At 42.5% G+C, this 228,180-nt stretch overlaps 8 protein-coding genes, 1 long non-coding RNA gene and 1 pseudogene across 37 annotated transcripts; 7 read left to right on the top strand and 3 right to left on the bottom strand.

The window, feature by feature from the left end:
* Positions 1–5,890: 5,890 nt before the first annotated feature.
* Positions 5,891–20,551, top strand: HSBP1L1 (heat shock factor binding protein 1 like 1). 2 transcript variants are annotated; one of them, XM_078851590.1, is made up of 4 exons: positions 5,891–6,212; positions 8,616–8,682; positions 9,793–9,887; positions 20,359–20,551. In XM_078851590.1, the coding sequence occupies exons 1-4, from the start codon at positions 6,168–6,170 to the stop codon at positions 20,446–20,448; spliced, it is 297 nt and encodes a 98-aa protein (XP_078707716.1). In that variant the 5' UTR covers positions 5,891–6,167; the 3' UTR covers positions 20,449–20,551. The 2 variants fall into 2 exon arrangements, with proteins under 2 accessions (XP_078707716.1, XP_078707717.1); XM_078851591.1 differs by lacking the exon at positions 20,359–20,551 and adding an exon at positions 11,628–12,111.
* Positions 16,224–30,497, bottom strand: TXNL4A (thioredoxin like 4A). Of its 2 annotated transcripts, XM_073331812.2 has the most exons (4): positions 30,316–30,497; positions 28,943–29,116; positions 18,595–18,698; positions 16,224–16,827 (listed from the first exon to the last, which is right to left on the bottom strand). In XM_073331812.2, the coding sequence occupies exons 2-4, from the start codon at positions 29,093–29,095 to the stop codon at positions 16,656–16,658; spliced, it is 429 nt and encodes a 142-aa protein (XP_073187913.1). In that variant the 5' UTR covers positions 29,096–29,116; positions 30,316–30,497; the 3' UTR covers positions 16,224–16,655. The 2 variants fall into 2 exon arrangements, with proteins under 2 accessions (XP_073187913.1, XP_073187914.1); XM_073331813.1 differs by lacking the exons at positions 28,943–29,116; positions 30,316–30,497 and adding an exon at positions 27,355–27,434.
* Positions 30,498–33,511: 3,014 nt separating this feature from the next.
* On the top strand, positions 33,512–44,878 carry LOC140906907 (putative 2-ketogluconate reductase). Of its 6 annotated transcripts, none has more exons than XM_073331817.2 (7): positions 33,527–33,763; positions 36,441–36,518; positions 36,613–36,997; positions 38,135–38,306; positions 40,932–41,110; positions 43,637–43,733; positions 44,480–44,878. In XM_073331817.2, the coding sequence occupies exons 3-7, from the start codon at positions 36,616–36,618 to the stop codon at positions 44,634–44,636; spliced, it is 987 nt and encodes a 328-aa protein (XP_073187918.1). In that variant the 5' UTR covers positions 33,527–33,763; positions 36,441–36,518; positions 36,613–36,615; the 3' UTR covers positions 44,637–44,878. The 6 variants fall into 6 exon arrangements, with proteins under 6 accessions (XP_073187921.1, XP_073187916.1, XP_073187918.1 ...); XM_073331819.2 differs by having other exon boundaries at positions 33,527–33,718; XM_073331815.2 differs by lacking the exon at positions 36,441–36,518 and having other exon boundaries at positions 33,522–34,500.
* A 4,747-nt stretch (positions 44,879–49,625) lies between these two features.
* On the bottom strand, positions 49,626–54,660 carry LOC140906913 (uncharacterized). The gene is made up of 3 exons (XR_012157295.2): positions 54,592–54,660; positions 50,786–50,916; positions 49,626–50,076 (listed from the first exon to the last, which is right to left on the bottom strand). It is a non-coding gene; the product is annotated as an uncharacterized LOC140906913 (long non-coding RNA).
* Positions 52,164–81,097, top strand: LOC140906910 (glyoxylate/hydroxypyruvate reductase B). Of its 14 annotated transcripts, XM_073331829.2 has the most exons (8): positions 52,226–52,487; positions 53,507–53,581; positions 54,940–55,112; positions 57,224–57,608; positions 61,721–61,892; positions 67,076–67,254; positions 72,273–72,369; positions 73,309–77,467. In XM_073331829.2, exons 3-8 carry the CDS (start codon positions 55,071–55,073, stop codon positions 73,460–73,462), a joined length of 1,029 nt encoding a protein of 342 aa, XP_073187930.2. In that variant the 5' UTR covers positions 52,226–52,487; positions 53,507–53,581; positions 54,940–55,070; the 3' UTR covers positions 73,463–77,467. The 14 variants fall into 14 exon arrangements, 13 of the variants coding, with proteins under 13 accessions (XP_073187924.2, XP_073187925.2, XP_073187928.2 ...); XR_012157294.2 differs by lacking the exons at positions 53,507–53,581; positions 54,940–55,112; positions 73,309–77,467 and adding exons at positions 78,128–78,214; positions 80,934–81,018 and having other exon boundaries at positions 52,222–53,224; XM_073331831.2 differs by lacking the exon at positions 53,507–53,581 and having other exon boundaries at positions 54,937–55,112.
* Positions 81,044–86,349, top strand: LOC140906125 (putative 2-ketogluconate reductase; annotated as a pseudogene). Its single transcript, XR_013635273.1, has 5 exons — positions 81,044–81,317; positions 83,547–83,581; positions 84,079–84,316; positions 85,093–85,189; positions 85,623–86,349. The product of XR_013635273.1 is annotated as a putative 2-ketogluconate reductase (transcript).
* Positions 86,350–86,974: 625 nt separating this feature from the next.
* Positions 86,975–105,379, top strand: RBFA (ribosome binding factor A). Its single transcript, XM_073331836.2, has 7 exons — positions 86,975–87,279; positions 89,877–89,919; positions 91,810–91,986; positions 96,807–96,919; positions 98,197–98,281; positions 100,678–100,751; positions 103,607–105,379. Exons 1-7 carry the CDS (start codon positions 87,062–87,064, stop codon positions 104,001–104,003), a joined length of 1,107 nt encoding a protein of 368 aa, XP_073187937.1. The 5' UTR covers positions 86,975–87,061; the 3' UTR covers positions 104,004–105,379.
* A 21,509-nt stretch (positions 105,380–126,888) lies between these two features.
* LOC140905947 (nuclear transport factor 2) lies at positions 126,889–132,642 on the top strand. Of its 6 annotated transcripts, none has more exons than XM_073329445.1 (5): positions 126,889–126,936; positions 129,819–129,940; positions 130,878–130,949; positions 132,084–132,182; positions 132,481–132,642. In XM_073329445.1, exons 2-5 carry the CDS (start codon positions 129,842–129,844, stop codon positions 132,592–132,594), a joined length of 384 nt encoding a protein of 127 aa, XP_073185546.1. In that variant the 5' UTR covers positions 126,889–126,936; positions 129,819–129,841; the 3' UTR covers positions 132,595–132,642. The 6 variants fall into 6 exon arrangements, with proteins under 6 accessions (XP_073185546.1, XP_073185547.1, XP_073185544.1 ...); XM_073329446.2 differs by having other exon boundaries at positions 126,921–126,979; XM_073329443.1 differs by lacking the exon at positions 126,889–126,936 and adding an exon at positions 126,986–127,149.
* Positions 132,643–156,598: 23,956 nt separating this feature from the next.
* On the top strand, positions 156,599–188,058 carry ADNP2 (ADNP homeobox 2). 2 transcript variants are annotated; one of them, XM_073331838.2, is made up of 4 exons: positions 156,599–156,896; positions 163,417–163,536; positions 168,960–169,049; positions 182,447–188,058. In XM_073331838.2, exons 2-4 carry the CDS (start codon positions 163,429–163,431, stop codon positions 185,459–185,461), a joined length of 3,213 nt encoding a protein of 1,070 aa, XP_073187939.1. In that variant the 5' UTR covers positions 156,599–156,896; positions 163,417–163,428; the 3' UTR covers positions 185,462–188,058. The 2 variants fall into 2 exon arrangements, with proteins under 2 accessions (XP_073187939.1, XP_073187940.1); XM_073331839.2 differs by lacking the exon at positions 163,417–163,536 and adding an exon at positions 178,554–178,698.
* A 6,435-nt stretch (positions 188,059–194,493) lies between these two features.
* Positions 194,494–209,195, bottom strand: BLOC1S4 (biogenesis of lysosomal organelles complex 1 subunit 4). Of its 2 annotated transcripts, XR_012157296.2 has the most exons (6): positions 208,910–209,195; positions 206,707–206,778; positions 202,986–203,087; positions 198,869–199,003; positions 197,293–197,424; positions 195,233–195,319 (listed from the first exon to the last, which is right to left on the bottom strand). XR_012157296.2 is itself a non-coding variant. In XM_073331847.2 (5 exons), the coding sequence occupies exons 1-5, from the start codon at positions 209,090–209,092 to the stop codon at positions 195,218–195,220; spliced, it is 594 nt and encodes a 197-aa protein (XP_073187948.2). In that variant the 5' UTR covers positions 209,093–209,193; the 3' UTR covers positions 194,494–195,217. The 2 variants fall into 2 exon arrangements, 1 of the variants encoding a protein (XP_073187948.2); XM_073331847.2 differs by lacking the exon at positions 197,293–197,424 and having other exon boundaries at positions 194,494–195,319; positions 208,910–209,193.
* Positions 209,196–228,180: the final 18,985 nt, after the last annotated feature.

Below are 228,180 nucleotides of genomic sequence, written 5' to 3' on the forward strand. Positions count from 1 at the left end.
AATTGAAAAATACTATTGAACTGAATACTACTGAATATTATTGAATTGAAAAATAGTATTTCTTTTATCATTTTTACAGCGCAAATATTTGTAATACAAAATAATAATATAAAGTGAGCACAGTACACTTTGTATTCTGTGTTGTAACTGAAATCTATATATTTGAAAATGTAGAAAAACATCCAAAATATTTAATAAATTTCAATTGGTATTCTATTGTTTAAAAGCGCAATTAAAACTGCCGTTAATTGCGATTGAGTTAATCGTGTGAGTTAACTGCGATTTATCAACAGCCCTAACTAGGCAGATGCTTCATCCACATGGAGCCTGATTTAAGTCATTGGGCCTACTCAAGTAACCAATGCTCCCACTTTGTGTTTGGAAGATCAGGATCTAAGAAAGACAGAAACATTAGCAAGGCCAGAGGAGGGAATGACTCAGACTTTTATTTTAAATTGTTATTGATCACTCCACTTTTTGTGGGCATCAGATATAGTGACGTTGTGTACCAACATTATTGAACCCTAAGTTTTATCATCCCCACTATACATATGAGGAAACTCAGGCAGAGAAAGATGAGGTTGTGCAGTATCGCTAAAAAAATCAGACTCATGCACTCGTAGAGTTCCCTTCATCCTTTCTCACTGTTTTTAGAGACTGTCCCAGATTTGGGTCCCGTGACTCTAATTTTCCTTTCTGAAGAGTTAAGAGAAATACGGCCATGCTTCCTACATTTATTACGGCTTATATAAAGACTGTTGTCCCTTGTTTGTTGCCTCAGCCAGCGGGAGGGACAGGGAGGGGGAGGGAAGAGAGAGAGAGAGTGTGTGTGCGTGTGTACAAGTAAATAACTATAGCTTCCAATCCCCCCAGGATATGTTCTTCAACATAATTCGATTTTTTTTTTTAACCAAAGCTGGTGGGAAAAGGATATTTTTGTGAAAAATTTGTAACTTTTTTTCCAATCAAAAAACATTCAATCAGCATTCAATCAGTTTTTATAAGTGTTTCATCAAAACTAAAACCCAAGAATGTGTAAGACTGTGACTGAATTAGAACTAAAAGGGGCTTGGTCTGAGTGGAAGTTAGGTGCTAAACTGAGCCTCTAAACAGGAAGTTGTGTTTGATTTAAATAAGATGGATGTTTATTCAAGTAAATGTAAAAATCACTGCACCACCATTTTGGTTTTCTCTTCCAGACTCCTGCCTTAAGTTCCCTATTGTGTTCTCAGTTACATTGCATTTTTACTGACTCCTGCTTTTGCCATAGGTAACCATAAATTAAATCATCATAAGAAATTAAATATGAGTTTTCTACACCTGAGTTTTGGGTACAATTGTCTAGTGTATCAACAACCATAAGGATTTGTGGTGAATTTTGGAAGTTAGGACACTGAAATACACAAAATGCCTGGAAGGGCTCAGGTCAATTTCTCTGAATAGTTACATCATGGTGCCACTTTTGGTTTTTTTTATTTTTTTTTCAAAGTGTGGCAGACTCAGGGACATGCACAGGGACATGCACAGGGATAAAAATTTGATGGCTTTTAGAGGGGCACGTTCTGTGCCCCTGCCGCGCCCCTGGTACTGGAGGAGTTCGCTCTTCCCCTGGGGCCAGGAGGAGTTCTGTTTCCCTACCAATTATTCAGGGGGCTGTGTCCCTGCTTGCCCCTCTCGTGCACACCCCTGGGCAGACTGTAATAGTTGTGTCCATACTATTAGTTTTTGCAGAGTATTACCACTCCATCCCTTCTCACAAAGTGGATTTTTCTGGCATTAAAATCAGCAGTAGCACAGAAACTACAAGCCTACTTCTATGGAATAGAGTTTCAGGTCAGACTGGATAAAAGACAACTGTCTATTAGCTACTGTTAAGTGGATGCTACTGGACAGAGATTATTAGCTGCCTTAACATCTATGTGTTTAGCTTTCTGTCAGCATCCTTATCAGACAATCAGTGGCCCCAGTGGCTTGTGAATATGACCCCATTTTCAACACATTAAGAAGAAAGACGTGTTTTGAAGTACTTTCTAATGGCACAGCTATGTGCTAACAGCCTTGCTTGGATACAAAACCCTCTGATGCAAGTCCAACTTCAGCCAGAGCGTTAGGACCCACCTCCATCATAAGAAGATGGTCTGGTTTATTCCAGTTACAGAAACTTGGACTTCTAACTGGAAATATTAGTTACAAACTATGTCACTAGGCATTTATTGTTTTCTGATGCTTGAAGAAGCCACACAATTTGTAGATCTTGTTTTCTGAGTATCAGACAATAGAACATCTTCCTAGGTACCTTAAGGCTCCTGTTTGTGTGCTCTGTAGAAGGGCCTGGTAAGGCAAATGAAAGAACACACTATGGTTTGAGCATGAAAAAAAATTACATTGCAACTGCTACACAGTAAGTGAGCAACTCAAGGTCAAAAGATGCTACTTTTTATCATTGGGTTTTTTCACACCCAAAATTTCTTGGCTCAGAGTCCTGTGAGCTCTACTCGGCAGGACTTCAAAATCTTGGTAAAATGCACTTTACAAATTCCCTTTACATTATTTATAAATCCTCACTATTTCCGCCCCTCACTATGCTTCACTACCGATGGTTTTATTATCTTTCAGGCAAGAGAACATTATAGTTCTGGAAATTCCTAACTGCCAGCATGATCTTCTGTTCCAAGCCGCTGGAAGCCAGCCATCTGTCTATGCTAAAGACCTTTTATATGCAGTGGTGTTAGGGAGACCAGATGTCCCGATTTTATAGGGATTGTACCCATATTTGGGGCTTTTTTTCATATGGGGTCCTATTATCCTCCACTCCCTGTCCAGATTTTTCATACTTGTTATCTGGTCACCCTAAGTGGTGTTGTAGTTCCAGGATATTAGAAAGACAAGGTGGATGAGGTATTATCTTAGCTTCTGTTAAAGCTGGTACAATAAAAGATATTACCTCACCCACCTTGTCTCTTTAAAGACCTTTTTAGGCTTTTGGGACTGACCAGCACATCTCCAAACGGAGGGGCTCGTGAGCTACAGAGGCAGACCTAATAAATATGCTCTGCACCAAAATTGCAACAGCCGCCTGAAGTTCATACTATGTGAGACAAACCAGCCAGGAGTGGCTTAAAATCCATGGGAAAATCAACAAGATGCTGCTTTAGGCTGGTGATGTATTACAACCCCCTTGAAAGCACCCTACATTCATTAACACCCCATGTACTCTATATAACCCCTTCAGAAGAGTTTGGACTCATAATATGGGACACGTACTACACATTACCCACTTGGGACAGTTAGGAATGAACACATGGACTATACACAAACCCTTCTGTCTGGCAGAGTTTGGAATACTCAGACAGGTGATTCAGGACAATCTGGCATGGCTGGTTTGTACAGTGGAGCATACTCACAGAGAAGGCAATGTAAGGCGTTTAATTTTATTGCCCCAGCCCATCATGTAGACATATTAGTCATTGATTTCATTTGGAATTGTAGAGTCTTTGATTTCATTTGGAATTGTAGTTACTCAGGACCTCTGAAAATCAAGCCCCTGCTTCATTATTTGGTTATTACTCTGCTGAATGTTTTAGCCTCAGTGTGAATTACTGCAGCGGTTCTCAACCTTTTTCTTTCTGAGCCCCCCTGCAACATGCAATAAAAAGTCCACGGCCCACCTGTGTCACAACAACTGTTTTTCTGCATATAAGAGCCAGGGCCCATGTTGGGGATTGGTCCTGCTTTGAGCAGGGGGTTGAACTAGATGACCTCCTGAGGTCCCTTCCAACCCTGATATTCTATGATTCTATGTTAAGGGGTAGGGAGCAAGGCAGTTGCTCAGACCCCACATCACAGGGGCGGGGGGGAGAGGGGCACCACAAAGCTAAGTTGCTCAGGAATCAGTCTTGGGGGGGTGGGGCTCAGGGTCCTGGGCTGCAGTCCCTAGTGGTGGGGTTTTGAGTTTCTGTCCTGAGCCCTAGAGAGTCTAAAGCCCACCACGCTTGCTGGCCCTCCTGAAACCTGCTGGCATCCCCCCAGAGGGCCCTGAACCTCTGGTTGAGAACCACTGGTTACTGTACTATGCAGGTTTCAGAGTAGCAGCCGTGTTAGTCTGTATTCGCAAAAAGAAAAGGAGGACTTGTGGCACCTTAGAGACTAACAAATTTATTTGACCATAAGCTTTCGTGAGCTACAGCTCACTTCATTGGATGCATTCAGTGGAAAATACAGTTGGGAGATTAAAGAAAGAAATACCACAGCTGTGGGATATTCAATGACCTCTTGATTACAAGACAGAAAACCAAAGCCATTTAGCACAAAAATCTATCAAAACAAATTTACCAGAACAGTTTTTTTTTAAATGGAGTATCAAAACTACACCACATCTTATTACACAGAGCCATGGCCAAGATTTTACAAATTCATCTTAATCCTTTGTGCATAAATCAACGGAAAATGCAGTTCCTACCAAACTTTCCACTAAGTATTTACCTGACAGAATCTCTGAAGGCTGCAAAACCTGATTGGCCAGAGGTTTCAAATGATAAATGGAAGGAGTGCCTGAAATTCCACTAAAAGAAAAGGAGTACTTGTGGCACCTTAGAGACTAACCAATTTATTTGAGCATGAGCTTTCGTGAGCTACAGCTAGCTCACGAAAGCTCATGCTCAAATAAATTGGTTAGTCTCTAAGGTGCCACAAGTACTCCTTTTCTTTTTGTGAATACAGACTAACACGGCTGTTCCTCTGAAACCTGAAATTCCACTTTGGAGGACAATCTCATTAATTCATTATGCTGAGCAAATAACAAAGGTAAATTCAACAGTTCAGTTACCATCTAATTAAGTCCACACCCTTTTGCAATGTTCAAGCCATTTCCTACAGAGACTATCTTCTTCCTTGTGGTCTCAAGTAAAATAAAATCTCTCCTTTCAAAGGCATGATCTGCCCGCTGCACAGTTTTTTAAAACGGCTTTTTTTAAAGCATTTCATTGTACTTCACTTTTTTATGCTGCTTTGTATTAGCAGGAAATGGATTTAATAACTCAGATGGTTGGTTTACTTGGATGTAATTCACAGATTTTAAATGACTGTAGTCTATATCCAATGCTATTTTATTTAATTTTATAATATAACTAGTTTCATTTTAAAAATATTGTAATAATGTCCTAAATATCCACCTTCATATTTAGAGTCTTGATTAAATAGGACAGGGCTCTTTGCAAAATCTTTTGGCCTATCTTTTTAAACATTTGAATTTAACACTGATAAAGACATAAATGTAAAAGCGGCAAAGAGTCCTGTGGCACCTTATAGACTAAAAGACGTATTGGAGCATAAGCTTTCGTGGGTGAATACCCACTTGGTGGGATGCATGTCATTAGGATGTACTTCATTACAAAACATTCCAGCTGACATCAGTAATGAAATGCAGAGTCTTTTTAACACTCTTTTTAAGTCATCATTTGACATTAAAAAGTTCAGCAAGATACTTTTTCTTTGTGTGTGTGTCTGTTAGCGTTTCACTGCCAGGCTTGGTGATCTGTCAACATCTAATCTCATGCATTGTGTTTATTCACTGTGCATGTGTGTGTGTCAGAGACAAAGAACTGAGCAGTGTCTCCATGTATTTGTCAACGTCTGCATGTTTGTCCATGGCGTCTGACATTGTTCCTGTGTGTGTGTGAAAATCTTTGTGAGGGTGTGTCCGTGTGTGTCCACTTCCCAGAGGTTAGGGCCAGGGGGACCATCAGATCATCTAGGCTGACCTCTCTTGTGTATGTCAGTGAGCTCGTGTGTCCTTTGTGAGTGTTTGGCGGTGACCCTGGGGGCAAGCTGTGTGCCCAGTGGTGGAAGCTGGTGTGCAGGGTGTGTCTGGCTGCGCATAGCTGGCAGTCTGTGTCAGCAGGTGGAGTGAGAAGTGTGGGAAGGAAGGGCTTTGCGGGGGCGGCCCGCCGCGCTGCGGGCATTGCGGCGAGACGGGCGCTGACAAGACCCCAGGTCCCTCGAGGAGGCGGTGGCCTCTTTCTGTGCGCGTGTCCCTCTGCCCGGGCGGGCTCCTGCTCAGCGCCTCTTGGCGCGCCAGGGAGGCGGGAGCTGGGAGCAGGCGGCAGCCGCAGGAGGAGAGAGGAGTAGGACAGGGGCCGGCGCGGGGGCTCGGCGGCAGCCGGCCAAGGATGGCAGACAACGACCCGCGGAGCGCGCAGGACCTCTCGCAGTTCGTGAGTGCGGGTCCCAGGCAGGGCGGGCCGGGCTGAGGGGGGTCACGGCCCGGGAGCCGCCCTGCCACACGCGGGCTGCAGCTCTCCGGCGAGCCTCCCTCTCTGGGGAACACGGTCACTGCCAGTAACCCACAGAAGCGGCTACAGGGCGGCAGGAAGGCAGAGAAGGTGCCGGTTCCCCTGCAAAGCCCCAGGAGTCCGGTAACAGTAGCAGCAGCTCCTTCCTAAAGCCCCACGGCTGGGGGGGCAATCACTCTGCCCCACGCTGAGTTCCCCCCCTGTTAGAGTCGTTGGCAGAAACCGGAGATTCCCCAACAAGAGGAGGGTAATAGAATAGTCTTTGTGAATTACCTCCAAGTAAACCAGCCATCTCAGCAGCCAGAGTCAGGCTAGTTCAGCTTAGCACGGGTTTAAACAAGAAAATGGGTCAGGTCAGGGCCCAGGCAGGCAGCAGCTCTTACTGAGACACCACGTAACGTGTAAAGCACTGAAAAGTTTGTTACCCAAGGTGTATTTACACTTACAGTTTCCTTAACTAATCCTGTTTGGCCCTCTGTGCCTGTTTTCCACCTGTAAAATGAAGATAATGTGTGGCCGGGCACCGTGCTGGGACTTCTCCCAGCTCTCCAAAAAACCCACCTCCATGAGGAGCCTAGCTCCCAGCACTGGGGCACTGTCTACACTGGCTCTTTACAGCGCTGAAACTTGCTGGGGGGGGGGGTGTTTTTTCACACTCCATAGCAAGCAAGTTGCAGCACTGTACGTTGCCAGTGTACACAAGCCCTTAGTGGTAATAACAGTACTTCACACTTATAGTGCCTTCCACCCCAGGACTTCAATATGCTTTACAAACGTATCAGGGAGTAGCCCTGTTAGTCTGTAGCCACAAAAACAAGGAGTCCAGTGACCTCAAAGTCTAACAGATTTATTTGGGCATAAGCTTTCATGGGTAAAAAACTGCACTTCTTTAGATTCATGGAGTGAAAATTACAGATGAAGGCACAAATATACTGACACATGAAGAGAAGGGAGTTAGGTTACAAGTGGAGAACCAGTGCTGAGAAGGCCAATTCAATCAGGGTAGAAGTGTCAACACCAAGAGAGGGAAAATTGCTTTTGTAGTGAGCCAGCCACTCACAGTCCCTATTCAAGCCTAAATTAATGGTGTTAAATTTGCAAATGAATTGTAGCTCTGCAGTTTCTCTTTGAAGTCTGTTTTTTAAGTTTTTTTGTTGAAGGATGGCTACTTTAAAATCTGCTATAGAATGTCCAGGGAGAGTGAAGTGTTCTCCTACTGGCTTTTGTATGTTACTATGCCTGATGTCTGATTTGTGTCCATTTATTCTTTTATGTAGAGACTGGCCTGTTTGGCCAATATACATGGTAGAGGGGCATTGCTGGCACGATGGCATATATCACATTAGTACATGTGCAGGTAAATGAGCCCCTGATGGTGTGGCTGATGTGGTTGGGATCTTTGATGGTGTCACTAGAGTAGATATGGGGACAGAGGAAGCAATGGGGTTTGTGTTTCTGTGGTGTGGTGTGTAGTTGCTGGTATTTGATTCAGGTTGGGGGCTGTCTGTAAGCGAGGACTGGCCTGCCTCCCAAGATCTGAGAGAGCGAGGGATCGTTTTCCAGGATAGGTCATAGATCGTTGATGATATGCTGGAGAGGTTTTAGCGGGGGGGGGCTGCACGAGATGGCTGGTGGTGTTCCGTTATTTCCCTTGTTGGGCCGGTCCTGTAGTAGGTGACTTCTGGGTACTTGTCTTGCTCTGTCAATCTGTTTTCTCACTTCCCCAGGTGCCTGCATCTGTAATTTTCACTCTATGCAGCTGAAGAAGTGGGGTTTTTTTTACTCACAAAAGCTTATGCCAAAATAAATATTAGTCTTTAAGATGACACTGGACTCCTGTTGTTTTTACAAACAGTTAGTCTCACAACACCCACATGACAGAAGTATCCCATTTTGCATAAAGGAAACAAACAATGAGATATAATTGTGCAGAAGCCAAAGAAAATATATTCAACTTTTAATTACTTGATTCGTCATAGGTTGGGTACATACTTCAGTCTGTGTGTTTGGGTCTCAGAATGATCTTCTTAGAAACTAGATTACTAGTTACAGTTCTTCTAAGCCAATCTGGAAAAGAATAGTTGTATTTGTTCTTTCATACATTAATACATAGGACAGATATCAATAAGATCCAATGAACTTCTTAGCCATGCATCTCTTTCACACACTGCTTTTCTAATTTGATTTTCTATTTCAGCCCAGTGTTGTTAATGAAATTATCACACCATGTTTTATTTTTCACAGAATAGAAAGCTCTTCTGAAGTGTCAAGACAGTATATTCTTTGCTGATTTGGGTGGATGTTTTAATTAGTTATTTTTTACAGGCAGAAAACCTACTACAGCAACTGCAGGAGAACTTTCAAGCTTTGACTGAAAAGTTAACTCTGAGAAATATCCTTTTTTGTTATTCTGTATGTTACTAGATTAATAGAGCAAGTTCGGTAGGATTTTAAATAAGTTTATATAAAAAACACTAACTGTTTCACCTGGTTGGTTTATCTGATATTTTACTTTGAGAAATCAAGATCTGGATACACTTACACTTCAGTTTGGTATTCAGAAAGATCCCGAATACAATTAACCATGCATTTATACAGAGATCCAAATTGTACCATAGTTAAATATTTTACCTTTCCTCAGAAGAATGCTGATATTTGTATGGTAAAGACCAGCCAGTGTACAGCAATTCTTGCTGATGGGAGTCTATAAGAAAAGGTGGCAAGTTGTCTGCAATATCCTGACGGCCAGGTACAATCACCTCGGCAAGAACCGTGAAAGAGGAAAGAGAGGTCTATAAGAACTGCTTTTTAAATTAGTGTATTATGCATAACAAATAGAAAGTACGGACAAACTTTCTTTTAGCCTTCCATGTATAGGGAAAAGGAGAATTGGACCCAAAGAGAGAAGCTGAGAACAAAAAGGGCTCTGAGGTATCTCTCACTAATTAACAATACAGAAACTGGGTCACATACCTGGAAACTTGCTGCACAAGATAAGCTGTAACAACCAACCTCTGCTCTTATTCTCCCCTCCCCACCCCAAATTTTTGTAATTCAGCTTCTGTATGCATTTTGATTGCATATTTATGTTGTCCATGGTTGACCTTACAGGTACATTAGTAAATGCAGCTGTAATTCACTATGGCCTCCTAGGTAATAGGGTGTTATACAGCATAATGTCCGTCTTTCAGAGCAACTTCTTGAGGCACATTCCTCACCAAAAAAAAAAAAAAAAAAAAAGAGGCTGTTAGGAAGAAAGCTGTTCTAACTCCAAGTAGGTAGGCATTCAAGTAAGCATTCAAATCACTCACAGGGCACGGCCCTTTTCAGATACTATAAAACTTATTGCAATGCAATTTTGTAACATTCCTTTCAGCTTCAGTTTTGCATGAGATGGAGTCATCTGGAAGAGTAACTTCTGACTGGTAAACATTTCACAGAAGTGAAAGTTAACAAAACTGTACTCTTGCTATACATAACAATGTTCTCTTTAACTTTTTACTGGAAGAAATGGGTGAACGTATTGATGACCTTGAAAAGCACGTCACTGACCTAATGGCACAGGCTGGGATAGAAAATACCAGTGAGGATCTGATGGTGAGAGTTGCTCTGTAAAACAAAGTTGTGTGTAGTTATGCTGTAAACTGCTTCCACACTACCGGGGAGAAAGGCTTGGTGCCCAGGTTCTCCATCCCTTTTAAAGGTGGGCATCTGAGTTACGGTTTGTGACTGTGAAGGTTGGAACGGAAGAGGGGAAGGAGTCTATCCTCCCACTCCAGCATCACTCTTATATCAAGCTCATTAAGGCCCATTAAGAATTGACTACACTGTCTGAACCAGTTGTCTAACATCACTAGTAGACAAAGTCCTGGTGTAGAAAAGGCTTAACACAGATGAAAGAATTTGTCTCTAAATCATAGAGAACATTATTTGGAGAAATTAAGTTTTTAGTGCTTTGTTTAACAATGAAGGCTTCCTATGCATTACATCTTTCCATTTGGTCTTGATACCTGAAGCTCCACTAAAATGCCAACAATAAATGCTTTGGAGTACATATATTCCCTTAATGGGAACTGCACACCCAGATCCACAATGTATTCTAATAGACTATCACCTTGTAGATTGTTTAATATCAAGCATTTAAATGGAATCTCTTGTAACAGTTTGAGACTAACTCAAAAACAGAACTTATGTAAGTTTACACTACATATTTTCAAATCCCGAATTCATTTAGCAGATTTCTAAGGTGACATCCCAAGAACACAGAGCAAAGTTAGTGCCTAAAATTACCTTAGTTTAGGCTCCCGTTATATCCTGAATTGTAGGGGGGGAATGGGGAATGGAAAAGAGAACATACTGTAATCTTGCATCCTGACAGAGAAGATTAGCACCTGATTTTCAAATATTGTTAAAATATTTTGCCATGTAAGTCTGCATTTATTTGGAATCTAGATTGTATTTAAAAAAAGGTTGAGGTCATTTTTAATAATTTAATATGCCTGGGATTTGATTCTGCTAACAGCATCCACTATAGCATGCTGCATTTTTAAACTATATTTTACAGCTAGTTGTATCTAAAATTAACAAGAAAAATTAAGACTTTGTATCACATATCTGAACTATCACAATAACCTTAATTTGTAACTGAAGAATTGATGAATCAATGTATAGCGCCTAGATCCCTGGATAGACACCAGAGAAATAAAAATAAAATTTTAAAAACTAACACAGGTCAGCATATTTAGTAGTTATACAGTTGTCTCACTTTAATTGTCCTGTAGTATTTGGTGATATTTTCCTTCTATTACCATGATTTTCCTTTAACCCATCTGAAAAAAAAAATCCCTGAATTTGAGATAAATGAGTTGATTTTGTGATTTAAAGGAACCCATATTAAACAGAGCAAGGAAGTGCAGTAAAGTATATACACTATATTCTTCTGTCCCTTTTGATGCCTAATTTCTGTGGAAAAACAAATATTTCATAACATTGAAACCACCATCTCAAATCTTAAATTAAAATGTTAATTGTACAAGGATGTTCCTATTATATTGCAAAAAGAAAAGGAGTACTTGTGGCACCTTAGAGACTAACCAATTTATTTGAGCATGAGCTTTCGTGAGCTACAGCTCACTTCATTGGATGAATTTGCATCCGATGAAGTGAGCTGTAGCTCACGAAAGCTCATGCTCAAATAAATTGGTTAGTCTCTAAGGTGCCACAAGTACTCCTTTTCTTTTTGCAAATACAGAATAACACGGCTGTTACTCTGAAACCTATTATACTGAACCATATTCATTAATTGAATAAGCAAATAATATTTTTTTTTTTGCACAGCACTGAAAATGAGAACATACTGATCAAGAAATACAGACAGAATCTGTATTACATTCTATAGAGAATGAGGAAGATTTCATTTACAAACAGGATGTGTATTTCTACAAAATTCAAGTGAAAATACCACACATTGTAAAGGACTTCAAAGGGTAAAATTTTTAGTCTTGCACCATGACTGATAACTAGAACATCTATTAATATTTCAGCAATCACAAAGAATAGCTCCAGTGAAAGAAAAGTATATAAGCAAATTATGTCATGCAAGATATGAAGTCTCCATTTTTTGTTACTGATCCAATAAAGGAGGAAAGATGAGTTATGGCCATCAGACTAACGACACATTTTACTTAAGATGCCATAGAGGAAACACTATCTTATCAAGAGATGAGACTAAATTTGTGTACAATATTCATTACAAAAATCCAAAAATATATTCTGTAATGAATCTGCCCAGCCATGTAATTTTTAAAATGATAAAGATTAAATAAAAAGCTATTCATTTTCAAAATACCTGAAACATGCTCTTGTAAAAAAATTTAATGTTTAGATTTGTTTCCGAATTTCCTTGTTTTTGAGTTTAATAGTCCCAGAATAACTGAATCCTCTTGTGGCAATGGATTTCCACAGTTACAATATTGTATGTGTATGAAACCACATTATTTTGTCACTCCCTTAGATTCAGTGTGTGCACAAGCTCGCTCTCTCGCTTTCAGAATATGTACCCATACTATTAATGCTGAAATAAGATTTTTATCTGAGTGATATAGTCTACTTTGGTACACAGAATATATTTACACTACAAGCTAGGGCTGTAATTCCTCTGCTTGCATAAACACGCTCACACTAGCTCTCATCAAGCTAGTGAAAGTATAAGTAGCAGTGTAGCCCTGTTAGCATGGGTTGCAGAACCCATTGGTTCAGGAGGGTTTGTACTAAGCACAGTTAAGCCCTGCCTCTGCTGCCATTACTCACACTACCATGGCTACATGGCTATTTATACTCATGCTAGTTCAGTGAGAGCTAGCATGAGTATGCATACACAAAAAGGAGAATCACACCCTAGCTTGTAGTGTAGACATTAGCCAAAGATGAATCTTGGAAATTCCTCTGTACTTGCACACCTCTGAATACAAGTTGCTTTATCAAAGTCATACACAGAAAAGGACTGTGCACTTAAACAGAGCCCTCACTTCTGTCTTGCTACATACCTCTTTCCAAAATAGTGCATACCAACATTGAGGTGTGCATATATCTCACCATACAATCTGTAGCAGGAAACCATATCTCACCTATGTACTTTCCCCAGCATGAGGGGATGAGCTCAGAAAGGATCCCATTTTGAATACAGGATAGGTTTTGGAACATGAGATAATGCTATCATACATCTGCTTAACAAGATAGACTTGACAGAACAAATTAAAGAAAACAAATTAACTTCAAGGATATAAGATTCCAAAAGGATGATACTATTACTAGGCAATATCTTGCTGGAAATGGAATTTCATGGCACTTAAATTTCATGGCACATCTTTTACAGGGTACAAAAACAAAGGTATGAGTAGGTAAATAATATTGTTCATAAAAATGCTACTTTTTTTGTAATCCAGAAGCATTTACTATGCACTGAGCATTGTTCACACAAGGGAAAACTGTCCCTATCCCAAATAATTTACAATCTAGGAAATAATTTCCCAATTAAGATATTTACAATGTAGTTTATACCTGCCTTTTCTTGAATGCACCCAAAACTAACTCTAGTAAGGAAACAAACAGCAAAAGACCAATGAAGAGAAGTTAATCATTCTCAACCACAGTGTTTCAGGAAGGAGTGCACACTTAAAACTACTATGGATCTTGCTTCTTCACCGCACCTCCCTTCCCCTGGCTTGAGACAAAAAGCAGGAATGCAGAAGTACAGCAAATCAGTCTTCAGAAAGTGTAACACTAAAATAAAGCAGTTATTTCTGAGGGCTTCTTTAGAGTAGAAAAATTGCATCAAACTAACAATCTATTTAAAAATCAACCTAGTTAAACGAGTTCTAATCCCTAATGTAAACACATGTAAACCAGTTTCATTATCACCTAAATCTGTTTAGCTCCTGCTTTGGTAATACCAAAACAAGCTGAAATTATTTAAGCATGGATTACATGGGTTTAAGCAAGGCAGGAGTTTCACCTCAGTCTAACTAGATCGATTTAAAACACTATCTCACTCCTGCTATGTGGACAAGAAAAGGCTAAGCTAAATAAGCATACTAAACCAGGGATCAATTAAGCATCTACCCCTCTCCTGCTACTCTAAATAGAACTGGTCAAGCCAGTTCTATTTAGCATAGCAGGAAGAACAAAAATAAAAGGATCAACTGCTTTTCAGCTGTTAAATTGTTAAAATTAGTTTCTCAACTATTTGTTGAAAGGCAGAGTCCAGGATGGACCCCCAGAGTCAGTTAACAGCTGACCAGGCTTTAAAAAACCGTGCTAGTCCATGTTTATCTTTGACATTACCTGGGACGCTTCTCTTTCCCAGTATAATGCAAGTGCCTTAAACTACTTCATTGTATCTAAGAAATTATAAAATTTAATGAGCAGCATCAGTTGCGAACTCTCCCACCAACCTAATCAAGTTTTGCAGATCTTTCCAACTACATGGATGCCTGAAAACCCCAGTTCTTGAAACCACTTCAGAATCTTCATACCCATGCTCCAGATTATTGGAAGCATTTCTGCCAGGTTGCTTCAGCCTTTCCAGGAGTTCCCAACAAATCTAGAAGAGCAATAAGACACCCCCACCCTGTAATGGTCTTTCCTCAAAGCCAGTGGTTTTCAAGGGTCATGGAATGTAAGGCACTGGGTCACGGCAGCTCTGGTCAGCACCGCCAACAGGGCAGTTAAAAGTCCCGCCTGCGGTGCTGCCCAGCTAAGGCAGGCTAGTCCCTACCTGTTCTGACACCGCGCTGCACCCTGGAAGCAGCCAGCAGCAGGTCCAGCTCCAGGAGGGGGTGGGGGAAGGGGGAGATGGGCTCCAAGCACTGCCCCTGCCCAGAGCACCGGCTCCGCACTCCCACTGGCTTGGGCGGGGGCGGTGCCTGCAGGTGAGAGCCGCACAGAGCTGCTTCTGTGCCTCTGCCTAGGAACCAGACCTGCTGCTGGCCGCTTCAGGGGCGCAGTACAGCCCACGGTGCCAGGACAGGCAGGAAGCCTGCCTTAGCACCCCTGCTGACCAGGAGCCACCCAACATAACACCGCGCCCCAATCCGCTGCTCCAGCCCCCCAAACCCAGAGCCCCTTCCTGCCCCCCAAACTCATCCTCAGCCCCACCCCAGAGCCCTTACCCAGTCCCGCATCCCAAGTCCTTGCCCCAGCCCTGAGCCTCTCCCACACCCCAACTCCCTCTGCCCCAGCTCCATTGGGTCGCAGGCATCAACAATTTTCTTCAACTCGGTCACTAAAAAAAAAAAAAAGTTTGAAAACTACTGGCCTAGATAGAGCTCTCTGACTCTCATTGGAATGGTGTTGTATGGGAGAGATGCTCCTAAACTATATTTGGGTGAAGATGCAGTATGTTGTTCTTGGGACCCCAATGAGAAGGCACAGAATCTCTAGTTAGTACAAACAAGGTAAGAGGCAAAAGGATGGCGAACTGGAAGTGTGCCTGTGGGCCATATGCAATGGTCTGACAGAGTTTCAGTCCAATCGGAAAATGCATTTGAGGTCAGGTGAATGAGAAAAAAGGGTTTCTGATGAGGGTGAAATTAGCCAGGGATACCAGGGAAAAGTTAAGGATATTTATGGAACCTGAACTGAATTTTTTTTAGTTCAAATTTTAATAAACAAATTTTATATTTTAAATTGAGATAACTAATGTTATCCTTGGCATTTTCTTAATATAAAAGGTGGTTTGTTTTTTAAAATAATGTTCACGAAGATGAATCACTACAGTCGCCAGCACAGAGAGTGGGGCAGGGACTCCTGTGGTGCTGCTTCTAAGATGTCCAATAGTCTTGGCCCTGGATCCCTGTTCATACAGTGCTTAGAAAATTAGCAGGACTTTATATAATTTTTAATATTTTGTATAGCACCTAGAAATACATTTTTACATAGGAAACAAATCATTCACCATAGTTAAGTATAGCCATATGCACTAGTTCTTGAGGATCAGGGAATGAAACAAATTCAGAGTTACTAGAACAAGCCATGGAATACCAATTCAACCTGCATTTCTCAAAATGGCTGGTGCAGTTGCCCACAAACTAAACAAATAAAAGACCTTTTCTGGTTTAGTTAGAACTGGTTTTCAGTCAGATTTATAATGAAAAGTGTATACAATGATAAGTGTCTAAACTTTAGTTGTAGAATAGCAATTCTGTAATCATAACTTTATAGTGGGGAAATCACATTTAAAGCGTCTTTTTTCAAACATAGGAAAAAAATGTTTTAAGATACGCAACAACTGTATTTCCAGAGAATTTTGCTTGCTTAGTATTTCACCCTCTCTTTTTAGTGCCAATGGTTTCTGGTATCCATTACCAGACATGAACAAAATACCACGAATATGAGACTCTGACAAAAGTGACAAGCCATTAACTTCAAGAGGTGTATCTTGAAAGGCAAATACTTTTATTATTATTAAAAATAATAAGCCAACAGCAAGAACATAACAGCACTACTTTTTATCCATTAATAGGCTACACTAAAAGTTTCTCATGTACATTTGTTTCAACTTGTCATATTTTTTTAACATATTTTTCTAAGAATAGAATTGTGTTAAAAAAATATATTATACTGAGAGGTTGACATTTGCAGAGTTAAAGTCCTTTAATTCAAAAGGAATGATCCAGCTATTGCATTTCTGAAATCAAATGGTTCCAGACTTCCTGTCTATTTTTTCAAATGAAATTTTACAAAGTTTTTAAATAAGAGTTCAAAACAGGTTCATAATAAAAAAATGTAAATCAACTTTTATATACAAAGGATAATTATGTGTATGTGGAGGTGGACTAAAAGAGAAAGGGCAAGTGTCACAGAATGTCAATATCTGTATTTGGTAGAATAGTCTTTTGGTGACACCACGAGACCTCTACCTTTACGAGCTCCTCTATAAACGGTTTCTATAATGTCGATCATCTCTTGCTTGTCTTCCATCGCCCAGTTAATCTTGTTGTTGTTACCTGTACCTAAATCAATCATGATGTGTTTATTCCTTTAAGAGGAAAGAAAAAAAACAGGTCAATATGCTAAACTACTCTCTCATAATATTTCACAGGACTCAAGCACCCTGCAATATGTAACTCTTCTACCATATCCCTGTAGGTCAGCAAATAGGTATTTAACAAATGTATTTTGCCATTTAGTGTTTGTCATACTCAGGTTGAAAGCCCACCTGTTTTAAAATAGTATTTTTCTGTTCCTAAAGTTACAATAAAAAGATAAAGATTTATGTTTATCCTGAGGAATAGCATCTTCATGTCCCCCCCCCCCGCCTCCCGCACAAAAAAGTAACATTTCTGAACAAAGTCCCTTTCTAAAAAGCTCTAGATGTATTTGTCGTTTAACAGATGTTATCAATTAGAAGTAGACCTAGTGGTTCAAGAACTGAATAATGTGGATAGTTATCTATTATGAATATTTTATCTGTGTTGTTTATTTAATTAGCATGTGAACGAGATGTATTTTTTCTTAGACATTTAAATTTGAAATTCCCTATGGTGCCAAGAACTCAAATATTGTGCTAGTATATGAGAACAAAGTGAAGTGGATCAGTGTACTTTTATTTCTCCAAGAAACCAAAAAGTACAAGCACAAGTAATTTGAGGTGTTAGTAATTTACTGTAAAGATTTAATTTTATGTTGGCAGTGTCTTTAAATGTTGCCACACTTCAAAATGTCAAGCAAATACACAACGAATGCAAAAAGTTTAGCAGTTCTATCACTCTAGGAAACGTAAGACATTTCAACTATAAGATACGGATATTGTTATAAACTTAACACATTTGATTTTTAAATGTAAATATTTTAATTATATTTAGGGCTTGTTTCTGTAAATCTAACATCTAAAATCAGCTACTGTGCAGATTCAAACATGCAAAACTGCTGATTTCATAGGTACAGTGTTCTGTGCAGCTGGGTAGCAGGAAGAAAAAAAGCTCAGAATGCTTTTTTAAAACCTCTGCTTGAGAGGCGAATGCAGTAACACTTCCTGTGCACAATGGGCCTCCTCCAAACCAATGAAAAATACTCCATTGACTTCAATAGGTCTAATGTGAGGAAAATTATCCAGATGGCATATGTTAATACACATTAAGATATAAAACAATGCCATTTAAACTTCCCACTGTGCTTTGAGATGAATATGGCACTAGAGTGAAAATTCAGTCAGGATCTTAGGGTTCATCTACACTTAAAATGCTGCACCAACACCACTGTTGCACTTCACTGAAGACCCTACCAATGATGATGGGAGGGGTTCTTTTGTCAGGGTAGGTAATCCACCTCCCTAATGGGTGGTAGCTAGGTCAACAGGATAATTCTCCCTTTGATTTAGCGCTGTCTACACTGGGCGCTAGGTGGGTTTAACTGCATTGTTCAGGGCTGCAGATTTTTCACACACCTGAGCGACACAGTATTACTGACTTAACTGCTAGTGTAGACCAGGCTTTACTTGCAGTATCATCTTGGTTCATAACGGTGCTGTTTTTAATTCTCAGGAATGGAAGTGCTAAGTGGCAAATGGGTCAGGGTATCAACATTACTGAAGAATTGATACAAGGTGTTAAGGTTTATTAGATTAATTGGGGAAGAGCCACACTGAACTTGAATGCAATTACTTGTACATAAGTACAATACCATCTTAAATATTTTTTAAAAAAATACAAGAGCATATATAAAATGCATACAATACATTGCCCTTAATTATAGCATGTAATCCACAATACACCAAATTAAATTATACAGTAGAAATAAGGCATACCTAAAGAAAAACATGACCGTACAGGGATCATACAACTCGTACATCTTGTTGAAGTCTGGTACTTCTGTGATATCCACAAGATAAATAACAGCAAAATTTTTTACCTGAACAGAAGAAACAAAATTAAAATGACTGTAAACAGAGCAAAATACACTAGCAAGCCTTTAATAACTATATAATGACTGATCTTTTTATAGAATTTTGACAGATTTAGAGAAAATATGCTCAAGTTATTGCAATAATAATGCTGCAAGATGTTCATAACTAAGTCAAGCAAATATTTATTCCCTTTTGCCATTTCTAACTCGCTCTTAAAAGTTTGGAAAATAAATACATTTTAAAATATTACAGACAAGACATCTTATTGAGAAAGGGAATTCACATCCAGTAACAGAAAAATGGTATGTATTAAAATAGTGACTAAGTCACACTCTGTTGTGCCTTCCTCTCAATTATATATCTGACCCTATAAATATTTAAGGTAAGAGTGCTAGCAAATGCTATCATTAAGGTTGCTGAAGGGTTAGAATTTAAATGCTTAATTTTCAGTTGCTTATGACTTCCAGAAACTTTCACCCAAAAAGCTGAAATTTTCCATAATTTGTCTGTGTCCAAAGCAGAAAGTTTTTTTTAAAAAGTTTGAGCAAAGATGGGTTAGCTATTATTTAATAGAACAGTAGGGAAAAAAAAACACACTAAACTTCAGAATTAAAAAAAAAAACCTTCAGGCTTTTTGGACATCTATGAAGTCCAAATGGCAGGGGTAGAAAGTTTAAATTTGGCATGTAAATATTCCTCATTGAGTAATACTTTTGAGAGCTCTGACAAAAGTAGGATTTGATTTTGCAGAGTTATTATGAACTGAAGATTGCACTTTGTACATGCACCGTACATTTTGAAATGGGTTTTCTTACTAAATTCATGGTTAATTTCTTAAATTGCTGAAGAAAGCTATGCTCCAGTTGAAAAGAAAAATGTACAGTCCACAGGCTCTGAGCGAATTAATAAAATTATCTTGAAAAGAAGGAGAACTGATATGAACATTTAAGTCACTAAACATACTGGACAATGATAATGAAAATATGCACATACACAAGGATTAGATACACATGTAGCATCTATTTTTAAGTTGCAGAAACACCACAGTTTTGAGAAACGTTTATATGATATACTTGCTTGCTTTTGTAACTCACATGTATAACAGGGAAGAGTTAAATGTAGTGCAAACACCCTTATATTTTTGTTTCCTGACTTTTCAATGCATAACTAGGCAAATTTTGCATTCTCTAAAAGGTAATACTTGCAAAATCTTAGATTGTAACAAGCTTAATATTTTTCAAGTACTTTTAACTATTTAATTTTCTGTCAAGTACAACTTGGAAAACAAAATATGATTAAACAGAAATTATATAACATGTTAACAAATAAAACAATACAGAATTATGCAGTATCAAGCAAGCACTTTTTTGTTTAGTGTAAACAGCAATTAGTCATTTTAAAAGTCTGCAAATGCATACATAACATAGGTACTTTAAGAAAGTACCTTGATTTTTCATTCATGTACAAAGTGACAAAGCTATTTGGTATACATCATAATCCAAATGTCTGTCAAAAAAGTAAATTTCTATTTAGACACACAGTATCAAACCTCAAAGTCTGTGTACATATAGTCAGCCCCAAGAACTCAGTTCACATTACCTATGAAGTTAACTGTATTTATAAGATCAAATTAGATAATCTTCTGAAGTAACTCATTGCTTCCAGGTTGATTTTGCAGGAAAAGACTTCTCCAGCACAGTGAAACTAAGACATTATTTTCACTCTACTGCTGCTTCTGTAAGAACTACCAGGTGACTGACATGTACAATACCAACAGCTCATGTGCAATTCTCCTGCTGGGAAATTTCTACAATGCACATTTGTCAGCAAAAACCTAAAACTCTTAGGACACACTAAATTTAGTCCTTGAATAAAATATCAGTGTCTGGTTAACCTTGAGATCACATTGTCCACAATTTTTAAAATATACTTTCATGAAACAAAGAGCATTTCTGCCAAAGGTAGAATTTATTATGAATCAAAGCACAAGCACAAACATTTCTATTTTTGAAGTACAAAAGAATACCATTAAAATATTAAGAAATATAAGTAAAATATTTTTATATGCAAAAATATTAGTTTTTACTCAATGCAAGAAATACTATAGCACCTACCATAGGAGTGGCTTAAGTTTGTTTGATATTTCCTCTATTTAAATGAACTGAGCAATTACAGCTCCTATAGAATATAAACTACAAAATTTTGTAGGTCATTAGCAAGGGACCCAAATGGCCTCACACTTTAGGAGAGGAAGCCACTGAGGGTACAAATATTAACTTTTCTTTGTTTTACAAAACTGAGAAATTTTACATAGTTAATATTCAATAAACAATATTAGCTGAATCTCACTTTGAAAATGAGATTGTTTTGATCATTATACATACTTTGGTAGAGATCTTATCACCATAATCTAAGCACCTCCCAAACATTAATGAACTTACCTTCCCAGCATTAGATTGGAAGAAAATTGTTGTACTAATTTTATAAATGGAGGACTGAGTACACATGCATTTAGCAACTTGAACAAAAATCACACATGAAATCTGAGGTAGTCAGGAACTAAATCCAGAATGCCTTCCTTTCCTCTCTCCATGCCCTTTGTTTCAATTCTGAAAAGATTTTTAATTAGAATTCAGTGCTTTACAGCATTTGAACACTGGAATCACTAGCCACGCTCCTTAGATTGAAGGCTCTTTGGGACATCTTTTTGTTCCGTGTTTCTACAGCACCCAGCACAATGGGACATGGTCAACAACTGGGGCTCTTAGGCACTAATACAATACATACAACAAATGTTCCTATATAGAGCACAGGTGCCCAAACTTTTCCTGTTGCACTTCCTCTTTCCAGTAATGGACTCTGTCTGTGCCCCTACTCCGTTACTGGCTCAGCAGAGGAGTTTCAGCTGAAGGTGGAACTGGGGGCAGAACTGGAGATGGGGAAGGACCTGGGGCTAAAGGCAGAGCGGGAATGAACGCAGAGCTGGCCTGGGGCTGAGGGCAGAGCAGGGAGCATAGTGGAGCTGAGGCTGGGGGTGGAGCTGGTCGGGGGGGAGTGGAGCTGTGGCTGGGGTTGCAACTGGTCTGAGGGCAAAGTGGGGCTGGGTGGCACTCTCTCCCCACTCCCCTCTGGGAGCTGGCCCAGGCCCTGCCACAACACCTCCCCCATACAGATTCCTCCACACCCCACAAGGGGGCATGCCATGCAGTTTGGAGACCACTGTTTAGAGTATAAAACTTGTTCCCTAACGTTTCAGCATAGTGGCGCCTATCTAGAAGTCAGATGTGAGAACAAGACACTAAACACTAACTTTAACATAACTACCTCAAACCAGAGAAGAAAATAAATATAATACTGGAAAAGCAAATCATGTTAGTACCCCATCAGCTACAACTATACTTAAAGACAATTGCAGCTGGCACAATTCTCATTCCAGTAAAAGATACTTGAGTTTATAATCAGACACAGGTACTTACTCCTGGGGAAATTCTGTGCCACCTCGCATAAGCAGAATGTATAGCACCCAATTTCTTTGCTTCCCGGCAGAAAATGACTTTCTGATGGGGAAGCAAAGGAAAGCCACAACAGCGGTCATGCAATCCTCCCCAGCAGTATGTTTCAGGTGCCCAGGGCAGCCAGCAGAGAGGTAAATCACTGTGGGGCAGGGGGCAGAACTGGGGAAGACCCAGCTGGTGGCTCCCACCCTGCAGTGGGCTCAGCTGCTAGTCCCGGCTGGGCTGGGAATGAGAGGACTTCCTCTTCCCCTGTGAGGCATCCAGGGCCGCGTCAGACCCACTCCCAGATTTCTCTCCCAGCTCTAGGAAGCTCTGCAAACTCCCCCTTTCCTGCGCTTCCTGTGCCCATTGCTCCTCAGCTGCAGAGGGAGGGATCACTGTACAGGGAGCTGCTCCCCCATCTGCCCACCCCCGTGCATCCAGAGCCCCTCAAACCCAGACCTTGACACCAAGCCTCACCTCCCCACGCACCCAAAACGCCCCGGGCAAGCCCCCTGCTCCTGCAGCTGGACCACCGTGAAAAGCCACCCGCACCCAGATCCCCACCCCACTGAGCCCCAACCACCTTAACTTGGACCCTCCTGCAGAGTCCCATTACTGTTGCACCCAGAACCCCATAACAAGCCCCTGTGCATCCAGATCCCCCCTGCACCCACATCTCCCCCCCCGAGCCACCCACCCCCAGATTGCCCCACACAGAACCCTCTCAACCCACCCCTGTATCCCCCCCTCACTTGGATCCTCCCTTGCTGAGCATGCCTGCCAACACCTGGTGCACCTGGCACAGAGGGGCAGGGCCCTGGGGTGTTTCTGGGGCAGGCCCAGTCCTTTCACTGTGTCAGGCTTGGGTGTAGCCTCACTGTTGAATCTGTGTCCTGGGAGGGGAGCTGCACAGTGATCTCCCACTTCTGTGCAGCCAGTGGCCTGTGCTCCCCAATGCCATGCTGGAGCCTCCACATTTATTTGACAGATAACATTTGCAGAATTTTTTAAACATTTACTTTTTCAAGGAAAGTAAAAAAGGATAAATCTGAGACTCTTTACAGTTTAAAAGTGTTCAGTGAAGACACCTATAAAAATGTGAATGGAAATCTTTGTACACACATTCAAGTGTAATAAAAAAAGTCTGACTACGTAAAAATCCCTGCAGTAAATCAATGGGACTTCTCCAAAACTATTTCCTTTTAGCGCTTGGGGATTAAAAGTTCCATGGACTCCAAAGTTTGGAAAAAAGAATACTACTGGCCAGATTTGCAAGGTGTCAGACCTCAAGTGCCACTTTCTGCTGCCAACTTGTCTTCCTCCACTCACTTTTTAATTTCAGTCTGATTTTAGTGGCTCCTTATTAGAACTGTTAACACTAAAACCAGTACTGTATACCATCTGAAAACTGACTTCAAGAAGCATAAGCATTCATTCTAAGCTTTAGGAGTTAAGAGTACCGTGCACCAACATCATTCTGAAATGGAAGATGTGGAGAATATGCAGGGAAGCACGACCATTATCTTGGTGTTTCTCAGATCTATGTTTTTGATATTTTTGTTCTTGAATAACTATATAGAACTTCAATAATCCCCGTAAGAGGGAATATCTACACATTCGCTGTTTCTCTCTTCAAGCAAAGTCTGAGAGGCCATCCATGTCCAACACTGCTAGTGTAATAGTGTCTTCTTCTATATTCAAGAAAAGCTACGACACCCAATGAAGTTGAGTGGAGCATATGTGGACTGGGGGAAAAAAAAATTGGATATTTTCTCCACTTAACTACAATGGCCCATTGAAGTTCCTGTTGAATACAGCAGCAGTGTAGATTCTAAAAGCCTATCGCACCTGTAGTGAGGGAACCCAGGCAGAAGTACATATAACAACTTATTCTGTGAAGCTAATATAGTTTTACATTATTCAACAAACATATCCAAAAAAGTTTATGGTTAGATGATGAACCTTAAATATGGCTAACATTTTAATACTTCTCAGGGCTAGAAATATTTGGTGGACCAGTATTAAGCCATTTCTTATAACTGGTCCATGACTAGAAGGATAAGAAAAGTTGTAGGTCCCTTCCGTATATTTCTCCACTTACTTCCCCTCATATAACTCAGCAAGATCAACTTTCAGCTATACAATATTATTTCCCATTTACTGGCTCAAGGCTTTACATCAGACAAAAGAAAAAGTGAATCCCACTTTTCTTCCAATGTCTTTCTTCCTAATGCCGTTTACAATACCTTAGCAGAAAAAAAACCCATATGCCTGCAAGCATTACAATAGCTAACACCCAGTCTACACTAACCTAAAACTTTTAGCCTGAAGCTGTTTTAACACAGTTTAGATAACAAGTTAAACAACCTGACAAAACCAGCTTGCAATTAGGATCTACTCTTGAGGACAGTTTTAAAAAAGTTTGACATGGTGTACTGTGGCCAATTAAATTGTTTTAGCTGGAAACTGTTTTTAAAATAGCTTCAAGTTACATGGTTTTCATACAAGTATATTGGAGATCTGTACTAACAAGCCAAAGCGAGGTGGAAGTTTCTGTCAGATCTTGAGTGACAGTTAAGAGGTACACAGGGTAATTTGCGGGGGACTTAATGGGAAATTTTGCGCAGTCCTAAAAGAAAGCGGAGGAGAGCAGAGGAGGAGCTAAACATGAGTATCAAGGTCTAAGGGAGAAAAAAGACCCAAGAAAAATTTTTTGGGTGAGGAATGTGTTTTTGAATTAAACTCACAAGCATTAACAATATATTAATCGTGATTAATCACGCAATAAAAAAATTAATTGCGATTAATCACACTGTTAAACAATAACAGAATACAATTTAAATATTTTTGGATAGTTTCTACATTTTCAAATATATTGATTTAAATTAAAACACAGAATACAACGTGTACAGTGCTCACTTTATTTTTTATTACAACTATTTGCTCTGTAAAAACAGTATTTTTCAATTCACCTAATATCTTTATTATGAAAGTTGAACTTACAAATGTAGAATTATTACAAAAAAATAAGACACCATAAAACTTTAGAGCCTACAAGTCCACTCAGTCCTACTTCTTGTTCAGCCAATCACTCACACAAACAAGTCTGTTTACTTTTGCAGGAGATAATGCTGCCTGCTTCTTGTTTACAATGTCACCTGAAAGTAAGAACAGGCATTGGCATGGGACCGTTGTAGCTAGCGTTGCAAGATATTTATGTGCTAGCTGAATTAAAGATTCATATGTCTCTTCAGGCAGAGGCATGAAGGGGTATATGAACGTTTAGCATATCTGATATTTAAATACCTTGAAATGCCGGCTACAAAAGTGCCATGCGAACACCTGTTCTCACTTTCAGGTGACATTAGAAATACTAAGCGTGCAGCATTATCTCCCGTAAATGTAAATATGCTTGTTTGTTTTGTTTTTGATTAGTTATGTAAAAAAAATAATGTAAAACTTTAGAGCCTACAGGTTCACTCAGTCCTTCTTCTTGTTCAGTCAGTTACTCAATCTACATTTGTAAATTGCACTTTCATGATAAAGAGACTGCACTATACAACTTGTATGAAGTGAACTGAAAAATACTACTTCTTTTCTTTATCATTTTTACAGTGCAAACATTTATAATAAAAATAATAATATAAAGTGAGAACTGTACATGTTGTATTCTATGTTGTAATTGAAATCAATATATTTGAAAATGTAGGAAAACATCCAAAATATTTAATGCATTTCAATAGTCTATTGTTTAACACTGCGATTAAAAGTGTGATTAAACATGATTAATATTTTTCAGTTAAGCACGTGAGCTAACCGAGATTAATTGACAGCTCTAGTTATTAGACATATAAGCTTTAAATTTAATCAATATTTTCCTGGCTTTAAAATTACGAAGTGATTTTAAAAGAGTATGCTTATCTTAATGATTGGCAAATACCACCAGCTTTAACAACAACTACACTTTTCTAACCTCCCTACTCTGCCTATTAACTGTCTCTGTAGCTTTTGCCTGCCTCCGAGTAGAAGCACAGGGACAAGTGGCCATTTCTTGAGTAGATGCCATTGCTAGTGTGCCTTTCAACCACGGTTGGTTAGATGCAAAGCAATGGACCCAGTCATCTCAAGTCATCACTTGCCAGAGACCAAGTGATTCTCTACCAAATGTCATGCATACAATAAAGGTTTCCGATTTGAGGTTTGTCTGATTTTTGGTATTTACTTTTAGACAAGTTTTAGCTTTTTACTGTAAATATCGTTTAAATATTTGTATTTAATTATATAAAAATTTAGCACCCCAAGCTCTGTATCCCTGGGGATGAGCTTCCAGGAATCACAGGCCGCCTCTGAAACAGTGTTCTGTACTGCAAAAAATAATTTGAGATATTTTCAAGGTATTTTATAAGTATAGTATTCTTACATTTTTGCTCTGGAAAAACTGGAAACACACAACATTATTTCTTGTTAAACTTTCTAAAGTTTTCGGTATGTATTGCACTGAAATGAATGCTTATTTCAATTGTAAACAAGGATATATTTTAGTGGGAACAATCTACTTTATGTTCTGGCGGTTTTCTCTTGCCAAAATACAAGTCAGGTCAATACAGTCCAACTCCACATTGATTATAAAGTACAGATACATTACTACTTCCTAAAATCATGCTGCAAATTTAAAAAAAAAAAATGTTCCACCTCAGTACTAAGTGTGAAATAGAGCTACATTTTCTTCAAATGTAGCATGCAGCTACAGCATGGCAACATTTTGTACTATGCTTTAGATCAGCGGTTCTCAAACTGTGGGTTGGGACTTCAAAGTGGGTCGCAACGCCATTTTAATAGGGTTGCCAGGGCTGGCTTAGACTTGTGGGGCCCAGGGCCAAAGCCCAAGCCCAAGGGCTCCAGCCCTGGCTGGTGGGGCTAAGGTTACAGGCCCCCTGCCTGGGGCTGAAGCCCGTCGGCTTTGGCCCCCCCAGCCTGGGGCAGTGGGGTTTTAGCTTTGCACACACACCCCCGGGGTGGTGGGGCTTGGGCAGGCTCAAGCTTCTGTCCCCTCTCCTGGGGTCCTGTAGTAATTTTTGTTGTCAGAAGAGGGTTGTGGTGCAATGAAGTTTGAGAACCCCTGCTTTAGATTATAAACACCTGTACAATTGGAACTTTTACTCACTCTTTAAAACAGCTGCGAGATCCAAACATGGCTCGTAAGCAAGAGGATGAGGAAGGATCTCCCCCTTTAACCTGCCATTTCTGCAGAGGGAGATTTTTAAATAAAAAGTTACATTGTTCTTTTTCCCCTCATAAAAACTTAAATGCCAATATGTCTGCCAAATTGCCAAGAGTCCTGCCAAAGATAAATACTAATAGTATTCCCGTGTATAATCCATCAGTTCTCACAACATTAAAAGTAAACATAAGACAAACAAATGCAAAGAAGCTGTGCTGAAGAAATGTCAAAGCATCCTCCTAGCTTAAGTCCTGTTATGGCTCAATATTTGATATGTACGCAGTTGCCTTACCAGATGTCTTCAACAACACTGAGATGAACAAGAGAAGTGTAATTTTTTAAGAATGCCATTGAGAAGAAATGACTGCCACAGAAACAGCTTCACATCAGGTTACAGCACATAAAGAACTGTACAAACGATTTTGGAAACAACCGTTGAATGCCATTTAAACATTAATTCACAGTAGTCTTTTTGGCTAGGTTCTTGTTTTATTTGAGTTTCCCACTTTTTCTTCTGAGGTTTAACCAACAAATAATTTGCTAAGATTTCTGTCTAGTTGTACTACTATGCAATAATGTTATCTGGGAGAACATGAAAGGATAAAATATATCCAATCACATATTTATGTAAACAATTACACTGGACCCTCGCTAGAACATGGGATTCATGCGCGGTACCACATTAGAGGGGACTGCGTTAAAATGAATTTCAATTAAAGTAATTAAATTTGGGATTCATGGTCACAACCGCACTATATGCAAGTTCGCGCTATATAGATGCATGTTCTAGCGAGGGTCCGGTGTATTAATTTTTCCTCAGTATCTAAGATGCTTAAATGGGTGATCTGTTTGTCAGAGGGTATCATTGCCATCTGAGAAAGCTTCAAGAGCTTGGCTCAATGTGTACAGATTAAAATTAATTTGAGCCCTGGTATAACCAAGTGCAAACTCTAATTAAGCCAGTGCAGTGGCACCCATTTCAACCAAGGCTGAGCATGGTCTATAAGTGCATTTCTTCCCATGCATTTTAAGATTTTACATTTTAAAAATAAAAATATATGCCAAACTAAAACATCTAAACGTTTTAACCTATTCCAATTAATCTTCTAATTGCTAGTGTATTAATATTACACATTCTGAGTATGAAGTGACAATGCTGGCTTAATCTTACCTGTAGTGTTCATACCAGTGCTATTAATGAAACTTGTTTCCCTCTGAATGGCCTAGATTATTAGATGTTAAACTATCAGCAGTCAGAAAAGAAAAATATTTTCAGGGACAGATGCTCAGTTTTAGAATATAGTAGTACTGTTTCCATTCAATCAAGCATTAAACAACATGGTGGGTAATTATTTCAGATGGCCATGAAAGCAGATGGCTGTTTCACATTCATTCAATGTAGGCATAGCTTGTTAAGGAAACTGAACAAGTTGGATTTATTGCCTGGAAACTGCCTTAGACTAAAAAGAACACGCAATTTCAGATGCTGAACAGAAATATACAATTATCACAAACAACAATCCAAATTTACCTTCTCAGCAATACTGTATAACACTTCATCCATTTTCATACAAGTTGGATCCCAGTCATGTCCAAATCGGATGACCACCACACGGTCTTCTTCTGAAAGAATGGCCTGGTCTACTTGCCAGCCATTGTGTAAGTGAGGAAGCATATACGACATTTTTAAAACTTGATGTAAGGCCTGCAAAAGAACAGAAACCATCTAAGAATTGACAATTCTTGAAATCTACTTAACATTAATCAAGAAAGCCAACCCAATAAAGCTAACACCCATCTGTTAGCTTTTATTTAAGATGATGCACGTGTCCAGACCTCACTGGTTTCCTTTAAAAACACATACACACCACCAAAAGTATTGTTGATAGTGAACTAATTCGGATAAAGACTATTTATTTTTCTTAATGCTGTGTACAGACTGTGCTTTTTCTTAGGATTTCCCACCGTTGCAACTTCACCAACAGTAGTTCTAGCATAGATCGACAGCAAGCATTTTGACTACTGTGTCACCTAGTCCTAGCCTGTATCAGAACAGCCCTAAATGACATGGTGGTTACACTGTGACCTCTCTACAACACTGTTCTCACTGGCACTGAAGTACAGGTAGGAAATTTTAAGGAAACGCTCAGTATGGAGTAGGGCCACGCTTCACATAGCAACCATCGTCCAGTCCAGCAAGAGGGGTCTCCAGCAAGATTCCCATCCAGGAATAGGAAGAATGGAGAGAAACCTCTTCAGCCTTCACAATCTCCAGTCCTTTATTTTCAGTCTTTTACCAACAGGCCCAGCCATATTACAGCTGGCAGGTCAGATGTGCCACGTTCAGAGGCTTGACAGATTTGCTCCCAAACTTACCATTTTTAAAGGAGCTATTACTACCAGGGCGCTGGAGCGATTACTATAGTGGGGGTGCTCAAAGCCATTGAATCAAACTGTAAACCCTGCACATAAGGGAAACCACTAAAAGCCGGGGGACGACGACGACGCGGGGATGCAGTCGCACCCTAGCTCCATCAGCTATGATCATTACAAACCCCTCCACGGTGGGGGTGGTGCAATGTGGGGGCTGCCCCCACTAAGGGTAAACCCGGTGTGCTAATGGGGGCAATGACATGGGGCCAATGACGTAGGGCCACTTAAATCCCAAACCAGCTTTGACACCCCCTCCCACAGTGCCCCACCACCCTCTCCCACAGTGGCCCCCTCAGCCCCGCGCATCACCGCCCCAAAGGGCCCTTCCACAATGCCCCACCCTACACCCCATTGAAGCTGCCCCCCCGCGCCCCTGGCCGCGGCGGCACGGGCTGGCTCCCGCTAGGCGACGCCCCTTCCAGAACATTCCACACGGAGCCCGCCCGCCCAGCGGGCCCCCGAGACACCAACCTCCCACGGCCGCACTCGCAGATTAACCGCCGGCGCCGCTGCCTGCACCACGCTCCACAACGGCCCCCGACCGCGCCGCGAGCCCTGAGGGGGACCAGAGGGGGGCGCGCGCCCACGCCCAAAACTCTACGGGCTCGCTGAAAGGGGGTCGGAAGTGACGCACTGCGTATTCCGAGCAGAACACGTCCACGACAGGAAGCAGTAGTCGCCATCTTGCTTGTAGGCTTCCCTTCAATAGGCGGATTGTTACCTTCTGACCCCTGTGAGGGGAAAAGGAGAGCTGGAGCATACCAACTCCCTAAAGCGGCAGGGGGTAACAGGCTGTACCAATTCACGTGGGAAACATTTTGTACTCCTTTTCTTTTTGCGAATACAGACTAACATGGCTGCTACTCTGAAACCTGTCGTTGATGTATTACCAACCCCCACAAAGGGGAGGCAAGGTTTCAAAAGCCCCACTGGTTGCTCTGAGCCTGGAGATTGCTATGCCAGGCAGGGAAGGGCCCAGCCTTGGGAGTGGTGCCAGGGTTACGCGTGCCAGAGATGTCAAGCCTCACACTTCAGGACAGGAGCCAATGCTGGCTGCCACCAGGCTCCGGACGAGGCGCCTCCAGGGCCAGGCGATGCCATTAGTGTCACACCCACTTTGGGGTGCCCTGCACCTTCCTCTGAAGCAGCTGGTGCTGGGTGAAGCTAGAGACGGGCTCCTGGCCGAGCCGGGCCCCGGGCTTGAGAGTACCGCACTGTGCACGTCCTCACTTCCTGTGAGGCTTTCTCCTGCTTTGATATGGCAGCCAACCCATCATGCTGCGGTCAAGCCTTAAGGGGTAGAAAATTCACAGTGACAGGAGATTGTTGCCAAGTGGGGCCTGTCCTGATCTACCAAGCTCACCCTCCCACGGAACAGTTCTGCTGAGCCAGACTTTTGCAGATGAGATGATGTACTAGAAAAAACACTTACCAAGTCCCTGCCACAGCCAGGTTTAGAGTGAGTTTGTGTGTGTATGGGGGTGGGGGGGGATGTGAGAAAACCTGGATTTGTGCAGGAAATACCCAACTTGATTATCATGCACATTGTGTAAAGAGTTGTCACTTTGGATGGGCTATCACCAGCAGGAGAGTGAATTTTGTGGGGGGGTGGAGGGTGAGAAAACCTGGATTTGTGCTGGAAATGGCCAACCTGATGATCACTTTAGATAAGCTATTACCAGCAGGACAGTGGGGTGGGAGGGGGTATTGTTTCATATTCTCTGTGTATATATAAAGTCTGCTGCACTTTCCACGGTATGCATCCGATGAAGTGAGCTGTAGCTCACGAAAGCTCATGCTCAAATAAATTGGTTAGTCTCTAAGGTGCCACAAGTACTCCTTTTCTTTTTGCGAAAACTCTCTGTGCTCTTAGCAGGCAGTTTTGGTCAAGGACACTAGTCTGAGGGTACTCTACCCATGACAAGAATGTAATTACCACACTTCCTATGTCGATTCTCAAATTATGTGCTTTCACATAAATAAAGCTAGAAGCCATATGAGATAGTACCATGGTTAGAGTAAGAGCCAAAAATAATTAAACAGTCACTATCGGCATGGTGCAATAAGCAGAAGAATAACTGGGTGAATCGAAAACCAGTACAGGCATTATATCAACGAGTATGGTCAGGAATCCTGTGGATTAGTAGGACAGTCTTTACATTACCAAAATTCCCAAATTAATGTTAGCTGAACACAGCCAGTCAAATCCAGACTTACAATTGGACACAGTAGGATGCAAAGAGCACACCCACGCTCCCTTTCCTCCCGTTCTAGTCTCATGTTGAACCAAGTCCTTCACCAGAGAAAGCTGCACCAGTAGAGAACCATCTGAATTATCTTGCTGGTTTCTTTAATAACAAGCAAAAAAGACAGGTTTAAATCACAGATGACTTTGTTGGTCATTGACCTTGCATTGAAAACCACGAGCCCCAGGATAAAGTTACTATTAGCTGTTGCCCTAGTCTACAAAAAGTTATAAAACCCTTTGTGAAAATCATGGGGCACATACAGATTTCAACCAGCTGGATTGCAAGTGAATATCAGTCTCCTCCCTTGTCTCCCAGTGCTCATCGCAACAGCAATCAAGAAGCCAATAAACCCAGAACAAATATGTCCACAAAACTTCCTAATGCCCAGCTCCTGACAGAGTTGCTCCACTTTCTTGGACATCATCAAGGCTTAGTGTACTTGTCAGCAAACAACATAAATTCTGCTCTAAAACCCAGTGGTTTCTGCTTCATTCTAGTCCTGAATTCTGCATGAGCTCTAAGTAAATTAAAACAGTGAGGATTTTACTGAATGAAATGTGAAAATGTTAATGAATGGCAATGAATAATACAAGCAGTCTACTATTGTGTGTATTATATATTTTAATAGTAAATTGAATTTATTTCATGCTACTCCAAAATATTCAGTTTTAATTTTAACAGCAGACATTAAGGTGACTTGAAGTTTAGGAGTGGAGGGGGTTTAAACTCCTAGTTTCTCATGTTAGCTGTAACAAGCTACCTCGCTGCCTGATGCCCCAATATCTGCGATTGCACAAAGGATAGATAAACACCCTGGGTAGATATTTTTCTTAAAATAATCAGCAATTAAATTATTAGCCGTGTTGACATATTAATTGGCATCACTAGGTTTCTGAGTTAACACAATCATTGATATAGGACAGTCCACATCTGTCTTGGAGTTATTATTTCATTTTGTCTCTCTGCACACTCACACAGATATCACTACATTAGTTTACATACTCAGAAGGTTATCTTTGCAACCATTAGGGCTAGAAGCAATTTTTTAAAAAGAAATAAAACTTAGATTTTGGAGCACAGTTCTACAATAGTGGACGGATTCTGGATCAGATTCCATTGCCACAAGAATGTGTGTAGCTGCGCACAGAGAACTAAAAACATTCTAACAATATCTGCTATTCCGCGCCCCATAGAATTCAGTTTCAGAAGCAGGGAGGAGGGAAGATGACATTGTTTAGGAAGGCTGCACAGAAAGCCAAAGAGGATGAAGTAGAGACTGGCAGATAGCGTCACTCTATGTGGCAGTTCCTGCTGAAGTGTCCAGAGACTCTCTGATAGAGGGTGGACCTGGCAGAGATGGCTGGCAGTGCTCACAGTCATGTGAATGTACTCAGCCGCAGCCAACTGAAATTTGCACAGGAAGAATATATACTCTAACGCATTAGCTATGTGGGGTTGGATTCAGGCAGAGTAAGGACAGCTATGGGACCTTGGATTAAGGATTAGATCATATGATTGTGTGTCCCTCTGTGTGCTGCAGAGATCTGGAAGTAGTTGTATAAGGAGATTTTGTGTTTAAGCTATTGCCACTGCCAGAAGTGGTAAAACAGAGCGTCAACCAAGAGGTAAACCAAGATCAGCGTCAGGAAGAAAGCAATAGAAAGTACCAGGTTATTTCTTATTTATATAATCAGTTTTCGTTTAAAGAATGTCAGTGAAAGAGATTTGTTCTGTTTACTTACATCAGCAGAAAGCAGAGCCATTAGGAATTCTGCAGGTTTACTTCACTGAATACAAAAACTTCTGTTATACTGTGAGCCTGTTAAAACTCCAGATGCAGTATTGCTAACCCTATTCATTCAAAAATTGTGAGTCAGGCCCCCACCAAAAAAATCATAAGCTTATCTTTAAAAAAATGAAATTTTAAAAAATAATGTTTTGATTATTTTGATTTGCACTGTGCTTCAGCTTTTATGGGTCATGTTTTGAAGCTTTTCTTTGTAGCTGTGAGGGCTAGAAACACTTTCATTTTTCACATAATCAATTGATTTGAGTAGTTGGGGCTTTAAGAAAAATACCAAATATTGCAAGGCTTGTGATAAAATCCTGAGGGTTGGCGACCCTAGTTGATGATACTAGTTCAAAATTAAAATAGCCATATCCTTGACAAGTTTACCTTTAACACGCTGGGGTGGACAACTGAAAGATTATGTTTAGCGTTAAAGCATTCTCTTTGGTAGAAGCTATTCAGTTAGCCACTAGCTGCCCAAGGTTGGCTGGTAGACTTATTCATCCAGCCGTTTGTCACGTGCATCACTGGACAAAAAGGAGTATGGATTCCAGGTGGAGCTACAGGACTGGCCCAAACAGCACTGGCAGAGCTGGAATAAGTGCTCCCCAAACCAAGGTTAGTATCGGGGGAGCCTTCTGCTCTGCACAAACGACCCCTAAATATTTTTAATTTATTGACTTTAATATTATTTAAGTGCTCAATGGGCTAACAAAACAGAGAGAGAGAGTCCTTGCTCCAGGGTTATAGTCAGGCAACAGTTTAGATATATAATACCTCAGATGATGGCTGATATTCTATACTATTGCTCAGAGTATTTATTTGATGTTTTAAAACCTTTTCTTTTATTGGTATTTAGCATATATCTCAGTGTCTCATCCATCTGTCTGTCACAAACAGAAAGAAAAAAAGTTGTTCAGTATCTCAGTAAATCTCTCTCCATTCTGCCACTAGTGTACCTCAAAATATTCTCAAGTAGCCCCATGATAAGTGACTTTGATCCAGCAAATAATTTATGCACCTGCTTAACTTTAGGTACTTTGAGTTGCCCCATTCAGTATTTCTCCAATTCTTGCGTAGCTCTTTATACACCAATGCGAAGTGTTTGTAAAGCACTGTCAAATCAGAAAGGGGAAGCATTTTGCACACACTTTGCTCTTGTGTCAATGACTCCCCAAAGTGCAGGGGAACAGTGAACTGGACCATTGTGGGTATATACACTGCAATCAGGAGGTGCGATTGCAACACATGTGGGCATACCTGAACTAGCTTTGATCAAGCTAGCTTGCTAAAAATAGTAGTGTAGGCACAGGCAGCAGAATGGGAACATAGGTACATACTCCTGAGACCATAAGTATGTACTTGGGCAGCCAACTTATTACATGCCTAGATTCTGGATAATCCTTGCATGGATGTGCAAGAGGGGAATCCACAAGGAATGTCCCCTTGCCTCCCTCCTGTGCTTCTGGCATGGACTGGTCAGAATCCTGTTGAGGATTACAGGCTCTGATTCTTTTTAGCATACTTCTCAATCTGCCAGGATCCAAATCAAGATGTAATGTGCGATAAAGACCTGAAATGAGGAACAGACAACAGATTGTCACACAGACAACTTTAAATGACTTTTTAAAATAATCTCTCTTCCTGATCTTTTATTACTGAGATAAATAATTTTCAAGAATAAAAGTGAGGGGCTGCCAAATTGTGTGGAATGGAAGTAACTTTGGGACTAAAATGAAGTGATGTCTCTGGAAATGAGGGACAATTTAGAGTTATACCTCTTAGCACCCCTATAGACACTAGGCCGGATGGCCTAATCTGTCATGGCCTAATCCTGTACTCATTGAAGTCACTGGAATGATTCCCATTGACTTCACTGGTAGCTGGATCAGGCCCTAACGCCAGTGTAAACCCAGAGTAACTCCACTGACTTCAAGTTAGTAACTCTGGATTTACATTGTGTAATTGAGGGAAGCCTGTAGCTCCATTAAGTACAGATTTACAAATGTGGATTTTAATTATCCCTACTGTCGTGGGGTAGATACACCCTGTCACAGGGTGTCAGATTTCAGGGGGTTATCCAAATGGATATTTGACGGCCCAAGTGGCCTGGGTCTATGTTGCAGCTCTACAGCTCAGAGTAGTATTGCCCAATTGCCAGAATCAGTAAGGCTCTCTTTCTGTGGCAAAGTTCACCCCTCTGGGCGTCGGCTGCCCCCGATAGCAGGACAGCCAGGGTAGGGGGACCCAGGACCACCCTTCTCCACTGGGTCCTGACCCAAGGCCTTAGGGAACCGGCACTTCTATAATCAGTCTTGGTCACCCATTAATACAGTCCTGTTCCCTGTGCCACTTCCTATCAATGCTGGTAGCCTCACGGCCTCTGCCATCTCTCCGCTGCATTGGTGGGAGGGTTGTTGGAGTCTCAACCTGACTGGTTTCTATATCCTCAAGCTCTGAGAGCCTCCCAGCTGGAGCCTGCAACACATGTCTACTCTTGTCAGTGGCCAGCCCAGACTCAGCTGAACTACTCCCTTTTATACTTTGGTTCTTGTTAGAGCATGCCCAGCAGAGGTGAGGGGGTGTGGCTTTCTCAGCCCACAGCTGGTGGGTAACCCCTGCTGGACCAGTTTGGGGTAGGTATACCCCATCATACCTACTGAATGGTATTTTTACAAAAATGTTATTTTCTCATATTCAAGGGCATATTTCTCTTAATCCTTTTCGCAGCTTATGGCAAAGCAAGAGCGGCCTGGTCTTTTGATCCTCGAAATAGGAGGTGTATGTGGTGTGCTGGAAGGCCATGTGGAACTCTTGAAGAAACAATTTCACCTCATCACTATGAAGGAATTTCTTAAAAACAAAGAAAGTTTGAGTGAAAAGATCAAATCTGTTTTCATATATGAGCACAGACCAGTCATTGACCAGGAGCTCCTCCAGAGCCTACCTCACTTAAAGGTGATTGCAAACTCTGGGGTAGGAGTGGATCACCTGGACTTGAAATTGGTTTCTAGCTTTGGAGTTAAAGTGACCAATACTCCACATGCTGTTTCTGACTCCACAGCAGACATTGGGATGGCCTTGATGCTGGCATCTGCCAGAAGGCTAGTGGAAGGTAACTTTTTAAATTCCTTTGCTGATATTTCCATAAATCACATCAGCTACATTTCTGGCATATTTTATTTTTATTCTGTCACAGATTATCTGGTTGAAATAATGTTTAAGAATCTTTATAGGAAGAAAAGCTGCAAAGATTCAGTTTTTCAAGTGGTCCTTCTTTTTCTATATTGTTTTTGACATTCTGAGCCCAATCCAGCTTCTACTGAAGGCAGTGGCAACAGAATTAAGGTGTCTATCTAAGTTAGGTGCTTAAAACTGCCTTTGATTTGATTTATATACTGTACAAGGCCTACTGTTTGGACCAGAATTTGCACTCTAACTCTCCACTGCCTGCACTTTATGTAGTTATTTACAACTATCCAAAGTGAATGCAAAATGCAAGCAAATGAAAATTCGTCACTCATTAGTACCCCCTTTGCATCATTGTAAAAGACTACACAAGGGTGTAAGGCAGTGGATATCAGGCCTTGGGTCTCCATCACCAGAGAAAGTGATTTGCTATGAAATCCACTGAATAACTTTGCTTTGCACTCCTCCTACAGCAAAGAACTCAAATTAATAAACCCTGTTCCCAGAATAACATTAGAATTGCTGATGATACTAACTGTGTTGCCTGTGTTAGCTTGTGCTCTCTCTAAGGGGCAACTTGTTTCGGCACAGTGCATAGCGGAAGCAACAAGCTGTGCCCTAGTGGAGGGGAGAGTGTCTGTGGAGGCTAAGAGGAAGGAATCCCACAGAAACACAGCAGTTCTCCCATGCCCTGGGCACTGTGCAACACTTCCCTCATCCCACCTTTGCCGCAAGTCCCCATCGCAACAGTTTGCAGAGAGCCCCTGTTGAGCTGGCCTCTGCAATGCAGCCGATTCTGTCCTGTTACGTAATCTCCAAATCTGTTTCCAAATCTCACACCACCCATCCTGTAAAAAAATTCCACTACTTCACCTATGTATTGGTACCTCCCTGAGGAGAATAGTGGGATACACCCTGATAGAAAATCAAGGTTTGTCTAATGGAAAATGTCTGAACTGGCAGGGAAAGAGAAGTTATTTTCAAGCTTCAAAGAGGATATTACAAACAGGGAAGAATTCATCCAACAAGAATCCATTTCTCACTCAGCTTTTTTTATTTTTAGGTTGTCAGATTGCAGTTTCTCCACAGACTGAGCGTTTTGCTGCCGACTGGCTGGCAGATGAAGTCACTGGGGCTACTCTTGGTATCATCGGCATGGGCAGCATTGGGTATAAGGTGGCCAAGAGGGCCAAAGCTTTTGAAATGAAAATTCTGTACCACAACAGGAACCAGAGGTGAAAGTGCATCTGATGTGAACTAGAGCAGATTATATTTTTGATTCTTTTAAAAGTTATACATCTTTTTGTTGCAAAACCTGCCCAAAGAACCTCTTCCCCAGTTTATGCCAAATCCTCCTTCCCTCATTCCAGTGAGAATTCCCTTCATTGTCAGCGGTCAGAATTTTCAAATTTGTCTGCCACAAGTTAGGTGCCTAAATCCATATTTAGATACTTAAATGAGCACTCTTGATTTTCAAACGTCCTGAGCAACCACACTTCCCGTTGATTTCAGAGGGAGCTGTGAGTAGTCAGCACTTTTGAAAATCAGGTCACTTATTTATTTACATGCTTACATATGAATTTAGGTGCCTAACTTTTGGCAGCCAAGTTTGAAAATTTTGGCCAAGAACAATGGAACAGGTTAGTATCATATATTCAGCATGATTTTTAAGCACTATTTAAATGTCTATATCAGGAGAAAAAGGGTCAGCAATACATAGCTCCTTTACAAAGTGGGTTCCCCTCACCTCCACCCTGCCCATTCTGGTGGGGGTTGCAGCAATTTTGTTAAAAGAAATGCAAACTTGCAAACTACCTTGCTGTTTTTATGGATAAATAAACTCCTTTTACTGTTACTCCCATGTTGCAGCAGCAGGAAGTGGATTTAATTAGCAAAATGCATGTTAGAACCAGGAAATGTAATATAAAAGGTGACATTGAAATTACAGGGCCTTCTTTGTGCTACAGCAATCTTCAACTCCAGAGGCTAATGTTCCTGTCTGCAGTGACCCCTCAAATTGTCTTCGTTCAGTGTCTCTTTTATCACCTGTAATGAATCCTAGACCAGAAAAAGACCTCACGGTTGAACTGAACACAGGCAGCATCAGAAAGAACTGAAGAGCGCTCCCATTTCAGCTAAAGGAGAATCTTCACTGTAGAGTTTAAATCTTCTTACCAGCCACTAGAATCATAGAAACATAGGGCTTGAAGGGACCTCAAGGGGTCATCTAATATTCTACTCCAGCCCCCTGCACTAAAGCAGGATCAAGTATACGTAGAGGGTGATAATCTTGTCTTTTTGAGAAGTTCTGACTTTCCTTTTAGAGAAGGCCGTGGCACATACACATGCTAGTCAGTATATATTGCATATCACTTTTATATTTTATACCTTGCAGCTATTTCCAATATGTGGGCCAAATCCAGAAATCCTTACTCTCCATGTACTTACACAGGCAAAATTCCCATTAACAAGGACCAAGTACAAACTGAATAAGGAGCTCAGTTTTTTGCCTTATAGCGGGGTAATAAGAGAGAAAATGATTGATGGTGATAGCATAGTTCAAATAATTCTTGATGTTAAAATATATACATTAAAAGCATGTTTATTTGTGTGTCACGTAATTGAGTTTTGAGCACACTTTAACGTGGTAAATTCTTATAGCACCACTGAACAGTTCTAATCGTTTCAAGAAATGGCTCATCTGCTATCCTCTCACATTGCATTATACACTCTCCCTTAAGAAGAACAGGAGTACTTGTTGCACCTTAGAGAGTAACAAACTTATTAGAGCACAAGCTTTCGCTACAGCCCACTTCATCAGTTGCATAGAATGGAACATATAATAAGAAGATATATATATAGATATATACACATACATACAGAGAAGGTGGAAGTTGCCATACAAACTGTAAGCGGCTAATTAATTAAGATGAGCTATTATCAGCAGGAGAAAAAAACAACTTTTGTAGTGATAATCAAGATGGCTCATTTAGACAGTTGACAAGAAGGTGTGATGATACTTAACATCAGGAAATAGATTCAATATGTGTAATGACCCAGCCACTCCCAGTCTCTATTCAAACCCAAGTTAATGGTATCTAATTTGCATATTAATTCAAGCTCAGCAGTTTCTTGTTGGACTCTGTTTTTGAAGATTTTCTGTGGCAAAATTGCCACCCTTAAATCTTTTACTGAGTGGCCAGAGAGGTTGAAGTGCTGTCCTACCGTTTTTTGAATGTTATGATTCCTGATGTCAGATTTGTGTCCATTTATTCTTTTGCACAGAGACTGTCCAGTCTGGCCAATGTACATGGCAGAGGAGCATTGCTGGCACATGATGGCATATATCACATTGGTAGATGTGCAGGTGAACGAGCCCCTGATGGAGTGGCTTAAGAGGCCACATAAGTACTCCTGAGAACACATTCATGAACAAAGCATATTTGCCACTAACAAACATAGAAGTGGTCACTGAGGTGCTTCTATTCCTGTTTTTTCACTGAAATTCTACTAGGAAATAAGTATAATCAATATAGGAACATGCTTAGTATTGATCTCAATGAAATGTCATTTCTTTTAGTTTCTCCCTCAATGCTCCTTGGATTAATGTATTCACCTCTCTCACTTCCCCTCCCCACCAGAGTCCTCACTGAAGGCCAATCCAAATAGGATTGTAGGAGTCGCCCAGTTCTTTCTGTGGCACTGTTCCCCATTTTATATTTCTATAACAGCAGAGACATTGGTTCATAGCAACTATGCACTCTTTCCAGTCGTCCATGGGGGTGGCATAGTAGCAGCAGCAGCAGCAAGTGGTTTTCTTTTTTTACCAATAAAAGATAACTCTGGTCTTTCTGCCTCAGAAAAGAAGAGGAGGAACAGGCTGTTGGTGCCCACTACTGTGAAAAGATGGAAGACTTGCTCCAGCAATCTGACTTTGTGATGCTGGTTGTGAACCTGACACCTCAGACACACAGATTGATTGGGAAAAGGGAGTTAGAGCTGATGAAACCCACTGCTACTCTTATTAACATCTGCAGAGGTAGGGTGTTATGGAAGCACTGGTTGTGGTTTTATAGTTAAGGTAGGTTGAATGTTGTCTTTTTGTATCAAGAAGCTCTCTCAGCCAAGGTCTGTGACTTCCTCCATGCTTTGTTCAGTACACAGGATAGCTGGCACTTAACTAATAATAAATAATGAATTATAGACCAAATGCTGATTAGTGCTGAACATCCACAACTCCCATTTACCTCTTATCACAGGGTTGGCTACCTCCTGTCCTTCCTGGCCAGAGGCTACCCGCAATACCCTGCTTCTGTTTCCCGCTCTTCAGACCCCCTGAAGGACTGCACACAGGCTTCTCTCTGGGGTACCATCACCCCTGCCTGGGGTCAGTTTAATCACACAAATAGCATATATGGGACCTCAAGGTCCCATATACAGTCCATCACCATACAAGAGTCCATACTTAGTTTTGGTGTCTTTTCTAACACCCATAGCTCTTCTTCTGTCCCAGTCTGCTCTCACAACCCATCCTCCAGCTCTTCCTAGCTAGAGCTCAGCCTTCTGTCACTGGCTTTTAGGCCCAAACTTTTAGGCTCAAAACCCATCTGGGTTTCCTCACAAAAGTGCCCCCTCTCTCTCCCTGGCTGGCTGCTCTGGTGGGCAAACAGTGTAATTGCAGCGTCTCCCCAGCAGAATCTATTATTTTGTGGAGGGAAAAAATCTGCAGGGGACATAAATTCTGTGCTTATGTTTCTTTTGTTTAAAAGTGGGGGGCCATGGTCCCTTGGCTCCCCCAGTTCCAGTGATTCAGCTGTCCTCCATCAGGCCCCATCAAGGCTGTCAATGCAGCACAGATGGGCTACAGCATTTCTTTCAGTAATCAGGATTAGCTGGCGTCAGGCCTCCAGCCCTTAAGGGGCAAGCCATGCTGTTATGCCTCTCAACTAGGGTTGCCAATTTTGGTTGGATGTATTTCTGGAGGTTTCAGCACAAGTCATAATCTTTTATTAAAGACTAATTTTTAATTCATGGAGACTCCAGGACAATCCTGGAGGGTTGGCAACCATACTTTCCACAGGAGTTATGGTGGCTCAGTGAGTGTCCAGCATCTCTCATTTTAACTCAGGGTTATTTCATCTAAGAAAAATGTACAAATATCTTCATGATGAACTGAACGCAAGGACAGCCCACTGCCCAATGAGAGTGTTATCTAGTACAGTAGAATTTCTGTACTAAATTGTGTCATTATAATTTGTATTACAGTAACATGTAGAGGCCCTAAGTGAGGCTGGGGCCCCTTTGGCACCACACAAATACATAAGACAATGACCCCTTCGCTCTCATGGCTTCTGTGCAAGAGCTACAGGGAAAGGGGACTGTGGGATGCAGAGAAGAAAACCCGGAGAGTTTAGACTGGATCAGGGAAAGGTGACTTCAGCACCTTTGGTTGGGGGAGTTGAGGTGATGTAGAGTGTGGCAGATTCCATGTGTGGAAAACTCTGATTCTCTTACGGGAGCTTAGCCCCATGAGCATGAGCTCCCTATGCAACTCTGTGGCAAAAGGGCTAATGTGATCCTAGAGACACAAACAGGGGAAGCTCCAGGAGGAGGAGAGAGGTTAGTTTACCTCGGTACTGAAGCAACTGCTGCTGAAATACTGTGTCCAGTTCTAGTATCCAAAATTCAAGAAGGATGTTGATAAATTGAAGTGGTTTCAGAGAAGAGCCACGAGAATGATTAAAGGATTAGAAAACATGCCTTATAGCGATAGACTCAAGTAGCTCAAACTGTTTCCCTTAACAAAGAGAAGGTTAAGGAGTGGCTTGATTACAGTCTATAAATACCTACATGGGGAACTAATATTTGATAATGGGCTCTTCAAACTAGCAGAGAAAGGAATGGCTGGAAGTGAAGCTAGACAAATTCAGACTTGGAAATAAGGTGAAAAGTTTTAACAATGAGGGTAATTAACCAATGGAACAACTTACGAAGGGCTGTGGTGGAAATTTTTAAATCAAGATTGGATGTTTTTCTAAAAGATCCACTCAATTTCAAACAGGAATTAATTCAGGGAAGTGCTATGGCCCGTGTTATGTGGGAGGTCAGACCAGATGATCCCAGTGGTCCCTTCTGGCCTTCAAAGCTATATAAATCTGTAAGAGACAGTTCCTTTCCCAAAGAGATTTCAGTCTCAATAGACAACTAGGTAAAGGAGTGAAGAAGATATAGAGGCACAGAGAGGTAAAGTGACTCACCTAAGATCACAGAGCAGGTCAATGGCATAACCAGGAATAGAACCAAGTCTCCTGAATCCTATTCCAGTGCTCTGTCCACTAGACCATGCTGTCTTGCTAATAAAAAAAAAAAAATCATTCTTTGCTTTGTTTGGTTAACCATTACTAGAAGGCAGTCTTGTTTTTATAATGAGATATAAATCCAATAGTATTTTAAATTGCATTATGAGACCTCTCCTCTCAGTTAAAGATAGGGAACTTACCTGGAGATTAGTTTTTTTCTGTACCTTATCTGGATATGCCAATAAGACACTATCATTTTAATGCAGGCGCAGTAGTTGATCATGATGCACTGGTGGATGCTCTCCAAAATGGGATTATTAAAGCTGCAGCTTTGGATGTGACATACCCTGAACCTCTGCCAAGGTAGAAAACTGTTTTCTTTCTGTTTATCAGAAATTATTTGCATTATAGATTAATACTGGAAAACATTCTTAAATTCTTCAGCATCCCTTCAAAATTCTGGGAATATATTAGACACTGTCTTCAAATCCAAATTACATTTTCCATAGGTGTTTGCATATTTTTGCAGGAGAGATGCGTTCCGGTTTACTGGGCACAAGACTAGGTGCCAGGAACTCCTGAGTTCCAATCCTGATTCTGTTCCTGATTCTCTCAGGGGCCAGAGGCCAGTTGCTTATGTCCAAATTTGTAAAGTCTGTGTGCATGTCATTTACAAATTCCTATAAGCTTAGGGTGGCCATCCATCCCGTTTTTTAAAGGGACAGTCCCATTTTTGGGGACTTTTGCTTATATAGGCACCTATTAACTCCCACCCCCTGTCCTGTTTTTTCACAGTTGCTATCTCGTAACCCTATGTAAGCTGCTTGAGGTCAAATCTTCAGGCTGTTATGCACAAGCAACTGGCAAATTAGATCCTTATTCTCATGTATTGCAGCTCTGTAGCAGCCTGACTGACATGAAGGCCCATGCAGGAGAAGAAGTGGGCAAATTTGCTCCTTGCTGTTCTGTGCAACCCTCTGTGCATCATGATACCTCTTTCTCACATGCAAGACTTTGCCCGTTACTTCTGCCCTTTTCTGTTAGAATGAACATGGCTGTAGAAATGTAAAATTCACCTCTAATTATTCTGTCCTTTCTTTTTCTTACAGAGATCATCCATTATTAAAATTAAAGAACATTATCATAACTCCTCACATTGGAACTGCTACAGTCCAAGCCACCCGTATGATGACAGAAGAAGCAGTAGCAAATATACAAGCTGTTCTTAATGGTCTCCCCATTCCTAGTGAAGTAATCCCTCAGTGACATGTCAGAAAACATAAATACACAATGGCATATCTGTGAACGGACTTTATTCTACTGAATCATAAAGTAACTTTGCAGTGCAATGATTAATAGTGACAAGTGAAGATGTTCCTATACTGCTGTCACATTTATGGGGCCACCTAGTGGCTATTCTATATCATTACACTCCAGTCATGTGATCATTTGAATAATAATGAACTAATAAAGTCAATTGTTCAAAGGCTCTTAGACGAGCAGTTGTAGACGACTCTCTGATGTTTTCAATCTACTCTTTCACCAAATACACACTGCATACTTATCCTCATACTTGCTGCATCCTAACGTGGGGGAGAGGGGCACACTAGCTGCTCTTTATGGTCTTCAGAATAACATAAGAAAATCAGAAGTAATATTGACCTCCCTCTCCTTTTAGTGAAAAATTAGTAGAAGTCAAAGATGGTGTTAGTACCAGGTGATCTTGTAGTGTCATAGCTACGTCCCAGGAAGCCTCTCAGGAAGGAGACAGATTCGTATCTTCAAAGTCTTATTGTTTCTTCCTAATGGCCCATCAAAGCTGATGGCCTGTTGTCTGGTGGGTGTCTCCCACATACACACACACAGTTGTAATTGTTGCATAGTCAATATTCCTAACTTTAGATACAGAAATGATACATGCATACAAATTGGATAATCACATTCAGCAAATTTCAGAGTGGTAGCCGTGTTAGTCTGTATCAGCAAAAAAAAACAAACGAGGAGTACTTGTGGCACCTTAGAGACTAACAAATTGATTTGAGCATAAGCTTTTGTGGGCTAAAACCCACTTCATCGGATGCATGCAGTGGAAAATACAGTAGGAAGATATATATACACAGATAACATGAAAAAATGGGTGTTGCCATACCAACTGTAACGAGACCAATTAATTAAGGTGGGCTATTATTTGCAGAAGAAAAAAAAACCCTTTTTGTAGTGATAATCAGGATGGCCCATTTCAAACAGTTGACAAGAAGGTGTGAGTAACAGCAGGAGGAAAAAAATTAGCATGGGGAAATAGTTTTTACTTTATGTAAAAAGAAAAGGAGTACTTGTGGCACCTTAGAGACTAACCAATTTATTTGAGCATAAGCTTTCGTGAGCTACAGCTCACTTCATCGGATGAGTTGTAGCTCACGAAAGCTTATGCTCAAATAAATTGGTTAGTCTCTAAGGTGCCACAAGTACTCCTTTTCTTTTTGCGAATACAGACTAACAAGGCTGTTACTCTGAAACCTGTCACTTTACTTTATGTAATGACCCATCCACTCCCAGTCTTTATTCAAGCCTAATTTAATGGTGTCCAGTTTGCAAATTAATTCCAATTCTGCAGTTTCTTGTTGGAGTCTGTTTTTGAAGCTTTTTTTGTCTACTCCAGGACAGGCCCAACAAAGAAAGTAACAGAACACCACTAGCCGTCACCTTCAGCCCCCAAATTAAACCTCTCCAACGCATCATCAAGGATCTACAACCTATCCTGAAGGACGACCCATCACTCTCACAGATCTTGGGAGACAGTCCAGTCCTTGCTTACAGACAGCCCCCCAACCTGAAGCAAATACTCACCAGCCACCACACACCACACAACAGAACCACTAACCCAGGAACCTATCCTTGCAACAAAGCCCGTTGCCAACTGTGTCCACATATCTATTCAAGGGACACCATCATAGGACCTAATCACATCAGCCACACCATAAGAGGCTCGTTCACCTGCATATCTACCAATGTGATATATGCCATCATGTGCCAACAATGCCCCTCTGCCATGTACATTAGCCAAACCGGGCAATCTCTACACAAAAGAATAAATGGACACAAATCAGACATCAAGAATTATAACATTCAAAAACCAGTCGGAGAACACTTCAACCTCCCTGGTCACTCAATTTCAGACCTACAAGTTGCAATTCTTCAACAAAAAAACTTCAAAAACAGACTCCAGCAAGAAACTGCAGAATTGGAATTAATTTGGAAACTGGACACCATTAAATTAGGCTTGAATAAAGACTGGGAGTGGATGGGCCATTACACAAAGTAAAAACTATTTCCCCATGCTATTCCCCCCCCCCCACTGTTACTCACACCTTCTTGTCAACTGTTTGAAATGGGCCATCCCGATTATCACTATAAAAGGGTTTTTTTCTCCTGCTGATAATAGCCCACCTTAATTAATTGGTCTCATTACAGTTGGTAGGGCAACACCCATTTTTTCATGTTCTCTGTGTATATATATCTTCCTACTGTATTTTCTACTGCATGCATCCGATGAAGTGGGTTTTAGCCCATGAACGCTTATGCCCAAATAAATTTGTTATTCAGTAAATTACAGCCTTTCCGATGATACCTTACAAGACCCATCTTGCATAAAATATATCTCAGTTATGCCATATCCATATCATAAGCATATTTCCATAAAGAATATGGGGTGTAACATCACAAGCATGTCAGGGATGGATTGAGCATGAATTCTCTGCAGAAATTTGACTTCACTCCAAAATACTTTTGGGCCAACATAGCAGCATTGCATCTTGATATCAAGACACCAACAAGGCTGACTCCTTCATGTTGATTCTTGATCTGAAATTTCACACCATATTTTGAGAACTTTTCACTCTCAACATTGGTAAACGAAAGCAGATCCAAAAATTCAAACATTATGTTCTGTTTTTCTAGGGGGGTCTTAAATGTGAAAGTGATAGTGTTCTCATAACAGCTTCTACGCAAAAAAGACTATTTTTATCTTGACAGAGCCAAGAAACAAAACTATATCCGCCACTGAAATCACATGGGTGAAGTAAATGTCTAACTGAGCACTGAGTCCAACCTAAAGTCCAACTCCTTTTATAATCCATTTCCTGAGTAGGTACAAAGAACACATGCAGAGAAGGCAAGAAATGTCTTATTGTCTCCATAGTGCTTAGTAAAGCCAGGAGTCCTTCTCATTACTGAGCAACATGAGCAGGGCAGGAGGACTAAGGTTTTCCAAGGCTTCTTGGAAGGATTATAAAATAAAGATTTAGCATAGTACACACAGACTACCTAGTAGCTAATGAGTTAATGTTTGTATGACTCAAAGACAATCCAAATGTTGATGGATTACTAGTCACAACAGTTGGTGACACTGTGGGGTTTCTCCCCTTATAAAAATCCAGTGAAAAGTCTAATCTATTACTAATGTAAATATCATTTTTTTTTAGAAGTGCTGCAAACACACTGCTGTCACAGGGCTGCAGATGCTCAGCACCTCTTAAAATCAGGCCACTTTTATTTAGGTCCCTAACTTTAGGTACCCCATGTTTGAAAGTGTTTGCCTAGGCACCTAGCTATACAGTTTGCTTAGTCTATGCACATGTGCATTCCACTCTTAGGTGTCTGCATACCCCTTGGACAATCACAAGAAATTTTTATCTCAGTGGTACCCATTGAGGAAGCTGGAGCACCCTCTTCTGCTGCACACCGGTGTCGCCGCTATAAAGGGCTCAACCTGAGCCCGCACTGTTCCTTCTTACTGCCCGTGATGGTTGCTGGAACTGCTCATCTTGCTTTTGCCAGTGCTCTGAGTGGACGGCGTACTCTTGTATTTTATTTAGAGTTGCCAGTTAATCACAGTTAATTTATACGATTAATGCAAAACAAATTAACTAGATTAAAAAAATAGTTGTGATTAATCACAGTTTTCATCGCACTATTAAACAATAATAGAAAACCAATTTACAATTATTATAAATATTTTTGGGTGTTTTCCTACATTTTCAAATATACTGATTTCAATTATAACATAGAATACAAGGTGTACAGTGCTCACTTATTATTATTATTTTTTGTTACAAATATTTGCACTGTAAAAAAGATAAAAGAAAAAGTATTTTTCAATTCACCTCATACAAGTCCACTCAGTCCTACTTCTTGTTCAGCCAATAGCTAAAGCAAACCAGTTTGTTTACATTTACGGGAGACAATGCTGCCTGCTTCTTATTTACAATGTCACCTGAGAGTGAGAACAGGTGTTCACATGGCACTGTTATCGCTCGTATTGAAAGGTATTTACATACCAGCTATGCTAAACATTCTTATGCACCTTCATGCTTCAACTTATAGACTCTAAAGTTTTACATTGTTTTGTTTCTGAGTGCAGTTATGTACATTTTTTAAAAAGCTACATTTGTAAGTTGCACTTTTACAATAAAGAGATTGCACTACAATACTTGTATGAGGTGAATTGAAAAACATCCTACCTCTCCTGTCGTTGGAGCCACTCTCACTACCCCTCCTCAAGACACCACCACCTTACCATGGACCCCTCCACAGGAGTACCATCTAGTGATTAGCCAGGAGGTCACTGGAGCCCTATGCCTGTCCACTGGTGTTTTTGGAATCCGTGTGGTTTTCCCCCAGTTACCAGATCGTATACTGGACACTCCTATTTGGTGGCCTCAGAGAGACCTACTCACTGGGCAGCACCCATTCCTGACTCCAGTACGAACATCAAGAGCTGGTTCAGCAGAACCCTGCGAGTCAAGAAATAGAGAAGGAACAACCCCAGCCAGTGGTGGCCTTCTCTTCCTCTTCCCACGACAAGGCAGTCTCAGCAGGGGGCATTTTGCCTTCCCCAGATGACTATAAGGCCCATCAAGAATTGTTAAAGAGAGTTGCCTTTGGCCTGAGCATAACAGGTGGAGGAAGCAAAAGAATCCTCATACTGCCTGGTTGATATTTTGGCCACAGCAGGTCCTTACAGAGTGGCCCTACCTCTCAATGAGGCCACTAGGGACCCCGTTAAAGCACCGTGGTGGACTCCTGCATCTCTCTACCCACTTTTTAAAGGACCAAGTGCAAATATTATGTGCCCTTCCAGGGTTATAAATTCCTTTTCTCCCATTCCCCCTCCCAGGGGTATCCGAGGGCAACCCCCAAATCAAAAGACTCAAAAAAGTTGGACCTGTTTGGCAGGAAAGTTTATTTTACTCGGGGGTGCAACTCAGAATTGCAAACCAGCATGCACTTTGGTGCAGATATGACATTAATGTATGGAATTGAATGCAAAAATGTAAAGACATGGTGCCAGAAGATGCTAGGCAAGAGTTCTCCTTGCTAGTGGATGAAGGAAAATCGATGGTAAGAGCCTTGCTGCAAGCTGTTCCAGATGCAGCTGTCTCAGTGGCCAGATCCATGGCTTTGGCAGTGGAAATGCACAGGAGCTCCTGGTTGCAGCCCTTGGGGCTCCCACAGGCGATCCAACAAACTTTGCAGGACCTGCCATTGGAAGGATCCTCTCTCTTTTCAGAGCAGAGTGACACTAATCGCCATGGGTTCAAGGACGGGGGTCCTAAAGTCACTTGGGTTTTGCACCCTAACCCCTTCCAGGAATTGCTTCAAACTACAGAAGCCCCATAGATATTCTGGTCCAGCTCCTTGACAGCACCTGCAGAGAAAGAATAGTAGGGGTTTTAAGTGTAGGCTGCCTCGTCATCAGTGCCTGCCAAACCTAGACACACAGGGGGTGCTAAGCAGGCACTTTGATGGGACGCTCAAGAAAGCCACTTCACTGGATGCCAGACCCCATTTTTCCTCTATTTGCAAACTGTCTTTCCCATTTCCTCAGTGCTTGGTCCCAGATCACCACGGACTGTGGAAGTGGGATACACCCTCCAGTTTACTTCTACCCTCCCCTCCTTTTCTCCCTGCCTCCCTTTCAGAGACCTCTCTCACAAAGAGATTCTGGTCCAGGATGTTCAATCTCTCCGTCACGAGGGAGCCATAAGGAAGTTTCCACAAAAAAGGACAAGACATGAGTCATTGGTCAAGAACACTAGTCTGAGGGTACACTACCCATGACAAGAATGTAATTACCACACTTCCTATGTCGATTCTCAAATTATGTGCTTTCACATAAATAAAGCTAGAAGCCATATGAGATAGTACCATGGTTAGAGTAAGAGCCAAAAATAATGAAACAGTCACCATCGGCATGGTGCAATAAGCAGAAGAATAACTGGGTGAATCGAAAACCAGTACAGGCATTATAACAATGAGTATGGTCAGGAATCCTGTGGATTAGTAGGACAGTCTTTACATTACCAAAATTCCCAAATTAATGTTAGCTGAACACAACCAGTCAAATCCAGACTTACAATTGGACACAGTAGGATGCAAAGAGCACACCCACGCTCCCTTTCCTCCCGTTCTAGTCTCATGTTGAACCAAGTCCTTCACCAGAGAAAGCTGCACCAGTAGAGAACCATCTGAATTATCTTGCTGGTTTCTTTAATAACAAGCAAAAAAGACAGGTTTAAATCACAGATGACTTTGTTGGTCATTGACCTTGCATTGAAAACCACGAGCCCCAGGATAAAGTTACTATTAGCTGTTGCCCTAGTCTACAAAAAGTTATAAAACCCTTTGTGAAAATCATGGGGCACATACAGATTTCAACCAGCTGGATTGCAAGTGAATATCAGTCTCCTCCCTTGTCTCCCAGTGCTCATCGCAACAGCAATCAAGAAGCCAATAAACCCAGAACAAATATGTCCACAAAACTTCCTAATGCCCAGCTCCTGACAGAGTTGCTCCACTTTCTTGGACATCATCAAGGCTTAGTGTACTTGTCAGCAAACAACATAAATTCTGCTCTAAAACCCAGTGGTTTCTGCTTCATTCTAGTCCTGAATTCTGCATGAGCTCTAAGTAAATTAAAACAGTGAGGATTTTACTGAATGAAATGTGAAAATGTTAATGAATGGCAATGAATAATACAAGCAGTCTACTATTGTGTGTATTATATATTTTAATAGTAAATTGAATTTATTTCATGCTACTCCAAAATATTCAGTTTTAATTTTAACAGCAGACATTAAGGTGACTTGAAGTTTAGGAGTGGAGGGGGTTTAAACTCCTAGTTTCTCATGTTAGCTGTAACAAGCTACCTCGCTGCCTGATGCCCCAATATCTGCGATTGCACAAAGGATAGATAAACACCCTGGGTAGATATTTTTCTTAAAATAATCAGCAATTAAATTATTAGCCGTGTTGACATATTAATTGGCATCACTAGGTTTCTGAGTTAACACAATCATTGATATAGGACAGTCCACATCTGTCTTGGAGTTATTATTTCATTTTGTCTCTCTGCACACTCACACAGATATCACTACATTAGTTTACATACTCAGAAGGTTATCTTTGCAACCATTAGGGCTAGAAGCAATTTTTTAAAAAGAAATAAAACTTAGATTTTGGAGCACAGTTCTACAATAGTGGACGGATTCTGGATCAGATTCCATTGCCACAAGAATGTGTGTAGCTGCGCACAGAGAACTAAAAACATTCTAACAATATCTGCTATTCCGCGCCCCATAGAATTCAGTTTCAGAAGCAGGGAGGAGGGAAGATGACATTGTTTAGGAAGGCTGCACAGAAAGCCAAAGAGGATGAAGTAGAGACTGGCAGATAGCGTCACTCTATGTGGCAGTTCCTGCTGAAGTGTCCAGAGACTCTCTGATAGAGGGTGGACCTGGCAGAGATGGCTGGCAGTGCTCACAGTCATGTGAATGTACTCAGCCGCAGCCAACTGAAATTTGCACAGGAAGAATATATACTCTAACGCATTAGCTATGTGGGGTTGGATTCAGGCAGAGTAAGGACAGCTATGGGACCTTGGATTAAGGATTAGATCATATGATTGTGTGTCCCTCTGTGTGCTGCAGAGATCTGGAAGTAGTTGTATAAGGAGATTTTGTGTTTAAGCTATTGCCACTGCCAGAAGTGGTAAAACAGAGCGTCAACCAAGAGGTAAACCAAGATCAGCGTCAGGAAGAAAGCAATAGAAAGTACCAGGTTATTTCTTATTTATATAATCAGTTTTCGTTTAAAGAATGTCAGTGAAAGAGATTTGTTCTGTTTACTTACATCAGCAGAAAGCAGAGCCATTAGGAATTCTGCAGGTTTACTTCACTGAATACAAAAACTTCTGTTATACTGTGAGCCTGTTAAAACTCCAGATGCAGTATTGCTAACCCTATTCATTCAAAAATTGTGAGTCAGGCCCCCACCAAAAAAATCATAAGCTTATCTTTAAAAAAATGAAATTTTAAAAAATAATGTTTTGATTATTTTGATTTGCACTGTGCTTCAGCTTTTATGGGTCATGTTTTGAAGCTTTTCTTTGTAGCTGTGAGGGCTAGAAACACTTTCATTTTTCACATAATCAATTGATTTGAGTAGTTGGGGCTTTAAGAAAAATACCAAATATTGCAAGGCTTGTGATAAAATCCTGAGGGTTGGCGACCCTAGTTGATGATACTAGTTCAAAATTAAAATAGCCATATCCTTGACAAGTTTACCTTTAACACGCTGGGGTGGACAACTGAAAGATTATGTTTAGCGTTAAAGCATTCTCTTTGGTAGAAGCTATTCAGTTAGCCACTAGCTGCCCAAGGTTGGCTGGTAGACTTATTCATCCAGCCGTTTGTCACGTGCATCACTGGACAAAAAGGAGCATGGATTCCAGGTGGAGCTACAGGACTGGCCCAAACAGCACTGGCAGAGCTGGAATAAGTGCTCCCCAAACCAAGGTTAGTATCGGGGGAGCCTTCTGCTCTGCACAAACGACCCCTAAATATTTTTAATTTATTGACTTTAATATTATTTAAGTGCTCAATGGGCTAACAAAACAGAGAGAGACAGTCCTTGCTCCAGGGTTATAGTCAGGCAACAGTTTAGATATATAATACCTCAGATGATGGCTGATATTCTATACTATTGCTCAGAGTATTTATTTGATGTTTTAAAACCTTTTCTTTTATTGGTATTTAGCATATATCTCAGTGTCTCATCCATCTGTCTGTCACAAACAGAAAGAAAAAAAGTTGTTCAGTATCTCAGTAAATCTCTCTCCATTCTGCCACTAGTTTACCTCAAAATATTCTCAGGTAACCCTATGATTTCTGACTTCTATCCAGCAAATAATTTATGCACCTGCTTAACTTTATGTACTTTGACTTGTTCCATTCAGTATTTCTCCACTGCTTGGGTAGCTCTTTATACACCAATATGAAGTGTTTGTAAAGCACTGCCAAATCAGAAAGGGGAAGCATTTTGCACACACTTTGCTCTTGTGTCAATGACTCCCCAAAGTGCAGGGGAACAGTGAACTGGACCATTGTGGGTACATGCCTACACTGCAATCAGGAGGTGCGATTGCAACGCATGTATGTAGGCATACTATAAATAGTAGTGTAGCTGCAGCAGCATAGGCAGCTGAATGGGACCATAGGTATGTACTCCTGGGACCATAGGTACATAGTCAGGCAGCTAGCTTGTGCTCCTGTGGCTACTCTGCTATTTTTAGCGAGCTAGCTCAATTAGAGCTAGCTCAGATATGCTTGCTTACAGGTGCTGTCCCAGTTGCAGTGTAGACATACCCAGCGTTTATGCACTGTGTTAAGAGTCTGCCTCTACACAAATAGCTTTTCTTACTTCTGCTTATGAACATAGAGAAAGTATTTCTAAAATAAATACAGATATGAGTGTGATTTTGATGAGCAATGTGTTGTAATGAAGGAAGGCTCATACACTAAGATCAAAAAGTGTAATTCAACAGTTTTCTCTTTCATACTAAAAATAGTCATTGAAGAGACTTTATTCTGCATGATGGATCTAACTCAGTGGTTCCCAAACTGGGGTTTGTGAACCTTTGGGGGTTTGTGAAATGTATCAGGGGGTTCTCAGAAAAAAATTCTGTAATAGCAGACAGAGCCGTCCCTAGGGACCTTGGACGCAGGGGCCCCGGGAGGTGCGGGGCCCGGCAGCCTAAGACCCGTGACCATGACTTCCTGGCAGAATAAGTTTAAGCTTTGTTGTAGTCCATTGTTTGCCTGGCCTGCTCAAGACCAGAATACTTGTGGGAGGAACTCTTTATTTGAGTTGGCTTCTTAAATACCTTCATGCTCTTTCACGTCTGGTACTCCTTGATGAAACATGTAGGAGGCTTAATCGAAGTGATACGAGCTACAAAAGTGAAATATTGGAAGAGTGTTACCATTTTCATAATGTAATAAAATTAATAATGTAATAATAAATAATAATGTAATCATAAATAGTGTGTAATAAGCATGTCATAAAAATTATTTTCTAGATCATTGCTTCTATAATTTATGCTCAGGTCAAGGAGAAAATCCCTGAAAATATTCAGCCCCTGCCTCAGTAACACTTAACATGGACTGAGCATGCTCAGTAACACTGCTGAAGCTGTCTGCCCTCACTCTGCTCCCCATCCCCCTATCAGCAGGCATGCGTCGTCTCTGGATACCACTAACCGAAAAGTTTCTGGTGATTGTGCACAGTGCATGCACACAACCAAGAATGGAATGGGCATGTGCAACTATCTCAATTAGACCGGCCAATGCCTGACACTGACCAATGCACGGAGGACCTGTGTTAGCCGACGGCCAAGGATGTTTGGTGAGGTGCCAGCTATGCCCGTTTATACCATCCGTGACTTTAACCGCTAGGACGCACTGTCCCTTCGCGGCGGGCAGCCCGGGCTAGGCTGACGGATGCCCCAAGGTCCTAACCACCCGTGACTTTAACTGCTAGAGCTCAGAGCTCCTTCGCAGCGGGCAGTCAATACTGACTGACAGTTGCCCCAATGGCAGCACTAAGAGCCTCTCCACACCCGTGACTTTAACTGCTAGAGCTCAGAGCTCCTTCGCAGCGGGCAGCCAGGATTGACTGACAGGTGCCCCAAGAGTTTGCCCCGTGGAGGCGGCACAACTCAACGCTAGGTTCTTAGTACTCTCACCTAATGGCCAGGCTTTAGAGCCCAAACGGCTGAGATTCTTTAATTGTGTTGGCTGCTTTACAGTAAACCAGAGAAAACAAGTCAGGCTTATGCATAAATGGTTACCAAAATTTATTAAGCTAGATTCTAATCATGTGGTTACAAAATTGCTAGTGCCTACTTATTTAAATGTAGAGATGTTACACACACAAACAAGTTACAAAACTGAAGCCACAATCCCAAAGAAAGAAAACAAAGTATAGAGCTCTATTTCAAAATATGTGTATACTAAAGATAGGAGATCAGGTGTGGGTGCTTCTTACCCTCCTTGCATCTCTCGATTCCAGCGGTGCCAAGCCAGGATCGGTCACTCAATTCTGCGGAAAGACGAATAAGGGACAAGGCTTAGGGACCCTCTTAGCTGCAGAAGCCTTGGGAGGCTGTCACTTATCTGACCAGCAGATAGATAGTGAAAAGCACTCAAAAATCATGGTGCTGTAGGTCCCCTACTTATACCTCTGTACTCCTTTATTCTCTTTCTCCTTTCTTATGCCAAATTGAGGCTGGTCTGTCTGGGTGACACCAGCTTTCGCAAGAGTAGTTTACACTTGCAAGGGAGAGAAACAATAAGTTTCGACTACTGGACATTTCTTTTATCAGGGTACATATTTTCCCACCTAGGATGTTGGTGTGTGTGCATCACGCTATTTAGTTGGGGCTAAGAGCCATGTCTGTCACAGGGCCTCTGCCTGCTGTGAGCTTAATCGTTGTATCAGTTCCCAGAGGCACATTGTAGCAGCACACCTGTGGTTTCACAGCTTCAAAGGCTGTGCTGGAATATATGTTAAGTGCCCTGTTCCGGCTTCCTCCTGTGTTTCCAGCAATGCTGGTCTGAGGGCGGGGGCGGGGGCTGGCTGTCTGGCTACAACCTGCCAAGCCTACCCCTCGCCGGCGACCCAGGGGAACCCATGGTGCTGGAACCCTCGGAGGACACCACCCTGACCCAGGCACCCTACAAGGGGGAGTCCGGAAGTAGCTTGGGGGCAGCTGACCCTACTCTGGCTGCAGCACTGCCTGAGCTAATGTCAGTGTGTTGGATCCCCACTGACACAGCAGTGGGTCTTAGGCCGCTGCTAGGGCCCCGGGCTGGGACGCAGTGGAGTGGGTGGGCCTGCGTCCCCCCTGCCACCCACCTCCCGGGTGGCAGTCTCCCCCTCCCCCTGGTTGCTAAAGCTAGGGGCCTGGGGTTTGCTGGGGAACTATTTTGCTCAGCCCCTGCCTGAGGGCCTGAGCTTCTGACTGTTTGTTTGCGGCCCCGCTCTGATCCAGGACCTGGGCTTATATTGAACTGCTTGCGGGGCCCAGCCTGAAGGTCTGGGCCATAGACTGGGTATTCCCCAACCCAGCAGAGAGTGTAGTGAGGCTGTGTGGTGCCCCACCACCCCGACGCGGGATGAGCCCCGGCTGAGTTCCCTTACACTGCCCCAATAATAGAGAAACTGGGGATCCCACAGCAGCCAAAGTGACCATTTGGGCTGCTGTGGGCTCATGCTAGGCGGGGTGGGTGTGCCTATGCAAACAAGATCAGCCCTTGAAGTTCTTTTCCACAACTTGTTGCAATTCACTTCCAGATGTCAGGGTAGAGCTCATCCTGACTGCTTAAAGGTATACAAGTTCTCTTCCTGTAGCTGTCAGGGTTCAAGAAAGCAAAGCAATGATGCAGATCCTGCTGAATGGTTCTTTAAAATGTTTTGACATTATGTAGCAATACTTGTTTTCTTTCCTCTTGCAGATCATGGAACAGCGAGAGCTGCCTGTGCTTTTGGTTAATGAGGTGGGCGGTGTATGTGGTGTGCTGGAAGCTCATGTGGAATTCTTGAAGAAACACTTTCACCTTATCACCATGAAGGAATTTCTCAAAAACAAAAAACATTGGAGCAAAAAGGTCCAAGCTATTTATTTGTGGTGGCACAAACCAATCATTGACCGGGAACTCCTCGAGAGCCTGCCTGACTTGAAGGTGATTGCAAATTCCGGTGCAGGAATGGACCACTTGGATCTGAAACTAATCTCTAGCTTTGGAGTGAAAATGGCTAACGCTCCACATGCTGTTTCCAGCTCCACAGCAGACACTGGAATGGCTTTGCTGCTGGCATCTGCTAGAAGGCTGGTGGAAGGTAACATTTATATCTTCTGACAGGTTTCTGAGTAACAGCCGTGTTAGGCTGTATCCGCAAAAAGAAAAGGAGGACTTGTGGCACCTTAGAGACTAACCAATTTATTTGAGCATGAGCTTTCGTGAGCTGCAGCTCACTTCATCGGATGCATACCGTGGAAACTGCAGAAGACATTATATACACACAGAGACCATGAAACAATACCTCCTCCCACCCCACTGTCCTGCTGGTAATAGCTTATCTAAAGTGATCATCAAGTTGGGCCATTTCCAGCACAAATCCAGGTTTTCTCACCCTCCGTCCCCCCACACACAGACTCACTCTCCTGCTGGTGATAGCCCATCCAAAGTGAGAGAACCTGGATTTGTGCAGGAAATGGCCCAACTTTATTATCATGCACATTGTGTAAAGAGTTGTCACTTTGGATGGGCTATCACCAGCAGGAGAGTGAATCTGTGTGTGTGGGGGGGGGGGGGGGGTGGAAGGTGAGAAAACCTGGATTTGTGCTGGAAATGGCCCACCTGGTGATCACTTTAGATAAGCTATTACCAGCTGGACAGTGGGGTGGGAGGAGGTATTTTTTCATATTCTCTGTGTATATATAAAGTCTGCTACAGTTTCCACGGCATGCATCCGATGAAGTGAGCTGTAGCTCACGAAAGCTCATGCTCAAATAAATTGGTTAGTCTCTAAGGTGCCACAAGTACTCCTTTTCTTTTTATATCTTATGCGTATTTCCAGAAATCATATGAGCTGTATCTCCCGCTAACTTGAATTTTCCTAAAACTATTCCCATTGTAATAAACTGTGAATGTTTAAACCACAGAAAATGTATTTGGATGATGAACAATAGCATTTAAAATACTAAAACCTCATTGTCTTTAATAGTAAGGGCTAGTTTGGGATATTGTCTATATGTTTATAACACATCTAGTTGAAACTATGTTGAAAAATCTTTGAGGAAAATGTCAATGAGTTCTGTTTAAGTGATCCCAGTGTCAATTTGTAGTGTATGGCCAGGGCTCGCTGTTCACACTAGAACCTGGATTTCTATGTCCAGAACAAGTGCGGACATAGATTTCATGCCCTTTCCCCACAATGTATTTTCAACACTTAACAATATTTTAAGTTGTCCAATGTTTGGCAGTAAGGGATTTCTTTTAGGATGTAATGGCAATATAGTGTTATTGACAAAAAGTAACTAGTGATTTTGGGTACCCTACATGAGAAATTTTAAAGGGCCTGATACACAGACGGCACATGTTTACCACTCTCTGAAAATCAGGCCCCTTTAAAGTGTCTCAAGTTAGGCAGGCAAAATCACTAATCAATTATGAAAATCTGGGCCATTAGTTTTAAACCTTGACCTTTGACCTCCCTTTAAACTATTGTCATATAATGGCAAACCTTCCTCCAGAGCCATAAATATTATGTTTGGTTTAAAAATCCACCACTTCATCACACAAACAAACAAAAAAATTACCATGGTTATCACATGAACCTTCCACATTTTTGTTCAGTACCTGCAGAAGGAGCTCAGAATAACTAATGGCCCTGTGCCCACACCATGGCTAGGCAGTGCTGGTCTAACATTCACATAGAAAAGAGTCTGGACCGGACAGGGGCAGAACTGGAGAGGCTAATGGAATCAGGGGCACAATTTGGGAAGCTGCTGCAAGCTCTCCTGATCTCTGAGCTTCTGTTCTAGTTTACCTCACCAATTCCCCCTTCATTCCCCAGCAACCTTCAAGCTACCCCAGGATTTCTCCTGGTTGAACTCCCTCTCCCGCATTAACCTGGTTCCCTTTAGCCAGCTCTGCTTCCCAACTCTCCAACCAGTTTCTTAGGGGCTCCAGTGAGACAGGCTGCTGCCCCTGAGACCTGCTTCCACTGCGTGGGGAGCAGAGAGACCATGAAGGGGGAGATCAGTGACTTGTTCTCCCTTGTATCACATGGAGCTGCACAGAACATGGCAGCTGTGAGTCTAGCACAGTTGAGATTTTATTTTTAGGCATGACTAGTTGCACTACAGGCTTCACAATGGACAGCTTATGATTTGGGAGAGTTGGGAATGTCTGAGAAGGTGGATTTTAGTAACAAGGCTCTATGGCCCTGTTGGCAGGCTAGCAGGCAGCATGTGTGACAGTCATTATTTTCTGTTTCAGAGTAACAGCCGTGTTAGTCTGTATTCGCAAAAAGAAAAGGAGTACTTGTGGCACCTTAGAGACTAACACATTTATCTGAGCATAAGCTTTCGTGCATCCGATGAAGTGAGCTGTAGCTCACGAAAGCTCATGCTCAAATAAATTGGTTAGTCTCTAAGGTGCCACAAGCACTCCTTTTCTTTTCTGTGTTCTGCAAATAAAGATCACTTTTGTTTACTCTATAACCAGCATTAGCGGTTAATTGACAATCTAGGATTCTTTAGGTAAATTACTGACAAATGTTCTCAAAGAAAATAAATCTCCTTTCCAGGGAGAGCAGGAGAGGTGAACATGATAAGCTGTCCTTGTTTTAAATAACAACATAAACATCCAATATTATTCTCCATTAATAACACTAAACCCTGCATTATTACTATTGTGAACTATAGTATTCTGACCAGGGCTGTAGAATAGTGTCAGGAGGGCAAGTAAGGTGTTACCCTCCAAGTACACAGTACCGGCAAGTGAGTTTTAGCTGATACGGGGTATCGGAAAGACTTGGGGCTAGCCCCTCCCTCTGGGGGGTGGGGTGGGATTGCGCTCTGCTCCTTAAAGGTGCAGAACGCAGCTAGGGAGCGCATGGGGGTGGAAGGTGTTTAAACAGTGTTTTTGATTCTGTTTCTCCCCATTGGTCTGAATTGTCCATGACATCCATACGGCATCACATCAAGTCCAAATCATCAGAGGAATGCCTCTGCTTGCACTGACCAGAGGATGTTTGGATTCTGATGTCAGCCCAGTTCTGCAGCCTGACAGGAATCAGGTGTTGTCCCCAGTGTACACAGAATTCTTCTTTGAAGCCAAACTAGTCTAACATGCATTTTGTTAACTGGAACTGGAGCAGCAAAACAAAGAAAACAAATGACTCATTTTCCAGCTTTGTGGGTGAGAGAACTATAAGTGAATATTATTATACTGATGGCCGTACGCCAGCTCCCTCAGGAATCTGCCAAGAAGTTTGCTGAAAATATGTTCCTCATCTTAGCAACAGAGCTAAGTCTTATCACACATCTGCCCACCTTTATTTGAATGAAGCTCCTTCTGATCTGACAGCTCAGGCATTGTCAGTTTCATCCAGAACAATTTACAAACTTGGAACCGAATCCTGTAAACCCTTAATCATTTGATCAGTCCCATTCAATGGGACTATCTGTATGACTGTGGACCACTGTCATGGACTGGTAAGAGTTTCAGGAGTCTGTCCCTATAAAGGAAGTTGAATCCCCCATTGAAATGCAATGTTTGGGTACAATACCATAAAACAGTTTAGGATACAGTTCTATTTAAAATTTGTCTTTTAACAAGTCATACCTATGCTGAACTGGCTCCTCACCCAACTTCCAGATTCCATATAAACAGACTGAATACTACACATTCGGGGGGAACATGAGTAGTTAAGCATGTTGATGTTTCTACATACAAACGGGGGTGCCTGAGGGGACGGGAAGAGCATGGGGCCCCTGGGCTGGGGGCGGGGCATGGAGGAGTCACAGGAGTGTCATGTGGGGAGGTCACATGCCCCCCCTTGTGTCCCTCCCATGAATGCAATACCAGCAAGAAATTATTCCTACTTGCACCACCGTGTCTGTGTAGTACTTTTTTTGCAAGGGTATATGCAGGTCAAAGTCTGGGAGAGACTTCCTAAGGGGCAAGAGTCTTTCTGTATTAACTGGAGAATCAATAGCACAGGGGGTAGGTTCCCAACATAACAGGGAAAGCCAATATTTTCAAGATTCAAATAGGATACTTGGAAGGGGGGAAAAGAGCAAAGCCCATTAAAACAGTGTCTTTCTATTCTTAATAATTATTTACCACTTATGTTGTAGTAATGCCTAAAGGCCACATTCTAGCATTTTGTTGCACTATATTGAAACAAATCAATTTCTCATTCAGTATTTTTCATTTTAGGCTGTCAGATGGCAGTTTCCCCAGACACTGAGTGTTTTGCTGCTGACTGGCTGGGAGATGAAGTCACCGGGGCTACTCTTGGTATCATTGGAATGGGCAGAATTGGGTATAAGATTGCACTGAGGGCCAAAGCTTTTGAAATGAAAATTCTGTATCACAACAGGAACCAGAGGTAAAAATAAACTTGATCCCCATCAAAGCAGAATATATTTTTCACTTCTTTATAATTATATAGTTAATTTTTTTAAAACATCCCCACCCTTTTCTAGGAAGTGTGCAATTGTGGTATTTCCATTTAGCGAGAATGTATGATCCTGTGGTTATAGCAAAGAATTGCGATGTAAGGGGGAGAGGCCAAGATTTTCAAAAATGATTGATTGCTTTAAGTCAGGCTCCTAAAACCATGTTTAAACACCTAAATGTGGACTTGGACATTTTTTTAAATCTTGGGTTTGTTGGTAGCTTGCTGCAGAGGTGGCCAGCAGAATTAAAATGGAGGCCTGAAAGCTTTTTCCCAATTTTTTTATGCTGATTTTTTTTAAATTGGAAATTCTGGTCTTATTTCCCTGAAATTTTGTGGATGACAGACAAATAGGAGGATTATGGCATTACAAGAAAAGGAAAGCTGAATAACTGAGAGGGGATTACATTTTTAGTCAGTCTGTTTAAAACTCTTTTGGTGAAATCCTCGTCCCATTGACATCAGTGAGAATGTTGCTATTGATTTCAGCGAGGTCAGGATTTCACATGGGAGGAAGGAGATCTTTGTTATTAAAATTCAGCACTTCTGACCCGTTAGCTACAGAATGAGAATGCACAACACACATTTGAGACCCTAAGGTCTTGTCTACACTGGGATTTCAGCCATCAGTGGCCAGCAGCTGGCATAGCTGTTCCTGTGCAAACACGTAGTGTATTTGTGGTATAGCAGCAGTGCTGTTATAAGCCATGATTTTCACCACTGCAGCTTTACCCCTGTTTGAAACTGGGGTAAGCTGCACTGGTGCAAATTGTGCCTTGTGGTGGTTTTGCCTGCCTATCCTAGGGGTTTGCAGCAGTACAGCTATGCTAGGCCACAGATTACTTGTAACTGAGGCAAATCCCAATGTAGACGAGGCCACAGTCTTCCAACAATACCAGAGAAGACCATGTGTGATATTCCTAATATTTCTGAAGTAAAAAAACCAAGCAGAAAAAATGACTGGAAAAAAAAAACACCTTGTAGGCCTCCTGTTATATATCTAAAGAGCCAAAAAAAGCCACAGACCCATTTTTTAATTTCCTCTGCAGATCACTGTTAACTTTGTGCTACCAATTTGGATTTTATTTACCTACCCAGGTTGTTGTGAAGCTTAATTCTTGTTTGTAAAGCAATTTGGGATCCTTAGATGGAAGATGCAATAGAAGTGAAAAATATTGTTATTCTGAAGTACCTTTAAAATTATTTTAATTTTATCAAAGGGTGAAATATGTGTATTCAAGTAGTATATGTTTGTATTGGGTGAGACCCAAATAAACATCCTGAAAACTTTAGTGCAGTTTTGTTCAATGCCTGTCTCATTTGCTCCCTGGCTGTTGATTTAGGCAGCAGGAGAAATTTAATTTATGTGTTAGAAAAAACACATGATTAACTATGACACCGCAGTTACAGGGTTTGGTCCCTGCCCAAGAATGTCTTTTTATAGCATACATTTTTATCTGACTCTTTAATTCTTCCTTCTTCATTTTCACTCACCAGTGTAAGGAGAAGTTTTTCAAAAGCACCTAGTGGATTTAGGAGTACAAATCCCACTGAAAGTCAATGGGACTCGTGTTCCTGACTTTCACAGGTACTTATGAAAAGCTATCCTTTAGTTCCCAAACTACAACTGGGAAAGTTTATAAAGAGTAGGATTGATGGTCATATAATAGTTCTGGTTTCAGAGTAACAGCCGTGTTAGTCTGTATTCGCAAAAAGAAAAGGAGGACTTGTGGCACCTTAGAGACTAACCAATTTATTTGAGCATGAGCTTTCGTGAGCTACAGCTCACTTCATCGGATGCATACTGTGGAAACTGCAGAAGACATTATATACACAGAGACCATAAAAACAATACCTCCTCCCACCCCACTCTCCTGCTGGTAATAGCTTATCTAAAGTGATCATCAAGTTGGGCCATTTCCAGCACAAATCCAGGTTTTCTCACCCCCCCACCCCCCTCCAAAAACCACACACACAAACTCACTCTCCTGCTGGTAATAGCTTATCCAAAGTGACCACTCTCCTCACAATGTGTATGAAAATCAAGGTGGGCCATGTCCAGCACAAATACAGGTTTTCTCACCCCCCCACCCCTTTTTTTTTTTTTCAAAAAAACACACACACAAAAACTCACTCTCCTGCTGGTAATAGCTTATCCAAAGCGACCACTCTCCCTACAATGTGCATGATAATCAAGGTGGGCCATTTCCAGCACAAATCCAGGTTTTCTCACCTCCCCCACCCCCATACACACACAAACTCACTCTCCTGCTGGTAATAGCTCATCCAAAGTGACCACTCTCCCTACAATGTGCATGATAATCAAGGTGGGCCATTTCCAGCATAAATCCAAGTTTAACCAGAACGTCGGGGGGGGGGGGGGGGGGAGGGTTAGAAAAAAACAAGGGGAAATAGGCTACCTTGCATAATGACTTAGCCACTCCCAGTCTCTATTTAAGCCTAAATTAATAGTATCCAATTCGCAAATGAATTCCAATTCAGCAGTTTCTCGCTGGAGTCTGGATTTGAAGTTTTTTTGTTGTAAGATAGCGACCTTCATGTCTGTGATTGCGTGACCAGAGAGATTGAAGTTTTCTCCGACTGGTTTATGAATGTTATAATTCTTGACATCTGATTTGTGTCCATTTATTCTTTTACGTAGAGACTGTCCAGTTTGACCAATGTACATGGCAGAGGGGCATTGCTGGCACATGATGGCATATATCACATTGGTGGATGTGCAGGTGAACGAGCCTCTGATAGTGTGGCTGATGTTATTAGGCCCTTTGATGGTGTCCCCTGAATAGATATGTGGGCACAGTTGGCAACGAGCTTTATTGCAAGGATAGGTTCCTGGGTTAGTGGTTCTGTTGTGTGGTATGTGGTTGTTGGTGAGTATTTGCTTCAGGTTGGGGGGCTGTCTGTAGGCAAGGACTGGCCTGTTTCCCAAGATTTGTGAGAGTGTTGGGTTATCCTTCAGGATAGGTTGTAGATCCTTAATAATGCGTTGGAGGGGTTTTAGTTGGGGGCTGAAGGTGACGGCTAGTGGCGTTCTGTTATTTTCTTTGTTAGGCCTGTCCTGTAGTAGGTGACTTCTGGGAACTCTTCTGGCTCTATCAATCTGTTTCTTCACTTCTGCAGGTGGGTATTGTAGTTGTAAGAATGCTTGATAGAGATCTTGTAGGTGTTTGTCTCTGTCTGAGGGGTTGGAGCAAATGTGGTTGTATCGCAGAGCTTGGCTGTAGACGATGGATCGTGCGGTGTGGTCAGGGTGAAAGCTGGAGGCATGTAGGTAGGAATAGCGGTCAGTAGGTTTCCAGTATAGGGTGGTGCTTATGTGACCATTGTTTATTAGCACTGTAGTGTCCAGGAAGTGGATCTCTTGTGTGGACTGGACCAGGCATACTGTGGGGCCATGCGGGTACCCATAGCAGTGCCGCTGATCTGAAGGTATACATTGTCCCCAAATGTAAAATAGTTATGGGTAAGGACAAAGTCACAAAACTCAGCCACCAGGTTAGCCATGACATTCACCTGCACATCCACCAATGTGATATATGCCATCATGTGCCAGCAATGCCCCTCTGCCATGTACATTGGTCAAACTGGACAGTCTCTACGTAAAAGAATAAATGGACACAAATCAGATGTCAAGAATTATAACATTCATAAACCAGTCGGAGAAAACTTCAATCTCTCTGGTCACGCAATCACAGACATGAAGGTCGCTATTTTACAACAAAAAAACTTCAAATCCAGACTCCAGCGAGAAACTGCTGAATTGGAATTCATTTGCAAATTGGATACTATTAATTTAGGCTTAAATAGAGACTGGGAGTGGCTAAGTCATTATGCAAGGTAGCCTATTTCCCTTTGTTTTTTTCTACCCCCCCCCCGATGTTCTGGTTAAACTTGGATTTATGCTGGAAATGGCCCACCTTGATTATCATGCACATTGTAAGGAGAGTGGTCACTTTGGATGAACTATTGCCAGCAGGAGAGTGAGTTTGTGTGGGGGGGTGCGGGGGGTGAGAAAACCTGGATTTGTGCTGGAAATGGCCCACCTTGATTATCATGCACATTGTAGGGAGAGTGGTCGCTTTGGATGAGCTATTACCAGCAGGAGAGTGAGTTTGTGTGTGTATGGGGGTGGGGGGTGGGTGAGAAAACCTGGATTTTTGCTGGAAATGGCCCATCTTGATTATCATGCACATTGTAGGGAGAGTGGTCGCTTTGGATGAGCTATTACCAGCAGGAGAGTGAGTTTGTGTGTGTGGTTTTTGGAGGGGGGTGGGGGGGTGAGAAAACCTGGATTTGTGCTGGAAATGGCCCACCTTGATTATCATACACATTTTAAAGAGAGTGGTCACTTTGGATGGGCTATTACCAGCAGGAGGGTGAGTTGGGGGGGGGGGGGCGGAGGGTGAGAAAACCTGGATTTGTGCTGGAAATGGCCCAACTTGATGATCACTTTAGATAAGCTATTACCAGCAGGAGAGTGGGGTGGGAGGAGGTATTGTTTTTATGGTCTCTGTGTATATAATGTCTTCTGCAGTTTCCACAGTATGCATCTGATGAAGTGAGCTGTAGCTCACGAAAGCTCATGCTCAAATAAATTGGTTAGTCTCTAAGGTGCCACAAGTACTCCTTTTCTTTTTGATAATAGTTCTGCATTGTCAAAAGTTTAAACTAAAAATATCTCTATATCTGAATCATGGAGCATCACTTGCCCAAGGAACTCGTTTGCCAATTCCATCCTTCATAAAAAGAGCTTTATTTAAGGATGGTCAAGAAATCAGGACCACTCATAATGCGCACATGCCACTGAAAACACACCTAGGAGACAGACTTCCTTTACCTCTGCTTTGCCACAAGTTTCACCTTCCTGAGGAAATTAAGTCTACAAGTGGCTGTCAAATCCATTCCCCCTTTGCGACTGTGCACTCTGCTGAAAGTGCATCACTGGTCAATTTGGTTACCAGTGATCCTGGGGAGATACTTTCCTAGTTGTAGTTTGGGAGCTAAAGTACCATTGGGAGTAACATAAGGTAGGAATGTAACATTTCCATGACCAAGACTGCCTCTAATGCAACATGATTCTTATTTCTCATCAGAACTGAGGAAGAAGAACAGGCTGTTGGTGCTACTTATTGTCCAAAGATAGAAGACTTGCTCCAGCAGTCAGATTTCGTGATGCTGGTTGTGAGCCTGACACCGCAGACATGTAAACTGATCGGGAAAAAGGAGTTAGAACTGATGAAACCCACTGCTACTCTCATTAACATCAGCAGAGGTAGGGTACAGTATAATGGTCTGACTGCACAACCCCTGTCTTCCAGAGTGTAGTACCAAATTGCACTGGGCAGTATAACTAGTGTACCAAGGACCCCCTGGTCTAGAGGGTACGTCTACATAGCAATGTAAGCCCAGGCCTAACAGAACTCGAGTTAGCAGAACCTGGGTTTGTTAATTTAGGGCTCGAGAATTTACACTGATTTGTAACCCCAGACTAAGAATTGTTCAACTCTGGGGCTCAACCTGGGGTTCCAGCGTCTACACTGAATTATATGGTTCCAAATCCAACCACCCATATCCCAGACTTCCTAGCACCCTCCCAAAATCTGGCTGCTCTAGCTCTTTGTTCGTGGTGCAGTGTAGGAAAACTTGTCTGTCCACCAAACTTGACTGTCCAGAGGATCAAGAAAGTCAGCCTGAGATTGTGGGATACTTTTGGCAGACTCCCAGAGCACAAGTCCCGTGGGATTGCATCTATACTGCAAAGCAATAGGCCTTGACCCTTGGGTCACAGCTTCACTCAGGCTCGGACCCTCCATCCCAATGGTGTCCTGGGACCCTGGATCTGAGCCATGGGTTAACTTGATTTGTGTGTAGAGAGAAGGTCGGTTAAGCTTGAGCCTGAGTTCAAACCTTGGGCTTACACTCTGGATATTGTAAGGATAACAGAAACATGGTGGAATAGTAGTCATGACGGGGCTACAGCTATTGAAGGGTATGTGCTGTTTAGGAAAGACAGAAATAAAGGTAAAGGTGGTGGAGTAGCATTGTATATCAATGATGAGATTGAATGTAAAGAAATAAGAAGCGATGGAATGGATAAGACAGAGTCCGTCTGAGTATAAATCACATTGGGGAAGAAAACTACTAGAATCTCCACTGGGATAGTGCCTGGGGTGTGCTATAGGCCGCCGGGATCTAATTTGGATATGGATAGAGCCATCTGTAATGTTTTTAATGAAGTAAATGCTAATGGAAACTGCGTGATCATGAGAGATTTTAACTTCCCAGATATAGACTGGAGGACAAGTGCTAGTAATAATAATAGGGCTCAGATTTTCCTAGATGCGATAGCTGATGGATTCCTTCATCAAGTAGTTGCTGAACTGACTAGAGGGGATGCCATTTTAGATTTGGTTTTGGTGTGTAGTGAGGACCTCATAGAAGAAATGGTTGTAGGGGACAACCTTGGTTGAAGTGATCATGAGCTAATTCAGTTCAAACTGAACAGAAGGATTAACAAAAATAAATCTGTGACTAGGGTTTTTGATTTCAAAAGGGCTGACTTTCAAAAATTAAGGAAATTAGTTAGGGAAGTGGATTGGACTGAAGAACTTAAGGATTGAAAGGCAAAGGAGGCCTGGGATTACTTTAAGTCAAAGCTGCAGAAGCTATCGGAAGCCTGCATCCCAAGAAAGGGGAAAAAATTCATAGGCAGGAGTTGTAGACCAAGCTGGATGAGCAAGCATCTCAGAGAGGTGATTAAGAAAAAGCAGAAAGCATACAGGGAGTGGAAGATCGGAGGGATCAGCAAGGAAAGCTACCTTATTGAGGTCAGAACATATAGGGATAAAGTGAGAAAGGCTAAAAGTCAAGTAGAGTTGGACCTTGCAAAGGGAATTAAAACCAATAGTAAAAGGTTCTGTAGCCATATAAAGAAGAAGAAAACAAAGAAAGAAGAAGTGGGACCGCTAAACACTGAGGATGGAGTGGAGGTTAAGGATAATCTAGGCATGGCCCAATATCTAAACAAATACTTTGCCTCAGTCTTTAATGAGGCTAATGAGGATCTTAGGGATAATGGTAGTATGACAAATGGGAATGAGGATATGGAGGTAAATATTACCATATCTGAGGTAAAAGCGAAACTCAAACAGCTTAATGGGACTAAATCAGGGGGCTCAGATAATCTTCATCCAAGAATATTAAAGGAATTGGCACATGAAATTGCAAGCCCATTAGCAAGAATTTTTAATGAATCTGTAAACTCAGGGGTTGTACCGTATGACTGGAGAATTGCTAACATAGTTCCTATTTTTAAGAAAGGAAAAAAAAGTGATCCAGGTAACTACAGGCCTGTTAGTTTGACATCTGTAGTATGCAAGGTCTTGGAAAAATTTTTGAAGGAGAAAGTAGTTAAGGACATTGAGGTCAATGGTAAATGGGACAAAATACAACATGGTTTTACAAAAGGTAGATCGTGCCAATCCAACCTGATCTCCTGCTTTGAGAAAGTAACAGATTTTTTAGATAAAGGAAACACAGTGGATCTAAATTACCTAGATTTCAGTAAGGTGTTTGATACAGTTCCACATGGGGAATTATTAGTTAAATTGGAAAAGATGAGGATCAATATGAAAATTGAAAGGTGGATAAGGAATTGGTTAAAAGGGAGACTACAGCGGGTCATACTGAAAGGTGAACTGTCAGGCTGGAGGGAAGTTACCAGTGGAGTTCCTCAGGGATCAGTTTTGGGACCAATCTTATTTAATCTTTTTATTACTGACCTCGGCACAAAAAGTGGGAGTGTGCTAATAAAGTTTGCGGATGATACAAAGCTGGGAGGTATTGCCAATTTAGAGAAGGACTGGGATATCATACAGGAGGATCTGGATGACCTTGTAAACTGGAGTAATAGTAATAGGATGAAATTTAATAGTGAAAAGTGTAAGGTCATACATTTAGGGATTAATAACAAGAATTTTAGTTATAAGCTGGGGATGCATCAATTAGAAGTAACGGAGGAGGAGAAGGACCTTGGAGTATTGGTTGACCACAGGATGACTATGAGTTGCCAATGTGATATGGCCGTGAAAAAAGCTAATGCGGTCTTGGGATGCATCAGGCGAGGTATTTCCAGTAGAGATAAGGAGGTGTTAGTGCCGTTATACAAGGCATGGTAAGACCTCACTTGGAATACTGTGTGCAGTTCTGGTCTCCCATGTTTAAGAAGGATGAATTCAAACTGGAACAGGTACAGAGAAGGGCTACTAGGATGATCCGAGGAATGGAAAACCCGTCTTATGAAGGGAGACTCAAAGAGCTTGGCTTATTTAGCCTAAGCAAAAGAAGGTTGAGGGGAGATATGATTGCTCTCTATAAATATATCAGAGGGATAAATATCGGAGAGGGAGAGGAATTATTTAAGCTCAGTACCAATGTGGACACAAGAACAAATGGATATAAACTGGCCATCGGGAAGTTTAGACTTGAAATTAGATGAAGGTTTCTAACCATCAGAGGAGTAAAGTTCTGGAATAGCCTTCCAAGGGAAGCAGTGGGGGCAAAAGACCTGTCTGGCAAGATTAAACTCGATAAGTTTATGGAGGAGGGGGTATGATCGGATAACATGATTTTGGCAATTAATTGATCTTTAACTATTCATGGTAAATAGGCCAAATGGCCTGTAATGGGATGTTAGATGGGGTGGGATCTGAGTTGCTGCAGAGAATTCTTTCCTGGGTATCCGGCTGGTGAATCTTGCCCATATGCTCAGGGTTCAGCTGATCGCCATATTTGGGGTTGGGAAGGAATTTTCCTCCAGGGCAGACTGGAAGAGTCCCTGTGGGTTTTTCATCTTCCTCTGTAGCATGGGGCATGGGTCACTTGCTGGAGGATTCTCTGCACCTTGAAGTCTTTAGACCATGATTTGAGGACTTCAATAGCTCAGACATAGGTGAGAGGTTTATCGCAGGAGTGGGTGGGTGAGATTCTGTGGCCTGCATTGTGCAGGAGGTCAGACTAGATGATCATAATGGTCCCTTCTGACCTTAATATCTATGAATCTAGAGGCTTTACCCCAACTCTCCAGGGGGCTGACTGGGTTCAAATGAAGAACTTTTGGTTTGTATGTGTTGGGGAATGAGAAAGAGCAGAGACGTTGGGAACTGGGATGGTACTGTCCATTTGAGGGTGGTGGCTGGCTAGGGAAGCTGTAAGAACTAACTGGAATGGTGGATGACACTGCTGCTGGGATTGAAGCTATCATGACCTTAAGTAACGGCTTTCTGGATGTCTCTCTCTCTTTCTCTCTCTCTCCTCCCGCCCTCCCCCTGGGTAGAATTTTTTCAAATGTTTGATAAAACTTCATTTGGCTGTTTTTGTTTTTTCTTTGAAGTGACTGAAAATGTTCTCCCTTAAAAAAACCCAAAAGATTGTCAGATGCTCTTTTACACCCTGATAATTCACATTAGATTCAAATATGCAAATGTGTCATGTGTGTAGTCCTCAATGAATCATATGAGTTGATTGATGTATACAATTGTTATGAACTGGGCAGTATTCAATTTGTTATGTTCTTATCTACTCATTTCCTTACGTTTAAGTGCTTGGGTATTGTAGATGATGTGGTGACAACAGTGTTCTTACCTAGAAACCTTAGCAGCTTTTTACAATGAAGTTTCTAAAATATATTACAGTATTTAAATGTATGCATTGTAATACTATAGATGTATATATTCTGTTAGCTATATACAATAAAACAAACTGTTATATATGTATGTGCCATGGGGATAGTTACTGTTGCTGTAGTAACCAGAATTTAGAATTTCCTGACTCTGGTCCATGACTCTCTTAACCGTAACACCACTCATCTTCTGCATTTACATGGTAAACTTATCTCACTGCTTTGTTTAAAATTAGAGCCTCAAATTCTGGCCCTCTCTCTACATGTGTCTCCCAAAGTAAGAGCAAATTAACAATTTGAAAATGTTAACTGTTTTGTGTAAAATGACTAACAACATTTACCCACTTCATTGGGTTGTTTGGAGGTTTGGTTAATGTTTCCAAAGCACTTTGAAGAGGAAAAACAGTACATAAAATGTTAAATAATTGTGTTAACCATTTAAACACGAGTTCTTGTGTTTGAGCTGTAAATCCATTTGCATTTAATTTTTAATATTAAAATCTCTTTTCTAAATTAACAAATAATGAAGTTTTCCCTTTATTCTTTGTTTTTCTTTATCCTGACGTTATCTGAACATGGCATTAAGAAAGTACACTGTTATTTCAACCCAGGTCCAGTGGTAAACCAAGATGCACTGGTGGAAGCTCTTCAGACTGGTGTTATCAAGGCTGCGGCTTTGGATGTCACTTACCCCGAACCACTTCCCAGGTACACAGCCGTGTGTATTTATCAAAAAATATTTAAAATTACAGAGAACAAGAAATAAGGACCAAAAAAGGCACAGCAGATGGGGATTTGGTGGAGGTTGGAGATTGGCACGGATGGCTGCCCTCTGTCTCTGAATTTAGCATGCTGTCATGTTATGCACTATGACTGGGAACACGCTGGAATGCATAGTCTGGTCAATTCAAACACCCAAGGCAGTAAATAGCAGGAGGGCGGTACATTTGCCAAGCTAAGTCCTTTGGCCAATGCCTACCACAGAATCACAGCATGCAGCAGCGGCAGCTGTGGTTCCAAATTCTTTACCTGAAGGGAGAAAATACCAGTCCCAGGGCAACAGAAATGATGGTGATGGGTAGACACTGTATGAGCCACCACTGCTCAGACTACCTCTCAGAAGCCTCACTTCTCCCCTTCCCTGTAGGTCTTGTCTCCTCAGTACAGCGTTGTTTATTTTACTGATGTTTTGCAGGTCTCTCGGTCATGGATGCTCTTTAACTTCTACAAAAATAAAGTTGCTAGGAACTACGCCTCATGGAATGAATTGTCCCATTTGACTTTAGAGCACTAAGCAAGTGGGCAGGGATGTCAACTATCTGAGTCATGGAGATAAAGTCCATGGCATCACATAGGGTCAATCCTTCCCCCCAATATGTGGCACAGATTGCTGCCTATTGCAGAAAATCAGTTTCTGTGCTTCCACGAAGGAATGATATAAAATCTTAAAACACTCCATCAGCGCCCAAAACAAACTGAACTCGATTCACAAAGCTCTTAAGCAGACACTTACATTAATGAGATTGAACAAGTGCATACATTTAAGAACATGCTTAAGGGCTTTGCTGAAGCAGGGCCTTTATTAGTTAGGATAATGCCAGTAGCCATCTTAACCACACCTGGCTTTTTTTATTCCTTTTTTTGCAGAGATCATCCATTATTAAAACTAAAGAACATTCTCATAACTCCTCACCTTGGCATTAAAACAGACAAGGCCATTTGCATGACAACAGAGGAAGCAGTTGCAAATATATTGGCAGCTCTTAATGGTCTCCCTATCCCCAATGAAGTGTTTCCCTAGTTGATATATTAAAGGACACAGCTATAAAAGAACATTATTCTACAACTCTCCTTACAGGAATGAAGACTTGTTATTATATATGGGTGAAACCTTTGAATTGAAACCTTAGCCTTGATTTTGGTTTGCAAATAAATAATAATAGCTCTCTTATATTGCATTTTTCATCAGTAGATCACAAAGTACACTCTACAATTGAGGTCAGTATCGTTACTCCTATTTTACAGATTGGGAAACTGAGGCACAGAGAGAGGAAATGACTTGCCCAAGGTCACCCAGCCAGGAACGGAATGCAGATCTCCTCAGTCCCAGTCTAGTGTTCTATTCTCTTGTCCAAATGTAGATCCAACTGTAAATGGTTTCCATATCTTATTGTTCACTTTGTACTTTGTCACAGCTGGACACAAGCTAAATGGATCTGTGAAAACATTTACTGCTGCTGATCGTTGGTGTGTTTATAGTTCTAACAATGTTCTTTAGGGGAGATTAAATAGGGTACTCCCATAATATTTTCCAATATGTTAATTAGCTTACTTCCAAGTCTGGTGAATATGCCTGACCTTGTTGAAACCCCACCTAGTCTATCATTTTGCAGTGGCTTTTTAATATAGAAAAACAAGTTTATTCAAATCCAAGCTTTTATATATTTTAGAGCCATCAAAATATGTACTCCAGTAAACTTCAGTAGCCATTTTAAGGTGATATTATACAAGATAAAATTTCCCAAATTATGCCAGTCTCAGAGACTTTAAGAAATAGTATTTCCATAGACGAGAAAGGCAATTAATGTCTTTCAAAGGGGAAATACAGCTGGCTTTGATGGGTTTCGCACTGAATTTTGTATGTCAGTTCTTAAAGAAAATGTTTTATGAAGGCTTGCAAGAAGAAATGACTCCCATCCACACTAGCTGAGGCCTAAATAATACTTACTCATAAAACAGGAAAAGACCCTTCATTACATGTCTTCTACCTACCAATAGCCATACTTAATAAAGATATGAAAATATTGGCCAATACCCTCATGCTAGGATTAGGGAGATATCTCTCATAATTCAATATTGTCCATAATTAATTAACACAGATAGAGGCTTTGTGCTCATCTACAGATTGTCCAGTAATCTCAGAAGAGTTTTTTTATTTAATTCATTATTCCAGTGTCACCAAAACCCTCACCCATATAATATCTATGGAGACATAAAAGCCCTTTGCGTAGACAAGCCTTCTTTTTAGGTATTAAATCAGTTTGACCTTGGCAAAATGTTGATTACAATTCTGAGCCCCAAAAAACCACAGTGCTGATTATTACTAAAAATCAGCTCCTTCTGCCTCGTTTAAAGACAACAGCTAGAGATATCTCCGCTCCCCAGTGCTGTTTTTTCTTGTTATGGAACCTCTCGTAGAGATGTTTAGAAGCAGTAAACAAATAAATGTATACAAATTGGCAAGATAGAGGAAGAAGTTGCGCTGTATACAGCTGATTTGCTGACTTTTGTTGTACTCAAGATGTCTAGTCCACGCCTGCTTTATGAGATGCTTGCAAAAATATAGTAAACTATCTGGTTACAAATTAAGATCTCCGAAACCTCTGATGTCCTGCTGTGTAAGGGAGCCACATAGGAAGTCTTCATTTAAACAAGTTCCATCATGAATAAAATATCTTACAGTGCAAGTCCCTTCAAACCTCAAAAATGGATCCAGGATACATATCACCACTTAATCCATTCAACCAGGACTTACTCAGGCAGGCTAATTATCAGCAACAGCAGTGGGAAGGAGAGTCATCTTCAAGATGAAATTTCCACTGTGTTTGGAATACCAGATGTACTCATATAAATTTACCATCCTGATAAATGTTGGGTTAAGGCCTACGTAACTGGGGGTAGCATACTTTGGGATCTTTCACCACAAGATCTGACACTCTGCCTCCAGGGATAAATCTGGGCAATAGGATTCCAGCTTTTATAAAAAGAGAAAAACCCCAACAACTTGTTTTGAGTACTTTGACACTCTGTACCTCAAAGCAGCTCCCTAGACCCCCATATTCACCCCATATAATTATGATATATTTCATATAAAGCATGCCATGTTCTTACATGAATGCTATGTTCATAAGAGAAATCATGATCTGCTGAAATCCATTGTTCTGTCCAAATATGTATATCATTAGGGTGTATGAAGTTATGAGATTTTGCTGTATGGTTGTTACTGAGATGTGTTGTAAGTCTGAGAGTCTCTAATGCTAATTCTGCAGTGACAAGGACAAGGGACGTAACCAACACTTGTGCAGGTGTTGAACGATCATCACCAGTCATTGACTAGCAGGGGAATAGTAAACAAGGGATTTACAATTCAATGACAGTTGTGCAAACACCACACAATGGGGACTGCTCAACTCTGTGATTCACCAAGGCTCACCTGGGCCTGTGTCTTCCAGGCACATGGACTGAGGATATAAAATAGTGGACAGTGGGATCATGATAGGGCTTTTCTCCTCCCCCACCTATGCTGGAAGCAACAAAAATGCTGGGAAGACAAAGACTTTAGCTGAGGAGACTGGTCCCAGGCTTAGAAGGGGAAGCCTGTGTATTAAGAACTGAAACATCCAGTGGGGTGAGAAAACACTAGATCTAAACACTGTCTAGTGTAACAAGCTTTAAGATTTAGACTGCGCTCTTACCTTTTATTTTCTTTGGTAACTATCTCTGACCTTTTATGCATACCACTTATAACCACTTAAAATGTATCTGTAGTTAATAAATCTGTTTTATGTTTTACCTAAAACAGTGTGCTTTGGTTGAATTGTTTGGGAAATCTCAATTCAGGTTACAAAGGCCTGTGTGTGTTGAGGGAGAGGCGGACTGGGTTATAAACTTATACTGGTCAGGCTTCTGACCAGGGCAAAAGGGTATAGTCTGAGGTGCAAGGTTGGAGGTTTGGCAGATTTACTGGTGCCTTCCTCTGCGTGATTTCATGAGTGGCTCTGGGAGCATTCATGCAATTTAGCTGGGTGTGTTGCTCCACGTGTTGTTGTGCTGAGTGATAACAGCACCTGGAGGGATTTGCTGCTTGTAACTAGCAAAGCATTGTGAGAGACAGCCCAGGCTAGAGAGTTAAGGAAGCACAGTGGTACCCCAGTTCCAGCTTGTACCCCAGGGATCTTCTCACAAGTACTGTTCGCTAAAAATGTGTATATTTACTATTGGACATCAGAGCAAAATCCTATGCTAGACCAATGGTTTTCATTCATCAGACTTTTTGCTTACAGTACAGATCGTGGTTTACATCACACAGAAAGAAATGGTTATACATAAAAAATGGTTATACATGCTACTATACTTTTGTAAAAACTCTATAGTGTATTCCTTACCATATAGCATCAAAGACTACTTCAGCCTGTTTTCAATCTGATCTGAACCTATATTGTCTTAGTGTGTATATACAATCTAAATAATTCATCTATGTACTACTTCAAAGTGTTAGTGCTTGTGTATTGTATTACTGTTTTATTTGTTTATTACATTAGTGCAAATAAATATATCATGAGTGAAATTCTGACCCCACTGAAATCAGAGGCAAAATTCCCACTGACTTAAATGGAGCCAGGATTTCATCCCTTGGGTTTAGGTAGCAGTGTGTGAGAAGCCCTAGAAAGATCTTTGATAGAAACAAGCAATCATCATTTAAATTATCATTTAAATTAAATTGTGCACAGCACTACCTAGTACTTACAAATACAAATAGATAAGAGCATGTTAATGCACTTGTACAATACTCCCATATTGACACCTCCTTATCTATTATTGGGTGTGGACCACATCTACCTTGATTGAATTGGCCCTGTCAGCACTGGTTCTCCACTTGTAAGCTAACTCCCTTCTCTTCATGTGTCAGTATAATAATGCCTGCATCTGTAATTTTCACTCCATGCATCTGAAGAAGTGGGTTTTTTACCCATGAAAGCTTATGCCCAAATAAATCTGTTAGTCTTTAAGGTGCCACCGGCTTCCTCGTTGTTTCTCTGTGTAGTTCTTTGTTTTCCAAATGCAAACACAGCATAAATAGCAAGTCATGGGAGAGTTTGATTGGTTGGGCGTGACACTGACTGTACATGCCCTATTTGTGAATAGGTGCTCTCATGCAAGTATATAAAAAAATGCAAAGCATTCAGTTCCAAGATTAGTACGTACCCAAAATTATGTTGTCATGACACATAAAGTCTTAACAAGTCCTCTCTAAGAAACCAATTTGGAACTGGTTGCATCACAGGGCAGTGTTGTTTGGTTAATATTTCTTGACTTGTGGAGTATATTTATGTTTAATATTTTCATGCCTCTCTTGGACAAGAAGTTCTTATCCTTCTAGTCATACAGTTTAGATAATATTGATTCTACCTTTTGTGAAGCTGGCTAATGACTCAAATTTTATGTCCCTTAACTTCTTGAGATAGAGACAGCAATAAGCCCAGTGGGGACTGTCAGAAAAGATGTACTCTAACACTGTCAGCAAGCAGCCTAGATTTTCTTCCCCAGAAAACTCCTCCCTCACTCCACTCTCCTTGTGTAACAGCAGCACAGCAACTGACGCCTCCCTGTTCCTTCCAATTTTTCTGAAGGCTTGAAACTTTAACGCTGCTAACAGTCACTTTCATTCTAACTTCCTAATTCTCAGCTCTGAAGTGGATCAACTACAAAATTAGTAAAGGCAAGCTCTTCCCAGCAGCTCTCTGAAATACCTGCAGCAGGCAGCTTCAAGAAGGTACTTTTCTTTTGTTTGAAAAAGTGATAAATCATTCTGCAGCCCAGCAACCTAAACACTGTCAGCTCAGTGGCTGATAGGGCATGATGGGTGTGCACTCCTGTCTTTCACTGCCGGCCTGCTGTTGCTGTCCTATGGTGAACAACTTATTGTTGAGACGTAGAATTGTCACCAGAGGTACGCTTTGTGCAGTATACAAATATATTTAGAGAGCAGTGACTTGTCTTGAATGTCACAATCCCATTCCATTTTAAAGAGAAAAAAATCAATTCCTCCACCCACCTAGTAAGCCAGAGGTGGGCAAACTATGCCCGCAGCGGGCCACATCCGGCCTTGAGCTCCCGGCCGGGGAGGTTAGCCCCTGGCCCCTCCCCTGCTGTCCCCTCTCCCCTGCAGCCTCAGCTCACTGTGCCACCAGCGCTCTGGGTGGCGGGGCTGCAAGCTCCTGCCGGGCAGCGCGGCTGCGAGAGCCACCGGCCTGCCCCGGTGCTCTAGACTGTGTGGTGGCGTGGCTGGCTCCGGCCGGGCGGAGCGGCTGCCAGTCCTGGTGCTCTGAGTGGCATGGTAAGGGGGCCGGGAGAAGGGGGGTTGGATAAGGGGCAGGAGGTCCCAGGGGGCAGTTGAATGTGGCAGAGGTTCTGGTGGGGGGCGGTCAGGGGATGGGGAACAGGAGGGGGTTGCATAGGCGTGGGAGTCCCGGAGGGCCTGTCAGGGGGCGAGGGTATGGATAGGGGTTGGAGCAGTCAGGGCACAGGGAGCAGGGGGGGTTGGATGGGGGTGGGGTCCTGGGGGGGACGGTTAGGGGTGGGGGTCCCAGGAGAGGGCGGTCTTTGGCTAGAAGTTATTAAATTATTTAATTAAGTCAAAAAGACTTGGGCAATTATAGTAATAGAAGCACTTGTGGAGGTAACTGTACAAGAAACGGATAAACAACTCCTGGGGCCTGATCCAAACTCAGTGACATCAATGGGAGTTTTCCCACTGATTTCAATGGCCTTTGGATCAGGACCCTGTAGAAATGGCCATTTTCCAACTGGCTAAAACCTGGGAAGTGGCTGTTTACTAGTAGTTCTGGAGTGAAGAAGAGGGTGGCTTAGGACTTCTGCTAGGAGTGAGACTCAGCTCCCATTTTCCAACTGCTGGAAACCATTCCCAAACCCCAGACCGTGTCTAGACATAACGTGCCACCGCTGTTGGGTCACAATCTGAACCTTAAACCTGGGACTGGTAAGGGTAGTTGGGTGGGTCACTTCAGGAGCCTGGTGGTTGGCAGGAGGTGAGGAGTCAATTAAGGAACTAGCATGAATCAGAGAGGCCTGAGTGAATCTGCTCATGCAGGCAAGTGACTGGGGCATTTGACTGGGGCATTGCAGGAAGAGTGGGGCAGAGTAAGGCAGGATTTTTGGGACCGACCTTCAGGTTCAGAAGATCTGTGGAATTTGGGGGATGCAAGTTTCTGTTCTCTGTGGGGCAAGTCAGTCAACATTCCTTCCTCCCGCAAATAGTGCACACCTACACGCTCCTGTTGAAATAAAATAAAATAAAATAAAATAAAAGGAAGGGAATTTGTTGGTATTTAATCCCAACCCCCAAAGGAATAAAAAGTGCTAACGAAGGAAAGTTCTATACTTTGTGTGTTTTAATCTCTCCAGCCCTACCGGCTGGCTGGTTGGGAAAATTCAAGTGCTTTTAAAACTCATTTTCCAAAGTGCTAAAACTACCCATGACAGAAAGCTAGTAATTAAAGCTTGAAGTATACTTTTCAGGAAACTATGGGGTTTGGGTGGAGATTGTTGGGTTTTTGGCATTTTTGTTTGTTTCATTTTTAGTTTTTTGCAGCAGTTATAAATGCAACATACTTTTGTTTTGAAAGGCTTCTTATTTATGTGTTTAACCAACCTGGAAAAATTTTTAAACTAATCTCAGTAAATATATATGAAGTCTACAAAATGTTAAGTGAATATGGTGGGGGGTGTGTGTGTTTTTTTGCCCGGAACATAGTCCTTTTTTACTCCCTACATAAACGGGGGTTAAATTCTGTTCTCTTTCTTTAATAAGATAGCAATTGGGTTTGAATTTTAAATGATGGATCTGATTTTTCCAAAGTCAGCAGAGTCCATGCACATCAAAAGCTTGCAATGTTTTTCCCATTAAGCAAACAAAGTTAGTGACCTAAGGCACAAAGTAAATTAGAGACTGCAGTGCACCTAGTCAATAAATAACACTCTCATTAGGTTAGATGAAATCATGTCCTCAAATACTCTCATGAAAATTCACTGACTTCAGTAGGGTTGTGTAAGTGGAAGTGAATGCAGAATTTGGGCCTGTGAGCACAGAGATGTCCTTTGGCCCACAAAGCTTTGAACTGTATAGACTTTGACCCTTGAATTGATATTGTTTTACTTAATTATTTCTGTTAAATTTTATCTTGTATCTTTTCACATAGAAGTGTTTGTTAGGACAGCTATGCTATGCTATAACAGCAATGCATTCTTGCTAAAGTAATAATTGCTTCCAAACTAGACTATCCCTCTGAATAGTGCAGCAGCAGTTTTTCAAAATAATAAGACCGGGAGACTTTGGACATAAGTTTACTGTCTTTTTCTTTTCTGCCGTAACAGGGCAAGTGAAGTAAAGCCCTGCTGAACTGTTGTTTAAAACATGGCGGGAGGGGGAAACGTTACTCAGGGAAACACTTTGGGTTTGTTTCCTTTTGTAGGGCATGGAAGAGCAAGAGCTCCTTATGTGTTGATAAACACTATAGGAGGGACATACGGAGTCTATGAGGACTATGTCGAGTTTCTGAAGAAAAATTTTAACCTTACCACCATGAAGGAATTTCTTGAAAACAAAAACCATCTTAGTGAAAAGATCAAAGCTATTTATATGTGGTGGTACAAACCAGCTGCTAACCAGGAGCTTCTCCATAGTCTGCCTAATTTAAAGGTGATTGCAACCTCTGGGACAGGAGTGGATCATTTGGACTTGAAATTGATCTCCAGCTTTGGAGTGAAAGTCGCCAACACTCCCTTTGCTGTTTCCAATGCCACTGCAGATCTGGGGATGGCTTTAGTGTTGGCATCTGCCAGGAGACTAGTGGAAGGTAACCATTTAATTTTTTTCAATAAAGATCAGCATTTCAAAATATGCTATGATAAAATGTATGTTGATGCATAGTTAAAAATATAAATACACAAAATCAAGGAATGGGAAAAAGTGACAATGAATGTCTCATGGTAACGTTAGCTTGCCCACAGGGCACATATGATTTCCAAACAAAAATTTCAGGAAAATAGATATGCCTCTCCAGATACCTCTAGTTTTAGAGCTTCCCTCCCTTACCCCAGCTCATAACCACCACCCCAGACTGCTTGTTCCTTCTGCTCCTGCTTTTCCAGGCTCAACAAGAGGGAGCACTGTGCTCTGCCTTTTTGAGGCTGATGTGAATTAGCTCCATAGAAACCTTTATTCCCACTTCTGTGCCTCCTCTCTCTGCCTGCAACATATATGCAGGAGACACAATGGCAGCCAGGTGTCCTGCAGCCTCCTGGGGCTGGAGTAGATCTGGCCCCACTGAAAGCCGCCTGGTGATGATACTGCAACCTGTAGCGCACCAGCTACATTATCCAGAGTCTACAGTGTAGCTGACACAGCTATGGCATTGGTGGTGGGGCTTAGCTCCATTAGCCCCTAATGACTAGCCACCCCAAGATAGATGAAGGGCTGACAATTTCTCTTGCTTCCAGAGCCAAAGAAGACAAGATCAGGTTTGTGATGGAATTAAAACTGAGGTTAAGAGTCTTGTCCCATTCCCCACTCTCCCCCAAAGGGAGTTGCAGGGGAGGGTGAAAGGAGACATTTACTGCTATGAGCAAGAAATCAAGAGCTCTGGCTGCCAGTGTCAACATTACCCATCATGTGTTTTATTAAAAGGTAAATGTAAATATTGGTGCTCCATTGCCATGTTGACTTGTGAGCCAAAGGAAAGAAATGGGTATCTGAATGCCTGGCATCATTCCATTCCTCATGTGCTATTTTTCTTTTTTAGATTGTCAGACTGCAGTTTCCCCAAACACTGAGCATTTTGCTACTGACTAGCTAGGAGATGAAGTCACCGGGGCTACTCTTGGTAACATTGGAATGGGCAGAATTGGGTATATGGTGGCCAAGGGGGTCAAAGCTTTTGAAATGAAAATTCTTTATCACGACAGGAACCAGAGGTAAAAGTATGTCTGAACCCAGTTAGAAAATCAATTTTGTAACTGCTTGTAAAGATTACTTGTAGCTGTCATTGTCTCAAAAGTGTCATATTAGTTTATTCAGCTTGTCTCAATTTCAGGATGAGGCATAGGGACATAATGCTGTGATACCTGCAGAATTCTTGTTAAATGCCTTTTTATTATTGCTATTCTATTTTTAAATGATGAAATACATAGAACTGTTCTGAGGTTTGTTTAAAAATGTGCAGGAAGGATCAGAAATTTGCCTGCCACGCTGGTGGTCTTATACATCAGTAGTCGTCCTCAAACCTTTTGATGGTATGGCCACATCTTAATAGATTGTGGAAATAAAAGATAGTTCAATCAAACAATATTCCTGTAGCAATTATGTAGCAGTGGCCCCAAACAGAAGTAGCTAGTCTGGCTCCTTCACCTCTTCTTAGAAGCAGCTGAGCAGAAGGAGAGTTGCACCATGTGAATTGCCAGCTCTCTGTGGACCAACACTAGTCCACAGACCACAAAATAATTTCTCTCCTTGCATCATGTCTGCTGCCATGTTGCAGACACAGAAAGCAAGTGAAAATAATTTGGGTTGGGAGGGAATCCATGTTAGGACCAGAAAGCATGATCAACATCATTATTTTTACACTTTAATATTGTGGCATTGGGGCCCCATTGTGCTAGGCCCTATACAAACATATAGTACATTTATCCTAACTGAGAAACTTTACCAAGAAGATTGGACCATAGGACCTCAGACAGACCAACTACTGATGCTCTGAGAACAGCATCACTTGCTCTGGATCAAGCACAAATTCCACTGATTGACAAATGCAGAAGGAGCCTTAAAAGATATTTGTAACTAAGTTTAGTTACAGAGCATCCCAATAGGAGGAAAAACAGTCCAATAAATGTATTTAATATTTGTTCTCATTTATACTCATTCTCTCTGCTCTTGCTCCTGACTCCTTTGACACTTGAGCCTGCATTGTTCTGCTTCATGACACCAGCTTTCTCATTAAGGTGCCCTCCAATAGGTTTCCCTCAGTTCTTCTTTCTGAGCCACTGTTTCCTGTGTTATATGTCTGAACCCTTTTTTATTTAAATGGCAGCTGTCCCTATTTCCAATTTTGATGTAAGAAGGAAAGTAAGCAGAGTCCTCCAAAACAGGCAGAAATGCTATTCCCTAAATCAACTAGCAGTAAGACTCTTGCAGCAGATGTCATACTAATAATCTCTGCATGGTGTACCTGATGCTTCCTCCTGGGAAGCAGATACCCTTGTAAATACCCTTGTAAAAGCAGATACCCTAACTAAAGTAAAATAGTTTGTACACTGAGCACACTTGATGCAATGTCATTGAGAAACTAACAGATTCCTTTAATGCCATTTTATGTATGAAGGTGTTTTTTCACAGTAGAATGGCACTTTCGTACACACGTATGCCTAATATTTCTTTACAGTTTTTAAAAAGTAAAAATTTTTCTTTTCTCTTTTGAAAAGAAAGAAGTTTTGGTATGGCAGTCCTACATTGGGGTCTCATCTGCATGGTCATGCACTGAGCTGCAAACAAGTAACTAGCCAACTGAATCTCACGGATGGGGCAGCAGGGGAGTGAGAAGGTGAAATCCATTTCTGTAATAGAGATTTGAACCTCCAATATTTTCTACTTACAAGTGCAGTTCAACTTTGTTTTCCTTCAGAAAAGAGGAAGAGGAACAGGCAGTTGGAGCCATTTAGTGTAAAAAGATAGAAGACTTGCTCCAGCGGTCAGATTTTATGATGCTGGTTGTGAACCTGACACCTCAGACAGAAAAACTGTTTGGGAAGAAGGAGTTAGAACTGATGAAACCCACTGCCACTCTCATTAACATCAGCAGAGGTAAGGTACAGAATGACTGCTTACCAACCACAATGCAGTTTATCTTCAATGGAAGAGTCTCTGGGAAAAAAAATCAACTCCTGATACTAGTGTCTACACTGAAATTTTCTGTGGGAACTGTGATAGAAGGGTTGTCAAGATTCTAAATGTCTATGGACCTGATTCAGCAAAACACGTAAGCACATTTTAAAGTGCATAACTTTAAAAATGTGAGTAGTCCTATTAAATGTCAATGGACATTCACATGCTTAAAATTAAGTACATGTGTAAACGCTTTGCTGAATAGGTATGGGATTAACTCGAGTGTCTAAAGTTCTGCAGGTACTCAAGTACTCTGTTGAATCAGGGACAACAGCAGGAGATTGTCTCCTGTGAATTTAGGATTAAAGAGAGATTAAATTCTCCTGTTGCCTTTGCACAAACATAAAAAAGTTGATCCCTCACAACCTACTCTTCTAAGGGCAGGAAGTTTAATACAAAAATTGCTTATAGCCCATGTAGATTGCCTATCATTCTGGCACCAAATTCATCAAACAGGCAAAACTTTGAATTTAGCATCAATACAATGCACATTTTAAAAATCTAGATCAGATTTAAAAATCTAAATCTAGATTATAAAAAATGTTTCTTAATAAAACTCTTGCTTGTTAAACATCAGAATCAGCACTCATGTTTAAAGAGTTGGAAATCCATTTTCATTTTAAAAATGTAGCACAGAGGCATGTTTTTCTTGATTTAGTGGGGATGGCAATAAGAATATTGTTGTTCTAATCCAGGTCTCATGGTTGATCAAGATGCATTGGTGGAAGCACTTCAAAATGGGGTTATTAAGGCTGCTGCTTTGGATGTGACACACTCTGAACCTCCACCAAGGTAAAAAATGGTTAAAAGTTAAATATAAAAGAGTGTGTGTGTGTGTGTGCATGGGCATATATAGTTTAAACTAAGTGTGTGTATGTGAATATATGAATGAGAATAGTTGCATTATGTTTTATGTATATACATTCCCATTGAAATCAATGGGACTACTCAGGTATGTAAATATTAAACAGAACAGAGGCCTTGGAGCCCAATCATGTAGTCCTTAGACAAACAAAACTCAAACTGACTTCTTTGCGCGTTTTGCTGCATAAAAACTGCATGCAGTAGCTTGAATTCCACTCTGTATATGCTTGACTCAAGCAATTATTTCAAATCCATATTAACACTCTTGTTTCCCCTCAGATCTTTATAATAAAAAGAATAAATAAAATAGCTCTGAACCTCATCTCTACTTTTTCTATTGTTTTTTCTGCCCCTCCTCCAGGCACCATCCTTTGTTAAAATTAAACATTCTTATAACTCCTCACATTGGAAGTGCTACTACAAGTGTTCGTCGGCTCATGATGCAGAATATGATTGAAAGCATATTGGCTGCTCTTAATGGTCTCCCTATCCCTAATGAAGTGATTCCCTGAAGTGCCGTGCATTTGGCAAAACTTTAAGGTTTATGATAAGAAGAATAAACTGTAATTTGACACCTATTTACTCTATGTAATTATTTCAAATCTGTCAGATAGACACGATGTAGAAGTAACATGTTTGGTTTACATTTATTTTGACTTAATCACAACAGAAATTCTGCCTGAAAAATTATGGAGTATTTCATCCTGAGCCCTAAAGCAAAAATGATTAATTCAGAAGTAGGCACAGGCTGAGTCTAGCTTTGCGTGTACGTTATTTTGAATGTGTCCTTAAAGTTGTTCTACAGCCCTGTGCTCCATCAGAGAAATGAAAACTTCAATAAAGTGACACCATATTCTAGTGCCTTTTACAAGACAAACTACACTCCAAAGCAAAACGTAGACAATATATTCTTAATAAAGGGCCAGACTGAATGTTGCCCGTAGGTCATAATAAGGGACCGTACTTGTGATGTGCCACCCCAGGAGCAGTGCACAGGAGTTATGACAGCGGCAGGGCTTCTTCCCAGCCAGTTTCTCCCTTGCTACCTTAACATTGTTTCCTCTCTGCATTGGCTGAGCTCCACTGCTTGATGCATTGAGGGAAGAACAGGAAAGGCTTTACTATTTCACATGCCTCCCTGTCCATCATCAGCACAGCAGTCAAGCAGTAGCAGACCTTCAGTGCCAGTGCACAGGGGAATAAGGGGGCACCTGATGCCCTTGTCCCCCTTTATTCCCATGCATGTGTGTGTGTAGGGAAAGGAACTGATGGATAGGTGCACTTTATAAATCTATTTAGATACAATGAAATCATGATGGTCCCGCCATCGCCCACAGAAATGCAGCCAGCTCTGGGGTGGAATTCGGCGCAGTGTGATCAGTGAACAGACTGCTCAGCAGTCCAGCTCTCTCCAGGCTCGCCTTTTCTTTTGAACTCTACTGACTGGGCCAAAGCGGAGCATGGGCTGAGCCGGGGCCCCATTCTGAGGGGTGGGAGGTAGCAGAGGCTGGGGCCAGACCCGCTGGGGAAAGCCAGGCCCCGCCTGGGGCTGACGGCTCCTGCGAGGGCCCTGTTTTTAGTGCAGGGGAGGGCGGCGGCGGCGGCGGCTCCCCTCCTGGGCGAGCGCAGCTGAGTCTCCAGCAGCGGCAGAAGGTGGCCCAAGCGGTAAGCGCCTCCCCCCGGCGCCTTTCCCACAGCGGTTAAGGCGGGGCCGGTGCGGTGCCTCCCCTGCCCGCTAGGGGCGCGGCGCGGCCCGCCTGCTGCTCCCTGCCCCAGGCCCGGAGCGCGGCTCGCTGCGGTATGTGGGGCTCGCGGGCCGGCCGGGGGCCCCGGTGGCCCCAGCTCCGAGCGATCGCACCCGGCGGGGCCGAGCGGCGGAGCGCGGCGGGCGGCGGCGGCGGGGCGGAGGCCGGCGCGGGTGCTCTGCTGCCGGGCGGCCCCCGGGGCCGGGCCCTGCACGGGTCCGCCGCCCTCGGCGGCTCCAAGAACCTGCTGAAGAAATTCGCCTCGAAAACCAAGTAAGTGCCCGGCCCGGGCTGGCCCCCCCTCTCCGGGGCGCTCCCTTCCCCCAGCGCCGCGGAGCACGGGCCTCCCCGGGCAGCGACCGCCCCGCGCCTGCCTTGCAGCGCCGGCAGCTTCCGATCCTCTGGCTGAGCGCTCGCGTCTACACCGGCGCCCCCTTCCAGCTGTGTGCAGGGACGCTTCTTGGTTAATACGAAGCCGTGCTATGAATTCTCTCCCCTCTGCTGCGGAAGATCCTGCTTTATGTTGTTTACACTTGAGCCGTTTTGCGATGAGACTTAAAAGAAAATCTTCCTCGTGCAGATTGTCCTGGCTTGAGCACACCACCCCAGGTGGCTGGCTGTTCCCGTATTCAGTGGAGAATGAAGTGTTGAGTACCTCCTAGCCCTAGGTATTTGCAGTAAAAGCGACTTAATCTACAGTATGCATACTGCTAAACTCCCAAACTATAAGTATTCTCGGACAAAAACGATACTAAAGTGGAGTAAAGATTGAGGGGATTGATAATTTAGGGCAAAATACATTATAGGGATGTTTTGTAATTATCCGCAAACCAAGTGCATGGAAATGCACATGGAGGTAAGTCAAACCACCGTAAATCTAATCATAGAATCATAGAATCATAGATTATCAGGGTTGGAAGGGACCCCAGAAGGTCATCTAGTCCAACCCCCTGCTCAAAGCAGGACCAATTCCCAGTTAAATCATCCCAGCCAGGGCTTTGTCAAGCCTGAGCTTAAAAACCTCTAAGGAAGGAGATTCTACCACCTCCCTAGGTAACGCATTCCAGTGTTTCACCACCCTCTTAGTGAAAAAGTTTTTCCTAATATCCAATCTAAACCTTCCCCACTGCAACTTGAGACCATTACTCCTCGTTCTGTCATCTGCTACCATTGAGAACAGTCTAGAGCCATCCTCTTTGGAACCCCCTTTCAGGTAGTTGAAAGCAGCTATCAAATCCCCCCTCATTCTTCTCTTCTGCAGGCTAAACAATCCCAGCTCCCTCAGCCTCTCCTCATAACTCATGTGTTCCAGTCCCCTAATCATTTTTGTTGCCCTTCGCTGGACTCTCTCCAATTTATCCACATCCTTCTTGAAGTGTGGGGCCCAAAACTGGACACAGTACTCCAGATGAGGCCTCACCAATGTCGAATAGAGGGGAACGATCACGTCCCTCGATCTGCTCGCTATGCCCCTACTTATACATCCCAAAATGCCATTGGCCTTCTTGGCAACAAGGGCACACTGCTGACTCATATCCAGCTTCTCGTCCACTGTCACCCCTAGGTCCTTTTCTGCAGAACTGCTGCCTAGCCATTCGGTCCCTAGTCTGTAGCTGTGCATTGGGTTCTTCCGTCCTAAGTGCAGGACCCTGCACTTATCCTTATTGAACCTCATCAGATTCCTTTTGGCCCAATCTTCCAATTGGTCTAGGTCCTTCTGTATCCTATCCCTCCCCTCCAGCGTATCTACCACTCCTCCCAGTTTAGTATCATCCGCAAATTTGCTGAGAGTGCAATCCACACCATCCTCCAGATCATTTATGAAGATATTGAATAAAACCGGCCCCAGGACCGACCCTTGGGGCACTCCACTTGATACCGGCTGCCAACTAGACATGGAGCCATTGATCACTACCCGTTGAGCCCGACAATTTAGCCAGCTTTCTACCCACCTTATAGTGCATTCATCCAGCCCATACTTCCTTAACTTGCTGACAAGAATACTATGGGAGACCGTGTCAAAAGCTTTGCTAAAGTCAAGAAAACAATACATCCACTGCTTTCCCTTCATCCACAGAACCAGTAATCTCATCATAAAAGGCGATTAGATTAGTCAGGCATGACCTTCCCTTGGTGAATCCATGCTGGCTGTTCCTGATCACTTTCCTCTCATGCAAGTGCTTCAGGATTGATTCTTTGAGGACCTGCTCCATGATTTTTCCAGGGACTGAGGTGAGGCTGACTGGCCTGTAGTTCCCAGGATCTTCCTTCTTCCCTTTTTTAAAGATTGGCACTACATTAGCCTTTTTCCAGTCATCCGGGACTTCCCCGGTTCGCCACGAGTTTTCAAAGATAATGGCCAGTGGCTCTGCAATCACAGCCGCCAATTCCTTCAGCACTCTCGGATGCAACTCGTCCGGCCCCATGGACTTGTGCACGTCCAGCTTTTCTAAATAGTCCCTAACCGCCTCTATCTCCACAGAGGGCTGGCAGATATCCTGCAGTAATGCAGTAATGCAGTAATGATCCTGCAGTAACTGTAATAAGACATTTTAATAGTTGTGGTCCCAGATTAAATTTAAATTTAAATTTGTAAAGACATGTTAGGTTCCTTTCATTCCCCCTCTTCTTCGTGGGGTCTCTACATAGTCTTGTTGTTGTTTGTTTGCTTGCCTCACTAACTAAAGTAAAACAGTTTGTACACTGAGCACACTTGATGCAACCTCATTGAGAAACTAACAGATTCCTTTAATGCCATTTTATGTATGAAGGTGTTTTTTCAGAGTAGAATGGCACTTTCATACACACGTATGCCTAATATTTCTTTACAGTTTTTAAAAAGTAAAAATTTTTCTTTTCTCTTTTTAAAGAAAGAAGTTTTGGTATGACAGTCCTACATTGGGGTCTCATCTGGTAAGTGCAAATTTTCAGAATTTGAAGTGTCATCTTTGTGTCAAGTGGGGCAAATGTATGCTTTTACCAGCATATGTAACTTTTGAAATGCATTTATTTACTACCACGAAACATCAGAATTTTAGAAATGAAGACTAGCAATCTAGAAAAGGAGTACTTGTGGCACCTTAGAGGCTAACCAATTTATTTGAGCATAAGCTTTCGTGAGCTACAGCTCACTTCATCGGATGCATAAAGTGGAAAATGCAGTGAGGATGTTTTATACACACAGACCATGAAAAAATGGGTGTTTTATCACTTCAAAAGGTTTTCTCTCCCCCCGCCCCACTCTCCTGCTGGTAATAGAGTGGGGTGGGGGGAGAGAAAACCTTTTGAAGTGATAAAACACCCATTTTTTATGGTCTGTGTGTATAAAACATCCTCACTGCATTTTCCACTTTATGCATCTTATGAAGTGAGCTGTAGCTCACGAAAGCTTATGCTCAAATAAATTGGTTAGTCTCTAAGGTGCGACAAGTACTCCTTTTCTTTTTGCGAATACAGATTAACACGGCTGCTACTCTAAAACTAGTAATCTAGTTATCGACAGAATACATGGAGCAGTATTGTTCTGTAATAACACCATAAATGTGCCTGATCCTCTACGGACCTAGGAAGACAAATTTCTGTCCTGAGGAGTTTAGTCTTAGGTTCTGATCCTGCAAACACTTACGCACATGAGTAATTTTACACATACAAATAATGCCATTGAATGTAGCTCTGTCAGCAGAAACTGGGATTTAAATTAGGCATAATATAAGAGAGTAGAGGAAAGGATGCTGCCGAAAAAGTTGGTTTGGTTTAAATTTAGCACATATTTTGTTAGTTTCAAGCTTTTGGTGTTTATCCTCCTGTTTGTTTTGTTTTTTATAAGGCTAGCCACAGTATCTGCAAGCATTTTCACCAAGTGTCTTGGATTTTCTTGCCTGAGGCTCACTGAAAAATCTCACTTTTTAGCCTGGCAGTCACTAAAAGTTTTGCTGTATGTAACCTCCTGTTCTACGTGTAAGGTGGAGGTTCCCTGCCTGATCTCCATACATATTCAGTCCCAGGCAGCAATCTTGCAAATGTATGAGTAGTCTTATTTAAATCAGTGGGGACTTTTCAAATTGCATAAAGTTAAGCATGTGAAGAGTTTGCTGGATCCGTCGCCCTGGTCTTCAGCACATAGGCTTATAAACATAGCTCAAAAGCTTCCACCAACAGAAGTTGGTCCAATAAAAGATATTACAACACCTACTCTGTCTTCCTTACAAACAAGGGTGAGTTTGCCATCTGGGCTCTTGGGCTGTGGATACCTATCCACAAGAAAGTGAACTGTGAAACCCTGCAGCAACCTTCAGATTGTAATTAGTTTAAGTTCCTATTGATAGGAGCCAAATTCAAATCAGTGGCCTGTAGATGATAGTTTTAGTATCATATTAACAAGCTTTCTAGTTATCAGGTGTCTTTGTCCCCCCCATTCAGGATATTCTACTTTTGATTTTTCATGATCTAGCTCTGTTTACATTTAAAGTGCATAAAGAGCATGTTCCAGTTTTAAAGTTGTCCTAAGGCACGCCATATTGCAAAATCTGACCCTTTAGGTTTTATCCAAAGTGCAATTTGAAAAGCAAAGTAACAAAAAAAATAATTTTCCTGATTATATTCACTCCAGTTTAGAACACAGATTTACTGAGCTTTATAGATAGCTAAATTAAAGAAGCTACAAAATAAATGAGAAAATAAATCTTGAATATAATACTTTAAGATCACATTTCTTTGCTGATAAAATTGAAAAGTAGCAGAATTACAAAAACTGTTGTACATTTGTCTAGACTATTTCTTAGTTAATGTTTTTGTTTTTAAAAGGTGTACAAGCCATCCAAGTTGGCCACTATACTAAAGGCTACTCAGCAGAAAACTAGGAAAGAAGACAGCATACGCAAAAAGGTCCTAAACGTCCTCTTGTATAAAGCTGTGACAGACTTGATGAGCACTTGTGAAGTCAGTCAAGAGGTTTGTGACCTCAAGCTGGAACTCACCAAGGCAAGTACAAAAGTTGTAGTTCAAGTGAAGTCACTTTGACTAAGTTGTGGAACAAGATAACGCGATATTCAAAAACAGCTTTTAGGCCCTAGTGCTGTATTCTGATCTATGCAGGTGGACTGCTGCACCATGCAGAGCCTCACTGTCTTCCGTGGGGCTCAGTGGGGGCACAGCAGTTTGCCTGCAAGGATCACAATGCACGATCCAGGCTTTAGGCCATGTCTACATTATGAATACTTGCCAGTGTAGCTATGCCCATATATGACACTTGCAAAGGGCTCCCAGTGGGACGCAGTTTATACCGGCTGTGACTGGGGTTCCAGCGGGGGCCACACTGAGGTTACTCAATTAGGGCAAACTGCAAAGAATGGGGCAGACAATCCCAAAAGCTGGTGGATATTCCAGTTCTTAGATTTATCAAGCCAGCACAAAACAGTTTCTACAATACCTTACTGGTTGTACAGAAGCCAAAACACAGTTCCCTTATAGCAACCCCAGACACCCAGTCAAATACGATGAGGATTACTTTAAATCTTATTTATCATATAAGAAAGTTCTACGAATCGCAAAGGATCAGACATATTACCTCTCAAGTTAATGAATATTTCAGATCTTACCCGAATACATGCTTACAACTAATTCTTAACTAAAATTTATTCTTAAAAAAAGAGAGAATTGGTTAAAAGATCAGTATACATATGGACATGAGTACAGTTCTGAGATCAGTTTCATAGTAGAGATGGAGAACAACAATATACAAAGTTGTCATAATTAATGATTAAAACTAATTTGGAAGGGGATTAAACCTCATGTTTCATGGCTTAAACCAACCTCTAACTATTAGAGATCAGGATGAGATCTAGTGGGACTATCCCACATCTGTGTATTGTGCAATTTATTTATTTTTACACCTTACTGTGAAGCATCTCATACTGGCATGTGTCGGAGACGAGATACTAGACTAGATGGGCCTTAGGTCTGCTCTAGTGTGGGAATTTCTGTGTTTCTAAGTGGTTTTCTGAACCTCTGGGGGGTTCATGCAGTTAGTCTTTAACACAATACAAAATTTGAGAGAGACGCTCTCATAACATACTTTTTCTCCTGATAGAACTATGTAAGGAATTACTGATATTAGCACATTACAGCAGGTCTCGTGCTGATTCTGTCTTCCTCAGGGTTGGAGCGGTGTGTGTGGGTATAGGAGTGATCTCTGAAAAATCTTAACATTTGCTCTGGATTCATATTTGAGGATTCTCTGTTTATCACCACTCTTCATTTCAGCTCTCATGGTCCTGTACTGTTTGCCATCAGATTTCCAGTTAGGAAAACAGGATGGATCACATCAATACTATTCCATAATTCACTATAGGGGGTTGATCTCTCTGTGACACTGCGTCCCATAGTCTTCATCGTGATAGTATTATGATGTGATTGACATAATTATGATGTATTTTATGCAAGATAAGTCATGTGAGGTGTCATTGGAAAAGTTATGATTTTCTGAATATGATTATCCTATTTGTATACGTATATCATTTTTGTATCTCAAGTTATGAATATTCACTATGTAACTATTTCAAATGTAGTTACACCTGGGTAACGCCCACTGAACAAGATGCTTTCAGTCTAGATACTGGGTGGGGAAGGGCCTATTCAGGGCAGTGAGCCATTAGGGAAAAACTATAGGCCTTTGGAGAAGCTTATCTCCCACCTGGTGATGAGCCTTCCTGAGAACACTCCAAAGGCCTGTGAGTAATGGCTGCTATGACTCTACAAGGACATGTGATCAGACCACATGATGCTGGACTCCGTCTTGGAATGTCAATATTTTTTCACAGACTGGTCTGGGAACCAAGCTTTGAAACAAAGGGTTCCCAGCCTATGCAAAAACTATATAAGGCAGGGAGAGACATCATCTGGTGTTCTTCACTCCCCACCCAAGAAGGCTCCTGGAAACACCTGAGGAACAAGGACTGAACTTGGGGAAGTACTGGACCCAGGCTAAAGGGATTTCCAGCCTGTGAATGAAATACCTGGGGTTTCCAAGCTGTAAGCCAGTGCAGCTTGCCCCTTAAAAATCTGTAGCCTGCTTATATCATCTCTTAGGGTGAGAATCAGCTAATTCATATCCAATCTACTCTAGCATATTAGGATTAGTTTGTGTTTTTTGTTTATTTGCTAAGTAATCTGCATTGATCTGTTTGCCATCCCTTATAAATCACATAAAATCTATCTTTTGTAGTTAATAAACTTGATTTTGCTTTATCTAAACCAGTGAGTTGGGGTAAGTGTATGGGAATCTTAGCTCAAGGGGCAAAGGCTGTTGCATATTCCTCTCCATATTGAGGGAGGGGGTGAACTTTGAGTTTACACTGTACAGTTCGCTGTGCAGCACAAGACGGTATAACTTTGGATTTATACTCCAGAGAGGGGCGTGTGCGTGGGGAGTTGGGAGTTTCCTTAGCTGTAGCCTTTCCATTGTTGGTTCATTGCAGGGGCTGGACAGAGAGCCTGCACGTAACTACAGCTGAGTGTGGCCCTATCTGTATGAAGGCTGGTGAAAGTACAGGCTGGAGGGCTTTGCAGCTTGTCACAGCAATACAGTGAGACAGGGAGCCCAGGCTGGTGGGTCAGAGAGCTCAGTGGTACCCAAGTTCCAGGTGGCACCCGAGGGGGGAACCCATCACACTCTCCCTTTTCTTAAGAGATTTATGCAGAGACCAAAACCACGCACCCTCAGCCTACAAATATATTCTTTATATTGCTTGACCAGTAAAATGTCATAATATCCTAGAAGCTTAAGGTTTGTGTGTAGTCTTTAAAAAAAAAAAAAGAGAGAGAGAACTACAATTAAGTTGGCTGCGATAATGCTTCCTAGTGCCAGATGAAGAATTGGAGTTTGAATTTTGAACTCATTTTTTGTTCCCTGAGTCAGCTGAAAATGTGTGCACATTGAAGAGATACTGTCCGCTGTGGGCTTGAAAAAATGTATTGTTGTTCCTTCTGGCCAGTTTGGATGGGCCTTCCCTTTCCTGGAAGATGTTCCCTATGCTGTTATGTAATGAAGGAAGAGACCATGGTGCTCTTATTGCAGACTGAGCTGTCACACAGATAAGAACTGAAGGGAAAAGACTTCAATATTGATATAATTTTATTTTGCACGTTTATTTTATTAGGCCATTACGAACTTGTGTTATTGAATATTAAGATATAGCTACAAGTGTGTTGTAGTCAGGATGCTTGAAAATACAACAATTAGAGCTGTCAAGCGATTTAAAAAAAAATTAATCACAATTAAGCGATTAATCCCTGTTAAACAATAACAGAATTCCTTTTTAAAATGTTGATGTTTTTCATATTTTCAAATATTGATTTAAATTACAACACAGAATACAAAATACAGTGCCTTGCAAATGTAGAATTATGTACAAAAAACTGCTCTCAAAAATAAAACAATGTAAAATTTTAGAGCCTGCAAGTCCACTCAGTCCTACTTCGTGTTCAGCCAGTTACTCAGGTAAACAAACTTGTTTGTATTTGCAGGAGATAATGCTGCCCACTTCTTGTTTACCATGTCACCTGAAAGTGAGAACAGGCATTCTCATGACACTGGTATAGCTGGCGTCGCAAGATATTTACATGCCAGATGTGTTAAAGATTCATATGTCCCTTAGTGCTTCAACCACCATTCCAGGGGACATGCGTCCATGCTGATGACGGGTTCGGCTCTATAACAATCCAAAGCAGTGCGGACTGACCCATGTTCATTTTCATTATGAGTCAGGTGCCACCAGCAGAAGGTTGATTTTCTTTTTTGGTGGTTCGGGTTCTATAGTTTCCGCATGGGAGTGTAGCTCTTTTAAGATTTCTGAAAACATGCTCCACACCTCATCCCTCTCAGATTTTGGAAAACACTTCAGATTCTTAAACCTTGGGTCGAATGCTGTAGCTATCTTTAGAAATCTCACATTGGACAAAATGCAAAGCAGGTACCAATCTGCAATGAAAGTGTTCTTAAAATGAACAACATGTGCTGGGTCATCAACTGAGACTGCTATAACATGAAATATATGGCAGAATGCGGGTAAAACAGAGCAGGGGACATACAATTCTCCTCCAAGGAGTTCAGTCACAAATTTAATTAATTAATTTAATTAATGCATTTTTTTTTAATGAGCGTCATCAGCATGAAAGCATATCCTCTGGAGTGGTGGCGAAAGCATGAAGGGGCATAAGAATGTTTAGCATATCTGGAATGTAAATACCTTGCAATGCCGGCTACAAAAGTGTCATGCAAATGTCTGTTCTCACTTTCTGGTAACGTAAATAAGAAGCGGGCAGCATTATCTCCTGTACATGTAAACATTTGTTTGTCTGAGTGATTGGCTGAACAAGAAGTAGGACTGAGTGGACTTCTGTAGGCTCTAAAGTTTTACATTGTTTTGTGTTTGAGGGCAGTTATGCAACAACAACAAAAAATCTACATCTGTAAGTTGTAAGTAAATCTACATCTGTAAGTAAATCTTTCATGACAAAGATTGCACTACAGTACTTGCATGAGGTCAATTGAAAAATACTGTTATAATTTTTACAGTGCAAATAATTGTAATAAAAATAATATACACTTTGATTTCAATTACAACACAGACTATTAAATATTTTGGAAGTTTTTCTACATTTTCAAAATATATTGTAAATTTCAATTGGTATTCTATTGTTTAACAGTGAGATTAAACCTGCGATTAATTTTTTTTTGAGTTAATCGCATGAGTTAACTGCAGTTAATCGACAGCCCTAATAGAAATCTTTGCATTTTACAGGTATCCCTGTCACCAGACTTTTCAGCATGTCGTGTGTACTGGAACCCTGCTGAAAGTGCAGAGGAGGATGATCGTATTGAAAGTATTTTACAGAAAAGTGCCCCACGTATAAGGTACTATTGTGTGCTGTAAAGTTTTGTAAACAATTACTCTGCTTCATAAATAGTCACTTTGTCTATTAAGGATCAGAAGGGTAACCGTGTTAGTCTGGATCTGTAAAAGCGGCAAAGACTCCTGTGGCACCGTATAGACTGACAGACTACAAAAGCAGTTTCTCTTCCCTTGGTCTTCATACCTCAACTGCTAGAAGAGGGCCTCATCCTCCCTGATTGAACTAACCTCGTTATCCCTAGCCTGATTCTTGCTTGCATATTTATACCTGCCTCTGGAAATTTCCACTACACGCATCCAACGAAGTTGGTATTCACCCTCGAAAGCTTATGCTCCAATAGGTCTGTTAGTCTATAAAGTGCCTTCGTCTATTAAGAATTTCTGAAGGGAAATTTCTAAGGTATTTTTACAAATCATGAATGTGACTCTCATTAGAATACTTTGGATCAGGATGTTGGACATCTGCACTTCTAGATATTTTGAGCCAGATTATCTCCCTTGATGAGCTACACATATGGGCTGCGTACTGGCCATAACTGGCCACCTGAAAATTCCACTCATGGGGTGCTTTCAATCCATGTATAGCTAGCATACCCAGCTCTGCTGAGTAGGATGTGGCTGGAATGCCACTTCACTTTGCTAATTGTTAGCTTGTAAAAGGTAGTCGCTTGGGGCTGCTATAAACTACAGTGCGGCCAGGGCTGGAACTGTACAAGGCAGAAAATCAGAGAGCTGCAACTGCCTGCCTGTCTTTTTCTCCTTCACTGAGTTTTTACTGTAAATCAGTGTATTATTTCTGTATATTCCTGTAAACCTTTTAGCTGTAAAGAAAGGGATTAATTTTCTCAAGTTCAAAAAAAGTAATTTAGACTGTGTAACTTTTTTGCATATACAGAAAATCCTGTGTACATAGGAGCCCTAGAAAATACTCCAGCCGCCCTACTATGTCACTTCTTCGTGTATGTACACATACACACACTTCACTGTGTTCTTCAGTAACATCACTGTAGTCTTTGCTTCAGTAAATGTCCTATAGTCTACATCCTAATCCAACAAACTAGATCTAACTTGGACTTTGACTTGAGAAATTCTATTTTTCTAGTAGCCGAATGTGCTAGACCATTAATCTATAGTATAGTCCTTTGAAATACTAGAATTTGTCATCTGAACTGATACCCTATAAACTTTGCAAACAGTACCCATGCTTCACAATGTAAATATTGCATCTGTCTTAAAGATGTAAGATTGCTCATATCTGGGGGCATTTTATTTTTTTCAGACATCTTTTGATTACCCATCAGGTCCTGAGAACTGTTCCTCCAATAGTGTTTGTTAAAGACAAAGAAGCTGCAGCTATAAAAGAGGTAAGATACAATCGCTGACTCAGTGTGTAAATATCACATGTTGCAGTGGTTTTCGGAACAGACATGTAAGAACGCGGAAGGCTTAATAGGTGTCATGTTTAAGTAGACATGTAGTTGCTCACTAGACTTGGAAAACAATTTAAATTGAAACCCAATTCCCCATCTCTGACAACAAGCTTTTTAATGTTTTGATAAGGGTCTCCAATTATTTTGATACTTTGGGGATAGTGGAAAGTAGAGCTATCTTTTTCATTAGTTTTGTTGACTTTATCTATAAAAACTTCTGAAGAGAAGAACACTGTCTGAAGATGTTTCCGGAAGATAGACTGGTTAATCCAGAAGAGAGATGCATCAAATAACCTCAAATGAAAGACAGGAAACTACTGTCTTTATAACCTTATGCCAAAAAGGAAGCAGAGCAGTGATGATGGTGACCAGCTGGCTAACTGCATTGCAGCTGGTTCAACTGTTACTTTGTTTTAAAAGGCGCTGGAATCTAATGGAGAGAAACAGGGATATTGTATATTGAGGATAATATCTAGCTAAAGGTAGCAAGCTTGCAGACTAGTGGAAGTACTTTGAGAATAGTAATGTCTTCTAGGAACTCATTATTATTGAGCATGAGAGGAGGTAATATTAGGATTGTGAGATTCCCATGAGGTAGAGAGCACAGTGATACTTGGGAGTCTTTCGAAGAATGAATTGAACTAGAGGATAACAACATTAAAAATTGAGCTAATTCATGGGGTCCTGTGACTCAAATTAGCAGACTGTTAGACTCTTACTATCTTGCTCTTACTATCAGGTTAAAAATTGAGTCTCAGTCACAAGAGCATCCATTGCACAACTAGCAACCTTGGAAGAGGCAGAGAGAGAGTGTTTCATTTCTCACCAATGCACTAGGAATACGAAGTGAACAGCTGAATTTCCTCTGATCAGTGAGGGTGTCTACACTGCAACTGCAGTTGTGCCTCCCAGCCCAGGTAGACAGACTTGCACTAGCTTAACTTGAGCTAGCATGCTAAAAATAAGCGTGAACGTAGCTCGGACTAGCCACCTGAGCTCGGACCCAATGGGCCGGGTGGGCTTGGTGGACTCAGGTGGCTAGCCTGACCCACCACCCATGGCACAACTTCCACACTGCTGTTTTTAGAATTCTCACTTGAGTCTGTCTACCTGGGCTGGAAGGACAAAGCCAGCTGCAGTGCAGACATACCCAAAGGTAGTGATAAATCCAGAAAACGTTTTTTGTTAGCATACGCCACCACCTCAGTGAGAGTGCTTTTCTACCCCACCAACAACAGGTGTAGTAATAGGGCAAAGTTTAGGCATATTAATGCTCGGTTTAGGGTTGTTTAGTCCTCTGTCCCAGCTTGCAGATATAATTCCTTCATCTTTCCAGAAGTAACACAAGGATTTATTAACAACCTAACAGTGATTATCAGAACATCCAGAAGGAGCTTTAAGTCTCTACTACAGGACCCAACCTTCAAGTCCATTTTTATATGCAATCTGTACTTCAAATAAACTAAAAACCAGACACCAACCCCCAGTAGAGGAAACTTTACATCTTATAAGAGGGGAGAAAGACTATTACCTTCAGAAAGACTCGACTATTATTAATAGAAAGACTATTATTCACCTTCTAATAAAAAGAAAACACGAAAGGAATAAAAAAGCTGACGAGGAAAAATATTAACAGAAAAAGATGATTACAAAACCTAAAATTTGGTAAAACCTTCACAACTAAAGGTAACCTATAATGCACTAGAGATTTACGGTCCTGGACGGACTGATCTCTTCAAAAAACCACAACTGCTTAATCTCTTACATACCAGATTGGGCCAGACAATTTTCAAAAGGGGGAAGAGAGTGACAGAAAATTTGAAGTATATGTACACTGGTAAAGGGAAGAACTTAAAAGAATAAAGTGAAATCTAACCTAAAATGAGGAATTCTTAATTAAATTATCTCTCCTATCCACATCAAATATATGCCAAACCCTTGAAAGTCACAGTAGTCCATGAATTAATTATTCCATTTGGTGTAAAGATCCTAGTAAGGTATGTACTTCCTGGCAATTCCATAGACTGATAAGTTAGGTCTCTGTTAGAGCATCCACTCCATCCCAAGTCTAGAGCAAGATTATTCCCTACAGTACATTTCATAGTATTTATTGAGAGGCCTTGTAAATTAAGTGGATGACTTTTATTGAAAATACAGACCATTTTGAAATGCATATTTTCCAGAAACCCAGAAGGAGGCAACTATGATATTCATATGTAAAAGAGACAGATCTGTTTACTGTGCCTCATGCTGGCTTGTTTCCTTTATGAATGTAAACAGAATAGATTTAATAGTGGATATTTGTTTTCTATTTTTTCAATTGTTTACAGATTGATAGGTTATTGGCAATTGCTGACTTTGGACCTCAGGAAGAAAAAGACACTTTGGCTGAAAATGACTTTAGGTGGGTTTTTTGTTTTTGTTTGTTGTTTGTTTATTGAAATTTTGCAACAAGTATTTTCATTTATGGATATTCGATTAAAAATGGAAAGAATATTTATTTAAAAATACAGAAAATAATTATGCTGTGTGTTTATTTTGTATTTATAGATAGCCGCTATTGTGGTATCTAATTGTTAGCATCTTAAGAATTTAGTATAATGGTGTTATGAAAAAAGACACAGGATAGAGTTAGCGTAGTTTAAAGAAATCCTTATATAGACATCTTGCCTTTCAAAAGAGTGACTGACTACGCTATATAAATGTAAAGGGACATTGAGTAGTCAGTCATAACAAAAACCCACCCATAACAAAAATAAAATGTAGGGGGACAGTGTTTTACTTTATATTCACAGTGTCTAGCACAATGAGCCCCACCTAGTGATTGGAGCCGCCATGTGATTACAGAATATCTGTGGTATTTTGCTAAGAGCCATCCTTACCTCTCTTACCCCTTACTTTTATTAATGTTGAAAACAATTTAAAAACCTAAATTTACATCTTGCTCTTTGTGCTTTGGATTCCTTGTGCATTTCACTCCATCTGGACGTCTATTTCATAGTCTGTTTTGCCTTCTGGTTCTTGTGCACTAGCACAGTGCTCCAGTGCACAGGTCACAAGTGCTGCAAGGGAAAATGTATTTAATTTAGCTGTATGGACCTTAGGGTGGCAGTGGGAAATGATTGGAGTAGTGTTTGGGACAGAGTCCCATGAAGAGCAACATGCAGCTCACTATTTTTGGGTTAACTGCACAGATTTAAAAACCAGCAACTTTCTGCTCAGTTGATGGTCTCAGCATTTTCTGTAATCCCAATCTACAGTATGATCTTCTGCAGAGCATGGTGCTTCTGAAGGCAAGATCTATGTGCAGTAAGTCAGGAACCATAAGTCAAATGCCTTTGCCTCATGGCAGAGAAAGATGTTTTTGTTTCAGTAATTTACAGGCTGTAGGCTTCCAGTTTTCTGGATGGTAGGTTCTATAGAAGTGCAGTGTTGTTGGCCCATTGGCTCATGACCTGTGTCTTAGGCTAGGGAGACTTCTGTACTAAATTTTACAGTATATTGAAGGGCATGTCACTTTAGAGCCCAATATTCTAACTATTTATAACATGCTAATTTCCATAATACCTGAAGCCCTAAAAAGTTCTAAAGTAAGTGATATCTGCATCACTCTTTCCCCTTCACAGTAGGATTTGTTTTTATAGCGGTAATGCTAAGTCAGAGGGCTCATCTACCAAGTTTACTGGTGTAATTTACTGGTATAATTATATTGCTCTAGTTATACCAATATAACTGCCCCTGTGGACAGTCTTATTCTGGAATAAGCAGTATAGTTATACCAGTATATTTCCCCATGTAGACAAGCCCTGAGTCTTGAATTTTCCTCTGAAGATGGTTTAAAGAAAAAAAAAAAAAATTCTAATCCCTTGTGGAACTTAGCTGAACAAACTATTTAGAATGATGGTGATACCAGGCTGAGTGCTATCGGAACCTTATTTTCAGACCGGAAATAAGGTGTAAATTTTTAATGGTGAGAGCAATTAACCATTGAACAATTAATCAAGAGTCATGGTGGATTCTCTATACTAGGGCCCTTATCAAATTCACGGTCCATTTTGGTCAATTTCATGGTCATAGAATTTTAAAAATCATAAATTTCATGATTTCAGCTATTTAAATCTGAAATTTCATGGTGTTGTAATCGTAGGGGTCCTGACCCAAAATGGGGTTGTGGGGGGGTCACAAGGTTATTGTAGGGAGGATTGCAGTACTGCTACCCTTACTTCTGCGCGGCAGCTGGAGAGCGGTGGTTGCTGACCGGGAGCCCAGCTCTGAAGGCAGAGCCGCCGCCAGCAGCAGCAGCGCAGAAGTAAGGATGGCCTGGGTATGGTACTGTCACCCTTACTTCTGTGCTGCTGCTGGCGGGGTGTTGCCTTCTGAGCTGGTGCCCAGCCAACAGCTGCCACACTCTGGCCACCCAACTCTGAAGTCACCACAGAAATAAGGGTGACAATACTGTGACCCCCCCCCCAATAACCTTGTAACCTTCCTGCAATTCCCTTTTGGGTCAGGACCCCCAATTTGAGAAATGCTGGTCTCCCCTGTGAAATCTAAAAGCACACAAAAGACCAGTTTTCACAGTCCATGATGCATTTTTCATGGCCATGAATTTGGTAGGGCCCTATTTATAACTGACAATTTTCAGATCAAGTTTGGATGTTTTTCTAAAAGATCTGCTCTAGGAATTATTTTGGGGAAGTCCTGTGGCCTATGTTATACAGGTCAGACTAGATCAGGGTTTTCAAACTATGGGTCGGGACCCCAAAGTGGGTTGCGACCCCCCTTTTAATGTGGTTGCCAAGACTGGTGTTAGTCTTGCTGGGACCCGGGGCTGAAGCCAAAGCCTGAGCCCAACTGCCTGGGGCTGAAGCTAAAGCCAGAGGGCTTGAGCCCTGGGCAGCGGGGCTCAGGTTACAGGCCCCCCACCCAGGGCTGGAGTCTTTGGGCTTTGGCCCCCCCTGCCCGGTGCGGCAGGGCTTGGGTGGGCTCAGACTTTGGACCACCTCCTGGGGTAGTGTAGTAATTTTTGTTGTCAGAAGGGGATCGTGGTGTAATGACTTTTGAGAACTGCTGGACTAGATAATCACAATGGTCCCTTCTGGCCTTAGAATCAGAGAGTCTAAAAAGTCTTCTCTGTTTCCCTCTGATTTCACATGAAGATCTCTTGATAAAGAAGCTTAGTAAAGGTCATTGTACCTTTAAAGTTTCATAGTACAGTTTACCATGTGCCTCTTAAAAAAAATCCTTTTCTTTTCGCAGTGAATCAGAGTCTTCTGCATCATCTTCTGACATGGCAGCTTCGTCCATCCCAGCTAATCTTTTTGGGATTGATCATGAAGTGCTCAATAAGCAAATAATGGAGTACAAAAAAATGAAAAAGGTGAAGGACACAGAAGGCATTGGGTGGGCAGAACAGCAGCAGGTGCAGCTGGCTGCGATACAAAAGCAAAAGCAAATGAAAAAGAAGAAAATAAGGGATCCCTTTGAGAATGATATCACACCACAGAAATATTTACTGGACAAATATAGTGAAGATTCTTTGGATGGTGACATTGCACCTTCTCAAGATAGTAAACTGGAGTATGAAGTACAGGAAGTGGTAGATGAACTAGAGGTAGATGATGACAGAAATCAATCTACTACAAAACTTACTTGAAATTAAAAAGCCTTTTTAAAAAAACAAAACAAAAACCTGTTCGTAAAGAATTGTACTGGAGTAACCACTGAATTACAACTCCTGTGCTGCTTATTCACCACCTCCTTTCCATCTTCTCCAAAATATGTGGAAATTAATCAAATAGTACAAGGTTTCTTGGGAAAATAACTTTTAAAATCCTGCTTATAATAAATGTGAGAAGGTGAGCCCTTCTGAAGTCACAAATAATCAAGGTATTAGAAATATTATGGTTGTCAAAAGTAAAATACCCTTATCAGCTTTATACTGAGATGAAACTTCTTGTAAATACGTTATGAACCACCCAAAAACCTCATTTCCTTTGCCTTGATAAAAGTGCAAGGAACTGTCAAAGATGAAAATATTTCAAAGAACTTGATTATATTACAGTAGAAACCTGCTAAACTACATTTCAGTAACCTGCAAACTTTGTATGTGCACAAAAATGTGCTTTCCCTACTTCTCAAAGATTTAATAGCATGCTTTGTGCTGTGATCTCATATTACTAAGGCTTATTTTTACAAACCATGTATAAGTATTGAAGTATTACATATAAAACTACTAAAATAGACAAATTACCATTATGACTTCCGTACAGTCAGGCAAGATTCAGGCTTCAAGAGAGACCTTTTTTGCTGGGAGTAGAATGAGTGGTCATGGCCTATGTACTTATTTCATTGTCTTCATTTATTTAAAATATACACGTTTCCTGTTTCTAACTTTGAGCGGGGATGGACATTAAACAGCTCACAATTTGCAGAATTTTAGAAAGCAACCGATATCCAAACCTTCAGCTAACCAGCAGTTTTTCTTGTAATGCTCCTTCCCCTTGGGGCCTTGTTTTCACTAAGAAAAAGGGTGTGTTTTGACAGTGTACTAGCCCTGATCTACATTACAAACTTATGTCATATAATTAAATTACTCAGGGGTGTGGAAAATCCACACCCCTCAGTGACACAGTTATACCAACCTAACTCACAGTATAGACAGCATATGTTGAAGGGTGGGCATCTCCCATCAACGCACCTACTGCTTCTCGGGGAGGTGGAGTGCTTACACCAAAGGAGAAGGTCTCCCATCACCATAGTATCTTCACTAAGGGCTACAGCTGCAGCACTGTAAGTGTAGACAAGCCCTTAGCTATAGTATTAGCTGGTGAAGGTAAACCCTAGGCTTCCCCAGGAATGACCTTAACCATCTAACACGTTAAAACTACAACCTGCCTTGTCTCCACTTGGATATTAAACACATGGTAGTCAACACATTACAGTAGGAAAAAAGGTAGGGTATTTAATATGGTCTGTATCTCTAACTCCTCTCCAAAACATTAAAAATTCTCTAAGAGCATGTAACTTGAATGACAGTTGAGGCATCTCTTTCCTAGAAGAAAAAAGGTGTGTTATTAACTTGAGTTAGCTAACTCAAGATAAAATCCTAGTGAAGGCACAGTAGCTTGTAGTTTTCATATGAGTTAGCAGGTAGAGTTAAAGACTAGATGAGTGTAAATAAGGCTTATTCACTACTTCTAGCCTCATGATGACCAAAATGGCATAGTCTTTCTGATGGTTTCACAAATGTCTCCTTCTCCCTCTCCACTTCTTTTTGCACTTCAAAGGGAAGCCAATCTGAACAAACCTTCCTTACATAGGCACAAAGGCTGACGTATTTGCTGTTATCTGGCCATTACATTTAGAAGTCTAATTTTTCCTCATCGAGTAACTTGATACCCGGCTAGGTTTATCTGCAGAGTCTGTTAACTTCTGTTGTTTCCCTTCCCCATCTCAAGTATAGGATCTAGATATATAAATTTTCTTTATCTACAGGTTTTTTCCTACAGCAGAGTTTGTGATGTTTTATTTGTTCACATAATTCAGTAATTCACAAGGGGTCTCCTGTTTGCTAGTGCGAATCAGCAAGGTTCCACTACAAGGAGATCGGTTGGGTTGTGTCTGCACTGTGTTCTAACGTTCCGTGCTTAGGACATATGAACTCTTTTTCCCTGAGTACATCCACCAGTACAACATTCTTCTATTTGGGCCAATTCAATGTTGACTCCCCTTTTTCATGAGGATTATTTTTTGCCCATTTCATTTTACAGATTAGGGTCAGATTTTTAACATTGTACAAAATCTCAGTGTCTCTTTGGGCGTAATACAAACAAAAATACACACACACACTAACTGAACTGACAGTCTTAGGTTCTGCTCTCGGAAGAGTATGGCAAACATTTTTAGTCCATAATTTAATATCACACCAGACAAAAAACAAAACTTGTCAACCAAACACCACAAAGGGATGTGCTGATTATTACTATTTTTTAAAAAAGAAAATAGCTTTGCAACAGTGGCACCAATGTTAGTTTGAGCAATGAGGTATTCCTTTGGAGGAAGGGTTGAAGAAAGGGTAAAGCATTACTATAAACATTACTGTAGATAGTATCCTCATAAAAATACTAATTGAGGCCATGACTCAGCACTTCATTTAAGTACATGCCTAACTTTAAGCATGTGAATGTTTCCACTGTGCTTAACCACTGTCTGGAATTGAGGCCTGGTAGTCCATACAGTCAGTCAGTCTCTCTCTCTCTCTCTTTTAAATTTCTTGCTGTAGCCAAATGTATGAACTAAGGACAATTTTAGTTGTCTTTCCAGCTAAATTCCAACCTGCCTGTCCCTGGGCATATACCTTGTTCAACACTGGTTATCTGCTCCTCCAGCCCAGTGGAACACGCAACAACAACAGTAAAGCCTTGTCGGCATGGGAGACTGAACTTTCTCTGTGGGTGATCCAAGACCTAAGTACCATCACAAACTTTACCCCTTTCCACTCCCAGTGCAAGGTACATTTCTTTAATCCTGCCTTACGTAACACATAGCAACAGGTATATATATAAGACTGTCCACCACACACGTTTTTCCCTCTAGGGAGAGAATAAGAGAACCAACAACAGGTGTGAAGTCACATAGCTTAATGCTCTACGGGAAGGCCCTCAGACAATACGGTACATGAATAGACGGTGGCTCAGGTAAAAGAGCCATTTTACCCCTCTAAGCTTCCTCTCAGGCCATTTGCCTGTGAATATCGGGTAATCCTGGCTGCTTTTCTTAACCATTTTAAGGGCCCTGCAGATCTCTTCAAAACCCACCCATTGCCTACACCTCCAACTTCTGAGTTTGAAAACCTAGTACTAAACTTGTATTTAACCAGTTTGAACAATAGCATTCAGCAACTGGCAGTGCTTTCCTTCCTGCTCACAGTCTAGCTCCCTGATCCTCTCTGGATCCTGCTTCCTTTCACCCCAGAGCCACCAGACAACCTGCAGATTCAGCTCCCCACAAATTCCAAACAGACAGTCTCAGTGGACTCCATCCAGGAGTTCAGTCCTCTGTGTCTCCATGTACCCAGCAGCATGTATTCTTTGCTCTTCATCCAACAATGTACCCTATCATACAATTTTGCTTAATGGTTATCCTATAACAGCATTTCTTATCCTACAATTTCAAGATAACATAGTCCCTTCTGCACATCATCTAGTCACTGGAGTCCTAGGGAAAATGCCAGATATCTGAAATAGAAGCAAAGCAGGCCTAACCACCAGACCTGACCTCAGGCCCAAACTACACCTTTCTAATAATGGTGTATGCCTATGAATCCTGGTTTAGAGAGGAACAGCTGGTTCCAGCCACTTCTGCCTGCACTGAGAGGCGCATCACCACAGCCAGGTTGCTCAAGAAAGGGAGGAACTACTACCTAGCAACTAGTGGCTACAGGCAAGAGAAGTCCATTCTGAACTTGATAGTAGAGAAACAGATGGAAAAACGAAGTACGATGGAAAAGGGGCAGGCAGAGGAAATCCTATATACACTAACGACTCAGAAGAGACTGACAGCAAGAGGAAAGAGTCATATCAAGATATCTGGAGATAACTAAAAGGGAAAGCAGGTCCAAAAAGAAATACAGAAAGATCTTTGATAGGGTTAACAAGTCTTGCAGATGGGCGTGAAGCCGAAGATGTGGTGTATCTTGACTTCAGCAAGGCCTTTGATACTGTCTCACAGGGCTGCCTTATAAACAAACTAGGGAAATAAACCTAGATGAGCTACTATAAGTTAGGTGCATAACTAGCTGGAAAACTGTTTCCAGAGAATAGTTATCAGTGGTTCACAGTCAAGCTGGAAGGGCATATCAAGTGGGGTCCCACAGGTATCAGTTCTGGGTCCAGTTCTGTTCAATATCTTCATGATTTAGATAATGGCATAGAGCAGGGGTGGGCAAACTACCACAGGGGTGGGCCACATCTGGCCTTTCAGATGTTTTAGTCCAGCCCTCGAGCTCCCACCGGGGAGGGGGGTCGGGGCTTGTCCCGCTCCAACCCTCCAGCTGGGGAGTGGGGTTGGGGGCTTGCCCTGCTCTGCACGTGCCATGAATCTGTGGGCTCCCAGAAGCAGCCGCATGTCCCCACTCCGGCTCCAATACATAGGGGCAGGCAGGGGGCTCCGCACACTGCCCCCGCCCCAAGTGCCGCTCCTGCAGCTCCCATTGGCCAGGAACCACAGCCAATGGGAGATGCAGGAGTGGCACCTGCGGACGGGGGCAGCGTGTGGAGCCTCCTGGCTGTACCTCCACATAGGAGCTGGAGGGTGGACATGCTGCTGTTTCCGGGAGCTGCTTGAAGTAAGCACTGCATGGAGCCTGCACCCTGACTCTCTCCCATGCCCCAACCCCCTGCCCCACTCCTGATCCCCGTCCTGCCCTCTGAATCCCTCGGTCCCAGCCCAGAGCACCCTCCTGCACCCCCAACCCCTCATACCCAGCCCCATCCCATAACCCTCATCCCCCCCACACCCCAACCCCCTGCCCCAGCCCAGCCCCCTCCCACATCCTGAACTCCTCATTTCTGGCCCCACCCCAGAGCCCGCTCCCCCTGCCAGAGCCCTCACCCTCACCCCCTCTCGCATCCCAACCCCCAGTTTCATGAGCATTCATGGCTCACCATACAATTTCCATACCCGATGTGGCCCTTGGGCCAAAAAGTTTGCCCACCCCTGGCATAGAGAGTACACTTATGAAGTTTGCAGACGATACCAAGCAGGGAGGGGTTTCAAGCGCTTTGGAGGATAGCATTAAAATTCAAAATGATCTGGACAAACTGGAGAAATGGTCTGAACTAAATAGGATGAAATTCAATCAAGACAAATGCAAAGTACTCAATTTAGGAAGGAACAATCAGTTGCACACATACAAAATAGGAAATGACTGCCTAGGAAGGAGAACTGCAGAAAGGGATCTGGATGGATCACAAGCTAAATGAGAGTCAACGGTGTAACAGTTGCCAAAAAAAAAAAAGGGGGGGCATTATTCTGGGATGTATTAGCAGGAGTGTTGTAAGCAAGACACAAGAAGTAATTCTTCCACTCTACTCTGTGCTGATTAGGCCTCAACTAGAGTATTGTATCCAGTTTTGGGTGCCACCTTTCAGAAAGATGTGGACAAATTGGAGAAAGTCCAGAGAAGAGCAACAAAAATGATTATAGGTCTAAAAAACAGGACCTGTAAGGGAAGATTGAAAAAAATGGGTTTGTTTAGTCTGGAGAAGAAAACACTGAGAAAGGATATAATAACAGTTTTCAAGTATGTAAAAGGTTTTCATGAGGAGAAGGAAGAACATAAGAACAGCCATACTGCATCAGACCAAAGGTCCATCTAACCCAGTATCCTGTCTTCCGACAGTGGCCAATGCCAGGTGCTTCACAGGGAATGAACAGGTAATCATCAAGTGATCCATCTCCTGTCACCCATTCCCAGCTTCTGGCAAAACCAAGGCTAGGGACACCATCCCTGCCTATCCTGGCTAATAGCCATTGATGGACTTATCCTCCATGAATGTATCTAGTTCTTTTTTGAACCATGTTATAGTCTTGGTCTTCACAACATCCTTTGGCAAGAAGTTCCACAGGTTGACTGTGTGTTGTGTGAAGAAATACTTCCTTTTGTTTGTTTTAAATCTGCTGCCTATTAATTTCATTTGCTGACCCCTAGTTCTTGTGTTATGTTGTCTTATCCTCAGCGCTTAAGGAGAAGAAGCAATGGGCTTAAATTGCAGCAAGGGTGGTTTAGGTTGGACATCAGGAAAAACTTCCTAACTGTCAGGGCGGTTAAGCATGGGAATAAATTGCCTAGGGAACCTCCATCATTTGAGATTTTTAAGTGCAGATTAGACAAACACCTGTCATGGATGGTCTAGATAAAATGGTTTATTCCTGCCAAGAGTGCAGGGGACTGGACTAGATGACCTCTCGTCGTCCCTTCCAGACCTATGATTCTATAAATGGCCTAATCCTGAGAGGTGCTCAGCACTTACAACTTTACAGAATTCACTGGGTGCGCCCTAAATGAGTAAAGGTCTGAACCAGCTCCCATTGACTCCAAAAGGAGCTAAGATCAGAATCTAAATGCCCAAGACTTCACCAATGCAATGCGAGCATTAAGATTTTAAACACACAAAGGACAAGAATTGCAGAGTTAAGGTTCCCAGACAATCTTACATCTAGTCCCTTACCTGAACGTCTTGATGGTCTTTCATTAGGTTACCAAGTAACGTAAAACACAGCAAGGTGCTCAGTAAATAGTTCTCTCATTTTATTAAGTCCACCAATCCAAACCAATGGATTTTTACTCTTAATTTCTGGCTTTAGAAATAAAAATGGTGTTTTATGGGTGAATAGGATTCTGTGGCAGATATGTCTTTCCTTAGAATAAATCAGACTGCTGTGAAGCCCATATGCCAATTCTATAACTTCCACTAGTGTAACGCCAGTAATGTAAATGGAGTTATTCCTAATATACACATTGTAAGGGTATGTCTACACTACGAAATTAGGTCGAATTTATAGAAGTCGGTTTTGTAGAAAGCGTTTTTATACAGTCGATTGTGTGTGTCCCCACACAAATGCTCTAAGTGCATGTAGTCGGCAGAGTGTGTCCACAGTACTGAGGCAACTATCTGGACTTCCGGAGCATTGCACTGTGGGTAGCTATCCCGCAGTCTCCACCGCCCATTTGAATTCTGGGTAGAAATCCCAGTGCCTGATGGGGCTAAAACATTGTCGCAGGTGGTTCTGGGTACATATCGTCAGGCCCCCCTTCCCTCCCTCCTAATGTGAAAGCAAGGGCAGACAATCTTTTGCGCCTTTTTTCTTGAGTTACCTGTGCAGACGCCATACCACGGCAAGCATGGAGCCCGCTCAGCTCACTGTCACCGTATGTCTCCTGGGTGCTGGCAGACGTGGTACTGCATTGCTACACAGCAGCAATTTAATGCCTTTTGGCAGCAGACAGTGCAGTATGACTGGTAGCCGTTGTCAACGTAGTCCTGGGTGCTCTTTTAACCGACCTCGATGAGGTCAGGGGCGCCTGGGCAAACATGGGAGTGACTCAGCCAGGTCATTTCCCTTTTAAGTTTTGTCTCATGGCGATTGAGTCCTACTGGCAGTGCACTGTCTTTTAATCAGCAGCCAGCAGAAGATAATGACCAGCAGTCATACTGCACCATCTTCTGCCGAGCACCCAGGAGATGACGATGGCTAGCGGTCATACTGCGCAGTCTGCTGCCAGCAAGATGTATAAAGATAGATGAAGTGGCTCAAAACAAGAAATAGACCAGATTTGTTTTGTATTCATTTTCTCCTCCCTCCATCCGTGAAATCAATGGCCTGCTAAACCCAGTTTTGAGTTCTATCCTTGAGATTTTGAGTTCTGTCTTTGGGGGGGGGGCATTCAGTTTCTTGCAAAGCCACCCCTTTTGTTGATTTTAATTTCCTGGAAGCCAACCTTGTAAGCCATGTCGTCAGTCACCCCTCCCTCCGTCAGGGCAATGGCAGACAATCGTTCCACGCCTTTTTTCTGTGCAGACGCCATACCATGGCAAGCACGGAGCCAGCTCAGATCACTTTGGCAATTAGGAGCACATTAAACACCACACAAATTATCCAGCAGTATATGCAGCACCAGAACCTGGCAAAGCGAAACCGGGCAAGTAGGCGACGTCAGCGCAGTGACGAGAGTGATGAGGACATGGACACGGACTTCTCTCAAAGCACGGGCCCTGGCAATGTGGGCATCATGGTGCTAATGGGGCAGGTTCATGCGGTGGAATGCCGATTCTGGGCTTGGGAAACGAGCACAGACTGGTGGGACCGCATAGTGTTGCAGGTCTGGGACGATTCCCAGTGGCTGCGAAATTTTCGCATGCGTAAGGGCACTTTCATGGAACTTTGTGACTTGCTTTTCCCTGCCCTGAGGCGCAAGGATACTAAGATGAGAGCAGCCCTCACAGTTGAGAAGCGAGTGGTAATAGCCCTGTGGAAGCTTGCAATGCCAGACAGCTACCGGTCAGTTGGGAATCAATTTGGAGGGGGCAAATCTACTGTGGGGGCTGCTGTGATGCAAGTAGCCAACGCAATCAAAGATCTGCTGATATCAAGGGTAGTGAGCCTGGGAAATGTGCAGGTCATAGTGGATGGCTTTGCTGCAATGGGATTCCCTAACTGTGATGGGGCCATAGACAGAACCCATATCCCTATCTTGGCACTGGAGCACCAAGCTGGTGAGTACATAAACCGCAAGGGGTACTTTTCAATAGTGCTACAAGCACTGGTGGATCACAAGGGACGTTTCACCAACATCAACGTGGGATGGCTGGGAAAGGTACATGATGCTCGCATCTTCAGGAACTCTGGTCTGTTTCAAAAGCTGCAGGAAGGGACTTTATTCACAGACCAGAAAATAACCATTGGGGGTGTTGAAATGCCTATAGTTATCTTTGGGGACCCAGCCTACCCCTTAATGCCATGGCTCATGAAACCATACACAGGCAGCCTGGACAGTAGTCAGAAGCTGTTCAACTATAGGCTAAGCAAGTGCAGAATGGTGGTAGAATGTGCATTTGGATGTTTAAAAGCGCGCTGGCGCAGTTTACTAACTCGGTTAGACCTCAGCGAAACCAATATTCCCACTGTTATTACAGCTTGCTGTGCGCTCCACAATATGAGAGTAAGGGGGAGACATTTATGGCGGGGTGGGAGGTTGAGGCAAATCGCCTAGCTGCTGGTTACGCACAGCCAGACACCAGGATGGTTAGAAGAGCACAGGAGGGCGCGGTGCGCATCAGAGAAGCTTTGAAAACAAGTTTCATGACTGGACAGGCTACGGTGTGAAAGTTCTGTTTGTTTCTCCTTGATGAAACCCCCCACCCCTAGGTTCACTCTACTTCCCTGTAAGCTAACCACCCTCCCCTCCTCCCTTCGATCACCGCTTGCAGAGGCAATAAAGTCACTGTTGCTTCACATTCATGCATTCTTTATTAATTCATCACACAAATAGGGGGATAACTACCAAGGTAGCCCAGGAGGGGTGGTGGAGGAGAGAAGCACCAGGAGGGGTGGTGGAGGAGGGAAGGAAAAGGCCACACAGCACTTTAAAAGTTTAAAACTTTAAAACTTATTGAATGCCAGCCTTCTGTTGCTTGGGCAATCCTCTGGGGTGGAGCGGCTGGGTGGCCGGAGGGGGGGCCCCCCCACGTTCTTGGGCGTCTGGGTGAGGAGGCTATGGAACTTGGGGAGGAGGATGGCTGGTTACACAGGGGCTGTAGCGGCGGTCGGTACTCCTGCTGCCTTTCCTGCTGCGCAACCATACGCTGGAGCATATGAGTTTGATCCTCCAGCAGCCTCAGCATTGAATCCTGCCTCCTCTCATCACGCTGCCGCCACCTTTCAGCTTCAGCCCTCTCTTCAGCTGCCACTTACTCTCTTCAGCCTGCCACCTCTCCTCCCGGTCATTTTGTGCTTTCCTGCACTCTGACACTGTCAGCCTTCACGCATTCGTCTGTGCTCTGTCAGTGTGGGAGGACAGCATGAGCTCAGAGAACATTTCATTGCGAGTGTGTTTTTTTCACATTTAATCTTCGCTATCCTCTGGGAAGGAGAAGGTCCTGTGATCCTTGAAACACATGCAGCTGGTGGAGAAAAAAAAAGGGACAGTGGTATTTAAAAAGACACATTTTATAGAACAATGGGTTCACTCCGTCACGGTAAACTTTGCTGTTAACATTACATATATAGCACATGTGCTTTCGTTACAAGGTCGCATTTTGCCTCCCCCCACCGCGTGGCTAGCCCCTCCTCCCTCCTCATGGCTAACAATGGGGAACATTCCCTGAGGCAAACAGCCCAGCAGGAACGGGCACCTCTGAATGTCCCCTTAAGAAAAGCACCCTATTTCAACCAGATGACCTGAATGATATCACTCTCCTGAGGATAACACAGAGAGATAAAGAACGGATGTTTTTTGAACACCAGCAAACATACACTGCAATGCTTTGTTCTAGAATGATTCCTGATTACATGCTACTGGCCTGGAGTGATAAAGTGTCTTACCATGGTGGACGGAATAAGGCTGCCCTCCCCAGAAATCTTTTGCAAAGGCTTTGGGAGTAAATCCAGGAGAGCCGCGAATGCCAGGGCAAATTAATCATTAAACATGCTTACTTTTAAACCATGTATACTATTTTAAAAGGTACACTCACCAGAGGTCCCTTCTCCACCTGGTGGGTCCGGGAGGCAGCCTTGGGTGTGTTCGGGGGGTATTGGCTCCAGGTCCAGGGTGAGAAACAGTTCCTGGCTGTCAGGAAAACCGGTTTCTCTGCTTGCTTGCTGTGAGCTATCTTCCTCATCCCCAAAACCTGCTTCCATGTTGCCTCCATCTCCATTGAAGGAGTCAAACAACATGGTTGGGGTCATGGTGGCTGAACCCTCTAAAATGGCATGCAGCTCATTATAGAAGCGGCATGTTTGGGGCTCTGACCCGGAGCGGCCATTTGCCTCTCTGGTTTTCTGGTAGGCTTGCCTCAGCTCCTTAATTTTCACATGGCACTGCTTCGGGTCCCTGTTGTGGCCTCTGTCCTTCATGCCCTGGGAGATTTTGACAAATGTTTTGGCATTTCGAAAACTGGAACGTAGTTCTGATAGCACGGATTCCTCTCCCCATACAGCGATCAGATCCTGTACCTTCTGTTCGGTCCATGCTGGAGCTCTTTTGCGATTCTGGGACTCCATCATGGTCACCTCTGCTGATAAGCTCTGCATGGTCACCTGCAGCTTGCCATGCTGGCCAAACAGGAAACTGAAATTCAAAAGTTCGTGGGCCTTTACCTGTCTACCTGGCCAGTGCATCTGAGTTGAGAGTGCTGTCCAGAGCGGTCACAATGGAGCACTCTGGGATAGCTCCCGGAGGCCAATACCGTCTAATTGTGTCCACAGTACCCCAAATTCGACACAGCAAGGCCGATTTCAGCACTAATTCCCTTGTCGGGGGTGGAGTAAGGAAATCGATTTTAAGAGCCCTTTAAGTCGAAAAAAAGGGCTTCGTCGTGTGGACGAGTGCAGGGTTAAATCGATTTAATACTGCTAAATTCGACCTCAACTCCTAGTGTAGACCAGGGCTAAGTGAGTGGAGACTATAGCCCTTTAGTTGGTTGTAATGTCTTGAGTGGAGTGAGTAAAATTCTTGCTGGATCAGGTTCTTTCAAACACAGATACCTTATTCAGCAGGGAAGCCACTTACAATTCCGTAGGGAAATATTTAAAGATAGCAGATGCACAAATGCTTTGCGACAAAAATAAAATACAGCAAGTTAGAGCAGCAGGGCCAATGCTGAGCACTCATCTTCGATTCAAGTTAGCAACTCAAAGGATCAGGTCTTTATGCTCATATGACAATTCTTTACTTTTGAGGAATCTTCCCCATCTTAGATTTGATCTAAAAACTTCTAAGTGGTATGGTATCAACACCTATCACACCAAAGAAAAATCTTCATTGACTGTCAAAAGTAGTTTCAATTATGTCTTCTACGCTTTCAACTACTATTGGTATATGACAGACCTCTACACAGCTCTGCAGGGACAGTCTCTATATTTTACTGCAATATTAATTCTATCACCAAGAAATAGTCTTCATTCCCACCTCCACACAAACATGCAGAATTATGGTTAATAGTTGAAGATATTCATCTATGTAAAATTAATTCATTATTATTTTTTAGAGTGATTTTTGAGATTTTCCCCTGTATCCCATGTTCTCCGGGTGGCCCAGGTCCACCGCAGGGGCTTTGGCCCTTGTGATGTTGTCTTGTCTGACACAGAATCTGCTTTAATTCAAGCATGGCACCAAAGGGAAGAACTTGTAATTGGCTTCAGTGGCTAATCATCTTTCTCTCTGGCTCCTGGATCCCCCTGCTACTTGGTTCCAAGACGCTTGCACTGTAATCCAATTAATTTCTCCTTGAAGATCCTTGCAGGGTAGAAGATATAAAACAAAATGTGGGGAACCTGGCAAGAGGAGCAAAATAATGAATTCCAGGGAAAAGATGATGAACTCTACCACACCTTGGAAAGATGGCAAATTCTGCAGCCATGATATGGGTCCACAGGGTCCTAGATGACATAACTGGAGCATTTCATGCTTTTTAGAGCCATTGTTTCAGGCTGTCTGCAAACTCAAGTAGCCATCACAATATTTGTTTACACTTGGTTCAAACATCTAAGGTTAACTCTGAATCGTAAGGGCTTGAAGCAATTTTTTTAAAAATGAAAGCAGATTCTGGATTACAATTCTGCAGCAAGATGCACATTCCACAGCAATTTCCACTGTTATAGGATACACGGGGCCCTGCTAACATCATTTGTTTTGCTTGAGTCAAGGCTTACCAACCAGCAAGCACCATATGAAGATCTTCAGGACCGGACTCAAAAGTGGGGATGGGTGGGGAGGAACTAACGCAAGAAGTGGAAGGATCCACTAGTAGAGTTCTTCCATCCTGAACAATATATAGTGTCTGATTGACAGAGGTGGGTTGGGAATGTGCTTGATAAACCTGCAGGAAATCAACCACTGAAAGAAAAATTAATGGATCCTCAAACCAGCTAACTCTTTCAAATACCCAAATAAGGATAACCAGTACAGATGCAAGGGGCACACCCGCACATTACTATATCTATAAGGAAACTCTAGCGGAGGTCTAAAAGAGCTTTGCCTCTAAGACATGGCAAGTATTACAGATATTAACTTTATTTTGGTGGAGATTAAGTGTTCTAGTTTGAATAGCGTGGCAAGTGCTGTATTAGACAAAGCTAACACTCATCAAAATGTTTTTCAGGTGAAGAACCAGAATGATAAAAAGAGGTTGTGTGTTGAGGTTAACATTTATACTCTGAACATATTGCCTCTGCACGTCCATACTGTGAGTTTTCATGCCCAGCTAGGCAATGACAAACCCTACTGCAAAGTAATTACCTCTTGGGAGAGCATTTGCATAGTGGTGCTCCCTCTTAGCATTCTAGAACCAAAGGTGTAAAAGTCCCCTCTTCCCAAATGTCCCTGAGATACCTTCTATCTCCAGGTACATCCCATAACTCTCCAAAATAGAGGGGAAGAGCATCTGCTTTCTGAATGTATTGATTCTACCGAGACAAAGAGTTATTTTGCTCAGTAACATTATTCTCTTTCTTGATGTTGCCTCCATAGATCCTTACTGTTGGAGACTAGCTAGCAGTGATAATCCTCAGAAGGAAGGCCGAGGAGTCCTTTTAACTGAAGTATTATTGACATACCACTTTCCCAAATGGAACATTCAATCTGTATTGAAAGAATAACGCTTCCTAAGTAGGTATAATTCAGGTTCCATACTGTAGATCTAATCTATCTTCACATATGAATAAAGGTTGCAGAAACGGCCTCTCCTTTAGTAGAAAGGGCTTTATGTTTTCCTGTTACAGGAACTTCAGCAAACAATCAGCCTATCTGAATACAGAATTTGATCCATTTAGATCATCTCTCTACTGCAAATGATTAGCCTTTAGCTTTTTCATCAGAAGCCACAACCTTGTCTTATTGGTTTCTGACTCCTAATATCTGACACAAGGATCTTGGATCCAATGAGGCCCTATCATCCTTGAACTTCTGGGATCCAACAAATGACCATATGTCTTTAGATTATAGGAGGCCACTTGCACTAGGGCATAATCAGAACCAACCTTTGCCTGAGTCTCTAATAGATCAATGCATGATATAGGATGCCTGTTTCCCCTTTGCTTTCTGTCCTTCTTAAAAATAGAAGCAGATGGAATCAAATACTGCTCAGACGTTTAGAGACCCAGTTGGTCTACACCAGGGGTGGGCAAACTTTTTGGCCCGAGGGCCACATCTGGGTATGGAAATTGTATGGTGGGTCATGAATGCTCACTAAATTGGGGTTGGGATTCAGAAGGGGGTGTGGGCTCTGGGGTGGGGCTAGAAAAGAGGAGTTCAGGGTGTGGGAGGGAGCTCCGGGTTGGGATGTGGGGGCAGGGGTGAGGGCTTTGGCAGGGGGTGCATGTCCCCTCTCTGGCTTGGCCAGGTGGCTCTGTGCACTGTCCCATCCACAGGCACCGCCCCTGCAGCTCCCATTAGCTGCAGTTCCTGGCCAATGGGAGCTTCAGGGGTGGCGCCTGTGGACAGGGCAGTGTGCAGAGCCCCCTGGCTGCCCCTAAACGTAGGAGCTGGAAGGGGGACATACCGCTGCTTTCGGGAGCCGCAGTGTGGTCCCTGACCCCACTTCCCAGCTGGAGTGCGGGAGCGGGGCAAGCCCAGACCCCGCTCCTCAGCAGCAGCTCGAGGGCTGGATTAAATCTGCTGGCAGGCTGGATGTGGCCGGCGGGCCTTAGTTTGCCCACGCCTGGTCTACACACACAGGGAAAGGATCCAAAGACCTCCTGTTGTGATGGGCATGTCTTCTGCAACTAGTTTCAGACCATAAGAACCTCCCAGCAACACAGAGCTTGATCCTGATGGACCACAGAACTAAATGGGCAGAGACCTAAAGAATCTCATGGCACCATGGTCACTGGGATCCTTCCCCAGTGAATCTGATGACTCCTTAGGCAAAGACTCAGAAGCACCTTCGGGAACTATGATTCAATCCTGGGGAAGCTCAGCAGGGATATTTTGTCAGTCCTGAGCACTGACATCTTTCCCCATATGCCACAGTAGAGGGTATCTAACAGTTAGACAAAGTCTAAACATGCAAATAGCTAATTAGAAACCTACTGCTAGATAATGCTTTGAACCAAACCGACAGAGTGATTATATAGCACAAATGCCAATGCAAGGATTGGGTTCCTCACCTGCTCAGGCCAGTCACAAGAGAAGAACTGAGTGACAGTTTTGGGGTTGGGAAGTAGGAGAGCTGTGATACCTGTCGGTTCTAGAATGCTGGACTAGACTGCTTTGGTGAGCTATTAGAAACAGAATGCCTGTATTTGAAGACATCCCTGACCTGGGCTGCAGTTGTGAAACAATTAATGAAAAAGAGTCACAATGCTCTTGTGTTTGTCTGGCATGGATAAGAGCTGTTCTGTAGTCATTGTAAATCTGCCATGCCTGGGTGTTTTTGTGGGGTAGTACCTTTTGAATGTAAAAGCAGTTGGGATGTCTGGATAATTGAGGCAGATTTTAATGACTAGCTTCAAAACTGAAACATGGAACTTGGCCAGTCAATGTAGTAAAAAAAAAAAAAAAGAAAAGAAAAAAAAAAGCCAGTGTGATGGACAATTTTGCTGGAACACAAATCTATTTCTCATGCTGAAGTCTGCATTTCTCCCTATAAACCTAACATTGATACAGTCCCTATATCAGTTAATAATACAAACATCCAAGAAACACTGATTTTGTTCCCTCTGCAGCAAAAAGGAACCGATTCAGGTGACACTCTGCCATGGATGTTGTAAGACATATTAATTTACGGGATACAAGTCACATGATTATTGCTATGTGGGGAGCTGTCTCTTAGTCCTGTATTGTTCACTGTTTCCTTAAGTGTGGGTTTAATAGTTGAGCTGAAAAAAAATGATGAATAGTGGTGTAGATGATAACATGTCTCCATCAACAAGAGTGACACCCAAAATATTTAATATACGTGCTAACCTGGGACACAGTCATCTGCCAATGAGCTCATGGATTCAGACATCGTAATAGAAATGAGACCAGAAACAGAGGGAGGAAAACAGCTGATGAGACTATAGAATAGGAAGATGAAACAGTTATGCCAATTCACAAAGAAACACAGATGTGCCAGTCGTATTGATTTTGCATCATGGACGTGGGGAAAATAAGACCAAGATTCCAACTAGCACTCATGTAATCACTCGCAGTCTCATGCTCTGCCCTGCAGAATCATAGAATATCAGGGTTGGAAGGGACCCCAGAAGGTCATCTAATCCAACCCCCTGCTCAAAGCAGGACCAATTCCCAGTTAAATCATCCCAGCCAGGGCTTTGTCAAGCCTGACCTTAAAAACCTCTAAGGAAGGAGATTCTACCACCTCCCTAGGTAACGCATTCCAGTGTTTCACCACCCTCTTAGTGAAAAAGTTTTTCCTAATATCCAATCTAAACCTCCCCCACTGCAACTTGAGACCATTACTCCTCGTTCTGTCATCTGCTACCATTGAGAACAGTCTAGAGCCATCCTCTTTGGAATCCCCTTTCAGGTAGTTGAAAGCAGCTATCAAATCCCCCCTCATTCTTCTCTTCTGCAGGCTAAACAATCCCAGCTCCCTCAGCCTCTCCTCATAAGTCATGTGTTCCAGACCCCTAATCATTTTTGTTGCCCTTCGCTGGACTCTCTCCAATTTATCCACATCCTTCTTGTAGTGTGGGGCCCAAAACTGGACACAGTACTCCAGATGAGGCCTCACCAATGTCGAATAGAGGGGAACGATCACGTCCCTCGATCTGCTCGCTATGCCCCTACTTATACATCCCAAAATGGCATTGGCCTTCTTGGCAACAAGGGCACACTGCTGACTCATATCCAGCTTCTCGTCCACTGTCACCCCTAGGTCCTTTTCCGCAGAACTGCTGCCTAGCCATTCGGTCCCTAGTCTGTAGCTGTGCATTGGGTTCTTCCGTCCTAAGTGCAGGACCCTGCACTTATCCTTATTGAACCTTATTGAACCGGCCCCAGGACCGACCCTTGGGGCACTCCACTTGATACCGGCTGCCAACTAGACATGGAGCCATTGATCACTACCCGTTGAGCCCGACAATCTAGCCAGCTTTCTACCCACCTTATAGTGCATTCATCCAGCCCATACTTCCTTAACTTGCTGACAATACTGTGGGAGACCGTGTCAAAAGCTTTGCTAAAGTCAAGAAACAATACATCCACTGCTTTCCCTTCATCCACAGAACCAGTAATCTCATCATAAAAGGTAATTAGATTAGTCAGGCATGACCTTCCCTTGGTGAATCCATGCTGGCTGTTCCTGATCACTTTCCTCTCATGCAAGTGCTTCAGGATTGATTCTTTGAGGACCTGCTCCATGATTTTTCCAGGGACTGAGGTGAGGCTGACTGGCCTGTAGTTCCCAGGATCCTCCTTCTTCCCTTTTTTAAAGATTGGCACTACATTAGCCTTTTTCCAGTCATCCGGGACTTCCCCGGTTCGCCACGAGTTTTCAGAGATAATGGCCAATGGCTCTGCAATCACAGCCGCCAATTCCTTCAGCACTCTCGGATGCAACTCGTCCGGCCCCATGGACTTGTGCACGTCCAGCTTTGCTAAATAGTCCCTAACCACCTCTATCTCCACAGAGGGCTGGCCATCTCTTCCCCATTTTGTGATGCCCAGCGCAGCAGTCTGGGAGCTGACCTTGTTAGTGAAAACAGAGGCAAAAAAAGCATTGAGTACATTAGCTTTTTCCACATCCTCTCTCACTAGGTTGCCTCCCTCATTCAGTAAGGGGCCCACACTTTCCTTGGCTTTCTTCTTGTTGCCAACATACCTGAAGAAACCCTTCTTGTTACTCTTAACATCTCTGGCTAGCTGCAGCTCCAGGTGAGATTTGGCCCTCCTGATATCATTCCTACATGCCCGAGCAATATTTTTATACTCTTCCCTGGTCATATGTCCAACCTTCCACTTCTTGTAAGCTTCTTTTTTATGTTTAAGATCCGCTAGGATTTCACCATTAAGCCAAGCTGGTCGCCTGCCATATTTACTATTCTTTCGACTCATTGGGATGGTTTGTCCCTGTAACCTCAACAGGGATTCCTTGAAATACAGCCAGCTCTCCTGGACTCCTTTCCCCTTCAAGTTAGTCCCCCAGGGGATCCTGGCCATCCGTTCCCTGAGGGAGTCGAAGTCTGCTTTCCTGAAGTCCAGAGTCTGTATCCTGCTGCTTACCTTTCTTCCCTGCGTCAGGATCCTGAACTCAACCAACTCATGGTCACTGCCTCCCAGATTCCCATCCACTTTTGCTTCCCCCACTAATTCTACCCAGTTTGTGAGCAGCAGGTCAAGAAAAGCGCCCCCCCAGTTGGCTCCTCTAGCACTTGCACCAGGAAATTGTCCCCTACGCTTTCCAAAAACTTCCTGGATTGTCTATGCACTGATGTATTGCTCTCCCAGCAGATATCAGGAAAATTAAAGTCACCCATGAGAATCAGGGCAAGCGATCTAGTAGCTTCCGTGAGCTGCCGGAAGAAAGCCTCATCTACCTCATCCCCCTGGTCCAGTGGTCTATAGCAGACTCCCACCACTACATCACTCTTGTTGCACACACTTCTAAACTTAATCCAGAGACACTCAGGTTTTTCTGCAGTTTCGTACCAGAAGCCACTAATAAGAGGAAAGTGGTTAATTTTTTCAGTGCTGGTTTATCTTTTTGGATCTTTGAATATAATGACTGTACCATACAGTACACTGAGCAATGTTTTTATCTTTATACTTTTTACCTTTTACTTCAGACATATTGAAGGTAATTTTCATGGGCCTGGAACTGTATTGTTTTCTGTGCTAGCAAATGAGTACGCTGATAAGAGAGGAATCAGCTGTGGACTCTATATGCTTTGTTACATAGTTGAGTGTAGCAATCAACCAAATGCAAGGATTAGTTGGAAAACTGCCTAAATCTATTCTTTTAGCTAAATTCTATTGCAAACCAATTTAAAAAACAGAACAGCTGCAAACTAGGCCCTTCTTTACTCCTCTTCCATTAACCAGAATTCTGAACTTAGTTTTTCTCTAGAACAGCAGGTGACCATAACACTTAAAACAGTAAAAAGAAAAGGAGTACTTGTGGCACCTTAGAGACTAACCAATTTATTTGAGCATGAGCTTTCATGAGCTACAGCTCACTTCATCAGATGCAGCTGTAGCTCACGAAAGCTCATGCTCAAATAAATTGGTTAGTCTCTAAGGTGCCACAAGTACTCCTTTTCTTTTTGCGAAGACAGACTAACACAGCTGTTACTCTGAAACTTAAAACAGTGCAGAGAATGTACCTATCATCAGTCATCATAGAGAAACAAAGAACTCTAAACTCAGATCTTAGCTAATAAAGTCAAGCTGAAAAGCCTTTTAATACAAATTTTTGTTTGTAATTACAGATAAATCTATTTGGGCATAAGCTTTTGCAGGCTGTAAGTGGGTTATAGCCCACAAAAGCTTATGCCCAAATAAATTTGTTAGTCTCTAAGGCAGGGGTGTGCAAACTTTTTGGCCTAAGGGCCACATCAGTGTTGCGAAACGGTATGGAAGGCTGGGTAGGGAAGGCTGCCTCCCCAAACAGCCTAGCCCCCACCCCCTCCCACTTCCCGCTCCCTTACTGCCCCCCTCAGAACCCCCAACCCATCCAACCCACCCTGCTCCTTGTCCCCTGATTGCCCCCTCCCGGGACCAATCAGGGGACAAGGAGCAGAGTGGGTTGGATGGGTTGGGGGTTCTGTATGCAATGGTCCCCTATCCAACCCCCCACCCCTCTGCTCCCTGTCCCCTGACTGCCCTGACCCCTATCCACACCCCCACCCCGACAGTCCCCCTGGGACTCCCACGCCTATCTAACCCCCCATTCCTTATCCCCTGACCACCCTCCCCAGAACCTCCACCCCATCCAACCACCCTCTGCTCCCCGCCCCCTATCCAACCGCCCCCTGCTCCCTGTCCCCTGACTGCCCCCCAGGATCCTCTGCCCCTTATCCCACCCCCCTGCTCCCCATCCCCTTTCCATGCTGCTCAGAGTGGCAGGACTGGCTTATTAGAAAGCCACTGGGAGGTGGGCGGGTGCAAGCCGAGCTGCACAGCAGGAGTAGCGGGCCAGAACGCTCCCCACACGGTGGCGTGGCTGCGGGAGAGGGGCTGGGGCTAGCCTCTCCGGCTGGGAGCTCAGGGGCTGGGCAGGACGGTCCCGTGGGTCGGATGTGGCCCACGGGCCATAGTTTGCCCACATCTGCTCTAAGGTGCCACAAGTACTCCTTGTTGTTTTTGCTGATACAGACTAACATGGCTACCCCCTGAGATAAATCTATAACTTTCTTTTAAGACAAACAAAATAGTGTATTATGTAGTTAGAGTTATGTATCCATAAGAAGCCATCTTTCAGCCTTATCTACATAAGAGCTATGCTTTTTTAATCTGTCATGAGGTTTTAAAAACATCCCTCTACTTTTGGCCGAACATTTCTCATGGTTAGTCTCAGACATTGAGAACATTTTAGAAGTTATATAAAATTGGGAAAGCAATTTCTGCATTATGCAACTGCATCCGATGAAGTGAGCTGTAGCTCACGAAAGCTTATGCTCAAATAAATTTGTTAGCCTCTAAGGTGCCACAAGTACTTCTTTTCTTTTTGTAAAAAAATGTTACTTTTTCTCTTTATATTAATGAGTTTGAGTTAATAGTTTTTATATGAGTTTCTCTTTTACATACAAGGAATATTTTTCTACATAATTAGAATAATCTATTTAGGGAAATATGTGCAGCTTAAAGATGTATCAGAAAAGCACATACAAATATATAAAAAGTTTGTGAATTGAAAACTTGAACAGAATAAAAATACATGCCAACATTTTCAAATGGGCCTTTAAAATTGTACCCATAAATGTTGATTAGGTCCATGTATAAATCCTGCATATACAAGAACAAAGGTATTTTGTATGCATAAGTAGGGTAATTCAGCATCTAACTACCCAAATGGTCTAGGCAAACAAGTTTGCATGTGCAAATGTGAGTTTTATGTATGGGAAAAATTTTAGGGGCAATTTCAGAGGCCTAACATAAGAACGGCCATACTGGGTCAGACCAAAGGTCCATCTAGCCCAGCATCCTGTCCACCGACAGTGGCCAATGCCAGGTGCCCCACAGGGAGTGAACCTAGCAGGTAATGATCTAGTGATCTCTCTCCTGCCATCCATATCCACCCTCTGACAAACAGAGGCTAGGTACACCATTCCTTACCCGTCCTGGCTAATAGCCATTAATGGACTTAACCTCCATAAATTTATCCAGTTCTCTTTTAAACCCTGTTATAGTCCTAGCTTTCACAACCTCCTCAGGCAAGGAGTTCCACAGGTTGACTGTGCGCTGAGTGACGAAGAACTTCCTTTTATTTGTTTTAAACCTGCCACCCATTAATTTCATTTGGTGCCCCTAGTTCTTATATTATGGGAACAAGTAAATAACTTTTCCTTATTCACTTTCTCCACACCACTCATGATTTTATATACCTCTATCATATCCCCCCTTAGTCTCCTCTTTTCCAAGCTGAAAAGTCCTGGCCTCTTTAATCTCTTCTCATATGGGACGTGTTCCAAACCCCTAATCATTTTAGTTGCCCTTTTCTGAACCTTTTCTAATGCCAGTATATCTTTTTTGAGATCAGGGGACCAAATCTGTACGCAGTATTCAAGATGTGGGCGTACCATGGATTCATATAAGGGCAATAAGATATTCTCCGTCTTATTCTCTATCCCTTTTTTAATGATTCCTAACATCCCAGTTGCTTTTTTGACTGCAGGTGCACACTGCGTGGATGTCTTCAGAGAGTTATCCACGATGACTCCAAGATCTTTCTCCTGATTAGTTGTAGCTAAATTAGCCCCCATCATATTGTATGTATAGTTGGGGTTATTTTTTCCAATGTGCATTACTTTACATTTATCCACATTAAATTTCATTTGCCATTTTGTTGTCCAATCACTTAATTTGGTGAGATCTTTTTGAAGTTCTTCACAGTCTGCTTTGGTCTTAACTATCTTGAGCAGTTTAGTATCATCTGCAAACTTTGCCATGTCACTGTTTATCCCTTTCTCCAGATCATTTATGAATAGGTTGAATAGGATTGGTCCTAGGACTGACCCTTGGGGAACACCACTAGTTACCCCTCTCCATTCTGAAAATTTACCATTTATTCCTACCCTTTGTTCCCTGTCTTTTAACCAGTTCTCAATCCATGAAAGGATCTTCCCTCTTCTCCCATGAGAACTTAATTTACGTAAGAGCCTTTGGTGAGGGACCTTGTCAAAGGCTTGTTTCAAAACTGTACCCAAAATGTTTTAAATACCATTTTTCCTTTTCTTCTCCCTCCCCAAGAGTGAAATCTTTACATTCACAAGCATATCACTGAAAGTGTTGCTATTAAAGACTTGAACTCATGATTTTGTAGTTTCCTAGCAAAAATTAATTACACCAAACTTCCGCAAAGGTGCATCCTATATTTACATAATACCTTTCATCCTTGAGACTCCCAAAGCACACCACCGAAAAGCAGCCCACAACAGTTGTTTTAACAGGGCCCAGCAGAAGTATAAAAGTTTAGGAATAAACAAAAATAACAAGTAACTGAATATCCCTAAAAAGAAAAGGAGGACTTGGGGCACCTTAGAGACTAACCAATTTACTTGAGCACCAGCTTTCCTGAGCTACAGCTCACTTCAAAGGATGCCATTCCATAGCCAACTGGCAATGCAGGTGCCCTTTACCCAGTTGAAATTTCAGATGAATAATTATACGCAATCAGCTCATCGGGCCTGACACCTTTACTCCGGTAAAGAGCGCTGCTGGATCTTTAACAACAAGACCTGGCCAGGGTCAGTTTTAGATCGAATACAAAAGCTGGCGCGCCAAGAGCACAAGGCAGGGGGCCGATTCAGCCGTGGCTCCGAGGGAGAAGCATGCCACCCGCCCCGCAGCACGGAGCCCGCTGGATCGTGCCGCCTCAGCGGCACCCCAGGCCTGCCCTGAGCCCGCCCGGCGCGCGGTAATCAGCGCCCGAGCGGCGGTCCCGGTTTCGCTCCTGACGCGGGGCCGTTCGCCCAGCAGCGGCGCTAGAGGCGGGCGCAGTTTCCCTTCCCCCCGGGGCGGCCGCCGCTGGGCGCTCGGACTGCCGCTCAAACCCGGCCCCGGGGCGCCACCTAGCGGCTCGCCAGCCCCGCCCCAAGTACCACGGGCGCAGGGGGCGCCTGAGCCGGGCTCGCGGGTAGCGGCGGCCGGTAAGACCGCGCGCGGCGCCGCCGGAGAGCGCGCGCCAGGGGTTGCGCGCGGCCGCCGCTGGCTGGGCTGAGCGGAGTCTGGGGACGAGCCGCTTCAGCGGTCGCCGCGCATTTTCTTCCCCAGGCTGGGGGCGGGGCGGGGCAGGGCAGGCGGGATGGGGGGCGGCTGGTGCCGGGAGCGTGCCCCTTGCTCTTTCCTTCCTCGGGTCTCTGGCTGCACGTGCGCTCGGCCGCCCCGCGCCAACCCCCTGCCTGGTTGCTTCTTTTTTTTTGGGGGGGGGGGGTTAGTCGCCTGTGGTCTGAGCCTGGGTGCAGCCTAGGGGGAGGCAGGCAGCCTGGGCGCCCAGCTAGGGAGGGGGACTGGAGGCTGCCCCTGAGCATGTGGGTGGGGAGGGATTTTTTTTTTTGCTGCCTTAGAGGAGGCTTTGCCAAATTCGCCGGCGCTGCACAGCGCTTGGCTTGGCAAACTGCCGCCAGCTCGACTCCCTTTCCCCTGTTGGGAAGGGGTTTACACACCGCGAGGCGGGGACGGGGGAGCCGCTTTCTTAAACCCATACAGTGTCTGGAGAGCAAGACCTGAAATCTCTTTCGCTAAGTTAGTGGTGTGCCCTGGAGCACAGAGCTGCTCCCCACTGAAGAGGGACTTGACATTCTCACTATGCGAGGTTTTTTTTCTTTTCTTTTCTTTTTTCCCCCATATCTAGTGTGTTCAGGTTACAGGTAAACAACTGCTAGCCCCGGTGCTCTTTGATGCTCTTCAGGTCATCGCCATTCTAAAGATCCTACGGACCGAACTGCTCCCAGTGACGTCTATGCAACCTCCTTGTGGTTATTGAGGTTGCACCGATGGAACCGACTAACTTTTAAAAAACAGGGTTTTTTGTTCACTAAAATAGGAGAGATTCTGCTTCTCCCTCAGTCTTAGGCTTGGTCTCTACTAGAAAATTAGGTTGGTTTGAGCAGTGTTGTTAAATCGACCTAAGTTCCCATGTAAACAGTGCTGGGTCTTCCATCCACCTAGCTACTGCCTCTTGGGGGGTGGATTACCTGTGCCAACGGGAGAACCTGTTGTAGTGTTTTAAGTGTAGACAAGCCCTTCTGAGTTGATGAATCTGCAGGTCCAACTGTTAAGGGGCAGCAAAAACTTAAGTTACTACCATCAACAGACGTTCTTTCCACACGTTTTTTTCCTGTACGAACAAGTATGCTTTTCACAGTAGAACTGAACTTTAGGGCTTAAATCTATGGAGTCTCTATATCTGTAAAGTCTTTCACATGTCAAATCAGAGCCTCAGTTTTAGCCACACCTTCAGTTATCCAACTTTCATATCCTCTATCTTGTGCAGACGGTGGATCTCTTAGTGTTTGGGGGAGAGGGGCATTTTGGGTAATAGGCAGTGCATGTTAGTGTAATGGGGTATCCATGAACAGCAGCAAGAGAAAATTAGAAGTTGTGTGTTTTGTTTAAATTCACAAAAATGCCCCCCTTGAACAGAGATCCATTAGTTAGTTGTGGTGTACTTTTCATTTAGATACCTGTGTGTAATGCATGTAAAGCCTCCTACTTATTTTTATTTTTTTAAATTGTGATAGACCATGTGAGAGTCTCTCAGCGTGCCTTGTTTTAGCTTTCTTTTAAAAACTTAGATGTGAGCTTGAAAGAAAGTTTTTAAAGAATGAAAGGGTCTGAGATGGGCTTGTGGGTGCGTAAGAGGGATGTTTCCCAAGACTGAAGCTAAATAAACTTGTTAATGTGTTTACAAGACCACACCAAAAGAATGGAAAGCATTAAGGCCTCAATCCTGCAATGAGCTCTGTGCAACCAGATGCCCATTGAAGTCAATGGAACTCTACACTTGCATGGGGGGCACCCATAAGCAACTTGCTGCAGAATTGAGACTTAAACTGGCAGTTGAATTGCCTTAAAGAATCTTTATGGTGGCATTCTACTTCAAATAGTAAATAAGAAGTAAAATGATACATAATGTTGTGCCCTCTCACCAAGTGTGCTGCAGAAAAGATGTTCTCTTATCTTCTATTTCCTCTTTTCTCTGCAGTTTCCACTGACGTTGGTAATTTAGGATTATTGTAGACCATTGATACTCAGACCTCAGTGATTCAGGAGCCAAACTAGAAATCTACATTACCCAAAGAGCCACAGTAGTGTGAATTCATTGTTTCATTTACTGTAGTACTAGATACTCATATTTAAACAGTATGGCAGGGGAAATATTGTGTGCATGTGTGTAGATAGATGTATATCTCAGCTAAAATTGGTTAATATAATAAAAGCATCCTGATTGATTAGTTAAATCAGTGTTTTAATATGTGCTGCAGAGAGCTGCAGGGCACATATTAAAGAGTGACTTGTGGCTCCTCAGCCTCGGTCTGAGTATCACTGTTTTAGACTTAAAACTTCTAAATATTTGCCTTCTAGACAGACTTAGACAAAGAGCAAGAATGGCAGAGAGACCTATGTGGGAGCAAGTTGGAACAAGTTTTGTGCATCTTTATTACCAGCGTTTTGATACCAGTAGAGTAGAGCTAAGTGCTCTCTATGTAAGTATCAGTTTGACTTTGCTCAAACTTTTAACTTCCTCATTGATCATTTTAAATGATAAGTTATGGGCTTGATGTATTCTGTAGTCAAACTTCCACTACAAAGACAGTTTGTATGAGGCAATGTTTCTGTCTTGGATAGAATGGAATCAAGTACATATCCCCCCCAATTCTAATTCCTTAAACTGTCATTTTACCCTATAAAATATGATTCTTGGTAAATATTCCTCTCTTCTGTCAACAATTGTGGGATTTTTTTAAAATCCATTTTTCTGAGTAGCAGAAATGTCAGGGTGAGGGAGTGGGAGTTGTTGTTTCACTTGCTGGAGAACTTGAACTATGAGAGATCTGTCACAGTGAAGAAACATCAAAAACTAAAAGGGGAAGTGGTGAAATTTGCTTTTTTAAAATTTTCTTAACTTGATTCTGCCATTCTTCCATATGAACTGTAGGCCCTCTTAAGACCTCTGTGGGGAAACAGAAAGAAGTTCTTAAAGTGGGGTGAGGATTGAATATGAAACCCCTACAGCCCTAGTGTAAGTGATGGCAGAAGCTAGGCCAAAAATAGAATGGGTGGGTCTACTTCTTGAAAGCTTGCTTGACTCTGCCAGTATCTCCCTTTCTGATCACAAGCTGTACCATTTTTGATAACTTATTAGTCATGTTCTGCATAATTTCCAGTTGTAACAAATACTCATTTGCTAGTGACTAAATTAGATTATCAAACGCTTCATGTGTATCTCTAGGATTCTTTAAGCCAGTGTTTCTCATGGACCAGTGCCAGTCCCTGACACAGTTTAGGAAGGCAGCAAGCTGGTACCTAGTATCAAAAAGGTTGAGAAACACTGCTTTAGGCTACATCCCTCAGACCTTTCAATCTTACCTCATTTCTGTAACATTGACATGAATGACTTAGACACTTTGTTCTCTTTTTCAGACAGATGCTTCTTGCTTGTCCTGGGAAGGACAGCAATTCCAAGGAAAAACAGCCATCATGGAAAAGCTGATGGTATGCTTCTGTATATGTTAAAAGTGGTTTTAAAAAACAAAACAAAACTCTGAACTGCTTTGTTGTCTCAGGATTGAAAAACCAATTAAACCTGCACGCTTCCATGTGATTACAGGTAGTAGAGAGAACACCTGTACCTGAGTTGCAGAACTTTTCAGAGTTCAAAAAAATCTGATTGCTGCAATGAAACTGATGTTAAAATTGCATTGTAAGGTTCCATGTTCGTTCAATAACATCTGCTTAATTTACAAGTCAAATATATTTTTTCAAAGTGCCAGCACCTCAAAGTTAAGCTGAGTTCTTTCCTTGCTCTTCCCTACAAATAAGATGTTCTGCAGGCTGAATTCAGCCCTCTGTTATGCCTGTGAAACCTTGTTACTGTAGTTGAGGGATGAATTTGGCCCTGTAGTTGAAACTTAATGCACAGATCTGTTGATGGATGAGGCAGTATAAAATCTAACTCTCTTAGCTAGGTCTGCTCTGCTAACCGGAATCAAACATATTAAACTTGTTGGTAAGTTTCAGCAGATAGGGTTCTGAATACACATGGGAAATAAGAGTAACTGAGTAAGAAGTTGCCATTTCTTACAATAGTCACTTTTTAGTTTGAGTAAACAGTACAAAAGTGTTAAGATGCAGCATATTTGAACACCCACTTATTAAAACTTTCTTAATATCTAATCCTTTTGTTGTTGTTAAAGAATCACATACATAGATCTGTATGCCAGTTGACCATATGGAAATTGGTCGTCTTGTGATATGAGGAAAGAAATATTTAGAAAATTTGCCTTCCCTGCAAGATCATTGAGCAGGATTATTATACAGTGTTACAGGGGGGATTTCCATTCCCTCACTTGACACAATAATACACTTTTCTAAAGCACAATATTATAGTTAACTATACTAAACGTTGACTTTTTTCTATCAGATTTGCTTTTGTTTGCACTATTAAGACTTGACATTCATATGGCCAATTAGTATTTTGTGTATTAGCTGCATTGTATGTCTAACTCTCTTGGATCAGGGACCACGTAGAGTACCAAGTACACTGCTGGAGCAGAAATATTAATGGAGTCAAATACTTGCATTAATATGTTTAGTGTTTGAGTTTCTTTTTTAATCCCTCCTAAACAGAGCCTTCCATTCCAAAAAATCCAGCACAGCATAACATCTCAAGATCACCAACCAGCGCCTGATAACTGTATACTTAGTATGGTGGTTGGTCAGCTGAAGGTGAGACTGGCAAACTGTAATGCTTTGACTAGTATGTAAGGAGAAGCTTGTTGGTCTTAGAAATACTGCATTCTGCTACTGCATTTAAATAGTTTTGTAATTAAAAAGAATTCCTGTTTGAGCGTGAGGTAATACCACTAATGCTGTGTCTTGATGTCAGTTGAACAGACTTGAAAAGAAAGGCAGTGGATATTTGATACAAGCTATGCTAATAGACTTGAGTAGTTGGAGGGGGTTTGGCTTGGATATGTGGGCTATACGTCCTACTTCTAACTTACTATTTTATTTATTTATTTAGGTGGATAATGACCCAGTGATGGGGTTCCACCAGCTGTTTGTTCTCAAGAATATTAGTGACAATTGGGTTTGCACCAATGATATATTTAGACTGGCCCTGTACAACTTTGCTTGAATATTTTTCTGTTCTCAAATGTCTGTTTCTACTACCACTTTCAAATCTGACACAAAAATAAATAAATTGTTTAAATTGTTCTGTGGTGGTTTATGCAGTCTGTTGATTAAAAGACCATGCACTTGCTAGCTTGTGCTTCTCTTCCCGTCTCCTAACCATATCTTGGTGTAATATTGGCTTGTAAACTGTAGACAGCAGGAATGTGAATTGTTTCTATATTATCATAATGATAGCAAGTTTCCAGAGTCTACAATTTACTATCTATGAACTATAGTTTTCTAGAAAAGAGTTAAGTATCAGAGGGGTAGCCGTGTTAGTCTGGATCTGTAAAAGCGGCAAAGAGTCCCGTGGCACCTTACAGACCAACAGACGCACTGGAGCACAAGCCTCCGTGGGTGAATACCCACCTTGCCAGATGCATGACAAAGTGGATATTCACCCACAAAAGCCCACGCTCTAACACGTCTGCCAGTCCATGGCGCCACAGGACTCCTCGCCGCCTTTCTATAAAAGAGTTGGCAGCACAAACTCCATGCAAGTACTTTGTAGCTATGGGATGATTAGTGGTTGTGTCTCATGAAATGCACTTTTCAAATCCAGTACTTTCAGAGAATGTGAAAGCAGTGCAACTTGGTATAAAATTTGTATATGAACATAAGTAGTAGTGGTAAGTGCTTCCATTACAAACTTTGGGCCATGTTCTCCCTTCTCGGCAAGGGGGAGAAGGGAGCACCTAAAGCACTTTCACAGATTAAAGTCAATCCTCCATTTTCTGCTCCCTGATTATTCAGCGTACAGGAGCATTCACAGTATGCTAGACAAACACAGAGGAAGACATGTATGCACTTGGGAGCAGTGACCTCTATAAAACAGGAAGGGAATGGCAATGGGACACACTATGCAAGCAGACTGATAAGGATGATAAGCACAAGTCTTATTAAAATTTTGGTGGTTGTCCTTTTTGCTTAAACACTAGAGCCTGGATCCAGAGCCACAAAAGTATTTAATCACTTAAGTCCCAATTTTTAGGCACCATTGTGATTCACAAAACCTCCACTTAGGAGCCACTCAACCACATAGTCCCCAAAATTCACTCAGCATCTAAACTTGTACTGTAAGTGTTCTCTAGCTGCCTATGTTGCTGCCTCTAGGCATGCACACTACTGCCTCACTTTAGGTATCTAGACACCTAAGCTCTATAAACCAGGGAAAGAGAGATGAAGGAGCACATATCTGACCCCTAAGGCCTGATCTGGTAGCTATGGTCAGAGTTTCTTGTGTTCCACTATGGATAAATATTATTGAGTCAGATAGATTCCCTAACCTGGAGTTTAAGGCACCAGCATGGGAGGCGGGAGATCCAGGGGCCAGTTGCCCTGCTACGGTGACTACTTACACACAGCAGCACAGATTCCTCAGGAAAGGTTGAGGAAGGTCCTTATCAGTATATCCTGTAGCTCAGTAGTTAGAGCCCCCTCAGACAGAGAGAATTTGAAAAGGGTCTTCCCTTCTGATGGAGAGGGGGAATTGAACCCAGGTCTCTCATATCCCAGCTGATTGTGCTAACCATTGGGCTGAAAGTTAAGAGGAGCATCACTTCCTCTGGTTGTTTTGCATGGAGAAAAGTGTCTGCTTCACTCTCTTTTAAGAAGACCAGGTGTGTAAACCACCTGACTCCGAGAGGGATTCCTGATTGCTGATAAGGCACCTATCGGTGCTAATCTCCCAGAGAGGGGCAGGCCTTAGAACACACCCCTCTTGTCAGTATCCTCCATTGGCTAGTTTGGGCAGCCCTCTATGTGTAGGGAGCCTACATACCTAACCCAGGCTTTGAGAATCCCATTGTTCCTTTAATTCTCCTGGTGTCTAAAAGTTAGATGTGGATCCAGGCCCTGATGCCTCATATTGAGTTAGTAATTCACTCTGCTAGTAGCCCCACTGGTTTCAGTGGAACTACTTGGCAGACGAAGATACTATGTAACATGAGTAAAGATTAGAGAACCATACTCAGCAGGGAGCACAAGTGAGTACTACTTACTGTGAGTAAGCCTTGCTGAATCTAGCCCCATATCAGGGGGCATCTTTTAACACATAGCACTGCCAAAGGTACATGGCAGTAGTAGCCTACCATATTCTGACTTCTGAGAGCCTGGTTATAGGACAACAGATTGGAGTTGGGTATTGAGAGGGCATGTCAGTTCCAGGAAAGAGACCTAACCATGGCTTCTTATTCTCCCATTCTAGAGCTAATCTTAAGGATATGTGTATCATCTGCTTGTATCTACTCCCCTTACGTGCATGCTAAAACAGTGGGGCCAGGGACTGTGACAACAAAAGAAGCTTTTTTGTTTTTAAAATAGGAAGAAAATAGTGAGACCAAAAGTCACTTCATGGATGGGGGATAAGTAACTAGGAATCCCAGGATGGGGAGATGGAATGTAGTAGGACTCCTCATAATACCAGCTAGCTCTTACAGAGTACTTTTCATCATTAGGTGTCAAAGGGCTTCACAAAACAAGTCAGTAGTCTCCCCATTTTACAGATAGGGGTAAAATGGACAGAGAGGTGAAGTGACTTTCCAAAACTCACCCAAAAGTCTAGTGGCAGAGCTGGGAATAGAACCTAGGCCTCATGAGTTAAGCCCATGCTCTATCCCAGGGGTGGGCAAACTTTTTGCCCTGAGGGCCACATCCGGGTTCCAAAAGTGTATGGAGGGCTGGGTAGGGAAGGCTGTGCCTCCCCAAATAGCCTGGTCTCCTCCCCCTCCCACTTCGCACCCCCTGACTGCCCCCCTTAAAACCCCTGATCCATCCAACTCCCCCTGCTCCTTGTCCCCTGACAGCCCCCTCCTGGGACCCCCCCAACTCCCCCTCAGCATCCCACCCCCTATCCAACCCCCCCTGCTCCCTGTCCCCTCACTGCCCCAACCCCTATCCACACCCCCACCCCCTGACAGGCCCCTGAGACTCCCCACCTGTCCAACTGCTTCCTGTCCCCTGACTGCCCCTGGTACCCTCTGCCCCTTATCTAACCCCCCAGCTCCCATACCATGCCTCTCAGAGCAGCAGGACTGGCAGTCACGCCGCGCAGCCGGAGCCAGCCATGCCACCGTGCTGCCCAGCAGGAGCTCGCAGCCTTGCCGCCCAGAGCGCTGGTGGCATGGTGAGCTGAAGCTGTGGGGGAGCGGGGGACAGCAGGGGAGGGGCTGGGTGCTAGCCTCCCTGGCCAGGAGCTCAGGGGCCAGGCAGGACAGTGTTGGATCATATTAAAAAAGTTCTGTATTAAAATCACAAATGAGTTTGATTCCCCATAGTTTAAATTCCAGGGTATTACTAATTAAGAGGTCTCTTGGTTTTTGGTACTGTTTCTCTCTCTCTATGTGTGAAACTTGCAAGCTGCTAATTGCGTTAGTACATTCTAAGACAGAGTCTGTTCTCAAAGCAATTCTTTATAATAACAACTACTCACACAGAGAGAGACTCAAAACAATACTCTGTAACAACAGAAACAGCACCCAGAGACTCATCTTGCTTTGTTAACAATTGTGATTAAAATAGAGATAGAGGATGTATGTGGATGGATGCTTGGTGTTGATAATAACTGAATGATCAGGGAGGTGCCAGCCTAAGAATCCAGTGTCCATCGGCTGAAGAAGGCGTCAAGTGGAAATAACCAGAGGACCCCCGGAGGGCAGACTGGAATCCACCCAACAGCCTCAAGAATGGGAGAACCACAGAACAAGATAACATCTAGCAGCGCGGAGACATCAGGAATGTGCTATCTGCTGATTGATTCAGCAACAGCATGACGAAGCAATTCCTATAGACTGGCATAGGAAGAAATTCCTATAAAAATGGACTCTAGAAAGTGAGAACTTTGGGGTCTGATTCTGCAAACCAACTTCCAGGAGCACCAGATGTGCATCTGACGAGGCCCTGCTCCCTCCTCATGTCCAGGCCACCTGGCCAGTGGCTTGGCATGAGCAACTCTAAGGCTGGTAACTATGGTAACAACCTTGCAGAACCTGTGTGTGTGTATGAATGAATGTGTGAATAAATATGAGATTGAATGGAATGTTATAGCTGTAATTAACTGCTTACTATGATTCTTTCTGTATTCACATTAAATGTGGTATTTTGCCTTTTTCCCTTTAATAAGATCCCGCTGGTTTTTATTTTATTGGTATAACAATGGTCCCGTGGGCCGTAGTTTGCCCACCTCTGCTCTATCCCCTAGGATGCATTCCCTCCTTCATTGGATATAGAGGAAATGGGATAAGATGGGACTATATATTTCTCATTTAGTAAGGCCAACACTATCCTGCGCTAAAATCCTTTAACAGAATGTCTGCTAATTAATTACAGCCATGGCCTTGTGCATAACTGCCCCCCCACCCTTTTTTTTAATTGCACTCCAGAATCTAAGCTTTAACTTTATAATGTCTCTAGATGTTGTTCTTTTGAAGGTAACTTTAAAAATGTGTCTAAAATGTAAACCAATGTGGTAATATCTGCCTTAGAGCTTTTGTTGCATGCTGGCTGAACACTAAGAGCCATGTCAATGGAACATTAACTCTGACAGCTAGTGAACTTAATATGTCTCTTCATTAGCTATTTCACTTATTACCGTTTTAACAGAAAGATTAGACTAATGTGATGGATGTAATGGCATTTGCTGGAGTGGGCTGCAATGGGGGTAACTAGTTGCTATCACAATCTACTATACTTGTAATGGAGGTGGAAGAGAGGAGGTACATCCACTCTTCAATAGCAATAGGTTTGAAGGAGGTGGAGGAGGAAACTGTGGCTGATAAGGGACTTGTGTTTGCAGCAGACCGAGAGCAGCATGCAGAGTTCCTCTCTTGTCTATCATAGGAACTCAACATGGCAAACTGCAGGGGACCCTGGAGTGGAGGTGGGAGCAAATAGGACTTCTGAAGAGCCATAGACTCCTCCCACTCTTTATTCTCACCATCCTCTGCTGTCTTTATGCACTTAAGCTATCAGAGCATGAGAGGACTGGACTAGCCGTGCATTGAGGGGGAGAAGGGCTTACGGAGAGGGATACCAACCACATAACCTCGGACTAATTGTTACATGGGATCTCAATCGTATTGAGTTTCACGATATACTCAGTGCACTCCTACACTCTAATTTAGAACCCTAATATATTGGATCAGTAGTTGGCCAATGGATATTTATACATATAAAATACATAAATACAATACAAAAATTATATTTAGATATGTTCTGATATCAGATGGAGCATAATAATCATTTATCAAGAAAACCAACTGCACAAACTGAGGTCATAGGCATCCTCACACTTTAAATTTCCTATGTGTGGTGTTGTTTTTTAATTGGCTTTTGGCACTTGCAAGCTAACTATTGCACTATAAAAGGAAACTTTACCCTCTTCGCATTATACATAGGACAATCCTGAACATGAATAGAAACAAAACACACCCTAATTGACAACCCTCCTAAGTGGGGGGAGGTATAGCTCAGTGGTTTGAGCATTGGCCTACTAAACCCAGGGTTGAGTTCAATCCTTGAGGGAGCCATTTAGGGATCTGAGGCAAAAATTGAGGATTGGTCCTGCTTTGAGCAGGGGGTTGGACTAGATGACCTCCTGAGGTCCCTTCCAACCCTGATATTCTATGAACCTCCAAGAATGCCCTATTTTATTATTCCCAGATGGTAACTAGAGGCTCTCTTACGACCTTTTGTCATATTAAAAAAGACTGTCAAACTGGAGATTGTCTTTCTTCAATATCACTAGCACAGAAGCTGTGAGTCAGACAAAAATAATTTCTCTCTTCTAACAAGAAAACATACAGCAATAGATACTATAGAATATGAAGCCAATGCACCTAGGAAAGTTTACAGAGCTCTGTTGGAGCTATATGCCCAACTAAACAAGTGGTCATAAAAATTAGGTCAACCCTTGGATGAGGATACCTATAAGAAAGGGGTTGTAAGAACATTACATCTTGCGCACCACTTCACGCAGTTGTACTAAATTGGTAATTCCAAATCCCAATGAAACTTGTTCTCACACCAGAAACGAGTCTCAGTCTTTAATGTACTCAGTTCAGACATATACAGTAAATCCTCATTTAAAGTCGTCCCGGTTAACATCGTTTCATTGTTACATTGCTGATCAGAGAACATGTTCGTTTAAAGTTGCACAATGCTCCCTTATAACGTTGTTTGGCAGCTGCCTACTTTGTCCACTGCTTGCAGGAAGAGCAGCCCTTTGGAGCTTGATGGAGGGGGCTTGGAACCAGGGTGGACCAGCAGCCCCCCTATCAGCTCCCTGCTCCCCTAAATTCCCTGTGCGGCAGCCACCCAGCAGCTATCAGTTGCTGGCAGTTCAGCTGTCCCTCCCGCCACTGCCATGTGCTGCTCCTGCCCTGCCTTGGAGCTGCTCTGGGGAGCTTCCTGCTTGCTGTGGGGGAGAAAGAGCGGGACTAATGTCAGGGTGTCCCCCTCCCCCCTGCTCCTGCAGCCCACTTACCCCATCTCCATAGAACGGGGTGGGGGCACGACAGGGCTCAGGAGGGAGGGAGCTGCCGGTCTCAACTTGCTGAGCTAAGTAGAAAGGCAATGTACTTAGAGTGGGGTGAGTGTACTTAAAGGGGAAATGCACATCTCTCACACACACAGGGTGTGTGTCTCTGTCTCTGTCTGCCATGCTGTCTCCCCTCCCTCCATTTGTGCTGCCTTGTAGAGTGTGAGGATACATTAACAACAATGAGTTAACCCTTGAGAGCTCAGCTGTTCTAGTTCATCATTTAGCAGTAAGGCATTCCCTGGAAAATATCCCACTCTCTTCCACCCTCTGACTTCACAACCTCCATCAAGCTTCACAATCATCATTGCTGTGTACAGTATTAAATTGTTTAAAACTTATACTGTGTGTATATATATATATATGTAAATGGGGGGGTTAGGTTCCAGAGAATTTTTTTCACCAGACAAAAGACTATATTATGTTTTTTGTCTGGTGAAAAAAATTCCCTTGAACCTAACTGCCCCCCCGCCCCCCGCCATTTACATTAATCCTTGTGGGGAAATTGGAATCGCTTAACATCGTTTTGCTTAAAGTCGCATTTTTCAGGAATATAACTACAACGTTAAGCGAGGAGTTACTGTACTGGAAAGGCTGACAGACACACTGCTCCATGTCTTAGGATCATAGATCCTTGAATTAATTCTGATCTAAAGTATAGCAAGGATTGCTGAAAAGCAAGTATAGGTAACCTGCTTATTACACTATATATTTTTTTGACATGCGTAGTGCAGAATTGATTGTGCTGTTACTTCTAGCAATCCAACATGCTAAATCACAACAGGATATATAAGCTACCAGCCCTTTGTTTAGGAAGAGATGCTGGGGCTTTGAGGTCAAATGCCAAGCTCAGGAGAGCAGTGCTGCAATCACTGTGCGACTGATGCAACTTAACTCCCCATTCCCACCATCCTGAGGGGATACTGCTTGCCAGTCACCTACAGTGGGATCCACACTGACACGTACTCGAAAAAGAAGGAACAGTTACTTACCCCACAGTAACTGTGGTTCTTTGAGGTGTTGTAGTCTGTGTGGATCCCATGACCCGCCCTATGTCCCTGTTGAGTTTTGTCACTGACTTCAGTGACAACAGAGAGACAAGATGAGTGAGGTAAATATTCTGGGACTGAGATGGCTACAACTTCAGTGACAAAAGGACAGTTTCCATATAGAGAATAAAAGTAATCTTTTTACCTCTTTCATCCAGTTAGGGTTGGCCCTCTTGAAGTAACTTTAGAAGCCTCTGATTTGACAGCTCGTTTCTGTGGTCTTAATTGTTCACATCAGTTGACGTTTGTGAATGTACATTTCTACTTTTAGGGCTTAGCTACACTTGCGAGTTACGGTGCAATAAAGGCATCCTGGGTGCACTAGCTCACTAGCATCCACACCGGCAAGGCTCATAGAGCGCTCTGACTCCACGGCTACAGCGCTGCTGGTACTCCACCTCGGCGAGTGGAATAACGTTTGCTGCACCCTTGCTGGGGTGCTGCAGCACCAGTGTGAACGAGGTGTTGCTTTACTGCACTCTGATCAGCCTCCGGAAATGTCCCATAATCCCCTTAAGTCAAGTGGCCACTCTCGTCATTGTTTGGAATCGGCTGTAGGAATGCAAAAATGCCCTTTGAAAGCGCCGTTTCTGACAACCGGCTGCTTATCTGCTCCGAGACAAAGCAACCATTAGTGTGGAATGCTGTGTGTGAGAGAGAGAGAGAGAGGCAGGGGTTGAGAGGGGTCTGCTCCTGTCTGAACTTACAAGACAGCATGCTGACATGCTCTCAGACTCCCCAAAACCCACTCTCTCTCCCCCCACATACACACAACACACTCCCTGTCACACTCCACCCTCCCCAAATTTGAAAAGCACGTTGCAGCTACTTGCATGCTGGGATAGCTGCCCAAAATGCACCACTCCCAATGCCACTGCAAGTGCTGCATATGTGGCCACGCCAGTGCGCTTGAAGCTGTCAGCGTGGACAGACTGCAGCGCTTTCCCTACTGCGCTCTACAAAAGGTGGTTTAACTCAGAGTGCTCTACGTCTGCAAGTGTAGCCATGCCCTAAGTTACTAGTTTTTGCTCTTCCATTTGAAGGTCTTAAGTTATTCAGTTCAAAGACTGTTGAGTTTGACACTAAACTGGGAGCAGTGGTAGATACGCTGGAGGGTAGGGATAGGATATAGAGGAACCTAGACAAATTGGAGGATTGGGCAAAAGAAATCTGATGAGGTTCAACAAGGACAAGTGCAGAGTCCTACACTTAGGACAGAAGAATCCCATGCACCACTACAGACTAGGAACCGAATGGCTAGGCAGCAGTTCTGCAGAGAAGGACCTAGGGGTGACAGTGGACGAGAAGCTGGATATGAGTCAACAGTGTGCCCCTGTTGCCAAGAAGGCCAATGGCATTTTGGGATGTATAAGTAGGGGCATTGCAGCAGATCGAGGGATGTGATTGTTCCCCTCTATTCAACATTGGTGAGGCCTCATCTGGAGTACTGTGTCCAGTTTTGGGCCCCACACTACAAGAAGGATGTGGATAAATTGGAGAGAGTCCAGCAAAGGGCAACAAAAATGATTAGGGGTCTGGAACACATGACTTATGAGGAGAGGCTGAGGGAGCTGGGATTGTTTAGCCTGCAGAAGAGAAGAATGAGGGGGGATTTGATAGCTGCTTTTAACTACCTGAAAGGTGGATCCAAAGAGGATGGATCTAGACTATTCTCAGTGATAGCAGATGACAGAACAAGGAGTAATGGTCTCAAATTGCAGTGGGGGAGATTTAGGTTGGATATTAGGAAAAACTTTTTCACTAGGAGGCTGGTGAAACACTGGAATGCGTTACCTAGGGAGGTGGTGGAATCCCCTTCCTTAGAAGTTTTTAAGGTCAGGCTTGACAAAGCCCTGGCTGGGATGATTTAGTTGGGGATTGGTCTTGCTCTGGGCAGGGGGTTGGACTAGATGGCCTCCAGAGGTCCCTTCCAACTCTGATATTCTATGATTCTATGATTCTATAAAAGAGATGTTACTATTTTTGTGTGTATGACCACCCTACTAAGTTAAATAGGTGCTACAAATTATGTATAGTGGCAGCCATACTCTCACTGTCATAAGGAGAGATATGCTCCGATTTCTGAATTTCTGAATTCTTCAAGTTTCAGAATAGCAGCCGTGTTAGTCTGTATCCGCAAAAAGAAAAGGAAGACTTATGGCACCTTAGAGATTAACAAATTTATTTGAGCATAATAGCATATTTATTATGCTCAAATAAATTTGTTAGTCTCTAAAGTGCCACAAGTCCTTCTTTTCTTTTTGTGAATTCTTCAAGAGTCACAAACAATGACAGTGACCATTCGGGTGATAGGTTAGAGACCTCAGATCTAGATTTTGCTGCTTGGTGGTTACCTTCTGAGTTTTGCCTACAACATGTAGGGATCATTTCTGACTCCTCAGTGCTATATATTATTACTCAGTAAGAGTTTGTATCCTTCTTCCTAACCCTTCTAATCCTCCTGCAGCAACCTTATCATGCAATTCTGCTTCAGCAGGATGTTGATTCATTCATTGTTGCAGAAGTAATGGAACCCATTCCATCTGATCTGCAAAGAACTGGCTTCTATTCCAACTGCTTCTTGATTCTTAAGGGGTCAGACATATTGTTCTCACAAAACTTGGTTTTCTTAAGGAACTATATTTTAGAAAGTATCCAGGGTAAACAACTTCTTTCCTTTACCAGGACTGAGTCCAGGATCTTGTTTTGAAGAACAGACTTTCATTTAACAATCCAACGTTTTCCCATCCAATCCAACAGTCTCTCACAAATGATCTCTGTTTCATGATAGGGAAGAGTTACTATTCAGAAGCTCTTTGTGGAATAGCTACAGTTCTGAGGATATTTACAAATCTCTATCAGTGCTCACTACTTTGCCACCAGAGACTTCAGGCCTCTCCTTAGCTGGATGACGGGCTACCAGAGACCAAGTGCAGACAGCTTGCTCTGTAATTCTGGCATAGTGTTCTATCTCAAAAGGGGGAAGGGAGGGAGAAAAAAACAGAAATCGATTAACTGCTTGCTCCCCTCCTCCCCCGCGGAAAAGAGGGGTGAGGTGTTTCATGCCAGCCACACCTCCTGGCAGAGTCTAACCGTCAGAGTTTAAACGCTGACAGCCTGTGATGGGGTAAAAGGGAAAGCCTGCCCTAGAGTACTCCCTTCTAGCCACGCCTGGCTTTGCAATATGCTGCCTTCGTACCTGCTCAGGTTCTTTCAGTCAATTATCCAGACCAGCTTAGTTCAAATATATAGCCCTTTTGTGAGAGCGGTTTATTCATTTTTTTTAGAGTGTTACTCACTTTTTTAGTTGCTCAAGCTCACACTCACTCTGCATCCATGTAAGAGTCCTGGTCAGTTTCATTCCCCTGTTCAGGAAGCCCCAGCCCTCCTCCTGGTGCTGGCTTATACTTTGAACAGTCCCTCCATCCCCAGCTCTCCTCTTTAGAGCTGGAGTTGTAGTTTAGACCAGCTGCAGGGCCACAGTCCACTTCTCCTCCAGCTGGCACTATTTCCCAGTAAGTCTTTTTGGCCCCAGGCTAGGAAGGCTCAGCAGACAGATCCTCTCCTACTGCTGCCTCCCATTCTGAGGGAAGGCACAGAGTACATACATTCTTTTCCCCCATAGTTTCCCCCAGTTGGTTGGGATCGAAGTGACCTCTGCCCCACCCATTCTGCAGGCCCTTAAAGAAACCATACTCTATGTCTTAACTGTTCTCCTGGAACCATCTTCCTGTCTCCCAACACCTAACTCTGCCTTCCCTCCACTCTAAAAATTCCCAGAATTTATCGACACACACCACAGATAAGGTGTTGATTGACCACTAGTCATTATTACTCTTAAGGGAAAAAGAACAGGAGTACTTGTGGCACCTTAGAGACTAACAAATTTATTAGAGCATAAGCTTTCGTGGGCTACAGCCCACTTCATCGGATGCATAGAATAGAACATATAGTAAGAAGATATATATATATATATACACATACATACAGAGAAGGTTAATTAGCCTCTTACAGTTTGTATGGCAACTTCCACCTTCTCTGTATGTATATATATATATATATCTTCTTACTATATGTTCCATTCTATGCATCCGATGAAGTGGGCTGTAGCCCACGAAAGCTTATGCTCTAATAAATTTGTTAGTCTCTCAGGTGCCACAAGTACTCCTGTTCTTTTTGCGGATACAGACTAACACGGCTGCTACTCTGAAACCTACTCTTAAGGGGACAGTCATCTTGTGATACATGGGCTAATCTACATCAAGAATGGACACCTCACTCCGAAGATGATCTTCCTAGTGTCTAGCACTTCAGAAGAAGAAGTGAGCTTCAGGCACATATTGACAAACCTTCCTATACGACATTCCATGGGGACAATGTGGTGGTAAGACCTCACAAAGTTAATTTTTAACTTTAACTGGTCTCAGAATTTTATCTAAACCAATCAATCAGCCTGCCTGTCTTCTTCCTGAAGCCACACTTGGCAGTAAGAGAAAATAAATTATATACACTACATGTATCCAGGACACTTCTTTATTATATTGACAGAACCAAACCTTTCAGAGTGATGTCCTTTTTATTTTGAGCCATATCTGGGCATTCTGAAGGTCAGGCCATCTCTTCACAGACTCTTTTAAATAGCACCATTAGTTCCCAGCTTTTATATATACAGATAGGTAGTTCTGAAAGTCTATTAATTCCTTATCGTTACCTTTAATTCTAAGTGTTATTTGAAATGGTAAATCCTTTATACAATATGATCCTAATTCTCATGACCCAATGCGCTCTCTTTTTTTTTTATACAGGGGTCATTTAAAGACAAAATTAGCCTTTAATCTATCTTTCTTGGGAAAAAATGGTTTTGATAAATGTTATTTTCCATAGCAACGAAGCTGATACTAGTATATCTGACAAATACAATTAATAGTGATTAATACAGATTTTCTTATGGAAAACTTTACATTATACTGAAGTAATACAAGATTTAAAAAGAGAAAAGTATTTGATTTTCTTATATATAACTTATTATAAGAGGTAACATGAATGAAAGAAAAGATTGTCATAGGATCATGGTCTTAGTAATGCATAAATGCAGAGGCAATGTCAAGATATTTCCAAAGCGAAAACAATTGATCCAGGGATAAATATAATGGGTGAGTTAATTGGGCCTAATTACTTTACTTCTAATATACCAAATTAATTGTTTAAATTTACTAATATTAACTGATGAATACTGGCACTGTATGTTGACAGATGCTCACTATACCATTATTTATCTGCTTTATTCTGATTGGCTTAGACAAAAAGATCCATTGTGCACTTCAGTCAGTTAGAGTCTACATTTTAATGAGTTCTCAATTAAAGATTTAATGTAGACAAGGAAAGAACATCTAAACTAAAACTCAGGCTTTCTAGAAATAACAATGTTTCACAGCAGAGTGTTAAAACAGAAAAAAATTATGATGAAATGGATATACCAGCCATGTTAAATTTATGTTAAACAAGAAAGAAAAGCCTTCCGGAAAAGAGCTTCTCTGTTGCAAAATGATATTTTGATTTTACAAGGTGAATTGTCTACATGAACATTTAGTTTGTGGCAAGTCTATATGTAGTAGCTAGCCATGAACTGTCTGTGTGTTTCCTGCTGATAGGCATGAACAGTTCTTTAGTGAGCTTTGTTCTACCTTGCTTTGATAACTGTTTGTAGACAAGCCCTAAGTTGTCTAAGTCTGTCATTAATACAACCCTGAAAGGTACAGTTTATCACTGCACTACACCAAAACAAAGTTGGTAATGTACATTAAACCAGTGGTTCTCAACCAGGGGTACATGTACCCCGGGAGTATTCAGAGGTCTTCCAGGAGGTACAACAACTCATCTAGATATTTGCCTAGTTTTACAACAGGCTACATAAAAAGCACGAGCAAAGTTAGTACAAACTAAAATGTCATACAGAGAATGACTTGTTTATATTACTCTATATACTATAGACTGAAATATAAGTACAATATTTATATTCCAATTCATTTATTTTACAGTTATGTGGTAAAAAGGAAGCAATTTTTCAGCAATAGTGTGCTGTGACACTTTTGTATTTTTATGTCTGATTTTGTTAGCAAGAAATTTTAAGTGAGGTGAAACTTGGGGGTACCCCAGACAAATCAGTCTCCTGAAAGGGGTACAGTAGTCTGGAAAAGTTGAGAGCCACTGCATTAAACAATTGGACGTGCACAAGTCCATGGGGCCGGACGAGTTGCATCCGAGAGTGCTGAAGGAATTGGCGGCTGTGATTGCAGAGCCATTGGCCATTATCTTTGAAAACTCGTGGCGAACGGGGGAAGTTCCGGATGACTGGAAAAAGGCTAATGTAGTGCCAATCTTTAAAAAAGGGAAGAAGGAGGATCCTGGGAACTACAGACCAGTCAGCCTCACCTCAGTCCCTGGAAAAATCATGGAGCAGGTCCTCAAAGAATCAATCCTGAAGCACTTGCATGAGAGGAAAGTGATCAGGAACAGCCAGCATGGATTCACCAAGGGAAGGTCATGCCTGACTAATCTAATTGCCTTTTATGATGAGATTACTGGTTCTGTGGATGAAGGGAAAGCAGTGGATGTATTGTTTCTTGACTTTAGCAAAGCTTTTGACACGGTCTCCCACAGTATTCTTGTCAGCAAGTTAAGGAAGTATGGGCTGGATGAATGCACTATAAGGTGGGTAGAAAGTTGGCTAGATTGTCAGGCTCAACGGGTAGTGATCAATGGCTCCATGTCTAGTTGGCAGCCAGTATCAAGTGGAGTGCCTCAAGGGTCGGTCCTGGGGCCAGTTTTGTTCAATATCTTCATAAATGATCTGGAGGATGGTGTGGATTGCACTCTCAGCAAATTTGCGGATGATACTAAACTGGGAGGAGTGGTAGATACGCTGGAGGGGAGGGATAGGATACAGAAGGACCTAGACAAATTGGAGGATTGGGCCAAAAGAAATCTGATGAGGTTCAATAAGGATAAGTGCAGGGTCCTGCACTTAGGACGGAAGAACCCAATGCACAGCTACAGACTAGGGACCGAATGGCTAGGCAGCAGTTCTGCGGAAAAGGACCTAGGGGTGACAGTGGACGAGAAGCTGGATATGAGTCAGCAGTGTGCCCTTGTTGCCAAGAAGGCCAATGGCATTTTGGGATGTATAAGTAGGGGCATAGCGAGCAGATCGAGGGACGTGATCGTCCCCCTCTATTCGACATTGGTGAGGCCTCATCTGGAGTACTGTGTCCAGTTTTGGGCCCCACACTACAAGAAGGATGTGGATAAATTGGAGAGAGTCCAGCGAAGGGCAACAAAAATGATTAGGGGTCTGGAACACATGACTTATGAGGAGAGGCTGAGGGAGCTGGGATTGTTTAGCCTGCAGAAGAGAAGAATGAGGGGGGATTTGATAGCTGCTTTCAACTACCTGAAAGGGGGTTCCAAAGAGGATGGCTCTAGACTGTTCTCAATGGTAGCAGATGACAGAACGAGGAGTAATGGTCTCAAGTTGCAGTGGGGGAGGTTTAGATTGGATATTAGGAAAAACTTTTTCACTAGGAGGGTGGTGAAACACTGGAATGCGTTACCTAGGGAGGTGGTAGAATCTCCTTCCTTAGAGGTTTTTAAGGTCAGGCTTGACAAAGCCCTGGCTGGGATGATTTAACTGGGAATTGGTCCTGCTTCGAGCAGGGGGTTGGACTAGATGACCTTCTGGGGTTCCTTCCAACCCTGATATTCTATGATTCTATGATTCTATGGATAATTATGCATATATACTATCCCAGCGGTTTTCAAACAGTCGGTCGGGACACCGTTTTAATGGGGTTGCCAGGGCTGGCTTAGGCTTGCTGGGGCATGGGGCCAAGCCCGAGCCCCCTTGCGCAGGGCCGAAGCAGAAGCCCGAGCCCAACTGCCTGGGGAGGTGGGGCTCGGGCTTTGGCTTTGTCCTCCCCACGTGGGGCAGCAAGGCATGGGCGAGCTCAGTTCCCCCTCCTGGGGTCGTGTAGTATTTTTTGTTGTCAGAAGGGGGTCGCGGTGCAATGAAGTTTGAGAAACCCTGTACTATCCCAAAGCTCTAAAGAACTTACTTCAGTCTATCAAGAACAAGTCAGAAGAGAAGTTGGCTTACAAAGGGCAAACTCTCTTCTTCTCTTTATTTAACTGTATATTTAGCAAGTTTTAACAAGTTTACAAATCCTTGCCATTTAAGTATCAGAAATAAAACAATCATTACAACAGTTAGCTTTTGTTTCAAACAACGTAATATAGGAATATAGTCATCAGATCTTTCTATTCAACAGGGTGTTAACATACTATACAGTGAACAGCATTACAATACCTATGTCATTTCTAGTGATTTTATTAAATTGAGTGAAATCTCTATATACACATATTTAATAAACCAAGTATATCTATTAAATGGTAATCATAAAAAACAAAAAAAAATTGGACAGGTATGCTGGTTTATGTAGGTGAATGTACTTTGTCTGAGTTCTGAATAAAAGGTAACCAAATATCAAAGTGTATCTCTGTCCGCTGTCTATGTTGTTGCATACCTAATTTGTACGTTAATTTTTCCACAATAACCTCCATATTTTTTGAACCATTCCTCAATGGTTGAGCACTTCGAGTGCAGAAGGTGGGGGCCTGCAAGGATTCTGAAAATTATTACGGGCCACTCCAGGCTTGTATTAAACTCCTAAGGTTACAGCTTTTCTCCGATCTTGGATTAGTAGATACTTCCACCACACAAGCGCAGAACCCCTTTGAGAGCCCAGGAAGGTGCACTTGGGAATTCCTTCCTGTTGGGTACCCTCAAGCCCTTTCACATCCGCCGTCCAAGGAAGAGCTGAGAAAGAAAAAAAAAGGAAATCAGATGTTGCCACCAGCTAATTAAACAACGTGCACAAACCTCTTAAAACACAAAAATCCAATTCTGTTCTTAAAAAGATAAATTTTAAAAAAAAAAGAGAAAATACATCTGGGAACTCAGGCTATTGCTAGATTTTAAAAGAGCAACTATAAGGATTAAGCACCAAGAATAGTTTCCTTGAGGTCCAGCTTAAAGGTTACAAGCAAAACAAAAGCACCTGGGGTTAGCACAGAGGAATCCACAAGCCATAACAAAATAAAAGGGATAATCTTAATCTGGTCTTCCTAGACATTTCCTGATCTACTTACATATTTGGGGTTTTAAATGAGTAGTTTTTAGGTATGATACTGATGATTTTTTCACACCTGGCCCAAGCTTCTTACAGCATAGCTGCTGCCCTGTCTGCCTTTCCCTGGGAGAACAACCACAGACAGACAAAAGGGGAGTCTTTTTTCAATTTTAAAAAATTCTAGACTTCCTATTGGCTCTTTTGGCCAAGTGCCCACTCACTTCCTTTTACCTATGCATAGCAGTGAGACTTTTTAACCCTTTACAGGTAGAGCAATTAGAGAACAGCTACTAAGAGGGATTTTATAGCTACTGGCTATCTGGGTGTCCATAAAAGGGAGTGTCCCCCCCTTCATTTATCACAGTCCTCTGTCTATATTGTTGCGTACGTAATTCATGTGTTAATTTTTCCACAATAACCTCCATATTTTTTGAACCATTCCTCAATGGTTGGGCTATTTTTCTTTTTCCAGTGAGAGGCTACCAATACCAAGTGACTACTAGCTGGAGAGAATTTAATTCTTCATTTCCTTTTGTGGGACCATTTCCACTAGGAATCCCCAGAAGGATTACAAAAGGATCATTTGGTAATAAATATCCAACAATTTGTGATATTGGATTACAGATTGCATCCCAATATTCTCTAATGACTGGACATGGCCACTATCTATGCATAAAATCTCATTTTTCACCACAATTTTTCCAACGTTTTTAGCCATTCAGTCTATAGATAGATTTTTAATCTGACTGATGCGAGGTACCACTGAAACAGTATCTTAAAGAAATTTTATTTTATTGTGCTACATACTGAGGTTGCTAGTCCTGTTTTCCAGATCAAACCCATCATTCTGGTGGTAATTTGTCTATCCACATCCTTTTGCCAATATGCCACATATGGACACTTTTTTGTTAGAAAAGCTGTCTGCAAAGATTAATATAAATTAGTTATAATTTTTTGTCTTCTAATTGACCACTCATTGCTTTTATTAAAGTTAGCTTTCTGTATAAAACAGGGTTTCTAGAAATTGAGAAACATATTACCTGCTTTGAAAGTACTGGTACCAGGGAAGATTGGGCCAGTTAAAGACAGTTTTGATCTCTAAATCAGTTAGAAAAGTTTATTTACAGAATAGCTGCCCAACCATGTGTATTCCATGGCTTTCCCAGTCTTTGACGTTCTCTGGTTCATGACTTGGGTTAAGATCTGGCTTATTTGCCCCAGATCTCATTGGTGAGGGGAGAGAACTGAATTTATCTCTAGTTTTATCTCAAACCCAGTGTAGCCTTTACTAATGGATGTGTTAAACTTCTGGCAGGCATGACTTTTTATTAATCCATGATAGCCTAGCAATGTTTACACTCTTGTTCAATAGAGACCCAGTGTCTGGCTGGGTTAGAGCACAAATTCTTTCTGAAGATCAAATATCTTTGGTAATTAGGCAAAAGGGGTCTGAGAAACTTCAAAAAAAGACATAAAATGTGAATAGATTTATGACATAAGTTACAATTATTGCTCAGAGTGAAAAATAATTCTTTATATATTACAAAGTTCAATACTGGCTTGTGCAATTTTTGTAATGTATAATTACACACCTTTATCTTTATACATATATTGAACTGCTTCCTGTTTAATTAAATAATATAACAATGGGCCAGAACTTCCCCTGGTGCAAGCTGATGTAGTTCTACTGAATAGAGCTACAATTATTTATATTAGCTGAAGATGTGGCAAATTATTTTTTTTAAAAGTATGGTACCGTTCTCTGGGGGTTGTGTGGTACTTTAAGATTTGCGTGGTTAAAGCACCTTGAAGGTCTGGAACACTATGGGCTGGCACTGTTCTAAACAATTGGCAGTTGGAAGCAGTTGTGGGTGGAGCTGGGTTGGAGAGCGAACTCAAGCATGACGTGGGGCTGGATGTAGCTTGTGAAGAAGACCCCCTCTCACTGTGCTAACTTGACTCATTTTTGGTGTTAATTTATTTTTCTTGTTGCTGTTGCTCTGACTCAGTTAAACTCATTGTAGATTATTTAAAAGTCACATTTGGCTTATTGGATTTTGGGACCCATTACAAGAAAATCCCAGTGGATTTCTTTGATGGAGTCCAATTTGAAACAGCAAGGTGAGTTGTGCAGCGGCAATGATGAAGAGCTCTCTGGTTTAAACAGAAGAAAAAGAAAGATAAAAATGGCATGTATGGAAAAACAGACAGTTTCCATTTGGATAAAAAAAGGTGAGGATTTTGAATGCTATTTGGAAAGGCTGCAGCAGTATTTTTATGCCAACAACTTTGAAAAGATTTTTTTTTTTAAAGATAGATTTTCCCAACCATAGCTGGAAACTGAAAAGAGAAATTTGCAGTCCTGAAAGACTTATGCTTCACTCATGACCTGAGTGATATAAATTATGACTACTTGATGTATTTGGTGTAAAATGGGCTTTTAAAATACACTACCTGGTGGAGAGGTATCAGTTTCACTTAGTAAACAAAGAGGGAAGGATAAAATATAACTGACATCCCAGTTAGTCTCAAAAAACTGCCAGCAATCTGTTGTTTTGTTAACGCCGCAAGAATCACAAATCCAGATGTCAGCAACTGAGTATTGCTGTATTGTTACAACAGCTGGCTATCATCCATAAGGGAGTATATACTACCTGGGAATTCCTATTGAAGAGTGGAGCTCCACTCTGCCCCAACATGCTTCTTCCTTCTCCAACACACATCCTGTGCCAAGACTGGGAAGGTATGTGTAAGGATGGTTTGGCTGGCTTTACACCAACTGACAATTTCCCCCTACTGAGAGAATTCTCTGCTAGACAACTGTGGCCAAATTATGTTCCCTTTGCACTGCTCAAGTAGAGCAAAAGGGACAGAACTGGGGCTGAGAATCTGGCCCATAATCAAGAGGAATAAAAGCTTTTGGATGCCTGCAAGTTGATGTAAAGTAAACCTGTTTGTTGTTACCATCAGTTATTATAAAAGTAAATGGTCCTTCATTAGTAAAGAAAAATTGTCTTACTGCCTTTTCATTCAGGTGATCAAAACAGTAGTTTGTATCTATGAAAAATCTATAGTTGATGAAGTTGGAGCCTTCCTCCCCCTTTTCCTCTTCTCTTGTTCATCTGTCTGCAACTCTTCCCCTTACTCCCTCCTCTGCTGCTGTCCTAAAAGCAGTTTACTTTTGAGAGGGGATAATTGTGACATCACTTATAACTAAATAACTTCTCCCTTCTTCTTATCCTCCACTTTTACCCTTCCTTGTCATTCTCTTTATTTATCTATTTTTTAAAGTCAAATTAATTTGAGGGCTGGGGCAGAGAAGAAGACACATAGACTTAGACCAAAATCCTGCAAAGTCTTAAGCATGTGCTAAAAGTCAATGGGACTACTCAAAGTGCATGAAGTTAAGCACATGCTTACATCTTTACAGAATCCAAGCCTTAGTGCTGATTCTACAAGGTGCTAAGCTAAGCACTTCCTGAAAAAAATAATGCTAACTCCCACTATTTTAAATGGGAGTTGAGGGTGCTCAGAACACTGCAGGATTCCACACAAAAAGACAAACACACTATAAGGATGTACCAACTAGCTCTTTTATAGATAATTTTAATTAGATTATTTGTAAATAGTCAAATTTTTGAGTGCAATAACTATAAAATATTGTCTGAAGGTTAGACAAACTCAGCAATTCAATTATAATGCCTAAAGGTGAATTTAGAAGACAACTGAGGTAATTTTTCTAATTCATTTTATAATTTAACACAACAATTATTTGGAAAAAACAGGTACTATTTGTTCTATTATGCTTTGTTACAACAAAATGTATGAATATTAGTTATGTGGGATTTAGTGGCCTTTGTGCTTTTGGAAAAATGTGTGCTTCTAAGCAGCTACAATGTTTTACTATTGACTTTTATGAATTATTAGACTATTGTCAGTGATTTGATTATAAATATATAATGTAAATCAGTGACGAAATTTCATCTTTTCTGGTATTGGCAATAACAGACTTTGTTATGTGGAATTTGGTATAACTTTATCAAGTATGATACATATTCCTTTCGTTGTTAGTTTGTCTCCTTTATAAAGTGATAGTGTACTTTCTGGAACATTGAATATGAAGATCATAAATTTCTTGTACCTGTTTTTTTAAAAATAAAAGTGACTGATAACAATTTTGGTAAATAACTGAATATTTTATTAGTATTTACTTTTTAATGTGAATACATTGTCTACTCCTGTTAGATTTTGACGACTTTGATAGGACTTGTTCAACCGATAGATTTGTATATGGTCTGTCTATAGCTGCATTGAGTGAAAGTCCAGCCCCACTGAAGTCAATGGCAGAATTCCAGTTGACTTAAATGGGGCCATAATTTCATCTGTTTGGGTATATTTAAAAAAAACCCTAATTCTATGAATTAATTTGTAAAGCAGTTGAAGATGAAAGTTATACACAGTGAGTCCAAGTGTTATTATTTCTAATAGAATAATATCATATTTATAGTTTTTTCTTTGAGTATTTCTTGCCTTTGTTTGCTATTCGCTATTTGCACATTGGTGTCTCCGCTTGTATGTAGGTATTAGAGCTCGATGTCCAAGATTTATAACCAGAGGATGTCCTCTGTATGAAGAGAGGCTAGTCATTGTAAACTGCCCTCCAACTGTAGGTTGTGCACTCTTCTTCCACATGAGTTATTGTTTGCAACGATGTTCCATGGTCACAATGTGGAGAGGAAACCAAGCCAAGCCAAAGCATAGTTGCAGAAACTTTGGATGAAATAGAGAGTGGCCTATTGAGCCTGGTCCAGGATCTACAATCAAATGAAAATGGAGGCAGATGCAATGACAGACTCTTCAGTTTACTTGGTGTGTTAGACTCTCTTTTCTACTGGAGCTTCTTCTCTGTAAAGACATAGTTTCAGCTGCTGGCAGTGCTGATCACCCATGCATCCAAAAGTGCGTGATCTACCATAGCAAAGGGGTGTCAAGAGATCAGCCATGATATCACACCTGGTCCACAGGAGTGGGATTCCTCTTTCGAATATCAACAAACCTTAGAGTTGGTACTGTGTGTTGTTTCCTGTCTGAGAATGTGGCATCTGTCAGCTGGATATGTAATCAGCTAGTTCCATCTGTTACAGCCCTCCAAACAACTTTAACAGTAATAACATCTCATTGAAGGTCTGGCAGAGCTATGTGACCTAGCACATACAGACCAGAGGTTAGTGTATTCTTCTGTTAGCCACTAATAATATAAATGGCTGAGTTTAGCTCCCTGTGGACAAGCTGAGTGTGACGGCTGCATCCCTAGCCTCAGAGCAGTATTTAGCTGGAGCAAACATGAGGGCCAAGATAGATGTATGAAGGAATGAAGGGTTTTCTCCCCAGGAGGTTCCCGATAGTTTTCGTATCAAGGCAGTACAGGCAGAGATCTTTATTGTCAGGTGTTTCAGGTGGGGCTCGTATGTCAGGCTAGGTCGAGTTATACTCCCAAATATGTGACAACTAGATGGAATAGCAATAGCCGACCTTGGGCATGGGTCAAAACAGATTAATTGGCAAAACAATTTTTTTGATGGAAAGTAGTTGCCGTTCTCTTGGTTTCACTGAGACTTGGGGCTTGTCTTCACTACCATGCTAAATCAGCACCGCTGTGATTGATGCAGCAGCGTCAATTTAGCACATCTGGTGGAGACGCACTGCATTGATAGAAGCACACTCTCATGTCAACGTAATTAATCCATCTCAACAAGAGGTGGAAGCTATGTCGGTGGGAGAGCATCTCCAGCCAACATACCCTAGTGTAGACACCACATTAAGTCGATATAAGTTATGTCGCTCAAGAGGGTGTTTTTTTCACACCCCTGAGCGACATAATTTACATCAACTTCAGAGATAGTGTAGACAAGCCCTTAGTCTCCATTGCTAAAAGCCAGTAGGCAGAGTATCCATGTCTTCGCTAAGATTCCCTTCAAACCTCTGGAAGTCATTTCCAATGTCAATAATATAGGTGACATCTGTATTGTTGTTGATGATGTAAATTCTATGTTTCAACTTTATTTAAAAAAAATCTCTTGTAACAGTAGGAAACTATAATAGTGCCTTCATAAATGTATGCCTGTATCTTATAAATAGATACTGTATATCTCTCCTCAAAAGAGATATCTATGAAGAAGATATATTTTTCTTATAGGTCACATATTGTTCCAAAAACAGCAAGCTTGATCCTAGACTTGAGGGAAGACCATAGCTGATTCAAGAGCATACGTGGACATCGGCAGGGAAAATCACCTACTTGGTTAAAATTCTTAAGTATACAAACCATCAAAGATTAAGAATGCTGAAAATAAGCTTCCAGTCCAATTGATCTACTCAATAATAGATCCCCTACCTATGCTGCCATTCACCTCTAATCACTGTATTACTACAGTTTGATGTCTCCATCAGGTTGAATTCTCCTCACATTTCTTAATGTCTCCCATTAGTTTAGAATAGCCTCTTTCCTTTTAATTTGCTGCAGATTTTTTATCCTGAAGTGGACTCAGCCAATCAACTTTATCCATGCTTTTTTTGGGGGGGAGAAGATTTCACACTATGTATTAGTTCCACAGTATTTGCACAACCAGTTGTACTGGGGAACCATATTTTTGGGTTTCTGGTTACTCATTCAGGCAGAGTGTAAGCCATGTGTGGAAACAGTTTCTGCTTAAAGAGCTTGAACCACTAGTTTTCTCTTCCAATGGGAAACACTGTTACTTGACATGGCATAATCCTATTGGCTGTTGGATGTGAGTGGGCAGTTGATAATCCTGCAGATGCAAATGAAGCTTCACCCAACATCCCATGCAAATGAAGTTAAGGCTGCTGGGTGACCACGTGGTGTTATTGATGGGAGTGAAATCAGACCCCTCCCTCTTCAGGATGACGTCACATGGTCATCTTAAAACCTAGTGATAGGCACCCCTTGTGCCCACTCAGAAGGACCAGAACAGGAGGGAAAGGTAAAGGAGGTAACAGGTGAGTCAGGGGGATCCATGGGGGGGTTCAGCCCCCCAACATCTTGCACCTTGAGTACCTAGCCTCTCCCCAAGGAGCTGATGGAGGGAGCCAATAGGAGCCTTGGCCAAACCCTCTCCCGATTGGTCTGCTGCCTGATATGCAAATGAGTAGAACGTCACTTCCTGGGATAAATCGAGCGCCATTTTCTCTTTCTGGTTTGGGCTGGATCAGGGGCCAGCGGAGGCGGATGGATGGGAGCGGGGCCCTGAGGGGGGCCAGGGCGCTGACGATGCTGCCGCTGTTCTGTGACTGAGAGCTGGGCGCAGCGGGTGGCCCCGGGGCCGGGAGGAGGAGCCGGCGCCGGCGAGGCGGGCAGGCGGCGCAGCGCGGCTGGCTTTGTGAGGAGCGGGAGGCGGAGGCTGCCGCGCGGACCCACGCACTGGGGAGGCGGCGGCGGCGAGGAGCGAGCGAGCTCCCCCTACAGCCTGGCCGGGTAGGTACAGGGAGCGCCCGCCCCCAGCGCGGCAGGGCTGGTCCAAGCGCCCGAGACAGACCGCGCGGCGGAGCGACAGTATCCCCGGGCGGGCTGAGCGTGCTCCGCTCGGGGCACGGGCTGGCCATGCACTCCCAGCTCGGAGCGGCAGGTGCCCAGGAGGCGGCTCGGCTCAGGCAGCCTCGGGCGCCCTGCGTTTCTTTATGGATATACACGCCCACCTCCTGCCCCAGCCCAGAGCATCGTGCCCCAGCGTACATTGTACCTGCTCCATTTACTCGTCACTCCTCCCCCCCATACTTAACGCAGTGAGGAGGAACCCCCCCCCCGACGCCCCCTCCCTCCTTCTCTCCAGGGGTTGGTGTGTGTCTGCAATGGCCTCAGCTCGCCTGGGGCCACAAAAGGTTTAAGGTCCTTGGGACTTGCAGAGTCAGATACATCCTCCACATGCTAAGTATCTGGTACCCACTGGGAGGCGGGTAGAGGGTGCTTCCTGGGTACCCTGCAGGGAGCAGATACCAGAGAAATTCCATAGATTCCATTGTGCATTCTTGACCTCCATTTTGAATAAGCAAGAGTCATATCATTATTGGAAGCAGCAGGTCACATGATATTTCTGAGCATGTGCAGTACAAAAGTAGGGAAAAGGTCAGCTGAGGTACATAACCAAAGTAAGAGAAAGGTCAGGAGGCTGTAATTCTGAGGCAAATAAGGACAGCAGGCATGTGTGGAATATTGATGTGTTTCAGAATGTTTGAATGTTGGTACTGAGCATGTGCAGAAAGTTCTGGAAGGTGAGGTGGAGGGTGCTTCCTAGGTACCCTACCACGCATGGAGTGAGAGTGTTAGAGAGGGCAGTGCTCTCTTTTTCCTGCTTCTCTCCTGCCTGTCACCCTCCCCCACTTTCCTACCATGGTATAGTATAGAAAAGTACCTTGAGTGTGTAACTCTAACAAGGTAATAGAAGTGATACACAGTACCTCTAAACGCATGGAGCGTGCAGTACTGAAAAACATTCCTGCAGGCAGTGGCAGGGTTGAGCCTCAACCTACGCTTGTCTCCTGATCTGTTTTTTTGTTTTTTTTGTTTTAAACTCTCGGTAGTTAAAACCCACATCATCCAGAGAAGGAAGAGAGGTTAAAGGGAAGATGAAAGGATTGAGTTAGTTTTGCTGCCTTGTTCAGAGTGTACTGCCTCTTGTGCACACTCCATAATGACTGTGAAGTCCTTTGGTCGTCAGACTTCACGTAACAGATGGGAAGGATGCCATCCTCATTCCAAAACCAAATCTCCTCTTTAACCAGAATACTGAGGGAGTCTAGGCCATGCAGATGTACTTTTGTTCAGGACATCTCTAGAATAGTGGAAGCGAGTAGTCAGAGCCCTTCTGTAAGCCTGATGGTTTCAGATACATTCTAATGATACAGTCTTGTAATGTGAAAATGAGTGGTAGCTAATGTCTAAGTAAATCAGGGTTGTCTTAGGACCTATCTAGGTGGGAAATTGATAAATGAATATTTATTTTACTATAGATATGCCTACCTTTGAGGCTTCTCTACCCAGAGAACTTGACCAGCATTGCTATAGTGGAATAACTGTCACACTAAAGATATTCTAGAATAACTCCCCATGGAGTGTCGATATGGCAAGTTATTCTGGAATAGTTTTAATGGAATAGTTATTCCACTATAGCAATGCTGGTCAAGTTCCCTGTGTAGAGAAACCCTAAAAGTTTGTTTTAAAAACAGTCTCCTCCTCCTCCCTTATCTGGCTGGATAGCTGCATTTTGAGCTAGGGAGAGACTTCCGTGTTTAGAATATGGCAGGAAACCAAAGTTAGTGTAATGAAACTTGTGTTGTTCTCTTTAGTTTATCATACAGAGAGTAACCCTAAGGGAATATACACTCCAGAATAACAAAACTATAATTTTAAATAGCAGTTGTTTTTCAGGAAACTTTTAATTTGATTTCCTCTCCATGCTTCAGAACTAAAGGAACAATTTCCAACAAATCAATTTCTTAGGCTGATATGCATTCCAATAAAATGTTCATCACTTACTGTTTGAGACTATGGTGTAAACTGTCTTAAGTTATGACTAGTTTCCAAAAAAAACAGCTGTTAGTATTGAAATTGTTTGCTACTTTCTTAGCTAAGGAAAACTGTTTTGCTCACTTAAGGGGTGTGCTTGTAAAATTACAAGTTAACTTATTTTAGCTCTTTTTAAATATTTTTATGTATTGCCTAAATACTAAATTAATGCTTAATTTGTTTTTTCTTCAGCTGAAAAACATGCAGCTGGATGAAATGAAACTAAAATGTGAACTGAATCTCGTGTAATTTTAAAAAAATTCTTAATACAGTGAAAATATATAAAATCAACTGAAAATTACAAGTATACTTGCATTCTAAAGCAAGATATCAGAAAAATCTTTCCTTTATTTACAGATCAGGATCAAAATGCAAAGTTCTGCATTTTCCTTGTGACAATTGAGTACAACAAATGTGGATGTTTGGCATAGTGATAGCAGTTTCAGGGTAAATGCAAAATCTTGATCTGAAGTCCTCACATGTAAAGAGAATGAGTCCTTCCCCTGGTATCTTGCTTTAGAATTCAAGTGTGTGTTAAACTCTGTAGAGATGACACATATTCTTTCAGGTTCTATAAATGACACCCCCTCTCCAAATTTTTTTATTTTTCCAAAAGTCTGCTAGTTCACTCTTAGAAAATATAGTTTGTTGAAGAAATCAGCCTTTGCAAACTTCAGTTATAGTTTTTGATTATCTGCTTTTTTGCTTTAAATGTGAAGGGGGGAAAAGGGTGAAGGTTATACAGAATATCATTTTCTTTTGCAATTGTCAGCTGTACAATAGGTGTGCTCTATTTTATTTGAGAGTCTGTATATTAGTCTATGTAATCTGGAATGGAACTTTCCATATCTATATCTCCAACAGTTCATGCACACTTTAAAGGTGACCTGCAAAAAGACTTTTTTTATACAGTTGTACATATGTCCTTTTTTGCTGTTGCTATTTCCTCCTTTAGAAATAAGAGGAATATCACTCTGGTCTGTCCTGATTTTGGTGGAGGACTTGTAGAGAGTCTGTAGATGAATATTGTTATCTTGCATATTAATTGAAAGGTTGAGGTGTTGAATTGTTGGAAAAGACTTTCTTTTCCAATATGTATGTTGGAAATTTTAAATGGGTGGGGAATTCTTAAAAAACAAAAAAACCCCACATCATCTTTAACTGTCTGACTAAAATTCCTTCCTCAGTTGCTTAGCTGTGTATACCTTCTAGGCTAGTCAGAACCTGAATTTCCAATGTAAATATCAAGCAGGGGGAAAAAATTTCAGCCTTTCTCTGTACATCAGAAATCAAAAGTGCAATTAGTTTTTCATTCTCAGGTCACCTCTGTCTTTCAAGGGGTGAAATTGTTAATTTTTTGCTAATTTTTTGGATGCACAGAAATGGTCTTCAAGCACACTAGTTTTGGTTAAATGTTCCTCTGATTCATAATATAATATTTGAACTATGTTGCTTGGAACAGTGTTTCAATAGTAAACATTGTACTGGTAGGAAGAATCTGCAGTCTTGGTGGTGTCTTCTCTTGATTGAAAAGCAGATCATTTGCATGATTTAATATGGAGAATATTACTATTCATATGCTCTAAAATAGTGGAGAAAACCTCATGCTGTACTCGGGTCCAATACAATACTGTTATGGAAGTTTTACCCAAGTCAGACAATATTTAAAGGAAAAAGGTTAATGGACAAAATACCACTAAGGGCTATATGAATGATTTAAAGATGATTCATGTGTCAGGACTGCAGGATCAGCCATAAAGATAGCAAGTAATCTCAAAGACAGTGATTTGTTTGGGTTTTGCACTTAATTTTCCAAAAGCATTCCATTATTATGTATCTTACTGAATTTTCTTTGTTGACCCAGTGTTGGGTTTGGTTGGCAAGAAACTGGTGGTCGATAGCAAAAGATTGGCGGTAGTTCAGGATGCAACAAACGGAAAGTTTTCGTTAAAGATTGAAGGCTTAAAAAACCAAAACAACTAATGACATGGAAATAAAAATGGATGGATAATACGCTATTCTAGCTGTGAAATACTGAATATTGTGAACTGAGAAAATGAAACTGAGGACTTGGAAAAACAAGCTCAGAAAGTTGGAATTCCTGATTTACGATAGAAGAAAATGTGTTATATATTTTAAATGGATTATCGAAGTGTAGTAAATTATAATTTGAACTCTTCCAAGCATTGTGGTAAGACCAGTGGCATATTTAGTACTTGTGGAATGTACATCTCTTGGATTGAAGAACTGCGTCTTGAAAACTGGAATATATAAAGCCAGCTGTGTTCAAGAATATTGTTTTATCTGGATTAATAATCCTGGTCTTCAGTTTTAGAAGAAATTTGATTTGTTAAAACAGGACTGAAAAGTATGGACATGGGTTATTAGTGCTGTCTTAGTTCTAGCTTGGTAGATAGCTTGCTTCTTGAGGAAAGTCTCTCTTCATCTAATTGATACATTGATGCTTCTGAATGAGAAGGAAGATCCTCCAAAAATGGTGGAAGAAATATTTCCAGTGGACTAACACATATATGGAACCCATATCTCCTTGTGGCTGAATTGATCATAGTAGCATTTTATCAACTGCATTCTTGTACAGTAGACTATGGAGTCTGGTGCATATAACCTGATACAATAGCTGCATTGGTTGTAAACTAGAACTTTAAAGTGTCCACATTTCCACTTGATCTTAATTTGGAATAAGGATTTATCTCTTTCCCATGGTATCTGAATGCCTTCCAGAGTTTGTTTTAAAAAAAACAACAAAAAACCAAGGAGACTAGCATCTGTCATATGGGGCTCCCTTTCTGTGAGGGAAGAGGAGAGGAAAATAGCAGGTGGTTTTGTGTACATAAGTTAAGATGCTTATTTGTTTGGAAGGAATTAAAGGTTGAAGAAGTGTATTTTCCATCTGGACTGGGTTGAGGATTGGGTTTGTGGTAGCTCATAGTTTCTGTGGGAGAAAAATCCTGACTTCTGTAGAGGTAAGCCTTATTCTGGTAAGGGACAGCTCTCTTGTTTTGAGAAATGGAGCTGTTGAGGGCACTTGAGATTCTGAAAGGTGAAGCAGGTTTTTTTTGGGTGATCTGCTCCCAGACTACTTAGGTTTTGGAAATAAAGACTTAGACCTTCACTGGATCCTCACAGAGCTGTGTGTGTAAGCATATCACCCAGTTCTTTGTTCTATCAGTAACGTGTTACTGAGTAGGCATGCTGCTGTATTGTGCACCAGTTTCAGTTTCTCAGGGCTGGTGCTTTGAAGCCCAAATAAGTTGCACTGGAATTCAAATAGGAGTTGATGAAAGGTGTGTATTATCAAGGCTAGGTCATCAAAGATGGGATGCAGTCTTCTGGCCAGCTGGAGATGGTAGAAGGTGTTTCTCCTGGATGCGGCAGTACAAGAGGCCAGCGTTAATGGGAAGCACAGAAGAAATCCTAAAGTGCATACTTGATGATCAGTGGGCATATTTCTTCAAACAGAGGGGCTTGTGGTGGTGGTGGTCTCTAAGAAGTAATTCCCTCTGCCTACAGCAGGACCTCTGTTTTGCTGGGATTTAACTTCAGCCAGCTTTTCCTCATCCGTAGGTTTACCGTTGCCTAGCTTGGGTAACTGGGTGATAGTGAGATATAGTCATCCCAAAAATCTGTACAATGTTAGAAATCCACACTGATTTTACCAAGCAAGAAATCTGAATGTACATCAGCTGAGAAGCACTGCTATAGCCATACCATTATTTACAAATCTGTTTTTAAAACTCAGCTTACGTTCGCGGCTTCAGCTGTCCACCGTGGTTTTGAAGTGGTGGAGTTCTGCAGGTTGGAAAACTGCATTAGTCTTCTATTGCAATGTCTGGTTCCATGTCACTTAAGCAAAGTGGTCTTTGGTAGTAGCAGTTGCAGGAAAACCTGATTTCATGAACAACTGTACTTAATATATCTGAGCAGATACATGGCAAAAAGTACCCACTGCGCGCGCACACACACAGATTGCGGTTTCCTTAGAGGCAGAAGTAGCATCACATTTTCATTTGCATGTTATATCTCCACTAGGTGAAATAGTGGTGGTTTTCTAAATCTAGTCAGAAGTTAGCATGATTCAGGCTTCCATGCTGAAGCTCACAATATAGCTACCAAACAGGAACGAAGAATAGAATTTGGCTACTTTTCAGTCAGGGTGGGAGGAATTTGAATTATTTTGAAATCTTGGGGTAACATAAGAACATGCATGTTTGTTTTAGAGTAAGGAAGTGATCTCATAAGATCATATACTAATAGAGAACAGTTCCTTGTTCAAAGCCTTTTGCTTTTCATGCTGGAAAGTAGACTTTTGAGGGAAGCATTCCCCATGATATAAATTATTGCTATAACACTACACAGCATAAGTGTGCATGTACAAATGTTCCATCACATTATTTTTGTCTTTCTCTTTCAGGAAAAGTGCAAAATGTTTCAAATTCCTGTTCAAAATCTTGATAATATCAGGAAGTCTCGAAAAAAGGTGAAGGGCATTCTTGTGGATATTGGGCTTGACAGCTGCAGGGAGTTATTGCAGGTAAAGAATTGAAGTAACGTAACACAAACTGCTGAAACTTGAATTTTAAATTTTTGAAAAGTCTTTCACAGTTTAGTGTATATATACTATTCATCTGTCTTAGAAATTTATAATGTGGGTGGGTCAAGAAAGAACTGCATCCTTACTTGGATGATTGATTGCCTGAGTCTCGCAATCTGTTATAGGCCTGGAATTGGGAGTTTCCTGCAACATAAGTTATTGAAACATTTTGATTTTTAGAAAGGCATGAAATGCAGGGTGCTGCATACTCTTTACTGGTAGTATTGCATCAAATGAAAGCACTGTTACTTAAGGAAATGTTGCTTGTCCGCTACATGAGTGCTTTCCTGTATTGGACTCTTAATTTAAAAACAAAACCAAAAAAGCCAACAACCAAACCACAAACGATGAACAAATGAAGACGTGAGCAAACTCAAAGGGACTAACTGCTCTGCCTTGGCATATCAAGAAGAAATCTCTAAAGGATGTACAAACTGTCAACATTTATAAACCAAGCAAAGAGAGACCGTAATCTGTTACAGGTTTTAGAAACTTGACTCAAGATCGCTTCGTGGGGGGAAAAAAGTCAAGCTGTTGTGTGGCAATTCAGTATTGCATCTCCACAAATTTAAGCAGTCTATCATCAAGTGCACTGAGGCTATGAAGACAAATGTGACATCGTTTTGTTGAGCAGAGACTGTCATTTTCTGAGGAATACTTAAATGCAACAAGCAAAGAGAATATGCACGAACAGATTTGGAGAACTTAATATCAAAAAGCTGCAAATGCAATCACTTTTCAAGAACTAAATAAACTACTAAATGGTAGCCTTGACTTGACCAGTTGTTAAATATGATCTTTCATTGCCTTTTCAGTATATTTGACTTGACTTTGTCACCAGATGAGGACTTAACGTTACGTCTGTAGGTGTGACCTGCTCATAGGATAAAGGACTAAAACATTTTGTGGGAAATCTTGCTGTGTTTTTACAGTGACTGCTATTTGAAATTGGTCATTTAAGACTTGCACACAAAATAAATGTGCTTTGGATCACTATGCTTCGCTAATCCTGAAACAGTGTTGACATTTGGTTATTCTAGTTAAATCTTTGTCTGAGGGACTTTAGCATTTGAATAAACTTGACAAAAGAGAACACTTTTATGTATTTGTCCAGTATTTTGCATATTCCCTCTATTCTGATTGAAAATACTATATTTTAATCAGAATATTTCTCATTCCTAAATTCTTATACCTAGATCCTTTGAAGTCCAAATCTTGGTTTGATATCAATTTCTTACTATGGAAATTATTGTAAAATCAACTTTTGATTGCGCTATAGAATAAATTGAGAGAGGATTAATGACTAAGACCCTCTTCAAAGCATAAAAAGGTTTTTGGCAAGCATGGTAATCATGGTGGGAAGATGTGGTCAGTGTGAATAGAAAAAGGGCACAGCAAATTGAGTTATCGGATATAAAATCCTTGTCAATTCAGTTACTGATGTTTGGCTTTCTAGATAAACTACAGCTATTTCTGTTGAGTATGGGAGGACTTCATCAACTGCGATGATGGTTTTTAGACTTCTTGGGTTCAGTATTCTTCCATTGCAGCATAGTGTGACTTTCAGTAATCACTAAACCATTTTGACCAGTGTTGATATTTAATAGGTAAGAAGTAGCTTAGTTTCTCCATATCTAGATGAAATTTTGGACACCCACTCCTCTTGGGGAGGAAGGAAAATCCAGTAACCATAATCATTATCATGATAATGATAATGTTATAGAACTAACCTACCATGCTGAGGTAACTATGAAACAGGACTTCTAAAAAGGAAGTTTCTAGTAAGATATAATAATTAGCATTTGTCTCTGGAGGCAAGGTACGTCTGAAGGTTGGTCTCTCTTTGTAACCAGGAGAACAAAAGGGCCTGTTTGTTGGCTAACAGCTTTTACTCTCTCTCCTTTGAGAGGAAGACATGGGCCTTCTGTCCCAGATTCATGGTTGGATCTGCTGCACAACCATATCAGGGTGGATTTAAAAAAACAAACAAAACACTTCTTAAAATTCACCATGAAATTATGACAATATATGCTAAGACCTAAACTTAATATGTATTCTTTTTAATTTAAATGATTTTATTAGAGTAAACAATACCTATTTGCTTCCAAAGTTTTTTAAAGGAAGTGAAACCACTAAGCATGGGGAAGTCCCTGGCTAAGCACATGGAACCAGAGCTTATAGAAGTGCTAAACCAGTTTTTTGACAGCAGTAGCCTCTTCTGTGGGGTGCAGAGAATATTTTTTTTCCTTTCACTTTATTCAACTGTTCACTTCAATGGCTAGTTCATCCAAAGTTGAGGAACCAACTAGGAGTAGAAAAAGCAGGGAAGCTGGCTTACTTCAAATCTATTGGGCGGGGAAAAAAACTACATGTGAGAGGATGAGATCTACTAGTTCTAAAATCTTGAAGGACATAGTGACCAGAAACAATCTGTTCAATTTACTAACTACAGATAATACTTTCTTTACTTAATAAATTGATTAGTTCTAAGAGCAAAACATGTTTTTGATAATTTTTTCCCCTTCTGTATCCATACTAAAGGTGGTTTTATGTAATTAACTGGAATTCATTTAAAAAGACTTTTTTCACGCAAATAGAACTTGCCACAGATCATAAGTTTAAAAAAAAAAAATCTAGTGAATGAGAAATGCATCATTCACCATTTTTCTAACATAATAAATTAATATGAAAATCTGAATAAATGAATGTTAAGATAGATAATTGCTTAAATAAATGTGTATATAGATGTACTGTAGCCTCCTGGTTAGCAGGAAGTAGTACCAAATTTGGTATCATAGCTATATTTAGTTTGGTAACCATTAAAATGGTAAGTTGAAACCATGAGAATCAGATTTGCTTTAGGAAGGTAACTTTAATAATACCAGTGCAAAATAAGATTAAAATCAATTAGTTAAATCATTTTCTGCTTTTAATCACTTTGATTTAAATCAGTCTACCCTGAACAATACTACATTAAGTGCACCTATAGTGTGACGTCTTAGATGTATTGTCAACTTATTCGAACTCTTCTCCAACAGGTTAGGATCTGCAGTAAATATTAAAAGTTAAAGCAGAAGTCAACATTCAAGATTTTTGAGCCTAAGTCCCTTCTGGTAATTGCTTTGTATAAGTGAGAGAGTTTTTCATTCATGAGGTACATCAGTGTAGAAAGTAAATACTGTAAAAAGTTGCACAAATTCAAGGACAACTTGGCATTCCTTGGATCCTTTTATAACTGATTACACCAGGCTATGTAGATTCCACAAATACAAGTGCTGCGTTAGCAAAATGTTAGGTCAGTATGTGTCTGACAAGCTTTTCCACTTTCTTATCCATTTAACTTTTGGGAGAAAAAATTGGGGGGCTATAGGATTTCTCATGCTAAGTTTTTTTTTATCTTAAGATGCTGTCTGCAGGGATCGTGGGCTTTGGTGGGAAGCTGTTGACGAAGTTTAAGTATCAGCTTTAGAATTTCTACAGGGATTGGTGGGGAGGGGCAGGAGCTGTTTTAGAATCTTTCCATTTATTGCTCGGAGAAATTTTGCAGCTTTCCAAAGTGAGGGGGAGGATTCTTTGCTTGTCTCTTCTAGGTTGTGGGAGACATCTCTGGGTTTGAATTGCTCTTTTTGAATTCTTGTGATTTATTTTCACTATTTCTGGATTTCTTATTTTGATGCTCTGTTTTAGTTTTTCCTTTTTGAGACTGGCTAACGAGACAGATCTTTGCACAAGAAACTCTTACTGGTGTGAGTTTGAGGATATAATTCTAAAGCTGCCTTTTGGCCTTCCTTTAACTTATAGGGCAATTGGGGTAGCTGGAGGCCTGCAAAACAGACCACTTGAGCCCCCTTTTTATCTTTCTGTGTCTTTGTCCATGTTGGAAAGCTTCAGCTGTAAACTCTTTCTTCTAGAAGAACCACTTTAGTAGCAGCTGCTTGAAATTAAGGCAGACCAAAAATTTAGGGATGGGCTCTTTTGACATTACAGAAGGGGAGAAGTATGCACAAAAAAAATTTCTGTGGCCATAGGCTTTCTGTCTAATTGAACGTCAAAGCAGAAGACACTAGTCTGAAGTGGATGCCCTGCAAAGCAGAACATGGATTTGTTTTTAAAGGCATAATAGCTTAGTGGTTTGAGCATTGGCCTGCTAAACCCAGGGTTGTGCATTCAATCCTTGAGGGGGCCATTTAGGGGTCTGGGGCAAAAATTGGGGATTGGTCCTGCTTTGAGCAGGGGGTTGGATTAGATGACCTCCTGAGGTCCCTTCCAACCCTGATATTCTATGATTCTGTGAATCATGGTTCTCTTTATTTTATTTTTTTTAACTTTTAATATGCGCTTTCATAAGGTAAATATTTAATGTCATGGGCTTAAGCATAAATTTCTAAAACTTACTCTGGTACTAGTTTCTGGTATTCTTTGAATGTCAAACTGGCATGTGGGATTGGTGGATAACTTCCACTGTGCCAAAGTCTAGTGGTATATTAAGTATAGTTGCCATATGGCAGAAACTGCAAAAGAAGGATTGGTGTGCAGAGGCTTGGGTAGAAGATGGAGATGGGTGGTGAGGGGAAAGGAACGGAGCTTAACTTTTGGATGTAGAGAACAAGAGACAAATATAAATTTTGAGGATAGGGTGAACTAGTTTTGGGGTGGAGGATTCCAAGAGAACCAATGCCAAACACCTATTTAAATGAGGTAGGTTGTTCTTAATCTCAGCAATAATACTCTTTCATCCTGCTGGTGACTTTTGTGCCTGCAAGGAACATATGTTCTCACAACTTGAAGGACATTTAGTGCTTTATTTCAGGAAACTAGTTCCCGAATGCATAATCTTTGCAGATAAAGTGATAAAGATGCTTTGCTGAAGAGTAAAAAGACTGAGTTCCCTTTGCAAAATGACTTCTGGAGCGGAGGAGGTGGAAGTGAGGTCATGGAAAAGGAGGGGAGTGGAGGCAAATGCTGAAGTGATGTGGATTAAAGGAAAAAAGGAGTTTGTTCCTTAAAAGATTCCTGAACTTGGATAGAAGCAAATGGAATAAAGAGTAGCCCCAAATCATTCTGAACACTTAAGATTCTCTTTTTTAAATATTTTGTTTATATTAAATAACTTGAGGTGGTAGTTTGATTAAAAATAACCTAATAAGGAGTGAGTAAGGTCATTTTGAAACATTGGACCCTAATTTTTCTGAACTTGAAGTGCACAATATTGAGTTTTGGCAACCTAGATTTTTTTTCAATCAGTTTATCATAATTTGAATTTTTCCCTGTGTTTTTTAAATACATATTTTGTACATGCAATCTGTTTTGTAAATAATTTTTGTGTGTGTATTATATATAATTTTTTTTCCCCTCTCTTTTAGAATCTTAAAGGTTATGATCCAGGAGAAAAATATTTTTGCAACACTTCATGGAGTGATGTGTCTCCTTGGGAGTCTGTGGGCAAGAGGAAGGTATGTATGCTTGCATCAGGTGGTCTGGGCAATTAAATTGAATGTTGTTGCAAAGGATGGGATGAGGATGGGATTCAGATAAAATCCTAATGAGAGTGTAATACTCTTACATAGGATGAAAGGAGGTGATTTCCTGGCTTCAAGGATTCCTCTTCTCCATAATAATGAAAATCTACAGAATTTCTGCAGAAAAGCCCCTTTAAGGGAAGCTGTAAGTTTGTAAGGACCAGGTTCTGAGTGTCCCTACACTGATACACAAAGTGGGGGCAATACAGGAGCCTGACCCACCCATGTTTCACTCCCTATGTTACCCAGATACAAAGTCTGGTACTGGCTAATGACATTAGCCACCACAAAAGGGTAGGGAGGAGGCAGAGTCCTGACCACACTGTATCCTCCTTAGGGGTATAGTAATAGGGCAGCTCCATCTGGAGTGCCCTCCTGCATCAGGCCACAGCATGCCAGATGCACCAACCTCAGTTACCTTCCTTCAGAGTCCCCAGTATCTCTACATAAGCGTTCTTGTCTCATGACTACCCCTCCTTGGAGCTTATGTTTATTACAACAATGTGGCCAAATAGTCCATAACAGGAGTCCTGAAATCTAGTCCATTTATCACCCCTATGCATGTAGTCCTTAAAATCCCATGCCACCTGATCAGTCAACGTAGCACATACCACAGTCTGATGTCTTCTACCACACCTGGTCTCTTCCTCAGCCCTCTCCTAGGTATTGCTTCAGCATCTCTCATGACTCTTCAGCCCTCTCTGGCCTTCAGGCTTTAGCTCTCTGGCTCTGAGAACCAACAGGCATCTCCTTTCCTGTTCTCAGCTTTCAACCCTCTCCAGCCTACTCTGGTTTAGGAAGGTCAGCAGACTAGCCCCTTCTCTGGCTTCCTAGCCTACAGCCCTTTTCAGCTTCCCAACGCTTGGCTCAGGAATGTTAGCAGGCTAGCCTTTCCATTGGCTTCTAGATAATTCTTCTCTCTTTTCAGAGAGGGCTGTTTCCCGGAGATTTCCTTCCATGGTCTCTGGTAGTGGAAAGCTGCCAGTCTTCTGACTCCCAGGCATCTCTCATCTGTCCCTTTTCCTGACTAATTCTCTTGACTCCCAGGTGTCCTCTTAAGCCCCGTTTAGGTCAGCTGATGAGTCAAGGTGCACTGGCCCATCTCCCTCTTAAAGGGCCAATGTCCCCTGTGACAGATACCAGAGGCCACAGTCCCCCCTGCATGCCGGGGAGCTCTAGATGTGCCTCCTTAATACTTCCTCCTCTTCTGCCTTTAAAGACAGGTCAGTTCTTTAAGGTCAGTTGAGCTCTTTATTGCTTGTGTAAACAGAATAGTGTGATGTAACAAGAACACAGAAGGTTATGGAGGTTGTAAAGCAATCGAAAACATGAATGGATAGATGTGGGCAACTGAGGGAGAAGCTGAGAGAATTGTGTGGTGGAATGGGCTGCAGTGAAAAGCACACTGTGAAATAGCCCCCACCCTTTGTGTCTAGTTAGCCAGACAAAGGGAATCCCATGCAAAGAGAACTGTGGAAGGAAAACCGGGATGACAAATAAAATCCAAGTCCTGTTAGAGACTGACTAAATTCCTCCCTATAGGAAGGTTCCTGGAAGAAAGGACAACCTCCTTTGAACCCCCTCGAAAGATCTAGGATTTCTTGCGTTATTGTTCAAGTAATGCTGAAACTGTGTTTTGGTATGGATTGCTTCTATGGATGACTTCTCTCCATAATGAGTGCTGCTCTTCTCCCCCTCAGAAATGGACTGTTAAGAATGCTTCACATGTTACTATGTGAAATTGCTTTGTGGTATGCTTTCATTGTGCTTAAAGGTTATTGCACTACTAGCATCTGTGGGAGAACTCGGTAGCCACCTCTTTTGGAATGCTGAACATATAGGCATCTATGGTGCTGATGATCTGTACTGCTTGTGATTTAATAGAAAAGGTAGTTGTATTGTCGTCTTACCGTTTTTGTGACGCTCCAAATTAGTTTGTAGACCGCTGAATAAATACTAATTTTAAAGAAACATAGGCTGAGCAAGTTTTTTTTTTAAAGTAAAAATATATTTAAAAAAATAATGGCTTGATACTTCTGCAAGAGTTGCCAATTGAAAATGAACAGAAACACATTGTTTTATGTTTTAAATTGGAATATGTGGACTTTATTTTAAAACTTTATTTTAAAATCTGTTCCTCCTTCACATATTGAACAGAGAGCTGACTATCAAAAACTCCTACATACAACTTGGAGTTAGATTTGATGCAGGGAAGTAGAATTGCTGAGAAGTTAGTATTAACATGAGAGCAAGTTCTTTTCTGCATCTGACTGTCTTTGTGAGTTAGCTAGAATTTTTAAGGAGTCCAGCCCAGAATCAGGTTCCTAGTTGTCTGACACCTCTTTAAATCAACAAGAGAGATATTACAGGGCTTTGCGGCTGAAAGGGTTATCATCATCCTTTTTGGTTTCTGAACATTTTTCCTCTCTTCATTCCCTTTATATCCCCTTGTTGGAGACTGGTTTTGCCTCTTTGTGCAAATACCAGAGGTAGTTCAGACTTATCTGATGCTTTTAGGGCTTGATCCCACTGTTTCTTTTGCATCCTGCTGTGCAAACAGAGCTGTAATTCAGGGCTCCAACCTTATTTCTTAGCAATCTTGCTTTTAAAATTTTGTTTTTTGGCAGCGGCAGTAAGCAAAATCTCCCTTAGGGAACCACATTTTCTGGACTCTGTTCCCTGAATGGGATCACCTCTCTCACAACATCATGACAGAGAAGAAAGCTAACCTGAGTAAGCCAAAGGCCAGACAGTGTTGTGAATCTCTGAGGAGACCACCTTAGGGCTGTAGAAGAGAAGCTCTGCCACATCTTTTGGTAGTCTCTCTGCATCTTCCTGTCCCTCGCACATCAGCCAGAACTTCTGGAGACACCCGCTCAAAGGTGAGGCAGCCCTCTTCAATACTGGGAGGGTGGCAAATGGTATATCTTCTTGCTGAACAGGTATCTTCAAGGGCTAATACAAAAATCCTTTCTCCTGTACCCCTTTTTCCCCAAACCTATTCTAGATCAGTCCACTTTTTTTTTCTCCCCAAAAGGAAATAAAGCTCAAGGATGGTCTTCCATATGTAAATGTGGGTGAGTGAGTCAGTTAGGACAGAATCTGGCTTGCTGCTTGACTCCCCATCTTAGGATGCAGAATGAGAATTCTTAGAGAATTATCCCCCTACATTACCTCCTCATTTATATATCTGAGGGTGAGGAGAATCACCAAGGACCCAACCACAGGTTATTTTCTGAACTAGGAAAAGGGACAGGTCTCCTAATGGTGATGAGAATCTCCACTGTAAAAGGCCCGCTTCCTCCTCCCCTCACGCCCAATCTTTAATTGGCCAGAAAATGTAATGACTGAGAGCAAGAAGCAAATACGTATGCCTGGTCTTTGTTCTCAGCAAGTTTCAGCTCTTATAAAAGAAGGATAATTATGTTGGAACATAACCTTGAGCCAGAAAAATAGAAAATGTTCTTCCTTAGCAGACATATTTTGAAACAACAGGGAAGAAGTGGTAGCCATCAACAAGATCCAACTAGAAAAAGGATGAACGAACTAAATCTAAGGGAGAAATCTCCCATCCAGAGCCAAGGTATATTTTGCCATCCCTCCGCATTCCTCCTAAGACATTAAGGGAAATACAGCTGCCCATTCCAGTGAAATCCAAAAACTACAAACCACCTGCAAGGGGAGGAGCTCCTTTCATTTTTACCCTCAACAAAGGTGTCAGTGAAGGGGTTAACTTTATTCTGGGGTAGAACTTGAGCCCACAGATACCAAGGTGTGGAAACCAAATTTCCTTCCAGTCGAAATAGCATGCTGTATCTACGTCTTTCCAGAAATATGGCTGGAAGTAGGATACTCTCCTACTCAAGTGAATAGATCCAATCATCTTCAACTGGGTTGATTTCCATTCTTCAGACTGGAGATGGAGCTCTAGGGAGTGCCGTATGGATACCAAGTTCCTCCACGTCTCTTTTGTTAAACTCTCTTCAACTGTGAGAGACATTGAAAAGCATTCAATTATCCTGAGATTTCACACCATCTGCAGTTAAGAGCAATCCTCTGTTCTTTAGGGGACTCAGGCCTTTACTCCCTAATTATCATAGTTTAGCTTTTAAAAAAATGTTTTAGGCCATCATAGACTTCAAGAAGCTGAATAGGTGGTTGAAGAGAATTTATAGTCATAATTGAGACTTTAGCTTCTACCATCACTGCAGTCTCTTCAGGAGACCTACTGACATTGGTGGAACTGGGAACTTGTTTGCATATTCCCATAGGTCCTGTCCTTGATAATTCTCAAGTTTGTCTAAGGAAATCGCCACTATCAATACAAAACAGTAATCTTGGCCCTCCACTCTGCTTGAAGTAGTCAGTGAAGGAATTGCTAGTGATAATAAGTAGGCTAAGGGGCTCTAAGAACTCATTGATTCTTGTTTCTAGGTAACATACTCATCAGAACCTCCTCCCCAAGGATCTTACAGGCAACAGTTTGGGACACTTTCCATGCTTCAGGCACAAAGTTTTATAATAAATCCAAAGAAGAGTTCACTGGTCTTCTCTTTGAGCATTGTCCTCTTAGGACAGTGATTTTTCAACCTGTGGCCCATGGACCCTGGGAGCCCACAGACTACGTCTAAGATTTACAAAGGGGGTCTGCACTCCCATTTGACATTTTTTAGGGGTCCGCAAATGAAAAAAGGTTGAAAACCACTGGCCTGGGAGATGGGAACACAAGGAGAGCTGTAGTCTTTGTGACACGCAGCAAAGACACTGATCTGCACAGTACTTGTATTATTACCATATGTATTCCACTCATCTTTCCTTGCAATTGCTGGGCCTAATGTCTCCAATTGTGCATAGAAATCATCCCGTGAATGAATATACAGATGAGATTTCTCCTTCAGGTTTGAAATTATTCCCAGCAAGAAATGCACATGAAAAGGAAAATATGTCGCCCCAACTAACTTACTCCCTCTGTGGAAATAGGAAGCCTACACAGTAAGTTCCTTCCCTCAGTCCGTACTTTAAGGTCTGATTGAAAACACTAGTCTAGCAGGTTTAGGAGCCCACTTGGATTGTGTGGTTGAGGTTGGCTTCAAAGCACCAATCTAGAAATAAGTGCACCAGCTTGCCTTCTGAGAATTTCAGGATCACCTGAGGCAAGAGCATGTTGTCCCATCAGACAGCACAACCACATAAGATGAAGAGGGGGACTTGTGGTTCAAATCAAAACACATACAAGCCTTGCAGATCCTACTGTGTGTGTGATATTACATAGTCTCCATCAGGGTAAACCAAATACATTAGAGCCTTAGAGTTACGAACGCCTCGGGAATGGAGGTTGTTCATAACTCAAATGTTTTGTAACTGAACAAAACAGTGGTTGTTCTTTCAAAAGTTTACAGGTGAACATTGGCTTAATACAACTTTGAAACTTTGCTATGCAGAAGAAAAATGCTGCTTTTAACTATCTTAATTTAAATGAACCAAGCACAGAAACAGGTTTCTTTCCTTGTCAGATCTGTTTTTTTTTTAAATTTTCCCTTTATCTTTTTAGTAGTTTAACACAGTATTGTGCTGTATTTGCTTTTTTGAGGGGAAGGGGATCCACTGCTGCTTCTTGACTGTACTTCCAGTTGCAAATGAGGTGTGTGGTTGACTTGTCAGTTCATAATTCTGGTGTTTGTAACTGTGAGGTTCTACAGTAAAAGGATCCTGGAATACAAAAAGCAGATTGGCTAACTCATCTGTGGATAGAAAATTTGGAGTGGGCTCTGAACCAAGAAATTTTTCAGCTGCTAGACTATCCCAGGTGGATTTAGTCACATACAGACAAAATGCAAAAACAAGGCCCCTTCTTCATCGGAGATCATTGGGAGCAGATGCTATGGCCCACAGATGAGCAAATTTTTTTTTTAATACCTGAGCTCACTTGCCAGCCTGCTCTGGCAAAAAGAATGTTGACTGACACAGAATATATGTGCAAAGCTGCCACCTGGTCCAAGTTTTTAAAGCTCTACAGGTTCAATCTTCACTCATTTCCAGGCTGGTGCTTGGCAGAAAGTTGCTCCAAGCAGTAGTCCTGAAACAGATTAATAGATTTTTTTTTTTTCTTTTTAAGGCTGGAAGGGACCATTAGATCATCTAGTTTGAACTCCTCAATAACAGACAATATAATTTCACTCCTGTATTGAGCTGAATAATTGGTTTGACTAAAGCAAATCTTACAGAAAGGCATCTAGTCTTGATTTGAAGACCTCAAGAGATTTTTTCCAATGATTAATCATCTTCACTTGTTTTTAAAATTTTGTCTTATTTATAATTTTGAATTTGTCCGGTTCAGATTAATGTTAATTTTAGGGAAGGCGAAACCACCTTCTTCTGTTCTACTTGCCTTCCTTACTAACTTTTTTCTGATGACTTGTGTTTCCCGTATATCTCAGATTAGGGGAAAGGTCAAAGTCCAGAATGAAAAATCGTTACTAAAATTTCCTTTCTGGGACCTATTCTTGTCCAGCAGGGCAGATTGGAGTTCTCCTGAATGTGTCTCTAATGGCCTCTTCAGGCTCCCTGTATATTGTTAACAATAATACTCAACTCCATTTGTGTTAGGAGTTTTAAATTCTAATCTACTCGTAAGAATTTGTTTCCATACAAGTTTGGAAATACTCATCTTTGTGGGTGGAAGGAGCAAGACCAAACAATGGAGCCTATGGACAAGTCTGAACAGCTTTTCATATTTGCAGGAAGGTGTGCTGGCCTGAACTAGGGGAGAGGTCTGTCCTACAGGGGGAATTTATCAAGTAACAAACTTTTACTTTTCTATTCTGACAAATAGCAACTATTTATGGTGGGGTAAAAGAAAGGGAGCTGAAGTCCAGTTAGTTGCAAGTTATTGGGATTTAGGCTTCTGAATCACTGGTAAGCACTTCTGAAAATTTTATCTTAAGTTTCCAGAACAAAAAAAAGTGCCTAGAGGAGGCATAAAGAATTTTTCTCCCCAGTCTTACCGTTGTACAGTTTGTAGTGGGGAGCATCTTGCAGGAATATGCCATTGCTATAAAGGACGCAAAAAAAACCTTTCTTTGTCACAGCTTTCAAATCGTGGTTAAGGGAACTATTGAGAATAATGATACAATTAAGCAGCCTGGCCTGCATAATCTAAATACTGACTGGAGCATTGACTGCTGTGGAGAGGTTTCAACAGAAAAGTTCAGGCAAGTTTGGTTCCATCACAGGAGGAGTTGCAAGAATTTCTAAAGAGTGATAGGGCCCACCACCTGAGAAATTTAATTTATTCTCTTCTCAGTTTGTGAAGGCTAGCGAAAAGCAACTAGGCCTGCCATCACAGAAATGGAAGGAGGAAAATGAATCTAGTGATGAAGCAGTTCCTAAAGACACGGCAGTATTTATTTCACTAGCATGTACATTCAGTTGCTTTCAGTACCACTTCATTACTTTTCCCATGATCAGTGTGCTCTAAGTGTGGGGTGGGAAACTTCAATCTTTGAAGAATGCTATAGTTGTCCCAATCATCAATCATGCCAATGAGACCTGGCCTCTGTTGACTTCTTTGATCCTTTCAGTTTTGGACTTTTCCTGAAGACTGCTCTAGGGCCACTAATAATCACTATAATGAAAAGTCAAAACTCAAGGCCTCTGTAGCCTTTTCCAGTCTGTCATGAAGTGCAGTTGACCCATTTATATGATCTATTTGGAGCTGATAGTGCAGCACTACAGTGGCTTCAGTGATTCCTTTCAAAGGGAGCTTGGGGTAGTGATTGACAGCTGCCTTTTCCCAAGAGACCTTGCGGGTGAGGTTCTACAGGTATCCATGCTCTTGAGACTTTTATAATCTCTAAGGCAAAAAGGGACCATCATGATCATCTAGTCTAACCTCCTGCACATCACAAGCCACAGAACCTCACCCACCCACTTCTATAATAGGTCCATAACTTCCGGCTCAATTACTGAAGTCCTCAAATCATGATTTAAAGACTTCAAGTTACAGAGAATCCATCACTTACTCTAGTTCAAATCAACAAGTGACCTGAACCTCACTCTGAGAGGAAGGCAAAAGGCCCCCAGAGTCTAAGAAATTCTTCACCAGGTCAGAATGGCAGACTGACCCCAAATATGGTGATCAGACCCTGAGCATTTGGGTGAGACCCACCAGTCATATCTGGGAAAGGATTTTTGTAGTAGCTCCATCTAGTGTCCCATTTCTCACCGTAGGAGATATTTGCTAATAACAGTCACAAATGGGCCATATGCCCTTGTAGGCAACTTCATTATGCCTTCTCCTCCAAAACTTTATCAAGCTCAGTCTTGAAACAAGTTGTTTTTTGACCCCACTTTCTCCTTGGAAAGCTGTTCCAGAACTGCATTCTTCTGATGATTAGAAACATTTAGTCCAATTTCAAGCCAAAATTTGTTGATGTCCATTTGCTTTTGTGCCAACATTGCCCCTTAACCTGGTGGTTATCCCTTTGATATATTTATAGAGAGCAATCATATCTTCCCTCAGCATTCATTTTGTTAGGCTAAACAAGTCAAGCTCCTTAAGTCTTCTCTCGTGAGGTATCTTCTCCACTCTTCTGATCATCCTAGTAGCCCTTCTCTGCATCTGTTCCAGTCCTGAGTAAATCTTTCTTAAGCATGGGAGACTATCAGTATCAACATGATACCTCTTGTAGGAAACTGAGATACTATGAACTCTGCTGTCAGCAGTACACGGCCACCCCACTTTACATCTACTTTTCAGCATACATGCTCAGTGTCACCAAGCCTTTGAGAAATTGGCTTCTGGATGAAAAGGAGCTGGGTCAGACTGAACCTTGGGAAGACCAAACTGATGCTGGAGAGAAGGGGGAAGTGTTCTGCAGAATTAGCAAACCAGTGACCTCTTCTTTCATCAAAAACACTTGTTCTTATATCATTGAGTCAAAGTCATGGTGTCCTATTGGACTTCTTGAGCTTGGATGTCGAGGTAGCAAAAGTGGAGAGAAATGATTCTCCCTTTCTACCTCCTTGGCTCATTGGACTGTCCCCTTTCTTGTCAGAGGTCCTGAATGATCCATGCATTAGCCACTTCCAGGCTGGAATACTTTCTCCACCAGTTTTCCCCTTACCTCCCTTCGAGATTGTTGGTGCTAACAATGGCAGTTTTACTACCACCCTCCCTTCCCCATCTCACACGCAGGTTGGTGTGGGGAATGGAGGAGGCTAGCAAATGAGACAGCCTCTGAAACATTCTACTCAGTATTGTAGAATGGTATCGCCTTACCTAAGAGGTGTTTGAACAAGTTTAGGAAGGAGAGGATCAATGTGGAAGAGGAAAGGGGCAGTGCTTCATGAAACCCTTTTGCCAGTGGACGCTTCCAGCCCAAACATGTGGCCTCTTCTGTTGTGGTTTGATTTTTGCCAGTTTCTTCTCCTCACCAGAACAAGACTGAATAAGGAAAACAAACATACAAAAATGGAAAACAGAAAAAAGTGAAGCAAGAAAAAATGGAAAACAGTAACTGTTGGGAAATGCTGTTACAGCAAAGAGTAGGGTACCTACTTCCCAGGCCATCTTTTGGAGAAGGTAGGAATCTAATAAATGAAATTGGGGAGCCAGTGGTAGAGAGGTAGCCAGGGGATTCCCTAAACCCTGGTACATTGTAATGTTTACTTTTGGTGTACACTTAAAATCTAGATTTATTGGTGCGTGTTGTAAAGAGTCACTGAACTGCATTGTGTCAGGATGATCAGATAAAGGTTGGAGTTGCATCCAGCACCTTGAATTTCATCTGAAAGTGAACTGGCACCAATGCAGAGAGTAGAGCAAGGTGTCAGTATATTACTGCCCAATACCTCTCAAGGGGGAAATTACATTATATGCTTGCAAGAGCTTTTGGGTGACTTTCTAAATCAATCCCAGGCTCATCTTATCATTGTAGTTAAACCTATGGGGGAGAGAGGCATAGATTATTGATGCCAGATGCATATCTGTGAGGGAAGGGGTGGAAGATGTTCAGCAACAAGGGAGAGGAATGTAGACATAGTATGCCTAAATAAGAGCTTGGCCAGGTACAGATTAGTCTGGTTGTCAAAGTAATGTGGAAGCAGTAGTTGTCAGAGCGTTCTACAGTGGGGTGGGGAGGGTAGTTTACTACTTAAGGTGGATGCAGATCTCTAACACCACTCCAACTGTGAGAACTTTGTCAGGTCTTCAGCCTTTAATCCTGGTCCCATACTCTGCCAGATGGTTGAGGAGCCTGATGGAGGCCATCTTTGGGCTTGAAAGGCTTAAAAGTTTGATATTGAAAACTTCTTAACCAATCAGTCACTGTCATCAAAGACTTCTTGGCCTCTCTCAACTGCCCTAAGAAGATGATTAGCAGAAGTTTTTTTCCACTTTCTGAAGTGGATGGGGAGTCAAGTTACTTGATGCCATCTGGCATTGATACATCATTCACTTTACAGTGATGTACCCTAAAAAACAGAATTTTTGAGATCAGGCAATATTTGGCATGGCTATTAATGTGAGAATCTGCTTTGTGTAAGGCAACAATTCCCTGCTCTCTGGAGATCAGCTGTCAAACAGGGAAGGAGCAGCCATACAGATTAATTCATTCTAACTCCTATTCCCTGCTTGAGTTCATCTTCACAGGCTGCAAACTGATTAATCTAATCCCCAGCCATGTTGTGGTGAGGATTTGTGCTATGCCCCAGCTTTTAAACAGTCCCTTGAAGGTACCCCTTAAATGTGCCAGACTCTCAAGGGATTACATTCTTCTTTTAAAGTAAGTAATGCAGACTTAGTGCCTCCCAGACTGAGCCTCAGCTCCAGCAGTGCTTCTCACTGAGGGTGAGCTCTCTCCAGCAAGTTGAGCTGAGACAGACTCCTGTTCAAATTCTTTTGTCCTCTTCAGAGATCAGTGCACCTCAGCAAGTATTTGCAATCACACCAGGAAGCCTTTTCAAAACCAGGTAACAATTTATTAGCCATCTGGCATAAAGAATCTGAAAGTCCTCAGGTTAGCATACAGAAACAAAGATTTAAAAACATAATCTCTACTGCCTTGAGCCATGCTGCTCCCGGAACTCTCTTGGTTTCCTTTGTTTCTGTCTCATTGTCTGTCAGTCCCAGGTCAGAGCTCTTGTGTTTCTCTAAAGGCCAGCTGTTAAACACAGCCACCTGACATCTTTTCCCTTTGTTCTTCAGATTGGGGTCTCAGCTCTGCTTGTCTGCAGAGAGGTGGTGGTGGTGGGGAAATCTCCTTCCTTTTGGCTGTTTGCTAGGTGTGAGTTTCGCAAACATTGGGGTTCCCTTTGCCTTTCTAGCTCCTCCATTGATATGGGTCACTTTCAGCCAGTCCTTTAACGACCTATTCATTCCACCCGAGAGACAGTTACGTGACCAGAACACCTCATGTCTCCTGATTTGCCCTAGGAGTATTTTAACCTTTCTGCACCCACTGGCTACAATCTCAATTTATGTCAGTTACTGCCAAGCATATCATTCAGAAAAATACTACAGAAAATTCCCCATTTTTTTTCTTTTACGTGGGGATCAGCAGCACCTCCTCTTGGGAGGCCAAGACTGCCTGTCCATCCTATTAGTCTTGTTGTAAAGGTTCTCCGAGCTGAGAAGTTACCTTAAGATGCTTTATGAATGCAAACTTAATGACATTGACTCTGCCTGGAAGCTCTGTAGTTCTTGGAGCAACGAATGCTCATTCCTTAGGAACTACAGGACAACTCACATGAGACCCAGTGTCAAAAGCTAGAAAAATGAAAATACACCTCTACCCCAATATAACGCGGTCTTTGGGAGCCAAAAAATCTTACCGCGTTATAGGTGAAACTGCGTTATATCGTACTTCCTTTGGCATAGAGTATTTCCATTATTAATACAGTATTTGACACAAGAAGATTTTATTCTTGGTGCTTTAGAAAGGGTGCATCTGATGTCGTCCTTCACATGAAGGCCAGGGTCGGGGCTCGCAGCCATGCCCTGGGGTCAGGGCTCACAGCTACACGTGCCTACCGGGGTTGGGGCTCACCGGGGTCAGGGTTCGCAGCTATGCATCGCGGTTGGGGCTCGCAACTTGCAAGCATACGCTGGGTTTGGGGCTCACAACCCCCCACATAACCAGGTTGCGACCTGGTTCAGTTTGAGAACCAATGTGGTAGACGAGACAGAGAACCATTTTTGCTTTATTGCATTATATCCAAATTTGTGTTATATTGGATCACGTTATATTGGGGTAGAGGTGTATGTGACTGAAGTGTCTCTTATAGTCTTTCAGAGACCTATAACGGTATTTACTCCATGTGGGAATGAAGAGTAACTTAACTGATCAGTGAGAATTCAGAGTGGAAAACTAACAGTTTTCAGCTGAAGTGCCATTGATGGAGAAAACAAATGCAATGATTCTTGTTGGAGAGGGAATGAACTTTGAATTTTATTTTAGTCAGGGTGAAATTAGAGAAGAATGATAGTTTAAATGTGCATTTTACAAAAAATTATCTGAAAATATTTAGAGGTAAAAATGCTTTGTGAATTAAATATTGGTATGAGGAGAGGGGCTGTGTAATACAAGTGGTATTCTAAAAGTGAACTACAAAGGAAAACAAATGGGTTTGTATATTTTTATTGCTCTTTTCTTATGTTTAAAGGAGGTCTGAAAGGTTTAGCAATTTTTTTTTTCTTCTCTCCCCGTTCTCTCCTCCCCACCCCCCGCCCCTTAACATTTTCTTGGCTTGTTTTTACCCTTAGGAATATTAAATGTCTGGTATTTCCTAGTTTTGCTGAAAGACTTGGTTGGATTAGGGGTTTTGAAAAGTGGTTTGAGCTTTTTCTCACCCATTTGTTGAAGGACGAGGTGTTGGAATCTTTAAGTTTTTTTCTTAGAGTGTGTGGGGTGCGTTTAGTTCATACAAGTAAAGCTTTAAACAGTCTGAATGAAAAGTCCCTTCCCTCTTGATTTCCCAGGTTTCATTTCTTGTGTATTGTGTTGTCTTAATTGTTCCAGTCTCTTTGATGGCCCAGAGTCCTTAAGGAACTGGAGTTTCTAATTTTTTTAAAAATCAGAGTGAGGGAAAGATCCATTCAGGCCTTCTTTATACATTATAAAGAAGCATAAAAGGGCACAAATCCAAATAATTTGTTTTCTCACGCATGTCATCTTTACATACGTCTTTGTAAAGTTGTCTGAACCTGTTTCTTGGGGGGTACACTTCTGTTGGTGGCATTTTCTTTGGACCATGACATAAACTGGCAGTTTATAGAATCCTGGTGTGTTTTTTGACAAGGTGCTGTGTGAACTTTTTTTATTTATTTGCAGAGATACAGAACAAAGCCGTATTGCTGTAGCCTATGCAAGTTCTCCTCAAAATTTCTTACTTCGTTCAAGAATCATTTGCACCGTTACCATGAAGATGAAATGGACCAAGAGCTGGTGGTTCCTTGCCCAAAATGTGCATTTGCTTCTGATTCAAAAATAGTGGGAAAACACATCCGGATGTTTCACTCTTCTAATAGGAAAATACAGAACTATACAGTGAGCATTTTGGGTGGCATGAAACAATTCAGGAGTGACATTATAAACTTCACATGTCTAAAATGTCACTTTACAGACACACTGTACTACAATATGAAGAAACATGTGCTGATGAACCATTTTCAAAATTTAATAAGCACATATTTTGGCCAGAGACCAGATGAAAATGAAGAGAATTTTATTGAGCACTACTGTAAAAAATGTAATGCTTCTGCAAACAGCCAAGATTCTTTAATGTATCATGTCTTAACATCTGATATGCACAGAGATCTGGAGAATAAACTTAGATCTGTGATTTCAGAACATATTAAGAAACCAGGACTTGTGAAGCAAATGCATATTGCTCCCAAGCCTCCCACAACTATAGCAGCTCCATCTTTAATGCCCACCACTGCTCCATCAAGCTCAGTTACTACTCCAACTTGCATTCAACTTGCATTTCCTCAGAATAATCAGAACCAAACCATGGTACAGGGAAAAGCAGTTCAAAACACAGTTAGACCTCTGACTGTTTCAAATGTCTCTGGTAGCCTTACACATACGTCTCCTGCTCCAGTTGTTACTCCACCACATGTTACTCTTGTATCCAGTCCGCTCCCAGTAGGTCAGAATGTTAATCTTCAGCCACCAGTTCCACAACCTGTTTTTGTTTCCCATAGGGTCCCTCTTAATCAGCCTGTCAGGCCTGGGGTTCTTCCCCTTACTCAGCCTGTTGGGACCATAAATAGACCTGTTGCTCCTGGGGTTCTTCCACTTAGTCAACCTGTCAGGCCTGGTCTTCTTCCTGTTAATCAGCCTATTGGGACCATAAATAGTCTGGTTGCACCTGGGGCTCTACCAGTAGCCCATCCTGTTGGTCCTGTAAATAGTCATGTTGGGCCTGGAGTTCTCCCAGTAACTAGACCTCTTGCACCTGGGGTTCTCCCTATAAATCGACCTGTTGGGAATATGAATCGACCCATTGGTCCTGGGGTTCTTCCTATGCCCCAGACTGTTACCTCAGGAGTTCTCCAGCTTAATCAGCCTGTTGCATCAGAGGTTCTTCCTGTAAGACAGCCTGTCAGACCTGGGATTCTCCAACTTAATCAACCTGTTACCTCAGGGGTTCTCCCTGTAAATCAGCCCATCAGACCTGGAGTTTCTCAAAATACCACTTTCCTGACTGCAGGACCTATACTTAGACAGTTAATTCCAACTGGTAAGCAGGTTAATGGGATACCTACATATACCCTTGCACCAGTTTCAGTTACTTTGCCTGTACCACCTGGTGGCGGGGTAGCAACTGTTACACCACCGCAAATGCCCATTCAGCTAATGCAGTCTGGCACAGTAACTCAGATATCTCGCTCTCCAGCTAGTGCACCTTCTCCTCCTGTTGTTGTGACTTCTTCCCACAATATGTCTGCACAGGCTTCTCCATCTGCTCCTGAAACAAGCCAAGCCCTCAAACAGGCTAAGCAATGGAAGACGTGCCCTGTATGCAATGAGCTCTTCCCATCAAATGTCTATCAGGTCCACATGGAAGTGGCTCATAAGCACAATGCAGTAAAAACAGAGGAAACCCTTGAACCTGACAAGCTTGCAGTATGTGCACCCTTTCTGAGGTGGATGAAAGAGAAGACTGTCCGGTGTTTCTCTTGTAAATGTTTCCTGTGTGAGGAAGAACTTATAAAACATCTTCTGATGCATGGCTTAGCTTGTTTGTTCTGTACATATACTTTCCATGATCTAAAAAGCCTTGTGGAACATAATAAGACTGTGCATAATGGAAGGAAGAAGTTACATGAAGACTACAGCAACAGAGGATTTCAGCTAGATAATGATGCTGACGGTGACCTTATATTTCCACATTTTGATTTCAGTACAATGTTACCAAAAGAAGAACTTGGTGAAAAGGAAGTATACTTGGCAGTACTTGCAGGGGTAAACTCGAGGACCCTCGTACCTGTCTACATCAAAGTGAAGCATCAGACAGCTGAAGTGGACAGTATGTGCAGCAAAAAAGTATTTACATGCCCCTTTTGTTTTGGTACTTTCATTAGCAAAGAAGCCTATGAAATGCATTTGAAAGAGAGGCATCATATCATGCCAACTGTACACACAATTTTAAAGTCTCCTGCTTTCAAGTGCATCCATTGCTGTGGGGTGTACACTGGAAATATGACTTTGACAGCTATTGCTGTGCATTTGCTCCGCTGCAGAAGTGCTCCCAAAGACAGCAACTCAAGTATGAAAGTGCCACTTGAGCGCAGTGAGAAGAAAGAGCTATCATTTGTGAATGGTGAAAAGCATGATTCTGTCTCTCAGTCTGCTAAAAGAAAACAATCTGATCTATGCTCTGTTGCAGAGGACCAAAGGAATAAAGAACAGCAGCCTCAGTCCTTAAATACCGGCACAGCTCTAGCTCCAGATAAAGATGTGAATGTAGGGGTAGTGCCTGTCAAGCGACAAAAGGTTGAAAGCAGGACTGAGATGAAAGGACCTCCTTCAAGTGAGGACCTCCATATTCTAGCATTAGATCCTAAACAGTATGAACACAGTTCATATGAAGCTCGAAAACAGTTTTTGGCAGATTACTTTCACAAGAGGCCGTATCCTACAAAAAAGGAGATGGAATTACTGTCCTCAATGCTATGCGTATGGAAAATGGATGTTGCATCATTTTTTGGGAAAAAACGACATGTGTGCCTAAAGGCGATAAAAAATCGCCAACCCTCTGTGCTTCTGGGTTTCAGTATGTCTGAACTTAAAAATGTAAAGCACAGTTTGAGTTTAAAATATAAACTGCAGGATCTGTAAAAATGCTTTATAGTTTTAAAAAGAATCATAATTGCATACTTCTCAGTTTAGCAATTTATTACAGTGGTTTAATTTCTTTTAACTTCGAAACTGACCTTTGCAGGGTTACAGTAGAACACAAAGTCTCATTCAAATCTGACTTTGTTATTGGAAAAGAGCAACAGTGATCGTAGATCTGAGGAAGGTAGATCCTTCAAATTTTCAGCTCCGGAATTTGTTTTAGCTTTATTTTTCTTTTGTGGAGTAGGTTTTTCCCTCCCTGCCCCACTCCATTAGGCTTTTATACCACATGTATTGTCTTTCCTGATTTACAGTTTATTTTTTGTCAGCAATGTCAACCTCTCCCTGAAAAAAAAAAGGGGGGGGGGCGCTATAATGTTGGTTAAAATATCAAGACAAACTAAATGAGAACAGAACGAATTAAAGTATTGGTTTAAATTTCTTTAAACTCCTAATTTTATTTTTGTCTTTTATCCTCTAAAGAAAATGATTGTGGTACTTAACTTCCTCCTCGTAACCTACCCAAAAAAGCTAGGTTTATTTTAGCAATAATAAAATGTATGCAGCAATTTTTTCCTCAAAAGAAGAGTACATGTGCCAGTTCCAGTGATGCACAGTAGCTAAACATCTCTATATTTTTGGGAGGGAGGCAGGTTCCTCTTAAACTAGTGGAATTAGGTGATTTACACTTGCTGTGATTTTATCCCATTAAAAATTAACTCTCTTTAATTCAAAGGGATTGTTTACTGTCACTTTGTAGATATGGGACACTTTCCAGTTGCTAAATTTGTACAATTTCAAAGCCTGTTGACCACTTAATTGCAAACGGTGAAGTAGTTTTAGAGAATTACCAAATTACTTTGATGCATCTTGACATAATGTGACTTTTATTCACATATCTTTCCTTACCTGTAGAAATCTCAGTCCAAGCATCACTGAAGTCAATGGGAATGTGTCTATGCTGACTCTAATGCGTGTTGGTTAGGATATTGAGTGAACACATGCCCCTTTTAATAACCAATGAGAAATTTAGCTTAAACCACTCTCCTTTTTATAACAGTCAGAAAGCAGCTAAAGCTAGGAGTGGATGGAATGGTAATATGGCACCTTTCGCCTATATGTCGTTGATTCAAATGGGACTTCCATATGTGATGAGTACACATTCTTGCCATCTGACAGATAGTTAATGGTTTCTATGAAATAAATTGGTCTCAAACTAGTTTCTAGTGAACAAGTGTCTACACCACAAAAAGTACCTCCAGAACTGCCATCATTGGTAATTGAGAGTCAAAGGGTTGAGTGGGTTTGATTAAACTACCTTTAAAGTGAATTAGGGATGTGATTTTGTGGTCACTTGCATTACCAGTTCATTGCTATACCTGCTATCTGTATAAATGGGGGGCTTTGGTTTTAATCCAATTGTCAGTTTGGCACTTTCCAAAAATCACTAAAATTACTTTATGCCAAACAAGGCCAGTAACAGAGGCCATTCAAAGTGAATATTACAAGTGGTCTGTCCTACCACTGAACTTGTCCTGTCTTTAAACAAAGGAAAGAAGAATAATGTGCTCATTGTGATTAATTTAGGTAATAAAGTCAGTCTTTTCCTAGTCAACCAATTTTCATCCCATATCAGAGTTTTGTGTTTTTTAAATTGCATGTACAAGTAACTTTACATTGAACATTTCAAGCAGTTGTATAACAGGGCATGACTTATTGTAACCATAACTATCAAAGGAAAAGCTTGCTGCCTTCCTATTTGAGCTTCTACAAACTTTAAAATATCTGTGTTTTGGATTAAAAGTGTGGTATTTTCCTATTTTTGAAAAAATGGTGAAGTGTTCTCATATACTTACCATTCCATTAATTTTTGTTTAAATTGTAAAATACAAAAAGAAAATCCACAATAAAACTGAAACTAGTCATGTAATACGAACACTGAACAAAAATCCTGTAAGGGATTATTATATTTTTGGGAGTGTGCGGGGAGAATAGATCAACAGGACCTAAAAACAATAAGAAAAAAATGATGCTGTATCCTAAAAGGATCCTGTAATATCTAATCTGACTTGTGATTTGGCTGAGTTCAGTTTGTGAATCAGTCTGGAGAGCTTAAGGGGATTTAAAAAAATACTTGGAAAAAGAATGTGAGCAGGCTCTATATACGATAGGCAAGATTAATCTCTGGTGTAACACCATATCAATGGAGTTATACTACAGATTTGACAATATAGATCTACAAGACAGCTTAAGATGAGTGGTTTAAGGTACTGTTTATATATTACAAATAATGTTTCTTATTGGGAGAGAACTAAGAAGTGATATTAAGAGTTGATTCTTGCCATGGTGGTGGAGGAAACAATCTAGTTTTACCAGTTTTCTTTATTGTACACTGGCCAGGGACAATGTTAAACATTTTATCTATTTGGCCTTTGATTTCACAGTTTTCAAATAAACCAACTTTTTAACTTTTTTTTTAAGGTGTGTGCATATGAATGGTTATTTTTAAAAACTAGACTTTGAGAGTTTGTAATGTTTCATTAACATTCAGCATGATAACTTGACATGAAAAATTAATAATTTGGATTCAAAATAGTCATATGTCTAAGCAAAACAGAAATAAAGACCTAGATCTTCTAGTTCTTCAAAAGGAGGCAGGGGGAAGGAGAGGACACCACTGCAAGAGAGTTTGTAAGAAAAATACATTCTACCTCATCTAGAAAATCTGATTTGAGTCCACATCCTTTCCTATAAACCTGGTGCTCCAAAGGCTTGATCATGAGCATTTAATAGCAGTAGGAGCAAGATCAAAGCCTAAGGGCTTGGCCACGCTTACATTTTGCTCTAACTTGCTGGCTCAGGGGTGTGAAAAATCACCCCCCTGAAGGCAGCAAGTCAGAGTGCTTTAAAGCACTAGTGTAAACAGGCTCTGAGTGCTGGGCTCCGCGAAGCTAATCCCCTCGTGGAGGTGGATTACCAGGAGTGCTGGGAGAGCTCTCTTCCCAGCGCTCACGCGTGACCACACTCACACTTCAAAGCGCTGCTCCGGGAGCGCTCCCACGACAGCACTTTGAAGTTTAGCCATGCCCTTAGACTTTAAAGTGACGGTTATTTGTCTGTGACTGAAACAATTTTTTTAAAAAACAGAAGTGATTGATCTAGGGAAGATCCCAACTCATACATGTGTAACAGTATATAGGGTAAGGCTTTTTTGGAAGTAGGGGGCTTGGTTCGGAGAAACTACAAGAGGTTTTCTTTAAAACAAAACAATGCAGGTTAGTAAGCTACCAATTTCAGCGTAAATTAGATTTGTGCTGTTGCTGCTTAGGAAGGTGCTAGTTTGTATTTGAACTTATTGCCATGTGCTAAGTATAGTCGTGGCTGGCTTCTGCAGAATTTCCCATTAAAGAACTTAGCTCCTCTAGCTAACTTTCCCTTCTTTTGAGAAAAGAAACTGGCTGCCACATCTTGAGTCACCCTGCCAGATAAGTTGCCATCTTCTATCTGCTCAGGTGAGCAATTTTTATGTGCATAAAAGGATAACTAAATAGTGACTGGCTCAGAGGGTGAAATTACTTCATTTATGGATGAACAGGTATCTCAATTCATTACAATGTGCTTGCTTTGGGTATAGTTTAGTGTGGTATCTGTATTTTTAAGTGAAAAGATGTATTAGTAAATCACTAAGCATAATACAACTCATAGGAAGTGCAGTATGAAAGATTATTAGTAACTTGATTTATATTAACTTTGTGGAAGGATAGAAAATACTACACATGTGAAAAAGATCGTTAGTTAATGGTGCATTGGGACCTTTAACTTTTGTGGCTCCTGCCTTTTTAAACAAACCTGTGCCAAGTTTTCATAATGTAGTTGACAATTTACTTCCTAGGGTTTTAATGCCCTCCATAAAAAAGAAAGGGAAGTAGTAGTAATAGGAGAAGAATATTCACTACACAAGCTTTCTTAACTAAGTTTTTACGAGCTAATTTAAGATGCACCAGCCAGTAGCCTTTAATTAGGATTAAAAATGTGCACTCTGAACAAATCCCTTTGCACTGTATCTCAATAGAGAAGTTAAAACTCCCAAACTTAAAAATATTTTTCTGTCTGTGACCATGCAATTTTCAAACATCAAAGACTTCCACCCAGTGCTTTTTCAAAGTTGGGTATATACATATCCTTCTAGGAGCTTGTGCTATTTTAGGGACCACCTCGACCAGTAAGGAGTTCTGTCACAACCTGCCCTCTAATGTAAGGTGCCTTTATACTGTTCAGCTGTGGTTTAAACCCCTCAGAGCCATAGCCTGCCCACAACAGTCTCATCCTGGCTTCCAGTAGCCCTTCCACTGTGGAGTCTCCCTATATCTGTCCTCCTTCAGTTTTTAACCACTAGCTGCTCTGACTTGTCACCACAAAAGGTGTTAAACCACCTCCTCCCAGTTGTCAGCTCAGTTTGGCACCTCCATTTCACACCAGTTACAGCACAGAGACCTGCTTGGGTAAAAAATAAAATTACTTGAGAGAAAAATCAGATTCAAAGATGAAATAGCAAGGGAAGCAAACAGAGAAATTACACAAAAAATAAACAAAGATGCAACCTCAGGGTTTACAGTGGCAAATTAGATTAAACTCCCTTTTTTAATACGTTACAGATTCTCTGACCATTTTCCTAACGTGTCCCTTGCTACAATGAAGACCCAGCATTTGACAGACAGTTTCTGGATATTCATCAGGTCAAATGCCCTTCCCCCTCTCCCTTTTTTTCCCTCTTTCCTCTCAGGCTATTGTGACTCATAGTTATGCAGCGTGAGGCATTTCTAGCTGGGATGGCTCAGTGTCTTCCCATTCACTGTAACAGCCCATCGATTGCCTGTTTCTAAGTTCTACGATGGTAGAGGGTAAGTACTTAGAGCTAGTATCAGCTGAGTGGGGAAGCATCCCCTCCCTGCCTGACTAACCAGAACCCCACTGAGATGGAGGTGAATGCAGGACAAATTATGAGCACAATTTTATAGATACACATTCATAACCATAGTCTGTATATATCGCTCTTAATGACGCTAAAGTTCAGACCATTACAAGCTTGCATATAAAAACTTACTTGTACTATTTTAGTACAATAACATGAACAATCAGTTGATTCAACTGTTTTATTCTTTGAGGTTCAGCCCCCTTCTCCTTTTGGGATGTCTGGGCCCTAATTGTCACAGATGGCTATTTTTAAAAAAACAGAAATTGTTTTTGGAAAGTTGTGGGTGGGCTGCACAGAAGAGTTTGGACTATGATGCCTTACCAGTGTCTATTACCATTGCCTCCCTTCTGCTTTCCTGGTAGGTAAAATGGCAACTGTGTACAGATGTCATGTTTAGAAACTCTATGATTCTTTTCCTTCAGCATCTGAGTTCAAACCATATATAGCAGGGGTCTGAAAGTTCTTAGTATACCTGAGACTGCGCTCATAACCTGCACTCTGCATAGGTAGTGATGCAGGAGATGGCTAGCTCCACAAAGGCGCCCTAGGTGAGCTGGTGGGTAGTAGAATCCTGAATTAAGGGGGGCCATGCTCCCCAAACAATGCATGGGGAGTGTTACCTGCCTGGCAGGGATCCACAGAAGCCAGCATGGGAGGTGGTAAGCTGTCTAAGCTAGCCAGTAGTGAAAGGCAGAGGAAAGGGGCTGCGGTTAGGGCAAGATCCCCAAAGGTACTTCTTAGCATATGTGCAATGTGCCTCAGGTGGCATGTGACCAGGAATCATCACTGATGGGCTAAAGGGAAGCATGCATCTCAGCTCAGGCTGCTCAGCTGTGAACCCTCTCTGGTGTCAAAGCCAAGCTAGGCACGTGTTCCTGAGAAAATAAGCGACAGAGGCACCCTTTACAACCCAATCCCATTATAGCCCAGGGCCCAGCAGGTAGGGTGCTCACCAGGGTTGAGGGAGCCCTGTTTTCAAATCGCTGCTCTTGGAGCAGGGACTTGTACCCAGGTCTTCACCTCCTATGATAGTGCCCTGACTCTGTCCACCAGACTATTAGGTAAATCACAATCGCTTCTGCGGGAGCTGGTCCACGTTGTATAAATAAGAAACAATTACTCACTTTTTGTAATTGTTGTTCTTTGAAATATGTTGCGTGTGTCCATGCCACTAGGTGTGTGAGTGCCTGGTGCACCAATGCCTGAGTTTTTCCCTAGCAATATCCAGATGCGTAGCCACACCTGTGCCCTGGTGACCCTCGTACGCCAAGCTGAGCATAAAATGAGCAGAGCCACCGCCCCACCCTCCTTCAGTTCCTTTGAACTGGAATCTTAGATGACCCATTCCACTGTGTTGGGGTAGGGGAGTGAGGTGTGTAATGGACATATGCAAAATGGCTTGAAAAACAGTTATGAGCAGTGGATAACCATTTCTTTGTCTTTGCATAGGTCTGTTAACCTTAGGTGATGCCCAAGCTGTTTGTGAAAGAGCAGGGAGACTGCAGCTAGGCACAGCAGGGGTTAAAGACCACCTGTGGGTTCAGCTCATCCCATCCTGTTATACCTGCAGCCAATGCCAGGCCTGGAGCGGGGAGAAAAGAATGGGAGCCTGGCTCAGTCAAGGGCTGACTAGCAATGAGGCAGGAGCTCTCGGTATGGCTGCCTGAAGGCACAGACCAGCAACTGGCTTGCCAATGGAGCCAAGTAAATCTTTGCTGGCCAAGGGGAACTTACAGCTAAGCCCCAACTGTGGGGCAACTGGATGAGTGGGGGGCTATGCCCCAAACTAAAAGGACATGCAGGCCAGGAAATCAAGCCCTGAACACCCCCTTACAGGTGGGAGAAAGATCCATCTCCCCTGTTTAGGGGTTGAGCAACATAGGACCCTGGGCCAGGACCTCAGGGAGAAGGAGAGGTCAAGTCCTGTTACAGCTCCCCTAACCACCAATCTAGCCACTAGACTCCCTGGCCACTGAGGGCCCTATCACTGTTGGTGGGGTTAGGTGTAGCATTAGAAGTTGTGCAGGACTGTTTGCCCACCTTTGCATCATTCCTTCATGCAGTAACAATTGTGTAAAGGCTAGCAAATGTGACAACTGAAGCCCACATCGTTGTTCTGCAGATGTCCATCATAGAGGCACTTCCCACACATGCTGTGGGTGCTGGCTGTATTCTGGGTGAATGGGCACACAGTATCTCTGGGGGGGCAGAACACCCTTAACCTCATAGCACATGACCATACAACTGGAGAACCATTTGGAAAGCTGGTGCACTGTGACAGACTGCCCTATCATTCATTCGGTGTAGGAGATGAACAATTGGGAAGAAACCCCAAAGTGCTTTATTCTACCAGGTAAAAAGCCAGAGCTTGGTGAACATCCACAGGATGGAGCTTTTGATCAGAGAGCATGCATCTTTGGAAAGAGGCTCAGTTAATTATATTGGCTGATTAAGATGGAAATCAAATACTATTTTGGTGGGAAACCAGATGTCGCTTAACTCCCACCAGTGACCACTACTCCCAGATAGACTGTATTGTTTATATGCCTATGTAGTCATGCTCATATTTTACAGACAGAGGCCTGAGGAAGGATAATCTAGGTGTCAGGATACTCAGATAGGGATGTGGGAGATCAGGGTTCAATTCCCTGCTCCACTGCACTTAAGTACCTAAATATCTTTGACAATTGGGTCTAATTCCCATTGATTTCTATGTGTGAGCCAGGCACCTAAATACCTTTGAGGATCTAAGGCTAGATCCACAAAGGTAGATTGATCTGAGGTGTCAACTGCTGCTTTCCAGAGCTTCAATACCAGTTCCCCATCACTCCCTACCCTCTTTCTAACTGTCCCCATTTTCCCACATCCCACAGAAGGAGAGCCAAACAGACCTACTACAGTGGTGTGTGTGTAGCAGGCAGAGTTGCCCTTCACCTACTCCTAGCTGCATAAACAAAGGAAAGTAATTGCCCCACTACCTCAGGTGCACTTGCTCCTCCACACTGCCTCCTACCCTTAGCCCCATGTCAGAGTTGAGGACTTCAAGGGGTGCTGGCCCCCTGGAGAGCCATGGGTTAGGGAAGCTGATGAGCCAGTTGAAATCAAAGCATGCAATGGCTATACATGGAAGAGGCATTCAGTATTGAAAGAGACAACATAGTGTAAACCGAAGATATCTGTAAATGGGTAGTTAGAAAAGGAACACAAAAGCATGACCAGATTCAATATACAAGAAGGGTAGATGCCAAACTAATTTAGGTAAACCAACATCGCAAAAAAGGCTGAGTTTTCCTATATGTAGGGGTAGGCTGTGCCCTGGCCCAGTGAGATAGGGGACAGAGAACACAGGTGGTGCATCCATGATTCTGCTGAGCAGGTGTCCTTGCATTCCCCAAAGCACAAAGACATGGTGAGGCTAACAATAAAAATTAGCCAGAGTTGTCCCTCCCTTCCCTTTTGGGAGGGGCTAGGTACAGCTAGACTTTCCATTTAGTTTGGTGTGAAGGGAAAGGCTCCACTAGCCTAATGAGTTGTGGAAATGCATCTATGGGTGACTTTTGATCTAAATATTCTTACTGGAGATTATACATAAGGAAGAAGGAACACAGCTTGACGTTTCAGTTCCTGGGGTGCGTTTGAAGGATAACTGCTAGGAAAAAAAAATCCTATTTGAAAATTTGATCTGAAAGTCAATGTTACCATATTTGTACCTCACACATTCTATGTATACAATTCACTTTCCATACCGGAACCGCACTTTAACCCAGCCATAGGGTTGGGTTAGGACCTCTGCTTTGTCTCAGCTGAAAGACAGGACCTTCAATGAGACAGTGGGGCATTATCAGCTCAGAGAGAGGCATATCACCTACTATATCACATGCAGTGCTTAAGTTCTCCAATCCACATACCAACAAGGTCTCACCATCTTATCTTCGGAGAGTCGATGTGATTACAGTTCAAAGCCTTAATAGGTGGAAAATTCATAGAAATGTACATGACATAGGCAATTTTTAAGCCTCATTTGATCACAAATCACAACCACTTAGAAAAAGCCATATAAATAAACTACTTCAACTTTAATTACAAGAGCTTTGGTAATCATACATATATAATTTTGGCATTATTTACAAAAGTCAAGGTTGTATACATGTATCAAACAGAACTTCCAAGTTTAGACTTTGACCCTTGAAATTCTACAAGAGTCATCACATTCCTGTTCTCATGCTGCAGAGTTTGGTGGAGTTAGCAGTTCACAGAACAGTAGAGATCTTACTCCTATGTATTTTTAATACATGCTCTCAGACGTTGGAGAGCAGGACCCCAGCCATTCCTTAGGGACATTAATGTAGAGAGCTTTGTCCTTCTCTCATCTCAGTTACCCATAGGGCTACTTAAAAAAATAGAAACGTGCTACAGATGTTATTACTGGTAGCAACACAGAAACTGAAGTGTTACAATACACACAAAAAAGGACATTTCCTATTTACCCATTTTCCTACTAGAGTGTGCTTAAAGATGAAAAATCAATTGGAGGAGTACCCTTACCAATTTCTCTCTCTCTTAACCTGAAAGTTTATAGCTTTGTTTGAGGAAGACTTCTGTAATCATATATTATACACAAATAATTGAAGACTGCTTATAATACTGTCAGAAGACAGATGGTGGCACACAGTCAGGATGGCAATCTGCCACTGATATGCATAAAAATGCAGCAACTCTGAGCACTGCTTTTGTTCACTTGCCATTTTCTCTTCTGGATTCATGTCAACGCAAAAGCAAAATCATGAGTAAGGTGGCTCACTGAGACACGGAAAGTAGTCTTCAGTCTTGAAAAGGGCTTGAGGCTCATACAGGGTCTGATGTTGCCGTGAGGAAGATGATTTCTGTGATTAAGAAACATTTTATTTGATTTTTGCCTTTGCTTTACCACTTTTTGTTCAGTTATGTAATGAGCTATATTTGCATAGAACATTAACCGCAAGCCCTTTGTCTCTTCATAACTGACAAGAATTCCTTCATATAAACTGCATAGTTCATATAAAAATTGCTTCCACTTTACATTGTGTCTATTCTCAGTGTCTGGAAACTCAAACACACACGTGCCAATCTAACTGGCTAAATTAAAAGGTTGCCTTATGTTAATGAAGTCACTATAATAAAATGAAATGGGAAACTTTTGGTTATTTTATATTTCAAAAACATATTGCCTCTCTCACTGAAGTATTAACTTTTTGATCAAGTACATTTCATCTTAAATAATTGCAATAAATCCAACAACTAAACTGGGGAGAAGTCAGTATTTCCTTAAACTTATCCATACTATTGTTATTGCAATGCTACAGAACATTTAGCAAGAATATTGACCTAAAGTGCCATTGACAACAGGCAGTTTGACAATTTACTTTATTATACCTGTTGTAATCATTAGGATTTTACCCTTTGCTTTCACATACTCATCACTTTCTCAATAAACTGGTCTCAGCCAGGAAGTGAACTTTATTTGGAAAGAAGGGATTTTCCTCAGGCTGACACTTGGGTTATAAGAAAATTGAACAAAACTGTAAACTGAAAGTTGCTTATGGCAACTCACAACATATAAAGTGAAAAATGGCAGCTTGGTGTATGGCTTGCTCCCCTACAAGAAAGTCTTAGCTACATTTAGAAAAACTTAGAAGGGATACCACCAATTTAAAAATATCCCTTCTGCCTGAAATAGTTTTTATCTATATTGTTAAAAGTAACACATAACTGAAAAATTCTACAGAAGAATCTCTTTCTACTTTGTGCAGACAGTTTCCCCTGGGTGCATCAGTTTTTCCATACAGCAACATGGGAGAGAAAGTATTTTAAAAACATGACTACAATCACAAAAGTTGGCAGAACTCAAGAGCAGCCACAGTATCTGAAACTACTTTTTACTCTTCTTTTACATTAAGTGTCCTGCTAAGTGAATAAGTATAATTATTTTTGAGTCTACTTGGTGGGCACTTCAAATTTTAGCAGTGTAAAAAAGCCTGCCCCCTCAGTAACATTTGGAGGTGTGAGAGCTGTACATTCTCACTCCTTGGCATGATGAGTGTCCCAATAGAAGTAGAACTTCTGGGACAATCTTAAAATGAGACTGTGGATACATCATTTAAGACCAACCAAAACTTCCTTCACACCAAGGACCAGTTAAAAAGTAAACAAAACAACACAACCCTGGCGAGAGGAAAAAAATTGCAGCCAAAGTTCAGCCAAAAAGGAAAGGTTCCCAGAAAGTTGTTAGCAGGTAAAAAAACTAGGACGAAAGTCCTAAGATAACTAACTTACACCATTCACTCCCAAAAGCTTGCTATAATATGTGAATTATTGTTTATGTCCCCAGTCCTGCAAACATGTAAGTACTTGCTTAAGTTTATGCAAGTGAATCGCCTGTTGGAGAACCCTATGCATGAAACTATATTCAGAAAAGGCTGGGTAGAAATGGCATCGCTGCACTTAAAAGATTTGGTCTCTGTTTATTGTTAGTGAAAATATTCATACTACTTTATATTCAGTTTAGTCATACATGGCCTGCACAACTGTGATAGAGAGATTTGGATTCTAATTTAGCTTGTTCAACAGAATTAATTAAGTTTCAACTACTGAATTTATTACTAGTGTAATAAATGTTCATCGAGTGCATAATGTTCAAGCTAGAACAAAACTGGACTTTCAGATCCCAGTGTGTGGGTATAATGCTGGCAGTTAAAAACAACCACTTTTTAACCAATGAGCTGTGAAAAATGGATAGCCACAGAGACAATCGAACACTCCAGTGCCATTTTTACAAATTAGAACAGCATTGTCATGGTTATGAATAAAAATTTGTAACCTTAATATTGTATAATTAAGCTCTTGCATTTAATGACTTCTGTAGCAGCACAAACAGACGGGTTAAAGGCTACTTTTATGGGAACAAGAATACAGTGGTGTCCTGGTCCATGATTGGGGGCTCGAGGTGCTGCTGCAATACAAAACGAAAGATTGCTAAGTGGCTTAGAAACAACTTCTGGACTGAATGAAATATTTCTCCTCTTAAAACTGCAAAGTTATTTGATCACCCCCTTCTTACAAAAGAAGGAAAATGAGGCACTGGGAGGATAAATAAATAACTTACCCACGGCTGAAGAGCTAGTGTCAGAGTTGGAAACAGGTTTTTTGACCTCAATCCTTAGCCCTGTCTAAGAGAATGCTAGCTCTCTAGTAACGCGTTCTCCTTTACCACTCTGATACTACAGTTTGAAGCACAACTCAAGTGACGGCCATAAACTTCAAAAGCTAAAATAAACCTATCAGATTAAGTAGCTTACTTCTCATTTTTCAACATGTAATTGGCCCATCACCACAAAGGAAAAGTAATTTTATTCTCCTGTATGAAAGCCATCTAACAAGGTGCCTTGTGATCCATTTACTGTAAGTCATGTGACCACAGCATCCTTATTTATTTTTAAAATAACACAGCGTTCAGTGACCTTTTTCGCTCTTCTGATGTTCTCATGTAGACTAGCACTTTGAAAAAATTCCTTGCACATTTTTAGTTTGTATAGGTTCCTCCTATCTGTCTTCAGGTCGGAATTCAGTGACCTTTTATTTAAGGTTTGCTCTTTTTGCGCTTGTTTTGTAGCTCTTTTCATGCCTCACACAAGTTCTCTTTGGAGCATGAACTCAGGCCCTCACAAGAATTTATTCTCTTGGTTACTCTGTTGTAAGATTATCATTGTGCACCATACCCAGCTTGTGCCATGTGCAAAAACTTCAGATTTAAGCTCAAATCTATTAATCTATGAATTTATCTCTAAGGCCAGAGGGGACCATCATGATCATCTAGTCTGACTTGCTGCACATCGCAGGGCACAGAACCTCACTCACCCACTCCTGTAATAACATCTGGCTGAGTTATTGAAGTCCTCAAATCTTGATTTAACGATTTCAAGAGAATCCACCAATTACTCTAGTTCAAACCAGCAAGTGACCCATATCCCACACTGCAGAGGAAAGTTGAAAAACCTTCAGGTCTTCTGCCAGTCTGACCTCGGGGAAAATTCTTTCCTGTCCCCAAATATCGTGGTCAGTTAGACCCTGAGCATGTGGATGAGACCTACCAGCCAGACACCTGGGAAAGGATTCTCTGTAGTAACTCAGAGTCCTCCCCATCTAGTGTCTCATCTCTGACTGTTGGGAGATATTTGCCAATAGCAATCAAGGATTGGCCAGGTGACATTGTAGGCACTCTTCTCATATCATCCCCTCCATAAACTTATCAAGCTCAGTCTTGAAATGAGTTAGTTTTTTTGCCCCCACTATTTCCCTTGGAAGGCTGTTCCAAATCTTCACTGTAGCCTCATTCAAAGCCTACCTTTCTCGTGACACATTTTAAGACACACTCACCTTGACAGAAACATACTTACATTAAGAAAGGATGGTACACTGATAGTTTGTAAGAATTTTTTAAAGGTGTTTGGAAAAGTTCCAAGGTCTGTTTCTGCCTTTGTGACCTGCTCCTCCAGTCCAGACACATTATTTCCAACCATTTTTACAAAGGCCTAGTTAAAAATAAAACAAAGCTATCTTTATTCATCGTTATGTAAGAACATTTCCCAACAAGAGGTCTGAAGATGTTCAGATTATGTAGAAATTAAAATATAATTATCAGGTAACAATCCTCAAAGAGCATTAAAAAAAATCGTATTTTGTGCCATCTCCATTTTTGAATTTGTGCCACAAATAACCCACTTGTGCAACCTTCTATATGATTGGAAATGGATAATTTGGAAGTTGAGTAGAGTAAGACAGACCAGTTGTTTTTTTAAAGAGAATATAGAAGAATATTAACATTCGGCAGATCAATTTAATGTAGTTAGACAACAAGTGTACTGTTTTATTTAACTGAAAGTTGTTACAACGTTTGCTTACATAAAGTGAGATTTTGTCCTGGGGAGCAGCAGTAAACAAAATGTTATTGTACTTTAATTTGTAACAAGGTCTTGAATTGTTTTGCATGGTACTTGCTCTGAAATTCCTTCCATACCCATGAATGTCTGCAGCTCTCTCGGACATGGACAAGAATGATAACTGTCGGAAACTAAACACTGAATGTCTCCAGCCCATTTGATGTTTAAAAAATGAGAAAAAAAATCCAAAGGCAAAACATTTTCAATATGTTCAGTAGTTAATTAAATTAAAATTAAACACACAAAACAGCATATAAAATAATTGTTTTGTTTAATAAAAAAGTTTAATGTTTTGATAAGAGAAGTTTATGTATAAAAACCATGTTCCACATTTACAACTAAATGATTTATTAAACACAGGGATTAACTGCAGTCAGTGAATTAAACTGAGTATTTCAGATCAGTCTGGGAAAACGTTCAAATATAACTCAGTAAAAGAGACTGGAGCTTAAGTTCCTAGTCTAGTCTAAGGCCATGTTTACACTAGGAAGTTTACAGTGACAGCTGCACTGCTGTAAGCTCGTGTGACCACTCTGATGGGAGAGAGCTCTCTCGTTGACATAATAAAACCACCTCAACAAGCAGCGATAGCTACGTTGGCGGGAAAAGCTCTCCCACTGACGTAGTGCTGTGCACACTACCACTAATGCTGGCAAAATTTATGTCGGTCAGATGTGTTTTTTTTTCTCACATCCCTGAGTAACATAAGTGACATGGCCTAAGTCTCTTGAAGAAAATCACACTTGGTCCACACTACAAACATATGTCAGTAGAATTATGTTGCTCAGGAGTGTGGAAAATCCATACCCCTGAGTGACACAGCAATACCGACGCAATCCCCAGAGTAGACAGGGCTATGTCAATGGGAGGGCTTCTCCTGCGTGGTGCGGTAGCTACGCTGACAGGAGAAGCGCTCCTGTTGGGTATGGTAGTGTCTTCACTTAGCACTATAGCGGCACAGCTGCACCTGGGTGGCTGCAGTGCTGTAAGTGTAGACAAGCCCTGAGACGGTCTCTTAAGTTACTCAGGCTCACCTACTGTGCCATATTTATAAAGCTTGATCTCCAAAGTTAGATATTCCCCCCCGATCTTTCTTTATAGAAGCCTTTAATTCAAAGTTTTTGATAGAGGCTCATGGAGTCAGCATATTTATTTTTTATTTAAATATTTCTAAAAAGTTTATAGGTTTAAGCCTTCACATATTTTGTAATAAATTCAGATTTTCAACAGGTTTATTTTTTTTTTACAATGATACACTCGTTATGACGTAATGAAATAAAAAATTTTTAAATAAAATCCATTTTTTAAAATCATTGATTTTTATCCACCCTGATTAAAAGTGCATGTCTGGTTAACTTCCCCCACACATCCTATCACTTTAATTCTGTTAATAGCACTCTAGTCTATTCTGCCTTTCAGTCACCGTGCTGTGGCATTCACTTGTAGGGGGCAGGAGATTGTTTTACAAAGCAAGGTTTTCAGGCTTGAAAGCAGGGGATAGGGCAAAATCTTTGCTGTCAATTTCACAGATACGGACATACAGGCCGAGAGATTCACTTGTTGCCTAATTGTTGAACACACACCAGGAAATTAATAATTGTGCGTGCTTCCATGGCGACAAGTGAACTGAACAGAGGTTGCAGCATTCTATTTCCTCATGCTATTGCCATCTTGGATTATATATCAATATAGTAAAATTGATTAAAAGTCAAAGATATTCTGAAACAAATGTGTATGTACCCCACTAACTTCCCATTCATTTCAGTTTAGAATTGTCTTTTCAGGTTTTAAAATAAATCCATTGACTTTCAGTTTTCTTCACAATCCTAGCCTCCCTCTTCCTCTGCACTGATCTCTCAATGAACTCTTGTCCCTCCACAATGATGGTATAAGAGCTTTCTAATCCACAGCTCCTAGTATCTGAAACTCTTCCTAGATCTCTCTATTTCAAACTCATTTCAGATCTTAGCTGTTAATATTTTTCTTCATTGCCTAGGCGGGGTAACATTTTCAAAAGCACCTAAGTGATTTAAGTGCTTTTGTACCACTGACTTCCACTGAGAAGTGGAATAGGATTTAGAAGCCTGGGTTATGTAAATGCTTTTGCAAATGTTATCCTGGATCTCAATTTTCCTCTCATTCTACTGTTTGAATTGTTTTGGGAGACACTCCGTGTGAAAGACACTATCAAAAAGTATAAGTTGTATTACTGATTTGAGAAAGCAGGAAAGCTAGCTGTCTTATTCCAAGCAGCGAGCGCCAACATAAATGAAGATACTGTTCAAGAAACCTGGCGCTTTCAGGGAATTACAAAAAAACCTATTAGTTCCCCACGTTAAACCTGCATTAAGATTTGGATATTAGTTACCTTTTATAGTTTAGATTGCAAAATTTCTCATTCTCTGAGAAAAAACATTAAGTAAAATAAGTTATAATACTGTACAGAATACATATACAATTTTCAGACGCAGTGTACTGGAATACTAACATGATGAACCATACAGATGGATGGTGCACTGATTTATAGCAGTGAACTGTTTGTTCCATTAATTTTAATACTGACTTGTTGAATGCACTGAGACACATACACAAATTCAAACAAATTTTGAATTTAAATTATGAGAACTTCTATTAAAAATGTTATCTACCCTGCACCAAGCGTCATGTAGAATGTCTTTCTATATGACACTGCTCTGCAAGGACTGCTGCTACTAACCTTGTAATATAAAAGAAACGCATTTTGTAGATGGGGTGATGTGCGTGGAAAAGGCAACTTGGAAAAAAAGGAGAGATAACAGGTTTCAGAGTAGCAGCTGTGTTAGTCTATCTCCGCAAAAAGAACAGGAGTACTTGTGGCATCTTAGAGACTAACAAATTTATTTGTGCATAAGCTTTTGTGTGCCACAAGTACTCATGTTCTTTTTTGCAGAGATAACAGTAGTTCTAAAGTTGGAGGTCCACATGATTTTCAGCGATAAGGCTAGCGAAGATGCCAAACTTAGAGGCAAAATATCAATTTGGTAATTCACTAGAGTAGCAAACCAACCAACCAAAAATCCTTAAGATAAAAAGCACAAGTATTTGGGGAAGTACAGAAGAGCTACATTAAAAATCTTCCATGAGGTAAGTGGAAACACCTTAGCTCCTCTATATTTCCACTTGCTATTGGCATTGTACTTGTCATTAGTTTGCTAAGAAAATAAGACAATTGGTACCATTTGTTGGTCACAAGAAGTTGTGTATGCACTGCCTGTAGAGTTCTGGCATCCAGCCAACAGCAAGTTAAACCTTTGTGACTGGCACAAGCAGCCAATTAAAGTAATACTGAGTTCCCACATCATTACACATACTAGTTGACATCTTGTGTGCGAAAACACTAGTTCACAGTCTGAAACAAAAAGGCACCTTTAGAAACTAGAAAGACAAAGAAATAAAATGTTTCCTACATTCAGCATGGGAAATCTTCTGAAGCATCTAAAAGGGGTCTGCAACTCATGAGAAAAAACATTAAAATATGCAGTGGTACTGTCCCCTTGAGAAAAGGAATGTAAATAACTGACATCAGAATACATACCTCTAGTTTGTCAATCTTTCTATATATCTGTCTCATTTCTGTAGCTTTCGTGTGAATCTGAGGTACACTTTCATTGACTACTTGAGAAGACTCGCTTCGAATCTAAAACCAATCCAAACAAATTACATAAAGTTGAGTGAACACTATGACTAAATCTGTACAATAACTTTGGTATATTCTAATACTAAAGTTAGTGACATCTAGTTAAAGCCACTGGATCTTGAAGGCTGTAAACAAATTAGTGCTGGTACTATGTCTGTTAACATATGCAATCATATGCTGGGCTCATTTCTTAATTATTTCCAAATGGCACAGAGGACTGCCAATAATGAAAAATAGAAGTCAAAATGTAATAAATAATAATAAAATAATAAATCTTTGCACTTTCAACTCTTTTCATTCAAAGATCACAAAATACTTTACAAAGGTTAATATTATCCCCATTTGACAGATGGGAAAATGGAGACATTGAAAAGTTAAGACACCAACTCAAAATCACAAAAAGCCACTGCATCTCAAGAGCATGAGGTTCAAGTGCAATTTTTATCATAGTTTCAAGAGATTTCCACCAACTTTAAGTTTTTCTAAGGTGCCCATGACTGTAGTAAGACTCCTGCCATTCAGATATATAAAGGGAAACCTATTTTATTAATAAGGGGTACTATTTCTGGTAGGAAGTTTTTTGTCTTCTTTTAGTCTCTTCTGACTTGCTCCTTTCTCTTTCCCTTAAGCTCAACAAACATCATCTTTCCCAAACAGCTGAATATGACAAACTGCAACAAAATATTTTTTATATATACATACTAACACACACACACATAGGAGTAACATCTTATTGCAGTTAACTTTTCTTGGAGAAGTATATAGGAAGCAACAGGAAACATATTTGGCATGTGGTTTTGCTCTATGATATTACAAGAGCAATGCCAAAATGTAGAAAATACCTACCTCACACTAGGCACATGAGGCTATGTTACTTGTAAGGCACTTTTAATCAGAAGAAGGTGCTATGCAATCTGATGTCTCTTTTCTGTGAGAGCAGAAGAGACATGTGGTGCAACACTGAGGGTGATTAGGAGATATCTTTAGATATTCTTTCTGTCCATGGCAGGAAAGCTGCGATTACTCGCTGCATGTGGTTCTTTTTTTTTGACATTCGGTTTTGAGTGAGAAATTTAATTCTGAAGCTGTCTTATGTCAGAGGTTCCCAAACTTTTTTTGCTGCACCTCCCCTTGAGAGATTCATGTCCCATGCATGCCCCTCTCAGCACAGGGAAAGTTTGGAGCTGAGGGTGGAATCCCCACATAAACAATGAATACAGGGAGGAGGCTCACACACACAATATGAATCCTAGCTGCCTGGAGCAACAACTTGTGTGCACATAGTGGCTCCGCCCCCCCCCCCCCTTGCATGTGTGCCCACATGCTTGGTGCGAGGCCTTTTTTGTGGGACCAGAATACCTGTGCAGGACTGCCACAATGTTGATTCATAACTCAGCCATGGTGGTAAGGGAGGATTGGCGTGGTGGTGGTGGGGGGGATACGAATTCTTATGAGGCTGTGTGGTTTCTGTGGGAATCGCCTGGCAGCAGGATGGTGGCACAGCACTGGGTGTGCTGAGTAATGGTAATGGGGATCCTAGGGGCAGGGACTTTGGGATCAGCCTCATACCCACAATGCCCCAGGGCGCACAGGGTGGAGTTGGGCACCTCAGGGAATCGGTTTAGCACATACTGGCTACCCTGAAGAAACAAGAAAAAAATTATTAACCCATCAGGGTCTTGTGCGCACCTGCTAATGTGGGAGGGAGGAGAGCAGGGAAAGGATGGGTGGTATGCCCCAGAATTTGAAAAACAATATCTTCTATGTTTTTGGAATACACTATTACTTCACATAAGTACAATCCTCATTATTTATATATGGATACCTGCCAATATGCAGTTAGCAATTCTGCAATTTTTTTATGGTTATATATTTAAAATTTTGCATCTTACTATTTTATTAACAAAATAAATAAATGAATAACTACAATCAGGTTGCAAAAAAGTACTGCAAGTCTGTTTCAATACTGTAAACACACAATGCAATCTTATAGTCTGAAATGAACTCTGCATCTGTTAGAAATCACTAAAAATTCAGTAATGGCTACTAATGAAGATGGTTTGGGGGAAACCTTAAACTTCTGACTGACAGAAGGCAAGAGGGGAAGACAGGAGGGAACCACTCCATAATTGTCCTGTTCTGTACATGCCCCCTGAAGTTCTGGTATGGGACACCATCAACAACAGGATACTGGGCAAGATGGACCATGGTCTGACCCAGTAGGGCAGCTCTTATGTTCTTAATGATTTATGATCATTGAAATTATGAACAAGATGAAGTCTGGAGATTCAAGAGTGACTGAAGTCAAACAGGAACATAAAACAATATGGTACTGTTAATTAAAGGCACAACATCAGGTTAATAAGTGATAAATAAAGGAAAGCTAGGTTATTACAGTCTTAGATCATCAGCCTGTCAAAATTCTACTTGCCCCAAAAGATTTTTTTTTCCTGGACAGGCATATAAAATATTTTTCTTTGCCATTATTATATTAAAGATGGATTACTATCTTTCTGTGCCTCAGAAGATTAATTTTCATTAACATTTTTCAAGGTAATCTTATATTATTAGAACTGAAAGAATGAAGAATAAAATCTAATTTACTTTTCACTATTTATGCTCTTTCCTATTTGCTTCTTTCTCAATGAAAACAGGCTTTTAAATCTCACTTTTGTCAATGGCCAAATAGCAGTGAATTTCATGGTTTTGGTTTTCATGCACTAGCCTTATACTGTAACATTTAGGTGCAAAGACTGCATGGAGCATGTTGGTTTTTATAAAGGTCTACCCACTAGAATTCAAATAAACACTTCTATTAGTTTTAGGGTTTGAAAAACTTATTCTTATTAAACTTATGGGCCAAATATGACTTAGAAATGTCCCTTCAAATATCTGTCATTGTACTGGCTAATATTTTCATAAAGGAGACTTGAGACACATAGATCATAGAATATCAGGGTTGGAAGGGACCCCTGAAGGTCATCTAGTCCAACCCCCTGCTCGAAGCAGGACCAATTCCCAGTTAAATCATCCCAGCCAGGGCTTTGTCAAGCCTGACCTTAAAAACCTCTAAGGAAGGAGATTCTACCACCTCCCTAGGTAACGCATTCCAGTGTTTCACCACCCTCTTAGTGAAAAAGTTTTTCCTAATATCCAATCTAAACCTCCCCCACTGCAACTTGAGACCATTACTCCTCGTTCTGTCATCTGCTACCATTGAGAACAGTCTAGAGCCATCCTCTTTGGAACCCCCTTTCAGGTAGTTGAAAGCAGCTATCAAATCCCCCCTCATTCTTCTCTTCTGCAGGCTAAACAATCCCAGCTCCCTCAGCCTCTCCTCATAAGCTCACATATACGTTACACATGTACATTTGTGCATACATTTAATCACTGCATGCAAACTGGATAATTTTGGGGTAAGCATGCATGGGAAATGTTTGCACACCTAGACCTCGACTTAAAAAAAGAAAATGTGACCCCTAATGTGAATCATATGCTGGTTATTCCCATGAAGGAAAAAAAAAACCCAAACCACCCAACTTTTTCAGCACTTCCCCCCCACCCATCCCCCCCAAAAATAGGCAGTACCCATATGGAAGTTACAGAGATCAATACATACCATGTCTAACATCCCTACAAATTCGTCAACCCTGGTCAGCAAATCTTCTAGACTCTTGTCTAAGCTTTCTATCTGTAAAAAAAATACATTCAGGTAATGAAAAATATACTTTGGCACTGCAGTTCTCAAACTCTGGGTCGGGACCCCAAAGTGGCTTAGACTTGTTGGGGCCCGAAGCTTCAGCCTTGAGCAGCAGGGTTCAGGTTATAGGCCCCCTGCCTGGGGCTGAAGCCCTTGGGCTTCAGTCTCTCTGCCTAGGGTGGTGGGGCTCGGGCTTCGGTCCCCTCTCCTGGGGTCACAAAGTAATTTTTGTTGTCAGAAGGGGGTCGGAGTGCAATGAAGTTTGAGAACCCTGCTACAGCGGATCACAACAACTAAAAATTCATCGTAGTGAAACTTCAGTATTTTGCCATATCTTAGCAACTACCTCTATACACAAATGACTAGTCATAAGTTCTGCACGTTATACTACATAACTTATGCATCAATAAATCTATGTCAGCATAATTATATTCAACTCTTATAGGATGAACATCCTATGGATAAAATCACCTTGAAATCAAGTTAGTTTTAAAAACTTAGTAAAGACCACCCCACCAAGCCCCTCAAACCTGGACTCCCACTCCACTGAGCCCCACCCAGCTGCATCTGGACCTACATCCCATCAAGCCCCACTCCCATAGCACTCAGACACCCCTCCTCCCCACCGAGCCCCTTCCCCCCACACTCAGACTTCTCCCCACTGAGCCCCAAACACCTTCACCTCGACCCCCCTGCAGAGTCCGATTGTCTCTGGCACCCTCCAACAAGCCCCCATGCACCCAGACCCATCCCTGGTACCCAGATCCCCCCACTGAGCCACCCACACCCAGAATGCCCCATCCAGAACCCTCTCCCCCCCACCAGGATTCCCCCACACTAAGCCCTTCCACACTTGGATCAAGCTGGGTTGAGCCTGCTTGCCCACACCTGGTGCAGAGGGGGCAGGGCCCCAGGGTATTTCTGGGACAGGCCTGGCCCTTGCACTGTGTCAGGGCTAGGTGCAGCCTTACCACAGAGTCCACGTCTGGGGGCATGAGGCCACAGGGTAATTCCCCACCTTTGTGCAGCCAGTGGCCTGTGCTCCCCACTGGCATGCTGGAGTCTCTACATTTATTTACTGACAAAAATTTGCAGAATATTAAAATACTGTGCTCAGAATTCCCTCTGGAGTATTACAGAGATCTGAAACACTGGTTGTGACACTAACAATTTAAAAGGTCTCTTGACAGTGATTGATTAAATGTGCTGATGTACCTTCAAGGCCAGTGCTTGCTGGTTCTTAATGCAGATTGTGAGTTTAAACTATCTGTGAGACAGAGACCACATCTTTACATGTACTTTCTATAAACGGCAGAACTTCAAATGTACAAACATTAATGTTACAAATGACCAATTATACAAACCAGTCTACCAGATGGAAGAACACAAATAACCACAAAATGAAAGTCAACATCCCTTGATATTCGGATGCCTCCAAGGCACTGGCAGTCCCTTCGCCCCACGCTTTAAGGGGCGGTGAAAGCAACACCCAGCACTGGCAACTCCTGCCCCCAACCGACGGGGATTCTGAAAAATCCAATTTCCCGATTTGATGAACTCAATCTCCAAAATGGTTCTTAAAACAGCGGTTCTGCTGCACTTTACATGGGCGTGCAGCGCCCAGCACAACAGGCCCACCAGTAAGTAACCTCTGGCTTTAGATTTTTCTCTCTAAATTTTGGTTTCGACTAAACTGCCCCCCCACCCGCCGCCTTATTTTCCAGTGGAGACCCGCCCTGGACAGGCCCAGCTTCAGCCGAACTCCGGGTTTGCCCCACAAAATAAACAAAGCGGCTTTTTAATAAGTGACGGAAAAACAAAAACAAACCCAGAAAAACTCGGGATTTTAGTTTTTAAAAACTGAGACACCCGCCCCGCCCAAGTTCAACTTCTGCTGCTGACGCGCCCCCCCCCCCCCGAGCCATAGGGGTGTCAGGGTGAGTGTCCGGTCCGGGTTCCGGCCTCGGTCTCGGTCTCTGTCTCGACGCCGGGGGGCGGCGCAGCCACGCGAGGCCCCCGGCCCGCACGCGGGTGTCAGCCCACCCCCCAGCGCGGCCCCCGTAGCGCGAGCAGGCCTCGCTACGGGTGCACGCAGGGAACAACCCGCCCCGCCCCCTCTCACCTGCGCGCAGAAGTCGACCCCAGCCGGGAGCAGGTAGGCGGAGTAGTCGGCAGCGGCGCGGCTGAGCAGGAGCTCCGGGGGGTCGCCCTCCTCCCCGATGCCCGACGCGCTGCTGGGGCTCTGCGAGACGTTGCCGCTGTCCCCGCTGAGCCAAGCGCCCGGCGGCTCCGCCACCTCCTCCATCCTGCGGGCCCCCTCCCCCGCCCGCCGTTCACGTGGAGCGGGGTCGCAAACGGCCTCTCAACGGCAGCCCTGCAGGGTCAAGCCCAGCGGTGAAGCGAGGGGAGGAGTCTGCGCAGGCGGCTTAGGCGTGGGCGGGGCGGAGGGTGGCGAGAGCTGCTGGGGTGGGAAGGCAGCCACGTGACTGGCGCCCGGCGCGTGGCTGGTGTTGGGCGCGCGGGACGCCCAGGCTGCAGCGGAGCATGGCCAGGAGCTGGCCTTTCCCTGCCGCTCGCAGAGCAAACGGGGGCGGCCGTACTGGAGCTGGGAGCGCCTGGCTCTGCCCCATTACCCAAGGCCTTCTGCTGCCTCTGGCTAGTTGCTTTGCCTTTGTAGGAGGGTGTGGCACTCGCTGCTGCTTTTTCCTCCGCCCACCCAGCGCTGTGGGCCCCTAGAGCTAGCTCCACACCCAGGAGCACTGCTCCTTCAGACTCCAAGCATTTCAGCCTTTAACTCACCGGCTGGTTAACAAGCTAATCTAGCTGGAAGACAAAGAACAAGTAGCAGTGAGGAATTGCCAGGCCACATCAGACCAGTGAGCTCCCTGACATTCACAGCACATGCATGGGAGGCAGTACTACAGTAGCCCCTTTTAAAAAACAAAAAAACCCACGTCTTCCAACCCATCTGGAAGGGTAAACCTGGCCTTTGCTACAGAGTTAGGTGCACCTGAGCTGACTTGTGTTAAGGGAATTGCACAACAGTCTACTCCAAAATTTGCCTCTCAGCAAGGGAAGCACCTCCCCCAGCCATGCAACACCATTTCCCTGCCCTATAGAGCCATCACTGATCTACTTAGCTTGACAACGAGAATGTGCAGACCTTGTTTCAGAGTATAGTTGGATAGATTAACAATATTGCTGGGTGGGTTAAGGGAACCACTGTTGTGGCACCTTGCGGCATGTAATAGTTTAGATAGTTTAGTGTCCTTTTTATTTTGTAGCGAAGCAAAGTGTGTTGTAAATGACTTATCTAGTTTTTGTAAAGTCCAGCCATGAGGAAGTTTGTGTGGAAGGTTGGTTTTTTATGAGAGTGTCATAAATATAAAGGGAAGGGTAACCATCTTTAAAATCCCTCCTGGCCAGAGGAAAAGCCCTTTCACCTGTAAAGGGTTAAGAAGCTAGGATAACCTCGCTGGCACCTGAACAAAATGACCAATGAGGAGACCAGATACTTTCAAAGCTGGGGGGAGAGAAACAAAGGGTCTGGGTCTGTGTGTGTGTGTGATGCTTTTGCCTGGGACAGAACAGGAATGGCGTCTTAGAACTTAGTAATCTAACTAGATATGCATTAGATTATGATTTCTTTAAATGGCTGAGAAAATAAGCTGTGCTGAATGGAATGGCTATTCCTGTCTTTGTCTTTTTGTAACTTAAGGTTTTGCCTAGAGGGATTCTCTATGTTTTGAATCTAATTACCCTGTAAGGTATTTACCATCCTGATTTTACAGAGGTGATTCTTTTTACTTTTTCTTCTGTTAAAATTCTTCTTGTAAGAAACTGAATGCTGTTTTTCATTGTTGTTAAGATCCAAGGGTTTGGGTCTGTGTTCACCTATGCAAATTGGTGAGGATTTTTAATCAAACCTTCCCAAGGAAGGGGGGTGCAAGATTTTGGTGAGGATTTTGGGGGGAAAGATGTTTCCAAACGACTCTTTCCCAATAATAAACCCAGTTAGACGTTTGATGGTGGCAGCGAAAGTCCAAGGGCAAAAGGTAAAATAGTTTGTACCTTGGGGAAGTTTTAACTTAAGCTGGTAAAAGTAAGCTTAGGAGGTTTTCATGCAGGTCCCCACATCTGTATCCTAGAATTCAGAGTGGGAAGGAACCTTGACATGGTGGCAGAGCGGTGGGATTAACTTGAAATCATTTTGAGATCAATTTGAGATTTTTTGAACCAGAAGCACAGATTTTAAAAGGGAATTTTTTTTTCCTTTGGGCTGCTGGAAATCAGGTTTCCAACTGAAAGAAGTTTGGAGTTTTTTCCTCTGCTTTGGGGCCAGAGCAAAGACAAAAGGGAATGGTCTTTTGTGAGCTGGAGTTTTCTCCACCTAAAGGCAGGGTACTTAACCTCCTGCAGGGAAATTCACAAGTCTTCACAGACGTGAATTTTTTTGCTTTTTGTTTGTTTTTTTCTTCTCCAAAAAGCAAATGAGGGGTTTTCTGCCTATTTGCCTGGAGACAAAGGTGTTACGGGTTTTTTAGGATTTCTCTGTAGGCTGACAATCATTATCAGAGAACATAGGTATCCGGACAGCACAGCAATATTTTACAAGCCAAGTTTTTTTTTTGGTTTTCTTTCTAACTCTCAGGTGTAAAGTTAATTAAAAACAGAAGTTACGATGACAGACTCCACATTTCAACAAAGGCTGGAATTAGCCAGATTTGAGGCTGAGAAAAAACAAAAGGAATATGAAAGACTGATAGAACTCACGTGGATGGAGATGGATGCACATACGGCCAGGGAAAAAGAAATGGAGGCTGCCCACAGGAGGGAAATGGAGGCAAAGGACAAAGAAATGGAGGTAAGGGCCAAAGAACTGCAGGAGAAGGAAAAAGAGAGGAAGCATGCACTGGAGATGGAGAAGGCAAAGGTTCAGCAGAATATACCTAGCAATCTTTCTGCAGGTACCACTTCCCATCCCAGAAAGTTCCCCACCTACAAGGCAGGCGATGATACCGAGGCCTTCTTAGAAAACTTCGAAAGGGCCTGCCTTGGGTACAGCATCTCTACAGACCAATACATGGTAGAGCTGAGGCTGCAGCGCAGTGGACCCTTAGCTGAGGTGGCGGCTGAAATGCCTAAGGAACAAATGAACCAGTATGAACTGTTTAAAACCAAGGCGAGAGTCAGAATGGGGCTAACTCCCGAGCATTCCCGTCGGCGGTTCAGAGCCCTAAGGTGGAAACCAGACATGTCATTTACCCGACATGCCTACCACATTGTGAAACATTGGGATGCCTGGATATCAGGAGCAAGTGTTGAATCTCCAGTAAATTTGCCCTTCCTAATGCAATGGAACAGTTCTTAGAGGGTGTTCCTGAGGAAATAGAAAGATACATCCTAGATGGGAAACCCAAAACTGTAATCGAGGCAGGGGAGATTGGAGCCAAATGGGTGAAGGTGGCAGAGAAGAAAAAAACTGTTTGCAGTTGGAGCGGATACCAGAAGGGACAACCTCAGACCACACCCTACTCCTGGGGGCAGCCCAAGGCCCCACCTACCCCACAAGGAACCCTCCAGACTCTTATCATCCCACCACTCCATTCTCCAGCAACCCACCTCGCCCCAGTGACCCGTCAGCTGGATGATGTTTTAAATGTAACAAGCTGGGGCATGTAAAGGCCAACTGCCCAAAGAACCCCAACAGATTACAGTTCATTGCACCAGAGTCACCCCAGAGGTCCTAAGGCCCAGATACCTCCTAGATACCCTCAGAGCGGAGGGAAACTGAGTGTGGGCGGAAAGAAGGTCACCACCTGGAGGGACACCGCAACACAAGTGTCGGCTATCCATGCTTCCTTAGTGGACCCCAATGTAATCAACCCAGAGGAAATGATGATTCAACCCTTCAAGTCCAACTCTTTCAATTTGCCTACAGCCAAGTTGCCTGTCCAGTACAAGGGCTGGTCAGGAACATGGACTTTTGCAGTCTCTGATGATTATCCCATCCCCATGCTGTTGGGGGAAGACTTGGCCAATCATGTGAAGTGAGCCAAGAGGGTGGGGATGGTCACCTGCAGCCAGGCTAAACAAGCCGTCACGCCTAGCTCTGTTCCGGAAACTTCTACCAGGACCAAGTCAGAGGTGATGAACCTGGACCCCAGGCCAATGTCTGCAACAGCAGTAGTGGATCCAGTCCCAGAGACCCAGACAGAGCCAGTCCCAGAACTGGAACCGGCGGAACAACCAGCACCAGACCCATTTCCCACACTGAATCCAGTACTTGCAACCCCAACACCAGAGGGCCCCACCGAACCCGAACCGACAGCAGCCGATAACCCTATACAAGAGGCTCAGCCGGAGCCTGAACCCCAACATAGTGCACCAGCGGAGAGCAGTTCACAGTCAACGGAAACAGCCCCATCCCCTACATTGCTTCCAGAGGGACCAAGCATAGGTCCACAATCCAATGAGGAACTGATGTCTCCAGCATCAAGGGAACAGTTCCAGATCGAACAGAAAGCAGATGAAAGCCTCCAGAGAGCTTGGACGGCGGCATGGAGCAACCCACCGCCTCTCAGCTCTTCCAATCGATCCAGGTTTGTTGTAGAAAGAGGACTTTTATACAAGGAAACTCTTTCTGGTGGACACCAGGAAGACTGGCATCCTCAGAGACAGTTGGTAGTTCCAACTAAGTACCGGGTCAAGCTCTTGAGCTTAGCCCACGATCATCCTAGTGGCCATGCTGGGGTGAACAGGACCAAAGACTGTTTGGGGAGGTCATTCCACTGGGAGGGAATGGGCAAGGATGTTTCTACCTATGTCCGGTCTTGTGAGGTATGCCAAAAAGTGGGAAAACCCCAAGACCAGGTCAAAGCCCCTCTCCAGCCACTCCCCATCATTGAATTTCCATTTCAGTGAGTAGCTGTGGATATTCTGGGTCCTTTTCCGAAAAGGACACCCAGAGGAAAGCAGTACATACTGACTTTCATGGATTTTGCCACCCGATGGCTGGAAGCAGTAGCTCTAAGCAACACCAGGGCTAAAAGCGTGTGCCAGGCACTAGCAGACATTTTTGCCAGGGTAGGTTGGCCCTCCAACATCCTCACAGATGCAGGAACTAATTTCCTGGCAGGAACCATGGAAAGCCTTTGGGAAGCTCATGGGGTAAATCACTTGGTTGCCATTCCTTACCACCATCAAACAAATGGTATGGAGGAGAAGTTTAATGGAACTTTGGGGGCCATGATACGTAAATTCTTAAATGAGCACTCCAATGATTGGGACCTACTGTTGCAGCAGTTGCTCTTTGCCTACAGAGCTGTACCACATCCCAGTTTAGGGTTTTCACCATTTGAACTTGTATATGGCCACGAGGTTAAGGGGCCATTACAGTTGGTGAAGCAGCAATGGGAGGGCTTTACACCTTCTCCAGGAACTAACATTCTGGACTTTGTAACCAACCTACAAAACACCCTCCGAACCTCTCTAGCCCTTGCTAAAAAAAAAACCTACAGGATGCTCAAAAAGAACAAAAAGCCTGGTATGATAAACATGCCAGAGAGCATTCCTTCAAAGTAGGGGACCAGGTCATGGTCTTAAAGGCGCTCCAGGCCCATAAAATGGAAGCGTTGTGGGAAGGGCCATTCATGGTCCAGGAGCGCCTGCGAGCTGTTAATTATCTCGTAGCATTTCCCACCTCCAACCGAAAGCCTAAGGTGTACCATATTAATTCTCTAAAGCCCTTTTATTCCAGAGAATTAAAGGTTTGTCAGTTTACAGCCCATGGAGGAGATGACGCTGAGTGGCCTGAAGGTGTCTACTACGAAGGGAAAAGTGCTGGTGGCGTGGAAGAGGTGAACCTCTCCATGACCCTTGGGCGTATGTAGCAACAGCAGATCAAGGAGCTGTGCACTATCTATGCGCGGACGTTCTTAGCCACCCCAGGACTGACTGAACGGGCATACCACTCCATTGACACAGGTAATGCTCACCCAATTAAAGTCCAACCTTATCGGGTGTCTCCTCAAGCTAAAACTGATATAGAACGGGAGATCCAGGATATCTTACAGATGGGTATAATCCACCCCTCTGGCAGTGCATGGACATCTCCAGTGGTTCTAGTTCCCAAACCAGATGGGGAGATACGTTTTTGCGTGGACTGCCGTAAGCTAAATGCTGTAACTCGCCCAGACAACTATCCAATGCCACACACAGATGAACTATTAGAGAAACTGGGACGCGCCCAGTTCATCTCTACCTTGGACTTAACCAAGGGATACTGGCAGGTTCCGCTAGATGAATCCGCCAAGGAAAGGTCAGCCTTCATCACACATCTCGGGCTGTATGAATTTAATGTACTCCCTTTCGGGCTGCGGAATGCACCCGCCACCTCCCAAAGACTTGTAGATGGTCTCCTAGCAGGATTAGGAGAATATGCAGTCCCCTACCTTGACAATGTGGCCGTATTTTCGGATTCCTGGGCAGAACACCTGGAACATCTACAAAAAGTCTTCGAGCGCATAAGGGAGGCAGGACTAACTGTTAAGGCTAAGAAGTGTCAAATAGGCCTAAACAGAGTGACTTACCTTGGACACCACATGGGTCAAGGAACTGTCAACCCCCTACAGGCCAAAGTGGATGCTATCCAAAAGCGGCCTGTCCCAAAGTCAAAGAAACAGGTTCAATCCTTCTTAGGCTTGGCTGGTTATTACAGACAATTTGTACCTCAATACAGCCAAATCGCTGCCCCACTAACAGACCTAACCAAAAACAAACAGCCAAATGCCGTTCAGTGGACCGAAGAGTGTCAGAAGGCCTTTAACCAGCTTAAAGTGACACTTGTGTCTGACCCTGTACTAAGGGCCCCAGACTTTGACAAACCATTCCTAGTAACCACACATGCGTCCGAGCGTGGTGTGGGAGCAGTTTTAATGCAGGAAGGACTGGATTAAGAATTCTACCCTGTTGTGTTTCTCAGCAAAAAACTGTCTGAGAGGGAAAGCAAGTGGTCAGTCAGTGAAAAAGAATGTTAAGCCATTGTCTACGCTCTGGAAAAGCTACGCCCATATGTTTGGGGACAGTGTTTCCACCTGCAAACCGACCATGCTGCGCTACAGTGGCTTCATACCGCCACGGGAAATAACAAAAAACTTATTCGGTGGAGTTTAGCTCTCCAAGATTTTGATTTAGACATCCAACACATCTCAGGAGCTTTTAACAAAGAGGCTGATGCACTCTCCTGTGAAAAGAAAAGGAGTACTTGTGGCACCTTAGAGAATAACAAATTTATTTGAGCATAAGCTTTCGTGAGCTACAGCTCACTTCATCGGATGGTTTCCCAGAATCAACTGGTTAAAATTGTCCTTGAGATGTGGAAAATATTGTTAGTCTTTATATACTTGGTAGTATATTTAGAGGTGCATGTGTCTTATTCACTTTGTTTTTTCCTAGAGCTCCAGGAAGAAATCCCAGCCAGTGTTTCACCCTATCTGTGACTTGGGGGCTGTGTCATAAATATAAAGGGAAGGGTAACCATCTTTAAAATCCCTTCTGGCCAGAGGAAAAGCCCTTTCACCTGTAAAGGGTTAAGAAGCTAGGATAACCTTGCTAGCACCTGACCAAAAATGACCAATGAGGAGACAATATACTTTCAAAGCTGGAGAGGGGGGAGAAACAAAGGGTCTGAGTCTGTGTGCGTGATGCTTTTGCCGGGGACAGAACAGGAATGGAGTCTTAGAACTTAGTAATCTAACTAGATATGCATTAGATTATGATTTCTTTAAATGGCTGAGAAAATAAGCTGTGCTGAATGGAATGGCTATTCCTGTCTTTGTCTTTTTGTAACTTAAGGTTTTGCCTAGAGGGATTCTCTATGTTTTGAATCTAATTACCCTGTAAGGTATTTACCATCCTGATTTTACAGAGGTGATTCTTTTTACTTCTATTAAAATTCTTCTTGTAAGAAACTGAATGCTTTTTTCATTGTTCTTAAGATCCAAGGGTTTGGGTCTATGTTCACCTATGCAAATTGGTGAGGATTTTTATCAAATCTTCTCAGGAAGGGGGGTGCAAGGTTTTGGTGAGGATTTTGGGGGAAAGATGTTTCCAAACGACTCTTTCCCAATAATAAACCCAGTTAGACGTTTGGTGGCGGCAGCAAAAGTCCAAGGGCAAAAGGTAAAATAGTTTGTACCTTGGGGAAGTTTTAACCTAAGCTGGTAAAAGTAAGCTTAGGAGGTTTTCATGCAGGTCCCCACATCTGTATCCTAGAGTTCAGAGTGGGAAGGAACCTTGACAGAGAGTATCCAATTTTGAGAGCTCATTCTTAATCTTTCCCTGTTTGCTGTAGAGGATGTTCATCAGGTGGTTCCACAGTTTCTTTGAGAGCGTGTGGCCCAAGCTGTCAGCATAGTCTGTGTGGTATGTAGATTGTAATGGATTTTTTACCTTCAGTCCTTTTGGTATGATGTCCATCTGTTTGCATTTGGAAAGGAAGATGATGTCTGTCTGTATCTGTATGAGTTTTTTCATGAAGTTGATAGATTTCCACTCCATACGGTTAAAAAGAAAAGGAGTACTTGTGGCACCTTAGAGGCTAACAAATTTATTTGAGCATAAGCTTTCGTGAGCTACAGCTCACTTCATCGGATGCATTCAGTGGAAAATACAGTGGGGAGATTTATATACATAGAGAACATGAAACAATGGGTGTTACCATACACACTGTAACCAGAGTGATCACATAAGGTGAGCTACTACCAGCAGGAGGGGGGGGGGAAGGGGAACCTTTTGTAGTGATAATCAAGGTTGGCCATTTCCAGCAGTTGACAAGAACGTCTGAGGAACAGTGCGGGGGAGGGGGGATAAACATGGGGAAATAGTTTTACTTTGTGTAGTGACCCATCCACTCCCAGTCTCTATTAAAGCCTAAGTTAATTGTATCCAGTTTGCAAATTAATTCCAATTCAGCAGTCTCTCGCTGGAGTCTGGTTTTGAAGTTTTTGTGTTGAAGTATTGCCACTTTTAGGTCTGTAATTGAGTGACCAGAGAGATTGAAGTGTTCTCCAACTGGTTTTTGAATGTTATAATTCTTGACGTCTGATTTGTGTCCATTTGTTCTTTTACATAGAGACTGTCCAGTTTGACCAATGTACATGGCAGAGGGGCATTGCTGGCCCGTGAAGGCATATATCACATTGGTAGATGTGCAGGTGAACGAGTCTCTGATATTGTGGCTGATGTGATTAGGCCCTGTGATGGTGTCCCCTGAATAGATATTTGGACACAGTTGGCAACGGGCTTTGTTGCAAGGATAGGTTTCTGGGTTAGTGGTTCTGTTGTGTGGTGTGTGGTTGCTGGTGAGTATTTGCTTCAGGTTGGGGGCTGTCTGTAAGGAAGGACTGGCCTGTCTCCCAAGATCTGTGAGAGTGATAGGTCGTCCTTCAGGATAGGTTGTAGATCCTTGATGATGCGTTGGAGAGGTTTTAGTTGGGGGCTGAAGGTGATGGCTAGTGGCGTTCTGTTATTTTCTTTGTTGGGCCTGTCCTGTAGTAGGTGACTTCTGGGTACTCTTCTGGCTCTGTCAATCTGTGTGACTTGTATTGAGCCTAATGGTCCTCCACCAGCTGCTGTACCACAATTCCTCTGACCTTGCGACAGCAGCTGCAGTCACAGTTTTGGACTTCACAAGCCAGACCTCACAAGACGCCCACCCCTTTAAATGTTACAGAGTAGCAGCCATGTTAGTCTGTATCCGCAAAAAGAAAAGGCGGACTTGTGGCACCTTAGAGACTAACAAATTTATCTGAGCATAAGCTTATGCTCAAATAAATTTGTTAGTCTCTAAGGTGCCACAAGTCCTCCTTTTCTTTTCACCCCTTTAAAGACACCTATGTATCTTTCAAATGGCTCTTCCTGATTATCCATCATGGAAAGCAAACATCACCTCACCTTTGTTGTTTACATCTGACCGTCCGATCATGCTAGCCTCATGAACACATAGCTACCAGATCCAATACTGCTTGCCTGCCCCACCCAGGAGTGTATCTCCTGGGCCTGTGCGTAAAAGAGTCTGCAAGCACAGCTAGGAATAGCTACAGAAACATCAACTTCTAGAAGCAGATTGCCTGGGGAAGTTCTGGCAAAGGTGTATGACAGGGATCAGCAGCAGGCTCACCAGGGCAGATGGAGGGACCCAGGCTCCCCACTCTGCAGGGTTCCCTTGCTCATGCAGCTCTTCCCCACTCTGCAGGGTAGAGGGGGCCTCGGAGCCTGAGAGAAAGCGGGGATTTTCCCTTGTTATGTTGTATTTTCTCTTACTATTGAGCCTACGTGAGTTCTACTGTTTTGCATGAATACTGTGAGTGCTGCAGTTTCCCTGTGTGCTGCACTAATACCTCAGTGGTGGGAATAGGGATGTGTGATTTTGACGGAGACCTCTGGGGCAGGTGAGGCTGCTCCAGCTGCCTGCATGTATGCTATGACCAGTGCCCTTGATAACCGGAGACTCAGGACGGGGATGCATCCAAGTGACAACCAGGTGATTCTTTGCCTGGGAAGCATGACGAGATAAGGAGGAGGAGCAACAGGTGCGTCTGAGGTCAGGTTGCTGAAAGCTGGCAGTCTGCTTAGGGGCACTGGAAGAGGAGGAGTCCAGGGCATCTGGCTCAGGCCTCCCGAAGATGGACTTGGCTGCAAATCACTGATTTCTGTGCTAATGAGTTCTGTTCTATGCTGCGTTGCTGTTGAATAATAAACCTTCTATTTTACTGGCTGGCTGAGAGTCACATCTGACTGTGGAGTTGGGATGCAGGGACCTCTGGCTTCCCCAGGAGCCCTGCCCGGGCGGACTCACTGCAGGAAGCGCACGGTGTGGAAGAGGATGCTGCATGCTCAGAGGTCAGATCCAGGAAGGTCGAAGCTGTGTAAGCTTCTTGCCCTGGTGACAGTATGCTCAGCAAGAGGAGGCATGCTCCCCCAGAGTGCTGACTGGCTTCATATGGAATAGTTCCGGAACCTTGCCCAGTGACTCCATGACAACTGGTGGTAGCACTGGGATAAACTGCATCCCGTGGACGGAGCATCCTGTAAGTGACTAGGGAGCAGTAGAACGAAGGGGGATTACCGAGAGACAGACATGCTGAAGGCTCAGAGAGGTGCGGTTCCAGGAGGAGGAGGACCATATGGGTTAACCCCAACAGAGAGTGGACCCCTGAGAAGGGCTGTCGCACCGAAGGGGTTCCTCCCAGAGACCGTGGGGAGCTGAGAGAGCACAGGCCTGGGAGTCAGTGACCATTTGGGAACAGCATGGAGATGGCCTATAACCATTTCCTTAAGAAGGAGATTGCAGAGCTGTGCAGAGAGAGAAAAAGGGACATGCACTGGAAAGTTCACTAAGGCACAGCTGATTGCTCAGTTGAAAGAGGAGGATCACTCTAAGGAGCCAGATCCTGACCCAGCTGGGGGCATGAGAGAGGCTGGGAACAGCCAGGCAGCCCCAGGGTCTGCACCCGTTCCTAACCCAACTGGGGCCACGAGAGAGGCTGGAAGCAGCCGGCCATCCTGGAGACCCATGTCCCCGACCTTCAGGGAGTCTCCACCGGGTTCCCTGTTGATGGATCTGAGACGGAAGGAGTCAGAGGACCATGAGAGACAGGGAAGGCATGAAGCAGAACAGCAGGAGAGACAGCGGCAGCATGAACTGGCGATGGCTGAGCCGAGAGGCAGAAGGACCCCTCCAGGGTGAGTGGAGATGGACCCCGGGGTGCCAATTCCACAGGGAACCTCAACATTAAATTGCTGCCCCAGGTTAAGGACGGGGGAGATATAGATACCTGTCTCACAGCTTTTGAGCAGTCTTACAATTGGAACCAGGCTGGCCCTGCGGAAAGGCTCTGGTGTCTAGCCCCCTTCCTGGGTCCCAAGGTCATAGAGCTGTTTAGCCAGATTGGGGATGTGTGGGGGTGGCAGACTTGCTCTCACTCCTGGCCCTAGCATATATGTCTGTGTGTACTCTCCTGTGTTCAGGCCCCTCGGACCCCCAGTAGGAGTGGAAGGTGGTGGTCAATGCGAAGACATTCCTGTGACAGAGAGCTGTTGTCAGGCCCCGGGTGCTGCAGCCTCACCAGCTGCTGCAGGACTGTGGGACCTGGGTGAAGGTACCAGGGATGAAGCCACTCTCCCTGCCTATGACTCAGATGGCCATGCACACACAGGAGGGGTCGTGCTGGCTGGTAGTTGAGGTTCTCCAAGATATCGGCTGTGACCTCCTGGTGGGGGATGACTGTCTCTTTGGGACAGGCTCCAGGCCCTACTCCAATAACAGCTGAGGATTTGAATTTGAATCCAGGGAACCCATTGGCTGAGACTGAAGCAGTCAGTGAAAATGCAAATGACCTGGCTGGCAGTGGGGAGGAGCTACTAAGCTCAGGATACCTGCCTGTCTGTAATCAGAGCTCTGGAGCTGAATAGGACAGAGAGATACTCCCCAGCGCCCTGCACACGGGGAAGGTGGCTAACGTTGGCTCTAATGCTGTGAGCAAAGCAGCGGGTTCGCTGCCTGCCCTAACAGGGACAGCAGGGGCAAAGCTGAGCCCAGGGGATTGGCGACCCCAGCTGAATGTGGGGAACCGCAGCCAGAGCGGGACAGCTGCCAGCCAGGGCTGTCTTGTCCAGAGGTGCAAAAGGCCCGGGACAAGGATAAAACAGCCTTGAGACACCTACCTGTCAGAGGAGCCTTTTCAGAGGGTGGCTGTGGACCTAGTGTGGCCCCTCAGCAGGGCGACCCGGGTAGGGAAAAAATACATTCTGGTGGGGGTAGATTTTGGTACCCGTTACTTAGAGGCCGTGGCTCTGTCCTTTATCAAGGCAGACAGTGTGGTGGATGTGCTCCTGACAGTTTTCAGCAGAGTGGGATTCCCCAAGGAGGTCCTTACAGACCAGGGATCCAACTTCATGTCAACCCTGCTCCAGTGCTTGTGGGAGAAGTGTGGGGTCTGACACATCGGGGCCTCGGCATATCATCCTCAGTCCAACAGGCTGGTGGAGAGATTTTATAGGACCCTGAAGATGATGCTGAAGACTTTTCTAGGCCAGCATCTGCTGGACTGGGACAAGTATTTACCCCACCTGCGTACAGGGAAGTGCCCCTCGAACCCATGGGGTTCTCTCCTTTGCAATTGCTGTTTGGGAGGGGAGTGAAGGGACCCCTGGACTTGGTGAGGGACGAAGTGGAGGGGAAGGCCTCCCTGGATGAAGAATCAGTGTGGAGTATGTACTGACTTTCCAGGAAAAGCTTGCTGAGCTCATGGGTCTGGCCAGGGTGAACCTAGCCAGGGCCCAAGGGAGGCAGAAAGTCTGGTGTGACCGCTCAGCCCAGGTGAGGATTCTCATCCTGGTGAGGAAGAATAAGCTGCAAGCTGCCTTGGACAGGCCCTTCAAGGTCATCAAGCAGCTGAATGAGAAGAACAATGTGGTGGAACTGCCCAACTAGACTCACAGCCACTAAGGGAACCAGGTCAACATAATGGAGCCATACTGTGACAGGGAGAGGCTGGTACTGGCCGTGTGTGGCCAGTGGGAGAAGGGGGAAGATCCCCTGGTGGGTCTCTTTCCTGAGACAGGAGCCAGTCTCTTGCTGGAATCAATTACTCTCTCTGACCAGCTAACACCTGCTCAGCAGGCAGAGATCAGAGAGGCACTGCATTCATACCAACAGCTGTTTTCCAACTGTCCTGGACTCGCTAACCAAGCTGTCCACTGTGTGGAGACAGGAGCTGGCCCTCCCATCAGGTGTTCCCCATTCAGAGTAAATGGGAACACAGCCCAGGTGCCGGAGAGAAAGGTCAGAGACATACTGGCTTTAGGGATGATCCAGCCATCTACCAGCCGTGGGGCCTCTCCCGTGGTGCTGGTCCCCAGGAAAGATGGGTCAATCCGATTCTGTGTGGCCTAGTGGAAGCTCATTGCCAAAACCATGTCTAGTGCCTGTCCCATACCTAGGCCTGACGAGATCCTAGACAAGTTTGGGGGGGCACTCGGTACCCCAGGATCAGGAATCTCACCACAGCCTACTGGCAGGTGCCTTTGGAACGAGATGCCAGGTTGAAACCTGCTTTTGTCACCACTTTGGGGCTGTACAAATCCCTGGTTCTACCTTTAGGCCTCAAGGAGGCACCAGTCACCTGCCAGCACCAGGTGGATCAGTTACTGACAGGGATGGAGAATTTCACTCTAGCAGACATTGATGATATTTGTGTCATTAACCAGACCTGGGAGGACCAGGGGAAGGAGGGGGTTGGGTCGCCTCTAGGGCTTACTGTAAAAGCTGGTAAGAGCAAGGTGTGTGTGGCAGAGGTGTGGAGCGGATGCCTAAAGCCAGAGCTGGTCAAGATGGAAGCAATCAGAGAGTGGTCTGCTTCCCAGACTAAGGAACAGGCCAAGACCTTTATTGGGATGGTGGGGCACTACTGGAGTTTTGTGCCCAACTTTAGCTCTGTGTCAGACAAGGGTAAACCAGACAAGCTGGTCTGGACCAGGCAGTGCCAGAGGGCTCTCTGCACGCTGAAGAAGGAACTGGACAAGGGCCTAGTCCTGGGAAACCCTGAGTGACCCTGCTCATTTTGGTCTCAAAGGAGGGAGAGATACGACGAAGTGGGGATATTCCCTTGTTCTGGTGTATGTGAGCGTCTGTGAGCCTTACTATTGAGCCTATGTGAGGTTTACTGTTTTGCATGAATACTGTGTGTGCCTCAGTTTCCCTGTGCAGTAGTGCCTCGGTGTTGGGAATAGGGGTGTGTGACTTTTGCTGAGACCTCTGGGGTAGGTGAGGCTGCTCCAGCTGTTAGCACATATGCCATGAGCGGTGCCCTTCATAACCTGAGATGCAGGAGGGGGATGTGACCAGGTGACTCTTTGCCCAGGAAGTGAGACAAAGACAAGGAGGAGGAGCAATGGGGGTGTCTGAAGTCAGGTCGCTGGAAGCTGGCAGTCTGCTTGGGGGCACTGGAAGAGGGGGAGTCCAGGGCATCTAGCCCAGGACTCCCCAAGATGGACATGGCTGAAAGTCACTGATTTCTGTGTTAAGTTCTGTTCTACACTGTGTTCCTGTTGAATAATAAACCTTCTGTTTTACTGGCTGGCTGAGAGTCACATCTGACTGTGGAGTTGGGATGCAGGGACCTCTGGCTTCCCAAGGAGCCCTGCCCGGGCAGACTCGCTGTGGGAAGCGAACAGTGTTGAAGGGGATACTGAATGCTCAGAGGTCAGATCCAGGAAGGTTGAAGCTGTGTAAGCTTCTTGCCTTGTGACAGTATGCTCAGCGAGAGGAGGCTCCCCCAGAGTCCTGACTGGCTTTGTATGAAGTAGTTCCAGAGCAACTCCCAGTGACTCCATGACAGAGCCACAGCCTGGCCCTGCTAAGACCTGCAGCACACCCTCCACCTGTCCATGGTGCAGGGGGCCCACTGAAAGCAGCTACTCCCCCCCAGCCTGTGTCTACACCCTGGACTCCCTGCCCAGGACAGGTGGAGGGTCTACGACGCCCCAGAGCTGCCCATGGCGTGGCTCTTATGGCTGGGCTGAAGCTCCGAGGCCCCCGCCCAGCTAGAGCTGGGTCGGTGTAGGGTGACCAGATGTCCCAATTTTAAAGGGACAGTCCCAATATTTGGGTCTTTTTCTTATACAGGCACCGCTAGGTTGGTGAAAGCTGTGGGGAGCAGCTGGAGGGTTTGTGTGGCTCCCATAGCTGCCCAGGCTTCCTGGCCAGGCTCCATGCTGCCCCCCAGGGGGGGCCCTGCAGAAGAGAAGGAGTGGAAGGGTGGGGCATCCACTCCAGCAAAAAGTGCAAGGGCCCTAGCCTCCCTGGTTCTGGTGCTACTGCCCTCCCCCCCCACTCCTCTCTGATATTTCAAACTGGCATCCATCCCACCCACAACTTTACTGAGATCAAAGACAGTGACTTGATTATTTCATTGATGTTACAAAATACTGTTAGAGAATACATTCCCAAAAATAGTTTGGAAGTCTAATTACATAGTTCATACCAGATCAGCCTTCTTTGCTTTGGCAGAAGTAGAAGTTGGTATCCCTTTTTCCAGTCGTCAGTTTGCTTATCGAGGCAGTGAGAGCTACGCCAAGTACTTGGAATAGCGATGTCCCTTTTGTCCTCGAAAGCTCTTAAAACTTCCATGGACATGCTCTGCAGTCCCCTTCCAAACATTTTAGAGGCAGCAGTCTTACTTCTTCCGCTGCCTCTCTCCAATGAGTTCATTGGACATATTCCTGAAGGTTTCATCACATTACATAATCTTTAAAGATTAATCTTTAATTCCCAGAGAGTTAAGTGTTCCCTCTAATTTTTCCCACACATGTGGAATGAACTTTGTTATGTGCACCAATATGGAGGTGATTGTGACACATCACATGAATTTTGTTATGTGCACCAATATGAAGGTGGTGGGGCTGGGGATGATGGGTTTGAGGAGTGGGAGGGGGCTCGGGGTTCAGGCAGAGGGTTGGGGTGAGGGGTACAGGCTGCTCTGGGGCTGCAGTGGGGAGAGAGGACTCCCCCCCAGCCTTCTCTCACTGCAGCATCTCAGAGCTGGGGGAGGGGCACCTTCCCCCCCCCCCAGCTGTGGCAGATCGGCACTGGGGCCAGGCCAAGGGAGGGGGGGCCTCTTCTCTGACTGCGGCCCTGCACAGGGCTTAATAGGCAGTGGACGTGCTGCTTAGAGAGAACTTAGGTTGGCAACCCTAGCTGGGATCACTGAAGTAAATAGGGTAGCAGCATAGTGGCCAGGGCAGCTTTGGACCACCACTCACTGCTGGGCTTTCTGTGCCTGTCCCCTTTACTTGACCAGCTTCTCCATCAGTGAAGCATCCTGAGTGATCCACCAGTGCTTGCATGACCATGGAAAAAATATCCCTGTTGACATACTCAGTGACAAGGTGGGGTGGTTCCAGAATACAGATGTATATACCATCTACTGCTCCACTGCAGTTAGGGAACCCTGTGCCTACAAATGCATGCACTATTTCCTGCACATTACCAAGAGTCACAGTCACAGCTAGATGATGATTAATGGCCATATATACTTGGAGGCCCAATGGGCCCCCACGGTGGATTTTCCAACTCCAAACTGATTGCCCACTGATCAGTAGCACTCCAGCATTGCAAGCTTCCAGAACATGAGCACCACTCACGTCTCCACTGTCAATACTATTCTCATTTTGGCGTCCTCGAGCTGGGGGCAAGCTTACCACACAGATCCAGCAATTCACCTTTTGCATGCAAAAATTCTGAAGCTATTGCTTGTTATTCCCAAATCTGCATGACTGTGATAGCCCACCAATCAGTGCTAATTTCTCAGGCCCAGAAGCAACAATAGACTATGGAGCAGCTCCATGAATGGCAGGAGCAACCTGGCATGTTTTTGTCATAGTACTATCCAGTTATTTTGGTGGAACGTCTCCCCATCATCTCCGTCCCATTGCAATAGTACTTGCTTCAGTTCTGCAAACACAGGAGAAACATGCATCTGTATTAGCAACACTCATGAAAACTGCACTGAGCTATGGGGACCAAAAAGTGGTGCTCAGGACTGTGGGAGTTTAAAAAAAAAAAAAGGCACAATAGTTATAGGACAGAATAGACATTATGGGATGAACAAAGTGGCGTGGTGGGAACTTCACCCCTAACTCCCAGAAGTCCCTGGGTGAACCAGTGGTATCCCACAAGGCATTGAGGCAGATAGCATCACAGGACACAATGGGATACCTGCCTGCTGTGTACCACGTTTTATGTTGCAACTACTCATGGTGAGGAGACACAGCACAGATGCAAGCATCCCAATGGAGATGCACACAAATGACATTCTACGTTTGGTTCCTATATGCCAGTGTAACTTGCATTGACTGAACTCTCTAAGGCAGCTCTTGCTTCTACTCCACTTTTCTAGATCCTCCAGCAAAAGAAAGGGAGGGCAAACTGTCCTACTTTCTAACAAATGTCCTTGTTTTTTAATAAAGAACTTCAAGCCTTTATGCATCATCACACAAAAGCAAAACAAAGGGTACAAAATCAATTTTACATATTGCATCTGATACGTATTCACAATGTTTTTTTTCTTTTTCACCCCACCTCTTCCCAAACAGTATTCTTTCTAGAAGGAAAAAGATTAGACAAGTGTGCTTAGTTTCTCAAGTGATTTAACTCAGGGCAAAAAGGATGCTTGAGCAACTGGTTTATTTAAAAAACAAAAACAAAAGCTTTCATTCAATATTGAAACTTAAGATAAGGGACAGGAACATACCATTGTTGATGGCTGATGATTCAGTCCGAATCCGGTAATATGCATATGCAATAGATAGTTAATAATTAACAGACATCAGTAACTTTGAATAGCAAGAACAAGGTCAATAGTAGAAATATCCTGATGTCACATGACATTTCAGCCAATCCTAGCTAGGATCTTTGAATTTAAAATCTTGTTTGAAGAGGAGTTAGGTAAATGATTAAAATATCTGACATCCTTATCTTGTTTGCTCAGTTTACCAGGCAAAAAGATGATTTTTCAGTCACTTCTAAACTCAGCCTAATATGTGAAAAGCAAGCTGTATCGTTTCTTCCACTTTCATCAGCATTAGTTATACAGATCATCATTTAGAATTTAACTGGCAGTTCTGCTGAGGAGTTGTTGAAGCAGTTAGCACTGAAGAGATTGTATGGATATGCAAGAGCTACTTCAATTCTAACGGAAGTAAAAAAACTCATTTGTTTTAGTTAACTAAGCAGACATACCGTGAACACACAGGGTGCAGATATGCAAAGTAACACGCTATTTTTACATAACCACACACTAAATTCTCAGTGGCTATCAAGCTGAGAAGCTTCCAACTACCTAGCCCCACCCCATAGCCATCAATCTCATGTGGTACCTGAGACACACAGATGTTTCCATCCTGTCCTCAACAATTGATATGCTATCACAAAACTGTCCATGGAAAGGTCTACAAAAGCCTCACTCAACAGCTGTTAGACTTTTTTTTTAAAAATCTATTGAAAAGATGGGTGTCATATTAGTAAAGGATGAGAGCCTTCCCTGGCACTAGAACTAAGACTTCTCCCTAGCAGGACATACTGTTAAAAAGTCAAACCAAACCTGCCCATCATCCACTGACTGGGCCAATATTAACTCAGTTTTCCTTAGAGGTGTCCCATTAGAGTAGCAACTGAGCTCAAGTTTGCTTAAAGAGACATCCTCAATTTAAAGAGAAAGTCACCTCTGTCTAGAACTGTTGATTACAGTTAACACCTAACACTTATATAACAGAAAGTTGAGAAGTCTTTTTTCTTCTACTTTTCCAGTTTGTTTACATAGGACATTTGTT

Source organism: Lepidochelys kempii, chromosome 2 (genome assembly GCF_965140285.1).
Source record: "Lepidochelys kempii isolate rLepKem1 chromosome 2, rLepKem1.hap1, whole genome shotgun sequence".
Classification (NCBI taxonomy): Eukaryota; Metazoa; Chordata; order Testudines; family Cheloniidae; genus Lepidochelys; species Lepidochelys kempii.

What these genes read in the sequence shown, in the direction of transcription:
- HSBP1L1 (XM_078851590.1), top strand. Translation starts at nt 6,168, where the DNA reads ATGGCAGACAACGACCCGCGGAGCGCGCAGGACCTCTCGCAGTTC. An exon ending in CGCAGGACCTCTCGCAGTTC is followed by an intron (nt 6,213 to 8,615) that starts GTGAGTGCGGGT and finishes TATTTTTTACAG; the next exon opens with GCAGAAAACCTACTACAGCA. An exon ending in ATACCAGTGAGGATCTGATG is followed by an intron (nt 9,888 to 20,358) that starts GTGAGAGTTGCT and finishes CATTGCTTCCAG; the next exon opens with GTTGATTTTGCAGGAAAAGA.
- TXNL4A (XM_073331812.2), bottom strand. Translation starts at nt 29,095, where the DNA reads ATGTCGTATATGCTTCCTCACTTACACAATGGCTGGCAAGTAGACCAG. An exon ending in TATACAGTATTGCTGAGAAG is followed by an intron (nt 18,699 to 28,942) that starts GTAAATTTGGAT and finishes TCTTCTGTTCAG; the next exon opens with GTAAAAAATTTTGCTGTTAT. An exon ending in ACGGTCATGTTTTTCTTTAG is followed by an intron (nt 16,828 to 18,594) that starts GTATGCCTTATT and finishes TTCCTCTTAAAG; the next exon opens with GAATAAACACATCATGATTG.
- LOC140906907 (XM_073331815.2), top strand. Translation starts at nt 34,303, where the DNA reads ATGTTTAGCGTTAAAGCATTCTCTTTGGTAGAAGCTATTCAGTTAGCC. An exon ending in TGCCAGAAGGCTAGTGGAAG is followed by an intron (nt 36,998 to 38,134) that starts GTAACTTTTTAA and finishes TTTTATTTTTAG; the next exon opens with GTTGTCAGATTGCAGTTTCT. An exon ending in TACCACAACAGGAACCAGAG is followed by an intron (nt 38,307 to 40,931) that starts GTGAAAGTGCAT and finishes TTTCTGCCTCAG; the next exon opens with AAAAGAAGAGGAGGAACAGG.
- LOC140906910 (XM_073331821.2), top strand. Translation starts at nt 53,027, where the DNA reads ATGTTTAGCGTTAAAGCATTCTCTTTGGTAGAAGCTATTCAGTTAGCC. An exon ending in TAAGTGCTCCCCAAACCAAG is followed by an intron (nt 53,225 to 57,223) that starts GTTAGTATCGGG and finishes TTCCTCTTGCAG; the next exon opens with ATCATGGAACAGCGAGAGCT. An exon ending in TCTCATTAACATCAGCAGAG is followed by an intron (nt 67,255 to 72,272) that starts GTAGGGTACAGT and finishes ATTTCAACCCAG; the next exon opens with GTCCAGTGGTAAACCAAGAT.
- RBFA (XM_073331836.2), top strand. Translation starts at nt 87,062, where the DNA reads ATGTGGGGCTCGCGGGCCGGCCGGGGGCCCCGGTGGCCCCAGCTCCGA. An exon ending in AAAAGTGCCCCACGTATAAG is followed by an intron (nt 96,920 to 98,196) that starts GTACTATTGTGT and finishes TATTTTTTTCAG; the next exon opens with ACATCTTTTGATTACCCATC. An exon ending in TTGGCTGAAAATGACTTTAG is followed by an intron (nt 100,752 to 103,606) that starts GTGGGTTTTTTG and finishes TTCTTTTCGCAG; the next exon opens with TGAATCAGAGTCTTCTGCAT.
- LOC140905947 (XM_073329442.1), top strand. An exon ending in TAGAGCTAAGTGCTCTCTAT is followed by an intron (nt 129,941 to 130,877) that starts GTAAGTATCAGT and finishes TCTCTTTTTCAG; the next exon opens with ACAGATGCTTCTTGCTTGTC. An exon ending in TGGTGGTTGGTCAGCTGAAG is followed by an intron (nt 132,183 to 132,480) that starts GTGAGACTGGCA and finishes TTATTTATTTAG; the next exon opens with GTGGATAATGACCCAGTGAT.
- ADNP2 (XM_073331838.2), top strand. Translation starts at nt 163,429, where the DNA reads ATGTTTCAAATTCCTGTTCAAAATCTTGATAATATCAGGAAGTCTCGA. An exon ending in GCTGCAGGGAGTTATTGCAG is followed by an intron (nt 163,537 to 168,959) that starts GTAAAGAATTGA and finishes CCTCTCTTTTAG; the next exon opens with AATCTTAAAGGTTATGATCC. An exon ending in AGTCTGTGGGCAAGAGGAAG is followed by an intron (nt 169,050 to 182,446) that starts GTATGTATGCTT and finishes ATTTATTTGCAG; the next exon opens with AGATACAGAACAAAGCCGTA.
- BLOC1S4 (XM_073331847.2), bottom strand. Translation starts at nt 209,092, where the DNA reads ATGGAGGAGGTGGCGGAGCCGCCGGGCGCTTGGCTCAGCGGGGACAGC. An exon ending in TTGTAGGGATGTTAGACATG is followed by an intron (nt 203,088 to 206,706) that starts GTATGTATTGAT and finishes GATTGGTTTTAG; the next exon opens with ATTCGAAGCGAGTCTTCTCA. An exon ending in GTGTACCATCCTTTCTTAAT is followed by an intron (nt 195,320 to 198,868) that starts GTAAGTATGTTT and finishes TCTTAATCACAG; the next exon opens with AAATCATCTTCCTCACGGCA.